Source organism: Lissotriton helveticus, chromosome 5_1 (assembly GCF_964261635.1).
Source record: "Lissotriton helveticus chromosome 5_1, aLisHel1.1, whole genome shotgun sequence".
NCBI lineage: Eukaryota > Metazoa > Chordata > Amphibia > Caudata > Salamandridae > Lissotriton > Lissotriton helveticus.
Genome location: NC_136065.1, coordinates 272907206 through 273195563, shown reverse-complemented (window position 1 = coordinate 273195563; position 288358 = coordinate 272907206). Strand labels below are relative to the sequence as shown.

The window sequence follows — 288358 nt, the reverse complement described above, 5'->3', positions numbered from 1 at the left end:
TCATGTCTGAGCATACCCTTCCACACTCATGGTTGCCAAAATAATTTCAAAAAGGGGGTGGTGATGGACAGAGTATCTGTGTTAATCAGAACACTCCTACGCAGTCAACAGATCAGGGCTTGATCCATCACCGTTTTTTAGCTCACTGCACCAACCCAGTTCAGAACCTGGCTATATGCAAATTAGTCTGTCCCTGGCCCAGTGCATCATGGGGACAGGGCAGACCAAACTACCAAGCCAATTCTTCACTGGAAAGGAAACAAGCTTCCGGGGACCGGTTTCTGGCATTACAGCCGTCTTCGGCCCGGCTTGCTTGAATCCTGATGGTGCAGTGAGCAAGGGACTCATGTCTGAGCATACCCTTCCACACTCATGGTGGCCGAAATAATTTCAAAAAGGGGGTGGTGATGGACAGAGTATCTGTGTTAATCAGAACACTCCTACCCAGTCAACAGATCAGGGCTTGATCCATCACCGTTTTTTAGCTCACTGCACCAACCCAGTTCAGAACCTGGCTATATGCAAATTAGTCTGTCCCTGGCCCAGTGCATCATGGGGACAGGGCAGACCAAACTACCAAGCCAATTCTTCACTGGAAAGGAAACAAGCTTCCGGGGACCGGTTTCTGGCATTACAGCCGTCTTCGGCCCGGCTTGCTTGAATCCTGATGGTGCAGTGAGCAAGGGACTCATGTCTGAGCATACCCTTCCACACTCATGGTGGCCAAAATAATTTCAAAAAGGGGGTGGTGATGGACAGAGTATCTGTGTTAATCAGAACACTCCTACCCAGTCAACAGATCAGGGCTTGATCCATCACCGTTTTTTAGCTCACTGCACCAACCCAGTTCAGAACCTGGCTATATGCAAATTAGTCTGTCCCTGGCCCAGTGCATCATGGGGACAGGGCAGACCAAACTCCCAAGCCAATTCTTCACTGGAAAGGAAACAAGCTTCCGGGGACCGGTTTCTGGCATTACAGCCGTCTTCGGCCCGGCTTGCTTGAATCCTGATGGTGCAGTGAGCAAGGGACTCATGTCTGAGCATACCCTTCCACACTCATGGTGGCCAAAATAATTTCAAAAAGGGGGTGGTGATGGACAGAGTATCTGTGTTAATCAGAACACTCCTACCCAGTCAACAGATCAGGGCTTGATCCATCACCGTTTTTTAGCTCACTGCACCAACCCAGTTCAGAACCTGGCTATATGCAAATTAGTCTGTCCCTGGCCCAGTGCATCATGGGGACAGGGCAGACCAAACTACCAAGCCAATTCTTCACTGGAAAGGAAACAGGCTTCCGGGGAACGGTTTCTGGCATTACAGCCGTCTTTGGCCCGGCTTGCTTGAATCCTGATGGTGCAGTGAGCAAGGGACTCATGTCTGAGCATACCCTTCCACACTCATGGTGGCCAAAATAATTTCAAAAAGGGGGTGGTGATGGACAGAGTATCTGTGTTAATCAGAACACTCCTACCCAGTCAACAGATCAGGGCTTGATCCATCACCGTTTTTTAGCTCACTGCACCAACCCAGTTCAGAACCTGGCTATATGCAAATTAGTCTGTCCCTGGCCCAGTGCATCATGGGGACAGGGCAGACCAAACTCCCAAGCCAATTCTTCACTGGAAAGGAAACAAGCTTCCGGGGACCGGTTTCTGGCATTACAGCCGTCTTCGGCCCGGCTTGCTTGAATCCTGATGGTGCAGTGAGCAAGGGACTCATGTCTGAGCATACCCTTCCACACTCATGGTGGCCAAAATAATTTCAAAAAGGGGGTGGTGATGGACAGAGTATCTGTGTTAATCAGAACACTCCTACCCAGTCAACAGATCAGGGCTTGATCCATCACCGTTTTTTAGCTCACTGCACCAACCCAGTTCAGAACCTGGCTATATGCAAATTAGTCTGTCCCTGGCCCAGTGCATCATGGGGACAGGGCAGACCAAACTACCAAGCCAATTCTTCACTGGAAAGGAAACAAGCTTCCGGGGACCGGTTTCTGGCATTACAGCCGTCTTCGGCCCGGCTTGCTTGAATCCTGATGGTGCAGTGAGCAAGGGACTCATGTCTGAGCATACCCTTCCACACTCATGGTGGCCAAAATAATTTCAAAAAGGGGGTGGTGATGGACAGAGTATCTGTGTTAATCAGAACACTCCTACCCAGTCAACAGATCAGGGCTTGATCCATCACCGTTTTTTAGCTCACTGCACCAACCCAGTTCAGAACCTGGCTATATGCAAATTAGTCTGTCCCTGGCCCAGTGCATCATGGGGACAGGGCAGACCAAACTACCAAGCCAATTCTTCACTGGAAAGGAAACAAGCTTCCGGGGACCGGTTTCTGGCATTACAGCCGTCTTCGGGCCGGCTTGCTTGAATCCTGATGGTGCAGTGAGCAAGGGACTCATGTCTGAGCATACCCTTCCACACTCATGGTGGCCAAAATAATTTCAAAAAGGGGGTGGTGATGGACAGAGTATCTGTGTTAATCAGAACACTCCTACCCAGTCAACAGATCAGGGCTTGATCCATCACCGTTTTTTAGCTCACTGCACCAACCCAGTTCAGAACCTGGCTATATGCAAATTAGTCTGTCCCTGGCCCAGTGCATCATGGGGATAGGGCAGACCAAACTACCAAGCCAATTCTTCACTGGAAAGGAAACAAGCTTCCGGGGACCGGTTTCTGGCATTACAGCCGTCTTCGGCCCGGCTTGCTTGAATCCTGATGGTGCAGTGAGCAAGGGACTCATGTCTGAGCATACCCTTCCACACTCATGGTGGCCAAAATAATTTCAAAAAGGGGGTGGTGATGGACAGAGTATCTGTGTTAATCAGAACACTACTACCCAGTCAACAGATCAGGGCTTGATCCATCACCGTTTTTTAGCTCACTGCACCAACCCAGTTCAGAACCTGGCTATATGCAAATTAGTCTGTCCCTGGCCCAGTGCATCATGGGGACAGGGCAGACCAAACTACCAAGCCAATTCTTCACTGGAAAGGAAACAAGCTTCCGGGGACCGGTTTCTGGCATTACAGCCGTCTTCGGCCCGGCTTGCTTGAATCCTGATGGTGCAGTGAGCAAGGGACTCATGTCTGAGCATACCCTTCCACACTCATGGTGGCCAAAATAATTTCAAAAAGGGGGTGGTGATGGACAGAGTATCTGTGTTAATCAGAACACTCCTACCCAGTCAACAGATCAGGGCTTGATCCATCACCGTTTTTTAGCTCACTGCACCAACCCAGTTCAGAACCTGGCTATATGCAAATTAGTCTGTCCCTGGCCCAGTGCATCATGGGGACAGGGCAGACCAAACTACCAAGCCAATTCTTCACTGGAAAGGAAACAAGCTTCCGGGGACCGGTTTCTGGCATTACAGCCGTCTTCGGCCCGGCTTGCTTGAATCCTGATGGTGCAGTGAGCAAGGGACTCATGTCTGAGCATACCCTTCCACACTCATGGTGGCCAAAATAATTTCAAAAAGGGGGTGGTGATGGACAGAGTATCTGTGTTAATCAGAACACTCCTACCCAGTCAACAGATCAGGGCTTGATCCATCACCGTTTTTTAGCTCACTGCACCAACCCAGTTCAGAACCTGGCTATATGCAAATTAGTCTGTCCCTGGCCCAGTGCATCATGGGGACAGGGCAGACCAAACTACCAAGCCAATTCTTCACTGGAAAGGAAACAAGCTTCCGGGGACCGGTTTCTGGCATTACAGCCGTCTTCGGCCCGGCTTGCTTGAATCCTGATGGTGCAGTAAGCAAGGGACTCATGTCTGAGCATACCCTTCCACACTCATGGTGGCCAAAATAATTTCAAAAAGGGGGTGGTGATGGACAGAGTATCTGTGTTAATCAGAACACTCCTACCCAGTCAACAGATCAGGGCTTGATCCATCACCATTTTTTAGCTCACTGCACCAACCCAGTTCAGAACCTGGCTATATGCAAATTAGTCTGTCCCTGGCCCAGTGCATCATGGGGACAGGGCAGACCAAACTACCAAGCCAATTCTTCACTGGAAAGGAAACAAGCTTCCGGGGACCGGTTTCTGGCATTACAGCCGTCTTCGGCCCGGCTTGCTTGAATCCTGATGGTGCAGTGAGCAAGGGACTCATGTCTGAGCATACCCTTCCACACTCATGGTGGCCAAAATAATTTCAAAAAGGGGGTGGTGATGGACAGAGTATCTGTGTTAATCAGAACACTCCTACCCAGTCAACAGATCAGGGCTTGATCCATCACCGTTTTTTAGCTCACTGCACCAACCCAGTTCAGAACCTGGCTATATGCAAATTAGTCTGTCCCTGGCCCAGTGCATCATGGGGACAGGCCAGACCAAACTACCAAGCCAATTCTTCACTGGAAAGGAAACAAGCTTCCGGGGACCGGTTTCTGGCATTACAGCCGTCTTCGGCCCGGCTTGCTTGAATCCTGATGGTGCAGTGAGCAAGGGACTCATGTCTGAGCATACCCTTCCACACTCATGGTGGCCAAAATAATTTCAAAAAGGGGGTGGTGATGGACAGAGTATCTGTGTTAATCAGAACACTCCTACCCAGTCAACAGATCAGGGCTTGATCCATCACCGTTTTTTAGCTCACTGCACCAACCCAGTTCAGAACCTGGCTATATGCAAATTAGTCTGTCCCTGGCCCAGTGCATAATGGGGACAGGGCAGACCAAACTACCAAGCCAATTCTTCACTGGAAAGGAAACAAGCTTCCGGGGACCGGTTTCTGGCATTACAGCCGTCTTCGGCCCGGCTTGCTTGAATCCTGATGGTGCAGTGAGCAAGGGACTCATGTCTGAGCATACCCTTCCACACTCATGGTGGCCAAAATAATTTCAAAAAGGGGGTGGTGATGGACAGAGTATCTGTGTTAATCAGAACACTCCTACCCAGTCAACAGATCAGGGCTTGATCCATCACCGTTTTTTAGCTCACTGCACCAACCCAGTTCAGAACCTGGCTATATGCAAATTAGTCTGTCCCTGGCCCAGTGCATCATGGGGACAGGGCAGACCAAACTACCAAGCCAATTCTTCACTGGAAAGGAAACAAGCTTCCGGGGACCGGTTTCTGGCATTACAGCCGTCTTCGGCCCGGCTTGCTTGAATCCTGATGGTGCAGTGAGCAAGGGACTCATGTCTGAGCATACCCTTCCACACTCATGGTGGCCAAAATAATTTCAAAAAGGGGGTGGTGATGGACAGAGTATCTGTGTTAATCAGAACACTCCTACCCAGTCAACAGATCAGGGCTTGATCCATCACCGTTTTTTAGCTCACTGCACCAACCCAGTTCAGAACCTGGCTATATGCAAATTAGTCTGTCCCTGGCCCAGTGCATCATGGGGACAGGGCAGACCAAACTACCAAGCCAATTCTTCACTGGAAAGGAAACAAGCTTCCGGGGACCGGTTTCTGGCATTACAGCCGTCTTCGGCCCGGCTTGCTTGAATCCTGATGGTGCAGTGAGCAAGGGACTCATGTCTGAGCATACCCTTCCACACTCATGGTGGCCAAAATAATTTCAAAAAGGGGGTGGTGATGGACAGAGTATCTGTGTTAATCAGAACACTCCTACCCAGTCAACAGATCAGGGCTTGATCCATCACCGTTTTTTAGCTCACTGCACCAACCCAGTTCAGAACCTGGCTATATGCAAATTAGTCTGTCCCTGGCCCAGTGCATCATGGGGACAGGGCAGACCAAACTACCAAGCCAATTCTTCACTGGAAAGGAAACAAGCTTCCGGGGACCGGTTTCTGGCATTACAGCCGTCTTCGGCCCGGCTTGCTTGAATCCTGATGGTGCAGTGAGCAAGGGACTCATGTCTGAGCATACCCTTCCACACTCATGGTGGCCAAAATAATTTCAAAAAGGGGGTGGTGATGGACAGAGTATCTGTGTTAATCAGAACACTCCTACCCAGTCAACAGATCAGGGCTTGATCCATCACCGTTTTTTAGCTCACTGCACCAACCCAGTTCAGAACCTGGCTATATGCAAATTAGTCTGTCCCTGGCCCAGTGCATCATGGGGACAGGGCAGACCAAACTACCAAGCCAATTCTTCACTGGAAAGGAAACAAGCTTCCGGGGACCGCTTTCTGGCATTACAGCCGTCTTCGGCCCGGCTTGCTTGAATCCTGATGGTGCAGTGAGCAAGGGACTCATGTCTGAGCATACCCTTCCACACTCATGGTGGCCAAAATAATTTCAAAAAGGGGGTGGTGATGGACAGAGTATCTGTGTTAATCAGAACACTCCTACCCAGTCAACAGATCAGGGCTTGATCCATCACCGTTTTTTAGCTCACTGCACCAACCCAGTTCAGAACCTGGCTATATGCAAATTAGTCTGTCCCTGGCCCAGTGCATCATGGGGACAGGGCAGACCAAACTACCAAGCCAATTCTTCACTGGAAAGGAAACAAGCTTCCGGGGACCGGTTTCTGGCATTACAGCCGTCTTCGGCCCGGCTTGCTTGAATCCTGATGGTGCAGTGAGCAAGGGACTCATGTCTGAGCATACCCTTCCACACTCATGGTGGCCAAAATAATTTCAAAAAGGGGGTGGTGATGGACAGAGTATCTGTGTTAATCAGAACACTCCTACCCAGTCAACAGATCAGGGCTTGATCCATCACCGTTTTTTAGCTCACTGCACCAACCCAGTTCAGAACCTGGCTATATGCAAATTAGTCTGTCCCTGGCCCAGTGCATCATGGGGACAGGGCAGACCAAACTACCAAGCCAATTCTTCACTGGAAAGGAAACAAGCTTCCGGGGACCGGTTTCTGGCATTACAGCCGTCTTCGGCCCGGCTTGCTTGAATCCTGATGGTGCAGTGAGCAAGGGACTCATGTCTGAGCATACCCTTCCACACTCATGGTGGCCAAAATAATTTCAAAAAGGGGGTGGTGATGGACAGAGTATCTGTGTTAATCAGAACACTCCTACCCAGTCAACAGATCAGGGCTTGATCCATCACCGTTTTTTAGCTCACTGCACCAACCCAGTTCAGAACCTGGCTATATGCAAATTAGTCTGTCCCTGGCCCAGTGCATCATGGGGACAGGGCAGACCAAACTACCAAGCCAATTCTTCACTGGAAAGGAAACAAGCTTCCGGGGACCGGTTTCTGGCATTACAGCCGTCTTCGGCCCGGCTTGCTTGAATCCTGATGGTGCAGTGAGCAAGGGACTCATGTCTGAGCATACCCTTCCACACTCATGGTGGCCAAAATAATTTCAAAAAGGGGGTGGTGATGGACAGAGTATCTGTGTTAATCAGAACACTCCTACCCAGTCAACAGATCAGGGCTTGATCCATCACCGCTTTTTAGCTCACTGCACCAACCCAGTTCAGAACCTGGCTATATGCAAATTAGTCTGTCCCTGGCCCAGTGCATCATGGGGACAGGGCAGACCAAACTACCAAGCCAATTCTTCACTGGAAAGGAAACAAGCTTCCGGGGACCGGTTTCTGGCATTACAGCCGTCTTCGGCCCGGCTTGCTTGAATCCTGATGGTGCAGTGAGCAAGGGACTCATGTCTGAGCATACCCTTCCACACTCATGGTGGCCAAAATAATTTCAAAAAGGGGGTGGTGATGGACAGAGTATCTGTGTTAATCAGAACACTCCTACCCAGTCAACAGATCAGGGCTTGATCCATCACCGTTTTTTAGCTCACTGCACCAACCCAGTTCAGAACCTGGCTATATGCAAATTAGTCTGTCCCTGGCCCAGTGCATCATGGGGACAGGGCAGACCAAACTACCAAGCCAATTCTTCACTGGAAAGGAAACAAGCTTCCGGGGACCGGTTTCTGGCATTACAGCCGTCTTCGGCCCGGCTTGCTTGAATCCTGATGGTGCAGTGAGCAAGGGACTCATGTCTGAGCATACCCTTCCACAATCATGGTGGCCAAAATAATTTCAAAAAGGGGGTGGTGATGGACAGAGTATCTGTGTTAATCAGAACACTCCTACCCAGTCAACAGATCAGGGCTTGATCCATCACCGTTTTTTAGCTCACTGCACCAACCCAGTTCAGAACCTGGCTATATGCAAATTAGTCTGTCCCTGACCCAGTGCATCATGGGGACAGGGCAGACCAAACTACCAAGCCAATTCTTCACTGGAAAGGAAACAAGCTTCCGGGGACCGGTTTCTGGCATTACAGCCGTCTTCGGCCCGGCTTGCTTGAATCCTGATGGTGCAGTGAGCAAGGGATTCATGTCTGAGCATACCCTTCCACACTCATGGTGGCCAAAATAATTTCAAAAAGGGGGTGGTGATGGACAGAGTATCTGTGTTAATCAGAACACTCCTACCCAGTCAACAGATCAGGGCTTGATCCATCACCGTTTTTTAGCTCACTGCACCAACCCAGTTCAGAACCTGGCTATATGCAAATTAGTCTGTCCCTGGCCCAGTGCATCATGGGGACAGGGCAGACCAAACTACCAAGCCAATTCTTCACTGGAAAGGAAACAAGCTTCCGGGGACCGGTTTCTGGCATTACAGCCGTCTTCGGCCCGGCTTGCTTGAATCCTGATGGTGCAGTGAGCAAGGGACTCATGTCTGAGCATACCCTTCCACACTCATGGTGGCCAAAATAATTTCAAAAAGGGGGTGGTGATGGACAGAGTATCTGTGTTAATCAGAACACTCCTACCCAGTCAACAGATCAGGGCTTGATCCATCACCGTTTTTTAGCTCACTGCACCAACCCAGTTCAGAACCTGGCTATATGCAAATTAGTCTGTCCCTGGCCCAGTGCATCATGGGGACAGGGCAGACCAAACTACCAAGCCAATTCTTCACTGGAAAGGAAACAAGCTTCCGGGGACCGGTTTCTGGCATTACAGCCGTCTTCGGCCCGGCTTGCTTGAATCCTGATGGTGCAGTGAGCAAGGGACTCATGTCTGGCATACCCTTCCACACTCATGGTGGCCAAAATAATTTCAAAAAGGGGGTGGTGATGGACAGAGTATCTGTGTTAATCAGAACACTCCTACCCAGTCAACAGATCAGGGCTTGATCCATCACCGTTTTTTAGCTTACTGCACCAACCCAGTTCAGAACCTGGCTATATGCAAATTAGTCTGTCCCTGGCCCAGTGCATCATGGGGACAGGGCAGACCAAACTACCAAGCCAATTCTTCACTGGAAAGGAAACAAGCTTCCGGGGACCGGTTTCTGGCATTACAGCCGTCTTCGGCCCGGCTTGCTTGAATCCTGATGGTGCAGTGAGCAAGGGACTCATGTCTGAGCATACCCTTCCACACTCATGGTGGCCAAAATAATTTCAAAAAGGGGGTGGTGATGGACAGAGTATCTGTGTTAATCAGAACACTCCTACCCAGTCAACAGATCAGGGCTTGATCCATCACCGTTTTTTAGCTCACTGCACCAACCCAGTTCAGAACCTGGCTATATGCAAATTAGTCTGTCCCTGGCCCAGTGCATCATGGGGACAGGGCAGACCAAACTACCAAGCCAATTCTTCACTGGAAAGGAAACAAGCTTCCGGGGACCGGTTTCTGGCATTACAGCCGTCTTCGGCCCGGCTTGCTTGAATCCTGATGGTGCAGTGAGCAAGGGACTCATGTCTGAGCATACCCTTCCACACTCATGGTGGCCAAAATAATTTCAAAAAGGGGGTGGTGATGGACAGAGTATCTGTGTTAATCAGAACACTCCTACCCAGTCAACAGATCAGGGCTTGACCCATCACCGTTTTTTAGCTCACTGCACCAACCCAGTTCAGAACCTGGCTATATGCAAATTAGTCTGTCCCTGGCCCAGTGCATCATGGGGACAGGGCAGACCAAACTACCAAGCCAATTCTTCACTGGAAAGGAAACAAGCTTCCGGGGACCGGTTTCTGGCATTACAGCCGTCTTCGGCCCGGCTTGCTTGAATCCTGATGGTGCAGTGAGCAAGGGACTCATGTCTGAGCATACCCTTCCACACTCATGGTGGCGAAAATAATTTCAAAAAGGGGGTGGTGATGGACAGAGTATCTGTGTTAATCAGAACACTCCTACCCAGTCAACAGATCAGGGCTTGATCCATCACCGTTTTTTAGCTCACTGCACCAACCCAGTTCAGAACCTGGCTATATGCAAATTAGTCTGTCCCTGGCCCAGTGCATCATGGGGACAGGGCAGACCAAACTACCAAGCCAATTCTTCACTGGAAAGGAAACAAGCTTCCGGGGACCGGTTTCTGGCATTACAGCCGTCTTCGGCCCGGCTTGCTTGAATCCTGATGGTGCAGTGAGCAAGGGACTCATGTCTGAGCATACCCTTCCACACTCATGGTGGCCAAAATAATTTCAAAAAGGGGGTGGTGATGGACAGAGTATCTGTGTTAATCAGAACACTCCTACCCAGTCAACAGATCAGGGCTTGATCCATCACCGTTTTTAGCTCACTGCACCAACCCAGTTCAGAACCTGGCTATATGCAAATTAATCTGTCCCTGGCCCAGTGCATCATGGGGACAGGGCAGACCAAACTACCAAGCCAATTCTTCACTGGAAAGGAAACAAGCTTCCGGGGACCGGTTTCTGGCATTACAGCCGTCTTCGGCCCGGCTTGCTTGAATCCTGATGGTGCAGTGAGCAAGGGACTCATGTCTGAGCATACCCTTCCACACTCATGGTGGCCAAAATAATTTCAAAAAGGGGGTGGTGATGGACAGAGTATCTGTGTTAATCAGAACACTCCTACCCAGTCAACAGATCAGGGCTTGATCCATCACCGTTTTTTAGCTCACTGCACCAACCCAGTTCAGAACCTGGCTATATGCAAATTAGTCTGTCCCTGGCCCAGTGCATCATGGGGACAGGGCAGACCAAACTACCAAGCCAATTCTTCACTGGAAAGGAAACAAGCTTCCGGGGACCGGTTTCTGGCATTACAGCCGTCTTCGGCCCGGCTTGCTTGAATCCTGATGGTGCAGTGAGCAAGGGACTCATGTCTGAGCATACCCTTCCACACTCATGGTGGCCAAAATAATTTCAAAAAGGGGGTGGTGATGGACAGAGTATCTGTGTTAATCAGAACACTCCTACCCAGTCAACAGATCAGGGCTTGATCCATCACCGTTTTTTAGCTCACTGCACCAACCCAGTTCAGAACCTGGCTATATACAAATTAGTCTGTCCCTGGCCCAGTGCATCATGGGGACAGGGCAGACCAAACTACCAAGCCAATTCTTCACTGGAAAGGAAACAAGCTTCCGGGGACCGGTTTCTGGCATTACAGCCGTCTTCGGCCCGGCTTGCTTGAATCCTGATGGTGCAGTGAGCAAGGGACTCATGTCTGAGCATACCCTTCCACACTCATGGTGGCCAAAATAATTTCAAAAAGGGGGTGGTGATGGACAGAGTATCTGTGTTAATCAGAACACTCCTACCCAGTCAACAGATCAGGGCTTGATCCATCACCGTTTTTTAGCTCACTGCACCAACCCAGTTCAGAACCTGGCTATATGCAAATTAGTCTGTCCCTGGCCCAGTGCATCATGGGGACAGGGCAGACCAAACTACCAAGCCAATTCTTCACTGGAAAGGAAACAAGCTTCCGGGGACCGGTTTCTGGCATTACAGCCGTCTTCGGCCCGGCTTGCTTGAATCCTGATGGTGCAGTGAGCAAGGGACTCATGTCTGAGCATACCCTTCCACACTCATGGTGGCCAAAATAATTTCAAAAAGGGGGTGGTGATGGACAGAGTATCTGTGTTAATCAGAACACTCCTACCCAGTCAACAGATCAGGGCTTGATCCATCACCGTTTTTTAGCTCACTGCACCAACCCAGTTCAGAACCTGGCTATATGCAAATTAGTCTGTCCCTGGCCCAGTGCATCATGGGGACAGGGCAGACCAAACTACCAAGCCAATTCTTCACTGGAAAGGAAACAAGCTTCCGGGGACCGGTTTCTGGCATTACAGCCGTCTTCGGCCCGGCTTGCTTGAATCCTGATGGTGCAGTGAGCAAGGGACTCATGTCTGAGCATACCCTTCCACACTCATGGTGGCCAAAATAATTTCAAAAAGGGGGTGGTGATGGACAGAGTATCTGTGTTAATCAGAACACTCCTACCCAGTCAACAGATCAGGGCTTGATCCATCACCGTTTTTTAGCTCACTGCACCAACCCAGTTCAGAACCTGGCTATATGCAAATTAGTCTGTCCCTGGCCCAGTGCATCATGGGGACAGGGCAGACCAAACTACCAAGCCAATTCTTCACTGGAAAGGAAACAAGCTTCCGGGGACCGGTTTCTGGCATTACAGCCGTCTTCGGCCCGGCTTGCTTGAATCCTGATGGTGCAGTGAGCAAGGGACTCATGTCTGAGCATACCCTTCCACACTCATGGTGGCCAAAATAATTTCAAAAAGGGGGTGGTGATGGACAGAGTATCTGTGTTAATCAGAACACTCCTACCCAGTCAACAGATCAGGGCTTGATCCATCACCGTTTTTTAGCTCACTGCACCAACCCAGTTCAGAACCTGGCTATATACAAATTAGTCTGTCCCTGGCCCAGTGCATCATGGGGACAGGGCAGACCAAACTACCAAGCCAATTCTTCACTGGAAAGGAAACAAGCTTCCGGGGACCGGTTTCTGGCATTACAGCCGTCTTCGGCCCGGCTTGCTTGAATCCTGATGGTGCAGTGAGCAAGGGACTCATGTCTGAGCATACCCTTCCACACTCATGGTGGCCAAAATAATTTCAAAAAGGGGGTGGTGATGGACAGAGTATCTGTGTTAATCAGAACACTCCTACCCAGTCAACAGATCAGGGCTTGATCCATCACCGTTTTTTATCTCACTGCACCAACCCAGTTCAGAACCTGGCTATATGCAAATTAGTCTGTCCCTGGCCCAGTGCATCATGGGGACAGGGCAGACCAAACTACCAAGCCAATTCTTCACTGGAAAGGAAACAAGCTTCCGGGGACCGGTTTCTGGCATTACAGCCGTCTTCGGCCCGGCTTGCTTGAATCCTGATGGTGCAGTGAGCAAGGGACTCATGTCTGAGCATACCCTTCCACACTCATGGTGGCCAAAATAATTTCAAAAAGGGGGTGGTGATGGACAGAGTATCTGTGTTAATCAGAACACTCCTACCCAGTCAACAGATCAGGGCTTGATCCATCACCGTTTTTTAGCTCACTGCACCAACCCAGTTCAGAACCTGGCTATATGCAAATTAGTCTGTCCCTGGCCCAGTGCATCATGGGGACAGGGCAGACCAAACTACCAAGCCAATTCTTCACTGGAAAGGAAACAAGCTTCCGGGAACCGGTTTCTGGCATTACAGCCGTCTTCGGCCCGGCTTGCTTGAATCCTGATGGTGCAGTGAGCAAGGGACTCATGTCTGAGCATACCCTTCCACACTCTTGGTGGCCAAAATAATTTCAAAAAGGGGGTGGTGATGGACAGAGTATCTGTGTTAATCAGAACACTCCTACCCAGTCAACAGATCAGGGCTTGATCCATCACCGTTTTTTAGCTCACTGCACCAACCCAGTTCAGAACCTGGCTATATGCAAATTAGTCTGTCCCTGGCCCTGTGCATCATGGGGACAGGGCAGACCAAACTACCAAGCCAATTCTTCACTGGAAAGGAAACAAGCTTCCGGGGACCGGTTTCTGGCATTACAGCCGTCTTCGGCCCGGCTTGCTTGAATCCTGATGGTGCAGTGAGCAAGGGACTCATGTCTGAGCATACCCTTCCACACTCATGGTGGCCAAAATAATTTCAAAAAGGGGGTGGTGATGGACAGAGTATCTGTGTTAATCAGAACACTCCTACCCAGTCAACAGATCAGGGCTTGATCCATCACCGTTTTTTAGCTCACTGCACCAACCCAGTTCAGAACCTGGCTATATGCAAATTAGTCTGTCCCTGGCCCAGTGCATCATGGGGACAGGGCAGACCAAACTACCAAGCCAATTCTTCACTGGAAAGGAAACAAGCTTCCGGGGACCGGTTTCTGGCATTACAGCCGTCTTCGGCCCGGCTTGCTTGAATCCTGATGGCGCAGTGAGCAAGGGACTCATGTCTGAGCATACCCTTCCACACTCATGGTGGCCAAAATAATTTCAAAAAGGGGGTGGTGATGGACAGAGTATCTGTGTTAATCAGAACACTCCTACCCAGTCAACAGATCAGGGCTTGATCCATCACCGTTTTTTAGCTCACTGCACCAACCCAGTTCAGAACCTGGCTATATGCAAATAAGTCTGTCCCTGGCCCCGTGCATCATGGGGACAGGGCAGACCAAACTACCAAGCCAATTCTTCACTGGAAAGGAAACAAGCTTCCGGGGACCGGTTTCTGGCATTACAGCCGTCTTCGGCCCGGCTTGCTTGAATCCTGATGGTGCAGTGAGCAAGGGACTCATGTCTGAGCATACCCTTCCACACTCATGGTGGCCAAAATAATTTCAAAAAGGGGGTGGTGATGGACAGAGTATCTGTGTTAATCAGAACACTCCTACCCAGTCAACAGATCAGGGCTTGATCCATCACTGTTTTTTAGCTCACTGCACCAACCCAGTTCAGAACCTGGCTATATGCAAATTAGTCTGTCCCTGGCCCAGTGCATCATGGGGACAGGGCAGACCAAACTACCAAGCCAATTCTTCACTGGAAAGGAAACAAGCTTCCGGGGACCGGTTTCTGGCATTACAGCCGTCTTCGGCCCGGCTTGCTTGAATCCTGATGGTGCAGTGAGCAAGGGACTCATGTCTGAGCATACCCTTCCACACTCATGGTGGCCAAAATAATTTCAAAAAGGGGGTGGTGATGGACAGAGTATCTGTGTTAATCAGAACACTCCTACCCAGTCAACAGATCAGGGCTTGATCCATCACCGTTTTTTAGCTCACTGCACCAACCCAGTTCAGAACCTGGCTATATGCAAATTAGTCTGTCCCTGGCCCAGTGCATCATGGGGACAGGGCAGACCAAACTACCAAGCCAATTCTTCACTGGAAAGGAAACAAGTTTCCGGGGACCGGTTTCTGGCATTACAGCCGTCTTCGGCCCGGCTTGCTTGAATCCTGATGGTGCAGTGAGCAAGGGACTCATGTCTGAGCATACCCTTCCACACTCATGGTGGCCAAAATAATTTCAAAAAGGGGGTGGTGATGGACAGAGTATCTGTGTTAATCAGAACACTCCTACCCAGTCAACAGATCAGGGCTTGATCCATCACCGTTTTTTAGCTCACTGCACCAACCCAGTTCAGAACCTGGCTATATGCAAATTAGTCTGTCCCTGGCCCAGTGCATCATGGGGACAGGGCAGACCAAACTACCAAGCCAATTCTTCACTGGAAAGGAAACAAGTTTCCGGGGACCGGTTTCTGGCATTACAGCCGTCTTCGGCCCGGCTTGCTTGAATCCTGATGGTGCAGTGAGCAAGGGACTCATGTCTGAGCATACCCTTCCACACTCATGGTGGCCAAAATAATTTCAAAAAGGGGGTGGTGATGGACAGAGTATCTGTGTTAATCAGAACACTCCTACCCAGTCAACAGATCAGGGCTTGATCCATCACCGTTTTTTAGCTCACTGCACCAACCCAGTTCAGAACCTGGCTATATGCAAATTAGTCTGTCCCTGGCCCAGTGCATCATGGGGACAGGGCAGACCAAACTACCAAGCCAATTCTTCACTGGAAAGGAAACAAGCTTCCGGGGACCGGTTTCTGGCATTACAGCCGTCTTCGGCCCGGCTTGCTTGAATCCTGATGGTGCAGTGAGCAAGGGACTCATGTCTGAGCATACCCTTCCACACTCATGGTGGCCAAAATAATTTCAAAAAGGGGGTGGTGATGGACAGAGTATCTGTGTTAATCAGAACACTCCTACCCAGTCAACAGATCAGGGCTTGATCCATCACCGTTTTTTAGCTCACTGCACCAACCCAGTTCAGAACCTGGCTATATGCAAATTAGTCTGTCCCTGGCCCAGTGCATCATGGGGACAGGGCAGACCAAACTACCAAGCCAATTCTTCACTGGAAAGGAAACAAGCTTCCGGGGACCGGTTTCTGGCATTACAGCCGTCTTCGGCCCGGCTTGCTTGAATCCTGATGGTGCAGTGAGCAAGGGACTCATGTCTGAGCATACCCTTCCACACTCATGGTGGCCAAAATAATTTCAAAAAGGGGGTGGTGATGGACAGAGTATCTGTGTTAATCAGAACACTCCTACCCAGTCAACAGATCAGGGCTTGATCCATCACCGTTTTTTAGCTCACTGCACCAACCCAGTTCAGAACCTGGCTATATGCAAATTAGTCTGTCCCTGGCCCAGTGCATCATGGGGACAGGGCAGACCAAACTACCAAGCCAATTCTTCACTGGAAAGGAAACAAGCTTCCGGGGACCGGTTTCTGGCATTACAGCCGTCTTCGGCCCGGCTTGCCACGGCCAGAAGGGAGCCAGGCCCGACAAGCACCAGAACACCAGACAACTGAAGACCAACCAGAAGGACCAGGCAACAAGAAACACATCCCACAACTGGACAGGAAAGAAATGGCAGGGGGACAGCCAGAGGCAAGAACCCAGTGAAGCACAATACCCCACCAGGGACAAGGCCAACAACACGGCCCCACCCAAGGAAAGCCAAGGGGTGGACACCACCAGATCCTGGACCGAACTATACCGGACCAGGATACAAGGGCAGCCACCACGCAAGCCAGAGTAGAGGCACAGCATGGTGAACAGACAAGGAAGACCTGGCACAACCCAGGCCGACACCACCGCCCCACTGGAAAGCAGACCTGGGCAGAGAAGGTTGTCCACTCAACCTTTAAAAAAGGTCAAGCAGAGACAGAATACTGGGAAAAGCCAGGCGAGCAATCAAAACCCCTTGCAAGGCAAAGACTTAAACCCTCAATCGTCAGAGAGAGAGACCAGGAAATAAACGAGAGGGCCGCACAAGACCGCCTAGCCCACGACCCAGACTAGGAGACCGAAGCACAACCAACAACGCCACGAAGTCTGCACCACAGCCCCAAAAAGCTGGAACAAAAAGAAAGCACAACCGCCATGCGGTACTTACCCCTGAGGCCGGAAGACCCCAAAATCCAGCTGCGCCCCACACATCCTTGTGGCAGGGACCCAGCCGCTATCTGCACTGCCAAAAAGCCAACTCCACTGATCCCAGGAATGGGGCCCAAACACTGGCAAGGCTGACCTCAGATCCAAGAACCATGGACAACAGCCATCTACAGGAAGCCGCCAGGACACCACAGCCACCATCAAAGACCAGACAGGCCAACACATGCTGCTGCAGCACATCTTCCAACCGGGCCGGCCATCAGGAAGACGCTCACCTGCAACCTAAAAACACTTCGTGGATCTGGGGCACCATCCGCACAGGGCTGGCCAGTGACCTCTGTGCCTCCCGGCAAGCCCAGCAGGCTGGAAGGCACCCGAAAACACCCCTCTGAGATTGCCGGCTGTTGGACAAGGAAGGGGAGAGGAGTTGGCCTAACGGCTAGGGCGCTCGACCTCGGACCTGGGGAACTTGGTTCGAGTCTCGGTAACGACGCCAAAACCTCCTGTGATTCTGGGCAAATCACTTAATCTCCCCGTGCCTACAAAAATGAACGTGTGTCCTCATGTAACGTAACTGGTGCTATGTAAAGCGCTCTGATACCTGATTCGGTTCGGGTCTAGTTCGCGCTATATAAAACTCTGCAAAAAAAAAAAAAGACCACCACTGCCGACCAGAAGGAGCAGCATCCAGCAACATCCTTGTCCCATTCTGTCAGTAGACAGAAAAAAGAACACGCAGCATGATTGGTAAGTACTGGTTAAGAACTACCAGTAGGAGGGGGTGGGGTATGGTCCCAGCATTCCTCTGTTCTATTTTTCTGTCTAGGAGATGGTTATCTTCATATGTAATGAATGGGACGAGGATTGGAGGGGCCTGGGGGTAACGATTTGTTTGTCCACAACGGACACATATGGACTAAAAAGAATGAGTCTGATTGACCAGGCTATTTGCACTTGTACTTTTGTTATATATAAACAAATATCCATTTTCACAAGTAGAAGCCCACGTTTTGAATGCCAAAAAGTTTGTATTTAAAGTCTTGAAAATGTGGGTTAAAATAAATCTACTTCCAAGTGCAATTAGTGGGTGGCGAGTGGATGCCCTTTGCGTTTATGCACACTTCTGTATTAAGCCCTTGCAAAGTTTTTATTATGCAGATAAAAGCTCAAGAAATTCGCATATTTTGTGAATTCGCAATTTCTTTCCATTTCGCGGTTGGGCCATTTTTTGAAGTTTTCGCCTACAGCGGACTTGTTAAATCAAATAATTGCCCCAACTGTCAGGACTGCATTTTTGACCCGAGTCCTGTTGAGAAGGCGGCCAGAGAGCAGCTTGTTATTACCCAAAGGTTTGTGGGTGTCCAAAAACACGCCTGGCATTCCAGCCCTGCATCGGTCTCTCATGGGGGCATATTTACAAGGGCTTTATCTCCGCTTTGTTTGGCTTACAAAGCCAAAAAAGCGGAGATAAAACCAGCACCCTATTTACAAGAGGGTGCTAACATGCATAATTGCATGTTAGCACCCTTTTTCCCAACGCCTCACTTCGCATCTCCAATGAGATGCAAAGTGGGCGTTACTGGGCATACCCAAGATGGACTACCTTGCAAATATTGCGGATGTTTACATCGCAATATTTACAAGGCAGCCCACATGATTTTAGCACACATTAGATTTTGACGAAAACCTGATTTAGCTATCCCTAACATAGGGGGTGGATTATGCTGATATGGGTCGTATCAGCAAGGTTATCGCCCTTTTGCAGGGAACATCGCTAGAAAACCAGCAATGTTCCCTGCAAAAGGGCGATAACCTCGCAATCTCTGGACTTTTTATCGCCCTGGAGTAATGCCTTGTTAATAACGCACTACCAGGGCAATAAATACCAGAGACAGCCTGCGATAATATAATTATCGCTAAGCACGGCTATCGCTGACCGTTGTTAATATGCCCCATGGATGGTCAGAATTTCTATAGTGCTCAACTCATCCCTTGTAGTTTAACCATGCCAGCAGCTTTTCTCCTTATGGAAAGGGACTCATGACGTTACTCGTTTATGGGGCCCATTACAAAATGAATCCCCAAAAAAACATATTTACTGATTCCCACTAGCCTCAGTTATTGTGTGCAAGAAAGACTGCAGTGAACTGGTAGGACTCTCGCTGCTGGTTTATCTTGAAGGAGCATGTTTACCTCTCACTGTCATAATGAATCTTTAAGCCCAAAGAATTAGTAAACTTTCCTTCCATCTGCTGATATCAGTTTTTCAGCTGGGCAGTTTAAATTAACGAAGATGAAATGCAAGGATTATAGAATACCTTTGCCTCAAAAGCAACGCTTTTGGAATGTTTGATTACTGTATTTTTAGGTTCAGTTTTGGTTACACGCATTTGTTGACAACATCCAAACCTTCATCTCATTCCTTCCTTGTCTCTCAGCACTCTTATCTTATCCTTTACCTTTCTCCTTTCCCCATTCTCTTTACCTTTTCTCTTACCCTTACCCTTTCCCTTTGTCCTGCGTTTTCCTTCTCTCCTACTTCTCCCTTCCCCTTCCCTCCCCGACCCTCATCTCCTCTCCTTTCCTCTCCTTTCCCCTTCACTTTCCCTCTGTTCCTTTCCTTTCCTTTCCTTTCCCCTCCCTACTCCTTCCTCTTATTTCTACCCCTATTCTCTGTACCTCAGAAAGTCAGTTCGCGCTAACTTTTACACAGCCTGGATCGTTCGGGTACATTTTGTGTGTGAAATGCATTTTTTAAACGTGCCCTCGATAGCAAGGCTACTGTAGGGACAGTATCAACTTCCACTTCCTGCCCCCCAGATTCCTCTCTGTGTTTTGTTCAGCCCTTGGTCAATCTCTGCTGTATCATCCACCCTTTGAAGTTGGAATCAGTAATTTTGGGGAAAAATAGCTAAATTGAGAACAGTTATTTGCAAAAAGTTAGGATTGGCAGGCACCACTATTTTTGCTCCCTTTTTAGGTCGAGCAGACCTACGCTCAATGCGTGAGCATTGAGGGTGTCTGCTTTATTAGGTCGAGCAGACCTACGCTCAATGCGTGAGCATTGAGGGTGTCTGCTTCAGACCTAATGCTACCCGTATTTGGGAATGTGGACAGCAAAGTGCCACGCGCTCAAGATTGTACCTCGTGAGCGCGCACGTCGCCGTGCCTCATATTCCCATGCACAAAGAAAGCCTCACTCACGCATGCGCACATACACATCCATACACACACTGCATACACACACGCACCCCCCCTTAAACAGACACACGCGCACACAGACAGACAGACGCACGCACAGACACACTCAAACAGACACACGCGCGTACACCCCACCCCCACTCACCCCTCCTCTCCCTCAACACACTCACCTGTTCTGGCGGTGCTCGGCGGCGGGTCTGCCTCTCGGGCGGCGGTAGCGCTTTGCGGGGCTCTCTCACCACATGAGAGCCCCGCCTTCCCCATGCACCCGGCCGCTCTTCACCCGGTCCCCCATCTCGGGACCGGGACTCAATCAGGAGCCTTCGTGGCTCCTCGGGCAGCTCGCTCTCTCCGCGATGGGGCGGGACTTCCCGTTGGGGCCACGATATGATTGGCCGGCTGGCCAACCGCTTCCGGGTCGTCGCAGGCAGCGCGGCGGCCCGGCGGGGACTTTAACAAACTCCTGGGCGCTGATTTGCGCACTTGACGGAAGTCCCGCCCCCACGCTTATTTCGTTTTCCTGAGTACGTGCGCACATCTTATCCTACCAGCGCATGCCACTCTGTCCCTAGGTATACAGCCCTGATTTCCGCATAGCAACGCGTGCCGTAGGCTGGCACCTCCAGAGCGGCTGCAGGGATTACACTTGGTATGTATCCGCTGGGTAGATAAGCAGCTTAAGTATTTTCATCACAAGTTAACTTTTGGCACAGCGGCACGTTCGTTATCACTAGCGGCACACTGCCGCCTTGTTTCTTAAGCACTCCATGAGAGTGTGTGCATGTTCCAGCTTTCTCCCTCCAAATGTCTGCTCCCCTGCACTCCACGCTGAAAGCTCTCTCTCCTTTGCCTCTCACTCACCCACCTCCCTTCGTTCCTCCTCACACTCCATGCATCTCTCTTGTGTGCTTCTCTCCCAGTCCCGGCTCCTGTGATGCTCTCTCGAGTCTTCTGCTTTCCCCCATCCACTGCTCACTCTCTGTTACTCCCTTCCTCTTCCACCTCATTTGCCCCCACTCCCACCCCTGCGTGAAATGAATACTATCTAAGGCGGCATACGTTTCCCTTCACTAGCGCTAGTTTAACGCAACCAACAACTGAAAGGTGATAAGTCAGTCTTTGCAAAGTGGATATCTATCAGATTCTTTTTTTATGAAATGTTTTACAGAAACTCCTACCAAACATATTTACTCAAAATACAATAGTAAATATTAAAATGTGATGTGCCTTCTTCAAGGACACTACCACCTGCAGACTGTGGCGACATATAGCATCGGCGCCCCAGAGGGCCGAGTTTCAAATTAGAATCATAAGAATAAACACGATTGGGCGCTTTTCAGGAAACGAGCACTATCTCGGCGTATTAAGGCACTATGTACCCCAGCCTCGAAGAGTCCACTGCACACGGCCTATAATACTTCTCTGAACCCGAGCTTCCACACTCCCTGGATCGTTCTCACCCCACAGCACATGACATGCTCTGTTTGTCTTCTCCTGTTGGCTGCCTCCTCTCTCGCAGCGAGAGGGCAAGCAGGAATTTGACTAGCAAAGTAGCTGGCATTCTGACAGTGGCCCTGTCTCCATGGGCCCTCACCCCCTCTCCCTGCTAACGCTGGTCGGATGCAGGAACATTGGCAGCTGATGCTGCAGGATGGATGGCCCCGGGGTTGTGCATTGCTACAGGATCCACGCATCTGCACCTAGAGGCGAGGCTTGTGCAGGCACTACCAGAGCTACGGGAGGCATCAGTGTGTCTGAAGGTACATGTGGTGGCCAGTTGCACGACTTGTTCTCAAGCCTTCTAGACACATTCTTCTCTGGCTGCTTCTCGAAGTAGTGCACTTTGCGGTCCGGAAGTTTGTTTGAACATGTTTACTTGCAGTGGTTTTGGGAACTAAAGTGGGGATTGCATTACATCGTTGACTAGTTCTTTAGGGGACTGCTTTGTCTGCATATCTGAAGACAAAGTGACAGAGATAGGGAAAAGGTGATAACAAGCATTTGCAATGCAATAGGTCTCGCATTTATGCGAGTTTAAGCTATTGGCATTGTAAATGACCATACCTTTTATTTATTAAAAAAAAAAAACTAAATAAAAGGCATTGCCATTTACAATGCCAATAACTCAAACTGTCGTAAATGCGAGACCTATTGCATTGCAAATGCTTGTTTATTTTTGTTTCATTGTGTTTGATTGTCTTAAGTTGGGGAGGGTGCAACTGCAGACAGGCCCATATGAGATTCAGGGACATTTATGGATGGTGGAGATCTAGGGTTACCTACATATCCACACTTTCCTTGTGTTGTTGTGAATATTGTCAAGATTTGTCTTCATACTGTGATATGTTTTACTTTACTTATTTATTGATTTATAGAGCTCATGGTTACACCGTCGGTGTGTCCCCGCGCTGAGACAGACTCTTGCGGACGTGACTGCATCTGCATGTCCTACCAGGTTACATATACTCTAGGGAGTTGCTATTATTCCATTTTAGCAAACATCAGTTCTTTAGTTGTTTCCAAAATCTGCTTTCTCATGGCTCTATTCTTAGGGCCATTGGTAGGGTGTTCCATGTTTTTGCTGCAAGGTACCTGAAGGAACGTGCCCCCATTCTTGCTCTAAATATCCTTGGTACCATCACCATTGCCTTCACCTTGGATCTTAAGCTCCATCCTGGGATGTATTGGGTTAGTAATGGTTGCAGGTACCTTGGGCCATTCTTTGATAGACTCTCTTTTCCAAAGGCAGCCAATACAGTCCTGTCAGGGCTTTCTTCATGTTAACTCTTCTAGGCAGGCTAAGTACCAGTCGAGCCGCCACGTTTTGCACCCTCTGTAGTTTGGACAATCCTTGCCTTGTAGAACCAAGATATAGAACATTCCCATAATCCAATTGGGAGGTTATTACCGCATGTACTATGGTTTTCCTGGCCTTAGATGGTAGGAGATCAAGGATTTTTTTCAGGATTTTCATAGCCCGTGGCATTTATCTGCTACCTTTTCAAATCTGGTTGTCAAATGTCAGCTCAGTATCAAACCAGATTCCGAGGTTTTTCACTTCTGCTTTTGGGGTGGGTAATTGGCCTAATGGTTATGGCCATCCATGGATGAACATATGGTTGGTGCCTTGCCCACAACCATTACCTCCGTTTTACTCCCGTTTAGCTTGAGGCAGTGGTACGACATCCAGTCTGCCACCTCTTCTAAACATTTGGAGAAATAAATTGCTGCTTGATCCTCATTTTGAGATAGCAGCACAATTAGCTGCGTGTCTTCCGCGTAGGAAACAATCAACACCTTATGTTTCTCCACTCCTTCAGTTAGTGGTCCCACGTAGCGATTGAATAGAGTGGGACTGAAAATTGAACCCTGTGGCACCCCCTGGGGCAAGGGAATACTCTTGGATAAGTATGTCTGTTGTGCCTCTTGAAAGCTCTGTCCGGAAATAAACAATGTCATCCAGCTCAGACCACTTCCCCTTATGCCACAAGCCTCAGGAGGAGCAGCTTGTGTGATACAGTATCAAACGCCGCACTGAGATTCAACAGTTTGTCCTTCGTCTGCATATTTTCTCTGCGTTCCTGTGGCCAGGAGTAGTGCCGACTCCGTCGAGTAGGCCATTCTGAAACCTGATTGAGAGGGGTGCAATAGGTCATTCATATTGATGTGGTCCACCAGTTGTTTATTGGTTATTTTCTCAGCAATCTTGGCTACAAATGGTAATAGTGAGATCGGGCGTAGATTTTCTAACACTGTGTTCTCGATTGATGTTTTCTTTTCAGTGTCCTAACAATAGCCTGTTTCCATTTTGTTGGGACCACACCAATCTGGAAGGAGCAGGTGATAAGCTCTGAGATATATGTCATAATTGAGTCCGCTCCCTCCATTACTATCTCTGGTCGTGCTGGGTCTAAGTGGGAGCCAGATTGTATTCCTTTTTGCTGTGGCTTTAAGTTCTTCTAATTCCTGGATCTTAAATTCATCCAGATTCGACCCTGCAAAACTTTATTACGCCTAGTCTGCTGTAGGCCTTTGACAAAGCCACTGGAATTATCTAATTGTGCAACTGTGGGGTTTTTCACATAATGGGGATTTGCTACATAATCCATCATTCTGCTTCAAAATTTGAAGATTTTAACCCGAATTTTTTTTCTTATTCAGAAGGATCAAAAGGTAATATAAATTTGGCAACATATATTGACAACGTTGTGTGAGGCCCGTCACAAAGGTTGACTAGTATATTTTATGTAGTTTATTGCTGTTATTACAGTGTTAAAGTGGTACTAATGAGGTGAAGCCTTTGTTAAGGCAGCGTTAACATGGGTAACAAGCATTGTTAAATGCATTAGGTTTCGCCTATGTGATTAATAGTACGCTTTTTTTGTTCTAAGTTGTTGCTTGGAGAGCAGTTGTGCAATATAATAAGTAACAGATTAGATGTTTTGCTTGTTAGCCTCAAGGTTGTTTCAAAGTACTTTACAATTACATTTTGTTAATTGATTTGGGATTTATGTAACCATTTCCAGTGATAAAATAAATTGGTAGGAACCATAATTAAACTCTCAAAGCAAAGATTAGTATCTTTGACTCATATGCTCTGCTCTTTCTCAACCTATCATATGCCAGGCCAGGCAGGATAAGGATTGAAATGTTATTTTTAGTGCAGCCCCAAAGGGAGTAGCACATGGGACTTTTAGTTAATTGCAAGGCGAAACTTAAAAACTGACAATTGAACACAGATGGTCACCTTTATCCAGGCATACTGGTCATATATTTGAAAATGGTTTCAACGGAAATATTAACTACTTAGAACTTTAGCTTTATTTAACGTGACAAATTCATTAAAAAAAAGGAATAATCTTCTAATGCCAAACATCTGTTAATAGACTGCTGCTGCCTAATTGTTTTTCTTCCTGTGCTTTCTAAATGTCATTGTTGAGTGTGTCTGTGGTGGACGGGGAAATCTGGGTTGCCAGCAGAAATGACGATTCTCCAATTATCATACAGAGAGAATCTTGATTTCATTAAAGACAACTGAGGCTGACATTATGCAATAACTTTTATTGCTGCTCAAGGTATGCAGCCCTTTAAAGCGTAACAATTACATCATAAATAAAAACATTCCAAACAACATAACAAAGTGTCATGGCAACCAATTATCTTCCTCTTAGAGCTGCGAAAAAAAGTAACTGTAGCTTCAACTTCTTTCATCATAATAAAAGGCTTATAAGGAGGCCGAATAGGCACCGAGGCGAGAATTATCAGGCCCGAGGAAATTGAGCCTAAGACCCGCCGAGGCGGGAATTGAACCCTGGTCCCGGGCTAGACCTCTGCATCAGGGTCTGCCGCTCTAACCATTGAAAGGGTAAGAGTGCCTTCAAGGGAATTCGTTTAAGTAAAGTTTCTCAATTCACAATGTGATTTCTAGAGAATCTAATGGTTAATAAACGTGCGAATAAATCAAACATTGTTTGCGTTTCCACTTTTGGGACGCATTCTAATGCAATAAAGAAGATTGTGAACAAACACTGGAGCTTGCTCCAATCTTTACCAGAATTACAAGCTAAGCCCCTCTTTGCATTCAAAAGAGGAACCAACTTACGTGACAGGCTAATACATGCATATGATAATACCACATTGAATGACACTGTAGATAATATGAGGCAAATTGTCCCATTGATTGGCCATCATAAGTGCAATAACTGTGTAGCCTGTGCTACTACCAAAACGGTTAAGAACTGCAAAATTAATGGTATAGATTTTCAGTCTAAAGCTTTCTCCAACTATAACACCGCTAACGTTGTGTACTGTATTCAATGTCCCTGCCTGCTACATTATTTGGGTAAAACAATCCAACCCATCAAAAAACGTATCTTACAGCACCAGTCGAGAATTAGGTGCAAGAAAGAGAATGCACCCCTTGTTGAGCACTACCTACAATTGGGTCATAAAGAAACAGAAATGACTTGGTGGGTTTTGGAGGTAATTAAGCCCAATAAAAGACAGAACAACATCGACAAAGTCCTTTCCCTGAGAGAAGGTAAACTTATCTGTTTGACAGATACTGTTAGGAGAGGACTAAATTCAGCCACAGAATGGCATGCTTTAGCATGTCTAGCGTGATGGTAGTTTCTAGAAAGTAATCGTGATCCATTTGTCATTATTTGCCTATAGATGGTTTTGCTGTATTCCTCCTTCTTTTAGTGCTGACAATACATGTGTACAAGATGCTTTAGTAACAGCTCACATGGTATCCATATAGCAATATCATGACCAGTTTGCTCGCCCTCAGAAAGTTATGAGCTACGATATAGAACGAGGTTGCTTTAAGTGTTTGTGAGCTAAAAAACTTTTGTGGTAATTCATGAAGAATTATAGTATTGTATGCTCTGAGTGGTTGCATATTAAAAATAAAGTTGAACATGCATCTGCGGTATGACATACCACAATTATACGGCGGAAAAGCCGCCGTGGAAAAGCATACTTTGTACTCCATCCTAATATGGATGGCGGTGTCTGATAGACACCGCCAGCCATGTTAAAGCTTTTCCGCCGCGGTCGGAAGGCGACCGCGGCGGAAAAGCGGAGGACAGATTGTAAGACCCACCAGCCATCCTAATTTGGCGGTGGGTCTTTCAAGCCTCCGCGGCGGATTTCCCGCATCCTCTGGGCCGGCGGTGGCTTCCGCCGGCCCGGTGGATGCGGGAAACCCGCCATCGCAGTAGGCCCCATAGTTTTGGAAAATCCCAAAAATAAGGATAGAAAATGTTCTCAGACATGGTCGTGGTCCTTTTCCATATTTCGAACAATACTCCATCTGGGGAATAAAACCTGTTACATATTTCTAACGCTCTTAACATCGGATACTCTCCTAAAAGATATAAGACAAAGTAAAGTAGCTAGTTTAATGGGTAACTGCTTCCTTGTAAGGAAATAATTGTCTGGCCAGGATGAAAAAAGATCGAAAACGAGGTTTACGGTCCATAAGGAACTATATTTGGGTTTAGGAGGACGTTTAAGTCTTATACCCTTCATTACTCTACGAATCAAAGGGTCGGTACCAATAGAAAAATCGTTTAACAAAGAATGTCCTGCAGAAATTGCTGATCTATAGCAATTCACTGTTCTTTAACATAGTCCTGAATTAAAAAGGTCCGCTAAGAAGTTTGCTACTTCTACTACAGGTGCCTCCACTGGATCCTTATCCCGTTCCATGCACCAACCACACCATCTTTTCCAAGCACCGGTATATCTTCTCCTTGTTCCCAGAGCCCATGACTCATCCAAAAGGCTTTTAGGCTCTCCTGAAAGGCCTGAGTATCTTGTTGAACCCCTGAAATCTTCCAGGCAAGAAGGTTCATGTTTCCTTCTAAAAGAAGAGGATGTATTTCTCCTTCTAGACCCTGAGGAAGATCTAAACTCCCTGGAATAAGACGTGGAACTTCCTTCACCACTTTCATTACACCTGGGAACCAAATTTGTGAATTTCAAATGGGAGTAATTAGAACAATGTGGCAGCGTTCCGATCAAACTTTCAGAAGAACTCTCTGGATTAGAGTGAAAGAAGGGAAGGCATAACAACTGAGTGTTCCAAGGTTGGAGAAGTGCGTCCACCGCAATTGCTAAGGGGTCTGGTCTCCAACTGAAAAATTGATCTATCTGGAAGGTCAGTCTGCTGGCAAATAGATCTATTTCGAATGGGCCCCATAAGTCTTGAATTCTTTGGAAAATCTGAGGATTCAGTTTCCAATCGCTTGAGTCTCTCAGGAATCTTGAATTCCAATCCACCCTTGTGTTTAGATGGCCTGGAATAAATTCTGCTCTCAGTATCATTTTCTAACTCCAGCAAAAGTACCAAATCTTTGTGGCTAGATTTGCCAGAATCATAGATCTTGCTTCCCCCAAGCGATTGATGTAAGAGACGGCTGTAAAATTGTCCAGTTTGATCCGGACAACATTGTTTTTCAGAATTGATTTGAAACTCATAAGAGCGTTCAAGCCCGCCATCATTTCTAAACAATTTATATGTAAAGTGAGTTCTTCCTGGGACCATTTCCCACCAGTTTCTAACATTCCTAATCTGGCACCCCAACCTAAAGTGCTTGTGTCGGATTCCAAAATGTGATCCGAATTATTTCCGAATATCACTTTCCCATTCCAACTGTCTAGGTTGTTCCGCCACCAAAGAAGGTCGGCTCGAGCCTCCTGAGACAGGGGAATGTGCTCTGAATACCAAAGACCTTTCTTCAGTCCCGCAGATTTTAATCTCTGTAGGGCTCTGTAGTGAAGCGGACCTGGTGAAATCACTTGAATGGATGACATCAAGACACCCACTACTCTTGCTAGTTCTCTTAAGCTCACCAAATCGTTAGACAAAACATAATTTTGGCTAATTATTTTAGGAGTGAAGGAGTCATGACAGATTTCTCTACATTGATGATGAATCCTAAACCCTCTAAAAGTTCCACAGTCCATTTCATGTGGACTAGTAGTTCCTTCTGGATTTGAGACATCAATAAGTTACTGTCCAGATAGATAATCAAACAGACTCCTCTTCTCCTTAGAAAAGCCACAACCGATCTCAGGATCTTGGTGAAACACCAGGGTGCCGGGGAGAGACCGAATGGAAGACAACGAAATTGGTAGGTCACACCTTTCCATACAAACCTTAGATATTTCTGAGATTCTGTGTCCATAGGGATTGTAAAATATGCGTCTTTGAGATCCAGTTTTATGAGCCAATACTTCTCTTGGAGGATGTCTCTCAGAAGATGGATACCCTCCATCTTGAAGTGTCTGTACACAAAAAATGAGTTCAGAAGCTTTAAATTTATTACGGGATGCCAACCCTTGTGTTTTTTCTTCACAAGAAATATTGTGCTCACAAAGCCGGGGCCAGTGTTTGAGACAATGAAAATTGCCCTTTTGTCTAACATTTGACGAACCTCTTCGTCGACCAGAACGGATTGATCTTGGTCCAGAATAAGTTCTCTGGGAAGGGAGGTCTGGTGAGGAATAGTAACAAAGTGTAGTGTAATTCTAATGGTATGCATGGCGTGGTCTGTCGCGCGATGTATTCTCGCGCTGTGGCGCGTGTTACAAACATGTTGTTAATTGAATGGTTACACTCGCGCATGAACGGCTGTTCTGCGGTTGGCATTGTCACCGTTGGCTTTACCACAGATCAGACGCTTAATGACCGTGTGGAGTTTTATCCTACAATAAACTGGATTTATTCGCATAAAAAAGGACTCGCTCTTTCTTCCTTTGAGCATACTACATTTGGCGACGATCGGGAATTCGCTCCACCCGCACCCACGCAAGAAATTATTTATTTTAATTACCTGCTTCGAGTTCACGAACACCGCCTGCATTTGGAAATCACCCTGGTAGGGCTGATCTATTATTTACACGACAAAGGTATGTTCTGTGTAAGACGTGAAGCGTGATTGGTAAGCCACAAGCTTTTCATTGGCTTTTGGATTTTGAAGGCGTGTCTAGAGATTTCTTCGTATCTAACTGGATGACTGACTGGTTTTTAATGCGATCTTCTTCACGATTGGCGTGACAATCAACAGTAACGAATCAATAAGTTACTGATACATCGAGTGAAGGTTATTATTATTATTATACTGGCGCATCGTTACAGCGATGTGCACGCTTAATTGAAGTGAAAGATCGAGCAATAAGTTAATTTAATTGGAAACTTTTACAGATTTAGTGCATTTGAACCTTCAGCTACAGCGATACGCACGCTTGCTTTACAAGTGGCTTTTCAAATTCGGAGCGAAAGGCGTATTTCTTCAGCGATACGCACGCTTGTCTTTAAATTAATTGGTTCATTGTATCTACGATCACACGTTTATTTCCATTTAAATTACTTCATATAAGAGGCGTATAATTTCAGCGATACGCACGCTCATCTACTAATTTATTTCTTGTGTTGTATTACAATGATTTACAATTTAGAGTGTATTATTTATACAATTCACACACTAGTTTACTTGTTCATGGTGCCATTATAATTTGCTAACAAAAATACTCTGTTCACTAACAAAAATACTCTGTGATTGCATTTGATCTTTATCTTAAATATTTAGATATAATTCTTAATGAGTAACAACTTTATGTGATCTTAACAATTAATAATTGCATTGGCTTACATAAGTAGTGATTATGGCAACCAACCAATGGCATGAAATTACTCAACCACCCCCTTTTCTAAGTAAACCAGGGACTCCAGATATTATTTGGACTGAATCGTTTGGTTTATTTGAGAATCATCTGATCACAATCGATGCTTCAGAATATTCTTCTCAACGCAAGTTTGCGATTCTTTTTGGATGCCTTGGTCAAGCTGCACAGAGAATATTTAAAAGCATTACTCCTGTCGCTCCTCCTCCAACTCAAGATGAAAGTGGTGATAATCCATGGAATGTTTACATTGAAGCTATTGCTAGGTTGAAGAAACAGTTTTGTGATGAACCAAATATCATGCTTGAACGTCATAATTTCTATGCAAGGAAACAAAAAGAGGAAGAGAAGGTGGAAGAGTATATTTCTGCTCTTAGAGTACTAGCTATTACATGTGATTTTGAACCATCACCAGATAAATTTATCAGAGACCAATTTGTGTTTAATTGCGCATCAAGAAAAATTAAACAAAGGATTTTAGGTTGTAAAAATCCATCTTTAAATGAGGTAATTGATCTCGCCTTAAGTATTGCGCGATCTACATTAACAAGTAAGGTAGTAATGGACTCTCCTAAGCAGGGAGTAAGTATGGTCGACTTTTCTGACTGCGAACAAGAGAGAACTGTTTGTGCAATCAACACGAAGAGCAAAACACAGTTTGTCTCTAAACCTGCTCAGAAGAAACAACTTATATTCTGTTATAGATGTGGCTCTAAGGACCACATAGGCAATTCTCCAAACTGCCTAGCTCTAAAAAAACGTTGTAGAATCTGTAAAAAAAAGTGGTCACTTTCAAGTAGTGTGTAGGTTTGCTAGAAAACCTCCAAATGTGAATTTTATTGAACATGATGTTGATGAATGCTCAAATTCTTTCAAGAATATTGTTGTGACTCTAGATTGCAATGGGGACGTTGACTCTATCAAGGGCCCCTATGTTCTGCAATAATTGATAATATTCCTTTGCAGGTAATGGCAGATTCTGGTTCTCCATTCACAATTTTAAGAGACTCAACGTTTTATGAAAAATGGAATAGGAAAGTTGGCCTAGTTATATCTGATGTTAATCCGAAGGCATTTGGCGAAAAAGATATCAATATGATTGGTTATTTTTCAGGTTTAGTTCAATGCCTAGGAAGGGAAACTATAACTAAGATTTACGTCGCTGAGAAAGGAAAGAATATTGTGGGGTGGAAAGATCTCGCTCGAATGGGTCTGTATCTAGTTCCTGAGGATGACAACCCTATTAAGGTTGGTGACTTACCCAAATACATTAAGAATGATTTACCTGTTTCCATAGTTGATTATTCTAATTCTACAGCTACAGCTGTCCAGGATATCCTTGCGGAGTTCAAACCTGTTTTTAATGATATAGTTGGAAGCGTAAAAGGGTTTGAGCACAAAATCAGACTGGTTCCCGGAGCTCAACCCGTTGCACATAAAGTATGGGCGGTTCCTTTAAGTGTAAGGACAGAGTTAAAGAAAACATTAAATGACTTATGTGATCAGGGTATCATAACAGCTATAAATTCATCACAATGGGTGGCCCCAATTGTGGTCGCCCGCAAAAAGACAGGAGAGATTAGGTTATGTGCAGACTTGCGCTCTCTAAATAAAAATATTATTGTGGACTGTCACCCACTCCCTAGGATACATGAGCTTCTTGCAAACATAGGGAAGGCCAGATGGTTTTCGCTGATTGACCTAAAATCAGCGTACCATCAAGTTTCATTGTCAAAAGAGTCTCAAGAACTGACATCTTTTATTACCCCTTTTGGAGCTTTTAAGTTTTTACGGCTTCCTTTTGGTTTAGCTTCAGCCGGAAGCGTTTTCCAGAAACTTATGGATCTTTTGTTTCAAGACATTACAGCGGTGCAAGCATATCTTGATGATATCTTAGTTTTTGCTAAATCTTTAGAAGAGCACAATAAGATTCTTAAACGTGTTCTTTCAATTTTAATGTTCAGGAACATGACTGTCCGCAGCTACAAATGTAAATTTGCTGTCAACAAAATTGACTATTTGGGTCATACAGTCTCAGATCAAGGTATTACTCCTAAATTCTCTGTCATTAGAGCAATCGAGGAAGCTAAACATCCAACAGATAAAGACGCTTTACGGTCTTTTGTCGGTTTAGCAGAATACTACGCTAGGTTTGTCCCATCCTATTCTCAGTTAGTTGAACCTTTACGGTCTCTTTTGCGGAAGGGTTCTAGTTTCGTGTGGTCTGATGAATTAGACAGAATTTTTTGCGAAGTTAAAAAAATGATTGTGTCAGCTAAGGCCATACATGCTTTTAGAGAGGATGCTGTTTCCATTATTACAGTAGATGCTAGCATATCTGGCCTTGGTGCTGTACTTACCCAGAAAGTTGAAGGCCGTGAGCAAACTGTCGCATTTGCTTCTAGAGCACTGAAAGAGTTTGAGCAAAGATACAGCACTATAGAAAGAGAAGCATTGACATGCGCATGGGCAGTTCACAAATTAAAAATGTATATTTGGGGAAGAAAATTTGAATTAGTCACTGACCACAAGCCTTTAGTATATATTTTTAATAAATCTAATTCGGCTTCTATGTCAGCTAGGCTTATGAGGTTAGTCTCAAAATTGCAAGAGTTTAATTTTGTAGTAAAACATATTCAAGGAGGCAAGAATTTCCGTGCGGATTGTTTGACCAGGTTAGCCATGTCCAAGGATGATGAGGAAGATTTTCTAGTGGAGGACGTGGAATGTGTTACTTTAGTGGATGCAGTAAATGAAATGAGTGATATTATTTCTGAGGGTGACTGGAAGGCGGCTGCCATGGTAGATAATGTGTTACAGAAAGTTATTGAGTATTCCACCCATTGCTGGCCAGAACCCAGAGGGTTGAGTGGAGATTTGCACAGATTTGCACAAGTGGCGGAGGAACTTTCTGTGGAGAATGGTATAGTTCGTAGAGGAGAAAAATGTGTTCCTCCTTTCAAACTTCGTGATTCGATCATCAATCAGGCGCATCAAGGTCATTTAGGGGTGACTAAAACTGTTATGCGTATTAAACAACATTATTGGTGGCCCGCGATAGATAGTCCGGTCAGGAATTTAATTGATTCATGTCCCGAATGTTTGATGTCTGACAAACACTGGCGTACAGTAAAAGTTCCTTTACATCCGACTGAATTTCCTGATTCAGCTTGGGAGAAAGTTGGTGTTGATTTTTCTGGCCCTTATTCCATTCTGAATCAGGAAAATAAGTATGTAATTCTATTAGTTGATTACTTTTCGAAGTGGATGTATTTCGAGTTTGTAAAATCTCCAGATTCGGATTCCACTATTTCTTTTCTCAAAAGGATTTTTGACTTGGAGGGGGCCCGAGAATAATTGTCACTGACAATGGGACACATTTTGTCTCTGAGAAGATGTGTAGATTTCTGAAAGAATTTGACATCAAACAATTGAAAGTGGCTTTATATTCGCCGGCATCTAATGGTCTAATAGAGAGGGGGAATAAAGTAATTAAAGAAGGTGTACAAACTGCAGTATCATGTAATTTCAATGTGGAGAATTTTATCAAAGAAAAAGTATGGCATTATAACACATCTCCTCATTGTGTTACAGGGGTGTCTCCATTTTCTTTATTGAGAGGGAGAAAAAATCGTTCACTTCTGTTTCCTTCCTAGTTAAATCAGAATTCTGCCAGAAATGAAGCAGATTTAAACTCTGTTAGAAAGACTGTTCAAGATAAACAAACACAAATGAAATCACATTTTGATAGTAGAGTGGATAGTAAATTAGTCGATATTCTTGCAGGTGATTGGGTTTTAATTAAGAATCCATGCATTTGTTGGCAAGAAGGGTTGGTGGAATAAGCGTCAGTTAGTTAAAGTTACAGATAAACAAGCTGAGATCATTGGGGAAAAACATAAAAAAGATTGTTCGGATGGTTTAGATTGGAGTTTTTGGTTGAATGAATCAAATGGTAAAAATGCCCTTCTTGTACTGAATCTTTACCTGTTCATTCAGGTGTTCAACAAAGCACTTGGAATGTTGTTAATTGTAAAAATGTTACAAATAATCAAATTCATTCTTCTTTTGGCAGACCTATCAGAGCACCTGAAAGATATAATGAATTTATTAGATTTTAAAATTGTTTTTCTTTTCTTTTTCTTTTATTTGGTTGTTGTTGTAAGGGGAAAGTATACATCGCGCGGTCTGTCGCACGATGTATACTCGCGCTGTGGCGCGTGTTACAAACATGTTGTTAATTGAATGGTTACACTCGCGCATGGACTGCTGTTCTGCGGTTGGCATTGTCATAGTTGGCTTTACCGCAGATCAGACGCTTCATGACCGGGTGGAGTTTTATCCTACAATAAACTGGATTTATTCGCATAAAAAAGGACTTGCTCTTTCTTCCTTTGAGCGTACTACACAAAGTCTATTATGAAACCTTTTACAATTCCCAGTACCCATGCATCGTTTGTTATCGATAACCAATTTTGGCTGATAATAGCCAGTCTTCCCCCTACCTTTGGGAGGAAAGAACCAGAAGGAGGAGTTGTTACCTTGATTTACTTGTCCTTGGAATCTTCCACGGTTGTTTCCACCTCCTCGAGTATGGTAGTTGCGGCCTCCCTGAGGGAAGAAAGAGTTGTTCCCTCGGAAGTATCTTCCATAGCCACGCTGGTTCTGTTGATAGAAGGACCTGTTGCACCCTCAGCTGGCAGGCGGTCCTGCCCTATCAGCCCTTCCAAAAAATCGACCCCCAAACATATGTCTCATGTTACTTCGGGCTTTATTGAATGCAGAGAAGGTGGACACATATTTGCCAAGTATCTTAATAAATGACTCGCCAAAGAGAAGTCCATTAGGGTCTCCCTCAATGTCTTTATTGGCTAGGTCCCCCAATTTTGGGTTAATTCGAATCAGAATGCCTCTTCGCCTTTCAGAAGTGAGACTAGCATTACCGAGGAGGCATAGAGCATGTTGACTCCATCCTCTTAAGAGTTCGGTGTCAACTGGAGTACCATTCAAAGAGGATTCCTCTGCAAGGTCCAGAATTCTGGCTAGGGAGGCCCTAAAGTGTCCAGTAATTTATCTTGACACTGCTTAAGGCAGTGTTTGAGTCCGTTACGGGGGTCCCTTTCAGTCTTAAAAAGGAAGATTAATAATTCAGGGTCTAGGTTAGGGGTCATGCTTGCCTTGTTGTCCGGGAAGGGTCTAGGGCATTCAGACCTCATTAGGTTTCATGAATCCCTCTCAAGGGGTTTTCTTATCAAAACCTTAATAAACTAGGCTACATGGTCAAGGGGCCACCAGTCAGTGCTTCTAGGATGAGTGATTTTTGAGGGGTTAAACATCTCCACTCCTGATGGGTCCTTAACGGACGCTGAGGTGGAGGGTTGATTTAAATCCTCATCGAGTAGGTCATCAAGTTTTTCTAATGGATCAAAAACGTATTCATCAGCCTTATCAGTGTCATCAATAGGGGACAAATAATCATCATCATCATAGGGGATGACATCTCTTTTGCCGTGAAGGACACCTTGTCTATTTGTTCTGCGAGGGGCACCTGTATTTCTTGCACCATGAAGGTCGCTCATTCTCTTTGTGCCGCCCAGGACACCTGGTTCATTTGTAGCGCGTGGGCTACCAATAGAAAGTACTTGCTCACTTGTAGTGCGAAGGCTACCCTGCTTCTCAAGATGTTTAGTCTTCTTTAAGACCTTACCGTCTTTTTTAGGGAGAGGATCCTCCTCATCCGAAGAAACTGTGTAGTCTTCAGGAATATCCCTTTCTCTTTTGATCAGAGCTGCTTCAACTGCCTCCTTTAAGGAGGATTTTAGTTGTTTTTCAAAGAGACTCATTAGAGAGTTATCTGTGAGGGGTGTGTCACAAGTACCCTTGGTATTTTTCTCAGACATAACAGGAAGGCGGTTGGTATATGGCCGTTCACCACAGCCTGTACCAGTAGCTCTGTATAGAGTAACCACCGTTAGAGATGACTCGCTGTCAAAGTCAAACTCCACGATTCTAAAAGCGGATGTCTCAGGGTAAACAAATTATTCCATAACAACTTTAACATAAGTAAAAAGGGGGGGCAATTAAAGGGAAGAAAGAACAGAACCATAAATTGGAAGGGTGGATAAAGGAAGGAAACTTACCTGAAAAAGGTAAATTGTCTAACAAGCGTAATCAAGAAGTATAGGGTTACTTACCAAATCAAAGAAACTGTGAAAAAATAGTAAGATAATTGGTTGCCATGGCACTTTGTTATGTTGTTTGGAATGTTTTAATTTATGATGTAATTGTTACACTTTAAAGGGCTGCATATCTCGAGCAGCAATAGAAATTATTGCATAATGCAGCCTCCGGTCTTGTAATGAAATCCCACTTGCCACTGAAAAACTTTGATTGATTAAATGGACGATTCTGAATGGGTGGCGTGTAAGTGCGTGTGTGTGTGTGTGTGTGTGTGTGTGTGTGTGTGTGCATGTGTGTGCGAGTGTGTGTGTGTGGAGGGTGGTGTCTACTTTTGAGTTCTGCAGCTGGAAATCATCTGGATTTTATATAAAAGCTATTGTGCTGTGGCTCATTGCAACTTCAAAAAACAAAGGTCCTGAGCAAATCCAAGAATTATAAATAATTGCAATATATAGAACACAATGGTAGCTATATAGTTCTCCTGTCCAGCCGGACCAGGGATTTATTGTTAATGAATAACACAATAAAGAGGAAATACAAAACAGTAATCATGGAAAGTAGGGCACAATCCTGTACCGTACTGGAAAATTAGGGACAGAGTGATAAGGGCAGGTAGAAAAGAGAAATTACACAGGCAAAGAAAAAGAGCAGCCTGGACACTTGTTATATCAGTGCAGTTAGTGTTCTCCAGAGTAGAACATACAAAGTATTTACACAATGGTTTACATGTATGTCTACTTGTAAAAGTCGATGACGTTTCGATCCATTTGCTCTAATCTATAAGGATCATCTTCAGGACTACAAATCAAATTAATTTGCCTCAGTTAAATACTAAGCCTCGCTTTGAAGGAGGCTAAATGCTGATTACGGCATCTGCCGGTTTTGGCGGTCAAAATAGTACTGCAGATTTGGAGACACGGATTGTTTGAAATCGCAATTCCGCGGGTGGGGTTTCAGTCTGCACTCAGTAAGTATGGGATTATCCGTCCATTCGAACGGTTTCTGGATGAGAAACTCCGCTGTGCTACAATTTAGCTGATAATTCGGAGTTCAATGCAAGGTCCGTGGCAATCCGACGGGGTGCACTTGCCGTATGATCCCATTCATTGCAAAGCTCTTAATCATGGTTCAACTTGCCACAGGTGGCTCAAATGGTTAAAATTGCCCCACTTAACTCATTGCTGTAGCGGTACCTTTGCATTTACAAATGGCTGGATACCGTGTTGTTTAATCAAGCTTTGGACCGTTCCCCCAGTAAGACTCAGATCTTTTTTCTTCCTTGTATTTGCACCTGGAGAGATGAACAATGACCTACTATTAAGCTGCATGGTGGACTGTGTGCTGTCAGCTGACACCTGTAGGGATCGCACTGCACTGAGAGCAGCAACAAGACTCCTGAAAACAGCACCACAGTGCAGCGCCATCAATTGCCGCCACTTTCTGCCTGTAAAAAGCTGTTAATTAGTAATTGAGCTTCTGTGCTGAGGTGATAAATCTCTAAGGAATAAAATATGTGTACACAGTAACATTTGCATTGTTTGGTTGTACTCGCCGGAGCACAGCGGAGAGAGATAGCTTCCAATGCAATGACATGGAATGAGGTATTGGAAGCCTCAATCATACCACAATTTCGAACCTTCCCCGTCTTTAGAAAAAAATACCTTGAATTCTCCACAGAATAAAGGGAATCTGTGTGCATGCGAGACAACCAGACAGTTGGGGAAAGACAGAGAGAAATGGAAATAAAGAGAGAGATGCCAAGGAACAGAGAAAGGCAGAGAGAGAGACAGAGACAGAAGGGGGAGAGACCGACGGGAAGAGAGAGAAGGGAAGCTACCTACTGTGTGCTGTCAGCTGACACCTGTAGGCAGGGCACAAGTCCTAAAAAAATAAGTGTGGGGACGCTGTCACCGGAAGTGACGTCACAACAGGAAGTGACGTCACGAAAGGTGGCTTGCACCATCTGGCTCATTGCCTCCCCTCGCTCACCCCTTAAATGCGATTGCAATACCCATTCATCTCCCTTTCCACTGCCCCTTTTAGCCCCTCTCATGCACCCCACTTGTTTTATTATGTTTATGTATGTGAGTGTTGGAAAAATCCGAATCTCACGCCCCCAACATTACTGGCTAAGTTACGGCCCCTGGGCGTTCTCCGACTTACTTTTAAGTACATACTTTTATGACAGCTGCATGGCTGTGCGTACTTCAGAGCGAGCCGTGACCTCCAGGGGCGTTTCTTCACACGTATCGTTTCTCAGAATGTGTGAGAAGGCACAAGGCAGGTAATAATGCTTGTCGTAAAGTAAGACAATCAAGCACTCCTGCTGACATCGACCAGTTAGTTGTTCTCTGAATTCTGTGCTTTAAATTCCGGATTGAGGGCATTCAGGGGCATAGCTTTTAGGCGGTGTGAGTGGCACCCCCCAGCAATTCCCGGTGGAAATCCGACAACCTCCCTACCACCCTCCACTGAAAGTGAAGTCCAGCTGTCTGGCAGGGGGGACGGCGTCAACCCAGTAAAATAAGTGGGGGGACGCCGTCCACCAGCGTGGTACCCCGACTCGAGCCCTGCCTGTAGGGATCGAACTGCACTGAGAGCAGCAGCAAGACTCCTGAAAGTAGCACCACAGTGCAGCGCCATAAATTACTGCCACTTTCTGCCCATAAAAAGGTGTTAAAAGTGCGTTCCAAAGGAGTGCCGGCCATGTTATAAGCAGATCCTCTCAATTTGAGAATGTGGCGTAAGGGCTAGAGCGCATGGGGACAGGCTTCGAGTCTCGGCTGAAGGCTGAACAGCCCAGTTTAAAGTGGTGCTCATCTAAACCGCTCCCATAATTCGGGCAAGTTATATTGATTAAATAAAAGAGCGAACAGCTGGAGAGGGGAAAAACGTTCCACAGAGTATGAACACAGTACTAGGGCCTCAGGAAACTGATAAGAGGAAGCACAGGTGGAAGAACATGAAACAGTTTGCTACAGCCAATAGAAATGAAGGAAAAGTAAGTAGCAAGCATAGACACCAATGAAAAGCAAGGGTGCTGGTGTAAGTCCCTTTTAAGATGTCTGATAACAATAGATTTCACTAGGACAGCGCAAGTGTTGGGCAGGCGAAACCTAAAAATGACAAAACAATGAAGTAATGCTGTTACAAAATGTGCACTATCAAGACCAACAAAAGTGTCCCTCGTGGATCAAATAGATGTAATAATTAATTTAGCATTTTATGTCATACAAATCATCACAAACAGAGGAGATAAATATTTTGATTATTCAATACTTGATTGTAGAAAAAAGTCTTAGTATACAAGCAACCTGTAAATGTCCCATTTAGGGTGGGGTAATTGAAACCCATCACCACTTCCTTCAAAAAAAAAAAAAAAAATACAACACATATAAACAAAGTAAAAATAATATATATAAAGGAAAAGGAAGCTATCCCAAGGGTTAAAGGGTGTCCTATTACTTACCGGTAATCTTCATTACTCCGGGTCCCGTTGTCCTCGTCCCCTTCATACTTACAAGTGAGATAACCTATATCCAAGACAGAAAAAAAAAAGCAGGAATGCTGGTACACCCCTCCCCCTCCCTACTGGGAGTACATAAGGGTACATTACCCAGCATTCCTCCTGAACCACCAAGCCCCAGATGAGGGCCGGAATGTCCGGGAGGGAGGGATGGTACGAAGGGGACGAGGACAACGGGACCCGGAGTAATGAAGATTACAGGTAAGTAATAGGACATTACCCCCAGGTCCCTCCTGTCCTCGTCCCCTTCATACTTACAAGTGAGAATACCCAAGCAGCAACCGGCCATCATCACACAACAAACCACCAGGACACAGAACCACAGCAAGCCCAGAAGGTTATTGAAAACAGCAGAGTACGAAAGAAAAAAAGGAGGGATCAGGAACACACAGCCCAAAGAACCCCCAAACCAAAGTTAGTGTCATCCCCCAGAACATTCTGAATCCGGTAATGTCTAACAAAGGTATTAGCAGAAGCCCAAGTAGCGGCCCTGCAAATCTCAGAAAGGGACACACCACGAACCTCCGCCCAGGAAGCAGCCACCCCCGTGTAGAACGCCCCTGAACCCCAGCCGGGGGAGGGGAACCAGAAAGGGAATAGGCCAAAACAATAACCTGCTTCAACCAACGACCAATGGAAGAAGTGTAAGCGCAGCAACCCCTGGGGCCCACCCCAAAGGAAACAAACAGGGAGTCAGTACGCCGAAAGGCACGAGTACGGTTCACATAGACCCTCAAAGCACGGCAAACATCCAGAAAGGACCAGGGAAGGTCGTCCTCACTCACCTGAACAGAACACAGGGCAGGCAAGACCAGCTCCTGAGAGCGATGGAACTGGGAGGAAACCTTAGGAACAAAAGAGGAATCCAAACGAAGAACAACCCCATCAGCAGAAAAAGAAAGAAAAAGCTCCCGAGCCATCAAAACCCCCAGCTCCCCCAGACGATGAGCAGAAGTAATAGCCACCAAAAAAACAACCTTAAAGGTGACAAACTTCAAATCAACCTCCTCCAAAGGCTCAAAGGGAGCAGCCACCAAGGCCCTCAAAACCAAAGGAAGGTCCCAAAGAGGAAAAGAAGGTTGAACCACAGGACGGCAATTCGCAAAGCTACGCAACAAACGGGAAACCAGGCCATCAACATCAGGCAGATCCCCCCAAGGGGCACGGAAAGCCCGAATAGCAGCCCACTGAGCCCGCAGAGTCGAGACAGACAAACGCTTCTCGAACCCATCCCAAAGGAACTGAAGAACATCAGGCAAAGGACAAACCAAGGGAGACAACGCCAGACCGAGACACCAGTGCTCGAAGTTCCCCCAATGCCGGCCATAGGACTGAAGAGTAGAAGGCTTCCAGGACTGCTGAATAGCCAAAGATAAATGCTTGGGGAGACCCCTATTCCTCCACCCCTGCCTCTCAACCTCCAAACCGACAGCCGAAGCCGCCGGAGGTACAGCATCGGAGAGGACCACAAGGGAGACGGAGGGAAGGGGAAGAACCAAGGACCCTGAACCGCCAACAACTTCAGAGTCGGAAACCACGACCGGCGGGGCCAGAAGGGAACTACCACCACCACCTCCCGATCTTCCATCAGCAACCAAGACAGAAAACGAGAGATCAGAGCAAGGGGAGGAAATGCATACAGCAGGTGAGGAGGCCAAGGAAGGGTCAGGGCAACCACCCCCCAAGACCCCTCCTGAGGAACCCGGGAGAAGAACCGGGGAAGCAGAGCTTTGAGCTGGGAAGCAAAGAGGTCCAGAAAGGGTAGACCAAACCTCATGCACACCAGACGAAACGCCACCGGGGTTAAGGCCAACTCCAGGGAGGCAGGAAAAAGCCAACTGAGGGCATCCGCCACCCCATTGTCCACCCCCCGGACATGTACAGCCACCAGAGACAAAAGATGGCCCTCTGCCCAGCAAAACAACAGGGACACCACCTCGTTCAGGGACCGAGAACGGATACCGCCCTGGTGATTCAAGTAGGCCACGGTCACCTAGTTGTCTGACCAAACCAACACATGCTGGTTCAACAGCAGGCTCCGAAACCCCAGAACAGCCCGACACACCGCAGACAACTCCCTCCAGTTCGAGGACTGCCGACCCTCCGGCAGGGACCAATGACCCTGAAGGAACTCTGACCCCAAAGTTGCCCCCTAGCCCAGAGCACTGGCATCCATTGTAAGGACCACCGGAGGCGGAGACTGCAGAGGCAACCCCCTGGCCAGATTGTCCAACAGAGTCCACCAGCACAGGGCAGGAAGGATCGACAGACACCAGGACCAAAAGGGATAAATCCCGAGACAAAGGATTCCATCGAGCCAACAGGTAGGACCAAAGAGGCCGAAGATGGAAATGCACCCAAGGCACAGTGAACACCATAGCCGCCATCAGACCGAGAAGGCGCAACCAAAGACGGACCGGGACGGACCGACTCACCAGAAACCGATGAGCCAGGGAACACAAGGTCAATGCCCGAACCACCGGCAGGAAGACCCGATTCAGATCCGCGTGGAAACGAGCCCCTATTAAAGTCAGGTCCTGAGAAGGCAGAAGTTGACACTTGGGGAGATTCACCAGGAACCCATGGGCCCGCAAGGCGGAACACACCAACCCCTGATCCCTCAACAACTGAACCTTTGATGGAGAATGGAGGAGCCAAAAGTCCAGATAAGGGTATACCATCATTCCCTGAAGGTGCAAGAAAGCCACCAAGGGAGCCACCACCTTGGTAAACACCCAGGGGGCCAACCTCAAGTCAAATGGGAGAACCTGGAACTGGTAATGGACCCCCAGAAGACAAAACCTCAGGAAAGGACGAGAAAGAGGGTGGACTGGCACATGATAATAGGCATCCTGAAGGTCCAGAGTGCACATGTAATTACCCCGGAGAACCAGGGGAATCACCCGCTGAAGAGTCTCCATCTTGAACGGGACCCGCAGCACAAATTTGTTCAGGGCCTTCGGATCCAGAACAAGACAAAACCCCCCTGTCACTTTGGGAACCAGAAAAATGATGGAATAAAATCCCCGACCCCTCTCCCTGGGAGGAACCACCTGCACCTCCCCCTTGTCCAGCAGAGACCTGACCCCCAGAGACAGCTCCTCCCTTTTAGACGGACAGGATGGCCAGGGAGTCGGACAGACCCCCCCGAGTCCGGAGGAGGGTCGGAAGACTCCAAGAGGTACCCCAAGCGGATAAAGTCCAGGACCTACAAGTCTGAACAGGAGGACATCCAGGCTGGAAGAAAGAACGGAAGCCGACCTCGGACCAAGGATCCGGCTTCGGACGCCAGATAGTCAGGATCGAGGCTTAGCAGGAGGGGACTTCGCTTTCTTGTCCCGACCCCATCCCCATGTAAACTGCCTGCGAGAGGGAGGATGGAAGAAGGGCCTAGGCTTGGAAGAAGTCGGCACAGCAGAAGACTGCTTGAAAGAGGAAGAGTGCTTCTTCTCCTTAAACAGCCGATGCAACCTGCCCTCCAACTCCTCAACAAACAACATAGAACCCTGAAAGGGCAACCGCAGAGCAGCAGACTTCTGGGCCGAATCCGTGTTCCAGTCCTTCAGCACCAAGTTATGACGAGCAGCCACATAAGTACCACCAGAGAGGGCAGAAACACACACCACATCGAAGGAAATGTCAGACAGAAATTCCACCTGACGCTCAATATGAGACAGAAGATCCGTACAGTCAGTGGCATCATCCATAGACCCATACAAAGACTTCAAGTCCGAAAGCAGAGACTGAGCCACATACGTCACGTAGATGCCAGCCCGGAGCGCTAGATGAGAACCAGAATAAACCTTCCGCAAGGAAGCATCCACCGTCTTGTCCACCGGCTCATGTACAACAGCATCCTCAGCCAAGGGAGTGCACCCCACAAGACTCGCCACAAAAGAATCCACAGGAACAGAGTCCGGCAAGTCCTTGGCCATATCCTGAAGAGGATAGAGCTTAGCCATAAAGCGAGGGAGCAGGATGCGATCCGGATCCTTCCACTCCCGGTCCAGAACCTCCTTGACACAAGGATGAACCGGCAGAACCACAGGAGCGGAAACTGGAACTGGCGAAGCAAGGAACTCCCAGAAGTACTAGGGACATCATCAGTGGGAAACCCCATATTAGCCTTAACATGACCCAACAAGTCAGGCAACATGTCCTTATCTACATACTTGCCCTTCTGAACATCACCTCTCAACCACTCATCCTCGGACTCAGCGGAAGAAGATGGAGGCGGAGCACGACCAGAGGACTTGGACCTGGGAGCACTCCCCATCTCCAACAAAGTCTCCTGAATAAGCCTTTTCATCCTGGCATCACCACCCCGGGAATGACGCCTGGAACACGCAGGAGAAGGAGATGAGGAAAACGAAGATGAGGAAGAAGAGGAGGACTCAACCACATGCCTGCTTTTCTTGGCATGTTTACCCATGATGCACGAGGAGCAGCAAGCCACCCCAGGAGTCGGACTGAAGGCCACCGAAGCCCAGGAAGCCCCACACAGGAGAATGACTTCAGCAGCGCAGAACAGAAACGAGGCAGCCCATGAGCAGCCCAGGACCACCGGAAAGGGCAGAGACACAGAGGCAGCCCGAACAAGGACTTCAGAAGCGAGAACCAAAACTGCAGCACCTCGCACCAATCAGCCCAAAACAGAATGCAGGCAAAGCAAAAACAAAGGCAATGGTTAAATAGAAAAAAAACGCGGTACTCACAGAGGGGCGGCAAGCACCTCAGTTCACCGCCACCAGCCGCATACTGAATACGCCTGACTTCCTGCACCAAACCAAAAGTCAGGCAAGCCCCGTAAGGAAGCGCCCCCGCCGCACGGAGGCCGACGCACGGAGGCCGCCGCACTCCCAGAGCTGAAGCAGGAAACAGCCGCGTCTTCGACATGCCCGGCAAAACGAACACGTGTCCAGGACACCACCAGCGCAGAAGACATGTCCCCAGAAGAGAAAAAGGAACCGCTGGGCAGCGTCACCAAGGCTTCCCCCCAAGCTCGGCAGGGGGAGAGACCAAGAAGACCAGCACAAACCCGGAGCCCAGCAACAGGTAAGCACCAGGAGCCTCCAGGATCCCGGTCCAATTCCATACTGTCGGAAGACAGAAAAAAGAACAGGAGGAATGCTGGGTAATGTACCCTTATGTACTACCAGTAGGGAGGAGGAGGGGGTGTACCAGTATACCTGCTTTTCTTTTTTCTGTCTTGGAGATAGATTATCTCACTTGTAAGTATGGAGGGCACGAGGACAGGAGGGACCTGGGGGTAATAGAATATGTTGGTGTTCTAGCACTGATGATTTTACAAACTAGAGCTTGAATCTCCGCCTCCATCCAGATTCGGTACTGTCTTCCAGAGCTCTTACTGTGTCGACGTTTCGGTCCTCTCATTAGCAATTCATGGAGACCATTCTCAGGCCTTAATGGAGGTTCATTAATTTCGAGATACTTCAATGGAATATAATTACACCCAATTAATCAAAAATCGGCAAATCCTCATCTCTCCAGAAATAGTGTATCATTAATACTTTTAAACAGAGAATCAAATGTTGTTCCACTTGTCGTAACCCGAATGACAACATCGATCTCATATATAGAAAAGTGAATCTCGGTCCCCTTACAGATTGTTTCAACTTCAGCTTATATTGAATATAACATTTGATCACAAGGGTTCATTCACAAATATTGAAGAACAAACAATCTAATTTCATAGAACCCATTATAAATCAGAATTTCCAAAACCACTTCATAATACACATAAACACAATTTACATAATGTTGCTGATCATGTAAGCCTTTTGTGAGGAAACTCGTGTCATTTGACTAAATCAATTATATTGACAAAATCTCCAAACGAGTTTGAAAAAGGTTAAGAGATCGTTCATCGTAACACATATACATTCTTGCGTTATTTCTATTCAAGCTTATTTGTAATACCCCACATTTGGCAAGCAGCAATTAGAATTTGTGCATATAAGTGCAAAGGAAAAAGGGAGGTGAAGATAACAAAAAAGATGGAAAGAACAGATATGGTAAGGCAATAAGGAACATCCTGCTTATCAGAAAATGCACATTAAAATTGACATTGCGACCCAGGATCATAAATCACTGTTTCCTTAAACCACAGAATAAAGCTACAGAATAAAAACACAAGAACAATCATCACTCATGTATCTCCGACTCACATGAAATACATTATGGACACGTGTAAAAACGTCACCCACATAAGAAGATTAGAGGCGAGCAAAACTGAATCCACGTAGCATTGCACTGCCATCTGCTGTTAATTTTCAGCACCAGCATGCTAATATAAACTACTCTTCTCCATTCGAATTCTAAATCGACAAAAGAGAACGTCAAGAGAAACTTCATTAACAGAGCATCCTACTAAAAACGTGCTGCTAGAAAATGATGTGACCCGAAAAGTATTCTAAAGTCACTCACACTCTCACCTTATTCACGAATTGCCAGCCACAGCATGTTGTATCGTAAAATCTTAGGGCCCGATGTAGGCAACCAAATACCGGTCGGTAATGGCCGAAAATACCGAATTTCGGCCGTTACCGACCGGTATTTGGTGTTCAAGATGTAGGGGGCCTTAAATTTACTGATTCGGTAATTTTACCGAATCGGTAAAATTCCGAATCGCATGGGCATGTATGAGTGTCACATGGCACACAAAGCCACAATCAGGGGTGCAACAGGGTATCAAAGTGACACCCTGTCCCCCTTGACAATACAGTAATTTTACCGAATCGGTATTTACCGATTCGGTCATTGACATTGATTCTTATGGGCCTCCAGGCCCATAGGAATCAATGGAAAATACCGATTCGGTAAATACCGAATCCTACCGATTCGGTATTTTTTAGCGAATTTTTATCTACATTGGATTTACTGATTCATAAATACCGAATCAGTAAAATTCGGTATTTATGAATCGGTAAATCCAAATTACCTACATCTAAGTCTTCACTTGCTGTCCCATTTTTCCAATATAGCAAAGCCCACATGGGAACTATATACAGTAAATCACATTCGAAGATTGACAGTTTGAGAAACCTTAAAGACTCCATCTCTTATCATTCAGAGAGAAGTTCTTTAAATTCCCTTTAGTCCCACATTTATAATGGCCCTGGATCTGTCCTAACCCCAAACTAGTTGAGATATCTCTCTAGCGCGGTTGTTCCAAAAATGCCTTCACCAGTTTATCATTTGGGCGTTGGGCCCTCTTGAAGGCAAAAAGAGGAGGTGGAATATTAAAATAGCCAGTTATCAGTAGATGCCATTTTTTATTACTTTTTTGATCGTATTGCTGCGGTTGCCAAAAGTGGAGACACATGCAATCCGTGATTGTTACTGACTTTTTTGCTCCATCAATAGACTACCGCGATCACTATACCAAGTTCGTTTTAAAACCTCTTTATCATGTTCCGAGGATAGCCACATGTTTTGAGTCTGCTTGCTAAATCCTCTGCTTCCCTGAAATAGTCTACTTGCCTTTCTACAGTTCCTCTGCACTCAGAGGAACTGTCCCACTGGTAGATTCTCAAATCAAGAGGATGAGCACTGGTGTAATGAAGTAATGTGTTCCTATCTGTGCTTCTTGTTCATTGTTATTTTTTATTAACATATTTCTCCTGACATACTTATTCGTGCTTGTGGCTGATGATTGTGGTGGTCTGTAGTACACAGTTGTTGATTTTGATTAATTTATTTGATTTCTGCTTCCCTCCCATGTGCCCTGGAGGAATGCCAGGTATTATTGTTTATTAATTTCTTTTATTTTTGCCTGCCCCCTACTTCATCCTATTGGGGCCCCATGGGGCCTAGATGGTTACCAGGTATTTTATGTATTTTGTTTAGATTTGTGCTTGCCTGCCACAAGGGCCATTTGAGGCCTGGCTGGACACCCAATTTTTTTATTTGCATTTAATTATGTATAGCATTGTTGTGGTGATGATGGTGATTATTTATGACATATATTGCATTGTACAAAAGAAGGGTATGGAGTTCCTATTGACAACAATAGTAAAATCTCTGAAGTACAGAAAGACCTCTCTGCTAAGTGCTTCTTGTCCATCAATATGAGAAGTACAGCAGATGGCCCCAAAGAAAGAGATTACTGCTTTAAAAGTGAGGAGAAGAAGTCTGTTGCCAGTTTCACCACTGGCATCAAGCTCTCATCCTTTTTCTGGCAATGCTGCACACCTACTCCAGCCCCCACTAGGCAGGGTGAAGCTGGGAGGATGATCACCCCCAGTCCCTCCTCCCTTGGATCAACAACCACTCTTCCACAACACCACCATCTCCAAAACCGAAGCATATATTTCTCAGCACTGCAGTGGCTGCATTCGTGGATGAGAGCAGTGAATTGAATATTGAAGTGTCCCAGCAGCAAACGAAATCTTCATAGGGTACTCAACAGCAACAACAGTCTGGTACACCTGATCTTCCAGCGGTAGGAGCAGAGCAGAAAGTTGAGTTTGCTGCTGAGCAAGATGTTGTTGTGAGTGTGACTGCTCTTCCATTGGACACATCTGTATCACAATCTCCTTCCGTGAAAATTAAGAGCTCTCCCCAACATCTCTAAGCGCCCTCTTTAATGAACTTACCATGGATTAGTCCTCAACCGAGACCAGTCACAAGAAACAAGAGAAAATGAAGGTTCCCACAAGCCTTGGAAGTACGGAAGATGATGAACCACTAATTGTGTGTGTGGAAAGTGGCACAGAGTAAGTGCAAATTACCACTACAATCCCTTGTTCTCCTGTCCTGATACCCTCAATGACATTCCACACTCGTCTCAGTCTGGACCAAGCATGCCCTGCTGATGTAGAGGTTGGCAGGTAGGGTACTCTATTGCAAACGTGACATAGTACCCTGTCCCCAATCCCTTGGTCCACCTGCCTCATTTAGAGAAATATGGACCTTAATACTTGTTTCAGTGGTCCTGTGGTGTAGGGTTCGTCAGAGGAAGAACATCACAATGTTGTCCTAAATAGGCTAATGTTGTAATGTCTTTATATCGTGTGTCACGATCTCCACAATAGCATGTGTACACAACGCTACACCCCATCATGTTCTCGCAGATTGAACGACAAGAGTATCAGCCTGGAGAAATTGTGCATATAAAAGAACACTATGTTCACCTATAAGAATAGATGTGTTGTAGACTTTTGGCATCACTACATGGAGAAGAGCGGTCCGCATGCCACATCTGGTATAAAAGCAGTGCTTTGTGCTCCACAGAACTAAAATCCAAAGAAAGGTCATAAACACAAGAAAGCCCAATCCTTTAGGAAGCAGCCATTTTGGAAACAACCCTATAAAGTCTATGCCCTATGGACTATGTTTTGTTAGGCAGCAGTCTCCGTTCTTTCTGCAGTTTCTAGCAAGCACTCCTATGCTTACCTGTGGGTATCCAGGTAATCCAGGTTCCTGTTCTTTTTCCGCGCCTTCCGCCCGCCTCAGTCCGGATCAGATTCTCTTCCTAGCAACTTTCGACAACCTGGAAGATAAAAGAAAAAAAAGCATAGTCAGATGAGTATAACTTGGTGTGATTAGTGCACAGTTATTTGATTGTTGTTAGCAATAACTTATAGGACGTTCTTTTGAGACCTTTAGTACCAAGTAAGCCACAAAGATATTCTTATTGAATTCACATTTTGAAGACACATAGAAAAAAGAACATTGTGGTTCGAAAGAAAGACAAGCCCAGTGCTTAGGAACTTAAAAAGAATGTGAACTGTGCAAAGTTGACTCTGAGTGTTAGACAGCTATTGGGCTGGTCTGAGCCTAAGGTTGTCCAAAAGAACTCCCAAAGACGATCCCACTTGCAAGGCAATAAGATTCCTACTTAAAGGTGAATCTTTGACATCTTTTTATGCTGTATTAATGGTACACATTAAGGGCCAGATGTAAGAAGCCTAGGGCCAGATGTAGGAGCCCAAATACCGGTCGGTAACAGCCGATTTCGGCCGTTACCGACCGGTATTTAGGAATTGGCATGTAGGGGGCATTATTTTACAGAATCGGTAAATTTACCGATTCTGTAAAATACCGAATCGGTAGTTTTACCGTTTCGGTAAATCCAAATGTAGGTGACACTCCTGAGAGTGTCACAGGCCCTTAAGAGTCGGTATTTTACCACACAATCCTATTGTGTGGTAAAATACAGAATCCAGGTGTGCATGCACATCCGTGCATGCACACTGTGCAATGTGACACACAGACATGCCCTACGGGCATGTATGTGTGCCACATGTCACACATGCCTTTACTTCGGGTGCTAGAGGGTGTCAAAGTGACACCCCCTGCACCCTTGCAACATCCGGTATTTACCGATTTGGTAAATACCGAATTGGTATTTCCCATTGATTCCAATGGGCTTCACAGTCCATAGGAATCAATAGGAAATACCGATTCGGTATTTACCGAATCGGTAAATACCGAATGTTACCGATTCGGTATTTCTATTTTAAAAAATACCTACATCTCCCACCTTCATATTTACCGATTCATAAATACCGAATCTGTAAAATTCGGTATTTATGAGTCGGTAAATGTCCCTCACCTACATCTGGCCCCTAATTCTAGTAGGTAACGGCCGAAATTACCGAATTTCTGCCGTTACCGACCGGAATTAGGCTTATCAGATGTAAGTAGCCAAATTGTAGGATTCGGTAATTTACCGAATCAGTAATTTAAGGAATCGGTAAATTACCGAATTCTTAACATACCGATTCGGTAAATTACCAAGGGCCAGATGTAGGTCGGTCGGTAACAGCCGAAAATCGGTATTTTCGGCCGTTACCGACCGGTATTGAGCGATCGGCATGTAGGTGACAGAAATTTGGCCGAATCGGTAAATTTACCGAATCGGTAAAATACTGAATCGGAATATTTACCGATTCGGAAAACATACCGAATCGGAACATTTACCGAATCGGTAAAATACCGATTCGGAATATTTACCGAATCGGAAAATATACCGATTCGGTAGAATACCGACTCGGTAAAATACCGAATCGGTAATTTAGATTAGGTAAAATTGAAGATTGAGATGTAGGGAGGCTCTGAAATACCGAATTTGCTTCAAATTCGGTATTTCAGAGTCGGTATTTACCATGGATTCAAATCAGGTGGTAACCAGGTGCAGCCTATAGAAATGGACCCAAAATGCAATGCTGTTTGCACAATGGCGGCATTTTATGTCATCGCAAGACGGCTACGGCTACAGGAGGAAGGAGAGAGGGAATGGCTGAGACAGGAGCAGGTCTACAGGCAGAGGGTGACCCTGTTCATGCTCACAGAGGAAGAGATACTGCAGAGGTACAGGTTGGCTACACCATCATGGAGCTCATCAGGGACCTACAACCACTGTTGCAGCACCCCACCCCAATACCACTCCATGTACAGGTGCTGTGCAGCCTCCACCTGCTGGCGTCAGGGAGCTACCAGAGCGTGGTTGCTGCGGTGGGAGGGGTGACCCAGAGCAGCCTCTCAAGGTTTTTTCACAAATTCCTTGACGCCATGTTGCATAGGATGGAGCATTACATTTCTTTTCCATCCACCCATGCTGAACTGGTTCAAACCAAATCTGAGTTCTACCAGATGGCAAGATTTCCCCATATCATCGGATGCACATCCCCATTTGTCCCCCTGCTGCCACAGAATACATTTACCGCAATAGGAAGTCAAGCCACACCATCAACGTCCAGGTGATTTGCAATGCAAAGTACGTCATCACAGACCTTGTCGCAAAATTCCCTGGAAGTACCCACGACTCCTATATTTTTCAGAACAGCGGCATCTATGCATGGCTGTCAGCAGGGGAATTTGGCGAAAGCTACCTCCTAGGTAAGACAGAGTGTGCGACCCCTTCAACACCTGATGCAGTGAGAATCACAAGTATGCATGTGAGTAATGTATTCCCATTTCCCTTTTAGGAGACAGTGCATATGCCCTACGTTCATTTATCCTCACTCCCTACCTCAGCTCCTCCACACCCAGCCACAGGAGGTATAACCGGGCCCACAAAAGTACACGCAATGTGGTAGAACGGACCTTTGGCATCTGGAAGAGCAGATTTAGATGCCTTCACAAGAGTGGAGGTGCAAGGCAGTATACCCCCATCACCTGCTGCAAGATAATTGCTGCCTGTGCCATGTTGCACAACTTGGCTGTGAGTAAGGGTACTGAGGTGGAGTTGTCTGACTACGAGGATCATGACGACGACAATGCTGTGCCTGACAGACAACCTGCTGGAGTGTCAACACCAAGTGATGGCAGATACAGACGTGAGGAGATAACAGACAACTATTTCTGAGTGAGTAAAGAGACACAGACAGCTTGTGAATGTGAAAAAACGTATTTTTAATGTTGCAACAACGTTAATGCACTGATGTTGAACAAAGAATAAGTATTTGAATGTGGGGAATACTAATGTCCCAGGTTGACTCACACACACTGTAAATGTCATTTACGGGCGCGCTTCGCAGACCCACTGGGGTGTGGTTCACTCCCTTCGCCATGGCCTGCAGGCTCAGATGAGCGCCTGGTGCTCCGGCGTGGCTCAACAACAGCGCTAGCCGGGCTGCTGCGGCTGCTGCTGTCGTATGCCTCAGCCACGTCCAGGGCAGGATTTGCAGCAGTATGTGAGATTATCATGGCCTCCAGGGCACTGGTAATCCTGCCCATGCCCCTGGTTACCTCCGCGGTATTCTGCGTGAGGCTTTCTTGCATGTTTGCGCTCCTACGGCATAGCTGGGATGTTGCCGTGGCCAGCCGGTGCATAGCCCTGTTCTGCACACGCGCATCCCTGCGCCTTGTTTGCTCCTGGGCATCCATTTTGTCAAATAGTTTGTTGATGGCGGCGGTCATGTCAGTGTTGGTCTTCGCAACCTCCCTGTTTGTTTCAACTAGAGCACTGATGCCCTTGCCCATCTCTCCCATTTGCTGATTCAGGATCTTAAACTGGCGGTGGCAGGCCTGAATGGACTTCCCCTGCATGCGCTGGATGCGCACCATGCTCCCCTCAAGGCCACGGAATACAGTGCCCTCTCCAGGTGGACCTGCACTGCTGGGAGTGCGTTGGCGCCTGCGTGTGCTGCTGGACTGGTGTGTGGACACCTGTTCAGTAGGAGTGACTTCCATGGTTGCTGGTGCCTCACCCTCACCAGCATGACTCTCAGTGGGACCACATATCTCCTCCGGACTGGTGAGGTAGCAGGTGTTGTCAGGGATCGTGATGGGGAGTTCTCAGGTGAGAACACCAATGGGGGGCTTTGTGAAAGGTGTGGGGATTGGTGATACACAAGGGAGCGAACAGTGTCATCCTCAATGGAGAGGGCAGTGGCGTCTTCTCCCTCCTGCGATGCTGCTGCGGTGCTTGGCCCTGCCTCACCACTCTCCTCCCTTGCTGGCGCAGTTCCTTCTGAGGCAGATGGCCCACTGGCTGATCTTGGCCCTAGGTATAAAGAAGCGTATGTACACTGAGTGCTATTGTCTTACAGTCACTACAATAAATGCATTGCACATTTCACTTTCATTACTGTGAATGCCTTTCAATGCATTGCTGTTTTCTGTGCACTTACATGTGGTCCTACTTTTGCAGACTACATTACCCATAATGCATTGCTCATGTATAGTGCTAGCAGTACTGGACTGGGGTTGGGCTGTACACATAGGCTAAAGGGAAGCAGTTTGCTTTGGGGTGTCATGCTGCGCAGGCCTCTTACCTTTCTTAGTAGCTCTGGCGGAGGTGTCCACGTCTCCTAATCCCACGACACTGTCAGGCTCGATGGTGGAGGCCACCAGTTCCTCAAGCTCAGTCAGGGGGGGCGCAGGGTTCCTGCCTCCACCGGTCACACCAGCCTGCTTGTGGATCTCTGCCATTTTTCTTTTGGTGAGGCTCCTGAGGTCGTAAAACCTTTTCTTAAGGTCATCTTGGCTCCTGCTTGTCACACCCACAGCATTCACCTTCTCCCCTATGGCAAGCCACAGGTTTCTTTTGGCTGACTCTGCTACAGTGAGGGACAGCCTGCCAAAAAGCTGTTTGTGAACCCCCACAACTTCCTCAACCAGTACCTGCAGCTCCATGCTGCTAAACTTTAATTTTCTTTTTCTGTCAGCCTTCTGGCTCTCTGTGCTGCTTGCCATTATCTCTGTATTTCACTCCAAACAAATCTCTCCCTGCTGCTCTGTCTCTCTGCTCAGCTCTGACTGCCTCTCCAGAACCTTCTAATGAGTTGCAGCTGCCTGGGTAGCCACTTCCTGGTAGGAAGGGGAGGGTGGTTGCACCTGATTGGCTGTTGTGTTAAGTTTCACTTTTGTTTGCTGCCCGTTTTTTAAAATACCGAATCGGTATTTACCGATTCGGTAATTTCAATGCATTCCTATGGGCCTTTTGGCCCATCGGAATGCATTGGAAATACCGATTCGGTCAATACCGATTCGGTAAATACCGATTCGGTATTTTCCGATAGTCCGATACCGACTTCTACCGAATCGGTAAAAAAATACCGATTTTTTACCTACATTTCATTTACCGATTTTTGAATACCGAATCGGTAAAATTCGGTATTTAAAAATCGGTAAAATCAAATTACCTACATCTGGCCCCAAATCCTTAATGTAGGGAGCACTCGAGTGAGTGCTTTTTACATTTAAGGATTCGTTATTTACCATCAACTATTAGTTGGTGGTAAATTCCAAATGCCTTGTAAAAAGCAATTTTGTGCTTTTTATTAACCCTGGGCAGAGTGCTTCGCTCCGCCCACGGAGTGCATGTAGTGTTGCCTACTACGCGATTCACAAAGTAGGCGTAGTAGGCAACACTACGCACACCCGTGGACGGAGCGAAGTTACCCGCCTCCCGCCTCCCTCCAGCCCTCTTCTACACCCCTAATTTGGATTTTAAATAGGTTAAAAAGTAAATAAAAGCACTTACCTTTTACGCGGCATCCCGGGGCTTCATCTTCTTTGCGCCGACTTCTTCCAACCACATGCGCATGCGCGGGCCCCCGCACATGCGCATTTCTTGCGAGAAATGCACATCCGCGGGCGCCTACGCATGCGCATTTAGTTTGGAAGAAGTCCGCGCAAAGAAGAAGACGAAGCCCCGGGACGCCGCATAAAAGGTAAGTGCTTTTCTTTACTTTTTAACCTATTTAAAATCCAATTTAGGGTTGTAGAAGAGGGCGGGAGGGAGGCGGGTGGCGCGTAGTGGGGCTATGCGAAGCGCGTGGGTGGTCGTAGATTCATGCCCACTTCACGAAGCTTCGCGTAGCCCCACTACGCCCACTACGCCCAGGGTTACTTTTTATTCAGTGCAATGTGGCAGACATACATGCCCTTAGGGCATGTATGTTTGCCGCATGTGCACCCATGCACTATTCAGGGGTGCAACAGGGTGTCAATGTGACACCCTGCCACCCTTGAAAGGGTTTCCCCTATTACCGATTCGGTATTTACCACGGTAAATACCGAATCGGTAATTCCTATTCATTCCTATGGGCCTCCAGCCCCATAGAAATGAATGGGAATTACTGAATCGGTATTTACCCATTTGGTAAATACCGAATCGGTAAATACCGATTCTTAATTACCGAATCTTACCGATTCGGTAATTGTTACCGAAAAATTATCTACATCCCATTTACCTATTCTTAAATACCGAATCTGTAAAATTCGGTATTTAAGAATAGGTAAATTGAGATTACCTACATCTTGCCCTAAGCATGATAGGGAGAACACGTCTAATTATTGTTTGTTTCTGTGCTTACTGATTAGAGCATTATACCCGAAAGATGAAGCCTAACACTTCGTGCTAGAATTTGGACTGTTTAGAAACATGTGAAGAAACATGCTAGGTTCCGTAACCCTCCTGTGGAACACACGCAGAACATGTGTCTTCTTTCTTTCTCATCCCTTCCCCTTGGTACCTCTTTGAGCGAGTGTATCTATATTCACCGGCGTTTGGAGATTATCGTCGTCCATCGTTTCCGCTGGGTCAGGAACTTCAGGTTACTGGAATGGTTTCCTGCATAATCTGACATCCTGTACTTCTATGCCAGAAGAAACCTGGCTATGCGGGCCAGGAAAAAAGCAATAATGACACCCACACCGTGGGAGAAAACTCCCAGGGTGTGAGGATCATTCATTTTTTGTTTTTCAGAAGCAAAGTCTTTGGGAGTTTTAAAAAAAAAACATAAACAGAAAGTTTGTTTTTTGGCCATCAATTGTGACAGCAGCCATACACCAGACTTTTAATACATTTAAAGGAACCGCAGTTCTCTAAATCAGCTCTTAAATCGAATGAAAACATTATTTATAATATATCTTGGTCTGTATATGCTACTTTTTGTAGAGAATTAAAACAAATCTGCATATAACTAACATTAAAAGTAGATTAAATGTGTTTTTGTCTATGCGTGACCCTTGAATTCATATCTAATTTTGTGAATATGCAAACGTGTGTAGGACCAGGAGGTTGTTTATTGATACATTTTTAGGAGAGGGGGCCTGCGGCCCGTCTCCCAAGCCTTCAGAAGGCCCTGAGGATCTCATTCCCCAGGAGTTGTTTTCAATTTGTTGGGTGGGTGGCATGTTGCCCCCTCCCTGAGCCTTCTGAAGGCCCAAGGTACCCCCATACCCCAGAACCGATTACCTTTTTATGGGTTAGGGGGCATGGGGCCCCCTCCGTGAGCTGAAGCATGGGCCGACACTTAGCCCCAGGGGCTCTATATCACCCATCTCCAGCTGGAGCAATAATGCTCCTGCCAGGTAGGCACAAACATTTAAAAAGGTTTTCTCTTGCTGTTAGAGCACAGTTCAAATCTGCTCATGCAGGGCAGGCGCATACTTGTTGACGACTCCCGCCAGGACCCGGGGTGAGTGCTGGCTGGGGAGCTGGCAGGGGCACCAGGGACCTTGAGGCTTCATCCACAGCTTCCAATGAATATTAGAGAGGTGCATAGCCCGGGTCTACACTGGGGCACCCACCCAAAAAAAAGTGTCTGGCTCTCACTGGCATCATCAATGGGTGCTGGCCTAAGAGCCGGCATGGGCCGCAGGGTGCTTGGGGCTCTTCCCATGGCCCCTTACATATTTTATATATATGGGTGCTGTGGGTGAGCACTCACCAAAAAGAGAGTGTCTGTCTCCTCTGTCTCCAGCCGGCACCCACACACACAATGGGTGGTAGTCGGGGAGCTCCCCTCATGCCCCTTTATAAAAAGGACACCTGTGGGCGACCCAGGTGGGTCTGGGACACACACAAAAATAATAATAATGAAAAAAGAAAAAAGAAGAATTAATAATAAATGTATTATTCACTATGGGAAGGAGCAACCCATAATGCCCCTCATGGGGTTAACTTAAATGTGTTTTGTAGCAGGGTCGAGCCCTAATCTGGGCAGGGGCACCGCCAGCATATTTAGAAGTGCTGTGCAAGGCTGCAGGGAGTGCAGCAGCCCCTCAGAAATACTTAAAAAATAACTATATGTTTTTGGGGTCTATATATCATGACCCAGGGAAACTTTGATAATTTCTTAGCCTTCCCAAAACTGGAGCTTTTGCTCTTCAGCCTGGGAATGCAGGGTCCCTTGTGGTTAGTCTTATAAACTAAATTATGTGGCTTGCGTAGTGTAAAAGAAAGAGTCTGCCTGGCACTTATTTAATGTTGTTTTGACTATATATGCATTATTTAAATGTTTATTGACAGACAGTGCAATGATCCTTTGACAAAACAAATAGGACTGCCTTTTACTGACAGTGACTTAAATTGTCGAAAACCTAGAATTTCACTGGAACAAGCAAAGGTTAAAGTGACAGTTATAATTTGGTATTCAACACCTCAGAAATTCACTCAAAAACCAAGGGTTAAAGGGATGTTAGTTAAGTGACAATGCTAGATGCAACATTAATAACATGACTGATGACATCTGAAATTACAACATTAATGACAATACTGTGCATAGTGAGGCAGCACATTTTAGATACTTCACACAATGTCTCCTACTCAATTATTTACAACAAGGAGCACTACTGATATTTTGATCAAAAAGATTGAGGAAATGGTTGTTAAAGCACTTAGTAGTAAGGGAGAGGGAAACACATTTCCCCGTCTTTCCTAGAATCTTTTCAAACGTATGTCTGTAAGCTGTCCGCTACTAAGTACTCATACAACTTTGAACTCCAGTGCTCATGTTTTAATAGGGCTCTTTTAATTCTGAAAACTTGGAGAGTTTGAAACATATCAAGTAGATGATAGCCCACTTTTTCAGTCAAAAGGACCATACAATAATCTACATTGTGGGAACTTAATGCAATTAGTTTTTTTTTATGTGATCAGTTTAGATGATTCTAATCACGAGGACCTCCTGGCAGAATGTTTTGTGGATGATAAACTGACAAAGGGCCCTTGTTTATGCCTATAATTATGGAACATAAGAAGTAGATTTGAAAACATAGGTATTTTCATGTGAATGGGTTCAGTATCCAAGTATCTCTACTTCTTCTACACAAGAGTGCATCTTTATAAATAAACTGCCAGTAGCATCAAAATGTACCCATGACAAAAATATTTCAAAAGGATAGGCAGCATTTACATTTACAACAAAAGTGACCGCCATCTCCTGTAATTAGGAAAAACCCTGGCTAAGAGATATTGGGTAATGGGTACCCTCATATTCACTCCTACCCGATTAGGTTGCTGTGCCACTATAAAACAGATTCAAGTAAGAGATTCAAACCATAAAATCAAAATGGGGAATAACCTTTATATCTCAAGTGCTTGACTAACCTACAGCAGAAAGGGAACAGCTACGTGAACTTGGGGAACACTAATATCAATGTTTCAATTAATGTCTCCACTATTAGTTATACATGGTAAACTCTTGAGTGTATCATCCAAGATAACTCAAACATCAGCCCCTCAGTTTGAAACACCAATGAAACTTTTTCTGGATTTTATATGCAGAACACAGTCTGGAAATTGATTTTCTGGATCCTCTGGCAGCAAGGACTTAGCCAATATGCCAACCTAAGAAAAAAATTGTTGGACTGCAACCAACTGAGCATTATTTGAGTAGGGTGCATTTTAGGTAGTGATCATGCCTTTAAGAAATAGGGATAGTTAGTGGAACCCCAAATCCACTTTCATCATGAATAGGTGTATTTACGAACACAAGGAACCAGGATTATACTTTCAAGACTTTGATTATGCTCAAATATTCTTATATCAATATTCCTAAATCCTTTATCCTTTCAGGCTAACTAAGCTAAACTTAGCACCAAGCAGAGGCCTACTCCGATTTCCATAAATGGTTCACACCCACATATCTTTTTCTGACCAATGGAACCTGTATTCACCAGAAAACAGCACCTGCATCTGCATGTTAGTCGATAAGCAAATATGATAATATGATCCGACATTGTCCTCTAGGGGTTCTGGTGACATTTACAAACCATTCGCCCTTTGGCCTCATGATTTATGATGTCAAGAGACCCCCTAGATAGCAATATTGGATCATATTACACAGTTATTTGTTATGCATTTTTATAGGAAATTTTTGGGGGTCATTTTGCTAGAAAAAGTTGTTTTCTGTAAGTGGAGTCAGTGACTGGAATTAGAATGTTTAGGCTTTGTTCACATTTCTTGAGTAAATTGTAAATAAAACAGTGGGCAATGATGAGAGTCAGTGGGTTTGAGTAATTCCATGGCTGCAGCATTTACCAAATAATTATGGATTTACTGCATTTGCCAAACAATTTGCAAAAGTTGCAGTTTCCTGAAAAATGTAGTTTGTATTGCAAGTGGATAAAATAATGCTGACTGAGAAAGTGCCATATAATTTGATTTTTTCTCTATAATGTAGATAACCATGCCACATAATTTGGTTCTCCATACCTCATACTCCTAGTATCCCTGACAATGTTAAAACTCTTGAGAGTGGTTTGGGGTGGGGGCTGTCATAATGATAATGAAATCCATGTTTCAAAGGCAAACATGAGGTATGTTCCATATTTCATGGTTCCTTATGAAATATGTTTCTACAACTGTATTTTGCACAAATAAAGCACTAAAACCTATAAACCTATAGATAAAAATATAGATGGATAGATAGATTCTATTTTCCTATGCCAATTTATTTAATTTCTTTACTTACTCCCTGTGCATTTTTCCTACTGTAAATTATTGTTAATACTCTATAATAAATCGTATAAATTCTATTTAATAATGCTTTACTAATTTTTAATGCATATTATTTTTAATATATAATTGTAATATTTACTGTACTTATCTTAGATGTAGTGCTACCTTTGAAGTAGTGACTTCCTATGTAATTGATCAGAATCTTACCTGCAATGTAGAGTGCCAATAATGCAGTGACTCCTTATGTTCAGCGCTCAGTGTACTGTAAGTCCTGCTTTCCTCAATCTGCCTGCAACTAGCCTCAAATTATGGTTCCTCATCGTTACCATAAATTTGCATATCATCCTGGAAGCATATACTTTGGCATACTTCCAGGGTGCTTTGCATAACCAGTGGAACCATGGCTACTGCAAAGGCTAAGTAAAAGTCCTCTTAAACCTGAAGGCCCAATGGTGTTATTAAGAAGTAATTTGAATTGGGATATGGACTCCCTCAGAACTCACTCTGTAATAAGCATGTCTATTGCATAAAAACATAAGCTCCACCAATATTCATTTGCCTTTCAGACATGTTAAGTAAAGGGTGGAGAGCCACACAAATTTGTGAATTCAAATTTCACAAATCCACACACATTCATATACCCCCCCCCCCATCTGATTTGAAAGCTAACACAATTAGGGACAGCCATTCCAAGTGTTCATTCTTTCTATGATCTAGTAATTGCTTCAATTCAGATTTAAATGGTTCCTTTAAAGTGTGAGGAATTAGTCATACATTGTGTGTTACAGGGTCACTCCCTCCTTCAACTTGAGGCAATGCTCAAAGCTCTTCAAAAAAACTACATTCTCTAAAAACACATGAGGGTACTCTGAAAAAACATTGTTTTGAGGCAATTACCTCTCTACAAAGAAGACATGGTTTAATCCATTAGAATCAAATTCTACCCCCAGGTCCTCCTACTGCCTCCAACTCAACAAATAAGAACCCTTCTCAGTCACATGCACCGTACTAATTATAGATCTACCCTTGAATGAAATGCCCATAACTAACATCTCAATGGAATCCTTATCAAACCAGCTGCGGGGATATCAGGTCTCATTAGGGCATTTATTTAATCCAGAAAAATATAATTGAAGATTTCTTTATTTATTGGTGTCTACTGAGAACATGAATCTCCTAGTACACTAATTGTAGTGCCATCAAGGTCCATCATATAACTGAGAGGATTCCCTTTCTTGTCATTCCTGTCTGGATCAAAAATAAATGTACTTACTTTTGCCTCTAGCTCCTCAACAACATGTACTTGCTTTTTAATCATATCTATAAAGCTATAGTAAAATGTTATCTTTTTCCGCTGTTTCTGCAAGCTGATATTGCACAGCACAAGCAGAACTGGAACTAGAGTCCCATATTGACACGATGAAAACATTTGAGCTTGGAAGGCATTGATGATGGCTTGGATCTATTGGAGGAAGGTTTGTCACAAACATGACCATTTTCCTCATTTTTTACCTCACTATGTATGGCACTAATTGATTGCTCTCTTGTTTATTTCATTACATTGGCGCAGTCTGCAGTATGTTTAATACCCTCAATGATGGCAATTGCCTCCATCAAATCTGGGTTTTTTCCAAGTAGCTTTTCTTGAGGGCAAGGATCATTAGTGGCTATTGCAAGTTGATTCCTGATTAGAGAGACAAAAAGCCTCTTAGTACTGTAATGTAAATTAAGACCTTCTTGTTCCTTGCTTGCATCCTTCCAAAAAACATATGTCTCTCTACATGGTTGTCTTTTTTTAAAATTGTTTGGATCATATGCATTGGTTTCTGGCCCCTGCATCTCGTATTGGTCCAGGAAGAATCTCATAAACTTATATACCTTCTTCATCAAGTTGTGCAATAAAACGTGCCTCTTTCTTAATTGAGATTCCCCCACACCAATGACAATGAAACAAGATTCACACAGTTTAACCCATTGCTTCCAAGTTCCCCTTATTCATTCAAAAATGGGAATGGTTGGCACATACCAGAAGCAGTCATTATGAAAATAGAGAAATGTAGTTAAATACAGGTGTGTACAACAGGATAATATAAGATGCTGAATACACATTGTGATTCATGCAAGAAAGTATACCAATTATAATGGTCAAATTTAACAGAAATGATCTAAGATATAATACGTCGATTCTTTGTCCCCTCCAAACAGCAGTTATGCTTGTCGCCAAAGTTTATATACATGAAATGAAATGATTTGTAAAGGGCAAACTGTCACTCCCACAGAAGCCTCCTGGCGCTACCAGATAACCTGCTTCAGCAGAAATGGTTTAGGATCTATATGAGTGCAAAGCATGATTCATCAGCTGTTCCATTGATCCATGTCTTTAGGGCCTTCCTGAACTGTTCTACAGATTCCATTGATCTTAATTTGCTTGGCATGAAATTCCAAGCCTTTGCCTCTAACACAGTCGCCGACTTCCCTCTCCTTGTTTTAAGTTGGAAATCAGGTACTTTAAGGAGGTTAGAGGAAGTAGATCTACGTTTCCTCCTTGTTGTGTATGGCATAAATCTTGTAGGGAGATATACTGGGCCTAATCGGCGCACTGCTCTAAAGACCGTAAGGAGAAGTTTGAACAAAATTCTTTTGTGTAGCAGGAGCCAGTGAAGGGTTTTCACGGCTGCTGCTGCTTCTGTCGGCCACCAATCCTTGGGTTGAAAGGGATTATTTTTCCCTATCAATAGGATTTCTGTATTACGGAGGTGGTTGCTTTTCTTCCATTTGATGACTGCGGTGTGACAGGATTTAAAATCTTCCTCCGCCTCCAAAGAATTTTTTTCAAGAGACAGGATCATCAGCATAAGATGTTGTTTCTATCCCATAAAATGAAATGAGGGAAATAAGTGGAGCCATATAAATATTAAAGAGAAGTGGTGCACCCTGAGGGACACTCGTCGTGATGGTATGTTCTGAGGAGAAAAGTGGCCAGTGAGACTGCTTGTCTCCGGTTCAACAAGAAGGATGTGATCCATGCCAGTGCCACATTGGAAATGCCGCAGGATTTTAGTCTGGCTAGTAAATTGTTCTGGGAGATGGTATCAAATGCGGCAGATAGATCCAAAAGGATCAACCCTGCCTTCTTGCCGCTGTCTGTGATAAATTTCAGGGTGTCAGATGTTTCCAGCAGCTCAGATTCAGTAGGATGCTTTGGGTGGAAGCCAGATTGACGAGGATGGAAGATCTGAGCTGCTTCAGAAAAACTGGAAAGTTCCTTATGAACCATTCGCTCAGTAATCTTCCATAGAACCAGCAAAAGGGATACAGGCCTATAATTGAAAAGATTAGAAAAGTCTATATTTAGTTTTTTTTTAATGGCTTTATAATGGCAAATTTCCATTCATCTGGCACTATCCCGGAGGATAGGGAGGAATTCACAATGTCATTGACCACAGGGTTCACTGCATCAATAATCTGATGTAATATTGTTGGGGGGCAGGCATCCAGTGGTGAACCTGACTTACATGCCAGGATGGCTTCATATGACTGGGCTAAGGTGACAGTTTGGAAAGCTTGAAGGACCGTTTCAAAGTCCTTTTGTATGTTCTTGATTTTTTCTTCAAAATATGTTGCAATATCATCGCAAAGAATTTGAGAGGGCGGAATTTCTGAATGTAGTGCTTTCGGGTCAATAAAAGATTTTACACTTTCAAAAATCTCTTTTTGGGTTTGCTTTGTCATGGCTATTCTTTTGCCAAAGTACTCTTTTTTTTGGCTGATTTAATAGCCAGATAATATTGTTTCCTATATGTTTTGAAAATATGTAGATTAGCTACTTCATATCCCCTTCTCCATTTTCGTTCTAGTTGTTTGCAGTGCAGATGTTTCTGCGCTTGATCTTTAGTGAACCATGGATCGTTATGTAATTTCCTATAACCCTTTCTGGTTGTATGCTTTAAGGGAATTAAATCCTCACTTATGGTTGTCATCCAGTTATGGAAACGGTGGGAATCTGCTGGCTCACCAGTTAGGGTAGGTATCTTATTTTGGGCAATTATGGGTAAGCTGGTATTAGTGGCTAACAGTAAGTATGGTCGAATTTTGCAGATTTGCGGTCCGCAAATGCGTGCAAATTTGCAAAAAAATCCGCTAGTTCGCGAAAAAATTTGTGAACTCGCGGATTTGACCAAATAGACTGTTTCCCACTGTCTACTGGCTAATCAGTATGATGAAAGCGTTACTGAACTTGAGCTTCAACTCGGGCACCTGCTTTATTTATATCTGTAAGTGCTTCCTGTTGAGGTTTAATTTTTGTGACAGGAGCATCGTGCCAGAACGAACCTTGCCTCCAAGAAGAAGCCACCATTTTGTGCGATACCTCTACTCAACTGGAGTACTTTCTACTGGCTAATCAGTAAATGCTACCTCGTTGGGTAAATGTATAGTTCTTTTCCACACTACAGCTGTGTAAAGTGCCAGAAGATTTGTCTCCAGTGACCATGTGTGTGTTACTATGCCATCACGCCGAAGGGCGCAGGGGTCCCTTGAGTGAGCTGTCCATCACAGTGGGTAAATGGCGGGAAGACGGTGCACACCGCTAGTGTGTGGGCGGGGCCAAACGGCCGGGCTTCTATGTGAGTTCACATGCCTCTTGTGTGTATAAAAGGTCAGAGACCGATCAGAGCAGCAGATGAGGAGAAAGAAGCTCCTGGACACAGGAACTGCAAGGGGATTGCGCTCGTGAAAGTGAAGGATGCAAAGGCCTCTATCCAGCATCACAGCTAATTTTCGACGGTAGATATGGGGAGAAAGCACACCTGCCCAGCCTCGACCAAGCTCTGGATTGTTTTTGGGCTGATGAATGTGTTTCTGAACTTGAGCTTCAACTCGGGCACTTGCTTTATTTATAGCTGTAAGTGCTTCCTGTTGAGGTTTAATTTTTGTGACAGGAGCATCGTGCCAGAATGAACCCTGCCCTTTATATTTATCCAAGAAGACGCCACCGGTTTGTGCGATACCACTACTCAACTGCCCAAAATCCGCACGCGAGAGGATTTGCGAATTTTTTGGCAATTTCGCAAGATTCGCGGATTGCGAAATTGCCCAAAATCCATGAGCGGAACGGATTTTGCGCCCACCCTTAGCTAACAGATGCCATTTACGTCTTGGCACCCCTGTGATCCTGTTTTTGGCCACATGTTCCGACTTAGGCGTTGGAATGGTCAGAGGAATAAAATAATGATCTGACCAGGCCTGCGGAATGGGGGCCTCTACCTGAATTGAGGTAAGATTAGAGCAGACTACATCTATGGTATGTCCTGCCCTGTGTGTCGGCCCTTGCACTAATTGATTCATGCCCAATAAAGTGATTGATTCCAGAAAGGTGATTGCACCGGGCTTGTTACTATATTCAAGGTGTCGGTTAATATCTCCCAGCAAGGTAAGATTTGCGTATCAAAGTAGGGCTTGACTAAGGGTGTCCCCTAGTGAGTCCAAAAGGGTGGTAAACCAGCATTCCTGAGAATGAAGATGATCCGTTTATGGTACAGCAGAAACCAAGGCTTTCCGATCCCTTGAGTTTGTGTAGGCTAAAAATCTTCCATTGGAGAGTATCTCTATGGATAATGCCACTCCCCCCCCTGCCAACCTCTCGGTCTTTCCTGCAGATGGTAAAGTTAGGGGGCAGGGCTACTACAATATCCGGGTTGCAGTCATCTGTTAGCCATGTTTCAGTAATGCATAAAACGTCTAACTCATTATATATGATTAGCTCGCTGATGTCCAGCGCGTGTTTAACTAAGGAGCGTGCATTAATCAAACCCCCTTTTATTACAGCTTGACGGATACCTCCTTTATCTTTTGTCCTGATATGATTGAATTCGACCGTTGGTACCTGTGTTTGACATTTCCAGCAAGCAACAGGGCCCCTGATTTTATCTGCCTCCAGATAATATCCACATGGTTTGTTTGTATTCAACTGTCTAAGAAAGTTTGACGTGAATACTTTATCTGCTTGAAAACCTGCAGCATGGCTGGTACTGGACGCGTTCCGGAAGCGGACAGGCAAAGACAGGCTTGCCTTTGGCGCGCCAGCTGTGTGCGACCGCTGCATGTCAGCACCATTTCCTGCTTTTCAAGTGTGGAGCCGGAGGTCTTGTGAATAGACTAGACCGTCTCCCTTCCAAGAAGGCGCCCGTCACTGTCCAGGCAGAAGATATGGAAAATGTAACATCAAATCTCCCTCCACACAAACAGCAGAAGCTGCGGTGGACCGGGGAGCAGACGCGAAGAGCAATAGTCTTTTTAAAGGTAAAGAAACAGTTCTAGAAATGCCCGAACCCTTCTAATCCCTCAATGCTGTGATAATTCAAACTTGGGTTACTTGGGTCTTATATATCACAAGTTCATTTATGGGACATGACCAGCATTTGCTTGTCCAGGCACAAGTGTTTCATCTCATCTGACAGAATAGAATCCTCACCAGACAGAGTTCCAACTCGGGATGATAGTGAGGTAGGACAGAGAAGGCAAGGAAGGTGAATGGAGACATTGGAAAAAAGGACAATCTCAACAAAATGGTTTGGTGAGGTGATGTATATCTATTGGGGTTTATATTGTGGGTTGCATTACATGTGCTTCTCAGCTATGCCGTACTTTATTCTATATGTTTTATACCTTCTGATGTGGACGGTGGCATTTTCTGATATGAATGTGAGGCCAGGGTGCCTGTTCTGGTGCATGTTATTCTCGTATCTGTGACTTTCTAGGCCTTTTCCAATATCCAGGTAATAAGAAACTTTTTCCATATCATTTATTTTGATCAGATGGCAAATGTCTTTGGCCTGATTTTCATTTACTTGAATTGAGATCACTTTGCAATAGTCTTCCATGACTTGCACCAATGTTTGTCGGTATTCAAAGGTGCAACCAAGATAGCGACAGACACCATGAAGCCTTACGTTCAGCCTGTAGTTAGTGTCATGTTTGTGTGAGGCTCCTTTATGCTGCAATTGTGTTTGGACGGATGTTAGATTTACCATCCAAGCCATTAAAACTCACTGGTCACAATGTGCACTGTGATGTCATAGAACACTAAGCAGATTTATGAAGGGTACAGTCTTTTATCACTGGTCTCTTAGCTGCAAGGAACATGCGTTGAGAGAGGCTCAGGAGTGACAAAGCAGAAGAAAAATATCTTCCAGAGGGGGTAAGTGGTCGTAGCGAGAGGAGGGGAGGGAATTAAAAAACTGAAAGTGACAAATGAATTGAAAAAAACAAGGAGGTGTGGCATAAGTGAGAGGCAGAAAGATGGGAAGGATAGAGGAAGAAGGAAGGAATAGAAAAATAATGATGAAAGAAATGAATGAGGGGAGGAATAAAAGAAGGCATGGAAAAAGACTGAGAGGAATGGTGACTAAAGGCACAGAGAGGAAGGGACAAAGGAAATATGAAAGATGGCAGGTGGAAAGAGAATAAGGAAAGGCAGGAAAAGAGGCAAAAAATGGAAGGAGGAAGGGGAGACAAAGAGGTAGAAAGGGAGAGAGTTTTGTAACCAAAGAGGGGAGGTGAAAGTGTAAAGAGAGAGGGTGGTAAGGAAGATGGGATAGAAGGAACAAATGAGGAAGCTAAGAAAGAGGCGAGTGTAAAATGAAGAGAAAGAGAGAATAAAGACTGAATGTAAAGAAGAAACTTGAGAAGCGTATGTGCTTTCACATGGGACAGAGCCTTGCTGGATGGTGAATGTACAATGAAGTAAGGGAGGATGTGATTTCTGACCTGCAACATGGTAAAGCACTGGGTGGCAATGCCTTACCATGCAAATGTTATGATCGATAAGATCCGGATTTCATTGGTCCCAAATGATGTCTATAAAGTGACAGAAGAGACGGGTCAACTTAGGCCCATATTCAATAATGAAATTATTATCTTCCAAGCGATACAAAAGGGGATGATGGGCGGAGCATTTGAGCAAATCAAACACTCACCCCCAGTCAACTGATCTGGGTTTAGTCCATCACCATTCTTTAGCTCACTCAGCCACCCCAGTTCAGACATGGCCATATGCAAATCAGTCTGACCCTGAGCCTCATGGGAACAGTCCAGCCCGAACTGCCAAGCCATGTCTTCCCTGGACCGGAAACAAGCATCCTGGGACCGGTTTCGGATTCATAATCCTCATCAGCCAGGCTATCTTGAATCCAGTGTCGGATTCATAATCCTCATCAGCCAGCCATATTATTATTTTCCAAAACATGGAAAAGACCCACTACTCTGTTCTAGTTACAGACCTATAATTTTGATCTACTCCTATATGAAAATATTTGCATAAATCCTGATGAACCACTTTAGGAACATAATTTGAAGCATGAACAAGTAGGCCTTTCAACCAGACCATCATTCAGGAATCACATGGGATTACTGCCTGCTCACCTCTGAGTGGTTAAGAATGATTCTGATGGCACAGTGTCTCTATCATTGGATGCTGGAAAAGCATTTGATCGTGCTCAGAAAGCCCAAAACGGCAAGCATTGACTCATACTTTCCGTCAAAATTGACATGGCTGTATGAAGGTTTGACACCCCAAATGCACTGTTGAGGTTTTCTATTGGACCTCTTTCAGGTTTGTAAAAGATTAAGACAGTGATGCTTGTTTGCACCATAACTGTTTTTCTTCGCACTAACACCTTTGATAGCCATAATCAGGTAATCAGACTCCATCAGTACTCCATTAGACGAATAGGCACCATTGCTGGGCATTGCATGGTTGTGGTTTATGCTGATGGCATACCCTCAGAAGGCCTTAAACAGCAATCCCCAACTTCATCTCATTGATTGAGTCATTTTCTTCACTCTTGAGGAACAAAATTAGGGGGACAAGAGCAATCTCCTTCCATTGTATCCAGGAACCATGAGGACCTACCGAAGCAAGGACGTGGGTAGGTCAATGTGCTTACACAATCAGTAAATCCTAGTTCAGGGTTTTGTTCTGATGTGACGTCCTCGTGCTCCATGAGGACTGGCCTTTTAAGTAGAGGGGTACTCTACACTACTCAGACCCCACCCTACTAGATGGTGGTCTATATTGTTTAATAGATGTAAGTCAGCATCGTATCATCCCTTCACTTGTGGAGAGAAATACACTTTTCAGCTCCACACCCTCTGCAGAAGATTAGATTGTATTAGGTCCTGATGAAATGCCAACAGATTGCTTATCGACTATATTATACTGCTGCTGCTCAGCCTGAGTGTCTGTGTGAGAGAATATTGGTGAATGGAATGTTTGTGTGTGTGAGTGTGAGTTGGAGATGGACTTAGCAGCAGTGAGGCTGCTCCTGGTGGGGCTCTCTTCCCTATAACATCTACTTGAATAAAGAAACATGAAGATACCACTTGGAATGGACAATACTTTATTACAACATATTTTGCCGATGATCTGGAAAATAACTTGAGTGTTCCACCTGATGAACTACTGAAACTTGAATCCTGAAGAAATTCCAAGGTAAAGAACTTCTTAAAACTACAAGCTACAGACTTAAAGCATACTGGCACCCTTAGTGAGCCCCACCAGTGACCCTTACATCGGTTGCCCCAACTTCTCTGTGGCAGTCCCTGCTCTACTTTCCTGCTCCCTCTCCTGCTCCTTAGGGACAGTTGACCCCACCCTGCCACTTTGGGACAGTATTTCTAGAAGTGCAGTTTCCCACAAGAGTGAACAGTTTTTACTGCCCGTTTGTCCTGATACCTGCCTGCCATGCTGCCTTGGAACTATTTTCTTTCTCGCAACGCGAACTTGCCACTTCCCCTTGAACTTTGATTTTACTCATTCTGCTGCCTTGCAAGTGTTTGTTTACTTTCAACCACTGTGTCCCAGTGACATTCTTTGATGCACTGTAGCCTTAAAGGATATGACCTCCTGTTTCTGTCTTCTGTCTACACCCAATCATGCCGGATCTAATTTACCTGCAGCACTTTGACGGATGTAGCCTGCTGGTTTTGCTTCTTACTGCACCCAGTGGTTCTCTATTAGCTTCCCACAAGAATTGGAAAATTCGCACCTCTAGTGAGCCAATGTATTCATTTGGCATTGCAGTGACTGTTACTGTTGGTCCGATATAGAGCGTGCTACTCATCTGGCTTTATGGGTCGCATGTTGCCTCAGTGTTCTCTCCATGACATCTTGCTTCTTCATTCTGGGTTGCTGTTGTGGGACGTCCAGCTGCTTCAACATGCCGTGAGCCATCCTGCACAGCGTCAACTACGTGCAGCCATCTTGGGATTGGCTACATCTTTCAGTCTCTGATGCAATGTTTTCTCCTGCATCCCACTTGCTCTGCCAACCACGTTGTCAGCTTCCATAAAGTTTAATTCAACATCGTCAGTTTGCTTCCCACTTGAGCTCTGATTTCTCTGTCAGTCCTGAGGGAAATAAAGTCTGTAAGTTCTGCCTTCACAGGAAGTACGATCTTCGAGGAAGGTACTGTGTTTTTTTGTTGCTCTCTACTTCTCCTATATGCATCATGTCAAAGTCATTCCTCTCAACTTGGCATTTTGCACATTATGAGCACTCAGGTTTCTCAGAGATACATATAGACGTAGGCTAAAGGACCGGCCCGTCGCCGCAGATTGAGACTTCCCGCCACAAACATTTGAAGAGATTTGATTCAGAACCTATTTGGAAGAGTTGAATCTGTTGAGATCAGATACAGAAACCATGAAAAAGATTTGAGTTACCTTGAGGGATGTTAACCATGGATTGGAACTTTGGATAGTTTTAGTGAAGACAGAATAAGACTCATTGAAGGAGGGAAGGGAAGTTGAGGTCCTATCTGGAACTGAATTAATGATATAGATTTCGAGTATTGTTGCTATTCGGTCTGATATACACTGGAAAAGAAAACTGTATCTGTAAATAGTTATTGGAAGCCCTGATGATGTCCGTCATTGGACGAAACGCGTCGGCTGTCTGATGTTTTGATTAGTCTGGATTTATTTGGAAATATTGAAGTGGAATGTGGAAGCTGTCGTCATTTTGTGACTGATACTTGAATAAAGTGTAAATTTGGGAATCAACAAATTTTGACCCTGTGATATTTATATCAATTGGAATCCGCTCCCTCAAATCATTGGAGTTGCATTGGACAGTTTGTGGATTTTTAGACGGTGGATCCATCTGGGGTTTTGAGCGGACAACAGATCAAGATAAGACATTTCAGTGTGGATTTCATTTGTAAATTTGGTTATTTTCTGTGCTACAGTGCTTTTACCCTCACCGTTGTTCTTTTGAGTATTAACCCTCTGTACTACCTTCACATACGTCAAAAACCTCAACTACACAAAACTCTGATCTCTGGCCAGGAAGAACATTAATCACAGGAGTTATCTTGACATTTTTGTGAGGCCCCGTAATTGCAGGAGGAAAGGAACGCGCAGCAGGTGCTTTTAAAATCATAATTAAGTTGTAAACACGGCGCCCCCAGGAAGCCAGCACCCGGTGCGATGGCACCGGTCACACCGCCCTAGAGCCGGCCCTGGCAGGGGGGCAAGCGCCCCTCCTTGCCCCCACCGCGGACGCCCATGTGTATACCGCCTTCTCTGCCTCCATACACCAGTCCATATCTCTTTTCTAGTCCTTCATGGAACCTGCTGTTCTTTTCGCATTCATCAGCGCTAGCGTCACCCCCATTTGGTCCCCCCTCCCCAGATCTGTCGCCTCCCACACTTTGAGAGACAATTGTGCAGAGCAGAGCATCTCACTCCCATACACTTCATTTAAACACTGAATTATTGAGTTCCAATACACATGAATTTTTGGGCACCCCCATATTCTGTGAAAAAGTGCCCTCCAATCCGCAGCCCCTACGACAGAAAGCTTCAGTGTGCTTTCCCATCTTTACCAGTGTGGTGCAGGAGATGAAGGCCCTGTCGAGGATTTTGAGTTGCACCAGGCGAAATCGCGCTCTGATCGCTACCTCCCGAGGGGATGCTATTGCCTCCAGCCACTCGTCATCCTGCATATCTGGGATGTCATTCTCCCATTTCCCCCTTAAGCAGGTCAGTTGATCCGGAACATTATTTATTAGTTTCTTATATGTAAGTGAGACCGCTTTTTTTGAAATGTGTTCCTCCAATAATATGTTCTCCAGAGGGGATGACCCCGGAAGGGGCTCTTCATTTGGCAGGACTGCCTGCAGGGCGTGTCTCAGACGCAAGTATCGGAACACCACAGTGGGGACTAAATCGTAATCTTTCTGCAATTCCCGGAAATGTTCTGATACCCCCACCTCTCCATACGTCTCTTACTACTGAGATTCTCAGCAGGTCCCACCTGTCAACCCCCTGTCTTTCTTTCAGGCCGTCGAGGAGTTGGGACTCCCACAGGGGTGTTTTTTATGTATTTATTTTTTTATTTTACAGAGTTTTATATAGCCCGAATGTTGTACCTTAAATACCTTAAGTGCATCCTCTCAGCTGCTCAGCCAAGATGAATGTGGTGTCTGCGTGGAATGCTGGAATGCTCTGGTCATCTGTACAATTTACCTTACAACAGCGAACTTGACCCGAATCGGTTATTAGAGCACTTTTACATAGCATCAGATGTATTACATGAGGGCACATTCATTACTTTTTTTTTGTTAGTCATGGGGAGATTGAGTGATTTGCCCGGAATCACAGGATGTTCAGCGTCATTGCGAGACTCGAACCAAGTTCCCCAGATTCAAGGTCGACTGTCCTAGCCGTTAGGCCAACTCCTCTTCCCAAGGGGCGTTGCCTGTGTAGTTTTATTTTTACAGCCCATCTCCCCCAGAGTCGCATGGCAAATCTGGATTGTGAGCGCTGTAGGCCCCTGCAGTTGCATTTTCCTCAGCAGGGAATATAGGGCATGTAGGAACCCCCTGGCCATCATTGTTAGCGCATCCATTTGGTATGCCAGTTCTGACAAAGATATATGGGCGCATTGATTAACTACCATTAATTGAGCTGCTCAATAATAGTTCCTAATATCAGGGAGAGGGATCCACCCATCGTACCATCCCCTAGTGAGCTTATTTAGACCTATTCCTGGAGCTCCACCATGCCACAGCAATTTTCTAATCTCTCCCTGTATGGATTTAAAATAGTCTTCCGGCACCGGAAAGGGAGTGTTTAGCAGGACATAGACAAAGTGTGGCTGGGCCATCATTTTGAATAGAATCGCTCAGGGAGAAAGGAAGCGCTCTCCAATGCTGCACATCTACCTTCAATCGGGAGAGTGGGGGGAGTAGATTTTTAACATTGAACAGCTCTCGATTAACTATGACAAAAATACCCAGGTACCAAAACCCCTCCGTCACAACCTGTGCCTCGCAATCCCTTGGCATTCTCTGATCTTGCCCGTGTATAATGAGGACCACTGATTCTGAATGATTAATCGTGTAGCCGGAATATCGACGGTAGGTAATGAAGATATTTAAGATTCTGGCAATAGAGGATCTGGGCGAAGCCACATGCAGTAGGATATCAAAATAATGACTAGCGCTGTGGGCTTCCAACTGGTGTGCATAGGACAGTATTATCTCCAGTTTAATTCAATGTAATTCGATCAATCAATCACACTCAACCTTCTGTGGCTCACCGCTGCAGAACCACCCCACGTATAAATATTCCTCAATGAAAGGAGCGTTGTGTTCAATAATAAGTATCTTCAATTGAAGATACTTATTATTGAAAACAACGCTCCTTTCATTGAGGAATGTTCATACAGTAGGATATCATCAGCATATAACGATATTCTATCTTCCCAATCAGGTGACCAGCGAAGACCCCGTATCAATGGGTCTCCCCGAATCCATACCGCTAGCGGCTCTAGAGCCAGCGCTCTTCGTGGCGTCTTGGGGGAAACAGAAAGTAGGAAGCACCAGGGCTCCCGCACTCCCCGCAGCCAATCACAATGCTGAAATGCAGCGTTGTGGCACTCAGCCAGGGGCTGGTAGGGTGGGCATGTTCCCCAAACAGGCTGTAATGCAGCGTGCATGGAGGGCTGGCCAATCACTCATGCTCACATAGGGAGTGCCAACCAGTCCTCCCCCTGCAATGAGAGCAGACCTACCCCACAAAGATGCCACAGCAGGAAAAAATGTAACTATTAAAAAATTAAACTATAATAACCTGAAATTATTATCATTTTATTTTTCCTTGTTGTTACACTGCATAAAGCATTGGGGTGATGCTCCTCTGCCTTAGTGGTAAGGCACATATGCAGATTCATGTTTGGACAGTGTTTTAGAAATTTTTATGGCACATATATGTGGATTTGCATTCTCACACCATAGCAGACTATCCCACTTGGATTCACAGTTGGAGGAAATCCACAGTGTTTCAACTTTGTCGAACAAAGAAAAATCTGTTTCTTTGCTGTCTTCAAACTTGTGGTTTCCCACGTCGTGGATGTTTCCTCCTTCACCTCTTTTTGCAAGGCTATGAACATACTTCTGGGTGCGTCCTACAATATTCCACTGATGTCTGGAGCACACAGACACTTACAGTGAGATACAGTGACAATCCAGTTGGATGTCACAATTTATTTGTTCATGACAAAGTTATAATTTTAAAGCTTGACATAGAACAAAATATTTGCTTATAACATGCTTATGATAAGATGTTATCCAATATGGAGAATATGTGAAGAGTACATATGTGGTAAGACAATGGACAATATGCGTTAGACACGACCCTAATGTAGTAAAATCTATCCACAAAATACAATTAGTCCAGATGAGACCAGCACATTCAATTGTTAGACGATTAATATTGCCAATCCTAACTTATATGAACTCAAAGAGTTGGATAGGAAACATATCACTGGTAATGGGGAATACATAATCACTCGAGAATCCGCGGCGGTAAGTATGTCTGATATGATTAATATAGAGACGATGATGGAATACCTCTTGATAAGGGGTGCTCTCCCCTAAGTCAGGCTCCACGTCCAGGGCTCGTATGAGCCTATCAGTGGAATATTGTAGGAGTCGTTGCTTTGGTAGTGTACATGTTCGCACCTCTTGGCAGCAGGGGTGCTGTATGTAGTAGCACATCATAATACTGTTTTCATTACTGACCACACTTGTAGGGAGGCATTTGTGGCGGTTGTATTTTTTCCACTGTTGCTGCATTTTTAAAAGTTGATGCTTCTGGGTGATACAAAACTAGGGATAGACTTATTGATATTTTAAGAAACTGTGTCGAAAACATTATATTTACTCTTTCCACTCTTTTTCTTGAAACCTCCCATAATTTAAAGACCAGAATTCGTAACAAATAATCTAGCCATAAATGGGTCCTCCTTCAGATGATAGAATAAATGAATGAAAAATATTTACTGTGTATGTTTTAAAAAAAATGCTAAAAACGCCACAAAACATGATAATATCGAATTTTAAAACTATGACACAGACAGAATTATATCCAAGGAAAAAAAGATAATAGGTTTAGTAAAAATGGTTTTGATGCAACTCTAGTAGAACATTGTAATACTATACACACATCAGGAAGACCAGCTTTCATGTACTCGAGAAAGTACATAGAAAGAAATAGAGGTGATCATTGTGAACTGATGCTAAGGCTTGAATTTAAGTAGAAAAATGACTATCCTTTATCGGGGTGATTTTAAACCCCTCTGATAAACAATAAGAAAGCACTAGACCTTGGCTGCTGTCCCTTTTTAGGTCTCACCTAGGCAGCACGCATGCGCTGCCCTAGGATGGCCTTTAGCCATCAGTCTTCACTTTTCAAGCACTGCACTAGTGCTTGTGGCAACATCCACCTTGCAGGTGCGAGCAGTGGCGCGCCACAAGCACGAGTGCAGTGCATGAAAAGTGCAGACCGCTCTCACAAGTGCGCGTACGCGCACCACTCGCGGGCTCACCTCCTGCTCACTACGTCATCTCCCTCTCTCTCCTCGCCCACAAATCCCGGCCACTCGCTCGCTCCGCCCTCTCCGTCTCCTTTTTGCTTGCGCACTCACAGAGCAGCAGCTTTGTTCTTTGGGTTGGTTGTTGGCCCTGCCCCCAAAGCGCCAGCCCTTTCTCTATTTTTGCTCACGCTCCGTCCCGATTAAATATTAAAAAGGCATACTGCACTGCAAAAAACAATTGTTTTCTGTATACTTTGCATGTACAAGATTACGCATTGAATGTGTGACGATCCAGAGTACTTTAAGATGTAAAATAGTTCCCAAGCACTCCTTTGGAGAAACAATTAGCCAAAAATATGAGATGACGGCACTATTCCTCTAGGTGCAGCTAAAGCTCACTTTGTCCATCCTAAAGAATTGGTAACACAAGACTTGGGTCAATATAATGACAGACATTACTAGCAACTTTTTTTTGTGTTAATGTCCTGCTGACAAGTCTTTAAAGCAATCACTTGTTTCCAATTTTCTGTAAAGTGGTGTCGAGCAAAAAGGCCCATCCCAGGCACCACAACACACCAGCGTATGTGCGAAAGGTCAATTTAATGAGGCAGGTGCTCATCACAATACTAACATAATATCCTGGCCTTACAGACTAACATTGTACCTCACATTTTTTTTTATATCCCGAATAATACATCCTCCCCTCACCCCTGTACCACCCACAAACATTTCACATTCCCAACAGTTATTACATTTCCTTCAAAACTCCATTTGTTGCATACCTCTACTAACAGCGGTTGCATTTCACCCCTTCCTCCTACCTACTCTGGTGACCGCTGTGTTGCATTAGCCAGAATGGTGACCAACCCCTCTCCCCAGTGACAGTTAACCCCTAGCCCCGCCCGCCCATTGCCCCTCTGCCAATAAGGTGCGTGAAGTTCGTGGAATGCACCATCATGCCCGAAACTGCAGGTGGGCGAGGCTCTTGTCACCTGCCCCCAAACTTCCATTGACGGTTTAAGCGCAAATTCAAACATATATTTAGTTAAAGAAGGCAGAATGAAATCAACTACAGCCCACTTTTCCTTCTCGGAAACCTTGGAGCAAAAGAACTATTTTCAACTAACTCGCCCACTGTTTATCCATTCAACAACCTTCGAAGCTCGTGCAGTGTGTGTGTTCTTCTAGGAGTTCCATGCAACGCACTGCCTCACCCGATCAATGCGGCGCGGCTGCAGAAGGCTACCGGTTACAAAAGAATGATCAGGGTGCAACTCGACCATCCTTAACCCATGGGGCTGCAGCTCAGCTTTTTGCAGGAATTCTACCCGTAATTTGTTTTTTTGAGTTCATACTCATGAAATTCAGAGCTAGTGCTCAATGTGAGTCTTCTGTGATAATGTACCCCTGCTCTGCTGAGGCACTACGCCTAATGAGGTAGCAATGTTGTCACTGTCAAGTGCCACCTAGCAAAATAAGCAGCAGTATGTATGCCAAATACGATACTTTTGTACAACTCCCTGCAACGAAAAGGGCTGCTTCCGGTGGCAGTACACCGGATATATATGATGACCCCCAAAGCTGAATACCATTTTAGAAAATAAAGAGAATGCCCTGGATAAATGAGTCACCAGACTAAACCACAGGAGGTTACCCGTAGACCCAGTTGAGACCTGGGTAATAAGTGTATATAACAAATAAGAGCGTCTTGGACAGTTTCATGGAAAAATGCACAGCAGTTGCAAGAAACAGAAATCTGTAGCAACTGAGGTCTCCAAGTGAGCTACCTGGTAGGTTTTTTTTTTCCTCCTCCCCTAGCATGCCATTCCCGGGTGCTAGTCTTGATACCCACTTTGGAAATGTTCTCCAGCCATTACGCAGCACCTACAAATCTGTAACCTGGTCCTGAAGATGAACTGAACTGACAACGGGTCGAAACGCTGTTGACTACCGAGTGCAATTTCTTGGCGCAACTGTAAAGATGACAACATCGCCAGATAAGATGAATAAGGTTTTATTCAGAAGTACACTGACACCCAAGGTACGTCTTCGTCTCATGAGCCTCTAGCAGCAACTGTCAACCCCAACTGTCATTACCCTTGCCAGCGTTCCAGATAAGAACACACTGACGTCATAACACATCCAGCACGAGACGCGTGCTGGTACATTGCATGTACAGTGAACAAGTAAACACAACACATCTCCTTATCAATAAAAACAAAACAGGACTGTGTGGAACCCACAAATGAGCTATCTTGCAACAGAGATGAGACCAACCGCTAATCGCGCACAAAATCATGTAACTTAGCTGGTGGTTTGACCACTCTCCCAAATCTGCTCACAGTAGGCTCGTCATTTAAACTGATGTCCAGAGCCGTAAGATCTCCATCAACAGAATCATCTAAATCAACATTGGTATCGCTAGTGGTCTGATATCCTTTGTACACTTCCAAAAACTCCTCGCTCAACCTACTACTACTGTCCTCCCGAATCAGTGAACTGTCAGAAGTATGCTCGCCCCCAGAAGATACATCATTTGTACCCAAAGATACACCATTTGTACCATGTGGGTGAGAGCCTCCACACACCTCACGATCCAGAATCCAATCGTAGTCTTGAGCATAGGAACCATCTCGGTCAACAGGCACGCACTGAGAATGAGACGTGGCCACCCCTCTTTACACATTGACAATGTGTGCGTGTCACCGTAGTAGGAGACACGCTCTTACACAGCCAATTACGCTCTATATATGCCAAAAGAGGTGTGCGTGTCACTGTTGGAGACACGCTCTCACTATGTGAATAATTTCCCCAGCCGATGTAATAGAAGAAATAGGTGTGTGTGTCACCGTAGCAGGAGACCCGCTCTTACACTGCCAATTTCGCTCTTAAAATGGCCGCCAGACGTCGAACGACGTATGCGTTCCAGTGACGCCCACAAGCGGAACTGACAGGAATGCGCAGCTTACCCAAAGTGCGCATTAAAATCCTGTGAGGACAATCACCTTGCAGAGCGGAGTTACAGGTAGAAAAGTCACTCAACGTCGAACCTCTAATCAGTCAAACGACAGGCATAACCAACTGCCCACAAAGCGAAGACATCACGCAACTCGGACTTCAACAGCACGCAAAGTCCACCAAGCTGACACAACACTCACCGACTAGACCAGGTGAATGGATCAGTTTCCCGGGGATCCTAACTGCTACGCCAATCACCGCCACCAGGAATTGCCAACCTATAAGTTCAGATCAGCCAAGACTGCCGCTATGTAGACCTTGCCCCTGGTGACAAACAGGCAACCCAAAGGTTCGGGAAAGGTCGATCAGCTTGTCACTCCCTGAAGATTCCACACGGACAACCGCAGGCGATATGGTGAAAACCGCTGCCGGTGACATGCAGAATGGAAACGAGAATCCGGCTCCTTGAAGACGTCCTCATAAAAAAATCGAAGAACAGCTGATAAAGTGGGTCCGTCGTGGTGTCAGTGATCCCGTATCGTCGCCAAATTGTAAAGATGACAACACCGCCAGGTAAGATGAATAAGGTTTTATTCAGAAGTACACTGACACCCAAGGTACGTCTTCGTCTCATGAGCCTCTAGCAGCAACTGTCAACCCCAACTGTCATTACCCTTGCCAGTGTTCCAGATAAGAACACACTGACGTCATAACACATCCAGCACGAGACGCGTGCTGGTACATTGCATGTACAGTGAACAAGTAAACACAACAGCAACCTCTGTAGTTCATCAAATAACCTACCTTTCTTAAGTCCTTGATAATGAATCTGAAACACTAAAGTGTTTCTCTGTATATATTGCCATTGTCTGCCCCAGGCATCAGTTTGTGCACTAAAACCTTTTCTTTAACTAATGGCATGTTTTATTTTACTTTAAGGATATATTTTGATAAAGTAAATGACTGATAACTAGATTACATGTAAATTTAGCTTATTAAGCTACCCAGAAAATTTGGTGTGAATCCAGCCCTTCTGTACCCTCTTTGCAAAGTTTGGCATAAGAAGCAGCAAAGGCAGCAGTGATATGAGAGGGACACAGCTAACCGCTCGAATGTGCTGCACAGACATCTTATATTGAGATGAGCTCATCAAGGCTTCATCAAATTTTGTTTTTATTTTTGTAAATAAAGTCCTGGATTTCGTTTTTTTAAATGTAAAATACCTTTGATATTTTCGCCTAAAAAAACACCAAAGTGATTACATTGGCTGTAATTAATTGGGATTGTGTTCTAAATTAAATGAATAATACTGCACAGTTGTTTATTTAATTTAACAGCTCTCAAGTTCACGGGCAAACTAAAGGGAAGAGAGGGCGTTACACTACATTAACTAAACAGGAAGAGGTAGAAAGCAAACACAACAAGCACTGGCATAGCCAATAGGTCTCGCATTTGGGACCTTATAAGTATTTAATTATGCAGCACAATATCCTTGGTGCAACATCAACTGTTGAATTGCTAAACACTTATAATGTCCCAGAGGCGAGCCCTATTGGCTATGCCAATGCTTGTTTTTAGTAGAGAGATTAGCAGGAGCTTCCACACAGTATTTCCCTTACTGATTTTGTGACTCAAATTCAGTGTAAAGTGTTAATAATAAAAGCCCCTCGTGAGGTGAGGGATGCAAGAGTTTTCGATATGAGACAACATCAATTGTCTTATTACCATTTATTGTGGACATGCACATATGCAGAGGCATACCAAAATATTAGTTCAGGTTGTGAAATAGGCAGTGACCCATATAATAATCAAGGAAGTCCATTAAGGTATTTCTTTCTCTTTATTCTTTCAGGGCTAGATGTAGGTAATAGCAAATTACCGAATGGTAAATACCGAATTTTACCGATTCGGTATTTACTAATCGGTAATTGCTATGTAGGAAAAAAAAATCTGTAAAAATACTGAATCGGTAAGATTCGGTAATTACCGAATCGGTAATTACCGAATCAGTATTTGCCATTGATTCCTATGGGCCTTGAAGCCCATAGGATTCAATAGCAAATACCGATTCGGTATCGGTAAAATTACCGATTTTACAAGGGGGACATGGTGTCACTTTGACACCCTGTTGCACCCCTGTTTCTGGCTTGTGTGCCATGTGACACACATACATGCCCTTAGGTCAAAGTGACACCATGTCCCCCTTGTAAAATCGGTAATTTTACCGATTCGGTAATTACCGAATCGGTATTTGCTATTGAATCCTATGGGCTTCATGGCACACGTGTACATGCAAAGATGTGCATGTACACAGAAATTCGTAATTTACCACCCAATAGTATTGGGTGGTAAATAACCAATTTCTAAGGGCCTGTGGCACTGTAAACTGTGCCACCTACATATTGTATTACAGAATCGGTATATTTACCGATTCGGTATATTTACCGATTCGGTAAATTTACGGAATCGGTAAATATACCGATTCTGTAATTTTATAGCCCCCTACATTACAATACCCAAATACCGACCGGTATTTGGGCTCCTACATCTGGCCCTTAGTCTTTTCTTCTCAGGGATTCATAAAAAAACATACACTCGCAGCCGACGCGTGTTTCGGCGGCCTCGGCATATATGCATGTCATTTATAAACTCCACGGAGGCATTCGCCTTTGGAGTTGTTTGTCTCTTTTGAGGGTGGAAGGAGACTTATTGTTTGGAGAGCACCACATTATACTATAGAGGTACATGTACAATTTTCCGGTTATTGTGTTACATAGATGTGCATTCGCAAATTGGCATTACCACCTTTGTGCTTTTGTGGAATGATTATTTATTGTTAAATGAAGGTCCAAATCTGTACTAAGCCACATGTGATTCCTCTTTAATTTTTTTTCTAGCATGCAAATGTTTATCAATCTATGTAGCTTTTGATGCAACAATTTAAGAAACGTAGGACCACATGTATGAAAGTAGGATTTTACGATGATCAAATTATGATATTTTCCGAATTGCTCTCTGGTAATTGCAGAATGCAATGTATTAAAGAATTCTTAAAATGCTTATGATTCCTTAATATTACCCAATAGCAGCGAATCGCTAGTAGGTAATATGACTCCATTCATTCATATGGACAGAAAGGCCAATAGGTGCGAATGGTTGTGCATTAGCTAATTTACAATTACCTAATTGGTAATAGCAAATTAGCAAATGCAAAGTCGTGGCCGGGGCCTAATGCCCCCCTAAAGCACCTCCTAACTTTAAAGTGTGCACAAGTAAAGCACCCACATTCCCTATGTGCATGTGTGCACAACATGGCACTTTGAAAAATGCATTTCTGTGCATTTTTCAAAATTGGCACATGGTTACCATCAACTTGAAGTTGATGGTAATAGCGTTTCCGAAATGTGCAGTTCGCATTTAGGAAAGGCTTCTCACATGTGCATTAAGGAATCGCAAATTGGGAAATCACTACAAATTGCGATTACCTAAATGGCGAATCCTGAAGCCTTTCATACATGAGGAAAGGCCATTTTGCCTTGCAAATGGGTGAATTTTGCAATTCACACTGTTCGCGAATGCAAAATACTTTCATACATCTGGCCCTTAGAGTCTTATTAACAGTTTGTTGAGCTGGAACACTGCCATAAATCAGCAATGCTCCTTCCCTGCCAAAACATGTGATTCCTGGGCTCTATTTAGAGTAAAGGTAAGTGACAGGTGTACAACAGCAGAACCTCTGCTGACTGTGTAATCCTCTGCCCAGGTGGCTGGTCCACCAAGGGCAGGCCAGGCCATAGTGAAGGTCCTATTGAGGGCTGGGCACCCGTCACTCATTTTGCCTGCTCAAGTGCCTTATATGAATCATGGCAGACACTGGCATGCCAAATGCAGAAAGGATCCATGAACAGGGTAAAAACACCCTTGCTCATCAGAATAATGTGTTTTTTTTGGTTAGAGGAACAACTCACAGTTTGGTATTTTGTTTTCTTTAAACAAGAAATCTTTCTAACCAAGCAGTTTGGTAACATGTAGGTGCTGTGATAGAGACGCTGTGGCAGTGAAACACTTCACAGCAGAGTTCCCTGTCAGGCAGGCAGGTATCTCCAAACAGAGTGGATAGATTTTCCACTGGGGCCATAGGTGATGGCCTTGCACCCTTTGCGGAGTTGACCGACTGTCCATGAGTGTCTAAATGACCCCTTTAATCTGGTCATTCTCAGGTATACGTAGAACTTGTGTGGGTGGCTTATCGCTTTCTGTCTTTCTGATCTTCTTTATAGGAACATGGCAGCAGCTTCCCAGCTACAGGAACTGAAAGATGAGGTCACGTGTCCAATCTGCTTTGAATATTTCAAGGAGCCTGTAATTGCAGAATGTGGACATAATTTCTGTAAGTCCTGCATCACCTACTGCTTGGAAGTCCTAAATGCTAAAATGCCTTGCCCACTATGCCAAAGACCTATGCGAGAAGGAAAACTTCAGCCCAACAGGCAGGTATCAAACATGATACCTGTTGTTCAACAGTTGATTTTAAATAGGAAGAAAAGGGAAGAAGAACATCTCTGCGAGAAACATGATGAGAAGCTGAGCATGTTCTGTCAAGAAGACCAGGAAACAATCTGCATGACGTGCAGTCAGTCAGAGGAACATAAGGATCACAATGTGGTTAGCATAGAGAAGGCGGCCCAGGAGTACAAGGTATGCGTGCTACCTGTCTTTTCATTAAATGTCCTGTAATTTCTGTTATATATATAAATGCATTTAAGATTACAACTAAAATTACATAAACAAGGTATATTTATGTAACTGTGGCAAGTGCCCCATTAAAGAAGATGCCCATTTCATAAAAATGTTTGCATATTTTAACTTGACCATCACTATCTCCTATCTCCTTTAGAGGATGGTTCCTATGAAAAGCTTGGTATGTATGTAACAGGGCAGAGGATCCCAGGACCTATGCCTTTTGCCTTTGATTTGAAAAGTATTTATGCAACAGAGTTGGGCAACAGAGTTCTCATACCTGTTTCACTGTGTGTTAAACAAACTTGCTGCCAGTCTTAGCATTGTTTATCACTGTGGTGTATGGTTGTGGCAGTGTGCGTATTAGCAGTGCCAGTGATGAACATTTGAGGTGCGGCCTTAAATAGACCTCCAGTCATTGATGTCAATTCAACAAAATGCAAGGACTAGTGGATATCACACACCCTTTGACAATTCCACCCCCCCACCAATTAACAATGCAGGAAGTGGGGAAACATCCTTTACAACGAATCTTTTTCCACGCAGTACCTTTACACCGCAGGAATTACAACGCAAGTCGTTACAACGAGTTGCGCTGGAGGGCGCTGTAGGATAGGGAATAGTTTAATTTACTATCCAAAACCTTCCCTACTATCCACGGGGACTGGAGTTGGAATAGTAAATTAAACTATTCACTATCCAGCTCCCCCAACGCAAGTCGTTGTAACGGCTTGCGTTGTAAAACCTGCGTTGTAAAGGCATGCGTGGAAAAAGCATGCGTTGTAACGACATACATCCCAGGAAGTGATGTCAAACCAAATGACTGGTGAGGATGATCATCTAGAAACAAGTAATGTCACATGACCAATGGCCCTGATATCATCTCAGGAAGTGACATCACTGTCACAAAAAACAACTACAGAATTATTACATTACAAAACCTTTACTAAAGCAAACAAACGCTTACTTTAGTTTCCAACTGTGTAATAACTAGGATGCTACCATCATACAGCGGGATCCCCACCATAATTTGCCTGGGGCACAAGCAACACCTAGACAAGTGCAGTCATTTTGTTCTAAGTAGTGTTGCACAAGTGTAGCCTAAAATGCCCAGGCAAAACAGGTATATGCCCAAACATGAAGGCTGTCCTACAGCTTGAAAACAGAGCCACTATGCATCAAAAGATTACATAGTCTGCTAATGTCACCCTACTTTGATGAAGCAAAGTTTCCAGGAATTCGCAAAACTACATGACAAGGAACTTGGAGTGGAAGGGAGTCGAGTAAAACCTCCACCTGCCCCTAGGCAGAGCTAGTCTTACATGGCCATCCAACACCGAAGCCTATAAGGTATAGGCACATTCCGCGAGTGCCAACCATAAGAAGGTAAAACTGGGAAGGGCCAGGCAACCCACTCATGGGAGCCCTAGGACATCATGTATACGGGGCCCTGAGGACTGCCCAGCTCAGCAGGTGTCTTAAGATAAGGGCTCAAATAGCAGACCACCTTTAGAGATAGGCTAAGCGCCAGGCTCCCTGCCTCTCACAGAGCGTCAGCATCAGCACTATAATAGAAAAGAAGCGGCATGGCAATTAAGATGAAGTAGACCAGTCCATCAATGGTGAAGGGGACTGCACCAAGACTGCACCAAAGAAAATGCAGCAAGAAATCTTGTTATGGCAATGCTGTATCTGCCCCCCTTACCTCACCTTATTGGCACTGGCATCAAGACTGATAGCAATGAAACGCAAAGTGACAGGCAATCGCTATAATGATACATCCCACAGGAATCCTCACCATATGTGCTGAGATCATAAGGTGAAACAATAAAACATATGATGAATAATGTGGAAAAAGGGAAGAATGGCATCAGTTGAACAAAAAATGGCAGAGGCCACAGATTGGGAACAGGGCCACTGGGATATGCTATAAAAATACCACAGCTAGGAGATAGAAATGGAAGAGACTATCTCTGTTTTTCGGGGTCCCACCGAACTCATAGAAGGATAACAAAATGGAATTCCTAGGCTGTTTTATCTCAGAAATCAAGAAATTGAAATGTGATCCACCCCTGGAACTTTAAAGAGTCCATGGAATCAGTCATACAATAATAAGAGGAAGGAAGGTCGTAGGCAAGTGGATGCTTGTGTCTTAAGGCACCAGCAGGCACATAAAACCAAGCCAGCAAAGAAACTTGGGGGCATATTAGCAAGAACCTCGTTAAAATTATGTCCTGCACATCAAACCTGGGCTTCTATTGGAATTCTATAACACATATTAGCAAACCCATTATTGCCCATTATCGCCGTTTTAGCAGCAGTTTCCTGCCACTAAAATGGCGATAATTTTAACAAGGTTTTTGCTAATAAGCCCCCACGCCCTTTGCACATTAGAGTTACAAAATCCACGTATCTCAGGACTTTTCCACTGAAACAAATCACAGGAGAATTAAATTCTTGGGCCTCTGGACAAAGAAAGAAAATTGGGGCATAAGATGCAGATTGCTTGGAGGCGTGGCTTGGACGCCGACCGTGATGGCGGCGTGAGCGATCGGCTCCGCTCCAAGTCCCGCAATTACTCCTGAAATCGTCAGGATTATTACCCCCTGAGTGGTAATTTTCGCTGCTCTGAGCGAGGCGAGACCGAGGGAGCCTGATCCCGACCCTGTGGGCGCCAGGACGCTGCATCCCTGGCAGGTCCCGAGCCCCGACGGAGCTGCGCTCCAGCAAAGAAAGATGGCGGCGCCGGGATTCTGAAGAGGCCCAGACCGGGTGAACGGAGGCTCCAGACGGAGGCGGGCTGGAGAACGGAGCGCGGAGCGGGAGATAGATCGGGGGTGCGCCGGCAGGCTGCTCCGGCACTGGTTAGGGCGGCTGAATAATTACTGCCGTCCCGGAGCCGAGCGGGCGCGGAGCCCATCCCCCCACCTCCCTGCTCCACTGAACGGGTGGCGTGCGGCATCCCTGGAGCCCGGAGGGCTTGCCGAAGGTGGTAGCGGCCGCAGCGGAGACCCGCACCCGGGGCCCCACAACAGCCCCTGTGATCGGGTGAGCGGAGGGGGCGGACCAACGGCCCAACAGAGAGCACGGTGCGATTTTGTGGGGGGGCCGGTCTCCCGCTCCCCTTGGGACGCTGCTGGTTATTGGCGAGGCGGAAGGACAGCAGGGGCCCGCTGTGAGACACTAATGCTGACCAGGGAGTACTGAACTCGGGAGCTATCCCTTGCTGCATTGCGGTGCTGCCCGCTGTGGGGCTACGCCGGGCGCACCTGCGGGTTGTGTGAGGAAGGAGGTCCAGCCTGGGGCGAATCATCACCTGTGAATTGGGCACCTCCACTACTGGCCCGCGTTTACCCTGCGCGTATCCTTGGTAGTTGGAGCACTTCTGTTGTGGCCTTGAACTGTGGGCAGCACCCTGCCGAGTGTTTTAGTGGTGCGTTGGCTTGGTGGACCCCCGAGGAACTTTGGCCTCAGGAGCTGGGCGACACTGGTGACTGGCTGGCCGCCCACTGGGGGTGAGCGATCGATTTGGTGGCGATCTCGGAGCAGTGCTGTGGGAACCAAGATGGCCGCCACTGGTGGAACGCCCGAAGTGCTTGCATGGTCCCAAGATGGCGGGGCGCCTGCTCCATCTGACGCAACAACTCAGGAACAGCGGCTGCATAAACGGCTGGACAGTATATTGGACGCGATCACTGCAACGAAAGAATCCCAACATCAGGACATTGCGCAGGTTGCCACGGGGCTGGGACTCCTTAAAGCAGACCATGCGAAGCTCGCTGACAAGGTAAAGGACAATGAACAACTACTGCAGGAATTGAAACCGGCGGTGGTCACTGCTGAACACAAACTGGTTGATGTCCTACGCCGCTTGGAGACCCTGGAAAGACGCGCGGAAGACGCCGAAAGTCGCAATAGGATAAACAATGTGAGGGTTGTAGGCCTTCCGGAGAAAATTGAGGGGGAGGATGCTGTGGCCTATATGGATAACTGGTTTACCACGGTGGTGGCGCCGGAGGGCCTCTCTCCCTTCTTCTCCCTTGAGCGTGCGCACAGGGTCCCGGCTCGACCGCCTCAGCTGGGTAGACCTCCCAGACCAATGGTGATAAAGTTGCTACACTATAAGGACCGGGACCTCCTGATACAGAGGGCACGCTCGCAGGGCCCATTTCAGGTGGAAAACAGCAAGGTCACGATCTTCCCGGACTACACTCAGGAAGTCCAGAGAAGTCGGGCGTCCTTCCTGCCGGTGAAGAAGGAATTGAGGGACGAAGGGATCCAGTATTCGTTGCTTTTCCCGGCCAAGCTGAGAGTGATCCTGGATGGCACGACTCACGGACGAGGCTTGGACGTGGCTTGAGCACTACCGTGCTGGGACTGACCGCGCTGGCAAAAGTGATAGGACCGCGCAGCAACCCCTCCGGATCAGGAAGTCTCAGCGCATACGAAAACGGAATAGACTTAAGATGGCGATGCAGAAAGCCCAAATGGAAGCGGACAGGAAGGGAGCGCTGGCGGCGACCGCGATCATCACGGGATCGCAACAGGAGAGAACATCGGAGGGTACTGGTTCCGACGACGATGGAGCAAAAACGGGAGGTGATGAGTCGGAAGTGGAGAGCACGGGGGGTCCGGAGGTCACTCCACAGACATCGGATGGACTATTTAACGAGTGAGGTACAGGGGCGTAGCCCGACTATGACTCTTGTGTGGACATGGCCTCTCTGGTCGCTAAGTGAACACTTAGGAGTGGGACTGAGGCCGCACTATGGGACCTGGGGTGTGGGATGGGGGCTCCGCTGTTTCTGGGTCGGGCGCTGAACCACCCTCTAGAGGCCCTTAAGGCCTTCTGTGGTAGAGTCCACAGAGTAGTGTGATGTGTGTCATGTTGCAAATTTTGGAACGGGGCTGAAGCTGGGTTATTAAGTCCTGTCCTGGGGAGAGGGGTTTGGGGGATTTTGTTGGGTGTTGGGGTTAGGGGATCCGACTGCTGCTGTGTGACGGGTGTTGGGCTGGTGCTGATTCTGTACAGACGTGACTACTATGGGGACGTTACCTGATTTAAAATGCATTTCATGGAATGTCCGTGGTCTCAGGACGATGGTTAGACGCCACAAGGTGCATGCCCACTTAGTGCGGCGTGGAATACAGATTGCGATGCTGCAGGAAACCCACTTGACTGAAACAGAATGCGCTGCACTACAGAGGAGGTGGCGGGGGCAAGTGGTTGGGACCACGTATTCAGCGTTTGCCAGAGGTGTGTTGATTTGGATTAGGGCTGGGGTACCGTTCCAGGTCATGTCTAAGCGGGTGGACCCAGAGGGCAGATATGTGGTAGTGGAGGGGAGGCTATATGGTAGAGAAGTGACACTGTGTAGTGTGTACGCCCCGAATACGGAACAGGCCTTATTTTTTGATAGATTGTCGAGCTCACTGGCGCACTACCTGGCGGGCCCCATCATTTTGGGTGGGGACTTTAATTCAATCACTGATGTGGACCTGGATAGATCCCATCCACCATTGACCGACTCGACGGTGCGCAGGTTAGCTACTCAGAGGAAGGAGTGGCAGGACAGTTGGGGGTTGCTAGATGTGTGGAGAGAACAACACCCTGCAATGAGAGACTATTCCTTTTTCTCTGCATTACATGCGTTACATGTGAGGATAGACTCGATACTCTGTAGTGATCGCCTGGCCACCATGGTTAGACACACAGAATACTTGACTAGAACAATTTCAGATCATAATCCCTTACTGATGTCAGTGCAGTGGCAACAGGTGAGATCGGCGATTCCAACGTGGAGGTTACAGCCCCACACACTGGAGGATCCGGTGTTCAGCGACGCTGTCCACCAGGGCATAGAACACTATTTCATGGAGAATGAGGGCACAGCGGCGACAAGGCTGGTGGAATGGGATGCGATGAAAGTGGTGGTGAGAGGTGTGTGCATGGGCAGGTTTGCTAATGTACGGAATTCGCTTTTGACTGACCTGGTGAAGGCTGAGAGTGTGCTACGGGGCTTAGAGCAGTGTAGACCGGAACGACCGGAATTGCAGGCGCAATTGCTTGAGGCCAAGGAATTGGTTGCGAAGGAAACTGAGCGGCTGCGGTGCTACGATTATAAGCTATATATTGTCAAGGTGCATGCGGAGAGGGACAAGGTGGGTACGCTCCTTGCCAGGCTCGCTGATCCAGAACCTCGGGGGTGCCCGGTAATGAGCATAAGAACGGAAACGGGGGATGTGGCTTATTCGCAGTCAGTGGTCCTATCGCGCTTCACGTCATATTACACTGATCTTTACGAGTGCCAACTAACGGTGGACACATCTGAGATACATGCGTATCTGGACTCTATTGCTTTGCCGGTGCTGGAGGCTGAGGATGCAGAGGGTATAGGGGGACCCATAACGCTGGCGGAGATTAAACTGGCTATTAAACAGATGGCCAGAAACAAAACGCCGGGCGTCGATGGGTTGCCCATAGAATTCTATGTGAAATTTGTTGACATATTGGCACCTAGGCTATTAGCAGTGTACTCGGAGGCGGGACAGCAGGGTCGTCTACCCGAAACGATGAGGGAGGCTCTGGTGGTTCCGTTACTGAAGCCTGGTAGGGAGGCGCTGGATGTCACGTCCTATCGACCCCTATCCATGCTGACGGTGGACTATAAGATCCTAAGTCGTATCTTGGCCGCCAGACTCCTGCCGCTCATGACCAGATTGGTGCATGTCGACCAGGCAGGGTTTATCCCTACCAGGAACACATCTATGAATGTGCGTCGCCTACTACAGATATTGGATGATGCTAGGGGCTCACCACATGATCCGGTGGTGTTGTCTGTTGACATTGAAAAGGCTTTCGATAGCCTTGAGTGGTGTACCTAGATGAGGTGCTGGAGAAATTTGGCCTAGGTGAGGGATTCCGGCGATGGACGAGGGTACTGTACTCATCAGCCACGGCAAGGGTGCGCCTGGGGTCCTCGATTTCTTCGGCTTACCCGGTGCGTAGGGGGACGAGGCAGGGATGCTCGCTCTCTTCTTTGCTGTTTGCACTGTCAATGGAACCTTTAGCAGCACTGGCACGAACGGGCGAACAGTTTCAGGGGGTGATGCAAAGGGCGAAGTCGCACTATATATCGCTGTACGCGGATGATCTACTACTGTACTTGGCCGACTCCGGACAAGCGCTAGAGGGAGCTGTAGCCATGCTGTCCAGGTTTGGTGAAGTGTCGGGCCTTAAAGTAAACTGGTCCAAGACCTGTGTATTCCCACTACGGGAGGGCACACGCAGCCCCCCCCTTGAGCTGGAGGTGATCTGGGAACCTTCCTGCTTCACGTATCTGGGTGTCCGTATTTATCACAAGGCCTCGCAACTATTAGAAGGAAACGTGGGGCGATGCGTGCGCACGTTGAGGGGTTGTGTAAACTTCTGGGCCTCTCTCCCCTTGTCTGTGCTGGGCCGTGTGGCGCTTTTGAAAATGGTAGCACTTCCGAGGCTACTTTACTACTTTCGGACATTACCGGTGTGGATACTGCGGCGCGTGTTTACGGACCTGCAGATGTTGGTGACCGGATTCCTGCGGGGACAGAAACGGCGTAGAGTGGCGTTGACGACCCTGACTAGGCCCAAGCTGGAGGGGGGGTTGGCGGTCCCTGATTTTGAGCTGTACTATCTGGCAGCTCAACTACAGGTACTGACGCAACATGTGGCCAGGGAATTTAGAGGTCCGGACATTAATAGGGGGCAGGGTATCCAACGGCATGTTTTGTCGTACATTATCATGCAACAGAAACTGGAGGTGAGGGACCTAACGCTGGAAGAAAGGACGCTCAGACTCTGCTGGAACAGGAGCCTGAAGAGAGCGGCCAACTCCCGAGCGTACGCCCCTGAGATCCCGCTAGGGATGCTGACCGCGCTGCCACATGGGGGCGATTGGTCCCCGCTATCGGACTGGGAGGAACTGGGACTGCAGGTGGTCGGTGACTTGTACGTTGAGGGGACGCTGGCCCCATTCCGAGAGGTGCAGGACCGATTTGGTCTGCCGGACGGGGATTTCCTGCTGCATGCGGCAGTGCTCGCAGCGATGCAAAAACACTGGAAAGGGGGGCTGGTGGAACCGGAGACGACTCTGGCGTGTCAGTACGTGGTCATGGCTGCGGGCACTACCAAGGCGGTTACCTGCCTCCATAATAGACTACAGCGCGAGGGACTGGCACAGCTGGGGGCACTGAAAGCAAGATGGCAGACTAGTATAGGTAGGCCCATCCCGGATGTAGTCTGGGGCCATGTCTTGGAGCGAACCTGGAAGGGAACGAGGAATGCCCGATTCCAACAGATACATTTTTTCATTATTCATAGGGCTTACCTGACCCCGGAGAGGATAGCGAGATATTTTCGGGTACGGGACGCCGCATGCCCGAGGTGTTTGGCGCATGAGGCGGACTTGGATCATTTGCTGTGGGGGTGCCCGCGACTAGGGTCATACTGGCATGATGTGGGAGACCTCCTGAATACAGTTACAGACAGGGAAGTGGATTTCGACATGGCTGCATGCTTGCTACTATGGTTCCCTCACACAAAGCGGACGAAAATCACTAGCAAATTTATCGATCTGGGCCTTATGCTGGCTCAGAGGGAGATTACCTGGCACTGGAAATCTAAGGAAGGGCCATCGGTGGGAAGGTGGAGGAATGAGCTGTTGAAATGGGCGGGTTGTGAGAGTGTCATCAGAATGCGGCAGGCTACCAGGAGTGCCAATGATAAATGCATGGATATGGCGAGAGCGTGGGAACTGATAGTACAGGCGCTGCGCGACTACATGATAGGAGATGAGGCTGATGATGGCGAGTGATAACTGGCATGGACTCCATGGAGCATTACCATACAGTAGATTTCACTGAGCGAGGTCGTGATCTGGTTTTACTGTAATTTATACACACTCGCACTAGCAGCAGTTGGGTGAGGGGGGGGGGGCAAGGGACACTCACCTCGGGGTAGTCAGGCTCACCATGCGGGCCATGGGGAATTCAGATACTGGGATCTAGTGGCAGATTGCAGCTTAAGGGACCTAGACGACTATCCCTAGAGGACAGGGAGGCGCACGTGCTGTATCTTATAGATGGTCACCATTAACACATATGATAGGTTACCGTCACATTAGGCCCAATGCCAGGACTAGCCCCAGGACTATCTCGTTGTGTATGGGTTGTAAGGGGAGTTGTTGTTAGGGGGGTTAAAAGCGGAAACTATGTATCGTAGATGACTGTCTATCACTGCTGGGCGGGCACATTGGAGGTTTTCCTGTATGTGAGACATTCCACGCCGCCTGACCTCGGGGTTGTGGGCTGAATGGCTGTGTATATTGTCCGAATCGGACTGAATATTCAATGATGCTCTGAGTGAACTGCCTGTCCAGATGTGAGATTTCTTCTCTGACTCCGCAATAAAAACTTATTTAAAAAAAATAAATAAATAAGATGCAGATTGCTTGACACAGCAGTGATGTTGGCAACATCTGATGGTAAAATCACAGAAAAGGACGACTCTGTGACTGGCGTTTGACAAATTGAGATGCAGTAGGACAGGTTGAAGATTACGTCTTGTGCATACTCTACTTGTCTGTGGGTGCCATGGTCTACGTCATGGCAGACTAAAGTTCTGATGTGTATATATTTTTCCTAAGATACCCACATACATGCCAACATTTTAGAACCGGATAGTGGGAGACTTTGAAAAACAAATCATGGGACTGTTTTTTCCCCATTAACGTCTATTGAAAACCAGGCAATTTCATTCAGGAGACAGCTAAAATAAAGCCATTTTTTACTTTAAAAAATCAGGAGTCTTCTGATTCATGTTTATTGGCATGTATGCACCCACTGCCCTGGCTTCAGCAGCTTTTTAGGACTTCTTCAAGCCCAATACATTTCAGCAAAGGTGATCATTTTTACAATATAGTTTCTTTATGTGGACAAAACTGCCTTGTCCCACTGTTAATGAAGTGTCACAGAATTTGAATCATACATACAAAACACATTAGTAACATGGACATGTCACACATGAGTAAACTGAAAATAATGTGGCATCTACAAGCACACTGTATCAAATCATGTTTACATGCTTTTTAACAATTGCTAAATAAAACTTCAAATTGAAAACCCAAAGCAGCTTAAAATGTAAAATATGACTTTTAAAGGCATAACCTTAAGGTTGTGAACATACAAAATGAGCAAAAGATCCAAAGTATTTACCCTTGGGAATTACCAACAAAAGCTTCACAGGAAGGGGCTTCTCCCAAAACTTGAGAAAACTGAGCCTCCAGCTTCCAGAGACCTTAGGGCCTCTGTCATTGTCTATATCCACACAAATCTGCTGAGTCAAACCATACTGCAGTGCAAGCAACCAATGCATGATTGGAACAGGGTGGGAGCACACCGCTTCACCTCCCAGCAAGGTTCGCTCCTGGCATTGTGGTAAATGCAGTTTCGGTTAAATGCTTGCTTCAAGAGTGTTCGAGTGTTTCACCACAGTTGGCGCAGATAGTGCTGATCTCTAGAGATCAGCACTATCTGCACCAACCTTGGCAAAACACTCGAAAATATCGGAGCGAGCTACAAGAGACTGCATTACCAGAATGCCAGGGGCGAACCTTGCCTAAGAGGTCAGCGGTGTGCTCCCACATCCTGTTTTCTATTTAAAGTACTCCTGTGACTCATTGAGCTGACGAGCTCGTGGATGAAGCACCTGGCGCCAGTGAGAGGTACCGGACCTGATATAATGTTTGGCAGCCAACTCAGCAAACCCAAAATACAAGACTGTATTCTCTACTGATGACGGTTAATAAACCAGAAACACGTGTCTGGAGATCAGCACTATCTGCGCCAACCTTTGGCGAAACACTCAAAAATATCGGAGCGAGCCACAAGAGACTGCATTTACCAGAATGCCAGGGGCGAACCTTGCCTGAGAGGTTAGCGGTGTGCTCCCACATCCTGTTTTCTATTTAAAGTAAACCAAATGCATGATGTCCAGGCTTCAATATCAAAGACACTCAAACCAAGGTGTTTGCTGTTCATTAAAACCAGTGTGATTGACAAATAAAAACAATCAGCATGCAGAAGGCATACATAAAAATATTCATTTATATTGTGCACACACACCATTATTTATTGTTTAGAAAAAACAGTATTTATTCAAAAATAATATTGTAGGGTCACAATCCAAGGTGGTATTCATGTGAACCATACAACGATGCATGTCTACTTTATGCAAGCAGACTAATATGATAAACATATAAAACAGAAGGGTAGATATGTGAACTAGCACACAATGCATGCAAATCACCATGCAATGCTTTAAAACCAATGGTTGAATCTTTTAACCAATATATTACTCACTGACATCAGAACATTACAAAAATTAACCAATATTTTATGTGTATTAGCCATAGAAATATGTGTGAACCAGTATATTATACATGCAAATCAGTATGGCATTCATGCAAACCAACCACTGATGCATGAGACCATTATGGCATGCATGAATACCAGCACATAATATAAACCAATAGATTGTACATTACAACCAATGTATTACACACACAAACCAATTTATTAGAAAAGGGAACCAATGTATTATGTACACAAACAATGCATTTATACAAGTCTACTAGTATATTATATTATGAATGCAAACCACTATGCAATGCTTTCAAACCTATCGGTTGAATGGTCGTTCAAATTTATTGCGAGCACAAACCACTACATTACAACAGTGAACTGATGTTTTATATACACGAATTCGTTCATTAAACATTGACAACCAAGTTATACTCAAAAATACATATGATAAGCATATCAATCAGTGTATTATAGATACTACCAATATTTGAAAAAATATATATATTATGTATCTCAGCTAATACTTTAGTTGTCTGGATCAGTGTATTAGTCATACATAGCACTCGAGTATGCATGCAAACCACAGTATTATGGCTATGAACCAATTCATAATCAAAGCAAATGAATATAGTATGCTTACAAATAAGTATATGTTCATAAAACCCATTGTATAATACATAGACCAGCATTTGCTGTGCATACATCAATGCATTAAACAGAGACAGTAATGTGGTATTGATATAAATTAGCATAATGGGAACATAAACTAATATGTTGTGTTTAAAGACCACACATCTTAAACTGTATGCTTTGTCACACAAACAAATGTGCTTGATTTCTGTATCAGTAGTTTACCTACACGTTAATCAACATACTGAGTACCTTAACCCATGTAACTGTACACCAACCAGTATAGTGCATGCAAACCAGTATACCTTATGTGAACCAATGCAGTCTGCACGAAGGCATATCCAATAGTTTTCATACATACACCCATCTATTGCTATATGACTCAATGCGAAGGATATAAACCAATATGTGTCACATATGAGGTAGTTGTATTTTGACCTGTTTGGCACGCCATACTCAGCGCATGATCTGCCATGTCTATTACTTGCTCCACTAAACAAACTACTTTCTCTAATAAATAAACAATCCCTATTTTGTTAGGCGCAGGTTTACATCTTCTGCATGCTACCTGCTGAGTCCCTTGTTAATCACTTGCTCCCATGACTACTTTTTCGGGTGCTCTAGCCTGAGTACCATTGGTGCTCCAATGCACACAGGCGTGGGCCCAGTCAACGCAATTCTCTTCACTGTGTGCATACACAAACATTCTGCCTCTTTTCTCCCTAGATTCCTCTTCTATGTCGTGAGATGAACTCTAAAATTCGCTGCCCTTAGGGATCCTGGAGTTATTAACCCTGCTGGAGTTCAGAAGGTGAATGAGTACTAAAGATGCCTTTAATGTTGTTGTCATCTTGTCACATTTGCTGTGCGTTTAACCCCTTAGCTGCTAGGCCTTTTGCCCTCCTGTGCTAAGCCATTTTTTGGCGATTTGGGTCAGTCCGCTCTTAGGCCCCTGTAACTTTTTGACCACATAAGTAATCCACGCCAAATTTGCGTCCTTTTCTTCCAACGTCATGGGGATTCTAAAGATACCCAGGGTTTGTGGATTCCCTTGGAGGGAACCCAGAAATTAACCAAAATACAGTAAAATGTTTTTTTTTTTCATAAAAATGGGGAAAACGGGTTGCAAATGAAAGCCTCTGGGTTTTCCCTGCAAATGTTATCAAAAAAGGGTTTCTGGGGCTGAAATCAGCATTTTCTCAGCTTTTAGGAAATGACAGTCTTTTGTCAGAGAACCAACATTTTTCACACAGTTTTGGCATTTTTCTGGGACATAGCCTATTTTTGCTATTTTTAGTGCTTTCAACCTTCTTCCAGTTAATGGTAGAAATGAGTTCAAAATCAATAATGGATCCTGGAAAGCTACACATTTTAGATAAGTAGACAAAATTATGAATTCAGAAAGGGTTAATTTGTCTAAATCCATGAAGGTTTCTTTATAGAAACTAACAGTTAAATATTGGAAAAATTGAAATTTAGTTGAAAAAACAGCCTTTTGTCTCAACGTTTTCACCTTTAACTTCTTGTAATTTTGTCAACTCTTTGAAAGCAATATACCGGTACATCCGTTAGACCTTCCTGGTTGTGGGGATATACAGGACTTGTAGTTTCGCAAAGGACCCCACGAACCCAGAGGCAAAAACTGAGCAGCAACTTGCAATGTTTTTTTATTATGTACCAGGTATAGAGCAATTATTCTGGGAAAATGTATACATGGAAAAAACGTTATGAAAGACACCTATGTATTTCTGAATTGGATACAAATTATAGAGTTTAGAAACAGCATATATTTCCACATTTTCAAAATTGGGAATACTCATACTAGCATGAGAATTATTGGTCATTTTTCAAAATGATATTTTTTTTTACTCAATGTCTTTCATTTTGAAGGGAGATATGCATGAAAACTCAATAGGTAATAACAGTTGATTTACAAATCTGAGTTGCCCTAAGTCTCCCGATAAAAACGGTACCTCACTTGTGTGGGTCGGCCTTGTGCCTGCAACAGGAAACGGGGCAAAATGCAACATGGTCATACCTCAATTTCGCAGTTAAAAACTGACCCTTTTTTGCCAAAGTGCCTACCTGTAGTTTTTGCACCCTAGCTCTGCCGGTACCTAGGGAAACCTAGCAAACCTATACATTTTTGAAAAGTAGACACCCTGGGGAATCCATGATGGGTTGACTTGACTGCTTCCCACCAGGTTCTGTTACCCAGAATTCCTTTCAAACCTAACAAAGTGTACAAAAAAACACATTTTCCCCACATTTCTGTGGTGGAAACTTCTGGAATTTGCGTGGATCCACAAATTTCCTTCCATCCCTTGTTTCCCAAAGTCTTCCGAGAAAAATGGTACCCCACTTGTGTGGGTCGGCCTAGTGCCTGCGACAGGAAACGGCACAAAACGCAACGTGGTCACACCTCAATTTCGCAGGGACAAATGACCATGTTTTGGCAAAGTGACTAGCTGTAGGTTTTGAACCCTAGCTCTGCCGGAACCTAGTGAAACCTAGCAAACCTATACATTTTTAAAAAGTAGATATCCAGGGGAATTCAGGATGGGGTGCCTCGACTGCCTCCCACCAGGTTCTGTTACCCAAAATCCCTTGCAAAGCTAAACAATTGACCAAAAAAACGCATTTTCCTCACATTTCTATGGTGGAAAGTTCTGGAATCTGCGTGGATCAACACATTTCCACACACCCTGCGTTCCCCAAAGTCTTATGAGAAAAATGGTACCTCACTTGCGTGGGTCTGCCTAGTGCCTGCATCAGGAAATGGCGCAAAACACAACGTGGTCACACCTCAATTTTGCAGTGAAAAATGGGCCTTTTTTGGCAAAGTGCTCACCTGTCGTTTTTGAACCCTAGCTCTGCCCGCACCTAGGGAAACCTATCAAACCTATACATTTTTGAAAACTATACACCCAGGGAAATTCAGGATGGGGTGACTCGACTGCCTCCCACCAGGTTCTGTTACCCAGAATCCCTTGCAAAGCTAAAAAATTGACAAAAAAATGTATTTTCCTCACATTTCTGTGGTGGAAAGTTCTGGAATCTGCGTGGATCAACAAATTTCCACCCACCCCGCGTTCCCCAAAGTCTTCTTGGAAAAATGGTACCTCACTTGTGTGGGTCTGCCTAGTGCTTGCGTCAGGAAACGGCGCAAAACACAACGTGGTCGCACCTCAATTTCGCAGTGAAAATGGGCCTTTTTTGGCAAAGTGCCTACCTGTCGTTTTTTAACCCTAGCTCTGCCGGCACCTAGGGAAACTTAGCAAACCTATACATTTTTGAAAACTAGACACCCAGGGGAATTCAGGATTGGGTGACTCAACTGCCTCCCACCAGATTCTGTTACCCAAAATCCCTTGCAAAGCTAAATAATTGACCAAAAAAAACACATTTTCCTTACATTTCTGTGGTGGAAAGTTCTGGAATCTGCGTGGATCAACACATTTCCACACACCCTGCGTTCCCCAAAGTCTTATGAGAAAAATGATACCTCACTTGTGTGGGTCTGCCTAGTGCCTGCATCAGGAAACGGCACAAAACACAACGTGGTCACACCTCAATTTTGCAGTGAAAAATGGGCCTTTTTTGGCAAAGTGCCCACCTGTCGTTTTTTAACCCTAGCTCTGCCGGCACCTAGGAAAACTTAGCAAACCTATACATTTTTGAAAACTAGACACCCAGAGAAATTCAGGATGGGGTGACTCGACTGCCTCCCACCAGGTTCTGTTACCCAGAATCCCTTGCAAAGCTAAAAAATTGACAAACAAACGCATTTTCCTCACATTTCTGTGGTGGAAAGTTCTGGAATCTGCATGGATCAACACATTTCCACCCACCCTGCATTCCCCAAAGTCTTATGAGAAAAATGGTACCTCACTTGCGTGGGTCTGCCTAGTGCCTGCATCAGGAAACGGCGCAAAACACAACGTGGTCACACCTCAATTTTGCAGTGAAAAATTGGCCTTTTTTGGCAAAGTGCTCACCTGTCGTTTTTGAACCCTAGCTCTGCCCGCACCTAGGGAAACCTATCAAACCTATAAATTTTTGAAAACTAGACACCCAGGGAAATTCAGGATGGGGTGACTCGACTGCCTCCCACCAGGTTCTGTTACCCAGAATCCCTTGCAAAGCTAAAAGTTTACAAAAAAATGCATTTTCCTCACATTTCTGTGGTGGAAAGTTCTGGAATCTGCGTGGATCAACAAATTTCCACCCACCCCGCGTTCCCCAAAGTCTTCTTGGAAAAATGGTACCTCACTTGTGTGGGTCTGCCTAGTGCTTGCGTCAGGAAACGGCGCAAAACACAACGTGGTCGCACCTCAATTTCGCAGTGAAAATGGGCCTTTTTTGGCAAAGTGTCTACCTGTCGTTTGTTAACCCTAGCTCTGCCGGCACCTAGGGAAACTTAGCAAACCTATACATTTTTGAAACCTACACACCCAGGGAAATTTAGGATTGGGTGACTCAACTGCCTCCCACCAGGTTCTGTTACCCAGAATCCCTTGCAAAGCTAAAACATTGGCAAAAAAATGCATTTTCCTCACATTTCTGTGGTGGAAAGTTCTGGAATCTGCGTGGATCAACAAATTTCCACACACCCCGCGTTCCCCAAAGTCTTCTGAGAAAAATGGTACCTCACTTGCGTTGGTCTGCCTAGTGCCTGCGTCAGGAAACGGCGCAAAATGCAACGTGGTCGCACCACAATTTCGCAGTGAAAAATTGGCCTTTTTTGGCAAAGTGCCTACCTGCAGTTTTTGAACCCTAGCTCTGCCGGCACCTAGGGAAACCTAGCAAACCTATACATTTTTGAAAAGTAGACACCCGTGGGAAATTCAGTATGGGGTGACTCGACTGCCTCCCACCAGGTTCTGTTACCCAGAATCCCTTGCAAAGCTAAAAAATTGGCAAAAAAAACGCATTTTCCTCACATTTCTGTGGTGGAAAGTTCTGGAATCTTCTTGGATCAACAAATTTCCACCCACCCCGCGTTCCCCAAGGTCTTATGAGAAAAATGGTTCCTCACTTGCCTGGGTCTACCTAGTGCCTGCGACAGGAAACGGCGCAAAACGCAACGTGGTCGCACCTCAATTTCGCAGTGAAAACTGGCCCTTTTTTGGCAAAGTGCCTACCTGTAGTTTTTGAACCCTAGCTCTGCCGGCACCTAGGGAAACCTAGCAAACCTATACATTTCTGACAACTAGACACCCAGGGGAATTCAGGATGGGGTGACTCCACTGCCTCCCACCAGGTTCTGTTACCCAGAATCCCTTGCAAACCTAAACAATTGGGGGAAAAAACGCATTTTCCTCACATTTCTGTGGTGGAAAGTTCTGGAATCTGGGCGGATCAACAAATTTCCACCCGCCCCGTGTTCCCCCAGGTCTCCCGATAAAAATGGTACCTCACTTGTGTGGGGAGGCATAGTGGCTGCAACAGGAAAAGGCCCAAATCGTACGGTGGAGACTTAAATATTACCTATAGCAAAACTACCTTATTTTGGGGGGGGCACCTGAGTTTTTTGCCCCGTGCTCGGAGGCCATCTTTGGAAACTACCAAACCCAAACAGTTCTGACAACTAGACACCCCGGGGAGTCCAGCGAGGTATGGCATGCGTGGGTCCCCAAACGTTTTCCTACCCAGAATTCCCTGCAAACCTTAAAATTAGGTTAAAAAAACTTTTGCATACACTTTTGCGTGGGATCTCCATGCCGGCACAAATGTCCTACCACCCAGCGTTCCCCTTGTTCCCCCGAGTAAAATGATACGTCACTTGTGTGGGTGGGCCAAAGCAGAACAGGCCAAAAATGTATTTTTTTTTAAATTGTAGCGTTCGGTATTTACAAGAAAGTACAGAGAATTCTACTGTTTTGGGGTCATCCTAGTCACAGGCCTTTGGCCCACCCACACATGTGAGGTATCATTTTACTCGGGAGAACAAGGGAAACGCTGTGTGGTAGGACAATTGTGCCGGCACAGAGATCCCACGCAAAAATGTATGGAAAAGTGTTTTTTAACCTAATTTTAAGGTTTGCAGGGAATTCTGGGTAGGAAAACGTTGGGCGTCCCACGCATGCCATACCTCGCTGGACTCCCCCAGGTCTCTAGTTTTCAGAACTGTTTGGGATTGGTAGTTTTCCAAGATGGCCTCCGAGCCCCAGGCCAAAAACTCAGGTGCCCCCCCCCCCCAAAATAAGGTAGTTTTGCTATAGGTAATTTTTAAGTCTCCACCGTACGATTTGGGCCTTTTCCTGTTGCAGCCACTATGCCTACCCACGCAAGTGAGGTAAAAAATTTTAGGGAGACCTGGGGGATCGCAGGGTGGGAGGAAATTTGAGGATCCACGCAGAATCCACAACTTTACCACACATAATTATGAGAAAAAAGCGATTTTTTTTTACAAAATTTGAGCTTTGCAGTGGATTCTGGGTAGGAGAATGATGAGGGACCCACACAAGCCATACCTCGCTGGAGTCCCCCGGGTGTCTAGTTTCCAGAAATGTGTGGGTTAGGTAGGTTTCCCTAGATGGCTGCCGAGCCCCGGGCCAAAAACTCATGGGAACCCCCTTGCAAAACCAGGTTGCTTTGTGATAGGTAATTTTGATGTCGCCTCATCAGGTTTTGGGCCCTTGCCTGTTGCGGGTCCTTGAGCCACCCACGCAAGTGAGGTACCATTTTTATCGGGAGACCTGGAGGAACGCTGGGTGGGAGGAAATTTGTGTGAGCCCAGTGATGCCACGCTTTCCCACACAAAAATGTGTTAAAAAACTGATTTTTTTCAGCTAAAATTAAGGTTTGCAAGGGATTCTGGGTAAAGGAACGTTGGAGGATCCACGCAAGCCATACCTCCTTGGAAGCCCCCGGGTGTCTACTTTGCAGAAATGTGTTGGTTTGGTAGATTTCCCTCGATGGCCGTCTAGCACGGGGCCAAAAACCCAGGTAACCCCCCTTGCAAAAGCTGTTGGTTTTGACAGGCAATTTTGAAGTTGCCTATGTCAAAACCACCAGCTTTTGAAAAAAAGAACGTGATCATGCCCTATGTGATATACTGAACAGAATATCACCTAAATCAGTAAAACCCATCGATCTTCCATGTGTGTAACAAACTGTCCCTCAACTCTAATAAGTACCACAAACCTTATGTGGTAAAAAATTGCTGCTAATCACTTACCCTGGCCTCAAAAGGTAATATTTAAGCCTCCACCATACGATTTGGGCCTTTTCCTGTTGCAGCCACTATGCCTACCCACGCAAGTGAGGTACCATTTTTATCGGGAGACCTGGGGGAACGCTGGGTGGGAGTAAATTTGAGGATCCACGCAGATTCCACAACTTTACCACACATAAATGTGAGAAAAAAGCGTTTTTTTTGTGCAAAATTTGAGATTTGCAGTGGATTCTGGGTAGGAGAATAATGAGGTACCCACGCAAGCCATACCTCGCAGGAGTCCCCCGGGTGTCTAGTTTCCAGAAATGTATGAGTTAGGTAGGTTTCCCTACATGGCCGCCGAGCCCCGGGCCAAAAACTCATGGGAACCCCCGTGCAAAACCAGGTTGCTTTGTGATAGGTAATTTTGATGTTGCCTCATTAGGTTTTGGGCCCTTGCCTGTTGCGGGTCCTTGAATCACCCATGCAAGTGAGGTACCATTTGTATCGGGAGACCTGGGGGAACGCTGGGTGGGTGGAAATTTGTGTGAGCCCAGTGATGCCACACTTTTACACACAAAAATGTGTGAAAAAACTATTTTTTTCAGCTACATTTAAGGTTTGCTAGGGATTCTGGGAAAAGAAACGTTGGAGGATCCATGCAAGCCATACCCCCTTAAAAGCCCCCGGGTGTCTACTCTCCGGAAATGTGTGGGTTTGCTAGGTTTCCCTAGATGGCGACCGAGGAAGGAGTGAAAAACCCATGTGACCCCCCTAGCTAAACCAATTAGTTTTGACAAAATTAGTTGTTTACTTGTGCAGCGTGAACATTTGGGCGCAATATGGCAAGGAAAATATGACGGACATTGTGAGTTTTGCAGGATATTGTGGATACAATTAATTGTTAGATTTCACCAGAGAGACATCACCATGTACTCCCATGGGTTTTCAACAATATCTACAATTGGTAGGTTATTCGTAGGTGGAATGTACACCTTGGCAGAGGGACTAAAAAAAACAAGATCCCTGCACAGCGATCTATTCCTCAAACACACACACATACTGGTTGGATTTGGCACGAGGGCGAGTGATGGTTCAGTATATATAATTTTATTAACAAGGGATTTCACAAAAATTAAATGCACTGTCAATTACATGGACAAAAAAAATGAACCAATGACTCGCAGCTCGTGAGCTGTAAAGCCACTTCAAGGCACCAACCACTTTACAGGCCATTCACACACCTTTCATACCTGACACACAGAAGACCATTCACACCACCAGGCACAAAAGCAACACATCACAACATTTACAAAAAAGTGACAAGGTGCGCCCTGCATAAAAAAAAAACAATTACTAAACAGACATCAAGTCCTCAAACACACACACATACTGGTTGGATTTGGCACGAGGGTTAGTGATGGTTCAGTATATACCATTGTATTAGCAAGTGATTTCACAAAAAATGAAATACACTGTTAATAATGGAAAGGACGAGAAACTGAACCATTGACTCACAGCTCGTGAGCTGTAAAGCCACGACAAGGCACCAACCTCTTTACAGGCCATTTATACACCTTTCATACATGTGACACATACAAAACATTCACACCGCCAGCCACGGACCCATCACATTACTACACTTCCACCAGCAGACAACGCCAATCAAGGGCCCATCACTTTCACACAGCCACATTCCTGACACAGCAACTACACAAACTCATGGATTGCATGGAGTGGCGCTCAGCTAGCACTGTGTGTAGTAACCAGCATTAAGTCACTTCCCACACACCGCCAGCCAAGCACCAGTCCACGCACACCACCAGCCAAGCACCAGACCACACACACCACCAGTCAAGCACCAGACCACGCACACCGCCAGCCAAGCACCACTTCACACACACCCCCAGCCAAGCACCAGTCCAGGCACACCACCAGCCAAGCACCAATCCAAACACACCACCAGGCAAGCGCAAGACCACGCACACCGCCAACCAAACACCAGACCACACACACCACCAGCCAAGCACCAGTCCACACACACCACCAGGCAAGCGCCACTCCACACACACCGCCAGCCAAGCCCAGCCCAGGCACACCACCAGCCAAGCACCAATCCCAACACACCACCAGGCAAGCGCAAGACCACGCACACTGCCAACCAAGCACCAGACCAAGCACACCGACAGCCAAGCACCAGTCCACACACACCGCCAGCCAAGCACCAGTCGACAGACACCGCCAGCCAAGCGCCAGACCACTCACACCGTCAGACAATCGACACTACATGCAAACCAACATCATACTTTAGTTTTTTTTTCAATATAAATAAAAAACAAAAACAAATTAATAATTGATACAAATCTACTAATACAACAACTAAAACTAAATGCAATACACAAATGCAAACTTTGAAACTGAACAAAAAGTTTTAAAGAATAGAGACCAGGCAGTTCACTTTACCACTCATGGATGCTCCCAAAAATTCTTTTGCGTGTGGTACATTCTAAAACAAGCAGGTACGCACAGCCCAGGGTTAGAAGAACAGTCGGGGCAGTACATACGAACCTCCTTCTGCAAACCTCTTCGCCAACAGACTCTACATCTCCGACTGGGAAGGTCTTTTGAGGATGTAGGAGGAATTTGATCAGGAAAGTGGCGATCTTTCAATCTGGCAACATCCTCCACCACTCCAGCTCTAGGAACACTTGCCTGTTCCACTAAAACAAGGCTGCCTATTACAGACTCCTGAAACTTTACAAAAGTCATTTTTGACTGAGGACAAGATTGCTGGAACACAACAAAAGCATTAAAGGTTGCCAAGTGGAAAAGATGGATAGCCAACTTCTTGTACCAAATGTAAGCCTTACGAAGAGCAGCATACGGTTCCAACCTCTGATCTACTCTGTCAACACCACCCATATGCCTATTATAGTCTAAAATGCACACAGGTTTGCGCACTTCTGCAACCTGACCCCAAACAGTCACGGGTTCAGTGCTTTTATCATGTATGGAAGTCAACATGTAGACATCTCTCCTGCCTGAAAACTTCACAGCTAGAAGCTACTCACAACGCAATGCACTGCACTGTTCCCGAGCAAGCTTTTGACAAACAAGTTCTTTTGGGAAACCTTTACGGTTAGAGCGGATTGTGCCACAAGCAACAGTGTCCACTCTGGCCAATTCCCTGAACAACCGCACACCAGTGTAGAAGTTATCTACATATAAATGATGGCCTTTGTTAAAAAATCCTCTACCAAGTTCCCACACAATTTTCTCAGTCACTCCAAAAGTGGACGGACAACCAGAGGGTTTAATCCTGGATTCCTTACCGGTGTACACCCTGAAATTAGAGACATATCCAGTCTGACTGTCACACAGCATATAAAGCTTAATTCCATAGTGTGCCCTCTTACTAGGAATGTATTGCCTAAATACCAAGCGGCCCTTGAACAACACCAAAGACTCATCCACTGCAATTTCTTTCCCAGGAGCAAAGATCTCAGGAAATCGATCAACAAAATGATCAATGACAGGCCGAATCTTGAAAAGACGGTCACAATCAGCGTGATCTCATGGCAAAGCTAAACCATTATCAACAAAATGCATCATCAGAAGCAAATACCTATCACGACTCATGACTGCCGGAAATATAGCTGTTGCCATCAAGGGACTAGTAGACCAATATGAAGCCATTGATGGTTTCCTAAGCAAGCCCATCAAAAAAGTTAAACCCCAAAACTTTTTCATCTCCTACAAATTTGTGGGAGTTCACCGGGTAGCTCTAGCGTGGGGCTTAAGGCTGGCACTGTTCTCCCTCAAAAACTGTTCTGCATACAAATTAGTCTGCTCAACAATCTCAGCCAAAAACACATCATCCATAATCAACTGAAAAAAATGAATCGGCAAACATTTTCAGTGTTCACCCTACACCCTGGAACACCAATAAAGTCTAGCAATGCCGGATACACCATGCTTGGGGCAACCCAGAGGTCAGAACTTTCAACTAGAAGACTTGCAACCCCCTGCTGCTGCCCAGCTGCCTCTTGCCTCACTGTACCAACAGGAAGTCTTGCTGCCCCAGGCTGCCGCCCAGCTGCCTCTTGTCTCACTATACCAACGTGAAGTCTAGCAGCCCCAGGCTGCACCCCAGATGCCTCTTGCCGCACTATCGGCACAGCAATGTCCTCCTCCAACACAGGCACTTCATCCACACCAAAAGTAGCTTCATCAGCACTCAGAGAATCTTCATCATCATACGATGCCATGTGGAGAGAAAACTCACTACCAGAATCTTCACCTCCCACCTCTGCCTCAGAATCAGAGTCAGTCTCAGCACCATGGTCAGAGGAAGAATCAAAAAGCATTCCAACAACTTGCTGAGCAATAATCCGGCGGCTAGCCATTATCCTCACTAAGAAAGGAGACTGCACAAACAACTCAACAACCAACACTGTGCAAAGTAGGTAAAAAAATGTAAGCCTTTATCACAAAGATCTACAAACTGAAAAACTATACAATTCACTTACAAAATACAGCCACACTCACTAGCACCTACTCTGCAAAGACACAGCAAATAGTCAACGATATCCCACTAGAAAGAAGAAAAAAAAATTACATCTACAAAAAGCAAAATACACATCAAGCACAAATGCAAAACATGTTTCACAATCACAAAAAACTAAAAACAAACATACTCGTATTACTACCCACTTTGCAAAAAAAACATTAACATTAAAATTGTACAAAAAATGTCTCTTACCAAACACATGCAACTACACAAACAGCAGAACCACCAGTAATGAAACCGCACACTGCAACAGTCTAAAGAGAAAAGAAAACATTACACTTTACAAAACAAAAACAATACACATTACAACAGGCTATGTCACAGGGTATGTCACAAATGGGGTGTCTGTCCCAAAGGGTGGCAGAATATAAATCTTTTTAAATTTGGGCCCCCTGGAAGCAACCCTTGCCCAAGGGGTCGCTTCCATTTAAAAAAAAAAGATTTCCCAGGTGTCTAGTAGGGTTTTTTGCTCCCTCCTGAGGGCAAAAAGGCCAAATTAAGGGGCAGAATATATTCAATAAAAACTATGGGCCCAAGGAAGAGACCCTTGGCCAAGGGGTCGTTTCCTTTGCAAAAAAAAACCAATCCCTGGTGTCTAGTGGGCTTTTCTACCCCCCCGGGTCTAGATTTGGCGCAAAAAAGGGCCAATCTGTCTAAAATAATTATTTTGCCCCCAGAAAGCGACCCTTGCCCAAGGGGTCGCTTCCTTTGCAAACAAAAAACAATCCCTGGTGTCTAGTGGGCTTTTCTACCCCCCCCCCCCCCCCCCATGGTCCAGATTCGACCAAACAAACGGGTGATCTGCCCCCCAGGGGGGCAGAAACGTCTAAAATAATAATTTTGCCCCCCCCCCCCCCGGAAGCGACCCTTGCCCAAGGGATCGCTTCCTTTTCGTAAAATAAACAATCCCTGGCGTCTAGTGGGCTTTTCTGCCCCCCCACCCGATCTGCCTAAAAGTCTAAATTAATATATGCCCAAGAGGAAGCGACCATTGCCCAAGGGGTCGCCTCCTTTTTATAAAAAAAGACATCCCTGGTGTCTATTGGGGGCATTCCTGGTGCAGGATCGCGACGCTATGCGCGATCCTGCACCAGGAATGCCCTGCATTGGGACATCAGGGAAGAGGAAACAGTGTTTCCTCCCCCCGATGCCTCAAGGCACCGAGAAACGGCTCCCCCGCCCCACCGGAGAGCACAAACCGGACTTGTTCGCTGGACGCGCTGGAAAGAAATGGCTTCCAGCGCGTCCAGCGGTTCCTGATGACGTTGGCGCGCGCTGACGTCACCAAGAAGCGTGGGGCGGCCCGGGGTTGGCAGCGGAAAGTCTTCCGCTGCCACCTCTTCTAAAAAACTCACGATCGATGCCCCAGGGGGGGAGCACCAGCGCTTCTTCCGAGGGCTGTGCCGGTTCAGTCATCAGCACAGCCCAACCGATGCTGATGACGGAACCGCTCGTCATCAGCATCGAAGGGGTTAAAGACAGAGGCCAAACGGAGGGCTGCATCTTCTAGCATCCTGCTGCTTATTATTTTAACATAGGGACTGGTGTTTACATTTTTTTCTCGGACTGAGAGCGTGAAAGGCAAGATTGTAGGATGTCAGTATTTTCTAACACACACCAACATTTAAATAACATTAAATGATTTGTGCATATATTTAAGAATATATCAGCAAGAAAGTACACAAGAAATACTTTTTTATAAATCTAAATCTGAAGTGTGATGGAAACAAAGATTTTAATAGGAACAAAACTCTCTCTCTCTCTCTCTCTCTCTCTCTCTCCCTCCCCCCCCCTCTCTCCATGTCACCCCCTGGGCCATTTTCTATCCTTATTTGAGTGCCTCTTGGATTTTGCTCTTTATGAGCGATGCAACATAGATGGCAACACCCTCACTGAAAATTCTTCCAGCACCACCGACACCCTCCCTGCTACCATGTTTTCACCATGACCACACAGATAATTAAGCCCTTCGGCTAGTCTTGAACTAAGAATATATTTCTCTGCTCTAAAAACCAGTGGGACATATTATCAAGAACCGGCGTTAATATTATTGCCGCTTTAGCGGCAGGAAACTGCAGCTAAACCGGCGATAATGGGCTTGATAATATGTCCTTGTGAATTCCAATAGAAACCCATGTTCTGGTGTGAACATGGGCTCATATGGGAATTCTCAATGGCATATTATCAAACTCCCTTCTTGATAATATGCCCCAGTATTCTTACAGATATTGTCATGGGTTAGGAATTAGAGTGAAAGGGGAAGTGCACGGCTGTCTCTTAGCCCTCCCTCTCTGACTCTTCCAGCAGATCATGACTATGCGGAATACAGGCCAAAGTACAACATGGTAGGCACAGATGGCCTTTCAAAATCAGCCACGGAATCACTCAGTCATGAAGAAATATTTTCATCCATATTTAATCGTGTAAAAATGTCAATGGTGCTTCCTGATTGGATAAAAAAATAACATTTGCATTTTTACTAAGTACTAAACTGAATAAGGTTTTTGGAAAAAAGTGACTATTTCAGAAGCAACAGTATTGCAAACTGCTTCCAATTAAGTCTTAGGTTTTCTAAACAGATAGGCACTTCTTCTAAAATAAGCATTGGCAAAGCCAGTCGGTTTGAGCTTAGTAAGTCTGCAATGGTTTGTTTATTTTTTGTAATTACAAATAAAAAGTAAAAATTACACCATCAAAGGGTTGCTCGTATATTGCCCCAAAAATATAAAAGACTGAAACATCCCATTGCAAATATAATCTAAAAAAACATTAAAAATAAAAGCAGAGATTGGCTCATCAGCCCTGAGACTGAAGTGGACCATTTTTTAGGCAGATATGCACAAACAAAATGCTGTCACTCACAGTGAAGCAAAACAATGGCTGGAGTGGGCTGACTATTTACCCCATGATGTATGCTATGGTGTACTAAAGCAAAATCTGAATGACACTTGAACAGACCAATGGAAGAAGAGGACTGACAATGAGCCATTGTTTATGCATTTGGATGATGTTTTTTATGGTAAACATGAAGCTGGTATGAGAGCTAAAGCTTTTTCTAGGTCAGAGCTACAAAAGACCCCTTAATGGCACTGGAATGACACTGACAACCATAAAACAAAGACATCTGTTTACTATGTGTACTTTTTCATGTGTTGTTGTTAAGTGTGCAAGGGGAAATTCAGCTGAACATTCTGCATTGGTACATTGGTGTCTCATTGGGAGGGAGAGGGTCAGCCAACACGAAACCCATTTTTGTGTGTGAAAAAGGCCGCTATATTGAAAACATATCACAATGTCCAACCTAGCCCATTGCCTTACAAACTAAAACTTCACTATACATAAATTACCTGATCCTCCATTTCCCCCACCCCCACACCTACGATCCCCACATAAAATCTTCCACCCTGCTGATAACAAAACATTACATAACATTCCATATCAATCAATCAAGCATTTATATAGCGCACTACTCACTCAAGGCGCTAGGGGGGGGGGGGGGGGGTTCCGCTACTGCTCGAACAGCCAGGTCTTGAGCTGCTTCCTGAAGGTGAGGTGGTCCTGGGTCAGGCGGAGGTGGGTCGGGAGGGAGTTCCAGGTCTTGGCGGCGAGGTAGGAGAAGGACCTTCCCCCTGTGGTGGCTCTTCGGATGCGGGGGACGGTGGCGAGGGCGTGGCCGGTCGATCGAAGCTGGCGTTTGGGAGCGTAGAAGTTGAGGCGGTTGTTGAGGTATCCTGGGCCTTCGTTGTGTAGGGCTTTGTGTGGGTGGGTGAGGAGGCGGAAGGTGATTCTCTTGTTGACCGGGAGCCAGTGCAGGTCTCTCAGGTGTCTGGAGATGTGGTTGCAACGGGGGGTGTCCAGGATGAGTCGTGCTGAGGCGTTCTGGATCCGCTGGAGTCTCTTCTGGAGTTTGGCGGTGGTTCCGGCGTAGAGGGCGTTGCCGTAGTCCAGACGGCTGGTGACGAGGGCCTGGGTGACCGTCTTCCTTGTCTCGGTGGGGATCCACCGGAAGATCTTACGTAGCATGCGCAGGATGTTGAAGCACGACGAGGAGACGGCGTTGACTTGTCTGGTCATGGAGAGGGAGGAGTCCAGGATGAAGCCCAGGTTGCGTGCGTGGTCTGTTGGTTTGGGTGCGCTGCCTAGGGCGGAGGGCCACCAGGAGTCGTCCCGGGCGGAGGGTGAAGATCCCAGGATGAGGACTTCCGTCTTGTCCGAGTTCAGTTTCAGGCGGCTGTTCTTCAACCATTCGGCTACCTCTTTCATCCCTTCGCGAAGGTTGACTCTGGCGGTGGTGGGGTCGTTGGTGAGGGAGAGGATCAGCTGGGTGTCGTCGGCGTAGGAGATGATGTTGAGGTTGTGCTGGTGGGCGATGGCTGCGAGGGAGCTCATGTAGACGTTGAAGAGGGTTGGGCTAAGCGAGGAGCCTTGAGGGACGCCGCAGATGACTTCGGTGGCTTCTGATCTGAACGGGGGGAGGCGGACTCTCTGTGTCCTTCTGGCGAGGAAGGAGATGATCCACTCCAATGCCTTCTCCTGGATTCCGACGATGCTGAGGCGCTGCACAAGGGTGTGGTGGCAGACAGTGTCGAAGGCCGCGGAGAGGTCTAGGAGGATGAGGGCCGCTGTTTCTCCGTTGTCGAGCAGGGCTCGGATGTCATCGGTCACTGCGATCAGGGCGGTCTCGGTGCTGTGGTTGGCCCGGAAGCCAGACTGCGAGGGGTCGAGGGATCCGTTTGTCTTGAGGAAGGCGGCCAGCTGTTTGTTGACGGTCTTCTCGATGACTTTTGCAGGAAACGGGAGCAGCGAGATGGGGCGGTAATTCTTGAGGTCGGTGGGGTCGGCTGATGGCTTCTTTAGTAGAGCGCTGAGTTTGGCGTGCTTCCAGCTCTCCGGGAAGGTGGCGGTGTCGAAGGAGGTGTTGATGATGTCCCGTAGGTGGGGTGCGATGACAGTGTCGGCCTTGTTGAAGGCAGGGGTCGGTCGGAGATCCGGGGTGGATGGAGTTCATCGTGCGGACGGTCTCTTCGGTGCTGACCGGGGTCCAGGCGTGGAGGGTGGTGGTGGGGGGCAGTGGTTTGATCGTGGCGTGCGTCGGTTGAGTGCCGAAGCTGTTGTGTATGTCTGCGATCTTGTTGTGGAAGTAGGAGGCGAGGGAGTTGCAGAGGTCTTGCGAAGGGGTGATGTCGTTGTTTCCGGCGTTGGAGTTGGAGAGCTCTTTAACGATGTTGAAGAGTTCCTTGCTGTTGTGGGCGTTGTTGTCCAGTCGTTCCTTGAATGCAGTTTACTTGGTGGCGTGGATCAGTTGGTGGTGTTTTCGGGTGGCGAGTTTGAGGGCAGTCATGTTGTCCGGTGTAGGGTCTCTGTGCCAGGTTTTCTCAAGTGCTCTGCAGTTCTTCTTGGAGCTCTTGAGTTCGTCGTTAAACCATGGGGCTTTCTTGCTGCCGGGTCTGCTCGGCGGGGTCTTCAGAGGGGCGAGGTCGTCTGCGCAGTCGCCGATCCACTTTGTGAGGTTGATGGCCGCTTGGCTGGGGTTCGTTGTGCTGGTGGGAGGGCTCTTGCTCAGGGAAGTAGCGAGCTGGTCGGCAGTGATCTTGTTCCAGCTTCTGCGTGCAGCCTGTTGCTGGTGATGGTGGATCGTGGTCCTTCTGAAGCTGAAGTGCACGCAGCTGTGGTCCGTCCAGTGGAGTCCGGTGGCGTGGCTGAAGGTGATGTCCTTGCTGAATGAGAAGACCGGGACGAGTGTGTGTCCGGCGTAGTGGGTGGGGGTGGTCACCAGTTGCTTGAGTCCGAGGTTGGCGAGGTTGTCCAGCAGGGTGGTGGTGTTGCGGTCGTTGTTGTTCTCCAGGTGGAAGTTGAGGTCCCCGAGGAGGATGTAGTCAGCGGAGGGAAGGGCGTGCGGGCTGACAAAGTCGGCGATGTCCTCGCTGAATTGTGTGCGTGGTCCCGGGGGTCTGTAGATGAGGGTGCCTCTGAGGGTGGTCTTGGGGTTGATGTGGATCTGGAAGTGCAGGTGCTCGGCGGGTTTGAGGGTGTCGTCGGTGTTGGTCGTGATGCGGATGGTGTTCCTGTGGATGATGGCGATGCCTCCTCCAGTCTGGTTGATGCGGTCCCTCCGGATGATCTTGTAGCCGTCTGGGATGGCGATGGCGATGTCGGGCGCTGAGGAGGTGTTCATCCAGGTTTCCGTGAGGATGGCGACGTCTAGGGCTGTGGTGTCGAGCAGGTTCCAGAGCTCGACGGCGTGTCTGTGGACGGAGCGGGTGTTGAGCAGGATGCACTTGAGGCGGTTGCTGCTGGAGTTCGGCTTGGTCGGTGCTGGTGTGGTGCAGGTCCGGATGCAGGTGAACTTGCAGGAGTGGCAGCTGAAGGGTCCGTGGGTGCGTCTCGGGGTGGCTCGGTAGCAGCCTGGGATTCTACCGGCGTTGAGTGCGTTGAGTTCGGTTGCGTCGTAGGTCCGGCGGGTAGGCTGGTGACTGCGGGAGCCAGGGGTCCTGGCACTGGGCGCGGTCCAGGCGCGGACGGGCGCAGACGGGCTTACCTTTGGCGCACCTTCGGCGCTCATTCGGTGCTCCCGCTGCGCGCTTCCGCTGCGCGGTCGCTCTGGGGGCGTCATAAGAAGGGAGCCGGGAGGGAGGGTTCGCTGGGAGGCGGGAGCGTGGGAGCCAATCGGCTCATGGGGGGGCGGGCCGCAGGCAGGGAGCGGCGGGAATCTGAGCGGAGCTTGGCGGGCGGCCCTGCGGCGGCTGGGGCACCGGGAACGGCGTCGGCGAGCAGGCACTGGCAGCAGGTGTGGCTCAGAAGCCGGGGAAGTGAGGAGCGTGGGGGCGACCAGGCCGAAGGCGCAGTGGTCGCTCCCGAGAAGGAAGCAAGGTCCCCTTAAGAAGGGAGCCGGGAGGGAGGGTTCGCTGGGAGGCGGGAGCGTGGGAGCCAATCGGCTCGCGGGGGCGGGGCCGCAGGCAGGCAGCGGCGGGAATCTGAGCGGAGCTTGGCGGGCGGCCCTGCGGCGGCTGGGGCGCCGGGAACGGCGTCGGCGAGCAGGCACTGGCAGCAGGTGAGGCTCAGAAGCAGGGGAAGTGAGGAACGTGGGGGCGACCAGGCCGAAGGCACAGTGGTCGCTCCATAACAATCCCATTCCACAGTATTGCAGTTCCAAACTCCTGCCATCTAATAAAAACCTACAGCCCTATCTGTCCTATTGCAACTGTAGCTACCTAACCACTATTCTAAACGTATCCTACATGCCTAACCTTTCCCTGGCCCTCCCCACAAAACTTCCAACATTTAACTGAAAACTTCAGCCAATCGGGCCAACTTTTGAACAATCTGCAGCACCTGTTTCAAGCGACAGCAAATACAACATTCATCATAACCATATGCACCTGTCCCCAACAAAAACTGCAGAACCCTAAAACATATCTCCCCAGGCCACGCTCCCAAAAAAAAACCTAAAAAAAGGGTGGGTGGGAGGGACAAAATTCTAAATACAGCTAAGCTCCCAGCCACCAGGTCACCAAACCTAACATGGTGGCTGGGAGAGGGAGGGCTAACCCCTTATAGCCATTGGGTTATTAAATTGAGTTGGGCTACATTTGGGCTATTCCCAAGGTAGCCCATTATCTTTACAAAAATGGCCGCTGCCGGCCGTCCCTCCCACTCCCAAAGCTGCCCGGGGGCAGACCCCCACCAATCCCCCTCCACACCTTTCCCTTCGCCTGCCTGATCCCCGCCTAGCCTCCAGACCCAGTGACCCCCGTGCGCCATGTAGGCATTGATCTGCTCCCTCCTGGACAAGCCCCGTACCTCCACATGCTGTGAGGTGAAGCTATCCAGGCCCTCCCAATCCCGACCCCCCTCTGACCCACGCTCCTCTGGGATACCCTCCTCCTCCAGGACCCAGCCTTCCTCCCCTTGCCCCCCCACCACACCCAGGAAACCCTGCCTCTCCCCCACCTGCCCCTCCACCAACACGTTCTGCTCCAACTCTGCAGGAGGTCGGCATAGTGCCCAGCTGCAAACCCCCCTCGACCCCTCCTACACGTGGCCCCAAAAGGCCCCCATGGTCCCCTCCGCTCAGCAGGCTCTCAATGAGAGGGACAGCCCTGTCGGTGGGTCCCCAAGTCTTCTTCCCCCCCTCCCTGCGCTCCAAAACCATACATGTGCCAGGAGCCCCTCTGTCCCCCTCCCCCTCTGCACAGTGCTGCTCCGGGACCCAGCCCGAGAGCCATGTGGCCCTACCCTCCAGCGGGCCCCACCCGTCTCCAGTCTCGCCAGAGCCTCCAAGGAGACGAGGAGCTCCAGTGCATCCGTCCTAAGCGGGCCGCTCTCCTGTTAAAGGAGCGGCCCGCACCTTCTCAGAACCAGCCGGGGAGACGCGAGACACACTCCGCCGGCGAGCCCTGCCCGCAAACTCTCCCGCCACAGCCTCGACACGTACCAGAGGCTGCGGCTCTGTGCTAGCACCTTGGGCCGCCTGCACGCACTCTTATGGCCCAGGTCACTCACCTGCCCATGCTTTACCCTCTCGGGGGACGAGCAGGCCGCGACGGCGCCCTCTACCCCTGCAGACGCATGCCTCGCCGGGGGGTTCCGACCTCTCAGGCCTAATGACATCGAGCCGGCCGGCTTCCCTAAGCAGCCGAACTGCCTCCAACACTTTCCAATTCTTGCCAGCCATAATAATTAGACAAATTCCCACTGAATCCCACCACCAAACCGAGCAAAACGCAAATCCAAATCCCTACAAAATTCTAAATACAGCTAAGCTCCCAGCCACCAGGTCACCAAACCTGAAATGGTGGCTGGGAGAGGGAGGGCTAACCCCTTATAGCCTTTGGGCTATTAAACTAAGTTGGAATACATTTGGGCTATTCCCAACGTAGCCCAATATCTTTGGTCCGCTGCTGGCCGCCCCTCCCCTTCCCAAAGCTGCCAGAGGGGCAGACCTCGCAGGCTCGGCTGCCCCCCAAACTCCCCTTGCTCAGACACCCTCTGATGACGTTGTTTTATATTATTATATCTCTTGTCTGTAAATGATCACAGAAAATGCTTTAATATTGTTAGCATTGTTTTAGCATGTATTGTCCCAACATTTACCTGATGCTTGTCAAGAATGAAATAACTTGTTATGGTAAGTGGTTCGCACGCATTCTCTCAATGAAGTGAAATCAACTGATGAGTGAACGCCCCAAATGACTTTCTCCTTTTTGTTTTCAGATAACTCTCCAGAGCTGTATAGAAAAGCTTAAATTGGAACTAGAGAATCAGAAGACAGTATGTGCCAAGAAAGAACAAGATGTGGTCAAAATGGAGGTGGGTGATTCCTTTGTTTCACAAGAGGTGAAAGCCACAGAGCTTGATTTTCATGACATGGATGTTGGCCATTCGGTTGGACAGTGTGAGACCGTGTCACCAGCTAGCTTGCCTTCAGAGCATGATGTCATGCCTAGATTGAGTACATGCTTCACTAACAGTTGATTTTAATATAGTTGAGCTAATGTTGGACAACATAAAAATTGCTTAATTTCCACCCCCCAAGCACTCATTTTGTGGGCGGAGGGGCTGGACTTATTTTATCTTGGAGGAATTTGACAGAGAAAAAGGATACAAGGGATTAAGAAGGAAGGAGAGAAAGAAAGGAAAAGAGAGGAAAAGAGAGGAGAGAGGAAAATAGTGGTAAATGGCGATGGTGGGATGAAAACAGACCTGCAAGAGTGAGATAAAGAGATTGTAAGTTAAGGGGGGAGGAAGAAACAGGCATTTGGTGGAATCAAAGCTAGGCAGCCTTGGGATTTGGCAACACTGCAGAAACTTCAATGGGCTCCTAAGAATATCTTAAAGTCCCTGCAATTATGTTTTTCAACAAATTATTCAATGAGTGTAGGTCTTAGCTTTGAAACATCATATAAAAGCACTTAGGATCAGCTGTGGCCTTACAGGTGAGAGCGGTGGTGCTGGGTTGAGGGGATTTCCACAGACGGCAATGAGGGAAAACTAAATAAATAATACATTTTCGTCTGTTAAGATACCCCAATCAATCCAGAACAATACACAAATCTACAGGTCGTTTATCGATGCACGGTCCTTCTTGGGAATAATCTCTGAGGGGAAGGGATATCTGCGTTTCAGCCTAGGAAAGCATATCCTTCCCACCCCTTTCAAATCTTCGATCGGCATTCCAACCTCGGCAATGTTTCTGTGGTGGTTCAATGTGGGTTGTGCCCTTGAGGTCATTATGGCCCCTGTTCAGGATGGAGGGGAGGGGGGACAGGGAAATCTACCTAACTGGAAAAAGAGAAAAAAGAAAATTGAAAAGAAGGGAATTATCTGTCTCTAGGCATGTGGTGGCCGTCAGTAAGGAGAACAAGCATTTGCAATAAAATTGGACTCGCCTTTGGGACCATCTATCAGTTTACGTATGCAAGACATTATTGTGGGTACAGCAACATTTACTGTTCTATTGTGCGCAAAGCAGGTAAGGGGTGCAGTACCACAGGCTCGCACTAGGTGTATCTTGGGACCTTTTTTGGCCACATAATGTACTATACCCCTTTTTACAGGCGTAATTAGCAAAATAAATCAATGCAGCGGTCTTGGAGGTGGGCACAGGCAAGCAGTGTTGTGGGGGGAGATGGCAAAGGGAGATTGCAATGAGGGCACTGCAGTGCAAATTAAGCGTAAATTAAACAAACAAAAAAAACAAGTAAAATGAGCAGTGGTCTCGGAAGGGTGGTGGGCAGTGACGGCTCCTCCATAAGGGTGTTTGGGGGCCGCCCCCTGCTTTCTTGCAGTGCAAGAAGGCAGAAACATAAATGGTAATAACTACCATTTTTTCTGCCTTCTCGCACTGCGAGAAAGCAGAAGTGCCTGGCTGGGGGTGGGCGGTCCTGCTCGAGGGCAGAGGGGAGTGGCTTGCCCACTGTTGTTCATACTGACTGTTTGGGCAGCCTGAGACCGCCCAAACAGTCTGTATGAACAACAGTGGTCAAGCCACTCCCCCCTGCCCTCGAGCAACACCTCCCACTCTCCCTGTTCTCTAGACATAGAGAAAATTACCCGGGTGGGGCGCAGCCTCACCAATCACAATGCTGCGGCGGAGGGGAGGGAGGCTGCCTGCAGCCTTCCTGATGACGAGCACAGCACTGCAGGAATTTAAAATGCAGGACGGCGGGAGCCGGGAGTCTCGGGACTTAACTAAAAGCAGGACTGTAAGTTTTACTTTTATTTTATTTTTTATTTTTTCCCTTAAACCCCTCCCGCCTCCCCCATCCCCTCCGCGGCGTAACGACCCAATTTCCACCACCCCACCCACCCGCCCGTAATGCCAGCTGCAACTGCTCATTTAGCTTATGCATTTATCGGGGGCAAAATAGCATGGTATGACACTGTAGACGAAAAAACTGGTGTCCATCGTGTGCATATATATGTGTTTGAATAATGCTTGTGTACATTTTTCAGTTGCTATGACCACCTTTGATTGCTTTAATGGTCGCAACATATTCTGAGTGACAAAAACCAACTTCAAGTCTTATGTCTGAGAGCATTGGTTTTCATACATTCTTTAACAGATCCTGGGGTGTAACTGCCAGAAAGTTACACTGGTGGTGGCTATTGTGAAATGATTACAGTTTCCTGTAATTTCAGATGGGCCGTGAGGGGGAAAGCGGGTCAGTTAGAACGTGGCAGTGGTGATGCTTGAGCACATTTTAGTGAACTGTCTGTTTAGACCGGAGTGAAAATAAATCTTGTTCAAAGGTTTCACTAGTCCTTAAAGACTTTGAATTGTTGGAGACTACGAGCACACATTAAAAAACTTTAATGTAGCATTTACAAAACAAGTACAAATACTGTCTGTTCATAATAGTCACATTTTGCGGAGTAGATGAGGAAACGAAGCACATAAATTCAATAAACCCACCCTGATGGATTAAAAAGCAAAGCAGTACTGCTCATGACATGTAAAGAAAATCACTAATTTTTTTAAACGGGTCGCAAAATGTCGGACATACCTCACTTTGGTTTTCCAACCTATTACCAGAGAGAGCAAGAGGAGTATTTTGGGAGGGGTGGGGTGCATACCCACACATGAAACGTTTATGGGTCTGCTACAAAAATTATCGGCGAGTTGTTGTTTTATATTTAGTCATGTTTCTAAATAGTCTTCCTGGAAATATCTGTTTTTTTTTGCAACAGGCTAATATGGTCACAGTGAAGGCGTGAAAAAGACCATCTGCTCTTAAGGCGGGAAACATGCCCGACCACTTGCACACTAATTCGTTTCGTTTCAACAAAGCTTTATTTCGATATAAAATATCTTAAAAAGCACATCACGTTTAAAAAATACATGTCCTTCGAACAGTAAAAGAGTTTAAGACTAACAATCAATTATTCAATACAATGGTTAAAAGGAATATTAAACCGCGAATCAGCTTTGGATAGTGTTTCTGTACAACAAACATCATTAAAATACAATGGCTAAAAATGTAAAAAAAAGTCTAAAACCACTGACAGCTTTACCTAGGAATAGCAATACAGAATCATCGTAAGGCTTTTAATCTTATCAGCCAGGCCCAGCTTAAGTATTTGGCCACCCCACAGGCTAGCGTAGTGTTTGCCTCCGCTTGAAGGATTCTAAGGGCAGTTGAATGGTTCCTTGCATCTAGCAATCGACAAACAGGTCTTAACCATTTTTCCCTCGGTTTGGAGTAGGCTTTACATACAGCCAGGCGATCTTGTGAGATCCCTGGAGATTCATTACTTCCTTTAGGCCATCGGCGTAGCTGGATAAGAATTGCAATTCTGGGCATTTTTTTGTCCAAAAATATATTTTTAATTGGTTAAAATGCTTTCCATGGATACGATTTTATTGGGCATATCTGAATTTGATCAAATTGGCTATACCAGTGGTTCCCAAACTTTTTTGACCAGTGGCTCCCTTGACCTAATTGGCAGTTGGCCGTGGCTCCCCACCATTTTTTTACCGGCGCACCGGGGTGCCGCGGCGCACACTTTGGGAACCACCGCAGTAGACCTTTGTACTCTCTACCATTCCTATGTGACTCTTAGAATTTATCCATTTGTATCTCTTCCTTGAGTGACTTTACAACCTGTACATTTGCAATTTTTTCTATTTGTCTCTTCCCTGTGTGACTTTACTACTTGTACATTTGCAATTTTTTTCTGCTTGTATCTTTTATGTAACGCATGTAATCCTAAATCCTTATGTATCGCAACTGGTTCTTATGTAAAGCGCTCTGACACCTTCGGGTAATGTTCGCGCTGTATAAAAAGAAAAGGTGATGTCAGAAGTCATTAATAGGCAAAAAGCTTTTCATCCAGTATATTTATGACTACAAATAGAGGAAATGATGACCTAAAAAGAATTCCTGATCCATCTTCATGCATGAATACTAAAGGTTATTCTTAAAATATGACAGTCCTTGACTGGATTAGGCATTCACTATAACAAATAGGTGCTCATATGTATGTTACTCTAGTAACACTTGTAGTTATTTGCTTGATGCAACAGAAATATTCTGGAAAAGATTGAAAAACCGTGTTTCACCTGTGACCAGTCCAGCTCTGTTTGGAATTTGAATTTGGATGTCCAAGTTAAATAAATATAAGTCTCCAATTTCTGATAGGCAAAAGACCCCCAAGGGCATAGATTGGTCAATAGAATAGAAGGGAGTGAGCTTCAGATTTTCCAACAATCAATCTGGCATACAATTAATACATTATACGACGAGCAGGGCGCACAAAAGGGGCAGAGGTAAGGGAGATGAATGTGGATTGATAGGTGTGATAAGTGAGAGAAAACACTATTTATTTGAGTTGTCAGAGGCCTGTTGACACATTTTCTCCAAAAACACAAACCCCAATTGTGGCGTACAATTAGCAGTGATAAGTTTTTGAAATGCCTTCCTAAATCTGGAGAATTCGGTTAGACCGGTAATAATCAATCCGTGCCCTCTATGTAGCGCTGCCTGTCACACTGTGTGCCTCCGTGAGCTTGGTATCCGGTCTCGCTTTGTGCCTGCTAGTGTCCGAGGTGGCGTGTGTGGCTACTTGCCGCACAGAAGCGTTAGTGCTGGTGGATTCGCGTTGAAATAATGTTCTTCGGCGCTAGCTTCGTGTGAAACTAGTGGCGTCTGAATATAATTGGAGTGAGTGCATCACGTCGGTTCTCTTTAATGAAATAGACTGCTGGGAGCCCTGCTGCTCTCCCCGGCTAAAGGCAGGCTCACACATGTGCTGCTCGGCTAGCTGTGGCTGGTCTCTTCCCAGCGCGGTGGCCATTTCATATCCAGAGTGTGAAACTCTGGCGGTGCTACCTTTGAGCGTGTAGCTGGGCGCCTGCTTGACGGCGCTTGCTGTGTTTATCTCCTGCCTGACACACAGCGCCATCTAGCGCTAGTCCATCTGCAAATCATGTCTGGGGTCGGCTCACTGCTGCTGAGGAGGGGAGCCTGCAGAATCTGCGCCGATAATCGCTGCACAGGGGGGGCCTAACGAGGCCAGATGCTATCTTTCCAAATAGTGCGGCGGCGCCCCTGGCTACTGATAACGGCGCACCAGGGCGCCGCGGCGCACAGTTTGGGAACCACAGGGCTATACAATCACTGACCGCAGAGCTTAAACCGCCGAGTCTCTTTCCCGGCAAAACCAGTTTATCATATTTTGGCATTCAAATTATTAGCCAAAAAGGATGGTGTTCATTTAACTCAATATTACCCATGACGTGCATCGAGTGCTCTAATTGTAATCGGTGCAAAACGTGACGTAGACAAAAGTTCTGGCTATTTCCACGTGCTCGATGGCTGTTTACTTTTAACAGAGAAGTGCATTATTTTCCTTGTGAAAGCGATGAAATGCATACATTTGTAGATGATGATGGCATTGTTTGCATTTCTCAACACGCGCTCTGGATCGGGTTTGTGCGCGTGCAGTGTAGCGACAGAGTCCCAGATGGCGGTGTCTGGAGGGGGCCTATCATACTTTTGCAGTGTACCCCCGCTCACAAATTTTAACGCTGCTGGAGATGCGTTGTGATACAGCTGAAGGCACACAAGTAATTAAAGTGTTTCTTGTGCGTTTGGCACCCCACATTTCTCGAGGGGTTGCTGTTTTTTTACTTGAGGGCGGCGCTGAGTGGACCGAGGAGTGGAGTAAGAATCTGAGGCCAGGCTGCAAGGTAAGGAACGGCCCGGCGGTGATCAAAAAGTAATAAACCTTAGTGTTCACCTAATTACGACATGAAAAGTTCAGAGGTATTTTTGATCATTGTGACCGGCTCTGCTGAACTCTCCATCAAACACTACTGCATCTCACTGCACACAGTTCCACTTCATGCTGCTGCACTACACACTTCTCCACTACACACTACTCTTCCCTTGGCCTGCCCCCTTCCTAACCTGAGGCACCCCACTATAGACTGCACCATAGACGGCACCTTCCATGTACACAGCTTGACTGCTCCATCCATTGCGCTGCAGTGCACACCTTTCCACTGCACAGTGAGTGACTCTGGCATGCTACCTACTCTTAATTAAGGTGCCTAGGGGGATGCAGGGCTACCATTTGCACACTGCCCCATTCCCCACTGTGGCATTTGGACGATGGAGCACTGGACCCTACATCCACAGCAGCTGATGGTCCAGGGCAAGGAGGGTGGTTGGAGGGGTGTGGGGTCATTTTGGTAGAGTCATCACCAGTGTTCTTGGGTCTAGTGATATCACCGTAGTGCTGTTGAGAGCTGACCACATCTGTGCCAGTGGTATCCACGGTGGTGATTTAGGGTTGTCATCTCAAATGATGTCAGTTCTGGTGTTTGTGGGTGACATTGGTGGTCCCTGCACTGATGGTGTCCACGGTGGTACAAGGGCTGGTGTTATCAGTGGGTGGCTGTCCCTGGTGATATGAGTGCTACTTGTGCCCCTTGGAAGTTTGGGGGATTCACAGGTTATGTCACGGCTAGTGCTGTGCACAGTTGTTCTATAGGTGGGTGTCTGATGGTGAAGGACTGGACTTTTAACAGTACCAGCGGTGCCAGGGAACAACACCTATAACCTTCATGGGATACCTGTTTCGACGCACAAACTACAGAGACACGGGACACTTCCTTCGGCGTCAAAGATCAGCTTTTATTACTGCAGGGAAACAAGAGTCATAAGAAGTACATGGCGTAGTTCTGCGAGTCTGCTTCAAATTGCGTTTGTAGGTCGCTCTCTTTTATACAGAATGTTGCCATTGCATAACATGTGGACAAAAGATTACAATTCGGTTCTCACAGTAAACTTCAAAGAGGTCGCTTTCATGTGTTCAGAATCCCGGAACATAATTACAATAGCAATGCCGGTTCCCAACTGTAAAAGTACATCTTCCCACCATTAGGCACACCCATTAGAGTTGTAAATGACAAAGAAGAAGAGACAAGAGCAGCTGCAAGGAAGTCAGACACGTGTAGAGAAAAGAGTGTGGGGGTAATATCGGAAGCATGATCTTAGGATCAAAGAGCTGGATCCCATCGCCTGCACGGCTGTCACAATAGACCGGCACGACCAGATTACCCTCAAGCTGAGCCATCTGCCTTCACTGTATCATTCCTCCGGCCATAAAGACGCATGAAAGGAATATGCGTCTTCCGCAAGGCTGGGAACTGGAGGGTCAAGAAGCGAACAGTTACCTGCTCGCTGACTACGTGAGGGCAAGAAACAAAATGGATGCCGTATCTAAAATGGAACCCAAGGGTTCAGATGAAGAACACGTAATATTAGACGAACCCTGGCAGGTAGTGTAGCGAAAATTCGCACACTTGCCGAACTCGTCATTTGCGGTTCGTAGATACCAAACTCGTCCATATTCGGTAATGCCCAGAACATCGTAATAATTTTTACGGAACCTCAGACGGTCCTTTTGCCCTCATGTAGGCAAGCACTAGTCGGAATCATAATCGATTTCGATACTCATCAGATCATCCAGATGTTGTTGATACATTATTCTATCCTTCAATGCCTCTTTGGTGACAACGGGCTGTCTTATACACGTCGTAGCACAAAGGCCACATAAGGCAGGACCACATTGCACACAAAGACAACATGAGAACAGAAATGTCACAACAACCCCTATGATCATCAGAATCTTCCAACCCCAAGTTGATATCAGACCCCAAAACCATCCCAGAAGCGTCCAATTTCCTTCGTCCACGTGTATGGACTCCGAAATTTTGTGCAACTTAGAGATGGCTTGATAAACCGTTGGAGCGTTATCAGGTATGAATACGCAGCAGCTCGAATGGATGACTTTACAAACCCCACCTCTATCTGCTAGAACGATATCTAGAACCATACGGTTCTGCAACGTCATTAGTCTATCCGCCTGGAGTTCGGCTGTCAAATTACCAAGGGCATTTGCAGTTATGTTGGCAGTTGATTCTACTACACGAGTTAACTGCCTCAAGTTCCTGCTATTAACCATCGGTCCCCAGAACGGTAGGAAACCCTTAAAGAAGTCTCCCGCTTCTTGTCCGGAAGTATCTTCTTTGCTAACCACACCTCTCACAATTCTATTTCTGTGATAATCAGAGGCCACAGTGAAAGTGGGAGGCAAAAGATTCGCAATATAGCAGGTACCCGAGAAGTCATGGGGTAACCACGTATAGGCTCGATCATAACATACAAAGTAGGTACCCTTGGCAGGCAGGAAGACAGGAGAAGAGAGCGTCGGTAAGACATACGTCTCGGTACAAGCACTCTCCCCAAACTGAGCTCTCGGATTTCGACCAAGACCTTTCAAGCAGAAATTACCAAGGTGAGGTACAATCCATATTGGTGGCGAGCTTTTAAGCTGCCTCTCACCCACTGATAAGCTGTACTCAGCCTCACCTAGTTCCTTATATGCTCGCACCTCTTCCTCTGGGATGAGCGATGCGTCAAAAATATCTCTATCTAAGTCTGCAATAGCTCTCGCCAGAGTCTTGTGGTACGGACCAGGACCAGAGTTTGCTGACCGTGGTTCTCGATGGGGGTAGGAATCTAGTGCGCTACGGAACATAGTTTGTAATGCTCGAGCTGACCCTTGTGCACTATAAGGCAGAACTAAGTACGGAATACCCTTATCCATGGTATGTGGCATTAACCCACACACCCAACAGTTGGTAGTGTTTACCACTAACTGATGCTGATGCAAGAGTTGAATAAAAGAGTTGTTTCTGAATTCCGCACGTCTGACTTGTTCGTGTTGAGGCAGAAGATAAAAGGAATGTGGAGAGACAGTAGAAACGAAATATAGATCACGAGATGGGAGAGTAGATGTAGCAGAAGACAATAAGAATTGGGACCCATAATATACTCCCCCTACCAGTAACATAGATATAGTCAGGAATAGTATGACCACCTGTAAGAAAAACCATTTTGTATGAAATATTTTATGCAATGTAGATCTTTGCGCCAACATTTCTTCTCTTTTCGACAGCTCAGACAATGATGATTCCATCCCCTAACGACCGTCCGCGACGTTCTTGACGCACTTCGTTCTGAGTAGCGGTTATCAATTTCCAGGAGTTCCCAGAAATCGATAATAGAAACCAACCTTGTGTCGATAGCTGCTAAACAGAAGGAAGTACCCGCACGGCCTTACGGTCAACCTGGATGGTAGGTTCTAGCTAAATAATGTTCTTGGCTGTACGAAAAAGAAAAAGATACACAATATATAATGTCCACTGTTTTCAGAGCAATGTAGAACCTAGAAACAAAAAAATCTTTTTATTTGTGGCTTGTTCGTGGACGAAGAAAATATCGGCTACTTCCAGGGTGAGTCTGATTTTCAAACAGTGGATTGGACGGCAAAGGAGTGTTCAATTGTTCAGGTGATTGTTCAACAGTCAAATTTTCCAAGGTTGACGTGGAGGAAATTGTTTGAGGGGAATCAACAACGGTGTCAGATACAAGCCGAGCTTCGCTGAATGGAACGAAATGTTGTGGAGTGTCGGTCTCAGATGAAGAAAGACCTCTTCTCATCCAAGTGTCCGACGGCAGAGGAAGCGGGACTCTTTTTGTGTGGGTAGCATGTACCCAGTTCCGACGTCCGTGTAGTCGAACCGCCGTCCTTGTAGCCAGCTGAACCTGAAACGGGCCCACAAATCTTGGTTCAAGGTTTCGTTTTCGTCCGTAGTTCCTGACGAGGATCCAGTCTCCTGGTTGAAGTCGATGACCAGGACCCTCTGTTTGTGACGGCAGAGCCTCAAAGACCTGTTGGTGAATCAAACTCAATTTAGCAGTCAGATCATAGAGATAATCGATCAACATGGGGTATTCAATTCTATCAAACTCTTTAGGTCTTGGGACTCCCCATACATTAGCAGGACGGCCGAACACAATCTCATATGGGCTGAGCCCTACTCGTGAGTGTACAGTTGCCCTGGTCGACAGGAGAGCCAGAGGCAAAGCGTCGGGCCATGATAAACCAGTTGTTGCCTGAATTTTAGCCAATTTCAGTTTTAGAGTGCCATTATATCCTTCCACCAAGCCTGCTGATTGTGGATGATTTGCACTATGAAATTTTTCTACTATCCCTAAACCGCGACACACACTCTTCATCACACTCCCAACAAACTCACTTCCGTTGTCCGACCATACGACCCGAGGCATTCCGTAGCGGGGAAAATACTCTTTGAGCAAAATTTTTGCCGTGGATAAAGCCGTATTATCCTTAAGGGGGTAGGCCTCAATCCACCTAGAGAATGCACATACCACAACCAACACATACTTCAAGTTATTACATCGGTCCATGTGGATAAAGTCCAACTGGATGACTTCGAAAGGGTATGTAGGAGGGGCAAAATGGCCAGGTGGAGTGGGGGTGCCCTTACCAGGATTGTGCATCAAACACACAATACAATTCTTAACCACTCTCTCGGCACATTTAGTAATCCCATCATTCTTCCATACATGAGACAACAACTTGCATATGCCTTTGGTGTTGATGTGTGCCATACCATGAGCCATTGTAACAACAGCGAGCACATACGCATCCGGTAACATCCATCTCTGCTTCTCTGATAAATCAACCCAACATCCATTCTCATCCAATCTTCCCGTGCTCTCTCTCCATTTAGTCCTCTCTGTCTCAGTGGCTTCATTCTGTATTCCTTTCACACTTTCAAATGTGTCTTCACACATACCAGTCTCTGTTGGCCATCTCACTGAGCTCGTAACATACATTCTGTTCGTCAAGTCTTTAGCCGTCTCTTTAGCCGTTTCATCCGCAAACGCATTTCCACGACCCACATCATCTGTTACTTTCTGATGTGCGCTACATTTGACTATGGCCACTTGTTTAGGCAATGTGAGTGCATCTAAAAGATCATTTACAAGCTGACCATGTTGAATCTTCGTGCCATGCGACGTAAGGAATCCTCTCTCTCTCCACAGTCGTCCAAAACTATGTGCCACACCAAACGCATACTGGCTATCTGTAAACACATTCACCCGTTTATCTTTAGACAACACACATGCTCTTGTCAATGCGATTAACTCGGCAGCCTGAGCCGAATTCTGACTTAATCTTGCGCTTTCCACAATCGTTCTCAATGTTACTACAGCATACGCAGTTGTCACATCACCGTTCGGCAACTTAAAACAGGAACCATCCACATACAAAGTACCATCGGGATCTGTCAATGGAGTATCTTTTAGGTCAATACGACCCTTAGTTTCCTCTTCAGTTCTGAGATAGCAGTCATGTACTGCTTCACCACTTGACTCTGTGTCGATGGGCAGCAATGTTGCTGGATTCAACACATTACATCGTTTTATCCGTATGTGACTGGCCAGCAACGTCAACTCATATCCAGACAATCTTGCGCTTGTCAGATGTTGAGTTTTCGTTCGATTCAATAGAGTGTCAACTGTATGTGGAACCATTACCGTAAGCATATTATCCATGACTAGACCTGCGGACTGTCGAATGGACGCCGCAGCTGCCGCTGTAGACCTTAAACAACTCGGCAAGGCCCTTGCTACTGGGTCTAAAGTCGAAGAAAAATAGGCACATGGGCGTTGTTTGCCGCCAAAAGGTTGTGTCAGAACACTCAACGCACAACCATCCCTCTCGTGAACGTATAGTGTAAACGGCTTACTGTAGTCAGGAGTACCCAACACAGGAGCTGAACACAACGCATTACGTAATTCAGAAAAACTTCTCTGACACTCTTCAGTCCAAGGCAATGGGGATGAAACATCCTTGCACGTAAGGGCTATCAATGGTTTCGCCAACAATGAAAAATTTGGAATCCATTGTCTGCAATAGGACGTAATACCTAAAAAGGCGCGAACATCTCTCTGGGTTTTTGGCACAGTCATTCGGGTAATCGCTGTAATTCTCTCTGGGGTCAACCTTCTCCCTTCTCTTGACAATAAGTGACCTAGATAGGTAACTTCTTGACAACAATACTGTAGCTTTGAAGGCGATACCTTGTGGTGTAAGTCATGTAGATAGTGTAACAAAGATACCGTAGCTGTTTTGCAAATAGGTTCTGTATCAGCTGCCACTAAAAGATCATCAACGTATTGAATCAAAGCTGCACCCGTTGGTAAAACAAAGGCATCAAGCTGACCTTTAAGTGCTTGGCTGTAGATTGACGGACTCTCACAGTAGCCCTGTGGAGCGCGTTTTAGCCTAAAACTGCGACCACCTAATGAGAATCCGAATAGGTCTCTGCTTTACTCGGCAATCGGAATACTAAAGAAGGCATTCTTTAGATCGATCACCGTGAACCAGGAGGCAGATGCCGGAATCATTGTTAGTAAGGCCGTAATGTCAGGAACCACAGGAAATTGTGGAACCACTATTTTATTTGCCTCTCTCAAATCTATAACGAAACGATACACAGGAGGTTTAGTTGGGTCAGTTCGTGTCAGAATTGGCAATACAGGGCTGTTACACACGTTTCCACGAGTTTCTTCAACAACACCTTTTCCAATGAGATCATGAACGATTGCTAACAGCGCTCGTTCGCCCTCAAGAGAAATACGATATTGAGGTAAACGTGGTAATCGCGCATTTGGTTTCAATTGAATCACATAGGGTGGAATGTCCAACAGGCCCACATCGTTGGGACCTGTGGCCCATAGGGACGCAGGGAGGGAACTCAATTCCGGTGGGAATTTATCGACCGACAAATACATGGGAGAGATCACTCTCCGTCCCAATGTAAGCTCCACTCCTTCGGGGGAACAATATAATGTTGCATATAGTCGTTTCAACAAATCCAGGCCCAAAAGATTCTCACCACAACCTGTAGATAGAATCAGTGGAGCCGTTAGCTCACAAGGTCCAATCATAAGAGGCAAAGGACTAGAGACTGGGTTACTAACAGGGGCGCCAGAGAATCCTACGGAAACGTTCGTTAAGCCAGACAAAGGTGCGCCAGGGAGTTTCGAATGCATGATGGAACTTTTCGTCGCACCAGTGTCTAACAGAAAAGGCTCAACTACACCCGATGTAGCCACTGCAACGTAAGGCCCACTCTGATCGACCGGAACTGACACTACTCCCTCTCTTTGTCGTTGGCTTTCCTAGTAATGGTCATTTACAACAGTCTCATGCTCTACGTAATAATCATCCACATTATACTGTGCAGATCGAACTGACCCCGCATTTCGCTGGTCGAAACAATTATTCGCGTCCGATTGATTTTGATGGCGATCAATCTGATTTTGGGATGAACCACGACCTCTACCTCGTGATGCCTGTTGAGGACCACCACCACGGTTTCCACGTGTCGACACACCATTCAGACGGTCCCGTAAGGCAAGACAATCATATTTTAGGTGTCCCTCTTTCCTACAATATGCGCACTGATTATACCCAAGTGAAGATCTATAATCAGAGTTGTCAGAGCGCGGCTGCATCCTATCGGGCTGTGCTTGTGGTCGATACTGCTGTTGTGAATCATTTTGGTTTGATCGTGGAGGGTATGCTTGCTGCAACAAAACCTTCGTTTTGAGCTCCTTCGTTTTCTTTTCTACACGATCACTTTCTTCCTTTTCCCTATTCTCATAATACTGGGCCGTTGCTAGTATTTGCGCAGGGGTTGAAACTGCCCACGCACTCTCCGAATTCTTCAATTTGTTGCTTAACTCAGGCAACAAATTTGATACAAATTTATCAACAAATAACCGCTGGCCTCCCTCAGCGCCCATGTCCTGGCCGCTGTGGTCGACAAACGCTTCCTCAAACCTTGTAAAGAAATCTGAGACACTCTCGTCTTTCTTTTGCTTACAAGCTGATAACTTATCCCAGTTCACCTTCATCGCTGGCATGAGAGTTTTCATGAGTGTAATGATTTTCTGAGGCAAATCTAAGATTAGCTGGTCAGGCTTAGCCCCACCAACTTGTAATGCATCAGCTGCTAGCAGTGCAGCCCAATCACCCCCTAATTCAACTGCGTGATTGGCTTGACGAATTTTGGCCCAAACTGGTTGCGGTACAACATTGCCAAACAACATGTCGATGTCGGCAAGGTTCATAATAGAAGCTTCTACCAGTTGTGATAACTCCTTATAATAACCAGCCGGATTTTTACGCGGATCGGGCAAGGATTGCTTCACTTGCAAAACTTCCGATCGTTTCCATGGAAGATGTATCCACACTCTTCGAAAATGCGGTAGAACCACAGGGTTAGCTTGCGGATCTCCAGGCACCCAAAGTGGCGGAACCTCTCTCATAGGATACTGACCAGGAGCCGCTTTCCAATTCTCAGTGGTATCATCTAATGACACCCGAGAATGTGCTGTGGATCTGAACGCTAATAAGCGTTCCACGGCACGTCGTACATCTTCACCTATAATCATACCGTTCGAAAAGTGATTCTGAAGGTCAATTATGTCGGACGGTATATTATCTACATCATCATTATACCATTCTTCCCTCAAAAAGTTACACATCTCCTCAAACACAAATCTCTGCGTAGGCTCATTAAACTGAGAAAACGTGTCGAAGACCACACGTGGAGTGTAATTAGCAGGATGTCTTATCCACCTATGTGCCATGGTTACTAACGTCTCTTTCTCCCTACCACTAGGGATCTGACTCCGTCTCTGAGGAGTTTCAGATAAATTAGACGAAAATAATGGACCAGAAAGAGGTGAATAAAGGGTAGCAACAGAGTTAGGAACACGCTTACGAACAGAAGGGGAAAGAAAAACAGGGGCAACAACACCAGAGGTGAAGGAAGACATAGTAGGAACGGACAAGGTAGTCGGAGTAGCAGAAACAACAGTCTGCGAAGAAACAGGTACAGGAGCAGTAGGAACAAGGACAGGTGGTGGAACATTCGTAGGGTTAACAACGGGCTGACCCGCAGCCGCTGGAGCAACAAGGGGTACAACAGGAGGAACAACAGGAGCAGCTACAGGAGCAGTAGCACCCTGTACATAAGGAGGTGGTGATTTCATCAAATATGACAACAAGGAATCCTCCTTCAAATCTTCTTCTTTCTTTTCTAGATTATTCGGTAAAACCGGGTAACATTTATCTATTTTCATGTGATGCAATCTAGTAGAGATTTCCATTTCCTTTTCTTCTTTGTCCTGTTTACATTCTCGTATAGTTTGCATTATCGGAACGAACCCTTGTTTTTGATCCTTTTTAAGTTGTTTGATTTCTTTCTGCTTGGCCTCTTTACGCCATATCCGAAAGGAATCAAACATAGCTGGCCTAGCTTTCTTTAAAAATAATTTAGCCTCAAGATTGTCTAAAATCGAAAGTTCAAAAGTTCCATGTGGTGGCCATCTAAGGTCACCGTCTTTCTTTGTATAGCGGACCCAGTAATCATTATATATTATAGGACCCACCCCATGTCGACTATAAAGATCATGTATTGGAGTTCCAACTGGAGGTATCGGACACGAGTCCTCCAACCGGGAATCCGTTGCGCAACATTGGAAAATACGAAACAAACCACTATGGCTAGGCATCGTGCACACTAACCTAGTATCAAACTTCAAGGATTACCGAAGCAATAAAACCTCGTGTAAGTCAAAACCCTCGGTTTTTGGCAATTGCAACTGTCAAATAATACTAAGAACCAATACTAAGAACCACAAATGCAATGGAACCATGCAATACAACAAAGCCTTAAGGCTACCACAAAGCTCGGAGAGCTAACCACAAAGCCTGAGGAGGCTATTACAAAGCTCGGTGACCTATTACAACAAAGCCTTAAAGGCTAACAACAAAGCTTTCAAAAAGCTAGAACAACCACTAAGGACTGGGAGCGACCCACAAATACTTAACTCAGAACTTCAATGGCGTCACCAGGAAGGCCCGTCTATCGTCTCGCTTGTACGTAAGGTCTGCGCCGGGCGTCGAAGACAGGTCGACAGTCAGGGCATCGGTCCGTCGCAGCCGTCAGGAGGCGGGAATCTTCGCAGGGAAAAACTTCGGGCCACTTGTTTCGACAACAGGATCGATGAAGCGGGGTGCACCTTCCCTCGGAGATTTCACACGAAGTTCCTCACGATCATCAGGCTTTGGACCGGTACCGCTGAAGTCGCCCCACGTTGGGCGCCAACTGAAGGACTGGACTTTTAACAGTACCAGCGGTGCCAGGGAACAACACCTATAACCTTCATGGGATACCTGTTTCGACGCACAAACTACAGAGACACGGGACACTTCCTTCGGCGTCAAAGATCAGCTTTTATTACTGCAGGGAAACAAGAGTCATAAGAAGTACATGGCGTAGTTCTGCGAGTCTGCTTCAAATTGCGTTTGTAGGTCGCTCTCTTTTATACAGAATGTTGCCATTGCATAACATGTGGACAAAAGATTACAATTCGGTTCTCACAGTAAACTTCAAAGAGGTCGCTTTCATGTGTTCAGAATCCCGGAACATAATTACAATAGCAATGCCGGTTCCCAACTGTAAAAGTACATCTTCCCACCATTAGGCACACCCATTAGAGTTGTAAATGACAAAGAAGAAGAGACAAGAGCAGCTGCAAGGAAGTCAGACACGTGTAGAGAAAAGAGTGTGGGGGTAATATCGGAAGCATGATCTTAGGATCAAAGAGCTGGATCCCATCGCCTGCACGGCTGTCACAATAGACCGGCACGACCAGATTACCCTCAAGCTGAGCCATCTGCCTTCACTGTATCATTCCTCCGGCCATAAAGACGCATGAAAGGAATATGCGTCTTCCGCAAGGCTGGGAACTGGAGGGTCAAGAAGCGAACAGTTACCTGCTCGCTGACTACGTGAGGGCAAGAAACAAAATGGATGCCGTATCTAAAATGGAACCCAAGGGTTCAAATGAAGAACACGTAATATTAGACGAACCCTGGCAGGTAGTGTAGCGAAAATTCGCACACTTGCCGAACTCGTCATTTGCGGTTCGTAGATACCAAACTCGTCCATATTCGGTAATGCCCAGAACATCGTAATAATTTTTACGGAACCTCAATGGTGGGCTCTGCTCTAATGTTGTCCACTGTGTACAAGGGCTGATGGTATCAGCAGACAGCGGCTGGTTGTACCGAGTGATCTAAGTGCTACTTGTGCCCAGTGCGGCCTTGAGAGGTGTGGAATTCCAAGGTAATGTCAGGGCTGGTGTAGTCCACAGCAGTTCTTTCGGTTGCAGTCCCCAGTGGTATGTGCATTGATTGTGTGTAAGGTGGTGCCTCTACAGGACATCCCCAGTGATCCTAATTCCAGTGCTACTGTTGCCCACAGTGGTGCAATGTGTCTGTGCACATAATGACATTGACTGGTGAGTGATGTCACACTTTAGTATATGAAAGCAATGACTAGCATTGATGCCTGTCATAACAACACTTTTACAACACCCTTATTAACATTCTTGCTTTCTCAAATTTGCTTGAAAATGCTCCATTTGCCCACTCTTTTTTCAAAATGTTCTCGGGGAAGAACCCCCCTGAACCTCCTTATGACAGTAGAGCTTGCCAACTAAGCTCGCTCACCACACGTCACTCATGACAACCCTTTACGTCGCACCACTTTAAAATCTCACCAGCCGCCACTGGTGGTGAGGCTTGCAAGCAGTGTTGTGGGAGGGATGAGGAGGTGGCACAGGGAGATTAAGGGACGGCAAGGGGCCTGCGAGCAGTGTTGTGGGATTGGGTGAGAGGGAGCACAGGGAGTTTAAGAAACAGCAAGTGGACAGAAGTTTCATGCACAAGTTAACAGAAGACTTAACGAGCAGAGGCAGGCCAACCAAACAAAAGAAGTGTTCTCAAAGTATAACTAACATGAAGAGTAAGAACACATGTAACAGGGGTAGACCTCATGGGAGGATAAAAAATTCCAAAAGGAGGGACTATTAAGCGTATTCACCAATGAATAGCCAGAATTTCCAAAGGACGGGAATAGGAACCAATGAAAAAGATGGGCTTTTTTTTAAGTACATATCCTACATACAGCATGTCTCGAAGACCTCAAAAGTGGCAGAGGTTGTGTTGTAGCGTTGAGGGTCTGTGTGCTGGTGAAGGGCTCAAGTTCAATCAGAGGTATAATCTAAAACTCTGGGGCTGGGTGGGGGGCTCTTAAGTATGTATGTGGTTCACGATACACGGAGGGTCGATAGTTGTGGCGTGATGGATGGTGGGCCTAGTTCTCTTCATTCGGCAACAGCGCCTTCATTGTCCCCTAGTTCCTAGTTTGGGTCAACAGCCACCTGTCAGTCTGCCCTTTCCAAGTCAGAATCCACCTCTACCTCAGGTTATTCCCAACTCTCAAATATTAAGGTCCACAATGAGGCTATAGGACATTGCCTCACCCCTCAGGCATCCTCCCTCTGCAACTCTCTCTCCTCTGCTCTGGACCAACAGGAGACGTCTCCCACCCATGTCTCTAGTATAGGTCCTGTTGTGGATTTCCATGCCATTGCTATGGGTAGGCCCAAGACCATATGATTATGCCCATGGCCTTTTGACTTTTAATATTGTGGCTTTGGGCAATCTGCCTGCACGTCTCCTGTTTTTTATATTCAGTTTAAGTTTATAGGTTGCAAATGATATTCGAGATGCATTGTTTGTCTTAATATTTATCATAAGCAGACTGTCAAACATTCTTATATTCGTGCTTCATCTTACATTTGGACAATTTGGGAATGCAATAGTAAATAAGAGTTTAGTGAGTTAGTGCCTCATTTATATACTGCATTCACAGTACTGTCACTTCTCCTCTAAATGCCTGCTCTGGCATTTGAGGTCTTGCCTACTGATACCTTTAGCTGTGTGGAGAGAGCTACTGTCATAGGAATATGGTACACACCCACATACACATTCACATACTACAGGTACAAATAGAAAAGAGGAATTGTTGGAATGCCCCTTTCAGCCATTGGCTAATGAGGTTCAGCTGGCTTTAGTCAGTTATTAACAAGGTTGTCCATCAGCATTGGCATAAGCCCATAGCCCTAAAATAATAGTTTCTCACACATAAGTTTTTTTTTTTCTCCCATGAACCCTCATCACACCACTATTTGTAGCTGGTCATTGCACATGTCCAATCACTCACACATTGCTCCTTGTGCTCCACACTACCCCTTATAATCTTCCGTTTTGTAAAGTTTTGTTTTCATGGGCCTGGCACCTGCAAAGTGCTATTGGGCCCCTTGCTTCTCTTGTAGCACTCCAGCACACTTTATTTTTAAATTTTTAAATTTTACTATTTCCAGGGGCGGTCAGTGACAATTCCTGTCACTATTTTCAGTGACATGCATTTGATTAAGTCACAATGCCTTTAGTCTCAAATGCCAAAGCTCTCAATCATGGCTCGTTCACAGATCTATGTTTATAACGAGTCATGACTGAGAGCTCTGGAGTTGAGGTTAAGGCAATGCACGTTTCTCACAGTGTCGTTAAGTCAAAAAGATGATTAATAAATTAAAAACGTACTTACCGAGCTTCCTCGCCCTCTGTGCATTCTTCTTGAATGCCGTCAGCGGAACATCACTTTATGGAGCCTCAGCCAACTCCCCTCTCTAAATCCCTATGCTGCTTTGATGCTGCAGATGAAGAGCATGAGAGCATCGCCAGGATTGGCTGGAGTGGGTTGCCTTGACACTCCAGCAGGGACTGGGGCCTGTGCCTGCTCTACAATTAGCTGTCTAAGACAGCTGGGTGGAGAAGTTTAAAGTGTGCATGTCAGGATGGCTGTCACAAGACAGCCAGCCAAAGTGGCATGCAAATTTTAAACTGGAGTCAGCACCACTTTCCTGCTGCCAGTCAGCAGCAGTGGCCCGCCTTCACACTGCTTGGGCTGGAAGCTCTGAAAAATAATATGGTAATTCATTTTATTAGCATTTTATGTTTTACCTGTGCTGCCACTGACTAACAAAAAAATTACAAGGTAGCCACCGTGGGCCTGATTTATAAAGGTAAACGTAGACCTGAAATCTAACTTTAGACCTGAATTCTAACTTTAGAACTGATGTCTAACTTTAAACCTGAACTATAAGTTTAGACCTGAAGCTTTAGGGCCTGGCTCACAAAGGTAAACTTGCACTTTTGTGTAAGTTTACGATTGTTAGCTTTTCACAGAGGGATTTACGAGTAGTATCTTGACGAGTGCGGAGTCTCTGCACATAAAAAGATTTCCCATTCATTTGTCATGCCTCCCTCCAGTCCTCAACAATTTCTATGTGTCACGCTCAACAATGTACAAGTTTATACCATGTAGCAGATAAGCTAAGGGCTTAAGATACAAGTTGACAAATAGGAGGGGGAAGTTATGTCTTCGAAAGACTGTGGTTTGAAGAATGACCATTTTGGAATGCTATGTGAGGGTTGGGTGTAAGACGGAAAGCAAGTTTAGTGTGAGGTGCTGTCGTTTTAACTGAAAAAAAGGTTGATGGCATTACAGTTGTCTGTGGTGTGGAGAAAGAAGGGTCAGGCAGGGAGTTGATACATTGCTTGTTTGTATTAAATAGTGTTCTGCTTCTGTTGTAGGCTTTATTTAAAGGTGTTGATATACTTTACTTAAGCGGATGGCATGAGTTGTCTGTGTGATATGCGAAGGCACTCCAGTTACATGGTGTTGTTGGAGTTCTGTTTTTCCTCCATTTCGATATTTGTTTGCAGATGGAGCACAATGGACTGCTTCTAAAGCTAGGACGACAGTGACTCTTACTTCACACCAAAAGTGGCAGAACATTTTTGTGAATTATTGCGTAGAGAGCAGAGACAAATTTGCGGATGGAACAGATTGGAGAATGCGAGTAGGCCCTCTTCCTAGGATGCCACCTCCCCTTTCTTTCTCCTACTCCAAATTCTAAATTCAAATTCTAAATAGCTGGCCAAACCCCTCTAACACACATGCTGACTGACTTCAGGTCCCCTTAATCACACTCTACTCTTAGCAGACTTCAGGTCCACAGGGACAGGCTCGTTAATGGATGGAGCCTCTCCTGGTGGACATGAATGAGGTAGTCCAGCTTGAGTCTCCACGCCTTCTAAACCAGCCTCATGAGCGTGTGCCCCAAGCAGCAAGGGGTGAGAAGGAGATCATCGATACATTAGGCAAATGCAGAAATCCAAAAATATCCATCCAATATTCTTCAACCTTATTTACTTATAAACAAGATGCTGCATTACTAAATATTACCATCACAGCAGAGGTCCCCACATATAAGTTAAGCATAAAGAGAACTCCTTCAAAAAAGTAGTTGTAATTCTCAGTTTCGCCCTCTCCCAAATTCGTTGTGATTCTCTTGAAAAAGTAGTCAGAACACTGGTCCTGACATCCCCAGTGCCTCTAAATGCCTTTTTCTATATCTCTCGCTACAGAATTGGCATCACTAGTTTCCTGTCAAAATAATCTTGAATATAATCAGCCGCGGTCTGTGCAGGTAACAGCGGTGAGGCGGTGGGGCCGGGTAAGGGTGGATTTCGAGAGACGATGCCGAAGGAAAATGAAATGTAATAATTAATTTTCCCTTTGCATCATCCCTCGAAATCCTCCCTTACACAGCCCCATCGCTGTTACCTGCATGGACCACTGCTGAATATAATCCAGAAAAACCACCCTACGTTCTCAGCATCCATCCAAGCAGGAAGTGAAGCCACTGGTTTCGCGCCAAAACCAACTTTAAGAGAAGAAGACAGATAAGCTGAACTCATTTGCACGCATTCATCTCTACAGGAAGTAACATCACTGGTTTCCTACCAAAAAATCTTTAATTGAAGAATTCAGAAAAGTGGCATTTAGTTCCCAGCATCCACCTCCACAGGTTGTGACATGACTTGTTCCCACCTGAAACTTCTTACCTCCTTCGTATGTCTACTTCAATCAACTCCTAAAATTCCATAGTCTTGTACCCCCAGCTAACGGCAAACACAGAGAAGGGCGTCGCTGGTTTGGGCCTGTTTGGCCAAGAGGGCATTAGCACAGAACCTCTGCTCCACATACATACATACAAACATACATACATACCATCTTCATTACAAATATGCTGCAATGTTTTAATATAGCACAACATCAGAAAACTGTGGGTACTGCTGAGTGGGTTGGTGGATTTCTCACAGTATGGCTTACAATTTGTCTTGTGTCTTTCCACACTGTGGTGCATATTTACAAAGAAATGGCACAGAGTGCGGAGCTGCTGCAGAAGTTGTAGCACTCCGCTTCACCATTTACAACCTTCCTGCACATAAACAATCATTAGTGGTGTTTTGCTCTTTCTATATGTGCTGCAGAATGCATCACAAATAGAAAAAGCAAAAACGCGAGAAATAAAGTATTTCTCCTCGTTGCACCATTCTAGCACCTGCTTTGCATGGCATTCGTTTTTGGCACTGCCTCAGCTTTACACACCCTTGTAAATTTGGGGCAGCGTCAAAAAGCAATGGGTGTAGCAGTTGAACACCCACAGCAACACCCATTGCACTCCACTTTCAGGCAGAAAAGGCGTGAAAGGGTACCATATTTACAAAGAGGAGTTTAACCCCAAAAAAGTGGCTTAACACCCCTGTGTAAATATGAAGCAGGGCATTGCATCACAGGAACCTCGGTAAACGTGACGTTCCTGTGGCGCAATCCCCTTGTAAACATGCACCTATGTTTTTGGCCATCTTGGCTCATATCTTTGTTACCTATAGAACTTTGATTTCTGCATAAGTGCTAAACCCAGTCAATTACTCACAACTGTAGCCATCAATCACTTGAAAAATACCTTAGTCGTTAATAATGAGTGACTGCCGTTTTACAGGAAGCAACACAGTTGTGGAAAGAGAAAATAAGGATCGAGATTGAGGAGCTGCAGCGCATCTTGGAAGAGGAGAAGTATCATATCCTTTCCAGTCTAGAAAGACAACAGAGAGAGATTCTCCATAATATCCGGCAGAATGTGACCGAGCTGGTGAAGCAGAGATCATCGCTCACCGCTTTACAGACAGAGATAGCAGGCAGGTGTCAGCTGACCGACTTGGAGTTACTAAAGGTGAGTGCTGTGGATCTGCAAACAGAGGAATCACTCTTCTGTTCAGAGCACAGGCTTAGTAAGGAAGCATCGAAGAAAGATGTACTGGTGAAACCTCTTTGAGGCAACATAAAATGTGTATATCATACCCCAAAAATAAAACATAGCTTTAGTACAGTTCTCACAAACATGTTGCAGAGTTACCAAAGAAAAGAGAATGATTAGAATTATACCAACTTTATACAAACAATGTAGTTTGCGCACTGCCAATATCTCCTACCACATGTATGCCGATGACACACAGCTCTACATCAATATCTCTTCTCCAGAGGATATCCGTTCCCTGAATGAGGCCTTGAAAGTAACTGTTCACTGGCTCACATCCAACCAGCTCAAACTCAACGCCAAAACAACAGGGTTTCTCTTAATCTTGTAGTTAATCAAAAGGAGACTAGCTTGAAATAGACAAAGTTAACAAAAATTAATTTAATTTTTAGTTCAAGGACTCAGGTATGTTTTGTCACGGGTTAGTGGCACCTGGTAGGTGTGCTCATGAAGCCCTCACCCACCAACCTAGTTGGTGGCATGCTTCATCATCGGGCCCACCCAGTGACACCTAGCGTGTCCCGGGTGTGCTTCGACGCCTGATTACAGCGGAGCAGGTATGTCGCTGAGTGTGCGGTGAAGAGTGTTATGGGAAGTGGGTTAAAACGGCTTGGCGGGGATCCCAGTGCCCGGAGGCAAATTAGACTTTAATAGCTGGGTCACCGTCAGCGGTTAAAATAAGGCTGTTGGATGTTAGAGGCGAGTTACGACCTCTCACATCCTGGAATGTGTCAACATGTTTCAGCCAGTGCCTTATGACTATGCTGGCTTTCTTCAGGACGGGTTAAAATACGTGTATGTGATTAAAACTAGTGGGTGTGTACTACAGACTATGTGTATACACGCCCTAAAGTGTTTTTCTATGTGTGAGAGGGGGATTCCCTCCTCAAAACACCTGTACATATAACATATAAAGACAAGGACAAAGACATACAAGGAAAAAGGAGAGTCACTTGACTGTATAGCAGTGTATACATCTGGTTGCCGACTTTATAGCGTTGTTGGTGCTGGCCATAAGCGGCTATAGTGTAATGGTATTGGTGATACCATTATTGTGGGGTTCGCACTGGATTTCGAGAGTGAAGTGGCTAAAACACGGTATGTACATAAATAGTGCATTAGTGGTAGAAAGAGAAGAAGAACACGCAAGAATTCTTTCTTACGCTAGTTTTGGAAATGTGCTACTTCATGGTTGAGAAGTGGCAAGGGTTGACCCTGTGGGGTAAAAACAAGGATTTTGCCACTTAGACTTAGAGGAGACCTGTGGGAGAGAAAAGCGCTTACCAGTGATGAAGATGGTCGATCATCATACTCACAGAATTGCTGGCCAGAGCCTGTTTTGGACCTGTAGTGCCTCCTTCGCAGAACCGGTGAGTAATGGCCATTGTGGTGGAGGTTTTATACTGTTGTTGATTGTATGATTGTTATCACCTGCATAGTAGGGGAAAGGGTAGAGAGACTCGATCTGCCGAGTCATTGCGCTCGCGAGGGCGCTCAGGTGCGCGAAGAGCACTGGTGAGTCTTCGCGCATGCGTGGTACAGAACTTTGGCATAGCGCATGCGCGGAAAGTAGTGTTATCTAAGCGCATTCGCGCATGCGTAGTACAGAGCGTTGGCATAGCGCATGCGAGGAAGGTAGTGTTATCTCCACGCATGCGCGCACTAGGAGCGTGCGCGCGCTGTGTATTCGCGCATGTGTTGGGAGGTGATTAATGCATTTGCAAGTGTCTAATAAGTGCCGCCTGGGAACATTTCAGTGATATGTTCGGATTTTGGTGGCACAGAGTCAGAGCCATAGACACGGGTGGGATTTATAACAACAGTATTTGATGGAGTGAGGCTCCATCCTCAAGGGGATACATACAAGGGGTTTCTAGTAGGGTCAGGATGGTGGGGACAGTCTAAAGGTCACGTGTATGCCAGGGAGTTCCAGGGGATGGCATCGTTAAGACCATCGGTAGCTGTTGAAAGGCGATATATCCATCGCTGCTCTTTGCCCAGGAGTTTCTTGTCATTCTCAATGGTACTTTCGGGGATTTGCTCAATCACCGTCCAGTTCAAGTCATTGGGTGTGTGACAGTGGGTGATGAAGTGATTAGTTAGTTTGCTCACATTTTTCTTGCATCTTATGGTACTTCGATGCTCAGTTATTCTGGTTTTGATTTTCCGTGTGGTCATCCCCACGTAACGGAGGCCACATGTGCAGGTCAGGAGGTATATTACATTACGCGAGTTGCAATTAGTGTGGTTGAGTTGGGTCCAGATTTTATTGGGCTCGAGGTTCAGAGTTTTGGTGTGTGTAGTCAGGTGACACACACTGCAGTCATTGCAGGGGTAGTGTCCGATGACTTTGGGCAGTCCCCATGCATTCAGAACAGTGTTCATAGGTTGTTTGAGCGGTGGTCTGGGTCGGGTGTTCACCAGTTGGTCCTTTAGGTTCTTGTTCCTCTTGTAGGCAAATCTTGGTGTGTCCCATTTCCTTTGGCCAGAGTTGATTATCCTCCAATGTTTTTTAATGATTTTTGCTACTTTGTTTGACGCCGTATTGTAGGTGGTAACACAGGTAATGGGTTGTTCCTGATCCTCCTTTACGTGGGTCTCAAGGAGGGCGTCACGGTTCTGATTTCTCGCCCTTTTCTGGGTTTTACGGACGATGTTTTTAGGATAGCCACGGTTTTCTAGTTTTGTGGCCAGGTCGGCTGATTGTGATTTATAGTCACTCACGTTGGTGCAGTTTCTCCGTATTCGTAGGAACTGGCCAAACGGTAGGTTTTCCTTGAGAGGGCGGGGGTGGAAGCTTGTGAAATGAAGCAACGCATTCCTTGCGGTTGGTTTGTAGTATGTTGTCGTAATCAGGGTCCCATCTTTTGCTCTGATGTCCAGATCTAGGAATGGAAGTAGCTCATTGCTAGCTGTGCTGGTGAAATTCAGATATTGATCCCTGGTGTTGAGCCAGATCATGAATCTGTCAAGGTCAGTCTGAGAACCCTGCCAAATAACCAGGATATCATCAATGTATCTGTGCCATTTTAGGATGTGATGGTTAAACGGGTTAGTGGCCGCAGCGATGTTGGTGCTTTCAAAGTGGTGTACGTACAATCCTGCCACGCTGGGGGCAAAAACGCTGCCCATGGATGTTCCATTCGTTTGTAAATAGAAGTTGCCTTCGTATTCAAAGTAATTTCGTTTAAGGGCCAGGGTAGCACACGCTAGTATGAAGTCCCTAGGGGTGTGGTAGGGCCAGGGGGATTCCATTAGGACGTCGTGAAGAACTTTCAAAGTTGCGTCCTGGGGGAGACTGGTGTATAGACTCTCCACATCTAACCCCACCAAGAGTTGGGTGTCAGGGTTGAAATCCATTTTGTCTATGACCTGTAACAAATGTTTAGTGTCTTTTATGTACGTCGGTGTTTTTTGCACCAAGGGGTTTAGGAAAAAGTCACAATATCGTGACAATGGTTCCAAAAGGGAGTTTATGCCTGACACGATGGGTCTGCCAGGAGGGGGAGTTTTGCCCTTATGTACCTTAGGTACTGTGTGAAAGTACGGGGTCCTCGTGTGTTCAGGACATAGATATTCGGCCTCCTGTTTGGAGATATGTTCTGCATCCGCTGCCCTCTTGACAAGTTCATGGATAGTTGTCCGTAGTTCTTTGGATGGGTCCTGTTCCAATCTGCGGTAGTTCCTGTTGTCGCTTAAAAGTCTGCGACACTCGGTGTCATAGTCTTTCTTGTCCTGCAGGACGATGCCTCCCCCCTTGTCAGCCGGTTTAATGACAAGTGTGGGGTTGTTTTGTAGGCGCTGTATGGTTTGTCTGTCTTCCCAGGACAGATTGTTGAAATGGTTGGTTGGGTTCAGGTTCTCAATGTCATGGTACACAGCTTGTTCGAACGTTGTGATCTCGGGAGGGATGGTGGAGGGAGGAGGGACAAATGTAGATTTGGTTCTAAGACCGGTGATGTTGGGGTTTTCGTGAGGTTGTTCAATTCCTGGGGTTGGTTTTTCAAAGAAAGACTTCAATTTGAGCTTTCTAAAAAACTGTGCCAGTTCAACATGTAATTGGAATTTGTCGAGTCTGGTGGTTGGCACAAACGACAGTCCCTTCTCCAGGACCGACTGTTCTCTGTGGGACAATGGGGTACTGGATAGATTGAATACCAGCGATGGTCGGTTGATAGGGTTTAGGGTTTGCTCGGCCCTGGGGTTGCTTCCTTCGCCTTCTGGCGTGTGTTCGAGCTCACTGGGTTCTCTTCCCCGGTCCACTGGACCTGTGTGTGCTGTTGGTTTGGTCTTCGTCGGCCCCGAGCTCTTCGGCCCTGTCCTAAAAAAGGAATATGCGGGCCCTGGTTGCCTGCACATAGAGGTATTGGTCCCGGGGGTACATGGGAGGGAAGCCATAGTAGGGATTCTGCATGTGACCCATGTTTGGTGGAAAACCGTAGAAGTTACCATGTTGTCCTCCTTGCCAGTTGTTTGGCCAGTGTTGTCCTCTTCTTCCTCTACCTCCTCCTCCTCGTTTTTGTGAGCCGCTGCTTGAATTGCTGGAAACGGAGCTGTCATCTCCAGAGGAGTTTGACATCTTAGTGTTACTGGTTTGTGGTGTGTAGTCCTCTTCTGAGTAAGGGTACACTTTGGCATAGCTGAATTTTTTCAAATCTTTGTCAAATTTTTTGATTTTCGCTTGAGTTAGGTACTCCTTGTACTCATTAATTTCTCTGTTTTGGTCATCCAATTTTTTCTTAAATGCAGTAATGGTAGATTTGAAGTGGCTTTCTGTGGTCTGGATTTCGATCATGATGGCATCTGATAATCGTTTTGAGGTTTTTATAATGAGTATTATCCAGTCCCTGGTGCAATGCCAGGCGATCTGGGCCCAATCTTTCCTGAAGGCTGGGTCATCGAGGAAGATTCTGGGTGCGTTGGTTACTAGAAGGCCCCTCGGAGCCGTGTTGGTTCTAAGGTACTGGGCCAGGATTGTCCCATGAAGGATGGTTCTTATTCTGTTGCGTTTTCTCTCTGTTAAGGTCTCCCAGTCAGTAGTTTGTGCGATGGTGTTAGCGATGTTGAAATCCGCTTGGAAGGACGGGTCAGATAGTATATCCGTCACTTTCAGAAAAGGTCAGGCCATGGTTGAGTATATACTCTCACAGCTGCGCGCTGCCAATATATTCGTGTATCAAGAGAGAGAGAGAGGACCAGAAAGCTAGTCCATATCCCCGGGTTTATATGTAGTTAATCAAAAGGAGACTAGCTTGAAATAGACAAAGTTAACAAAAATTCATTTAATTTTTAGTTCAAGGACTCAAGTATGTTTTGTCACGGGTTAGTGGCACCTGGTAGGTGTGCTCATGAAGCCCTCACCCACCAACCTAGTTGGTGGCATGCTTCATCATCGGGCCCACCCAGTGACACCTATCGTGTCCCGGGTGTGCTTCGACGCCTGATTACAGCGGAGCAGGTATGTCGCTGAGTGTGCGGTGAAGAGTGTTATGGGAAGTGGGTTAAAACGGCTTGGCGGGGATCCCAGTGCCCGGAGGCAAATTAGACTTTAATAGCTGGGTCACCGTCAGCGGTTAAAATAAGGCTGTTGGATGTTAGAGGCGAGTTACGACCTCTCACATCCTGGAATGTGTCAACATGTTTCAGCCAGTGCCTTATGACTATGCTGGCTTTCTTCAGGACGGGTTAAAATACGTGTATGTGATTAAAACTAGTGGGTGTGTACTACAGACTATGTGTATACACGCCCTAAAGTGTTTTTCTATGTGTGAGAGGGGGATTCCCTTCTCAAAACACCTGTACATATAACATATAAAGACAAGGACAAAGACATACAAGGAAAAAGGAGAGTCACTTGACTGTCTAGCAGTGTATACATCTGGTTGCCGACTTTATAGCGTTGTTGGTGCTGGCTATAAGCGGCTATAGTGTAATGGTATTGGTGATACCATTATTGTGGGGTTCGCACTGGATTTCGAGAGTGAAGTGGCTAAAACACGGTATGTACATAAATAGTGCATTAGTGGTAGAAAGAGAAGAAGAACACGCAAGAATTCTTTCTTACGCTAGTTTTGGAAATGTGCTACTTCATGGTTGAGAAGTGTTAAGGGTTGACCCTGTGGGGTAAAAACAAGGATTTTGCCACTTAGACTTAGAGGAGACCTGTGGGAGAGAAAAGCGCTTACCAGTGATGAAGATGGTCGATCATCATACTCACAGAATTGCTGGCCAGAGCCTGCTTTGGACCTGTAGTGCCTCCTTCGCAGAACCGGTGAGTAATGGCCATTGTGGTGGAGGTTTTATACTGTTGTTGATTGTATGATTGTTATCACCTGCATAGTAGGGGAAAGGGTAGAGAGACTCGATCTGCCGAGTCATTGCGCTCGCGAGGGCGCTCAGGTGCGCGAAGAGCACTGGTGAGTCTTCGCGCATGCGTGGTACAGAACATTGGCATAGCGCATGCGCGGAAAGTAGTGTTATCTAAGCGCATTCGCGCATGCGTAGTACAGAGCGTTGGCATAGCGCATGCGCGGAAGGTAGTGTTATCTCCGCGCATGCGCGCACTAGGAGCGTGCGTGCGCGCGCTGTGTATTCGCGCATGTGTTGGGAGGTGATTAATGCATTTGCAAGTGTCTAATAAGTGCCGCCTGGGAACATTTCAGTGATATGTTCGGATTTTGGTGGCACAGAGTCAGAGCCATAGACACGGGTGGGATTTATAACAACAGTATTTGATGGCGTGAGGCTCCATCCTCAAGGGGATACATACAAGGGGTTTCTAGTAGGGTCAGGATGGTGGGGACACAGTCTAAAGGTCACGTGTATGCCAGGGAGTTCCAGGGGATGGCATCGTTAAGACCATCGGTAGCTGTTGAAAGGCGATATATCCATCGCTGCTCTTTGCCCAGGAGTTTCTTGTCATTTTCAATGGTACTTTCGGGGATTTGCTCAATCACCGTCCAGTTCAAGTCATTGGGTGTGTGACAGTGGGTGATGAAGTGATTAGTTAGTTTGCTCACATTTTTCTTGCATCTTATGGTACTTCGATGCTCAGTTATTCTGGTTTTGATTTTCCGTGTGGTCATCCCCACGTAACGGAGGCCACATGTGCAGGTCAGGAGGTATATTACATTACGCGAGTTGCAATTAGTGTGGTTGAGTTGGGTCCAGATTTTATTGGGCTCGAGGTCTTAACGATTATATTCCATGAACCTATGGGGCATAAGGCTTCGGCTCCTCCTTCGCTCTCCACATTCTGTTTTGATGCCGGTTAATATGCAACAGGCATGACTGTGCTATTGTTATATTTGTATTGATTTATTGATTAATGCCTTACTGCTTCGCTCGACGAACTTCTATACTTTTTGCACTGCCTGCTCTCCGTACACGTGCAAGGCTGCGACAGGGAACGTTTCACAGTGTGCTGGGGACTGGCTTATCAGACACCGCAGGGCAGCATTGTGAGCCCGGTCGAGTGCGTGTACGCATGTGCATGCTGGCAAGGCTGCAGGCCGATTTGTTTTTCAGACTCCCAGTCTTGTTATGCACGGGGCTTGGTTGCTACGCAACCGGCATAAAAGGAAAGTTGCAGTTTTAACTCAACTTCAACTTCTTCTAACCATTGAGTCTGCTAGTTCAGGGAAGAGACCAGTAAAGCTTCCTAAAATTTTGGAATTGGAGAATGGAGATATGGTCGAAATATCAAGAGCAGATTTACTGCAGCTCAAAAACATTAAATAAGCAGTAGATAAAGCAGTAAATGACCTCAGGCAAAAAAAACAAGCACTGGCATAGCCAATAGGTCTCGCCTTTCAGACCTTATAAGTGTTTATTTATCCAGCACAAAATCCTTGATGCAACAACATCAAGTGTTGCATGGCTAAACACTTATAAGATCCCAAAGGCAAGACCTTTTGGCTATGCCAATGCTTGTTTTGAGTGAGTGGCTCGTGCAGGTATGCCACTGTGAGGTAGAGATGCTGCGAGTGCTTTTACAGGAGCACCTGTGACATTGCGCCTCTTCAAAATGTATCTTGGGTCTGGTGTAATACTTCGAGCCCCTAATCCCGTCTTCTCGCACCCAATGCATCCTTAAATGTCCCATGTACAGCCGGGGTTGACACTCCGATTCCCCTGCCCTCCGGTGACACTTTACTTGTCACGGGTGGTGGTGGTAGTGGACGTGGTGGTGGTGGTGGACATGGTGGTGGTGGTGGACATGGTGGTGGTGGTGGATGTGGTGGTGGCGGACGTGGTGGTGGACATGGTAGATGTGGTGGTGGACGTGGTGTTGGTGGACATGGTGGTGGATGTGGTGGTGGTGGATGTGGTGGACATGGTGGTGGTGGATGTGGTGGTGGTGGATGTGGTGGTGGATGTGGTGGTGGTGGTGGTGGTGGACATGGTGGTGGTGGACGTGGATATGGTGGTGGACATGGTGGTGGTGGTGTACATGGTAGTGGTGGTGGACGTGGTGGTGGTGGACGGGGTTGTGGTGGACGTGGTGGTGGTGGACATGGTGGTGGACGTGGTCGTGGTGGACATGGTGGTGGGCATGGTGGTGGACGTGGTGGATGTGGTGGTGGTGGATGTGGTTGACGTGGTGGTGGTGGATATGGTGGTGGTGGATGTGGTGGTGGTGGTGAATGTGGTGGTGGTGGACGTGGTGGACGTTGTGGTGGATGTGGTGGTGGTGGTGGACATGGTGGACATGGTGGTGGTGGTGGACATGGTGATGGTGGATGTGGTGGCGTTGGTCGTGGATGTTGGGGTGGATGTAGTGGTGGTGGATGTGGTGGTGGTGGATGTGGTGGTGGTGGTGGATGTGGTGAACGTGGTGGTGGGGGTGGATGTGGTGTAGGTGGACGTGGTGGTGGACAAGGTGGTGGACATGGTAATGGACATGGTGGTGGACAAGGTGGTGGTGGATGTGGGGTTGGACGTGGTGGTGGACATAGTGGTTGTTGGCATAGTGGTGGACGTGGTGGTGGTGGGCATGGTGGTGGTGGTCGATGTGGTGTTGGTGGACGTGGTGGTGGACATGGTGGTGGACATGGTGGTGGACGTGGTGGTGGACAAGGTGGTGGTGGATGTGGGTTGGACGTGGTGGTGGTGGTGGACATAGTGGTTGTTGGCATAGTGGTGGACATGGTGTTGGTGGACATGGTGGGGGATGTGGTGGTGGTGGATGTGGTGGACATGGTGGTGGTGGATGTGGTGGTGGTGGATGTGGTGGTGGACGTGGTGGTGATGGTGGAAATGGTGGTGAATGTGGACGTGGATTTGGTGGTGGTGGTGGACATGGAGGTGGTGGACGTGGTGGTGATGGTAGACGTGGTTGTGGTGGACATGGTGGTGGATGTGGTGGTGGTGAATGTGGTGGTGGACATGGTGGTGGATGTGGTCGTGATGGACATGGTGGTGGGCATGTTGGTGGACGTGGTGGATGTGGTGGTGGTGGATGTGGTGGACGTGGTGGCGGTGGATGTGTTGGTGGTGGACATGGTGGTGGTGGTGGATGTGGTAGTGGTGGACGTGGTGGACGTGGTGGTGGTGGTGGATGTGGTGGACATGGTGGTGGTGGTGGACATGATGGTGGTGGATGTGGTGGTAGTGGATGTGGTGGTGGTGGTCGTGGATGTTGTGGTGGATGTGGTGGTGGTGGATGTGGTGGGGGTGGTGGATGTGGTGAACATGGTGGTGGTGGTGGATGTGGTGGTGGACATGGTGGTGGTGGATGTGGTGGTGGATGTGTTGGTGAATGTGGTGGTGGTAGACGTGTTGGTGGTGGAAATGGTGGTGGACGTGTTGGTTGACATGGTGGTGGACGTAGCGGTGGACATGGTGGTGGATGTGTTGGTGGTAGTGGATGTGGTGGTGGTGGATGTGGTGGTGGTGGGTGTAGTGGTGGACGTGGTGGTGGTGGATGTGGTGGTGGACGTGGTGGTTGTGGAGGTGGTGGTAGTGGACGTGGTGGTGGTGAATGTGGTGGTGGTGGACGTGGTGGTGGTGGATGTGGTGGTGGTGGACATGATCGTGGTGGATGTGGTGGTGGTGGATGTGGTGGTGGTGGACATGGTAGTGGTGCTGATGGTGGTAGTGGACGTGGTGGTGGACATGGTGGTGGTGGTGGACTTGGTGGTGGTGGACGTGGTGGATGTGGTGGTGGTGGATGTGGTGGTGGTGGAGTTGGAGGTGGTGTACATGGTGGTGGTAGTGGTGGATGTGGTGGTCATGGACATGGTGGTGGACATGGTGGTGGTGGACATGGTGGTGGATGTGGTGGTGGTAGACTTAGTGGTGGACGTGGTGGTGGTGGTGGTGGTGGTGGACATGGTGCTGGTGGACATGGTCGTGGATGTGGTGGTGATGGACATGGTGGTGGACGTGGTGGTGAAGAACGTGGTGGTGGTGGTGGTGGTGGATGTGGTGGTGGTGTTGGTGGTGGATGTGGTGGTGGGGGTGGTGGATGATGTGGTGGTGGATGTGGTGGTGGATGTGGTGGTGGTGGTGGACATGGTGGTGGTGGTGGACATGGTGGTGGTGGATGTGGTGGGTGTGTTAGAAGTGGTGGTGGATGTGGCGGTGGTGAACATAATGGTGGACGTGGTGGTGGTGGTTGTGATGGTGGTGTATGTGGTGGTGGTGGACATGGTGGTGGTAAATGCGGTGGTGGTGCTGGTGGTGGACGTGGTGGTGGACGTAATGGTGGTGGTGGTGGACATGGTGGTGGAGGATGTGGTGGTGATCGACGTGGTGGTGTGGATATGGTGGTGGTGGACGTGGTGGTGGATGTGGTGGTGGTGGATGTGGTGGTGGACGTGTGGTGGTGGTGGACGTGGTGGATGTGGTGGTGGTGGACATGGTGGTGGTGGACGTTGTGGTGGTGGATATGGTGGTGGTGGACGTGGTGGTGGTGGTGGAAGTGGTGGTGGTGGATGTGGTGGTGGTGGATGTGGTGGTGGTGGTAGTGGACATGGTGGTGGTGGACATGGTGGTGGTGGTGGATGTGGTGGTGCTGGACATGGTGGTGGTGGTGGTGGAGGACATGGTGGTGTTGGTGGTGGACGTGGTGGCGGTGGATGTGGTGGATGTGGTGGACGTGGTGGTGGTGGACGTGGTGGTTGGGGATGTGGTGGTGGATGTCATGGTGGACATGGTGATGGTGGATGTGTTAGTGGTGGTGGAGGATGTGGTGGTTGTGGTGGTGGACGTGGTGGTGGTTTTGGTGGTGGACATGGTGTTGGTGGATGTGGTGGTGTTGGTGGTGGATGTGGTGGTGGACGTGGTGCTGGTGGTGGACATGGTGGTGGATGAGGTGGTGCTGGTGGTGGACGTGGTGGTGGTGGATGTGGTGGATGTAGTGGTGGACGTGGTGGACATTTTGGTGGTGGATGTAGTGGTGGTGGAGGACGTGGTGGTGGTGGATGTGGTAGATGTGGTGGTGGTGGACGTGGTGGTGGTGTTGGACATGGTGGAGGTGGATGTGGTGGTGAACATAGTGGTGGTGGACATGGTGGTGGTGGACGTGCTGGTGGTGATGGTGGTTGTGGTGGTGGTGGACATGTTGAACATGGTGGACATGGGTGTGGTGGGCATGGTGGTGGATGTGGTGGTGGTGGTGTACATGGTGGTGGATGTTGTGGTGGAGATGGTGGTGGTGGAGGATGTGGTGGTGGTGTTGGACATGGTGGTGGTGTTGGCGGTGGACGTGGTGATGGCGGACTTGGTGGTTGTGGTGGATATGGGGGTGGACGTGGTGGTGGATGTGGTGGTTGTGGTGGATGTGGTGGTGGTGGTGGATGTGGTGGTGGACGTGGTGGTGAACATTGTGGTGGTGGTGGTGGACGTGGTGGTGGTGGGCATGGTGGTGGTGGAGAACTTGGTGGTGGTGGACGTGGTGGTGGTGTTGGTGGTGGACGTGATGGTGGAGGACATGGTGGTGGTGGTGGACATGGTGGTGGACATGGTGGTGGGTGGTGGTGGACATGCTGGTGGTGGTGGACCTGGCGGTGGTGGACCTGGCGGTGGACTTGGTGGTGGTGGACGTGGTGGTGGACTTGGTGGACGTGGTGGTGGTGGTTGGGGTGAAAGAATAGGGTTATAGATTTGTGCACGCGACGCATTATGGATTGTTATGTTGCTGGTATCACTGAGCGAGATTTTATAGCTGCCCGCGAGTTCGTATGACCACTGTATGTGCTTTTGTTTCCTGGATGTATGTCACGCTGTATATACGAACTGTGTTTACTGGTGTTTTTGTGCCTCTTTCAGGCGAATTGCTCCAATTGGTCAAGAACCATGTGACGTTCGTAGTAAAGATACGGGTAATATGCCAAACTACACCAACAGCGCGGCATGACTATTTTTGTACCCCTTTGCCTACTAAATTGGAATGTGTCCTTGTGTAATGTAACTGGGTCTCATGTAAAGCGCTCCAATGTAAGATAACTGGTACTCATGTAAAGCACATTATTAAATGTCACCCACGAGTAAACGCACAGCCCACACGCAAACAAAGGTAATAAAAGTGACAACAGTCATTATAAAACCCACCGTGTTCTGCCGCCAGTAAAAGATCCAGTCCCGGGGGCGGGGCCAAAAGTTGACGGGGTGGCAACCAGGAGGGACTACAAAGCCTCCGGTACAATCATTACACTGTTCAGCATATTCGATGATGCCAAAAGACGCACACCAATGAAAAGTATGGGTGGAGCTTGGGCATGACTTATGGATTCGATCGATTCCAATAAGCCCTCGCATGGCAGAGCAGAGCATGCGCCCTGATTACGCCAGGCGAGACCTATAAAACAGAGATTGGAGCCTGATGAGGCTCAAGATGGTCCACAAGAAGGAAATATATTTTGGCATAGGCATACTCTGCCAAGTTCTTTCATATAAGGGAGGTCTTGAACAGAAAACACAAGATAATGAAGGATTTTATGTACAGGGATTCAATGGTGGATGATCTTCCATTAAATGACGTGATTAAAAACATTATATTAGGGGGATTGAAGGATATTGATAAGCAGAACAATCGTCAATTTCTGAATAAGAGCTATTTGGTGGAACAATTTGGGAAGAATGTTCTCCAAGTCTCTAAGGTCAGTTCCATTCTCTCATCCATGGCTTTCTCCTTGTCTTTACCTTCCAAAAAATCCACTTTGACTGACCCAGTTGACAGAAAAGTTGAGTCTGCACTGAAAGATCTTATTGTAGCCCAGTTACGTAATGAAACTTGAGGGCCCCACCCCCTGCAAAGTACACAGAGACTCCCCCCCCCACCACCCACTGGACTCAACCAGGAAATCTCAGGCCAGCATACTGTGCTGAGGATGCCCCCTGGAGAATAGGGCCCCCCACTGTGCAGGGACTGCGGGAGCCTATATTACACCACTGACGAAGCCTCCTGTTTCGGAATAAGGGCTAGCGCTTATGTATCATATGCCTCAGGGTTTACTAAAGGGCATCCAGAGATTGTATGACTGTATGCAGGTAAATGGCGATCTTACAACAATTTTGGCCCAGTTGGAGGTGATGTCACAATTCATTTCAGATGTTACTTTTCATATTCTGTGGGCTTCTGTGTCTTGGGCTTGGGCTGCGGTAGCCGGGAGGAAACAGTTTGGTTTAAACCTTGGAAGTTTGAATCCACCCAGAGATTCTTAGTTCAAAAGCTACCATTTACTGTTACAAACTTCTTCAGGGAAGAGCTTAATGAGATGGTTCAGAGTTCTGTGGATGAGAAGGAGATACAAAAACCATTTAAGATGGTTCAGGGGAAGAGGTCCTTTGTGCAGACACAGAACCAACAACTTAAGGAAGGAAAATGTCCCTTTTCGTTTTGAGGCTGGGCTCAATCGGGGAGCAGAGTTTACCAGTAAGTCCTGACAACAGTGCAAATCTGGTAAGGAATCCAGCCAAAAAAATGACTTACATGGAATGTTGGGCCAGAATGAAGTTCTTTCTGCCTCAATAGACTGCTCAGATCATTGGGTACTCTCTATCATACAAGACGGTGACAGGATCCCTTGTAAACACTCTCCTCTTGCTTTTTTCACATCCACACCAGTGTCAAAGGACAGAATGAAGAGAGGGGCTGTGTTAGGCGTGTACAAAAGAGCAATACATCATGTTCCTCCCCAGCAAGAAGGAGGTTTCTATTCATCCATATTCCTGTTGTTAAAAACTGACTGATATTTTTGTCCACTTTTGAATTTAAAATCACTAAAAAAGTGGGTACTCTTGGAACAGAAGGGCTCAAAGCGTCTCGATACACAAGTCAGCTTATTAAGGATGGATAAAGCTGCTTCAAAACGCATCACGCCCCGCTGCCAAGATGCGTTCTCCGGCACTGTGACATTTTTGCCCGCCTTCACGACTGCCCACTGTGTGCTGACCGAACCAGATACCAGTTTCTGATCAGGTGATAGATGAACCATTTCACTTTTGGGCTCGGTCCCACATGCTTAGGCTCGCCAGAATGTATGTATTGCACTCTCTAAGGGTTGATACCTCTGGTTACCCCGTGGGCTGAAGGCAACCTGCTTAACCATCTCTACACTTTCAATGTATACAACCACATCGAGTCAGTTGAATCATTTTGATGTCGACTTCCTATATAAGGTAATTAGTGATTTGACTGTGTACCTGGCTGTACTTTAATTTTTTTGACCCACCGGAGTTCTACTAGATACTACTTGTCTTTGGTGCGTCATACCCGGATTTCCTTCCTGAATTCTACTATATCCAGCAGTTTATGAGGTTCTTTATGAGGTTCTTCATCCTGTGAGTAATCCTAAATACTGGGGGCTATTTATCAAAAGGTCACGATGTGCAGCAAGCCAGATTGCTGCGCAGTGCTGCATGAGAGGAAAAGGGGAGAAATGCGCTGTATTTAACATAATATGGCGCATAATGTGCTGCCTACTGCCAATGCAGGCACCCTTGCACCATAGTGCAAGGTTGCATCTGTTTTACACACAATTGTTTTTGTGCTGGATGGGACACCTTCCTGCACAAAAACAATCCCATGGAGCATTTTCCTCTTTCTACGTGTGCTGCAGAATACATAGAAAGAGAAACAAAGTAGGCCAAAAAGAGAAATTTTTCGTCGTTACGCCTTCCGTGTGGATGCGTAGCATTTTGACGCATTCACAAGTCTACCAGTAATAGTAAATCTGGGAATGCTCCAAAATCCATGAGTGGACGCTTGGGAACACCCAGGCTCCACCCACGGAATGCTTCCCTTGGGCAGAGTAATGCAGTGCAGCGATTTGTGCAGCCTTGTGTTACTCCAAATTGATCAAGCCACAATGCTCCACATAAGGTGGCCTTGCCTGGCTTGATAAATCTCACTTAAGGGTTTGTGTTGCATTTGCACCTCATTGCGTGGTGCAAAAGCAATGCAACCCTATGATAAATATGCCACACTCTCTGTAGCTTGCACTATCCGTGTAATTTTTCTCCTTGCTAATCTATTTATCTACTGCTCTTTTTTTAGTTTGTTCTCTGTCTCATTGACTCCTTGAGTCCTAAAAATTATCCTCCATTACTCTAAGGGATCGAAACAGCTATCTAAATAAACAGAAGCCCCTGGACATCTAAAATCAATTATAAAACCTTTAAACTTAATAGCTATTCATTTGTCAGATTAAGAAAATGGTTTGCATGAATGCAACATTAACTGAGCAGTGGGTGTAGCTGAAAAACATGCTTGATGCTCTGTTATGTATGATACACACATGTAAAAATGGTGATCAAAGTGCGAATCTAAGAAGAAGACCACCATGACCCATTTTTAGTAGATAAAGAGTGTAGATAAGGTCTGCAAACGTAGCAGCATGACTAAAAATCACTGTCAAAGTTGGCAATGCCCATGCTGTACAGCATGAACAAGCAGCAATGGCATAACCTGGTTATATACTCCCAACCAAAGGTACACAAAAACATGAAACCCCGTCAGGGAGACCTGTAGTTTCAGGGTGTGGCCTCAGAGCATATTAATCTCTGAAATCTACCCCACCACATCTTCTACAGAGAATGACGGTAAATCGTCAAAGATGTATTGCTTTCATGATACTTCTTTGTGAGAGGTTGCCATTCTACCACAGGTTGTTCTAATGTATAGTGCACTGGTACCTCACATATTGAGTTGTGGTTTATAAAAATGGGAAAAATAATATGATTAAAAATAGCCTGAATATCCCACCACATAGTAGCCATTTTAAAGAGGCTAACTTAGCCCAAAGGGCCTGATAGCCCTGGCTCTCGCTATGGCTTACAGAAAGACTGATGCAGGGTCCAGAAGCAGTGTTATCTGGCAGCTCATCTTTCAACTCAAGACAGAAACCAGATCAAGGCAGCGGTGGTCCGTGCAGGTAAGCGTGGTGGGGCGGGGCCGGGGCGGGGCAGGAGGGGGGAAGTCAACAGACAACCAAATAGGGAAAATAAATAAATAAATAAATCCTATTCCGCCATCTGTCAAATCCCCCCCGCCCACCCCACCACACTGCCCCCTGCGCTTACCTGCACAGACCGCAGCAGCTCCGAGGTGCTCCATTTTAACTGGGTAACTCCCATTGGGTCCCATTTTTCCTGAACACAAGCATATGCCATCCAAGCAGAAGATGGCTTCATAATGCCCACTTCTTTTGGTTTGTTCACCTCCAAGAACTACCTCAGGCCACCGATGTATGGATTTAGCAGTACTGTGTACCACCATAGAGAGATAAACAGAAGAGGCAGTTGGGGATTAGGGGTGGGTGGAATGTTCTGATCCGCCTGCAGTATTGGCAGAATATTGGTCAATCTGTGTCACCCTTTAACATGAAGTTCTGTCCAAATTCCGCCAATTGCTGTGTGGCAGAATTTTTCTCCCACGAAGCTCCAGAAAATGCGAGCTCGCGAGCAAGATATGGCATCCCCATGCGTGATTTTCTAATGTGCGGTCGTGAGTGGTTGATGTTAGTGGGCTGCCATCCATTTAGTTTAGCTGCCGCTCAGGTAGTCTTTCTACATGTATCAAACAAAGGAGGGACTAGGGGCAAGTTTACCAAGGTCCAGCGTACATGCCCCAGCAAGGCTGCGTACAAAGTGAGTACGGAGTTCCTCTGTGGTGGACAATCGGTAGGGCTGGAACCGGTAGAGATGAGTGGATCACTGGGGACCACTACTCTGTATGTATAGGAGAGGGAGTTCTCCTTGTGGGAACTAGGGCTCTCACACACCTAGCAAGCTAGGTGTCATGCTTCATCATTTGAGCCTGCCCCTCGTCAGGTCGGCACTGCAATACCTGACGGGCACCCGGAACCGGGCCTCTTTGTCTGGGATCTTTTGTTCATGCCGGTGGGTGCCGTGGGGGTGAGGGGCCCTAGTGTGTGTAGATATAGGGAGGTAGTGAGTTTAAAATAGGTCAGTTAGTCCTAACCAACAATTTACTCTGAAGGTAAACTGCCTAAAGTAAAAGGTGGAGAGGGGCAAATACTAGTCGCAATGTGTCTAGTGGTGTATGCCCTGCTCTCAGGTGATCAACATGTTTCGTGTCTCTAATGTCATAAAGATCTGGACACTTCCTCAGGATCGAAGAAACACTATCAATACTAAAAAGGTAAGTGGATTTTACATACCCAGTTCTTTGGTTGTTAACCTATACTGTCTGCAAGGGTTGCTTGCAACAGTAGCCGGCGGTACTGAAGGACACCGATTGGGTCCTAACATCGTGTATCATGCTGCTTCCGATTTGTCCTACCCTGCCGCCGACACCGGTGGCGATAGGGTAGGTCAAATTGGGCAGTAATCATGATTTGAACACAAACTCCTGCTTATAAATTGCACCCCGCCTCCAGTGTTTCCCCCATGATTTTCACCAGGTAAAAGCTGGTGCCAATTGTGCAGGGAAATGGCACAAATTTCGAGTTTGTGCACCTCTAAATGATGTCAAAATGTGCTATTTGAGAGTTCTATGTCATCATTTTGAGGTACAAAATTTGGAATGGTTCAAAGATTGACACCTTGTAAAAAGCATACCTAATTCAATCACTGTTTACCAGATGTCTAATTTGCACCTGAGATTGTGTTCAACCAGAATGGAGGTCCTCACATAAGGAATTCCACATGTGTGTAAATATGTGGACAGAACTCTCAAGTTTTAAAATTGTTTGTGATGAGAACTAATTAGTCTAATGAATGATGCCGCAGGAAGCGATATCACATGATGTCTCCCCTTCAAGACAAGATGTGACATGAGTCAAATTCAAAACAGAAATCCAGAACCATGTAAAATGAATAAAATAACATCACCAGAGAAGAATAGTGGTGTACAAAGATAGTAGAGCAGCACATTCATGTATCTACAGCAGATCATCTCAACAACTGAAGTAGTTTGCAGGAGGGTGGCGGCTAAAGGGATGGCTTTCTGAAGCACGTATAACTCCCAGGAGCTGCTCTGCGTATGGGAGAGTGCTGAAGGGGGCTGAATGTAGGATTTGAATTACAGCCATTCTCACCAAGTGTGACATTTATTCTATGTGACAGCTCAACATGACCCTTGAATGTGTGACTCTCACTCACAATGAATGAGATATAACATATCTGTGTAGATTCAGGAGCAATGTGCAGTAGGTATGTTACCGTACATTTCTGTCTACACTATGTTATTCTCATTGAGGGCCTCTGTGTTCTAGGTGAGGCTAATGCAGACTTTTGCTTGGGTGCTGAATCCAGTGGACTGAATCTTTATATCCTTCTCTTTTCCAATGTTCTAGAGATGATAGAACGGCTAGCATTCTTTCTTTTTCAACCTTTATCAACCTTGCACAATGTTAGAGCATACAAACAGGAAAAACTGCACCAGAATTGGCACCAAGTTAATTCTGGAGAAAACTGGAAAGAAGGGTCACTACTCCAGGAGCTAAGTGGTAGCTGTTCTGTCAGAAAATAAATGCACCTGTCACAGTCTGTGCCGTAGAAAAGAAGCCCACACTTCTAATTCATATTTCATTACGACAGTTCAAGTGAAATCAAGAGAGATGTCCCACATTTCAAGGAGAGGCTGCTAACACAAAAATAAAAAAATACCAATGTTCATACGATCACTACAAACTGTCAATGTCACAATCTCTGTTACAGGCTGGTATGTACCTCTCTCTACGGTTAGTATAGATGTCTACATGCGCTCTAAATTGTTGTTTAACATTTTAAGCTTTGGTTGGCCTCATCTATAAGATATATCTTTGAAAACTGTGACATGATTTTTCTCTTCTCTCTTTCTCTAGGATATCAAGAGCACACTGAACAGGTACAGTTTTATTATTTTAAACTGTAAATTCTGTATGAAAACCATCTAAAAGCCATTGCAAAGGTCCTAATATGAAACAGGCATCTTAAACATCTTACCTATCAACTTCTGCCAATAACTGTACCCAAACACAGTTCTCTATGTTTACTAATATTAGTGCTGTAGTCCTGAATGTTTGGGTTACTTCTGGGGATAGCAATTGTCCTGGCCTCTGAGCAATAACAGGTGTGCAGAGTGGACTGGCTGCACTACAGTGACTATGGTGTAACCAGGGTAGATCTTGTCAAGTGTATGCCATCCAAGCATCGAAGTTAAGGTCAATCAAGGAGGAAAGTGCAACAAAGTATAAACCTAGAGAGCAGGATTTGAGGCTGGGTACATACAAGTAAACATTGGGACACCTTAAATAACTGACCCGACGACCAGCCAATATGTTCCGTGTTGCCAAACAGGGGAATAAATTGCCTCTAGGGAGGAACTATGTTAAACACTACTTTGGCAACCATTTGGGGCATGAAATAAGGGTGCTCTTGTAATGTTAATTCCTATAGGAACCTTTAACCACACCTACAGCTCAAATCGCTGAACGGACTAACACCGAATTTGGTAGGGAGGTAGATGTTGGTTCAAAATTTGGTGTAATTCTGTTTAGTAGTTTATGAGAAATTTAAGCCCAAAATGTTTTTTTTAATATGCAAATATAGGTTTACTTTATCACACATTACTAACCTCGTGAGAACTTGCTCTAAAATTGTGATTTGTGAACGAATACATTCATATACATATGGCTAAATGTTATTTGCTATACCTAAATTGTATAATTGTTTAGTTATATAAGAATAGCTCCTTGTATCCTAGGGGCACACAAAAAATTGTTTCAGCTGAATATACACTTCTCAGCAGAAAACTATAGCATACAAAGTCCTTTTAAAGAAATCCCTTGGTTATTAAATTGTTTTTGCCAGGCAATTCTATTACAATGTTGTGGAAGCCAGGACCTTGCTACATCGATCTCGGAATTAAACCCAAAATTTGAGTGATATCTCTGGTTGCAGACATTTCACGCCGGTTTTGCGATGAATCGCAAATGCACGTGCCAACGGGAATGCTCTGACTGGCTGGATGGAACCTGAACAGAACGTTGTGGCCGCCATTTTATTAATCGGGAATGGTACCCTGGGCTGAAAATTTCTGTAAAAGCAAACAAGGCTGCTATGGGAATTCACAAGGACATATTATCAAGCCCATTATCGCCGCTTCAGCGGCAGTTTCCTGCCGATAAAATCGGCGATAATGTATCGCCCTTTCTTGATAATATGGCCCTAGGTTGTTTCAGTGGTAATATGATACTGTGGGTCTATTTTCAGCTTTGTCTTGGCACCAGGATGCTCATTAAGGGGTAAGAATAAATCAAATTCCAATTTTAATGACATATAATTCTATTTTGAATGCAAATGAAGTTTTAGCCAAAACGGATTTTACAACCAAATCCCGATCAGGATCTTAGATGAAGTGGAGTGGAAGTGGAACAAGAGTCTGAAGAAAGCCTTCAACAAAAGAATTACAAACAGGCCAAAAGGCTCCAAGCAGAGAGAAGCACCCCTAAAGTTTGCAGTCTGAATTCCAAAAATTTCTTTTTACAAGAGTGCACACATTAAAACTGTGTTCGATTTAAGTCTTCCATCATCTAAAATATTCAAAGTAGCCCCATAATCCATTGCTGAAAAGAGACTCAGAACTAGACACCAGGGAACCACTGTCTTCCTCAGGATATCCAATATATGCTCAGCAGGTTTATACCTAGTCTTTTCATGCTACTAGTAATCACAGATGTCCCTCTGCTCAAAGGTGAATGTCTTTTCCTGATTGAAGGTGGATCAATCTGCACTTTCGAAGAAAAATGCACATGGTCTAATAATATTACTCCGATTTTGATGTTGTACTCTGGATGATGCTTCCAGCACAACACTCAAGAATTGATCTGCACGGCCTACAAGCCACTTTACTATAGACCAACTTAATACCATCGCGCCATATTATTTTATGTTATTTTATTATGAGAGCTGCAACAGAGCACTTCACAAGTAACCAGAGAAATACAGAATGGTGTTTGATGGGAAAGAAGAAACAGAATTATGCTCAAGGCACATTCGGAACAGATGCTTTTATTAAGTCTTACTGGAAAAATAAGTGGAGCAGAGGTTCCAGATTCTTGGTGCTTGGCAAGAGAAGGACTGTTTTCTTGTCCTTTTTTTACAAGTTTGACATTTTAAGAAGTTGGAGATATTTACCTGTAGTGGCTCTGTGTTTGTATGTGGAGTGCAGTTTGTCTTCAGGCAGCTGGAAAGCATCAGATGGAAGGATTTGTGAGCAATGCATGCCATTGGGAAGTGCATTTTAGCTTCAAGTTCTGTTCCTTGCTAGCAAAACCTTTCTCTAATTGGGTAGCCTTCAAGTGAAGGAGGCATAAATAATTAACCTGAACTCCTGGGCACTGAACTTCCTTCCCCACTATCTATGATTAGCTCTCAGTCTCACAGTACTTTGCCAATGGTTGAAAATATCCATTTCCTGTATCTTAATGTGCCAATAGCCTATTAGTGTGTATGCTTGCTCTGTATGCTTCCTCCCTAGCTACGTCTGGACAGTAGAAATGTATAAAAAATACGTTGAGGTGTCTGTTGCTCTTGTATTTTACAGAAGCTCCTTGTTTATCCCTCTCCTGCATAGGGAGAATTTAAATTTGCTAAAATAGCAATACTTACTATTCTTCACAGGTATGATAGCTTGGAGGTCCTGAGAAGCAAGCTCAACTCTCCGGAGTTGGAAATCAATCTGCAGAGTTTCAAACAACAATATAACTCTCTCCAAGAAGCGATCTATGTTCTGATCGGTAGGTAGCAACTGATTTAATTCCAACTCCATTTTCGACAGAGCAAACACGAATGGCCATCTTCATGGCAGCATGGGGATTCTTCCTTTCCCTACCAATACCCCTTCAGAAAGTTGTTGTGTTTCATTGGAAACCATTATCTAGAACTTAAGAATAATAATGCAGAAGAATAGTATAAGATATAGGAGTTATAGGGATGGAGGACTTTTTCATGGTGTAATGAAGCAGCAGAGCACTAAACTCTCTCTGAGTTACTATCAATCTAGTTTTACAGGATGTTGAACTTCAGACCAATCTGTGAAAGATAAAGTCAACACTTTCTTTAAAAAACAAAAATAATATTGTGGGTTTCTGGATTATTAACTGGGGGACGGACAGAGTATCCACTCCTACAAAGTTAGTAAATCAAGGTCTTGTTAAGTAACTACAGTTTCAATGAGAACAACTGGGAGCCTTGGCAGAAAGCAGCAAGCTTTTCCTAAGAGAAATGTGAGTAAGGTTTCTAGGCAGTACCAAAAAACATTATAGGCCAGCTACTGAACAATAAAATTCTCAAACCAATTTAGTAAAAAAGAACAAAAAAATTGATTAAAATAATTCCAACACTACAAACGTTGTATACAATCAGGAGATATGAATTTAAGAAACAATATCTAAAATGTAGATATAGAAACCAATGTTAATCTTGATACTTTACCAAGAGCTGGCACTAAAGGCCACACTTGCATCAAAATAAAGAAATAATAGTTACTAGCAACATTTGCCAGTTTCCGCACAAAAAGGTCAAGAGGACAGGAGCAGGGTCAGTAACCTTCCAAAGTGCCTTCAATGCACCCGGCACTCTTCTGGGAGGACTCGAAGCAAGAATTCAAGGGGGAGACAGACCTCTTCCCTGCTTCCTGCTTCCCACCGGTGTCTTAATTTCTTCATATACTGGATGACTTCCTTGTGGTCCCTTCTAAAGCTCCTACAAAGATTCAACAACTTTCTCCAGTCAGAGCTTCCAACACATCTTCTACTCCCAGCGTCCCAACTGGTCCACAGTTCCCACTTCTAAGATTTACTTCCCTTGCCTTTCATCTCCATGATGCTACAAAGATCAGCGTTACAGACACTGGAGAAATTCTTCCAAAGCATAGTTACAAGGCAAAGTGGGGTACAAAACACAACAACAGGTTCTTCAATTTCAGTTCTTCATCATGGTAGTAGGAATACGTTATTGCAATACACACTAACTAGTGATTGTTGATTGTTAATCCAGTCTTAAGAAAATTTCCAAAACTTAATCAGCATTCTTTTGCAACAATTCCAGTTTTTTCACTGCAAATATTCCCAGGAAATCTTCCTTTGGGGGCATTTTATCATGACAGAACCCCAGAGTCTTTATGTGGAGCTCTTGATTCCCACAAAGTGACTGTGTTTTTTCAATGAAGGATCTTCCGCTGAAAAAGAACCCTGTCTGGCTTTGCCGTCATGTTCCCTCCTGGTGAAAGAAGAGGTTGGTTGGAGTGAGATAGACTGCTATCAATGGCTTCACTACACTAGGACCATTTTACTACCAACAAGCCCAATGTCCACGCCCTCACCTGGTGTTTTTTTAATTCTATTTATATTAAAGCATCACTGAGACAAAAAAAATTATAACAAAATTCATAGCATTGTCATCTGGATAAAAGTCTCCAATGTGTTTAATATTTAGTACACTAGCCGGAGAACTACATAGAAATCAGGAACAACATCTAACCATCATTCCCTCAATGCTAATAAAAGAGTTTAAAATCCCTAAAAGGTAATTGGTATTATGAAAACCACCTACTCTGCTGCATTTTTGGGTGGGATGCAACGAGCATTTGCTTCTTGAAGCAAAGATGTCCATAACTTTGTGCGTCCAGGCATAAAGAACTGGAGTGATGGTATTCCACCATTGGTTGCGATTTGCAGGCAGGCCATCAAGACAGCTATAAAGACAAAATGACTGAGTCTTGTAGAAATGATCGCCATTACAATCAGCAAACTATCAGGTAGGATATTCATGTCAAGGGTCCGCAAAATCTTAATGCGCCAACATCTATGGGTGGATGCGTGGGAACACCCATGCTCCTCCCTGGGGCAGAGTAATGCAACATAGCAATTTGCACTGCTTTGTATTACTTTAGACTTGTCAAGCCACACAAGGTGGCCTTGTGTGGCTTTATAAATCAGACTTTAGTGTTGCGTTGCGCCTGCGCCCCATTGCGTGACACAAAGGCGACACAACACTGTGATATATTTGGCCCTTAATGTTACTTGTGGGCTGCAGCATAAATTTAGACCACCCACGTGAGATACTTAAAAAGCATTACTTTAGGCCTGCTATTGCAGCCCTAAGCTGCTACAAAGGAAATGATTTTGGCAGGTTTCAAAGCCTCACTTTGACATTAGCTAAGTCATTTGTGTGTTGTACCTTGAAGCCGCAAAGTCTCTGTGCATATCAGGCATGCCTAAAGCGAAGATTGGTAGGTCTCAGTAATGGCAGGATGTATAACCTCTCTTTGACTTTATCAGTCTGCAGTAGGTCTTTCGTACACTTGCAAACAAAAGCCCAGTGGCGGATCCTCCATGGGGGCATTTGGGCGCCGCCCCAATGCTTTCTCGCCGTGCGAGAAGGCAGAAACAAATAGTAGATAACTACCATTTGTTTCTGCCTTCTCGCACGGCGAGAAAGCATAAGTTCCTTCCTGGTTGGGAGAGTGGGCGGCGTTACTCGAGGGCAGGGGGCTGGCTTTTCCACTGTTGTTAATACTATCTGTTTGGGCAGCCTTAGAGGCTGTCCAAACAGACAGTATTAACTGTATTAAGAACGGTGGGCAAGCTGCTCCCCCCTGCCCTCGAGTAACCCTCCCACTCTCCCTGCTCTCTGTATGCTGCAGCATACAGAGAGAAATTACGTGGTTGTGGCAGCCTGCCGAACCAATCACAGCGCTGTGCTGTGTGTGGTGGTGGAGGAGAGGGAGGCTGCCTGCGTGAGCGTGACGACAAGCACAACGGGAAATTCAAGAACAGGACGGCGGCGGGAGTCGGGAGTCTGGAGTCGGAACTTGAAGGCGGGAAGGAAGGTAAGTTAAGTTTATTGACTTTACCCCTGCCTTTGAAAGGGCTATGCCTATGTAACACCCCTGATTCGAAGTCTGCAGCCGGTGTGAGCTTCGGTTCCTGTCAGGAATTGTAAACTTTGCTGAGGGTGAAAATCAGGAACACTGAACAACTTTGCGGGTTTACAAACATTTCATCCAGTCCTAGCCTTGAAAGAGCCAGATTCCCTATGGACACAGAGCCTTTTCTACACTAAATGCTCGCTCCCCACCGGGCCCTTAAACCGAGAGGCTCCCATTGGTCAGATTTCTCTAAACTCTTGTCTTTGAGTCGAGGTAGAGGAGAACCGCGCCTAGAAACCAATGCTTAGTGTTTAGGGTGTGGGATGTTCGTACAGCTGGCCTGATAGCACACATTAGAACAGGAAGTGTTGTCTGACGATGAATCGAATACAAAGTATATTCGTTTAGTTAGCGGCGGATATCTCTTTAGATGATGTCTGATAAACAATATATTGTTGTTCGGGTTGCTTCTAGAGACGTGACATTCTGACATTTAGGACTCCTTCAGCTTGCTCGCCACAGTGCGCCGTCCACAACTTTTACGCCCCGCCACTTTCAAATGTCACCAGCCGCGACTGCAAAAGCCATAAACGTTATAAGCAAGGTTAGGAAATAACTACGTACATCATAGTTGTAACATGTGTTAAAAATCAAAATCAGTGATAAATTTATCTTTCTGTTAAAAATGCTACAATGATGTTAAAACATACTTTTCTCTGACTGAAAGCGTAGGCAGTAATTAATATATATCTGCCCTTCCCTATTATATTTTGTCTTTCTAAATTAACTACAAATGCACTAGGGTCAGTTTCAAACCAGTTTCTATTTGGCTCTGAGTCTTTATTGTCTTGAGCAGAAACTCACACCCACAATAAAGGAAACCTAACAATCACTGTGCAATGTTGTGTGGAGTAGTCCAGTACAGATGCCTCACCCGGTGATCGGTTAGAGCTGAGAGCTGCATTTGTTGACATCATTACAGCAGCTGAGGGGGCCTTGGAAATAGATGGCTGGAGATTGAGTCATTTGAATAGTTGGGACCCTTTCATGGTTGGGCAGGACTTTTTAAGGGCGATTCAGCAGTGTCTAATGCTCTGACAGACCAGAGTGTGGGCCTATTGTTTGGCTGATTGTCAGCCTGTTTTATCGTCTGCTGGGTCGACTGATGATCTCCCAGATATTAAAACAAAGATTACCTGCAGCAAGCTCAAGTCCCCAGCCCCAATTGGCATACATTGGCCACTTTTTCAGCTATCTAATTCACTAATGGTTGCCACTTTTATTGTGGTGACCGGGCCTATTTTCTGTCACAGTCCTCCCCTGTAGAAGTCTGATACCGCTCTTGAATATCATGAATAAAGACATCATATCGGCATCAATTTGCCCTACTCCATGGGGAATTATGCGAGGGCCTTGCTCTGCTCTTCTAGTTTACTTCCCATTGCTACCTTTTCACCCCTAGCCCTCAGGAGGCCACCTAGGCTGGTGGGGTAGCAGCCTCCCTGTGTCAGCCTCAAGGGCTGGCCCAGATGCTTGCTGGACCTCACGTGCGGGGGCTGGATGAGCTGGATCAATCCCTCCTTGAGCAGTGGGAGATGCACCGAAGACACCCTTACATGACTTTAATATCACTAAGTTCATGAATATTTCAATTGAATATTATGAAGCTCGTGTGGCTGGTGCTGGCCCTTCCCTTTTGTTTTATACACTAGCTGGCTTATTGGGGTGAAATTGGGGTTCATCACTGAGAGTTCAGGCATTGGGATGGTTATGGTTGGTGGGTGGTTACAAGTTATGTTTTCGTTGTATACGTAGTCCATGCCTGCTAAAGCCCATTTTGATTAGCAAAATATGCCTCAGTGTCACAGTCTGCCATAGTTAATCATCGACACCTGTCACGGTCTGCAATAGTTCATTAGCGAGATCAGCTCTGTGTATCATTTCCACATGTGCATATTATGCAAGTCATTAAAATGGTAGCCTGGAACATTTAGGTTTTGCCAGCCCCAAGAAATGCAGTTGACCCTGCCTTACCTCGACAGACATAAAGTCAAGGATGCCTGCTGCTGGAATCCAACATTGACCATGCAAGGGCGCAAAATGTCGCAGATCACCAGGTGATGCGACTAGGTTTACTCCTATGCCTCATATGCATGTATGGTGGTGCTACTAATCCATAAAACACTGTGCTTCAGACAGGTCTGGTGAGGCCGGTCGGGTGGCTTGGTGGAATAATGCATCTACTGTATGACCCTGTATTCAACCTTATGGTTACAGGTTCAAGCCCTGCAGGGTCCACTCAGCCTTTTATCCATCTGAGGTGGATAATATGAATACCACTTAGTAGGGTAACAATAAACATCTGATATTCAGCGCCATGATAGCTCTATGGATGAAAGTGTGCTTTACAAATACACGTTATGTTATGTAATGTTCTTTAAATGTGATTATGTTGACGTACTTTATACTCATCAGAACATGACTCATACTCCCATATAGGTTTCGGGCTGCTGTCCAGTGAGACACCTCATGGGTTCGCACCTTTAAGTACTTGCCTTGCACTTTGTCAGACCATTCCTCATTGGTATTGACTGATTCCTCACAACACCAGTGAGTTTGTTCTTTTCCACTGGCGGCTCTGAATGACCCAGTTTTCTCACAGATATTGCTACTGCAGTTGAAGACATAAATACCAGCTCTGTCCCATTATTTTCTATTGTTGTGAATCTATCTAGGACCCTAATTAGATATCCCCGATTCATGCCCTTATTTGGTTATAACAAAACATACCCTTATAAAGGCATAAGAATCATGTCCATATTTAGCCATAGCCAATGCAGTCCAAATACGGCAAAGCTACTCCCATAGACTCCTAGAAAGCACAACGTGTTCTTTAAACAAACCAAGCTCCAGCAGCCCGGGAATTCCCCCTGCTTTTGTTTTGATTTGCACAAGAACTCCTGGACTCCAGAAAGAACTTAGTGACGTCCAACCTTACGTCAAACACGGCACCTTTCAGGTATAAATATACCAACGTTGCCTTAAGCAAACACACAGTGGTTTGGAGCAGAGTGGCTATCTACTTGCCCGACGCCCAGCTGATGCGAGTGCTGAAGGAAGCCGACCCTCCCATTTGACACACTGAGAGAGACGCTGTCTTTTCTCCTGCCGCAAAATCCAGCTCCGGTGTTTCCAGTCACCCTTGCGGGTTGCTGGGAGATCGAGTCCTGAGACACGAGATACAAGACCTCCTTCATTCTAAAACCAAGGTACGGAGCTGACTAAAACCTTAAGAGATTTCTTGATTCAGATTCTTGGCAAAAAACCAACTTAACTTGAACTGCAACTTACTTACTCCTTGCCACGTATTAGGCTTAGGTCAGGTACACCGGGGTAGGCGTATATTAGAAGCACCAGTTGAGTACGTTAGTCAATGTTTTTATGTATGTATATATTTTATCCACTTTAAAGTATCATATGGCTAAGAAACCATATCAATGCTTTTACAGTATTATTTCATAATACTCCTTTTACTGTACGCACTTTACTTCATGATAAGTATTGCAACTGTGGCAAATTATTTCTCTTGCATGAGAAAGAAGACTGCTCAATAAATAACAACTTTTATTGAAAACGCCCGTCTCTCTATTTCTCTGCACTCTGGTGAGACTATGCATGCACGATTGACTGAGTGAAATAGTTGTCTATTGTTTTCACACAACTCTAGAGATATACTCTTTATTCTGAGGGTGCAAAGTTGTCATGTTTATGCGGTTGTCAGAAGCTAATCCCTTCTTGTCTATTCAGGGAAGTTAACACCTCCTTGTTTACTCGAGAACGTTTCTAGTGACCTCTGAGCTAGCTGGCAAACCTAATTAAGTCTAACATAGTCAGTAGAGACCTAGATGACCTCAGTCCTACGTCTAAACTGCTGTTTATGTTATTCCAATGCGCAGAGCCTATTGGGAATATAGGAACTGCACTACATGGCGCCCAATGATTGGTAAGGCGATAATTTAACGCAAGACGCTAGAGTAACTCAGTGGTGCTTTTCACACAGACCCCTTTTTCCCGTAAAAACTCCAAAAGACGTCTGGAGTGGGTGAAAGGTTAATATCCGCCGGAACTTAGTAGGAAGAGATTCCTATATATTAGTTTTTGGTTTAGTCAACGTTGAAGGATACAGTGTTCCAAAATATTGTGCACCTAATCTTTATTTCTCTTGAAACTTGATCTGCTACAAAAACTTTCTGTCAGTAAAATGGGGGAAAGTGAAGATAAAAGAGAGAGAGCTAGAATAGCAGCTCAACTCCTAGCGGATGACACAAGTCTCCGAGAAGAAGACCCGAATGCTATAATCATTCCGGTAAATGTAAGAAGAACTATAACTCTTAAACTTATAGAAAATGGACTATCACCAAGAGGTGGTACAGTCATATTTGTGGTAGAGGCCCATGAATATCGGCAGACAGAGGTATTCTATTCATGGATACATTTTCCAGCAGCACACGCTGTAACACAAGATTTCCACTATTACAAAATAGAGAAACCTCCGGATGAATACGCTCCTTTCAAGGACGTTGAAATCCCACTAACATACCAAGAGCATCTGCTCTGGTTTAATGGCGCCCTAAAACATCAAAATCACATCACCAGGCTCGGTCCACTAGGTAGGCCAGCAGCCACGTGGCCGGTTCTAGCCAGCTACACACCACATCCCGACATTGAAAAGATGTCAGACCGAGAGCTCTTAGCTTAGCTAAAGCTGTTAATTAAAATACACAGACAATTGGTCCAATATGTTATGCGGACTTCAACAGTCCAACCAGCAATAAAAATTCCACAGACCACCCCTCACCAGGGGAACAGAAATAAAATCACACCACAGAATATACAATCAGCCATTGGCAAAATTCCCGCAAAACGGGAACAGATTCCATTCTGGTTAGCCCAGAAAATCACTCAAATACAGGCAGTATTTCCTGATACTACACCTCATGAGAAACACAGAATTCTGACTATCTGTCTTCAAATGGGGATTGCACCACATGTGGAGGACTGTGACACTTGGGGCACAGTCTTTGCTTCAATTTACACAAAAACACATGGTGTTCCGTCCATGGCGGTTATACCAGACGTACTAAGACAGATTCAAAATGAATACGGTCCAGAACCTGTTTTAACTCTAGGTATGAAATTACTAAAAGACTTTAAGCAAGTCTCGGTTATATTACTAGCCAACATAAAAGGAGAAGCAGCATCTGTGGCGATCCGGCAGAACTTGAAAGAAACAGATATAGCAGAACAACCTTTTGAACTTGCCAGAATCATAGAAAAATCCTATGAAGAACTAGGTAGAGATAGTTTGGGTGGGAAACCAGTAAAACCCCAACTACTTGAAAATCCTGGAAAAAGATTTATTAAAAATAATCTCAATACTTCAAAAAAGAGTTGGGAGGGTAATAATACGGGGGGGGGGGGAAGTTGGCCTAACGGCTAAGGCGCTCGACCTCGGACCTGGGGATCTGGGTTCGAGTCTCGGTAACAACGCCAAAACCTCCTGTGATTCAGGGCAAATCACTTAATCTCCCCGTGCCTAAAATGAATGTTTGTCCGTCCTCATGTAACGTAACTGGTGCTATGTAAAGCGCTCTGATACCTGATTCGGTTCGAGTCTAGTTTGCGCTATATAAAACTCTGCAAAAAAAATAAATAAATAAACAATCCACTCCCAGAGAAAAAGGATTCCAGTCCAGAGGAAGGTCTCCTCAACTGAGAAATAGATCTCCAGAACAAGGAGGCAAGTCTCCCCAGAGGGAGCCCTCTGAGAAAAGATACAACCTTAGAGATAGGGATAAATTAAGAAAACCTGATAGATATCAAGATATTGATACACGTCCCTCTCGATCTTTTCAGACTTCCTCACAGAAATCGGAAAGAAGAGGACGGTCAGAACACAAAGAAGAGCACGTCAAGTCCAAAAACAAGGAACCTGCTCATCAAAGTAAAAAATTACAATTTCCAAAGAAGAAGGTAGCTAGTATTAAAATAAAACATGCCGAGGATTCTGAGGACACAACTGAAAAACGGAGAGTGGGCCCAGACAATGCTAGACAGTGCAGCAGAAGTAACCATAGCTCGCAAGATCCTGATGAATCTTCTGGAGACAGTGGACACGAATGAACACATTCAAGTGGAAACTGCAGACACCAGAGTTAGAAAACCCCATAAATTATATGAAATAACATTACGTGTAGAGGGGGACAAGACTAGGAAAGTAAGGGGTCTCTTTTGGGATAACCTTTCGAAAGGCTATGACATCCTGTTAGCTGAGAAAGACTGGCCACCAGAGTTTGTCAGGGAGTGCCCTCATGGTGAAGAAATGATTATGCCTGCCTTCTCAAATCATATTCCAATTCATAAAAAATACACATTTTCTAAAAAATGGGCAGTGGCCCAAGCTCCGGCATTACATAAAAATCATGTAGGATGGGATGAGGATTCTCCTCACCACAAAATTCAGTTAAAAAATCAACCCACTGCACAAAGCCAGTATCCTGTTAAGCAAGAAGCTAAAAAACAAGACAGGGAGATCTTAGATCAAGGGTGATTGAAACATGCACCTCACAAATAAACAATCCTTTGTTTCCTGTCTCCAAGCCAGACAATTCATATCATCTAGTTTTGGACTACAGACACCTAAACTCCTGCTGCAAAACATTTGCAGTACAAAACTCACACATACTAATGAATAACATCGTGCGCACAAAATATAAAACAACAGTAGATATCTCAAATGGCTTCTTTTGTCAAAACATTGCACCTGAAAGCAGGTATTTGACCGCTTTCTCCTGCATGGGAGCGTAAAAACAATTCTGTTGACTCCCACAGGGATTCAAGAATAGCCCAGGATTATTCTCAGCAAGGGTAACAGAGTTACTACAAATGTATGATGATGAGGCATTATCATATGTCGATGACATCTACTTACAGACGACGACCTGGAGACACACTTGAAAATAGTGAACACCAAACTACTTGGGTTCGCAGCTGAAGGGTATAAATTCAACTTTAAAAAGTCACGAATTGCCCATCTAACTGTCCTGATTTTAGGATATGAATTATCAAGTGAAGGCAAAAGCCTAGCAGACAATTTCTTAGAGAAATGTGCAGTACTCCAAGCACCAAAAAAGCTGAAGTACCTACAATCAATACTAGGTTTTCTGAATTTCGGAAGAACATACATTATAAATTATGCGGAGAGGGTTAAACCTCTCTATGAATAAATAAAACCTGATTTCAAACCAATTAATTGGACTCAGGAACACACAGAAATTTTAACATCATTACAAACAGACATGTTAACTAAAACAAAACTGCAAACACGCGAAAATATACGCAACCTTGTAATCCGAGTCATCCCAGGAAGATGCGGATTCATGTACCTGACCACTAATGAGGGAGAAACGGTACCAATAGCTTATAAATCACACTTGTACACACAAGCTGAAATGAAATTCAGTTCTACTGAAAAAATTCTAACTGCGGTTCAAACTGCTGTAGCAAAAGAAAGAGCCCTAGTCCAAGGGAGAAACATATCTGTTTTGACAGCAGAATCATCCCTTGAGGCAGTAACAAGACCACGCATTCCAAATGCAGTGGCATTAGATCCAAAATGGATACAATGGGAAAATTCTCTTGCTGCAAAAGACGTGAAACACACATTTGATCCAAAAATGAAAAAACTAGAAAATCTAGAATACGAACAGGAATATCCTCTGCCAATACAATACAGCTACGTAATCTATACAGACAGATTTGCACAACACTACGTTGTGGATAAAAAATCCTACAATGCAGCGTGCGCAATTGTTAAAGGCTGGCGCTTAGGTAAATTCAGACCGTTAATCACCAAAACTGAATCACTCAGAAACTGTACAGCTCAGCGAGCTGAAATAAGATCTTTAAAGATGGCGATTGAAAATGCCGATCGCGAATTCCCCACACTAATACTGTGCGATTCGCATTACTGCGTCAAATCTTACAATAATGGCATGCAGACATGGATCAAAAACGGTTACAAAGATGACACAGGTGCCACAATAAAGCATAAAAATCTCTGGGAACAAGTAGTTCTTTTACAGAAAGAACTACAAAAGACTCACGTGATACATACACTGAGTCATCAACGTGATGGCGTTCACGTTGCAGGGAATTCATTGGCTAATAGAGTCACAGCGGCAGCGGTTCAACCGGCTTCCGTAGCCACGAAAAAGCGTTCTAAAAAACACATAGACTGTGAAACGCTACTAGCAGTAAAAGCCTCAATGGAAGGCAACTATGCGGCGTTACCTCTAAATTTTCCACTCGGAAATAAATATATAATTGATGCAAACTCCGTTCCTTTTGCTCAAATCCCTGGAGTGGGGGACAGAGTAATTCCAAACACGAACCGGAGGGCTTACTTGATTCAAGAAGCACACATGGGACATTGTCTGAGGCACCAAGAGATCTTGAAATCTGTAATAGAATTACAATCACAATACTGGTGGCCGGGGATGAACGTGCAAATTTACAACTTTGCAACTAGTTGTCAGAACTGCAATAGAGATTGCAGTGGGGAACCGGACGAGACACCAGCCCAGATACCTTTATTAGAAAGCATCAGGCTATCTATATGCAAAACTCCAGAAGGAAAAAGGCGGTCCCATAATAATTAAGACTAGATTCACTTAAAATGTAGGCCCCAGCGCTCGGCTGATGCCAGAACTGTTATAAAAGATTTGCGAGTCTTTATCGGCACATACGCAATTGGCATGCTACATTCTGACCAGGGTCCTGCGTTTAGCTCTCGAGCTTACAAAGAGGCCATGACCAGCATGGGCATTGCATTGCGGTACTCTTCTCCCTTCCATCCTGAGGGAAATGCGGTAGTGGAAAGAAAAAAACGTGACATAAAGCAATCTATAACGGCGAGGGTATTAGGTTCGGGTGATGGGTGGGTCAAACATTTAACAAGTGTCCAACGTAGTCTTAACAATCTGCCAAGAAATTCTCTAAAAGGTATCACTCCTTACGAACTATTGTTCGGCACTAGAATGAAAATTCAGGACTTAGATTGTCAGACTTCAGTGGTAAAAGAAAAAGCCTTTGATATCAAAGATCGTTTGGCTGTTTTACAGGACTTAAATGAAACAAGAAGAAGTCTTAGTAACACAAAGTTAAAGCCATCAGCCACTGAAGAGAAACCACCTGTCCCAGCAAGACCTGTCTGGATTCCAAAGATTGGAGATCTAGTCAGAGAAAAGATCGCGGTGAAGAAGGAATTTGGGCCTTTTTACTGAAAAGCATTACCTGTCTTTGCTGTCAGCGGAACAAGATCAGTAGTACTACCGCCCCTTGCTGGTAAAAAGGAGAACAGAGTTGTATCCATCGACCTGGTAAAATCACAATCATATGGCCAATAATAAGTAGTAGGCCCAGTGGACTCCCAAGAAATAGCAGAAGACCAAATCTTGCTACAATCCAAGAGGTTCAAACTGAGAGACTAATCACATTTGATAAACCTGTAGTGAATAAAAAAGGACTATGCAACAAAGCCATGGACCTTGTGCCTCTTGAAACCCAAATTGCAACAGTTCGTCAATAAATGCCTGTCTACAATGATGTAGCCTTAAACTATGCTAATGAAACAAAGAAAAATGCAAAGACAAATGAAAATCCGGAAGCAATTCCAACAATTGACAGAACTGCATCTGGCTACTTCATCAATTTCAATGACTTTTCTGATGATCCAAGTGAGCATGAAGAAACGCCAGCAACAAAAACTTTCAAAGAAAAAATGACTGAACTTTTTCATCAACTAAAAGAAACATATCTGACTTCACCATGGATTGAATTTTGGATTTTGTTAGGTGTACTTTTCCTCCTACTTTGGCTCATCATGGTTCAATGTTTGGGAAAATTAATTGAAGGAAAATATAGTACAATGGACACAGCAAGTCAGAATATCAACTTGGTCCTAAAGCCTCACACATCCTCACACATCGAAAAAAGAGAACTGTCATCAGTGAACATCACAGACAATCCAATACCCGGTGGGGTAGCATGGGACAAAACGGATTATGAAATCTATGGCCCGATTGAGTTCTTGAAATATCCACATCAATTTAAGGTTTCCTTAAGTGACTTTGTGACACCAAGTACTTTCTCTGATGATTGGGACTTTGAAAATATTAATAATATGATGTCAGATTTAGTTATGTCAGCAAAATGTACAGAACATGATTATTTAAAGGGTTCATCGAACTATGAAGAAATGTACTGTTTTAACCACTATGGTCATTACTATTTGCATAAATCTGCTCAACCTAGAAATGTTTTAACTTATAATCAATGGGAACATTGTCCAACACCGCCAAAAGGCAGCTCGAAAACATTTTATGAGAAATTCACATACTTCTCAGGGTTTAACAACAGTGATCCAGAAACGTTTTATTTTAAAATGTTAAATAAGACAGGAATGAAAACAATGTTGACAAATACTAAATTGATTTATTCTGAAAAGTTTTATGATAAAATGTCTACATTTGGTTTTGAATTTTGGAAAAACAACATTGAAACAAAAACCATCTGGGGTTCAAAAGACTGGCAGGTACAAGGTCTAGAAGCATTATTTAGAGCCTGCATGATCCCAGAACAGATAATATTCCTGAATGACACCATTCAACAGACAACCTGTCTTGGTTTAGCCAAGATAAAAGACTTACATAAACCGTCAATTCCGAAGCCCATACCTGATAGTAATAGCACTACAGATGTGGAGATAGACGTATCCCATATTTTACACCAACACAGAACAAATCCTGATTGGAAAAAATGGTTGATCTGGCCCACAGACACAAATAACTGTCAAGATAGATTCCTGAACAAAACACAGGGGTTCAAACAAAACAGGCCAAACCCAAGATATTCCCAGAGACAACATCCAGGGATAGTTACAACATATAGTGTAGGAAAACTCTACCTTGAATGGCTACAGAAATCCACACTGCCAGAAATTAAGCAACACTTAACTTTACTTAAAGAAGGTGCTGACTTGCGAGATTTCATACTGGGACCTCGCAAACAACGTCAAAAACGTTTCATATACGCTGCTTACAACGAAGCTTGGAAAGTAACGCAAATTGAAATAGCAGAAAAATACGAGAAATTGATCGTATAAATTTGGAAAAATCACTTTCTGTAGTGGACAATGGGTTAACGGCTCTGTCCTCCAGAATTTATTCACTGGACAGTATTGTAACATCTGCTATTGATATAATAGAGCAGGACTTGCTAATGTTACAACATGGTCAGTCCCAATTACGTTCTATTGTACAGCTAGGCTGGACGTTGCAAAACCTGCTATCAGGCTACGTGCCGTGGCGTCTAATCAACAAAACGTCATTATTTTCTATCTTTAACCTTACTGATAAACAAATCAGTTTGGCACAAAAAGGAGCAGACTATACGATTCTGAGCATTGAAAAACTTGAGAGATTACCATTGGCAATGTCAGAGAGACCTGTCATTGAATGGATAATACATGGAACAATTACAATTCCGATAACAACTTTCCAGTTTAAGTATTGCCAAAAATATATACCAGCAGGCCTGTATGAAAGATTGGGTAAAGGATACATCAAATCAACCTGGAAGTTACCTTATACACATAAATGTTATAGTGAAGGGAAAAAAGAGGTATTCCTTAGTGGTAACAATTGTAAAAAATCACTAAGCGGTACACTTCTGTGTCAAGGTATTAACTTCCATGGAGCCTGCGAAGGTTCATCAAACAACCTTTCATGTCACCTGCACGGCACTCCTGCAACACAGATAGAGCCTTTTTTCAGACAGCTTTCCAACGGCAGCTATGTTCTAATAAGTGACCACAGCTGTTGTGGCATGGTGCCAGGAAAAGCCTATCTCGTAACCGTTACATCCAGGGTCATTTGCCTTATGCAAGTATTTTATCCAAACGGCAATCCAGACATGGAGGCTGCAATATGGCCTTCTTTGAATATCTCTTCTATTCGAATTGATACTTTAAGCAGAATGAAGTCTATTCTTTTACAGACAACTGTGCCTTTAACCTCGTCCAAAGAGACGTATGATCTGCAAGTTGCAAGGACAGCGGCAGAGATACATTCCCTATTATCAACAAATTGCCCCGTACATTTCGTGGAAATGTTAGGCCAAATTTTAAACATGTCTGATACCAGTGGCATCGCACATGCATTTAAGACAATTTTTTCGGGACTGTTAGCACCCTTTGAAACAGTTCTGGGCATTTTCCCGAATTTTGTGCATTCTGTATTCGGCGGCCTGCCTCTTCTTTTGGGTCTCGTAGCAGGAATTTTATTTTTGCTCCTTCTGCTTCAATATGGCAAGCCAAGCCACAGACAGAACTCCAGCTACAATGGAAGAAACGATCCTAGCAATACGCTACCGAGACCGAATCACTAGAGTCCTCGGATTAGCCCGGCTAAGAGATCTGAATACAACTTGGTTTCTTTCATTCAGACCAATCTGGCAAGATTGCATCTTACCTGTGCTTCGATGTCTGCTATGCGGAGAAGAATGCGTGTTGGACGTCTGTCTTACACTACCATCAGCAGTACCTATGGATATCGATACTTTACTTGGTTCGGTAACGGCTCATGCAACGTGTTGTCCCCAGCGGCTACCTATTCTGATGACGGCATTCGTTGAGACTTCACCATTACGAATAGGTGGTGGTGAAGTACGAGATGAAAGCAGCACCACACAGGTACAACCTTCTGTGAGCATTGCTGATCCAGACATCGATGATAGCAATGATTCTCACATTTGCACAATTTCAGCTTTTTCGAACTTGGTTGAACTGTCACCTAGTGTTGTAGACCAATTTTTCGCAAGCCTGTCTGATATGATGTTCTCTCCTGACAACGAGAATAACTTTTAAAACAACGAGCACACAGCGTTCCCTGAACTCTGAATTTGGCCTTCAGTTTTTGATAAACAACACTACTGAAAACAATTTGAACTATTTTTCCCCTGAAAACTAAATAATTTTTTTTCCATTTCCAAAATATTTACCTTTTTTTTGGCACATGGTACTGTGCTTAAAGTAGAACTATTCTTAGAGAACAGAACTTCTATTTTTAGAGACTCGAGAGACAATATTTTACCTCAGCCTGTAGCACATGTACAGCATTGTATAAATATGTGATGAAATGGTCTCGACCTTCCTTTCTGTATTTAGAGCCATTTCATAAATGTAATTTTCGCAATTCATTCAGGCGATATTTATATATGCATTATCTGAATGATACAACTGCTTGAAAGATGTACAGTATAATACTCATTTTCGTGTATACACCATACACCATTTCAAATGCAATCTATGTATTTTGGGGTGGGTTGGAAAACACATGCATCGTTATATGTTTAGTATTGCTTAGTATTTAGTAATGAATGACATAATACGTGGAGTGGGTGTTGTGGATCTATCTAGGACCCTAATTAGTTATCCCCGATTCTTGCCCTTATTTGGTTATAACAAAACATACCCTTATAAAGGCATAAGAATCATGTCCATATTTAGCCATAGCCAATGCAGTCCAAATACGGCAAGGCTACTCCCATAGACTCCTAGAAAGCACAATGTGTTCTTTAAACAAACCAAGCCTGCAGCAGCCCAGGAATTCCCCCAGCTTTTGTTTTGATTTGCACAAGAACTCCTGGAGTCCAGAAAGAACTGTTAGTTCTTAGTGACGTCTTATGTCCAACCTTACATCAAACACGGCACCTTTCAAGTATAAATATACCAACGTTGCCTTAAGCAAACACACGGTGGTTTGGAGCAGAGCGCCTATCTACTTGCCCGACGCCCAGCTGATGCGAGTGCTGAAGGAAGCTGACCATCCCATTTGACGCCCTGAGAGAGACGCTGTCTTTTCTCCCGCCGAGAAATCCAGCTACGGTGTTTCCAGTCACCCTTGCGGGTTGCTGGGAGATCGAGTCCTGAGACACGAGATACAAGACCTCCTTCATTCTAAAACCAAGGTACGGAGCTGACTAAAACCTTAAGAGATTTCTTGATTCAGATTCTTGGCAAAAAAACAACTTAACTTAAACTGCAACTTACTTACTCCTTCCTACGTATTAGGCTTAGGTCAGGTACACCGGGGTAGGCGTATATTAGAAGCACCAGTTGAGTACGTTAGTCAATGTTTTTATGTATGTATACATTTTATCCATTTTAAAGTATCACATATGGCTAAGAAACCATATTAATGCTTTTACAGTATTATTTCATAATACTCCTTTTACTGTACGCACTTTACTACATGATAAGTATTGCAACTGTGGCAATTCATTTCTCTTGCATGAGAAAGAAGACTGCTCAATAAATAACAACTTTTATTGAAAACGCTCGTCTCTCTATTTCTCTGCACTCTGGTGAGACTAAGCATGCACGGTTGACTGAGTGAAATAGTTGTCTATTGTTTTCACACGACTCTAGAGATATAGGCCCAGATGTAGGTAATAGCAATTTACCGAATGGTAAATACCGAATTTTACCGATTCGGTATTTACAATTCGGTAATTGCTATGTAGGTAAAGATTTCGGTAAAAATACCGAATCTGTAAGATTCGGTAATTACCGAATCGGTATCTGCCATTGATTCCTATTACCGATTTTACAAGGGGGACAGGGTGTCACTTTGACACCCTGTTGCACCCCTGTTTCGGACTTGTGTGCCATGTGGCACACATACATGCCCTAAGAGCATGTATGTGTGTCACAGGGCACACATGCCTAAGGGCATGTATGTGTGTCACATGGCACAGGTGTACATGCACAGATGTGCATGTACACTGGAATTCGGTATTTACCATGGAATAGTATTCCATGGTAAATAACGATTCGGTAAGGTGTTTTTTGCAATGTTCACCCCGAGTGGGCTGGGTATGCTCAGACGTGAGTCCCAGACTCTCGACACCACTGTAGTCAAGCTATCCAGGCTGATGAAGGCTGATAGCCAGAAACCGGTCCTTGGATGCTTGATTCCGGTCTGGGAAAGACATGGCTTGGTAGTTCGGACTGGACTGTTCCCATGAGGCACAGGGTCAGAGCTGATTTGCATATAGCCAGTGTCTAACCCAGGGTGTTGTGGAGTGCAAAAAAAGATGTATTTAGGCCCAGATCCTTGTACTGGGGTGAATGTATGGCATTGTTCTACATTCTGTCCATCAACTGTGTTTTTTGCAATGTTCACCCCGAGTGGGCTGGGTATGCTCAGACGTGAGTCCCAGGCTCTCCACACCACTGGAGTCAAGCTATCCAGGCTGATGAAGGCTGATAGCCAGAAACCGGTCCTTGGGTGCTTGATTACGGTCTGGGAAAGACATGGCTTGGTAGTTCGGACTGGACTGTTCCCATGAGGCACAGGGTCAGAGCTGATTTGCATATAGCCAGTGTCTAACCCAGGGTGTTGTGGAGTGCAAAAAAAGATGTATTTAGGCCCAGATCCTTGTACTGGGGTGAATGTATGACATTGTTCTACATTCTGTCCATCAACTGTGTTTTTTGCAAGTCAATTTGCCTGCATGAGATAAATCATGCAATAGACAACTTTGCTAATGGTGAGGCCCTTGGCTCTGACAGTCTAACAACTGAATTCTTCATAGAATTCAAGAATGGTCTAGCTTCTCTGCTGTTGAAATTGTATCAGGAGTCCTTTGACACTTTCCTCTACTGCCAGAGAAGCCTTACTCAGTGTGACCCTGAAACCAGGCAAGGACCCCAGAGACAGTGGATCCTATAGACCTCTATCTCTGCTAATTTTGGATAGTAGAATTCTAGCCTGTGACCCGGCCACCAGGCTGAACCCTCCGCTGGTTATTCCTGACTTAGCAGGGTTTGTACTAGGAAGGGTCACATCTAACAACCTGCGCCAGCTATCTGCGCTTATAAAGCAAATCTATCCAAAGGCTGCCGGTGTTTCCCGATGCCGAGAAAGCTTTTGATTAGCTCGAATTGCCCTTTCTGTTAACAGTGCTCTTCAGGAAGAAACTTGGTAACTCATTTTTGCATATAGATCAATCGTCATGTGCTTACCTCACCACTAGTGCTCATTAATGGTTATACCTCTGCTTTATTTGGAGTAGGAGGGGCACTAGGCAGAGTTGCTCTCTTTTTCCATTGCCATAGTTCTCATTATAAACCAACGATATTTGAGTTGTTAATGGCCCAATTGAGAATCTGGGACATATAATCCAAGATGTAATATATTTTGTGGGCTTCTTGGGGTGAATCTGCGGTATTCCCTCTTATAGATGACACTAAGAACCCTACTTCAGAGTTTCCACAGACCTTGAGGGAGGATGCTGTCCATTATCCTTCCATCTGCTTCAGAAGAGACTACTGAAACTGACATCCCACCAATCTTATTGCTCAAGCTATGCCCCTGTGCAGAGTAGAGTATAGTGTCTTAGAGTGGGTTGACATAGAGTACAGTGGGGTAGAACGGAGCAATGCAGACTAGAGTGTAGTGGCGTACAGTGCATTGGCATAGAGTGGCGTAGAGTAAAGTAGTGTAAAGTAGAGTGCAGTGGTGCAGAGAGGAGTGGCGTAGAGTTCAGCAGTAGAGAGCGCAGTGGTGCAGGGTAGAGTGTAGTGGCATAGAATGTAGTGACTTAGAGCGTAGTGACATAGAGTGTAGTGGTATTGACTGGTGTACTGGTGTGGAATGGTGCACTGGTGTGGAGTGGTGCAAAGTAGAGTGGTGCAGAGGTGTAGAGTGCAGTGGCATATAGTACAGTGGCGTACAGTGCAGTGGTGTAGAGTAGAGTGGCATAGAGTGCAGTAGCAGAAAGTGCTTTGTTGCAGAGTAGACTGTAGTAGAGTGCAGTGGAGTATAGCAGAATGGTGTAGGGTGCATTGGCGTGGAGTGCAGTGGCATAGAGTGGTGCAAAGTAGAGGGATATAGAGAGCAGTGGCATAGAGTACAGTAAAATCGATTGGAATAGATTGCAGTCACGTAGAGTACAATCGTGTAGAGTGCAATGGCTTATAGTGCAGTGTCATCAAATGTTGCTGGGTAGAGTATTGTGGCATAGTGTAGTGGTGCAGAGTAGATTGGCGTAGAGTCATTTTGGTTTGGGTAAAGTGGTGTAGAGTGCATTGACATAGAGTACAGTGAGGCATAGTACATTGCAGTGGCAAAGAGTAGAATGGAGCGGCACAGGGTAGAGTGGAGTGGCGTAGAGTAGATTGTTTCAGAGTAGAGTGGAGTGGTGCATGGTAGAGTACAGGGGTGTATAGCAGAGTGGTATAGATTGCAGGGAGGATTAGAGTGGTGTAAAGTGGATTGGGATAGAGTCCACTAGCGTAGAGTAGAGTGGTACAGAGTAGAGTACATTGACGCAGAGTGCAGTGTTGCAGAGGAAAGTGCATAGAGTGGAGTGGTGCACAGTAGAGTGGTTTAGAGTTCAGTGGTGAGGAGTGTATTGGTGCATAGTAGAGTAGTGTAGGGTGGAGTGAATTGGCATTGAGTAGAGTGGTGTAAAGTAGAGAGGTGTAGAGTGAAGTGAGGTAGAGTGGAGAGGTGCAAAGTCGAATGCAGTGACGGTATTTGGTGTGGTGTAGTGTGAAGTGGTGCAGAGTAGACTGCAGTGGTGTGGAGTGGTGCAGAGTAGAGTAGAGTAAAGTGAAGTATGCATGGTGTGTGTATCGTTTTGCCATTACAGACAACAAATCTTCAATTGAAAAGGCCATTTCATTTGCACAGACACAGTTTTACTGATCATATTTGAATATTTGTTTCCCCTACACTTCAGAATTACCAAACATGGGTTTCATTTGTGCTTTTCTAATTCAGATATATTCTGAAATATCTGCAGAGTTTATTTACAGACATTTACATTTTGTGTTAGAAAAGAAATAACATCATACAGTCTTCCTCAAGCATAGCCCCAGTAGTCAGCATGACTGTTACATAAATCCTCTCACTTTAAAGTCAGAGAAAGAAAAGTAAACACCAAGCTTCCTGGAAGACAGGGCCTAACATTTGACCTCTATCTTTAAATGCACAGAAAATGTGACAAAGTAAGAACGAAATGTAAAGGCCTGTTTACAGAAATCGAGCACTGGTGGTAAAATAAGGTATATAGACTTTTGGCAATGTAAGGGACAAACTCAAGCTGGACAGCCTAAAACAAATAGAGCCAGCAAATAGAAAGTAAATGTGAATTTCAAACCACAAAGCCATTGTCTCCAAGATGTTGTTAGCAAATGGTAGACTTCTACCTGAAATGAGGATAGACCAAAGTGTGGCACAGTCCCAAAGCCACATAACAAAGAGCTCATCTAGAAATGTTAGAGGGCAGGCTTCAGGGGGACACAGCCACATTTATGTGTAATAGACCTATGCTAAAATAAACTGGTAGCAAGTCAAATGGTGCCATATTAGAATAGAAATGAGCACATCTCTCACAAGTAATAGGCATAACGTACTCCCGCTTGTAAATATCACAGGTACTGAAAATATGGAATTAAATGACGAACTCTAATGGAAACCCAGTTGTTTTGCAGCGTTATCATTTCAAGAGAAATAAAGAATGGGCAACAGCGGACATTTGCTTTTTCTAAACCTTTGTTTTTGCATTGTAGAAACATTTTCTAAAGAGCTGGGTAAGTGATTGCAACTACATATATTAATTGTTAATTGCATGGTTCTCCTTACTACATTCTCGTTCTTGACTGTTTTTTCCAATCTGAATTTCAGAGTGGAACCACAGTTTCAACTTTAAAGGTAAGCAAAGTGAACTTTAGCAGCCATCTTTATAAGTCTCATGTTCTACATCAGTTTTAAATCATGATTTAATGCATTTAAAATGGAGTGCTACTGAATATTGTTCTGTGTGAAGGCACTCTACGTGGTCTAACCAATACCATTAATTTGTCATCTTTTGGTATAATTATCACAATAAACTATTATGTCCCATTTCAATGCATTAATTTGGTCTGGTAGAAACAGTTTTAACTAACTGTCAGATCTTATAAAATGAATATATAATACTTCATAAAGAGACCAGCAATGTGTCTTCACCCCTTAGCAACCTTCGGCTACTCCTTGCTGTAAGTGATATACACAATATGGACATTTGGTGCTGTAACTGTCAGTCACGATGTATGGTAGTTTTCTTCTTTACTGAAGGAGTCTTCCAGGAAAGGTAGCCATCCCAACCAATGGGGTGGATGGTTATGTAGTGAATCAAGAGGGACTGAGCTGTCTACTCTTTCCTTGTTTTATTTGTGTGACCTGCATGGCCAGGAGAGTAAACAGAGGTGGAGCTCCTTAAAGCTGCAGCTCTTCCCTGTGCATGTGATTGCATCAGTCCCCTCCAGAATTTGGGGGAAGTGGCCTTCTAGAGCCAGTTTCTTTTATATCCTTTGAACTTTGAAAGGAGCATTGAGGTACAAGCTCAATGAAGAAGCATGGTATGCCCTAGGACTCTGTGTTTCTCTGTGTATTCTAGTTTGTGGTGGGACACGGGGGAAGAGTATGCCACACACTAATAATGTATCTGTCTTAGATATTAAGCCTATTAAACGAGAGAGGATGCTCACTACATTGCAGAATTACAATATGGATTTTTTTTTACATCAAACTAACTAAACCTGGAGTGATGACTTCTGGTGCAAAACATCTAAATGTGCATGCCACATGGAAAGGACTAGAATTGAACTAACTTCAGCCTATACATAATAAGGGTTATCTGTGAATATAAACATAATTGGCAGCATGATTTGCAATCAGAAAAACAATGACTTAAGGGAGAAGTTTATGGCCAAAGGATGATTAACCAACATTTAATGGTCAGCATTAACACCATTGCTTACAGCTCTGACTGACACAGTGATTCTGTAAGGGATGTATAGCTCAGTTGAACCTTGGGGTAGTATCAATCATCACCTAGATGTCATTGGATGTAACAACATGGCATTATTCTGAATATACAAATACCATGCCTTTACACTTAATTCTGTTAGAATTAGGCTTAACATTGATAACGACATTAGACGTTATATTCAAGAAATGCAGAAAAGCTGACTCTAATTGGCTTAAAAAACATTGACCCGGTTAGTGATTTTTGAACGACTAGTTTTTATTACAAAATCCCCCTTTAACGTGCATTGTAACTATTCTTGAGCAATATAATGCAGCAACCTGGGATCATTATAAAGCAACAAGATAGCTGAAAAACAACATGATTGTAAAGAAGTAACATGACTTGTTATCCTTAGGTTTGAAAGCTATTGCATACAAGACACTTCTGGTCACACTTCTAAGACATGTACTAAAGGTATTGTTGGTACAGATAAAGGTGGGGTCTCAAGTTGTTCTAACAATTGCTTTTTAAGTTATGGTGCCTTTTAAGTCTGCCCTAGCAAACCTTAGTGGGTTAGCTTGGGGTTGGGGATGCTTGACCATAATAAATATCCAGTGGCCTATTTCCCTGCTTAGGTAGGAAATTGAAATCCATTGACAGAACAAACAGTAGTAGTAGTAGTAACTTTATTCGGTAGCCAAGTTCCATCAAAGTATACACACATATAACATTACAATACAATAGATACATCGGAGTACTTTTTAAAATATCGTCCAGCACAGTTCAATTTCCCTGTTTTTTTGCAGTAAATAGAGGCTATTCAAAATTCTTTCTCTTCCATTATTAATAGCACATAAAAACAGAAGCTGTGGACAGGCGTGGCTATGTGCAAATAGTGCAAAACACTTTAAAACATATAAAATTACCTTTCTACGTTATATATAAAATACATACAGTTGACACAATTAAGATCAGACAATAATTAAAAAAGAATTAATCTAAGCACTAGAAATCAAATTCAGCAATCTACTGTGTTTGTACCAGAGTGCCTGTAAAAATGTGCTCGTAGCACAAACGATAACAGGAGTATATATTAGTAAATACAAGTAGACAGCAGAGTTGCTTGTTATTTTACTTATTTTTATTTTAAAGGTTTTATATAGCGCTGGCTAGACCCAGAGGTATTGGAGCGCTTTATATGAGTATTAGATCATAGTTACAGGTTACATCATTACAAAGGTTACACAGTTATTAGAACATGGCAACATATTTACTTTTAAGGTCGAGATAAACAATAAGCACAAATACGAAGGGGAAAAGCAGGCAAGGAGAGAGATTCAGGGGAGGGGGAGGAGCAGGGGAAGTAGACAGATAATGAAGGCGGGAAAGAGGAGGGAAGGGTGAGAGATACAGCATGGAAAGAGGAGGGGAAGGACGATGGGGACATTATTTTATGTTTGTTCCTTTTGCGCAGGAGAGCCACAGCCATTACTTGTTTGCCCCCTTGTGGTGCGCAGGCCTGTGGCTTTTTCAAAGCCTATGGTTGGTTCAAGAAATCTGGATGTGTGGTCAAGGGCAACATCTTCACTATCATCAAATTAATTTGAGTGTCCACTAAGTTTCAGTGTGCCATGGGGAAGAATTCTAAGCTTTTCTTAATGATCTTTGGCTGATGGTTTGGCAAATTGGTGTTCAACAAATTGACAAGTAGTTGGTTACTTGTGTCTGTTCTTAGTTAAGTATGACTTACAATTACTATTGTTACTATAGCGTGTAAAGCTACCTTCCAATTCAAAAAAATCATTTTCACGCTTTTAAAACGCTTTACTGAAACAGAGTAAATCTCCTTTGGAAGGAAAGGGCGACTGAGTGTTCATATGAGGGTATTCACAAGCTTCTTTCTGACCCTTTGGTGCCCTGGATATGGTTGGAGATTTATTCCCAAAACAGGCAATCATAGCCACTCCGGGGATGGTGCAAAATTGAAGAAACTCCAAATTGAGAGGGATTTTGGGTAAGATGTTTCTACAAGGGTAGTATGTATTTTATTTACTGCTCTCTTAATTGCTGCAAAATGCTTATAGAGCAGTATACCATTATACAAACCCTTTCTCATTTCTACAATGTTTATGCCAGATATCTTCAACAAAAAAGGAAGATATTTCTTGAGAATAGGCTAAAAATAATTACTGATAGAAAGAAGTATTTTTTTGTGACAATTCAAAAGAGGACAATGATCGTAGCAATGATTTCATTAATGCAGGGTGCTACCAACCATGTAGGTTATATGATAGTGTAATATATCTTAGACGTAACAAAGCTTTTTCAGAACTGTAAACAATAAAATGACTCAAATGTCATATCTTGCTGAGAAATTCTGAATGTGTAATGCATTAATGGAATGTTCATGTGACAACCTATTGAATAGTGGCATGTTACATATCATGTTGAATATGGTTTCATATATAGACGTTAAACTAAATAATATTGAAAGGAGACAGTACAGAATGGCATTTGCAGGCAGCCTCAAGATAGCTAAGACCATGGGAGCAGGGTAAAAAGGGAGACTGTTATAGAATGATGTGTTATTAATGAAAGAGAAGTTACATTTATAAATTATCACTGACAAATAGTCTGGTTCTAATGTGTGTTTTTCTTAATGCAGAAATAGTGGCTGCAGAGCTAGGTAAGTGTTATAGTCAATTAAATCTTGTATGAAATTACTCGTTTATGTTCCAGCTAATACTTTCCTAACTGTCCTTTTTTCTGCTTGCTTTTAGACTGGAGGCAAGTGCAAAGATTTTCAAGTAAGTGTAACTCAATTTTTATTAGCGTCTAAAAACATTAACACTGAGCCATCTATGTGCCCAACTCTCTAGACCATTATTTGTTGCCTTAAAGTAATGTACATGGAATATTCTGAAGGTGAGTGCATGTTTTCCTTTGATTGTGACATATGCGTTGGACTCAGCTCCGCGTTCTGAGGCTGTATAAAATAACAGATGGTAGAAACAATAGTACATGATCACGGTGTTAGTCAGGCATTCTAACTGACCAATTGTGACTTTTCACCTAGGAATGGGAACTAATGTAGTTTCCAACCATGAAAACCTCATGCAAGTTATTCCACTTTCCAAACTGTTTCTTCCCACAAATTTCTCCAGGCAATACCCATGATCAATAATGTCAGAAACTGGGTCCCAGTAACAAGAGACAATAAGATAAGAGGATTTTCTAAAGCATACACGGAGCTGCTGTGTAGTTCAGACCTCCAAGATTGTGCAAGAAAATTACTTCTTGATCAACTGTCTGAACTAGGTATCATTGGCAAAGTAAAATTCTCAAGTGATATAAATTAGAATCAAAATCAGACCACAAATGTACTTTCTGTTCAGTGGTAAAGCAGATGTTCGAGTCAGTAGCTTTAGGATAGTGTGAACAGGTGACCAACAATGTGGAGTAGAAAACAGGTACAGTAGCCACTTCATCAAGAGCAGTTTTAACCCGGCCAGATGTCACTTTGTTGGTGTGTACACAGCTCAGCACACATGAAAAGAGGTCGTTTACTCTCAGCAGACCTAAGGTTATAAAGATCGGACGTGCTACAATAACTCTGGTGAAAGACAGACGCTGTGCACCTGTGGTAATGTGACTCAAGTTTCTGATGTTGTAAAGGAAGTTTATTCCCATTGGGAGCTACTGTGGTGTGGAGGATGAACGCACAGGAGCTCCTACACGTACAACACAGTTTGCCTCTCCTCTACATTCACAACATTATTAGTGTACCTAACATCATAGTGTTCCATCTCAGAATGTTTACTGCAGCTTGTTCCTGCTTCACAGAACAAGTTAAGAGTGCACAAAAACACCAATAGAGGAAACAACATCACCACCACCTAGACCACAAAAAAGTACAGAGCACATGACACCTAAAAAATATGCGAGACCAAATAGGATATACAAAAATGGACAAACAAATAACCAAACATAAGTAAAAGAAGCAGCCTGATTCGCTTTAACAGTAAAATAAGATACATTGTGCACTATCAGGTGCAAAACCTACTTGGTTTAATAGTAGTTCTAGTACTTTTACGTTGTCTGACATCAACATTGGATGAGTTATAAGCATTTATACCACCATTCCTCTTCCAGGAACCTGAGCATTGATCAACAACTTTTTCCCCACCATCCACAGGTTGATGTATTGTCTTGTGCTACATCTCAGTAGAAATATGTCCATCACAGTCACCATTCCCTGGCATCTCCTTTGCATCCTTAATAACGTTTGCCAGATTCCACCTTTGATCATCACTAACTTTAATGGCATTCCCACAATTTTCCACTCTGAACGGTTTGCTAAATGTATTATTTTCTTTCTGGACAGAAACAGATGATTTTATATGAACCAAATCACCAATCTTAACCAGAAACACTTTGGCACCATTCCAACTGGTATACCATATTTTTTGTTTTTCTTGAACAACTTGTACATTTCTTTTTACTATTTCCATGAACCATTCCACATTAGGCTCATTTTTCATCCACGCAGGTCAGATACTAGTATTTGGCTTCCTCCTCCACATGAGTTCAAATGGAGAGGTTTGGGTAGTGGCATTGGGTGTGGTCGTATAAAACCATAGCATATTGTGTACTGCTTTTTTATCACATCAACATTAGAGCATTTAGCCCATCTGATGCATTCTCCGACACCCTGTTTTTCCTCCCTACAAGTCCATTTGTCTAAAGGTAATACAAATAACTCTTTAGATGCTTGATCCCACACTCCTGAAGAAAACTCTCCATTTCCTTGCACACAAATTGAGTGCCAGTATCAGATACAATGTATTCAGGAAATCCTTCCATTACAAAAATGTAACTAAGAAATGTAACAATAGTGCTAGCGTTGGGATCTCAGACCATTTTTAATTCTTGCCACTTTGAACAGTAGTCAACTAGACCACTTTAAATCTGGACCAACCTGATAAGAATCATATGGGGCCAGATGTAAGTATCCAAATACCGATCGGTAACGGCCAAAAATACCGATTTTCAGCCGCTACCGACCGGCATTTGGATACTGAGATGTAGGGCATCTCAAAATACAGATTCGGTAATTTTACCGAATCTGTAATTTTACCAAATCGGTAAATTTACCGATTCGGTAAAATTACCGAATCGGTAAAATTACCGAATCTGTATTTTGAGATGTAGGTGGCACTGTAAACAGTGCCACAGGGCTTTAAGGATTCGTTATTTACCACCAACTATTAGTTGGTGGTAGATTAACGAATACCTGTGTATATGCAAATCTGTAGATGTACAACTGTGCCCTTAGGGCATGTATGTGTGCCACATGGCACACAAGCACTAATCAGGGGTGCAACAGGGTGTCAAAGTGACACCCCGCCACCCTTGAATTATTCAGTAAATACCGATTCGGTAATTGACATTCATTCCTATGGACCTCCAGGCCCATAGGAATCAATGGCAAATACCGAATCGGTAAATACAGATTCGGTAATTACCGAATCTTACCGATTCGGTAAAAAATACCGAATTATTACCTACATCTAATTTACCGATTCTAAAATACTGAATCTGTAAAATTCGGTATTTTAGAATCGGTAAAAAAGATTTACCTACATCTAGCCCATGGTCTCTTAATATCCATGGTCCCTCGGGACACTTATTGGGCATAAGAGAAGAAGTGGACACTTTAAGGCTCTTGTCTACAGCTTTGTAAATTACACAATTTTAAACCACTTAAATGATTCTTGAATCTGTCTCTTGGTAAGAGATGCCCGAAAATGACCCACATGCGCATTAGCAATAATTTTTTTTTCCTGGCATATGGAGGTATTACCCTATCAGATCATAAAACTAAATCATCCTCAACAGATATTTCATCACTCAATTTACAAAAATCTCTGTTATAAAGGTGATAGATCCTTCTTCCTGGGCCAACCACTCTTGACTAGGTCTACGATTTGCTACAATACTTGGGGGCAGATTTACAAGGACTGATGCATCTCTGCATATCAGCAGAGATGAACCAGTTAATTTGTGTCATGCAAAAAAACCTTTGCGCCACCATGGATGCATTGCATTTACAATGCGGTGCCCCGTGGCCAAAGGATTGACAGATGTGTGACGCATCTGTTGGCGTAAAGGCAACGCATTGCTGGAGTCGTGTCGCACGCATGACGCAACTCCAGCAATGCTCAGGAATGCCTATTCCTTTTATGCTACATCCCTTCTTACGCCTGCTTCAAGCAGACATAAGGTTTTGACGCAGTGGCGTCACAGAAGTGACGCAGTGAAACTTGCGTCACTTTTATATGAGGCTTTCGTTACATCGGAACGCCCACCCTGCATACAGTATACCTGACGCAGGTATAATTTAGCGCAGGGCTTTACAACGTGATGCATCTCACTAGATGCGTTACGTTGTAAATGTGTCGCAACATGGCACATTGTTTACGATGCCGCTACGTCACAAAAGTGAAGCAACGACCGCGTAAAAGTGTTGCAAGCGGCTTTTAAATCTGCCCCTTGGTCTCCTGACATGGCTTCCTTACATTCTTCCTCCAAACAAACCTTTAATACAGGAATTTCAAGCAACTCCACCAGGCAATCCTCAAAATCTTCATCCAACAAATCAGACAGTTTCACATCCCCTTCACATTCCTCTTCTCTTTTGCAAACGGGAAAGAAAATCTGCTTTACTAATCCTTCCCCCAGAAATATGAGTGATCTCAAATTTGTATTGCATCAGTTTGGAGTATAGTCTTAATATACGTGGAGATCAAGTTTTGCTGTCTCCACCACTCAAAATATTTACCAAATGTTTATGATCTGTTTGTAGCTTGAAACGCCCTCCCCACATGTAGGTGTAGAATTTCCCAATTGCCCAGCAACATGCAAGCAACTCTCTCTCGATCACAGTTTATTGCAATTCAGCCCCCTAAGAACCCTGGAAGCAAAATCTATAGTGACTTCCTTGTTTTAATCAACCTGTGTTAGCGTGACACCAAGACCAACCTGGCTGGCATCAACAGTGATACAACAATACAACCTTGAGTCATAAGGTTTAAGAGCCGCACTTTGACTCAATAGCAACTTAATCTGTTGTAAAGCCATATCACACTTCTCACTCCACACACATTAAGTGCCTTTCTTATGAAAATCATTAATGGGACTTAATTTGATCGCAAAATTAGGAATGAAACTCAAATAAAACTTGCATACACCTAAAAATGATTTGACAACTGCTTTGTCAGAGGGAGGTAGAGCACCAACTCTGGATTCAACTAACCCCTGTCTAAGACTCAGGTCATCTGTAGAGAAAACATGTCCCAATTAATTCACCTTCATACAGAGAAATTAACATTTTTGGTTTTTTTAAACCACTCCTTTGTTTACAAAAATAAGCAAAACGTGTTCCAGAATGACATTGTGTTCACCACCATTTTTTGCTTAGACTACCACATCATCCTAGAAAACCAAGACCCCTTCTACATACTTCAAAAGATTGTACATGACTCTTTGAAACACAGAGGCCGCAGAGACCAGACAAAACGGTATCCTTCGATATTGGAAAGTGCCAATGTGGGAAATAAACACTGTCAAGTATAATTCTACTTCATGTTACGCACTAGCTAGATCAAGTTTTGAAAAAATAGTGGCACCTTCAGTACACACAAATAAATCAGAAATGTTGGGTAAAGGATGGGAATCCACCTAAATTTCTTTATTAAGTGATCTAAGATCCCCACAAACATGCAATTGTCCACACATCTTTCGTACAACCCCCATAGAAGAAAGCCAAAGAGATGATTCAGCTGGATTTATGATAAATGCAAAACATGTAATTATGGAGTCAACACTACAGAAGTGCCTCTACCATTTTCTGAAAAAAAGTGGAAGATCATGAAACCTCTGAATTGCAGGAGTGAATTTGCAATCCATGCTTTAAGATGCAGTTGTATGAAGCTCTCTATAGGTAGCACTATTCTACGTGTGCATCTACGCATCCTAAAGCATATCAGAGCCATTAAGAATAAAGATCAAACCTATCCAGTGGCAGGCATTTCGAAGGTACACATGCCAGCAAGATAGAGGATCTAGACTATTTTGTGCTGGACCAGATGCCAATTAGGTTGAGGTGTGGAAATAGAAAGAAATGTCAGAGACAGCTTGAATCCAGATACATCTTGAGGTTTAACTCCAAGATCCCCAATAGCCTCAACGCTGAAGAAGATTTACATGTCCACTTATGAGCTATATTAACAAATTAATTAATAGACGTTATTCAATCAGCCTGTTTTTAATTTAAAACTATGGAATTTTACTGTGTTATTTTAGTGGGGTTTCACATTAAGCAATTGCATGGCACTTTACAATACAATAACCACTGTCTGAGCAACATTAACTGGATACACCCAACAACAGTAGATTATTTAGATATATGTCAGTTCAAGAAAAAATGTTGGAATAGTTGGCCAATGGACAATGGGCACATTCCCAGAATTGAGTCTTAAATACAAAAGAAAAAGGTTTTTTTGCACATTACATTATGAGATAAAAATTCTTATAACCATTTCAAATGAAATTATTGGAAATAGGTTATAAGGGTAGAATTGTAATATTGGAATTCTATAATAATTATATAATTATCAATAGACAATGTAATTTTTTCAATTGGAGTATGCACTTTACAATCGAATATTGTAATTAAAGTGTGGAATGCTAAAGAGTATGGGTTTACCATTGTAAGTTGAGAACCATATGTTTAGAAAGCCAGACGATTGGTTAAAGATTTGCACATGTCACTTTAAAATTGAAAACAAAAAATTGTGAATGTCATTTTATTAATTTTATGTTGCACTGTCACTTTAAGAATTTTGAAACCTTGCTGCTAGTATAAAAAGAAACAAAATGGCAACTTGTATGGTTTTGAAAGAGAAAGCGGAGGCGGTCAATATGCCTTTCCTGTAGACACAATAAAGTCTTTCATTGTGAGCCCGAGCATGTTGGAGCCTGTTTTTATGTGACAGCAGGCACGTTGAAGATGTATATATATATATATATATATATATATATATATATATATATATATTGCGCGCTCAATATCTTCGTTATTTCTAAGAAGAAAACCGCACTCAGGGGAGAGCTTTACAACAGGCTTCTTTATTTTCAAGCGAACAAACGCGTTTCGGCTTCAAGCCTTCGTCGGTGTTCATGACACCACTGACGTGACAGACTAATAAAGTTTCTTAGTCTAGTGGCAATCAAAAAGGGAACATGGCACAAAGAGCATTAAGGCAAGACATTGACCAAGATAGGGAAGAAAGTCCCTTTAAACCATCTTCTGTCTTTTTCCCCCAGATGCCCTGTGATGCGATTGATATCTTCACTGAGGCCATGACTAATGACCTATTGAAATTTAGGAAGAACAGTTACCACCGTATGAAAAATTGAGAAAACATCACAACTGCTCAGAGGTTAGCACTACAAGATCTAATGAATGATGCTACAATAATTGTGAAACCTTTAGATAAAGGTGGTAACGTGGTCCTACTCACAAGAGACTATTATAAAGACGAGGCGATCCACCAATTATCGGATAGAAAGTACTATGAACAGACCACCAACGAAGTGTACAGGCAAAGTGTGAAATTGTATGACAATCTAGTACAAAAATGGTATGATATATCCATGCTTGGGAGTGATGAACATTTATTTTTGCGAAGTGGCAATCCAACAATTCCAACTTTCTACCATCTTCCTAAACTTCATAAGAACCATCAATATCCACCTGGCAGACCGATCGTCTCCTCAGTGAACAGTCTGACCAAACACATATCTAGGTTTGTTGACAATTTTTTGTTCCCCTTTGTTGTGCAAGTTGAATCTTATACTAAAGACACTAAGGACTTTTTGAAGAAGATTACTAACATCACTTGGATCACCCACTACTTGTTAATAGTGCTGGACATTACAAGCTTGTATACAAGTATAGAACATGAGCATGGCTTGATTGCAGTCCGACACTATTTAGACAACGTCAACTAAGGTATGCACAACACAATATGATGTTAATGGAATTTGTTGAATTTTGTCTCTCGAATAATATATTCCTGTTTGAGGACCAATTTTTCAGACAGATGTCGGGGACGGCAATGGGCACCTGCTTTGCCCCCAGCTATGCAAACTTGTTCGTTGGCTGGTAGGAGGAGCAGGTGCCCAGATGCTGCGAAGTGGGACAAGACAGTGGGAAGGTCATACAGTGGCAGCGGTATATCGACGATTTGTTCATTGTGTGGCGGGGATCAATGGAGACAGCTCTTAGATATATTGATGACCTTAATAACAACAACTACAACTTGCACTTCTCGGGTACCATTAGTCCAGTGGCAGTGGACTATTTGGATCTGAGGGTGTTTGTTGATAGTGGCCAACTCCACACTGCACTTTTCCGGAAACCAACCGCTGGTAACTCTATTCTTTTTGCCAGCTGTAATCATCCACCGAAATTAATCAACAGTATACCCTACGGTGAGCTGTTGAGGCTTAGTAGAAATAGTTCTAGAGAACGAGATTTTGAAGAAGCTGCCTCAGATTGTGTAGAGAGATTCAGTCTGCGAGGCTATGAGAGAGTTGCTTTGGATCAGACACTTAAAAGGGTCAGAAAGATCCCAAGGGAGACACTTTTGGTAGACAAACCTGAAAAGAAGGAGGATACTGACAATGAAGGAAAATTTCGGATGATTACTCCGTACTCTTCCGAGGCTAATTATTTGAAAAGAATGCTAAGAAAGAACTGGCATATTCTCCTAACTGACAATGTAATTAAGGAGGACATACCCTAATACCCACAAGTCACTTTTAGTAAAGCCAGGTCCCTAAAGGACATGTTGGTTAAAAGTCATCTTGAGAAACCCTTGGCTAGATTGAACACTTTAAAAGAATTGAAAGGATTTTTTCCATGCAGTAGGTGTAAAGCCTGTGCTGCCAGCAAAAGGGTCCTTACTTACACCATCCTCGATACAGGGAGAACAGTGGAAATCAAGAAATTCATGACCTGCAGTGATCCAGCGTTCTCACCAAAATTTTGCATAAATGACTCTATCTACTATCACTAAATTTACCATACAACACTAGGCCCATATCAACAAAAGAGCGACTGAATCATGAGGCAATAGGATCTATATATGTTGTTTTAAACTATCCACAATAATCGAGACCAGCTTGTCATTTAGAAAGTTTATTTAAACATATTTAGAAAAACTCAGGTTTTGGAATTTTATTAAACAAGCATTAGAAAATGTCATAAAGAGAGATTTATTCAGAATTAATAAAGAGAGCATAATACAAGAATTATTATTCATTAGCAGAAATAAGTAAAATTAAGCATTTCCAAACCCTAACTATCTCTCTGTCTCTACCCTCATCACCTAGAAATAAGGGGGCCGATTCCGATCCGGTAAAATGCGCTCCGAATCGTCGTACGGAGAGTTTTTTCCCCATACGAATCGTACCCGTAGACGTCCCGTACGTACGACGAAGTACGATCCGTACCAGGTGCCAAACTCCGTACGAGTCGTACAGGACTCCGTACGACTCAAATCTCTGTACGAGTCTCACTCGGAACCGGCTGTACGCGACATCACTACGGTTCGCGGCTGGTTTTTACGACCCAGCAAGTACGATTCGTGTCGGGTACGCGCCGTACGACCCCTTTCCTACGGGAGCCGAAAACAGTCGTAAACGCAGAGTTCGCGCCGAAAAAGGTACGGAACGCCCCCCCCGGGTACGGCACGTACCCCCCATGATCGCAGGGGTACGCGCCGTACCCCTGTGATCATGCGGGGTACGTGCCGTACACCCAGTGTACATGGGGTACGCACCGTACCCCATGTACGGTGGGTGTACGGCACGTACCCCATGTACGCTGGGTGTACGGCATGTATCCCGCATGATCACAGGGGTACGGCGCGTACCCCTGCGATCATGGGGGGTACGCGCCGTACGGTGTGTAGGTGATCGTGCGCTTTTCCGTACGAATCGACGTGTACCGTACGAATCGCGTCCGGGTCGGCCGATCGGGATCGGAATCGTCCGGTCGTATGGCGTCCGTACGAGTCGTACGGAAACGGCTCCGGATACGATTCGTACGGACGGGGATTTTACCGGAACGGAATCGGCCCCAAAGTATTTAATAAAAAGCTCCTTTCCTTACATATGTTGTCCATCAGCATAACACGTCCCTCAGGAATCTCGAGCGCAAGCCAAATGTCAGCTGTTTGAGCTGATTCTTATACCCTAAAATAAGCTGAGCTAACTATTTTTCACATTCCAGCAGATGAATACTAGCTCTCCATTGGCTGAGACACCTCATGCCACAGTAAAATATGACATCTTCTTCCTCATGACCGGGTTATTCACTAGTCCATTGTTCATACACGAAGTCTTGGCAGCACTTCCTCAGGCTGTTACATTTTGTAGCGAAAGAAGTTCAAGCAATGCAAAATCTATCACATCTCTTCCTTCCAACCTTGAGCCTGTTCGTTCTGAGCTCCCGTGGCACGTTTACAAACCTCTCCACAGAGTCCCTTTTAGCAGTTCTTTCCAAAAGCTTTCAAAATAAAAGCTCATAGGCTTTTCATCTCTTTCAGAATTATTTTCTCTTGTGGCATTTTCATCAACAGGCCTCTTTTCAGAAAGCGTCATTTTTCTGCGCCACCTTTTTCTTGCGTCACTTTTTTAAAAGTGCACTATTTTTCTGCAGCGATCTCTAAGCTTCATTTGTAAAACTATTATATAAACAAACATAAAACAGTAATTAATGCAAGAAATACAGTTCGTTCTGTTGCCACCCACCATTGCTAATGATTAACCCATTAGTCTAAATTACCTAGCTGAAGCAAACAAATAAAGCAGCATTTATATCTACCATTCTTCACTTAGTCCAGCAGGATTCTTTATGCACCTGTAAATTTAAAAAGACACCACATAGACAAAAGCATACATAAAATAGGCACATGCAATTAATTGAACTGCCGCAATTAATAAGACAATAGACAAACAAACAAGGTTAGTTAATTATTTTTAAAACGTACTTGCTGCAACATAGAGCACATAATGTTAAACCCTTATGTTGGTGTGTGCAACTTTTATTCTAGGTTGGTTTATTAACATACATGCAAACATTAGTTTTATTAAACATTATGGAAGTTTGACTTTGCGAGCTGAAATAAATATATTTCTAAATCTCGCTCCATCAACTCCCTCATCTGGTGATTTTAAAATCACCAAACCACACCAAAAAATTTTGCAAAAATTTTATCTAAGATGAACATGATTCGATTTCGCCTGTGTTAGTATTTCTAAAGACTTGTCTCATCAGTTTGCCTACAACTCTCATATTGAGTTTTAAGAAACTCCTCCAGTTCTATCCCTCTCTCTTATGCCTTTCTCATTTTGTAAATTCTCTTCTTTTCCTCAAGTGAAAATGACAACTAAAACTAACTAAAGTAGAATTATTAGGAGCATACATATCAGAGACATCTTACAACATCCCTTAAAGATTGAGCATCTTGAGCTGTTATTTACAAAAACATGAAAGTAATTTCATTAAGCTTGCAAGGAAAAATAAAACAAAAATTTTAAAAATTTTGTCAAAATTTTCAAAAAATTTCCAACACCCCCCTTTTTCAAATGAAATTTTTTTTTATATATACCCTTAACCCTTCTTTTTCTTCGACCTTGCGTCACAAGTTATTTTCCAGCTAACACAATTTCTTCGACCTTGTGTCACCTAACACATTTTCTTCGGCCTAATGCCAAAAACAGGAAACCCAAAATTTTAACAGGTATGTACTTCAATCATTGTCACTATTGTCTTCAATCTCTTTCTGACAGCTACTATTTACCTCCATTACAAGTATCACTTCTATTTTCTTTCCTGTTTCACTTTTCTTTTCAGAATCTTTTGACTTGATATTTCATCAAACTTTTCTTTTGATCTGTGTACCAATTTGAATTTTAGGCCTTCATTTTCTCCTGGCCAGTTATCACTTTTTCTTGGTAATTTCTTCTTTGACTCCGTCACATTATATTCTGCTCTCCAAGCTCTTTTTCTCAATTTTCTTATTTTAGAATCTTCATCACTCTCATCAGTTTCACTGTCAGAAATGTGAACTTTAGACTCAGGTACTTCTTTACTCGGCAGCTTCACTCCGTTAGGAACATCTTCTTTGTAGCTGGTACTTGGCAATTCATCTTCTTCTTCTTTTTCAATTACCTTCAGCTTCCCAGTTTCAGAATTCCTGTTCCTGCTTTCAGAGCTTCTTTTCTGCTTTTCAATACTCTCCTGGTCTTCAATCATAACTTGATCAGACTCGTCTTCTGCTTCTTTGTCTAACAGATCTTCATCATTTTCTGAATCTTCAGTCACAACTTTCAAGTCTTCTTCATTCAAGGCTTGTTTTCTATTCATATTCTCCAGATGTCGACCAACCTGTCGATCTTCAAGATCTGGATTTCTTTCAGGCTCTTCTTCAGAATCTGAATCAGCAATGATGACACTATCCTCATCAGGATTTTCAGGTGTAAGTACACGAAAAGTATGGCCAGTGTTAATCCATCTCTTCAGTCTTTTGCACTTCACTGCATTTGTTGTGACAAGACTAACTGGCCTCCCTTTCTGCCAACTTGGCACTAAACAATTTCTTTTTAGACTAACCTTTTTCCTGATCCTTTCACCTGGTAACAGATCATGTGCTTTCTCTTTTTCTCTTGTTTGCACTTCAGTTCCATTTTGATTAGACACAGAAGTCACTACATCTGATAAATTCCTGTAGTACTCCAAATTGATGCTATCATTAATAGTCATCATTCTTTTCACTGGTATGAATGCCTGACTCATGATCTTGCCCATCATAATATCACGTGGGCTTAAACGTGTCTTTTTATCAGTAGTACTTCTCAGAAACATCACAACAAGTGGAAGGACATCTGTCCACTTTATACCTGTAGCTAGGTACAATTTTACATCTCTGTTCCTTATAGTACCATTCTCTTGCTCCACAACATCTGAAATTTCTGGTCTATCTGTACAATGGAGCAGTCTGTTTTCAATATGTCTTCTGCCATCTGATAACTTTGCAACAGTAATTTCATCATTATGTCGCGTAAGAAATGCTTCCACCCATCTTGTAAACAAACAGATAATCACAAAAACGTAGCACAGTTTGTTATGCAGTGCCATCTCAATAAAATCCATATGTAATCTGGTGAATGAACCACTCTCCTGTCCTTCTGTTCCCATTCCCACAACTATTTTCTTAATTGTTTTCACTTGTTGGCAAGACAGACACTTCTGGTAAAGAAATTCTAAAATAATTCTAAATTTTGTATTGAACCAAATTTCTCTGAAAAGCTTGACCATTGAATGTCTTCCAATTTGTTCAAAACTATGGTACATTCTGACCATGTCAGCAATCATGTTATTTGGTAAAACTACTCTGTCATCTTTGTGTGTCCAAATTTCATCCTCATCTTGCTTTCTACAATCTGCTCTCAACCATGTGTTTTTCTCCTCATGAGTTGCTTCATCTTGTAAATCTTTGACTTCCTGCCATGTTTCTACTACAGATGTTAGTATTAGTGAATTCAAAGCATGTTCATCATTCTTTTTGTATGCTGCACATTTCACGACAGCAATCCTTTCTGCCAACTGAATGTCTTCAATCAATCCTTTAATTAAATTTGCATTTCTGATAGGTGAACCTGCAGAAGTTAAATAACCTCTTTGGGACCAGAGCTGTTCATAATCATGCACAACTCCATAACCATATTCACTGTCAGCAACATCAGCAACTGTGCAGACAGAATATGCTGCTCTCATAAAGTCTTCCTTCGTTCTTAGACAAAGGTCATCGGTGAAGTAGACATAATCTGACTCTGGCAGAGTAACATCTTTAATGTCCTGTCCGGGCTTTTTGTGAAATTCTAATACATCCTGACATTCATCATCATTTGTCAAATTTGTTTCAATCTGTTGATCAATTTCATCTATTGCTTGGATGTCTTCACTAAAAGAACCATCAAATTCATTCCAGGATACTGGGAGTACATTTATTCTTTGTGGACTGTTTTCCTGTTCTTTATTTAATCCTGTATCTGTTTTGTCTGCCTGCTTATTAACATAATTTTGCAATGGCGGTGAAGCCATCTCATTCTGCTGATTCATTACCTGTCGCTGTATTTGTAGCTGTTTATTTAGCTCATTTATCTCAATCTCCTTTTCCTTTGACCATAATTTTGACTCATCAGACTGTGTCAAATCAATCAGATCAATATCAGACTTTTCACTAGCTAGAACTGGAGTCATCACTCTTTCTTGCTCAGTTTGAATCATTACTGGTTCAATTTCAGGGCCATTAGAATAAAGTTTTTCAATAAAATTTTAAATTTCAGAATTTAATGGGACTGTTAAAACTGTACAATTAATTTCATCTTTTCCAAGCACAGGGACTGTCACTTCTTCCATATATTTCGTTGACTGTTTTAAATCATATGTAGAATTCACATAATCAGGAATATTAATTCCAGAACTACTAGGCATTTCATCATGCTTTTCTGTCGCGTCATTTTGAGAAGAAGTCTGAGCTGGGACTCTATTAATCTGAACTGGGACTTTTGGCGTTACATTAATCTGTTCTGGAGGTCTTTTTGAATTTCTGTCCTGATCTTTATTTACAACATCATTTTTACACTGATCAAATTTTTCTACTCTGATACTTTTATTATTTATTTTTGCTAATTTGGGAATCATTAATTTACTCTCACATTTAGCAACAACCTTTTTCATTTTCTGATACCAAGAAATCATTTTCTTTTTCTTTAGAAAATTGTTATCCATGTTAAAAATAGTTAAATATAATTATAATAGGTAAATGTATTCACTTAATTGGCCTTATAGCGTTTGCTGATCAATTAATTAATTAATTTAACAATATTAGGTGTAGAAAAACCTTATAACTTGGTCAATTTAATATATCTCCTAATTTACCTGCATCACTAATTTTAATAAACCTGGAACGAAAAACATTAATTTGCAAAAACAGCAATATAAAGTATTCAATTTGCAACAACAAAACACCTAAATGTGATTGGGTATGTTTAAAATGTATTTATTTGCACTTACACACCTTTCTGCATCAACAGCTGTGGAAAAAGAAAACTTGATCTGTTTGCCTTTAATTTAAATAAAATGTCTTGCTGCAAAAACCTTTAGACCCCAATAGTTTTAGCTCAAATCTACTTTCTTCTGACCCACATACCCTAAAAAAAATCTTTAAATTCTTTATTTCAATTACTGCCAATACTATTGCAGCCACTATAATGCTTCAGCCTATTATAGCGTGATGGCTATGATGCATGCAAATCTATGTAGCTTTTAGCTCTCCGTGCTCAGCCCCTCCCTAGCACAAGACACAGCGCGCAACATTCAGTGTGACAATATCACACCCCTACGACTCACTCCCCTTTAAAACAAAGCTCTGGGCACCAGCGCTAAGGAAACTAATGTTAAAACAGTTTCTTAAAGAAACTCTAGACACTAGCAGCGTTAAATAATTTAAAGCCCAAACACTCGGATCACAACAAACGTCCGGGCTAATCAGCGCAGCCGCCACAACGCTCAGCCAACCACAGCGCTCCAAGCAACACTCCAGCCAATCAAAGCACTGCTCCTGTGATGCTCAACTAACCACAGCGCGGCTTTTGTTATGACACACACCACCACCGCTATAGTCTTCCTCCCCTTCACCCAAACATCAGCCCTGACAAACTTCCCCTTCAAAACAATAGCGCGGCGAGCAAGTGTTTCCACTGACAGTCTCTCTCTTTCTCACGCGCTCGTCACACATCAGCTGTGACACGAAAACAATAGCGCGGCAACGAAGGAAATAAACAGAGACAAATTTAAATTCTTAATTTATCACAACGCGGCCTCGCTGTGATTCGCCGGTCCTCCCAGCCAATCAGAGCTCTATTTTGAATACCTCCTCCAATCACATCACTGCTTTGCCATGACCTACACTGCCCTGCAATCTTCCCTCGCGCTCTAAACAGTCTCTTTTTAAAAGATTATGTGATTGAAATACAATGCTCAACGTTCTTTATACGCATTAGTTGTAACGCGCCTTTACTTTATAAAACAATAGCGCGGTTAGGAAAGAAACCAAAGCGGGGACTTATTTCTATAATCAAGTGTGTCAGTTGATTATTTGTTCTTTAATATTTACTAAACTTTGGGGCACTTGCAAAATATTAATATTATAGGCAACCACTTTTAAACATTAAAACGCTGTCAGCGAATTTCAGCGCAGCTTTGTTCTGATGCTGCGACACTCTAACCAATCAGGGCGCGGCCCTGCTATGATGCTGCGGCACCTTGACCAATGAGAGCGTGGCGGCTGTGACGTAGACAGCTGCTGCAGCTGGCAGCTCTCCCCTTACGCTCCAAGCAGCCCCCTCCTTTACAAAATGCTTGCCACACGCATAAGCCTTTACACGCTTCTTCTTTTAAACAACAGCGCGATTATAGCGAGGGAAACTAAAGCGAGGGCTTAATTTTATGTTCAAGTGTATTCCTGCTATGTATTGGGGTCAGACCATACAGACAGTCAATCCACTATGATATACTCTTTAATATGTAATTAACTTGTAGTCACTTACTAAATTTTAATAAAATTTCGGCATTCAGTGACACGCATTATTCAATTGGAACGTAATCACTCTAAACACAGAAAACGCTGTCAGTGAATCACAGCGTAGCTTTTCTTATGACACTAAGGTCACCTTAGCCAATCGGAGCGCGGCTCTATTTATGACGCGCGGGACAAATTCTACCAATCAGAGCGCGGCGGCTCTGACACACACGGCCGCAGCTGTTTTTAGTTTCTCCGTGTTCAACTTTTCTTTTTCAAAATGAGTTGAGCTCATAATACATTATTCTATGCTCGCCAGCTATTTCTACATCAGCTTTAATACTCGCAGCTATTGCTAGCGAGAAAGCAAATCAAAGCGGAGACAATTTAATTTTCTGAACAATTTGGATGATTATGGTGGCGCGCATCAACCAATCACGCGCGACCCCTTCTTAACACTTGAAACGCTCTTCAGCGAATTCCAGCGCTGATTTACACGACGCCCCAGCCAATCAGAGCGCGGCTTTGCTCTGACGAACCAGACGCTCCAGCCAATCCGAGCACGGCGGTTCTGACGCAGACAGCCGCTGCGGCTTCAGGCTCTCCCCACACGCTCTCGCTCCTAAAATCGGCCCCTCCTTCACAATTTCGATCGTAATGCTTAAAAATTGATTTTTATTAGCGCGTAATACTTTTAAGTGTATTTAAACAGTATCTTATAAAGTCTTTAAATAGCACAGACTTTATCTTGAACGTTCCTAAGTACCTTAAAATTACTTTTGGTACAATTTAGTAATTACATAAAACAAACTCATCTGCCTGCTTCTCTAAAAAGGATAGTTTTTATACATTCGTTCAAGTATTCTCATCTTGGAATAGACGGCGCTATTCTCACAGAATAATCTCAATCGCCAATAGAGCAATTCTTACCCTATCCTTCTAACAGGTAATAATCAAAAGTGTTTCAGTTGAATGCAGGTACATTTAGCAATTCAAATTCAACTCAATTGACATTACAGAGCATTCACGCACTTTCAAACAGGAAAACCCTAAAACATACATACATGAAATCTTTGCAGGACTCTCACCTGCTTATAGATAACATGCACCGTTAGAAAAAGTTTGAATATATTCTATTACTCTTTTCACAGTGAGTTTTAGAACGGGCTCATTGTCCCTATACTCATGCTGCTCAAATTTCTTAGACAATCCTCACTATGCATACATTCACACCTATATCCCTAACATGTGTTGTCCGTCCACAACACGATGATATGCGGCGATATCACCTTTAGAAGCAGAACAAATGTACTTGTGTAACCTGCTAACATATCAGCGTCCTGATCACAGCGTTACACTAATCTAGCCATGACTAATCTGGGAATTTTCACACTGCTGGAAAAATCCCTTACATTAAACAAACTGACAAAATCACTAATTCAACATATGTTAGACATTTATCCTATGAATATACCAACATATATGTGTCATGCATGTAACATGTATGTCAAAACAACATATAACCGTCCGATTGCTACCAGGAAATTGATCCAGCGCTCTCACCAAAATTTTGCATAAATGACTCTATCTACTACCACTAAATTTACCATACATAACTAGGCCCATATCATGAGGCGATAAGATCTATATATGTTGTTTTAAACTATCCACAATAATCAAGACCAGCTTGTCATTTAGAAAGTTTATTTAAACATATTTAGAAGAGCTCAGGTTTTGGAATTTTATTAAACAAGCATTAGAAAATGTCATAAAGAGAGATTTATTCAGAATTAATAAAGACAGCATAATACAAGAATTATTATTCATTAGCAGAAATAAGTAAAATTAAGCATTTCCAAACCCTAACTATCTCTCTGTCTCTACCCTCATCACCTAGAAATAAAGTATTTAATAAAAAGCTCCTTTCCTTACATATGTTGTCCATCAGCATAACACGTCCCTCAGGAATCTCGAGCGCAAGCCAAATGTCAGCTGTTTGAGCTGATTCTTATACCCTAAAATAAGCTGAGCTAACTATTTTTCACATTCCAACAGATGAATACTAGCTCTCCATTGGCTGAGACACCTCATGCCACAGTAAAATATGACATCTTCTTCCTCATGACCGGGTTATTCACTAGTCCGTTGTTCATACACGAAGTCTTGGCAGCACTTCCTCAGGCTGTTCCATTTTGTAGCGAAAGAAGTTCAAGCAATGCAAAATCTATCACGTCTCTTCCTTCCAACCTTGAGCCTATTCGTTCTGAGCTCCCGTGGCACGTTTACAAACCTCTCCACAGAGTCACTTTTAGCAGTTCTTTCCAAAACCTTTCAAAATAAAAGCTCATAGGCTTTTCATCTCTTTCAGAATTATTTTCTCTTGTGGCATTTTCATCAACAGGCCTCTTTTCAGAAAGCGTCATTTTTCTGCGCCACCTTTTTCTTGCGTCACTTTTTTAAAAGTGCACTATTTTTCTGCAGCGATCTCTAAGCTTCATTTGTAAAACTATTATATAAACAAACATAAAACAGTAATTAATGCAAGAAATACAGTTCGTTCTGTTGCCACCCACCATTGCTAATGATTAACCCATTAGTCTAAATTACCTAGCTGAAGCAAACAAATAAAGCAGCATTTATATCTACCATTCTTCACTTAGTCCAGCAGGATTCTTTATGCACCTGTAAATTTAAAAAGACACCACATAGACAAAAGCATACATAAAATAGGCACATACAATTAATTGAACTGCCGCAATTAATAAGACAATAGACAAACAAACAAGGTTAGTTAATTATTTTTAAAACGTACTTGCTGCAACATAGAGCACATAATGTTAAACCCTTATGTTGGTGTGTGCAACTTTTATTCTAGGTTGGTTTAATAACATACATGCAAACATTAGTTTTATTAAACATTATTGAAGTTTGACTTTGCGAGCTGAAATAAATATATTTCTAAATCTCGCTCCATCAGCAGCACTTCGTTTGCTGTATACTGTTTGGTCTGCCCATGTGGCTTACGCTACATAGGGAGCACTATTCATCAGTTGAAAATTAGAATCCTGGAGCATCTGCGGGCTATCGACAAGGCAGATCCTGCCTACCCGGTTGCCCGGCATTTTGCAGAGTTCCATGATAAGGACAGGAAAAAGTTACAGTATTTTTGATTAGACTGTGTCCCTGGTAACATCAGAGGGGGGGACCGTATATGGAAATTACGACGATTAAAGTTGAGATATATCATCGACTTGTCGACCAAATTTCCCAAGGGTTTGAATAGTGGAGAAGAGCTGACAGTGCATTTGGGGAATTAGTATGATTTGTCAGGTATCCCAGTAAATGTAAAGTAGATATTGTCTCTGTTATGACACTGCACTGACTAGAGCAGGTCGATAAGATCTATGGGTAATTGCAGGTGCTATATGTAAATTTGTGTATGCCGGATGAACTGTTATGTTATGATTTGTTGATTTTGACTGTAGTTCAATTTGTATTCAATTTGTGAATTTGATGAAATTGTGGTTTTGCAGAAGTTGTATATTCAGTAGGATAGTGGCTCTCGTATACGGGACCTAAGCCGATTCACGGCTTGATCTAATGTAATGGTATACATGTATAAGCTGTTATACCATATGTAAATATGTGATTTTATGGGGCCAAGACTATGCCGATTTATGGCTAAATAATGTTGTGGCTTTTTTTTAATTGCTATATGCTTTAGGTGAGTGAGTGTTACGTGTAATGGACATTGCACACTCCAAGATGGTGTTCACTGCTTACAATAGGGTTGTGGTCCCTTTTTGATTGCCACTAGACTAAGAAACTTTATTAGTCTGTCACGTCAGTGGTGTCATGAACACCGACGAAGGCTTGAAGCTAAAACACGTTTGTTTGCATGAAAATAAAGAAGCCTGTTGTAAAGCTCTCCCCTGAGTGCGGTTTTCTTCTTGGAAATAACGAAGAAATTGAGCGCGAGATAAAGCGGCTGTCCACGGCCGGTAACCGCACCCGCCTGCGGGTGCACCGGATAGGAGGTGGAAAGTGAGCACATATATATAGATTTCGTGAAAATTCACTTGCAGCATGAAAAACACGACATGGACTATTCTGTGAAGGTAACAGCGAACTACTGATACCAGCACACCTTGAGGGAAAGCCAGCTCTGCGAGGCGACCACCAGAGGGCATATATCCTCATAAATAACAAGTGTGCTGAGGCAGCTGCTGTACCTGAACTTGCCGTGCTGTCCTTTGATAAAGGTCACAGTGGTGACCGAAATGCATTAGGAAATTTTACAACTGCAAGCTGCAAATAAATGCTTTTAAATATCACGGAAGGTGAGCGACTCAACTTTTTCTCCTGGAGAGGAACCTGGTGTATGTAATGAGGCTTGGTCCCGCCTCGAGTCACGCTCCCCCATCGAAGAGCGCTGAATACTGCCCGCCCTTGGACCAAACCCAGATGCGTGCGAAAGCTTCAAGGGCAGTCGAGCAGCCTCCAAGGACTAGACTTTGGAAAAGGTCCCCTACAGCCTGAAAGAGGCGTGCGGGGATTTGGTGAAAATTCACTTGCAGCATGAAAAACACGACATGGACTATTCTGTGAAGGTAACAGCGAACTACTGATACCAGCACACCTTGAGGGAGAGCCTGCCCTGTAAGGCGACCACCAGAGGGCAGATACCCTCATAAATAACAAGTGTGCTGAGGCAGCTGCTGTACCTGAACTTGCCGTGGTGTCCTTTGATAAAGGTAACAGTGGTGACCGAAATGCACTAGGAAATTTTACAACTGCAAGCTGCAAATTAATGCTTTTAAATATCAAGGAAGGTGAGCGACTCAACTTTTTCCTGGAGAGGAACCTGGTGTGTATATATATAAATATATATATATATATATCTATATCTATCTATATCTATATCTATATATCTATATCTATATATATATATATATATATATTCACTGAAAAAACCATAGGTTATAGACCATATATAGTTAGGAATTAGCATTTAGAAAACCTTATTTTACTCACACAAAACCATTGAAATTCCATATATAGTTAGTTGCACTAACTATATATCGTGCACCCGCAATCCACTGCTGATGATGTCACATATTACATCATTCATGACATGGTCAGTGACATCACTGATGACATCACTGATGACATCTCAAATGACATCACTGATGACAACATCCAGTGATTATGTGTTTCTGTAAAGTTTAAATATGTTTTACATATTGGAAGGCGCTAGGGGGCGCACAGCGGAATGGCTGCCTGAACTGCAGCTCCGCCGGGCGATCCCGAATGATGTGATCCATTGGCGCCAAACCCTGCCGACCCACGCTGCGCGACCATGTACTGGTGTGGGAAGGTGTGGAGCAGCGTCGGACCTGTGCAACAGAGGATTCTGCCCCCGCTGTGCTGACAAATACCGAGAACATCGCGGCGAGCGTCGGACTGCCTGACAATATGGCCGACGTTTACAGACAGAAACGCTATGGGCGAAAGCGTTAACAACAGCGGACTATCCAGGCATCCAAGAGAACGTTACCGGAGGTGAGCGCATGCTGCCAGGACTGACTGGACTGAATTGCGCTGTCTTTGTCCCCAGCATTTACCGGCGGTGCTCGACAGTGCTCCGGCTGGATGCCTGACAAGATGGCGGCGACCGTTGCTGGAAAGGCGGGCTCGGCAGTCTAACTTCGGCGGTCAGACACTCGGCTTGCTGTACTCACAGCCGGGGGACAATCAGGTCATAAGACATAACACAGACGTTCTGCTACCAATTGCACTGACCAGCGGGAGAGAGCGCGCCCACGTGACGGGCAGATAACGAGGTGTAGTCTTATCTGCAGGGCTGATTGAAAAAGAATGCCCCCCCCAAGCCAAGAGCGAGCCCATCCACCACACTTCGAGGCAAAGCTGGGGTGACCAGTCCACGCCCACATACCTACCCCCTACACGCTGGTGGGAGTCAACGGCGAGTGGCCCTATTTGAAGCGGACTTGACCCACGAGCAGCTGCAGGCCACCGCTAACGAGGAAAAACGGCGGCGACGGCCAGGGTAACGAGGGCGTCTGGACCCACGGTTCGGAAGGTGCATTCACCGTCGACCGCAATGGGTAAACCTGATAGACAGCAACCGAAACTTACCTTCGACAACCGGAAAGCGACTAAACCTACAGACGACATGGCGGAGGCCGGAGGATCTTCAGACTCACCGCCAACTACCAACATGGAGAAGATTTTACTGGCGATTCAATCGAATCTGCAGGACATAAATGGCAAGCTGGATAATCTGACGTGCAGGATGGATGGCATGGCTGCCCGCCAAGAAAAACATGGCGAACGGTTGGACGAGGCCGAAACGAGGATATCAGCAGTTGAAGATGAAGCGCGAACATCCACCACTAAATGCGCGGGCATGGAACGCATTCTGGAGGTCATAAAGGCGAAGGAGGAGGATTTGGAAGCGCGCTCGAGGCGCAACAACGTGCGTATCGCAGGCCTGCCGGAATCGACCAACACGGGGCGCATGGAGCAATACATAGAAGGTCTATGTAGGGATATTTTTGGAGCGGAGGCCCTGTCGCAGATCTTCATAGTGGAACGAGCCCATAGGTCGTTGGGGCCCAAGCCACCACCCGGCGCTAAGCCCAGGCCGATTGTGGCGCGGATCTTAAACTACCGTGACAGGGACGCGATCCTCCGGCTGGCAAGGGAGAAGGGCACAATCAATCATCAAGGAAACACGCTGGAGTTTTATCCTGATCACACAGTCGCCGTACAGCAAGCACGTAAGGAGTACACCGCAGTGAAGGCTAAACTACGAGAGTCAAACGTTGCATATTCTATGTTATATCCTGCGCGACTTCGAGTGGTGTGGAAGGAACAGACGATCGTTCTGGCGACACCAAAAGCAGCTCTTGAATTTGTCAAGAAGATACAGCGTGAGGCGAGGTCCGAATCCCGGAACGATCAGAACAGAGACTCGGACTGATGCAGCCGGTAATGTCCATCGTCGAACAATGGTAAGACTGACTGCACGAATGTATGCAAAGGCCGGGTGCGGAATCGTCCTCGGCTGGATTGAGCAGGCCTGGCTGTCATGAGTCTATTGAAGGTGAGATGGTGGTGTTGCATTTGACATTGTCCAGCGACAGGGTGGTGATCGGCAGAGGGGAAGTGAATATAACGCAATACTGTATTGCACTGTGTTGGAGGCAGTTGGCTGAACACTGATACTGCGCTTCCCCGCTGGATAACTGGTTACGAGGCCGATTGAAACTGACAATAATGCCGCCACTGTTAAGCCGGATCAGGGCCTGTAATATGTAGTATGCTCGCAGATGCTTTAGACTGCAGTGGGACAGCGAAGGTGGTGGTAAACCATTGAACACTGAGACGCGTTTCACGTTGCAGGGCATGGACAAATGTAGATGCATAGCCTCTGCGAGTTGATGATTACCGTACTATATGTGACCAGACCATGGCGATGTGGGGGGGGTGTTGTACTTTGGCGTTACTGGGTCTCATCCCTTCCACTGGCGTCTGTTCGTTGCACAGAATGGCTACATCTCGTTGATGTCAGCTCCACTACCTGCATCTGGGTGTGGGATGTGGGTGGGTCGGAGGGCCAATGGTTTAATGGACACATACATTGCGACTATTTCGATTCTTACTAGTATCGCCCGCACCTGTACACCGGGTGTAGAGGTGTGCCACTGGCGGTCCTCCACGAGGGTAATACCCGACACCAGTTTTGATATGAGCACCAAGTTGTTGTTTAAATGGTTGAGGGGAATGTGCTCTGAAGGGATATGGCTTCGGCAGGTTGGGGATGCTGGAGTGGGCGGGATGAGGGAGGGGGGGGTGTTTGACTGTTTAAGAAGACCGAGAGTATCACACATGTACACATTATTTGGATTTACACTGAGAAGTGTTGTGAATGCAACTTACGATCGCTTTGATGGATGGGGCCGGGATCCGGGTGTGTTATTGGGGAGAGCAGGTATGAGTGGTAGTGTATCATTTGAGGACCACAGGTTCTAGAAGTAAAGGCAGTAACGGTTTGAACGTTCTTACTTGGAATGTGCGCGGACTCTCGCGCCCTCAGAAAATCAGACAGGTATTTGCTAGCCTCACTAGATGGAATATTGATATAGCTTTCCTGCAAGAATCACATCTAGCGCCGAACACTCACGCTACATTGGGGGCGAGGTGGGCAAGTTCATCCTACAGAGCCTCATACTCATCTTACTCAAGGGGGGTGATAATATTGATCAAGAAAGGGATCGACTTTGAGGAGAAGCACGTACTACAGGACCCCACTGGCAGATATGTGCTGGAGACGGGTACACTGCGGGGCCAACACATAACACTCCTTAATGTGTACGGCCCGAATATTGACGCACCGGAATTCTACCGTGAAGTTTGGGGTCACTTACAGACACATGCTTGCACGCACATATTATGCGGGGGGGACTGGAATGTAACACTACAGGATGGTCTGGACCGCTCTTTACAATCAGTGGAACAGCACAAACAGTCGAGGCAAATGGTGGGCCACATGTTGGAGGACTTGGCGCTAGCGGATATCTGGAGACTGCACCACACGGACGACCCAGGCGCTACACACATCACCGCATCTCACAATAGTTGGTCCAGACTGGACTATTGGTTGGGCTCTAAGGACGTAGCTCTGTGGGCAAGTAAGGTGCAGGTGCTACCACGCACATTGTCAGACCACAACCCGGTGCTATTGCAGCTGGATATCCCACATTACACCCCCCCCCCCTTTCAATGGCGATTCAACTCCCAAGCCCTCACAGACCCAATATATGTTGACGCAGTGACTACGGCAATCAAAGACTACTTTGCTAATAATGCTCAAACTACTGATGACCCATGTCTCCTCTGGGAAGCCTTTAAGGCCACGTTGAGAGGCTTCTGCATCAGCACTACCATAGGAGTACTCAAAGACATCAGGGGCCAAATTCGCCGCTGCGAACGTCACATGAGAGACCTAGAACTGCAGTACGAAAAAACACAGGACGTATTGCTATTACCCAAGCTGCGCGACTTACACACCGAACATGCTGACTTCCTAGCGTCAGAACTCAAATACCTAGATCGCAAACATGTGGCCAGGGCTTTTGGCGAAGGGGGTAGACCAGGAAGTGTGCTAGCGCGTAAAATTTGTGAGGGGCGGGGACAAACGGCGATACTCCGCGTCAAATCGAGGGATGGCATGCTCCGAACACATTCAACAGACATAGTGAACTGTTTTGTGGACTCCTATAGTGCACTGTACCAATCTCAACCCACAGCTACAACAGAGGAAACGTACGACTATCTACATGATGTGGCAATTGGCTGGCTGTCGGACGCCCACAGGGAATATCTAGCTCGGCCAATCACAGTAGAGGAAGTCACTGAGGTGATCGCCTCGCTCCCCAATGGAAAGGCGCCAGGTCCCGACGGGTACACGTCCGAATTCTATAAAAAATTTGTGGATATAATTGCCCCATACTTGGTGGATATGTATGGTGCTTCCTTTGATAATGGGTTACTCCCTCCCACGTTACGAGAGGCAATGGTAATAGCACTCCTCAAACCATCTAAAGATCCTGAAAACTGCGATTCCTACAGGCCCCTATCCCTCATAAACGTGGACTCGAAAGTACTAGCGAAACTACTAGCTGTTAGGTTAACCCCTCTGATGACACGACTGGTGCTGCCGGACCAGGCGGGATTTGTTCCCACTAGATCCACCTCACACAATACCAGATCCCTGTTTGCTCTAGCACACTACCTGAAGCCCTCGGTTAGGGCGGTGGCTGTAATGCTCGACGCTGCAAAAGCGTTCGATTCCATTGAATGGCGCTATATGCTGCTGGTCCTCAACAGAATGGGCTTCCCAAAACGATTTGTCCAATGGATCTCCTTATTGTATACTAAACCGAGTGCGAGGGTCCGAATCAATGGCTATGTATCAGATCCTTTCGATATTGGACGAGGAACGAGGCAGGGCTGCCCCCTGTCACCTCTGCTCTTCGCTTTGGCGTTAGAACCACTAGCGTGCATAGTGCGTCAAAATTACAAGGAATCGGCATTGCAATTTGTGTCCAGGCCGCTGCATATATCGCTATACGCAGACGATATGCTGCTGTACGTACGAGACCCGGTAGTACATCTGAACCCGCTACTTCGGGAGTACATCCGATTTGGGGGCCACTCGGGGTTAGCGATTAATTGGTCCAAGTCCTCACTCATTCCTCTCACTGACGCCACCGATTCATTTGAAGTGGACTATCCACTAGAATGGCAGCAAGACCCGATCCGCTACCTGGGGGTCATGTTCCACAGGGACCCTGACGAAGTCATGCGCGCGAACTACGGTGTGGCACTTTCCAGACTGGAAGACAAGGTCCGTCGCTGGATCCACCTACCATTATCTATAGCTGATCGAATAGCGATCGTCAAAATGAACATTTTGCCCAAGCTATTATATCTCTTTAATAACATACCTATTACACCTCCACAAGAGATCTTCCGGCGCATAAAGTCCTTGGTTCTAACATTGATATGGGCGGGTAAACAAGCCCGTATTGATCTACAGACACTAACACTCCCGATTGCGCAGGGCGGATTCGGGGTGCCTGATTTTCTACTATATTACCTCTGTGCTCAGGCGCAGTACGCAGCTTATTGGTACCACGAGGTCCCCTATATCACTCACGTGGCCATTGAGGAGGGAGATGCCCATCCTGTCCCCCTAGCTGCGATATTGTCGCACAAAAGACCGCCGCTTCACATGAAAGATATCAATACTGTAGACACAACAATCAAAGCATGGCACAAACTAGGGCAATTGGCTCACAAAACCCCTTTATATGCACCGGACATGCCGCTACGGAACCACCAGGCTTTATCAGTCACTAACGAAAAAGTGGGGATGTCTCTGCTGCACAGAGTTGGGATCGACAAATTGGGTGATATGTTTCGAGAAGGCAAATTTGTGGACATTGACGACTTGACTTATATCCAAAACCAGACCCCCATGTTTAGATTCACATACTACAGACTGACGAGGGCATTACGAGAACACTACCCATCATTCCCAGCAGAGCCAGAAACCCTTGCCCCTTTGCAAATGCTGATCACTACAAAGGACCTCTCTCACTTGGTGTCCCGGCTGTACACTGCTGCACAATCCGAAATAGCGGGACACACACTCAAGGCTAAGGGAAGATGGGACGGGCTTTTAGATAATCCACTTACAGACACAGAATGGTACAGCTCATGCGCGCTAACGCAGATACTGACACCAAATGGAAATCTGCGGATTATTCATTTCAAATTCTTGCACCAGGCTTACTACACTCCAGTGAAAATGCGTAAATTTGGGCTGCAAGAGGGGGACAGATGTAAGCGTTGTAATAGGGAAGGAGCAGACTTTGCACACCTGGCATGGAAGTGTGCGGAAGTGGCTGATTACTGGACGGAGGTCACTGCCGCACTCACGATTATGTTAGAGGATGAGGTGAAGTGCACTCCGCAGATTTGTCTACTAGGTATTTTACCCCAATTCAGGGCGCTGAAACGGAAATTTTGTGCTGTCGCCTTGCTGTTAGCCAAAAGGCAGGTGGCGCAATGTTGGCACAGCCGCAGGGTACCAACCACGAAAGTATGGCTGCATGACATGTCCATATGTCGGGATAAACTCCTAACGTATGAGGAGGAATTACCAGCACAATCAAGACCCAAGGACATATGGGGTTTTTTGACAGACTATCTGAATTCCTTGCAGGACACTGAGGAAGACTAGCTGATACACGGGTTGTGCTGGAATGAATGTTGTCTGGTTTGAGAGTTGGAGACGTCTGTGGGCTACACTAGAGATACCAAGACACGATCGCACTCATTGTATAGGGTGTATATGAGGGTACAGTAAGGTCTTAAGTTGGGGAATGTTGTCCTTTACTGTTTATCACATGCAAAATGTAAGACTCATATTGAAAGTTTGCTATGAGACCTACGTAGAACATGCGTGGGTGATACACTGAAAATACAAACACAGTTTTTTTCAGGACTAACATATGATGTACTGAACACACAACGTGGAGTGGCGGGCCGGCCTCCGGGTTGTAGGCTCATGCTGTGTCAATTGCATTGTGTGAATAAAGGTCTTACAAAAAAAAAAAAATATATGTTTTACATATTGAAGAATGAGTGGATGTATAAGTGTCTGAATGAAGGTTTTAGTAGGTGCGTGATTGACTGTATGAGTGAGTGATTAAATGCGTCTTACTAAATGCACGGGTTAGTGACTAAACTGTCTGAAAGTGTGCATCAGTATGTCTGTTGTTGTGCAAGCTGCTGCATGTGTTGATCAGTAGCTATATAAGTAGCTATATGGGTTATTGATTGGTTGCACAAGTATTTGTATGGGAGACTGAGTGTGTGTATGGCTGGCTGGGAGGTGTGTGACTCTGTGCAGATCAATGTGTACTTGTATCAGTGATTCTATAAGAGAGTAAGTATGTGTTAGTATATGTTTGAAAATGTAAGGTACTCTATGTTTAACTGTGTAGATTAGAAAATGGAAGTGTGATTGATTCTTTACAGGACTGACTAGGTGTGTGAGTAACTCCATGGATGAGTGGCAGAGTGTGAGTGTCTGTATAGGTGTATGAGTGCATATGATAGTGTTGTAAAGATGAGTGATTGTATGTATGAATGATTGTATGGGTGAATGAGTGAATGTGTGTGTAGACGTAGGAATCAGTGAGTGCGTATGTAGTAACTAGTATTGGTGTGTCAATGGTTTCAAAAATTATACTCTGTATTTAACACTGGGTGTAACAGAGGTTATATTAAAGTGTGAGGAGATGCATTGTATTGTCACATTAATGATATCATCATTGATGTGACCATTGATGTCAAATGAGATATCATCAGTGATGTCATTTGAGATGTCATCAGTGATGTCATCAGTGATGTCACTGACCATGTCATGAATGATGTAATATGTGACATCATCAGCAGTGGATTGCGGGTGCGCGATATATAGTTAGTGCAACTAACTATATATGGAATTTCAATGGTTTTGTGTGAGTAAAATAAGGTTTTCTAAATGCTAATTCCTAACTATATATGGTCTATAACCTATGGTTTTTTCAGTGAATTTCATTGGTTTTTTAACAGCTAATATCTGTAGCTGTAAAATGTATTCTTCTTTAAATCCAAAAATATATTTTATATGTTTATTAAGAATTTTTTTTTTTTTTTTTTTTTTTCTTCGTTCCCGCTTCGCGAATCGGGAAACTTCCCGTTAGCTGACCTTGATGCCGCGAAATAGACCGCGAGCCGGTAAACGTTTCTTTACCGCAACTGCTGCGTTAGAAAACAACATCGTGACGCCTCCCGTCCACATGACGTTTCGCGTTGTCGCGTGATACGTCATATGACGTGCTACGTTAGCGAACTGGTACGCGAAGCGAGGCGCAAAGCGCAGGTTTCTGGAAGCAAACCGGGAGGCCCTGCAAAGCGCGTAACGTAAACACAGCAGGTCATGTGACTTGGTAATAACACTTTTCATTGGTTCATTTCACTTTTGGTTTCCTAATGATGTAAGACTAGGTCATATAATCTAAAATGAACACTTTTCATTGGTTGAGAACTATTGTTTTTCCCAAATGATGAAAATCCCTCCTTCTTTCCTCACTCTGACTTTCATCATTGTGAGAGAAAGACCCTTTGTTACCAGTGAGCAATGGCTTCTTTAGTAGCTTCTGCTGGTGCTTCCCCACCACCTCCACCACATCCAAGGAAGAGTGGACCACCTGCTGAAGTTATAATTCAGCAAGAAGAGGAAGAAGAGGAACAGGACGAAGAGCACGAAGAGAGGCACTTTTTGCCTGAGGAGCCCAGGACGTCTCACCGGAAAGACAACTTCATTTGGCAATTTTTTAAAATTCCCAAAGGTCAGAAAAAAGTAAATGCAAGATACGTAACTTGCCTTATATGTCAAGATAGACTGTCCAGAGGGACCGACAAAAAATACAGTTTCGGAAACTACACAATGCATCGCCATATGACTAGGTGGCATCCTAACAACTACATTGCTGCACAGTTTCGTAACGACCTAGATAATCTCCCTATTATGGCCAGAAGATCTGTTGTACCGGAAGTAAAGGGACCAGAGGGCAGGGAGATGGTGCCAAATATACAAACGAGATTTCGTGAAGTAAAACAAGTCTGCGTACATTGCAGTGGATTCATTTGCTACGGAGAAAGTAGCATCACTCTGATCAACAGAGCTATTGACAATCATGCTCATGTTTGTCCGAAACGCCCCAAACAATAAATTCTTTTTTTTTTTTTGTTGCTCCTGTTGAGCCCTTTACAATGAATCGTTTTCGTTGCCCCCTCCAAAAAAAAAACAAAAAAAATATAAAACTGTTCAGAAAAATTCAAAAAAAGTAAAAAAATGTTCAGAAAAATAATAAAAAAAATATAAAACAACAAAAACAATAAAAAAAAAGTTCTTTTCAGAACTACCTCCCCGGTATTAAAAAATTGGTACAATATTTGGAACTGTGCCAACCTCTATTTCTCTTAGTTCGCTTCCCAGTTCGCTCGCCGGTACGCGAACCGGAAGCGAACCAAAAAAACAGTAAGTATAAGGGAAGGAAACAGACAGTTATGTTAAAAGAAAGACAGCTATAGGGGAGTAAACTAGAGATACTATTACCCGTAATCCACTGCTGATGATGTCACATATTACATCATTCATGACATGCTCAGTATGTATGGAAAGGGGCAGATTTATATTAACTAGCACATCCCCAGAGATGCACCAGTTAACGTGCACCGCTGCTCTACCACCCACAGTCTGCCGCATTTACAATCAGATAGGACAAAGCTGCATCAAAACCCTGCGCCTGCTTGAAGCAGGCATAGATCTTGACGCAGGTAGGCTGAAAGCTAAAGCAACAACTAAGTGTCGTGTGCAGAAGTTGCAAAAAAGGAAAAATGGCGTTTAAACCAGTAATGAGCCCATGCTAACTTAACACAGTGTAAAGATATCCAGGATCTACATCAGTTTGGGGTTCACGAACCTGGCAGGTAAAAGGCACTGAGGCTTTGCACCGTGCATATCTCATCCCAAATCATATGTTGTTTGTGAATGAAACAATTTCCCAGACCAAATGCTTTGGATTGGCTACTTCTAAAAAATTAAACACCCCTACTATCCCGGAGTTAGAGGAATATGATGGTTGGAGTAATTTTACTCGGTTGTCCATTAAAGATTTACAGGCCCTACTCCATAATTCTTCCTTTAACATTTCCAGTATAAATCCAAAAGGTTGGCTGCTTTGGCAACGTGCCTTATCCACGGTTTAATAACGCTGCCTTTTGCTTTATATAAGTTTTCAAATTGTATGAAATATATACCAATAGGTCGTTATGCACCTTTAGGTAGTGGTTTTCTTCATGAGGTCTGGTCGCTTTCATACACATACAGATGTTTCAAAGATGATCAAGAAGTTTATCTGAATGGAGAGGAATGCACTGAGACGCCAGATCATTCACTAATGTGTAGGCACATACAGTTACACGGTTCATGCAACAAACACCGACCAAATATGGCTTGCGTGTTGCAAGGCACGCCAGTTCCTGCTATCATCCCCACGTTCAAGTTGTTGGAAAATGGTAGTTATTTGATGCTCAATAATGAAGATTGTTCTGGGTTAATTAAAAGTATTCCTTTTATCGTAACAGTAAGTGAACGGGTTATTTGCTGCAGAAATGTTCTATTTCCTCCCACACATGAACATAGGGAGTTTTCAATCTGGCCACAAATGCCAACCTTGGGTGCAGATTTCAACGGCATGGCAAGAATAAGAGCTCTTTTGTCTCAGAGAGAGGTGGCCTTGAGTTCGGCCCGTGAAACTTTCGTGCTTCACATAGCGAACACCCGTACAGAGGTGCAGACCCTTTTAAATACAGATTTGCCTTTCCATTTCAGCAAGATGGTTCGGACTATCTTTAACGCGTCCTCCACAAAGGGCCTGGCGCACTTTTTTAAAGTTGTTACCAGTGGTCTCGTGACTTCATTTGAGAAAATCTTTGGAGTCATCCCTGCTTTCTTTCATTCTATTTTTTCCACTGTGCTTGGTGGATTCCCATTTTTACTTGCATTACCAGCGGACGCTCTTGTGCTTTTTTACATTTTTAAATATGGATGTCCCTCCTGTGCAAGCTCCCACCCTGCAGCTGCTGACGCTGTTCCGCAATCGCATGCTTGAATATTATGGCACAATGCCGTTGGCGATATTAAGCACGGCATATGGATTATCTTTTTGATTCTCCTACTTCACCTGTGTCCAGCCTGTATTTCACTGCCTGACCTGTGATTTCGATTGGGCCATTGATTTGTGTCTCTGCGGACCAGTTTCTCCTGACGTCGACTTTAATCAGCTGATGACTCCTATCATTACTCACGAGTTGGTTTGTCCTGGCGAAAGGATTATGGCTGTGGCATTGATGCATGGACTAATTGGTCCCTGGAATTTACTGGCGGCAACACAGTCTTTCTTGGAACAGAGCTTTCTTGAAAACCCACCGAGCTGTCCTCTGATGGTGATAGAGGATCCGGTGCTGGGAGAGCACGTATGTTCTTTTCCGCTTTTAAATTGGATGGCTGAACTCTTTTCGGATGAAGACGGTGACTTCCTATTGGAGGCTGTTGCAGCTTATTTTGCATACACAGTTATGTCATAGACCTTTTTCATGTTTGATATGCTGAGTACTAGCATTTCATTGACAATTCATTTACTTATTTGTCAAGTTTTTATTATTTGGCTTGCCTATTGGCTTAAGCCTCGATAAAGTAGTTGGCTGTTTTATTTTTCTTTAGCATTAAATTTTCCTAGTTTTTAATGTTTTACCTTGCGGACCGTCCACATATAAAGTTGCAATCTGCTCTCATGAGATGCCACTTCTATTATCTTATTCAGTTCGTTTCCGGATCATGGGGAGGTGTCATCTAGATCCTGGATATCTTTACACCGTGTTAAGTTAGCATGGGCTCATTACCGGTTTAAACGCCATTTTTCCTTTTTTGCAACTTCTGCACACGACACTTAGTTGTTGCTTTAGCTTTCAACCTAGTAGTTCATCGTGGTTTACATGAGAATAATATGTTATTGCTCTACTATCTGCTTTGCTTGTTAAACTATATCTGTACAGCGACTGCTGAAGTTTCAAGAACAACACGATACAGAATTGTTATGAGGTCTGATCTCCACGACTTCATACTCATAACATAAGTGCAGCTTCTGCCAATTCTGGGCATGAGGCGGGTTTTATATTGCTTTGCCGAACACACATACACAACACTTGATGCGGTTCACATGAAGAGAGAGCTGGTGTATGCTGATGTGATTCCTTCAAATCTAAGACACTAAAGTATGGGCACGCCCTAAACCAACACAAAGAGACCTTCTTAGCAAATAATATAATATGTGTATTTTTTTTTTTTTTTTTTTAACTTTATTTCGGTTTGTTAATGAACCATAAAAGTACATTGCAGGTAGAGAAAAAAATACATTTACAACTCATCCAATGCATTGTTAGATCTCAATTTGCATATTTGCAATAATCAGTTGACGTGCGGTTTATAATATGGCAAAAAAAACATAACAATAAGATACAGAAGCTAAAAAATTTCCTTTTAGACAGAATAAAAAACTAGTTATTACTGAGACAGAGCCGTCTACCCACAATAAGCGGGTTACTATAAACGGATCAGTCTTCGCCTAGTTAACCACATCGAAAACAAGAATTTAGCAATAGCAGTAACTATCAATGCATTGGTATCAGTTTTTAAAATTCTAAAATAGTCTATGTAGTTCCTCAGTCCTAGATTGACACATAACTGTATAATCCATTTTTTCCTGCTGGCAGAATAAGCAGGACAAAACAAGATTACATGGATTAAAGATTCATTCGGATCATTACAACCTGGACAAGGACGAGCTAAACCCAATTTCCATTTATCAGAATAGGAATAAAGGGGTAATGTACCATATCTGAATTGTAGAAACAATTTTTTTGCTAAGACAGGTTCTATGGCATCTAATTCTTTCTCAAAACTATAAACGTTTTTAAAGTCCAAAAAACTGTCAGTGAGACTAGAAGGCCTGGCTGTTCGAAGGACCTCTTCAAGGTTATGATGTTTTATAGACTCAGCCAGGGTTCTCTTTGAGATAGATTTGCATGTGTCCTCCGGATTAGACCAGAGATTCTCCATGCCAATCTTAGACGCCTGCCCCCTTATAAAAGATAACCACTTTATCCTCCCTACACCCGGGCGAGCCATAACAATTTTTAGTTCTTCTCTATAACACTCGAGCTCCGGGACACTCCACAATCTACGCCAATAAAGAAGCGGGCGTGAGGCAATTACTTCTGCAATTGGCCTCAAATTTGTATCCAACCTTAGTGGGACTAGGGGGGTGTTAGTAGGTAGAGAGAGCAGCTGTCTAACAAATTTGTTCTCTGTTATACTAATCTCATTCGCTGGACAATGACCCCAGAGTTCTGCCCCATATAGGGTAGAAGATCTGGTTTGTACCTTGTATATTTCCAGCGGTACACTGACTAGCTTGTGAACACAGGATTTCTGTTCTTTATGGATACCCCCCATAGACTGAGAAAGGGTTAGATTAGCCTTAGTCATTTTGGTTTCCCAACTCATTCTATCATTTAAGGTCAGGCCTAGATAGGTAAAATTATTTACCCTTTCCAGGGCTCGTCCATCCATAGTTGGACAAGGGCAATTAGTTGTAGTGCCATTAAACACCATGTACTTAGTTTTGTCTATGTTTATTACCAGATTCCTGTCCCTACAGAATTTGGTAAATTGATCTAACACCCGCTGCATTCCCATAGGTGTTTTTGAGAGTAGCAGGGTGTCATCTGCAAACATAAGTGCGGGAAATTTACCACCAGCTAGGTTAGGAGCATCACTGTTTTGCACACTAGTTAAGTCATCAACGAGGCCATTTAGAAAGAGGGAAAATAGCGTAGGGGCCAGTACGCATCCCTGCCTAACTCCCTTCTCAATAGGGAAATCTCTTGTTAGCTGGCCATTTTTGCCATAGCGAACCTTTGCATAGGTGCCGTCATGGAGTCTTTTGACTTGGAGACATAGGTAGGGTGGTATCCCCATTGTTGTTAATATGCTCCAAAGTTGGTTTCTGTCCACCATGTCAAATGCGGATTTTAGGTCCACAAATTTCAGGTAGAGGCTCCCCCCTTCCATCACCACATGCTTCCAGTAAAGGACCTGGAGCCGTAGTAGTTGGTCAATGGTCGAGGTTTTGGCACGGAACCCTGCTTGCAAGTGGGAGAGGATGTTATTCTCGCTAATCCAATCTTGCAAGCGTTGCAAAAGCAGTTTGGCATAGATTTTTTGGGTAACGTCAATTAGACTAATTGGTCTATAATTTGACGGGGCCAGCGGAGAACCCTTTTTGTAAATCGGAATATTTCGGCCCCCAGCCATGTGCTTGGAGGCTCTTGGCCGTCAAGAATGGCATTAAATATGACGGTCAAGTAGGGGACCCAGATCTTCGGCTCATCTCTAAAAAGATCACCGGGGATCTTGTCCAGCCCAGGGGCCTTATTACTTTTTAACCCTTGAACTGCAAGGGTCACTTCCGACATAGTAAAGGGAGGGGAGGGGCATTCTAGACTCGGTCTCGAAAACGTTATAGGTAACAGATTGTAAGCGGAAACGGTGTTAGAGTAGAGATCACCAAAATATGCACACCAAGCTTCCTCGGCTATATTGGGATCAATCTTTACCTTCCCTTCTGCCTTCCCAGTGTGGACCAAGTTCCAAAAAGTTTGGGCGTCTTTCGCTATTAGTGCTTGTTTAATGGCCTTCCATTTCTCTGTTTCCCATTCAGATTTTGCATGAGAAAGGAGTTTCTTATAGAAATTCCTTGCAGCCAAAATATTAGCCCTATGACCTGATTTGATGGCCGAGATTAGGGTGGTCTTCGCCTTCCTGCAGGACTGATTGTACCAGGGATTTGTGGCACATGCCTGTCGGTTAGTACGTTTTACAGGTTTAGAGAAACTAGCTGCTAAGGTCAGCATTAGTTCTTTGTGTATAACTAAACATTTAACATCATTATCAGGATTGGAAGCATTTTCATACAGTATATTTAGACGCTCAAGCTGGGGAATTACGCTTTTATACAGTAATGCCAGGTTGTCTGGGGACGACTTAATAGAAGACCATCGAATTTTTTTACCACCCTGTGTGATCCTAATCGCACCAGAGACCAAATCAACCGCTTGATGCTCCCCGCCATGATTTGGCACATCCAGTTCTGCTACCAAGGGGTTGTGATCGCTTTCCACGCGATCCGAGACGTGGAAACATCGAATCAGATGCCATACAGACATACTAACCAACAGATAATCTATTGTTGACGAGTGGCCCATTCCATTATAAGTACTTTTGCCTGGGCTATCCCCCGGAAAGCGGCCATTGCAAGCTCTAAGTGAGAATGTATATGTCAATGTGGTGAGCTGCATGGCCATTGGAGTCCAGTTTTTGACTGGATAGATGTTTGGGGGTGGAATATGTGTATTAGGGAGGGTCAGATATAAGCAGCCGCGGGCCGTGGAGGGAGTTACGGTGAGGCAGGGAGGCGGGGAGGGGGAGGGGCAGGGTGGAGCCCTCTCCACCCTGCCCCTCCCCCTCCCCGCCTCCCTGCCCTACCGTAACTCCCTCCACGGCCCGCGGCTGCTTATAAGGGTTGCTAACTCTTATTCATTTACAGCATGTTAACATACTGTCACCATTCGCTTTTTATGTACTAGTAACTATGCTGGTAATTTTGCTACTGATAATATGTGTACTTGTATTATCTAAGATACTACGCCTGAGAAGACGGCATTAGTAAATAAACATTTCAAATACACATGTGTTCTTCTTAACTCCATGTTCTGGTTTCTAAGAAATATATAACGACCGACTGTTCATGAGTTCCACGTATCCTGAGGTACTATAAGTTCATATTCTGGATTGTCTAAACATTGAGAGTTTGTTATATCCAATGTGACACTGTACCTAGCTTGCTAAGGGTTTTTGATTACTAAGGTGAGTTTTGGGGCACCCTAATTCGCCGAGGTTCCAATCCTCTGTCCACAGTTCTGTGTGAGAACAGAAACCCTGCGACAGGGGCACCCCTGAGCCTTGCTGGAGCTTCATCACACTTGCGATACAACTCCAGCAATGCGCCACCTTTACGGCACAGATACGTCACGCATCTGTGCTGTTTTTGCCCCATGATGCGCCGCATTGTAAATGCAGCACACCATAGGTGACGGAACAGCGGCACAGAATGACTAACACATCCCTGGTGATGCGCCAGTCATCATAAATCTATCCCTATGCTTCTTATCTTGTTAGAGATGAACCGCCATATGTATCATCAAAGTTTTTTGCATTTCCTAAATAGCGAACTTTAAGGAATAAATAGCGATTCTTTACCATTCCTAGTTTGCGATGAGCTATTTGCTAATTACAAATTACCCATTCATTTCCATGCAGCAGGAGGCCCATAGGAATGAAGGTGCAATTTGCGATTAGCAATTACCTCATCGCAAATGACGAATTTTTCCGAGGGTGCAGGGGTGTCTCAAGAACACCCTGCTGCACCCCTGAAAAAGAAATTTGGGGGCATATGGCGCACATAAATTTTGAAAACATTCCTTTACCTCAAAAACGATTTTCAACTCATAATTTGAAAACACTGCACATGGGGAAATGACTTAAAATGTCCTTAAGACACATAAAAGCGTTTTTTGATTGCCTTTGCAGCATGTTTCAGTCACCTTTAACATGCCTATGTAACGCAAACATTCAAAATCTAAATTTGCCATGCACAGGTGGGAGCATATTTACAAGCAATTTGCTCCACAGACAAACTTCTTACATTGAAATGGGAAAAATAACATCAGAGACTCTCAATTACCTTATAAAGAAGCAGACACCATTATGTCATTGTCATCAATATTAAAACCATTGCTTTTTCTCAAAAACGATTTACAAGTCATAATTTGAAAACACTCCACAGCTCCTATGCACATAAAAACCCTGTCAGTACTAATACTTCACATTTTCTCCAATTACAATTTCTCAAAGAAACAAAATCTATTTGTAAAACACTTGAGACAAAGCAACATTTGAAAAACACAACTTTCTTCATAATTTTCTCCTTAAAGCACACTATTTTCTATCTAAATTAAAGAAATCTTTTCTCACCTTAGCAAATACTTTGAGTTTCAAAACAGTCTCAGAAACACACCAATTTGTCTTCAGCAGAGCAAAAGGTATGCACTCCAGAGTCTGCAGCTATCAAAAGCACAGAAATGCTGTAATTCTTCACACATATCTCTCATGTCACCCAATCAAAACTCTTCCCTCACTTTTTTTCAAATCAAAACCCTTCCCCCCTCTGCCCCCTCTCTGCTTTTTCTGCATAGCAACCACCTCTTGCAAGACCTCTGGTGTTTCCAAGTTCACACAACAATGTTGCAATTGAACTCTGAACTCTCAGTGCACCTGCATATCCAGTGCAATCTTTCATTTAATGATTTTTTCTTCGCCACTCAAAATACATCTTTCAACGAACTCATCCATGCACCCTAACTTTCTGTTTTCAGCAATCAAAATCCACCAATCACTCTTACTGCTTCATTAACACAGAAACTCCTCAGTTTTTTTCATTTTACACTCTCATTTTTTCAACTGCCATTTCATTGCCACACTTCATCTGACTGCAGGAGAACCTTCTCTCGCCATGTTTTCTGTCTGGATTGTTGGACATAGTTACATCTATTGGGCTCAGAGGTACGCTGAAAACAGGAATTTACCTAACCTCAATTTACAAGATGTGGAAATTAAGTGGTTTGGCCACAGAGGATTAAAATGTCACCAATTGATACCATTGGTGAAAACCTTTATGCATTTGCCAAAACCTGACCTGTTAATTGTGCACTGTGGAGGTAATGATTTGGGCACTTTGACTGGGGTAGGTCTGGAAATGCTTTTAAAGGACACCTTTGAGCAATTGATGGCACTTTTTCCTCAGACTGCCTTGGTATATTCAAATATATGCCAAAGACAAAAATGGAGGTGGTCGAACCAATTTTGTCCACAAATTGAGAAATCGAGGAAGCATGTAAACAAATCTGTTTCAGCTTACATGAGAGACCATGGAATGGGCTCCCTGTACAACAATAACTTGCGTTACTACATGCAAGATATCTACAGAGGAGATGGAGTTCACTTCTCAGATGAGGGCAACAGAATTTTCACTCTGAATTTAAGACTGTGCATTGGTACCTACTTATAAGTACCTAAATGTACCATAAACCCAAAAGCTCTTCTCAGAGCTACCCTACATCTGATCACTCACAATTATTATTTTACTCTAACTTTTTTCACTAATTTTCAAGAAAGTACGCTCCCCAGAACGCTTCCCGGTTTGCGAACCGGGCGCACTCCACGCAAAAAAACTAAAAAAACAATATTTTTTTTTTTTGCCCTGCGAGACCCTTTTAAAGCCTCCACATCAAACCTAGGGGGTCAGGGACGATCTACTATGCCCCCTTATGGTCATTTGCCCCTTCGCTTTGGCCTCCTCTTGTCTCTCGATCCTACCGAGAGACAAGATGGCGGCCGCTACGGACTGTTTGGAATGTTTACAGACGCCGAAGAACCAATCAGCTTCGCAAAGCTCCGAAGCGGAGCGCTGTTACAGATATATATCTTTTTTTGAACGTTAATTTCTCAAAATCCACTGGAGCACATATATTGAGACCTAGCAAAGGCACATCGGGCTACCAGTCCCTACAATTTTGCCAAGTTTCGTGCAAATCCATTCAGCCGTTCGATTATTATTATTATTTTTTTTTTTGCCCCGCGGGGCCCTTTTAAAACCTCCACATCAAACCTAGGGGGTCAGCGAGAATCTACTATGCCCCCTTATGGTCATTTGCCCCTTCGCTTTGGCCTCCTCTTGTCTCTCGATCCTACCGAGAGACAAGATGGCGGCCGCTACGGACTGTTTGGAATGTTCACAGACGCCGGAGGACCAATCAGCTTCGCTTCACAAAGCTCCGTTGCGCGAAAAGTACGCGCACTGGAGCGCTGCCCGGTCCGCTGTTACAGATATATATCTTTTTTTGAACGTTAATTTCTCAAAATCCACTGAAGCACATATATTGAGACCTACAAAAGGCACATCGGGCTACCAGTCCCTACAATTTTGCCAAGTTTCGTGCAAATCCATTCAGCCCTTCGGGCTAAAAGTGAGGCCAACCGCCCTATGGAAAACTCAATGTTAAAAACACGTTTTGGGACCCCCCTTTTTTCTCGGCCCCCCCTTGACGAACCCCCCCCAAATTTTTTCAAGGGCTGCTCAGAAACAAAATGTGCAATTTTCCTGAAAATTTCATCCAATTCCGTCCACAAACGCCAAAGTTATTAGACATAGAATTTTCAAAAATCCCATAGGGAAAAAATCCTAACTATATATACCTACTGGCGACCGCCAGTAGGTAATATATATATATATATATATATATATATATAGATATATATATATAGATATATATATATATATATATATATATTATCACAGGTCCTGAACTTCATTATTTTCTCCAATACAATCCAGGTACAGACCACAGTAGTGCGCTCTCAATTTGTATTAAAGTGCTTTTATTCTTCTCATTACCAGCATGACGCGTTTCGGCCGCGTGGCAGCAGCCATGATCACATGACACCCCGGACATGGTGCTCAACCTATATAGTGCTACTTCCTGGATAGGCTAAATCACGTTACTTATAGAGATAAAAGAATTACTACAGTGCAACCCACTACATGCAGGGTCTGATAATATCTAAGTCCTAAATACATGTTTAAAAAACCATATGAATATGTGTAAGAAAACCATTCGTATAAATAGGAAAATAGTTCACATTTACAAAACCAATCACATATAAACCTGTTTAAAATACAGAGTTAAATGCCAATGAAGGCCAAGAGGAACCTGGTGTATGTAATGAGGCTTGGTCCCGCCTCGAGTCACGCTCCCCCATCGAAGAGCGCCGAATGCTGCCCGACCTTGGACCAAACCCAGATGCGTGCGAAGGTACACAGTCAAAATATCGAGTTGTAAATATCGACCTACCAAAATATCGTGTTTGAAATTTCGAAGGTCATGAATATCGATGTCAAGAATATCGTTGGACAGAATATCGATCCTAAGGTAAGTAATATCGAATTTATTTATATCGATGTAAGTAATATCGAAGTTAGTAATATCGATAGCATATATATCGATGTAACTAATTTCAATGTCACTAATATCGATGTAACTAATTTCGATGTCACTAATATCGATATTAGTATTATTTTTATGTTTTTATTATGTATGTGTTATATGTATTTGTTAAGTATTTAAATTAATTTATATTATATGTGTATTCTTTTTATATATTAATAAATACATTTTTAAGTAAATTATATGTTTTAGTACCGGAGCGGGTTGTGGGTTTATAGGGGAATAGGGTGGGAAGTAATTTAATTGTAAATAATTAATGATTTATTTATGTGTAAATAATTTTTAATTTAATTATTAATTGGCAATTAATTATTTTAATTGATAAATTAATTATTTAATTGGTAATTAATGTTAATTTTTATTAAATGTAATTTTTTAGTATCAAAGCGGGCTGTGGGTTTATAGGGGAATAGGGTGGGAAGTGATTTTATTGTAATTAATTAATTTTATGTAAAAATAAATTAGTAATTATTCATTAATTGGCAATTATTATTGTAATTGATAAATTAATTTATTAATTGGTAATTAATGTTAATTTTTATTAAATGTTATGTTTTAGTACCAGAGTGGGTTGTGGGTTTATAGGGGAATAGGGTAGGAAGTAATTTAATTGTAAATAATTAATTTATTTGATGTATAATGTATTTTGTAATTATTTATTATTTGGAAATTAATTATTTTAATTGATAAATTAATTATTGAATTGGTAATTATTGTTAATTTTTATTAAATGTGATGTTTTTGTATTGGTGCGTGTTGTTTTATAGGGGTATTGGGTGGGAAGTAATTTAATTGTAAATATTTAATTATTTAAACAACTTTTTTACTGATAATTAATGTATTAATTAATTATTAAATGGCAAATAATTATTTTTAAACATAATAAATTTATTTAATTGGGAATTAATATTTTTAAATAGTAATTATTTTTTAATAACTAGAAAAAACCATTAATTAATTGGTAAACCTTTTTACAATTTTTTTATATATTGTATATTGTTTCTTAAATTTTATTTGTAAATTAAATTAAATGTATTTTTTATTTTTATGATAAATAGTTATTTTTAATATTTTCATTATTTGGTGAGTAATATTTAATTATTATTATTTAATGGTGTTTGTTGTTAATTTATTGTCAATTAATTTTTTTTAATTTCATTGGTTTTATTAATTAGTAATTGTATTTTATTGATGTTGATGTATTTAAAAAATTATTTATACATTATTTTAAATATAAGAATAATTTATAAGTATGTTAAAATAAAATTCTACGCTATTAAACGCTTTCCCTGGTGTTGCACCCTCTGGAGTGGAAATAGTAATTTTTACCCACCCGCTATCCAACGTTTTCCCTACTGTTGCACTCTCTGGAGTGTAAATAGTCATTTTTCCCCCTATGCTATCCAAATGTTTCCCTACTGTTGCACTCTTTGGAGTTGGAATAGTAATTTTACCCCTATGCTATCCAACGCTTTCCCTACTGTTGCACTCACTGGTGTGGAAATAGTAATTTTTACCCACCCGCTATCCAACGCTTTCCCTACTGTTGCACTCTCTGGAGTGGGAATAGTAATTTTTACCCACACGCTATCCAACGCTTTCCCTACTGTTGCACTCTATGGAGTGGGAATAGTAATTTTTCCCCCTACTCTCTCCAACTCTTTCCCTACTGTTGCATTCATTGGAGTTGGAATAGTAATTTTTACCTGTACGCTATCAAACGCTTTCCCTACTGTTGCACTCACTGGAGTGGGAATAGTAATTTTTACCCACCCGCTATCCAACGCTTTCCCTACAGTTGCACCCACTGGAGTGGGAATAGTAATTTTTACCCACTTGCTATCCAACGTTTTACCTACTTTTGCACTCTTTGGAGTTGGAATAGTAATTTTACCCCTACGCTATCCAACGCTTTCCCTACCTTTGCACCCACTGGAGTGCGAATAGTAATTTTTTACCCACCCGCTATCCAACGCTTTCCCTACTGTTGCACTCTTTGGAGTGGGAATAGTAATGTTTACCCATCCGCTATCCAACGCTTTCCATACTGTTGCACTCTCTGGAGTGGGAATAGTAATTTTTCCCCCTACGCTATCCAACTCTTTCCTTACTGTTGCACTCTTTGGAGTTGGAATAGTAATTTTACCCCTACGCTATCCAACGCTTTCCCTACTTTTGCACCCACTGGAGTGGGAATAGTAATTTTTGCTATCCAACGCTTTCCCTACTGTTGCACTCTTTGGAGTGGGAATAGTAATTTTTCCCCCTACGCTATCCAACTCTTTCCCTACTGTTCCACTCACTGGAGTGGGAATAGTAATTTTTACCCACCCGCTATCCAACGCTTTCCCTACTGTTGCACTCTCTGGAGTGGGAATAGTAATTTTTCACCCTACGCTAGCCAACTGTTTCCCTACTGTTGCACTCTTTGGAGTTGAAATAGTAATTTTACCCCTATGCTATCCAAAGATTTCCCTACTGTTGCACCCTCTGGAGTTGGAAAAGTAATTTTTACCCGTACGCTATCCAACGCTTTCCCTATTGTTGCACTCACTGGAGTGGAATAGTAATTTTTACCCACCCGCTATCCAACGCTTTCCCTACTGTTGCAATCTCTGGAGTGGGAATAGTAATTTTTCCCCCTAAGCTATCCAACGCTTTCCCTACTATTGCAGTTACTGGAGTGGGAGTAGTAATTTTTACCCACCTGCTATCCAACGCTTTCCCTACTGTTGCACCCTTTGGAGTTTGAATAGTAATTTGTACCCTTACGCTATCCAATATTATTTATATTTATTTATGTATTTAATATGTTACATAATGTTGTATTTCATTAATTTTTAAAATATTGAAAGTATATTTAATTGTTCTTATTTATTAAATATAATTATTTATTATTATTTATGTTATTATTTTATGACTGTTGATGTATTTTTAATTTATAGTATTTGTTAATATTTTTAAATAATTTAATAAATATATATATCTTAATTAAGTATATATTATATATTGTATGTTTAATTTTAATTAAATGTTTAATATTAAATATGTATTATTTATTCATTTTAAACATTATAATACATTTTTAAATAAGTTTAAATTATATATAAGTATTATTTATTTAATTAAATATTTTTTTTTTACTTGAAAAAAACGATCTTTTTAATTACGATATTTTTAACATCGATATATTATTTTCGATATTTTTGTACTTACCATGTTGTAGATAGAGTGTCGATATACTTGCCTTCGATATTCCAGCGCCGATATTTTGTCTGTCGATATTTGCATTCTCGATATTCTGTCATAGATTCGCGTGCGAAAGCTTCAAGGGCAGTCGAGCAGCCTCCAAGGACTAGACTTTGGAAAAGGTCCCCTGCAGCCTGAAAAGCGGCGTGCGGGGATTTCGTGAAAATTCACTTGCAGCATGAAAAACACGACATGGACTATTCTGTGAAGGTAACAGCGAACTACTGATATCAGCACACCTTGAGGGAGAGCCAGCCCTGCGAGGCGACCACCAGAGGGCAGATACCCTCATAAATAACAAGTGTGCTGAGACAGCTGCTGTACCTGAACTTGCCGTGGTGTCCTTTGATAAAGGTCACAGTGGTGACCGAAATGCATTAGGAAATTTTACAACTGCAAGCTGCAAATAAATGCTTTTAAATATCACGGAAGGTGAGCGACTCAACTTTTTCTCCTGGAGAGGAACCTGGTGTGTATATATATATATATATATATATATATATATATATATATATATATATATATATATATATATATATATTACCACAGGTCCTGAACTTCAGTATTTTCTCCAATACAATCCAGGTACAGACCACAGTAGTGCGCTCTCAATTTGTATTAAAGTGCTTTTATTCTTCTCATTACCAGCATGACGCGTTTCGGCCGCGTGGCAGCAGCCATGATCACATGACACCCTGGACATGGTGCTCAACCTATATAGTGCTACTTCCTGGATAGGCTAAATCACGTTACTTATAGAGATAAAAGAATTACTACAGTGCAACCCACTACATGCACGGTCTGATAATATCTAAGTCCTAAATACATGTTTAAAAAACCATATGAATATGTGTAAGAAAACCATTCGTATAAATAGGAAAATAGTTCACATTTACAAAACCAATCACATATAAACCTGTTTAAAATACAGAGTTAAATGCCAATGAAGGCCAAGTGGCCAATGGTTATGGAACTAACTATAATTTATATGCCCTAGTACATTGCATCTTTACCTCATCTCTACCAGTAACCGTAATTAACTCCTTAAAAGTGCTAGTGCTCATAACTTAATTTATATTGTGCAAAAAAGTTTCTCTATCCTAGCAATGCTTGATATTAAAATTCATATCAAAAACAATCTCCAGGATAAAAAATATATAAATACTAAAAAAGGATAATACATATAAGAAACATATTCATAAGTACTTTATTACAGAAATGACCCATTAATGTAAAGTGCAAGTGCAACTATAAAAATGTAACTTCGGATATCTCCAAAAAGCAAACAATATAACCAAAACAGTTATAACTCATCTCATTAAATACAAAGGGCCCGATGTAGGTAATCCCAGATTACCGATTCTTAAATACCGAATCATACTGATTCGGTATTTAAGAACAGGCAAATGGGATGTAGGTAATTTTACCGAAAAAATTACCGAATCGGTAAGTTTTCGTAAATACCGATTCGGTAATAGCCATTCATTCCTATGGGCCTGGAGGCCCATAGGAATGAATGGCAATTACCGAATCGGTATTTACCGATTCGGTAAAAGGGGGAAACATTGAAGGGTGGCAGGGTAAATTTAATGAGGTAATAAGAGCTGTGAATTATTTAGTCCTGTTTGGTAAAGAATCTGTACAGTACTTTGTAAGTCTGCCCACTGGGGCTAGATTGAAGGGTTTTGTCGATAGCACAATGCATTTAAAAATCGCCATGCTGCATAGTGAATATGCCCACTGGGGCGCGATGATGAGTCAATCAAGATAAAAAAGTTTTGATTGTAGTAAAAACTTTATTGTCATGAGCAGGGCGGAAATAATTTACAATCGATTTTACAAGTCGTACGTGAGGAAATTGATTGGTAATGACGAGTAAATTGTAATTATGCGATGAATTTAATTTACAGTTCTGGTTTAACAACTGTTATATATGCAATGAATTCTGAGTTTGTCATTATAATTTTATTTTTACAAATGAAGATATGCATGCAATGAAAAACTATGAGTCTGTCTACAGGCACTATTATTTTGTAGTTTAACACGTGAAACGTATTGAAAGAAGTTTAAAATGGCTGCTTCTTACTTTGTAAATATCGGTGAACAAGGCAGCAAGGACTGCTGAAACGCGTTCGATTGAGGCCGAAATAAACTAATTTTCTGGCAGCTACACAAGGCGTTGTTGTTATCTTTGGTAATAACAGAGACAGTGTGGTGTATATATATATATATATATATATATATATATATATTCCAAAACACTGTTGCTTCTGCTCCAACGCTGTGACCCGTTGAAAAGTGGCGTACACTCCGGCGAAGCAGCCGGAAACTCTAGTATCCCATAATCATGTCAACGTACAGTACGCTCTCAGGAACCACAAACCATCCAGAAGTAAGATTAAATCTTCAGTTTAATCACACAAGTGATTGTGTGATTAAACTGAAGATTTAATCTTACTTCTGGATGGTTTGTGGTTCCTGAGAGCGTACTGTACGTTGACATGATTATGGGATATATATATATATATATATATATATATATATATATATATATATATGAACTTGCTGAAAAGAGGTTTCTTCTAGGATCAAGCCCACAGCCCGGTGGTGCTTGATGCCAGTGGAACCACCGCCGGACGTCGTAATCCACAAATATCCTAAATGAACACGCACACTCAAAAGTCCTTTGCAGGAGCAGAAAGGTTTAATCCTCAAACTATACGCGTTTCGACAAACTAATGTCTTGATCATACCTTGTCTAGTGTTTAAAAAGTACTCCACAGCTCGTAACCCATCCCTGTCACGGATGGATGTATACAAGAAGGATACGTCTAAAGCTATAAGCAGATACTCCGACCTCCAACTTATATTCCTTATCTTTCTTAGATAATCACATGTATGCTGTACATATGACTTCAGCTTTTTAACAAACACCTGCTATATATATGTTATCTTGCCAGTACAGAATTATAGTTAGGAACTAGTTTGAATAGGAAGAGCCTTTTTTCATTTTTGACGAACAACATTTTCTAAACCAATACGATGCTCACACTGTCTTGAAAGTTTGGTACTGAGACATAATATCGAACTTTTAATATCGAAGTGACATAATATCGAAGTTTAAATATCGATGATGAAAAATATCGGATTCACAAATATCGATGTCAAAAATATTGTAATAAGTATGTGTGCTGAAATATCGATAACAAAAATATCTAAGTAAAAATATTGTTGTAAAGAAATATCGATAAATAGTAAAAATATCGAAATAAAATATATAGTAATAATTATGTAGTAATATGTGTTATTGTTGTGTAATAATTAGTAATATTTACAATTTTTTAATAGTAATGTGTACCTATAAAATATAATAAATAAAAAAATTAAACATATATAAATTTAGGAGCGGGATGTTGGGTTAATAGGGGATAAGGGTGGGGAGCGTATTAAAAATGTATATATTATAAATATTAAATAGCAGATATTTTATTTTAATTAGAAAATATATAAATTAAAAAAAATTATTTCTAAATTTTATATATAAAATTCAGCAATTGATATATAAATTTAGGAGCGGGATGTTGGGTTCATAGGGGATACGGGTGGGGAGTGCTTTAAAAAAAATAAACATATTTTTTTGATTTAATTGAAAAAATATATTAAATTTTAAAAAACATTAAACAAATTAAACATTTTACATTTTTTAAAATAATTCGAAATTTTAAAATTCAAAATTTTACAATTTTGTTTTCAAATATATATTTTTTGAAATTTGAAATTTGAAATTGATTTTATTATATAATAATTTTTAAAAATTAATATAATATAAAATATTTTTTAAAATAAATATATTTAAATAAGAGAAAAATATTAAAATGGCTCAATAATTCTACATTAAAAAAATCATTTAGTTTTAAAATTTATTTGGAAAAATTTAAAATAAAATTTATTTATTTTTTTATAATTTTTATATATTTTTTAATAACATTTTTGTTAAAATATGTCAAAACTTTTATAAAACCAATATGTACATTAAATACAAAATCAAAATTTCGAATTTCGCTAAATTTTTATTATAAATTGCGAAGTTTTTTAAATTACATTTTACTATATTGTTCTATTTTAAAATATGTTTAACTCATTATTTTATATTAATATTTGGAATATTTTTTACAGTTTTTTTTATATTTACACATTCGGAATAAGTATATTTGTTTGTTGAGTGTATGGAGTGAGTACAATTTTTAACAATTTATATTGCTGTACAGTTTTATATTTTATACTACATTTGAATTGTGAAAATAAACATTATTAATTCAAAAAGTTTTTTTTTAAACATCATTATTGTATATAGTGTTTAAGATATGTATTTTTATTAAAATAAACATATATATACATGCATTTTATGTACCTTGGAGTGGGAATTTAAAAGTATATGTAAATAGTGTGCTAAAGTATTCCTAATTAATGTAGAATGGAGTAGGAATAGTAAATTATATATAATTTGTCTCCACTATCTATCTCTAATTAATGTAGACTGGAGTGAGAAAATTCAATTCTATTTAATTCGTGTCCAGCACCTACCCCAAATTAATGGTGACTGGAGTGGGAATAGTAAATTATATTTAATTAGTGTCCAGCAGCTACACCAAATTAATGTAGACTGGAGTGGGAATAGTAAAGTTATGTAGATTGAAATGTCATTACATAAATATTTTAGTGAAGTAAAATATACAATACAGTAGTGTTTTTTAGAACAAATTAAATTTTTTATTAACATGAGAAATAACAACAATAAACAACATCTATTTTTTACATTTATATTTATTAATATTTTTGTGGAATTTGTGTAAATTTTATTAAACATTTCAAACAATATTGGTAATATTACTTAATTCAAAGAGTACATATTTAATAAACATAAGTATTGTTATAAGTAAATTAAATGGGAAACAACAATTACAACGTAAATTTTACAACTCACTACCATTACAAAGAAATTTTTACTACGCTAAAACTATTCCAACGCATGTATTTACAATGCATTTTTTTACTACACAGGTAACTTTACAACGCATACCATTATAATGTAAGTATTGGTAAGTATATAATTATATTTTCAATTGTATATGTTTGGTTTGTTTTTAAGGGATATTTTTAAGGGTCCAGGGTCAGTTTTCTGTTTGGGGGTAAAGGGGTATTTTTAGGGTTCAGGGTCAGTAGTCATTTGTTGGGTAAAGGGGTATTTTTAGGGTTCATGCTCAGTTTTCAGTTTTTGGGTAAAGGGGTATTTTTAGGGTTCATGCTCAGTTTTCAGTTTTTGGGTAAAGGGGTGTATTTAGGGTTCAGGGTCAGTTTTCAGTTTTTGGGTAAAAGGGTATATTTAGGGTTCAGGGTCAGTTTTCAGTTTTTGGGTAAAGGGGTATTTTTAGGGTTCTGGGTCAGTTTTCAGTTTTTGGGTAAAAGGGTATATTTAGGGTTCAGGGTCAGTTTTCAGTTTTTGGGTAAAGGGGTATTTTTAGGGTTCTGGGTCAGTTTTCAGTTTTTGGGTAAAGGGGTATTTTTAGGGTTCAGGGTCAGTTTTCAGTTTTTGGGTAAAAGGGTATTTTTAGGGTTCAGGGTCAGTTTTGGGTTTTTGGGTAAAGGGGTATTTTTAGTGTTCAGGGTCAGTTTTCAGTTTTTGGGTAAAGGGGTATTTTTAGGGTTCAGGGTCAGTTTTTAGTTTTTGGGTAAAGGGGTATTTTTAGGGTTTAGGGTCAGTTTTGGGTTTTTGGGTAAAGGGGTATTTTCAGGGTTCTGGGTCAGTTTTCAGTTTTTGGGTAAAGGGGTATTTTTAGGGTTCAGGGTCAGTTTTTGGTTTTTGGGTAAAAGGGTATATTTAGGGTTCAGGGTCAGTTTTCAGTTTTTGGGTAAAGGGGTATTTTTAGGGTTCTGGGTCAGTTTGCAGTTTTTGGGTAAAGGGGTATTTTTAAGGTTCAGTGTCAGTTTTCAGTTTTTGGGTAAAAGGGTATTTTTAGGGTTCAGGGTCAGTTTTGGGTTTTTGGGTAAAGGGGTATTTTTAGGGTTCAGGGTCAGTTTTCAGTTTTTGGGTAAAGGGGTATTTTTAGGGTTCAGGGTCAGTTTTCAGTTTTTGGGTAAAGGGGTATTTTTAGGGTTTAGGGTCAGTTTTGGGTTTTTGGGTAAAGGGGTATTTTTAGGGTTCAGGGTCAGTTTTCAGTTTTTGGGTAAAGGGGTATTTTTGGGTGCAGGGTCAGTTTTCAGTTTTTGGTTAAAGGGGTATTTTTTTGGTTCAGGTTCAGTTTTGGGTTTTTGGGTAAAGGGGTATTTTTAGGGTTCTGGGTCAGTTTTGGGTTTTTGGGTAAAGGGGTATTTTTAGGGTTCAGGGTCAGTTTTGGGTTTTTGGGTAAAAGGGTATTTTTTGGATTCAGGGTCAGTTTTGGGTTTTTGGGGTACAGGGGTACAGGGTTAAAATAAATTTATTTTTAAATTATTTAAATTAAATTACATTAAATTACATTAAATTAAATTAAATATTATAATTTTTAATTATTAAATATGTAATTATAATTTATTAAATGATATTAAATTACATTAAATTATATTACATTTAATTAAATTATATTATTTTCTATTAATTTTAATTAACTAAATTATTATATACTTACCAATACGTACGTTGTTATGGTATGCGTTGTAAAGGTATCTGTGTTGTAAAAACATGCGTTGTAAATACATGCGTTGTAATAGTTATTGCGTTGTAAAATTTTCTTTGTAATGGTATGCGTTCTAAACGTATGAGTTGTAACGTCATACATACAAATAAAATATACTGTTTGAAAAATACATATACAATGTATATATTCATAAACATGTTGTTAGTAAACAATAGTTTAGTATTTATATTAATATAAATATATTAATATTACATTTTGTAACAAACATTTTTATTGAAAAAAATATTGTAGAATATATTTATTTTTATACATTTTGGTACACATTTTGTTATTTTTTTTACACAATTTCAACATTTTTACAATTATAATAATAAATATTATGTATTTTATAATATTTATTTTTATAATTTTACAAATTGTGTACATTTTTCTAAGTAATTTAATACAAATAAAAAATTACTATTTTTTCATAGTATTCCTTGGTTTATTACATTAACAAATACTTTGCTTGCATTAAATAATAAGTGTGTAATGTCTATCTTTTTCTTTAGTTTTGGGTCCTTTATTTTGTAACCGCTTTAGGTCGTTTTGTGTCATTTTGAGGAAGTTCAGCTAGCGGTTGGGAAACACTTGACGTCTCTGAAGGTAAGGTTTATTTAATATGTTTTAACTGTGTTTTGAATTAATTTTGAGAGTAGTTTGGTCGTATTTAGTGTTGTTAGAAGTAAATGTGTTGTATTGGCGATTATGATGTGTTGTGTTTGCGGAGGTACATTTAACATACTTTTTAGTGTTGTATTGCCTTGTGTGTAGAGTTAGTGTTTCGATGTTTAATTTTATTATTCGAAATATTATGTTGCTATTACTTTTTGTAGGAGTGTATGTGTTATTTTATGTGGGTGGGAATATTTATTTTATGTCTTTCACTTGCAGGAGTTCCTGATGTCGGAAGGAAGCGGTTTTTTTTTGGGGAGAAGTGTTGGTTAGTTTTATTAACTAATAGTTTGTAGACACTTCTTCAAATTTTTCGGCTTTCCTGGAGCGTTTTTTCTACATTTTTACATTTTTCGGGTTTTTTATGGTATTTCGAAAGAGCTTCGTGGAATGGATTTATCTATTTTGGGACAGTTGTATTTTTTCATTTTTTTTTGGGTAACTGGTATTCGAAACTGGATTATTTTGGTGGGAATGGATTCTACATCATTTGGAATATCTTTGGTAAGTTTTTTTACATTATATTAATTGTGGGTGGGTAATGTTTTAATGAATATTGTTTAGTTTTATTTATTTCAAACATAATTAATGTGTGTATATATATTTAATTTCTGGAACAGGACTTCACCGCCGTCGCTCCGTTCTTCTGGGTGCACTCTCTGGCGTTGGTGAGACGTTCAGTATAGCGATACTTAGCAGGCAATTGGAAGTTTGCTAGAAGATTTAAGAGGCACACGCGGAGTCTGATTTCAAAGCAAAAATGCTTTATTCGTTGCTTGAGTGCCCTCTCCCCTCCATTTCGACAGACGCGTTTCGCCTTCGCGGCTTTTTCAATGTCGATTGCCCCACAGTGTGTCATGGTTTATAAACCCACCCTTCAATTTCATGGTCATGAAAACAAATGACGTACATATATTCTACCTACTTTACATTCGCAAAGCGGTGGCCATGTTACTGTGGGTGAAAAAATACTGTTATTTTGTGATAAAATTACACAAATAATGTAAAAGTGCAAGTGCATAAACAATAATGATGTAATATCAAGTTAAAAAGGAGTCAGCATCCACTCCTACCATTAATTCATGATGTACAGGTCTGTTAATGAACATTATACAATTAATATATTTCACTTAATTAGATGACCTGTATTCCACACAAGATCTTAAGTAGATGCCATAACTGTGAAGAGGGGGAAAAAAAGGTTCCAGAATTCATGGGAACATAAATAACCCTCACACAATCATGTGATACTATCTACTCAGATAACAGAATTGAGCCCTGTATGGGCATGAGGCTCCCCACAAAATGCTTATGGTTATGTCCAATTGTTCGTTCAGTTATTCTGGGGTGGCCCTTATATCCCAGATCAATTAGGGAAATTGACTTTGAGGAAAAAGACAATTGAAATGCTAGATATACATATCAGTTCATGCTGGACCAAATTCCTATGTATAACATACTGATTATGTAGAACAACATTTCAAAATCCACAATTTCATGCTAGATTAATATTAATACAAGTCAAATCAACGAAATGCATTTTACGAAAGTCCACTAGTCTAGGTGTGCCCAAAGCTCTTCATCATTATTGAGTCCAGCCGGGCTCATGCTTTGGAGTTCTATTATGTAGCGGGACTCTTTGGCTCTAAGTTTTTTCAGTCTGTCTCCCCCTCTCTCATGTTTTTCCACTCCGTCAATGCAATAAAACTGCAGTAGGTCCCTATTGCTCTGATGATATAATTCAAAGTGTCTTGCAACGGGGTAGGTGGGGTCTTTATTAGAGATAGCCCGCATGTGTTCTAATATGCGTTTCTTGGTAGGATTTTTGGTGCTACCAATGTATCTCTTTTTACAGGGACAGATGAGACAATAAACCGTATATTCGGAATTACAATTGTAAAACTTGTTGATCGTTTTCATGGGCCTATTGGTTCCTGGAGCACCTTCAAACTGTGTCACTTTCTTGCTAAATTTACAAGCCTTGCATTTCTTGCAAGGAAAAAAGCCATGTATTCCCAGTTTGTTTTTGGTGGCTGAGGGTTTGGTGAAATGACTATGTATGAGATGGTCGCCAATTGATAAGCATCTTTTATAGGTGATAGGAGGGCGGTCTGGTATATGCTTCTTCAGGACAGAGTCAGTCTGAAGAATGTGCCAATTCTTTCTGAAGATTTGGACAATTTGTGCAGATTTCTCATTGTATGTAGTGATCATACGTACAATATTGTCCTCCTGTTTTGTTTTATTTTTTACTTGTTGAGGACAGTAAAGTTCTTCTTTCAATTTGTTGTACTTTGAGTTCTGCACTTTGCAAATGTCCTCTCTTGTAACCCCTGTTTGTGAAACGTTGTATAGCCTGTTTTTTTGCCGTATCATAACTTTCATTAGTGGAGCAATTGCGCTTAAGGCGCAAAAGCTCACCATACGGTATGCTCTTAATGAGGCTACTTGGGTGGTGGCTATCGGCGTGTAGTACTGCATTCCCCGCCGTGGGTTTCCTGAAGAGGCGAGTGGCTAGGACGTTATCTTCAATATATACCTGGAGATCTAAATAATTGACTGTGGTATCACTGATGTTTCCTGTAAACCTTAAATTGAGGTCATTATTATTCAGAGTGGCAACATACTCCTCAGCCGAGGAGCGGTCGCCTCTCCAAATAATAAAAAGATCATCAATGTACCTTGTCCAAAGTACTATGTTCTCTAGCCAATGGTCATTATGATCTCCCCAGGCCACGTGCTTCTCCCACCAGCCTACGAAAAGATTCGCGTAGCTGGGGGCGAAGCACGTTCCCATCGCTGTACCCCGTTTTTGTAGGTACAGTTGTCCATCAAAGATAAAGATGTTATTATTTAGACAATAGGTTACCATCTGTATGAGCATGTTATTGTGTTGTGCAAACTTGGGATGCTTCTGGCCCAAAAACCATCTGGTTGCCTTCAGACCATCCGCATGACAGATGCAGGTGTATAAACTAGTGATATCTAGTGTTATCAGCAACAGATTATCTTCCCAACAGATTCCCTCTACATGTTTTAGGAAATCCTGTGTATCCTGTATATAGGATGGTAAGTTCTTCACAAAAGGAGATAAAAAAGAGTCTACATAAATTGCAGTATTCTCTAAAAGACTGTTGTTAGAAGCAACTATTGGTCTTCCAGGAGGGTTACTGTAGTGTTTATGGACTTTGGGCAAGTGGTAGAATGTAGGCAGCGTTGGTTCTTCACAAAGTAGGAAGAGATGTTCATCGTGATTCAGCATGCCTTCTTCTTTCCATTGACCTAGTAGTCGGTGGTATTGCATAATACTTTCCACATAAACACCACGTTGGATTTTAGTGTAACATTCCATGTCTTCTAGTTGTCTCATCGCTTCTCTTTGATACTGCTCTTTGCTAAAGATCACCATGTTGCCACCTTTATCCGAAGGTTTTATTTCTATGGTTTTGTCATTTTTCAAGGTTTGTAGAGCTTCCCAATATTTCCTCGGAATGTTAAAGTGATCGATCTTTTTCTGGTTTTTATCGGCCAAACTTTTGAGGTCATCAATGACTGCTTGATTTGACTTGTATTAATATTAATCTAGCATGAAATTGTGGATTTTGAAATGTTGTTCTACATAATCAGTATGTTATACATAGGAATTTGGTCCAGCATGAACTGATATGTATATCTAGCATTTCAATTGTCTTTTTCCTCAAAGTCAATTTCCCTAATTGATCTGGGATATAAGGGCCACCCCAGAATAACTGAATGAACAATTGGACATAACCATAAGCATTTTGTGGGGAGCCTCATGCCCATACAGGGCTCAATTCTGTTATCTGAGTAGATAGTATCACATGATTGTGTGAGGGTTATTTATGTTCCCATGAATTCTGGAACCTTTTTTTCCCCCTCTTCACAGTTATGGCATCTACTTAAGATCTTGTGTGGAATACAGGTCATCTAATTAAGTGAAATATATTAATTGTATAATGTTCATTAACAGACCTGTACATCATGAATTAATGGTAGGAGTGGATGCTGACTCCTTTTTAACTTGATATTACATCATTATTGTTTATGCACTTGCACTTTTACATTATTTGTGTAATTTTATCACAAAATAACAGTATTTTTTCACCCACAGTAACATGGCCACCGCTTTGCGAATGTAAAGTAGGTAGAATATATGTACGTCATTTGTTTTCATGACCATGAAATTGAAGGGTGGGTTTATAAACCATGACACACTGTGGGGCAATCGACATTGAAAAAGCCGCGAAGGCGAAACGCGTTTGTCGAAATGGAGGGGAGAGGGCACTCAAGCACCGAATAAAGCATTTTTGCTTTGAAATCAGACTCCGCGTGTGCCTCTTAAATCTTCTAGCAAACTTCCAATTGCCTGCTAAGTATCGCTATATATATTTAATTATATAATATATATTACATACATTAATTATTTTCGAGATAAATTATATGAATGTAATATTATTGTATTAGAACATTTTTCTATTGAGATTGTTTGTGGCTTAGAGTAGTTTACAGTAGTGTTTTGGCTATTATATTGAGGTATTCCATGCCTGTTGTGCTAGGGTACAGCTTTACTTGTTGCTCTAGGTATTTGTGCATTTGTTTTGTTTGTTTGGATGTTTTTGGAGTTAGTTCAGTAATGGATTGCTCCATTCTGAATTCCTGATAACTTTGCTCTTTTTGGAGGCATGTAATGAATTTTTGTAATGTTGGTTTAGTTCGGCCTGTTGATTGGAGGAAGGCATTGTGCCAACCTTCAACTGCGTTGTTTGTTTTAGATTCTCCATTTAAGGTGCTTCTGTAAACATTCCACCAGGGTATTAAGAATTTAGGATTTCTCCTGTGGCCAGATCTATGGAGTCTACCTATCCAAGTGTCCTCAAAGTAGTCTAAGAGAGGAGTTAACTTTGCTTCATTTTGTTTGTAAAATTGGCTGTCTATTAAAAGGTTGTAGTGTTCGGCCACATCTGTTTCAGGGACGTAAGCGAGTGCTATCAGTTTTTTTATTTGATATGCAAAAGATGAGCTTGTAGCATATTCTATGCTTAGAGTAGTTTTTTGTAAATGCCTCCAAAGACACTGATTAAAATGATAATAGCAGCCTTGGATACAGGTATGGGGGTGTATTTTTAAAATAGCTGAGAGCATTGCTTGTTCAAAATCCAGTATAATTTTTTCAGGGGAATAGTCATTTGTTTTTTGTTTGATAATGTTTAATACATCCATATATGTTGAATTAGTTTTATTTGGAAGCAGTGCATATAGTAGAGGTATGTTACAGTTTTGATATAAGCCATGTATTGTGTAAAGTTGGTAGAAAGGTCTGGGACAGATGTTAAAAGTACCGTCCATCATCCAAAATTGGCATTGTTGGAGTTTTATTAAATTTATAGCAGTACCAAAGATTATTATTCTTTTCTCATTGTTTTTATTGTCGTAAATTATAAAAGGTATTTTGTTTAAAGTTATAGTTTGGTCATGAGTTAAATTGATATCACTATATGTTTTAGGAGGTGGAGTGGTAGTAGTAGTTGCTTTTTTGGTACGTGATATTGTTCTTTTGAGAGAAATTATATTAGGCATTTGGGTAGTGGCAGTTTTTGGGATTTTTGGAATTTGTTCTTTTAAAATTAGGCTTGTAGGTTTTTGGGAACATGTACTAGCTTCTTTAATGTTTTCTAATGCTGTTCTGACTTCTATTTCTGTTATATTTGGAGGGTGGTTGTGTTCCCTGGTGTAAAGGACAGTTGCTTCTCTAGTTGTTGCTCTTCCATAACATTTGTTAGAGTAATATTTGCAACATTTCCAATTTACTTTCATCCCAAATTGTTTCTCTTGGGTATAAGTATAACCCATGTAGCAGAGTAATAGTTTCCCTTTTTGACTGGTAACAAATTCAGCTCCTTCTGTCATTTTCTCCTTTGTAAATCTATTAGAAATATATGGTATAGTTATTATAGTTATAGTTATATGTATTTTAAGTGGGAATTAAAAATATTTATATTGTGCATGCTTACCTTTGGTTGAAGTTTAGTCTGTGATTTTGATGTTCTTTACTCTTTTCCTTGTGGTCTGTCTTTTCTGGTGTTTCTTTCCTTGAAAATAAAATTTATTTGTGTTAATTGTTCAGTTATATTATTTTGGGTAGCTTTTACATGTTTTGCTATAAGTTAAAGCTTTTTCTTATTTTATCTTTTTGAAAAGTGTTTGGATATACTTACTTTGGTAGTTGTATCTTTGTTTGTTGAATTCTGTTCTTTGATATTTGTTGTTAGTGGATGTTGTAATGGTGCTAGAAAAAAAGAAGGATATATGCATAAATTATTACTATATGTTAGCAATTTTTTATTCTTTAGGAGTTACTGTTTGTCACATCATTTAATTGACTTACTTTGTATTAGTTGCTTGTTATGCAGAGTTTTAATGCTGTTGTAGGTGTAAGGCAATCTGTTCAATTTTCAGTTGTGGCCTGTATTTTCTTTGATGTCTTTATCTGTAAAAAAAATAATAATCATTTAAATCCATTTTTTTTAAAAAAAATTTGGAAGCAGGTCTGTTTGCTGTTTTAAGGTTAAAGCTTAAATTATTTAATGTTGTTCGAGAAAAAAAAAAAATTACTTTGTTAGTAGTTTCGTAGTTTTCTTCTTAGTTTTTTCTGTTCTTTAGTAGTGAAGTTTTCTGTAGTGGTAGGAGATAATATACAATACATATGTATGAGTAATTTGTCCTTTTTACTACATGTGTAATTTTAGCAGTTACTTTAATTTAGTTACATTTTGTTACTTACTTTCAATCCTCTTAATGGTAGGTTGAATCTTAGTTTTCTTGTAGGCGTCGTCAAATGTATCCACAGTATTCTTTTCTGTCTTCTACTTTTCTCAGGTAATTTGTTTGTTGGATGTAATTGTTTATATAGTGTTTTGGACTTAGTAATTAGTTAGCTGTTGGTGAGTTTGTTTGTACTGTTTTGATTCGTTGGTTTGTATTTTTGAAAAACTGTTGGTGTAATTAATTACCATATATGGTAAACGCTAATTAATGTTGAGCATACATACCTTTATATAATATGTAAAATAAATAATTGATACATGTGTAAATCATTAATTTTTAAATGTGAAAATTTATGTATTTTTAATTGGTTGTAAAATGTGAATTGTAGTGCTAATAGTATTTTTTTAATGTTTACAAGTGTTATAGAATAATAATAAAATTGTTCGATATTGCTTAAATAACGATATTATTGTAGTCGATATTTTTACTCTCGATATTTTTAACGTACTGGTTATAAATTTTATTTATCGATATTTAAATATTGCGATATATATGGGGTCGATATAATTGATATCGATGTTTATGTATTGCGATATTTTAATTTCGATATTTGTGTATGTGATTAAATAAGTATAGGATGACGATATATTTGATGTCGATATTTTTGTGTCGATAATTTTGTACTACGATAATGTGTGTTTCGATATTATGTCATAGATTCTGAAAGTTTCATAGTGATCCGTCATGAGGGGGCCTAAAAAAAGGGGAGTCCCAAAACACGTTTTCACTTGTTAATTCCCATTGAAACCTCTAGACACAGCTACAGCCCAAACTGCTGAATGGAATTACACCAAATTTGGCAGATAGGTAGATGTTGGTCAAGGAAAGTACCTTTTTGTTATTTGGTGTAAATCTGTTTAGTAGTTTTAGAGATATTCACCAAAATCCAAATTTGTATACAAAAGGAAGCAAAGCATCCACGACCGCTCTCGATCTTGTGCTGCAATCTGATTGGCTGGCAACACTTCAAACCAGGAAGTGTTGATAGTCATCTTGGGTCTCGGCTCGAGCCGAGTCTCAGAAAAAACATAAAAAAGAAAGAAAAGGGGGATATACCCTGACGCCCTAGACCTCTTGGGCAGGGACCTTGCACAGCCCGAAAGCATTCTTTAACATTTTTGGCAGGATCTGCAGATCCTGCTGAATTTGTAAAAAAAATCAAAGTGCAGACGTATGCGCCTCATTAGTTATCGGACACCTGCTGGGCCATGACCTGGTGGCATTCTGATAATATGGGAGAGGGGGCGCACAGGCCCCTCCTCCTGGGGCTTATTATTGCCCCGGGACCACCATCTCCTAGGGGCCATAAATACATTGTAGTCGGGGGGCCTCAGCAACCCCCCGTGCCCTGGGGACCACTACTTCCCTGGGGCCCCCCTCTTGGAGCCAATAATGGCCCAGGGGACCATCACCCCCCAGGGCTGGCTCCTGCTATGTCCGGGGATGATCACCCCGGGACATAGCTGTTTGCTATGGTTTGACAGGAGCTTTACCGCTCACACCAAGCCATTGCAAATACTCTGCTTCCAGCAAGCTAGACTGTTAAAAATGCTCCTGCTTGCTGGAAGCAGAGCACAATTGTTTCACAGAGGGGAAGCTGCATGTTCAGCGGCTCCTTCTCTGTAAAAGCAATGCCAGCCCCTGCAGGAGGCGGAGAGCCGGCAGTGACCACGTTGGCCCTGAGGCACCCCGCGGTCCCCATCAGTGGTGAGTGTAATAAGAGTGAGTGAGAATAAAAAATAAAAAGGCAGGCCCCCGGGGTACGGGGTCCACAGGGCTGAAATTGGCCCAGGAAAGGGGGGCCATGCAGCTCCCTTGTCCTAATAACAATTAAAAATAAACCTGGCATGTCACGAAGTCCCCACCTACTTTCACCTCCACTCTGCAAATGCCCCTCCTGATGCACTACTTGTAGGGGGGTGAAGTCCCTTGGGCTTCAGAGAGCTCTTGAGGACCAACAAGCCCTCCTGTTACTTCTAGTAAGCCCCACACAGCGGAATTGTTGAGACATCTTCAGAGGCCCTGCCCCCTTTCTCCACCTCTCTGCAAACGCATCTCCTGGCGCACTGCTGGTTAGGGGATAAAGTCCCCTTGGATGCTGAGGGTCCTTGGGGCCTAGAACCCGTCCTGTTATCTCCAATATGTCCCACACACAGTGATTGCTGAGAACTGGTCTGAGGCCCCTCCCCCTTTCTCCACTACTCTGCAGATGCGCCTCCTGGCGCAATTCTGATAGGTGGGAAATGTCTTCTTGGTTGCTGAGGGTCATTGGGGGTCAAAAACCTGTTTTGTTACCTCCAGTAAATCCCACACAACGGGAGTCCTGAGAGCTGCTCGAAGCCCCGCCCCCTTTCTCCACCACTCTGCAAGTTTGACTACCAGTTAAAAAACCATAGAAATTCACTTAAAAAAACAAAGGTTAGAGGGACATTATAGTTTGGAAATAGAATTTGAAAAACTCAATAAATTCTCTGGAAAAAACCAAAGGTTACAGGAATGTTATAGTTAGGAAATAGAATTGAAAAAACCTTAGAAATTCACTGAAAAGAACAAAGCTTGCAGGGACCTTAAAGATCGGCTCAGATTTCACTTGTACACAACCATAGAAATTCAGCAGTTATAGTTACCTGAGCTACCTGAGCTAACTATAACTTACATCCCCGCAATGCACTGCTTATGACTTCACATATTACAGCACTCATGATATGGTCAATGACATCTCAAATTACATCACTGATGATGTTACTGATAACATCATCAAGAGAGTGTAAGTGTTTTTAAAAGTTTATGGGTGTTAAGTATATGTACTAACATACTACAAATGTTAGATCAGTATACTAGTTGTACTACTAATGAGAGATAGGCAATGTTACTTGTGTGGATTTAACCCCCAGTGCTCGGGGTCTGCTGGGTCGTGCTCGTTCAGTGGAACAAATGAGCAACTGTACTATATGTGTCTATCTGAGTGGCATACTAATTTGTTTTTTATATGTCTCTTCGTGTGTGTACAAGTATTTACACGTGTTCTATGTGTGCTTATGTGCTTTCTATCTATGTTCTTTGTGGTTGTATGGATGTACTGCTTCATTTTATAAAAACCTATGTGTGTGTGTGCGGGTGTGTATGTGGGTGTGTGTGTATACACAATAATGCACAAGATGTGCACCATCTCTCCTCCACAAGGATACTCACTGTAGTGCAGTGGAGTGCACCATGAGATTGGTTCACCATGTAGCACACATAGGTTCTGGTGCATAGTCTGCATACATTGTGTTTGCGGTGACCCTTTTGTGTTTGCTGCCACCCTTTTCTTAATCTTGCTAGTAACTTTTGTATTTGTATATTGTGTAATGCCTCAAGTGATGTGTCGTGGGTAAAAGTGCTAATGCTACAAAAACAAAATCAGTATGCTTTCATTTATCGGTGTGTAGGTTTGCACGTGTGTACATTCACATGTGTATCTGTGCGGTGTGTGTATCTCTGGAAATGTAAATTTTTGTTCCTCTATGTAAGTATGAATCCATTTGTGCATTTATATAAGTGAACACTGTGAAATTGTGCATTTGTGTATATGTGAACTTGGTCTCAGTGTATGCATGTATCTGGATGTAAGGCTCCATGCAAGGGTTTCCTGTGCGCCTTTATGTAATGTGAAAAGTAGGGCCCATATGTGTAGTGTGTGCAAGTTCCCATTAGGAAATTGTAATTTAGAGAATCCCTAATTTGCAATTTCTTATTAGCAATTGCGATTCCGTCAGAATCGTTATTAGGTAATCGCTAATTATTATTTACGCTTTGCGATTCCCAAATAGCGATTTCTATGGATTCGCTATTTGGGAAGCGCAAAATGGAAATTTCGTACATATAGGTCCAAGCATTGTGTCATCTGTAATATTCACAAGTGCATTTTTAGGCACAGCTGGCAGTTTTATGGCTCTGCCCATGATTATTTCATGGGGAGACAATCCTGTTCTCCTACTTGGAGTACTGCGTAGACTCATCAACACAAGAGGCAAAGCATCAGGCCATTTCAGAGATGTCGAGGCACACACTTTAGCCTAGTTGGATTTCAAAGTCCCATTGACCTGTTCCACAATTCCAAAAGCCTCTGGTCGGTAACTGCAATGTAGCCTCTGTTCGACTTGCAATGCTGGGCACAACATCTTTCTTAACAAAAATCAATATCTTTGACACTTTCAGAATTTTCACCCAGTGTGTCTGGGACATTGTACTCTTTTTTCCTGCCTGGCACTGTCATGCAGGAAATCGCCGGACCAGGTGAGGAATAAAAGCAGCAGAAGGCCCATCCTACCTGGAGTGGTTTTCTTTTGTTATCATACCAGCAGTTGTTTGGTGGCCTGCCAGTGGGAAAGGGACTCAGGAAGCCAAGTTGGCCAAGTTGGCCAAGGCTCAACCATTAGAACAAAGCATTTACCCCTATAAACAAGGCAAGGCAACCAGCAGGTGGGCTGTTCAGGTATTAGTTCATTTTTGGCGGATGTTCCCATTACCTCCCAGCTCAGTATGAGTCTGTTAGTCTAGGAAGTAGACAGCTGGCAAGGCTGTAATGGAGATTTATGGGGTTGGTCTAAATGAGATAGATGTGGACAAGAGTCAAGCTCTGGGATCAAAATCTTGAAGAATGGGTTGAAATCAGAACCGGGGGAGGACAGAAATCAAGCAAAGACTGAGCAGAGACCTGCTACCTGGACAGTTAAGATGATGATAAAAGCTATGGTGAAAAAGAGCAAATAACTGGAAGCCAGATGTAAATGAAGTAGTTGTGAAATCAGTTTTGCGCACAGGGAAAGAGAGTCAGGGGTGGTGATGCCTATGAAACTTTCAATTGATGTGGTAGATTAGGTATTCTTTGTTATGTAATAAAACACTTGCATTTAAATCTAATTTAATGTGTTCCTTTGTTGCAGGGGTTGTTTTTCTGGATTCTAGCACTGCTTCCCGCTGGATTAATGTATCGGAGGATTTAAAAGGTGCAATTGCCCAAATTGAAACAGATGTTGAAGACACGCCTGATAGATACGATGAGTGGCCCTGTGTCCTGGGGCGTGAGAGGCTCACCTCTGGCAAACACTATTGGGAAGTCCAGGTGGGGGATGCAAAGGAATGGAAACTTGGAGTTTGTGATGAGACTGCAAACAGGAGAGGGGACATCACAGTGGCACCTTATAGAGGATACTGGGCAGTGGGCCGAAAGAGTGAAGACATATACATCTCATACACTTCCCCATCACAGACCCCTCTCAGTCCATCCATGCCTCTCAGGACAGTGGGAATTTTCCTGGACATTGAAGCGGGAAGAGTTGCATTTTATAATCTAGAGCAGAGAACTCTGTTATTTTGCTTTCCTCGCTACCCTCTTCCACGTACCCTGCGGCCATATTTCTGCACTTGGGATCTAACCAGTCCTCTGCTAATCATTTAGGTGACTGGAGAAAAATAAAAGAGCCCAAATCAAGGTCTTGTTACCATAACAATCTCAACATCACTGTTTGTATTGCAGTATTATGAAAGTTGTGTTACACCTCCAATTTTGTATTTGTGAAGCTACCATTTGCGCCTTGGATATGCCTATGATTGCCAATCATGCTCTCATGTCCACTGCTCAGTGTCTATGTCCTTTCTGTTGAGCTCCCATTTGTTACAGATTGTTCTCCTCTGTTCAACTACCCTTTCAAGGAGTGACTGCTATGTTTAGAATCCATTTGCATCTCTGTGATTTAGTGTCCTTAAATGCTGTTCAGATCTGTTCTCAGTGATACTATCTAATCTGTTTTAAGCCAACTCCCTGTGTCTGTTCTTTACATAAATTACTTGTGTCTGTGTCACTGTTTGGCCTGACAGTCTATGATTGGCACAGTGTGTCACTTCCTGCTTATTAATATCTTCAGCCAGTCTCTAGACAATTGCCTCATTGTTAAACAGTGTTAATGTCAGTGATTTCGTAGAAAGTCACTTAAAGTCGTCACTAGGAATTTTATTGATGGTCTAATTCATGAGTGGTAGGTGATGTCATGTTTGTGATAATGAGCAGTTCCCTGGGGGAGGTAATGTGACTTACAGAAGCTACACTAACAGAGTCATGAAGACATGGCTGAAGTTGTTTATTGTAACCTTATTTCCCTTGAACTCCATTTCCTGCTGGAATTTGTAAGTGGTTGACTATAATGCTTTGAAGAAAGCATTAGAGCTTTCATTCTTTGTGTGGAACTAGCACTGCAATTAGAACGAGTTTATTGGATGACATTTATTCAGATGTGACAGAATAATCTAGCATCTACTTTATATACATCTATCCTCCAGGATAAGTGGCAGATGTTTGAGAGATGTAAAGCCCACTTGCAGGAGGAAATAGTATTGGAAATCTGATCTCCTCTGGTTAGAATCTTGTGAGACATCCCCAGAATAAATTTAAACATGTCCTCTTATGAAACAAATGATCTGTGTTTTATGAATTACTGGATTCTTTTATAAATGTGTAATTTGAAGATGATAAATATTAGAAACGTAAAACTGCTAAAGGATCATTGTATGTTCTTCTCATGGTATGCCCGGTTGTGAATGAGCTTTGGATTGAGAAAGTGCAAACAATCCAGCTGTTTCTGAAATCTCTCTACATACAAATAAACTATATTTTACTGAATGAAAGAGGTGGAAAGACCACACAAGGTACATAGTTGTGGTGCAAGATGGCCCTGACAGATAGAAAGAAGTTAATTCTGTAAAACTACAATCCGGCAAGAACAGCAAAAGGTAAAGTCTGGCTTTCTGAAAATGTATAACGTGGACTCTATGTTAGGAGATTCATTAATTGTGATGTCTGAAAAAGTTGTATGCAGAAGCTGAAATGTAATTGCTATTTAAAATATATTGTACCATCCCTATGCAGTGAGTTGATTATGGTTTCATCGATACTGTTTAGGACATTGGACTATTACAATTGTATAAAACTCATAAATTAACACTAAACAAAACATAGTTAAAGATTAGTTACGGTTCAGTTAACGCAAAATCAAAAAAGTGCTGAAATTTGCCAGTTATGGTGTGCAGGACACAATGCCCATCTTAACTCACACCCCTGTCATGTTTTATTCTGTGCAGCCTTTTATGTTTTTACGTGCCTAAGGCAAGCCCATCTGTGCCCAACCGCACTTGGCCCGTGCTCAGCACCAGGACCCAGTGGCGTAACGAAACATGAGGGGGCCCCCCTGCAAACTACATGGAGGGGGCCCCCCTCCCATTCTTCGTGCCAGTCTAGAGCTCTCAGGCCAGCGACCCACCGTACTGCAGGGGATGCGGGGCGATTGTTATGCCACTGGTACCAATCCAGCCATTATAAGTAACACTGGATGGTGGAGTCAAAGGTTGGGCTTAGTCTGCCAGCAGGCTATCATAGGTGGTAGTCCATTCATTACAGGGTCCCTGCCATCAGTAGGCCGGGGAAGTTTGTCCAATTTTAGGTGGGTTTCCTGGTGCAGACTCCTGTCATGATATACAACATCGGGCCCACTCATCGTTCAGTTTTGACAACAGTGCATCCACTGCTCCTTCTCATTTCCATTTTAAAACATTGGACAATGCTTCAATGCAGTATTTCAAAAGCAGATGTAACCACAAAGAGCACATTTTGATAATACATTTTTATTAGACAATAGCAAGAGGCATTGCATAGCTTCATACTTTGACCCCAATTCCATCACAGTCTCTCTCTCTCTCTGTCAGTCAGTATCTCTCTTTCAGTCAGTCAGTCTATCTCTCTCGGTCATTCAGTCTCTCTTAGTCAGTCAGTCAGTCAGTCAGTCTCTCTCTCTCTCTCTCTCTCTCTCTCTCAGTCTGTCAGTCAGTCTCTCTCTTAGTCAGTTAGTCTCTCTCTTAGTCAGTCAGTCCCTCTCCCTGTCAGTCCCTCTCACTGTCAGTCTCTGTCAGGCTCTCTCTCTCAGTCTCTCTCTCTCTCTCTGTCAGTCAGTCTTCCAGACAGTCTTTCTCTCCCTCTGTCAGTCTCTCTCAGTCAGTCATTCTCTCTCAGTCAGTCTCTCTTCTCTCTGTCAGTCAGTGACCCTCTCAGTCAGTCAATCTCTCTCTCTGTTAGTCTCTCTCTGTCAGTCTCTCTCTGTGGGTCTCTCTCTGTCAGTCAGTCTCTCTCTCTCTCTCTCTCTCTGTTGGTCAGTCTCTCTTTCTCTGTCAGTCTGTCAGTCTCTTTCTCTCTCTCAGCCTCTGGCAGTCAGTCTCTCTCTCTGTCAGTCAGTCTCTCTCTCAGTCAGTATCTCTCTCTGTCAGTCAGACTCTCTCTCTCCCAGTCATTCTCTCTCTCTCCCAGTCAGTCAGTCAGTCTCTCTCAGTCAGTCATTCTCTCTCTACCTCAGTCAGTCACTCTCTGTCAGTCAGTCTCTGTCAGTCAGACTCTCTCACTCAGTCAGTCTCTCTCTCTCCGTCAGTCTTTCTTTCAGTCAGTCTCTCTTTCAGTCAGTCTCTCTCTGTCAGTCTCTCTCACAGTCAATCAGTCTCTGCCTCTCTCTCTCTCAGTCTCTCTCTCAGTCAGTCTCTCTCTACCTCAGTCAGTCTCAGTCAGTCAGTCTCTCTCTCTCTGTCAACCAGTCTCACTCTCAATCAGTCTCTCTCTCTCTGTCAGTCAGTCAGTCACTCTCTCAGTCAGCCAGTCTCTCTCTCTCTCAGTCAGTTTCTCAGTCAGTCAGTCTCTCGGTCAGTCAGTATTTAGTCTCTGAGTCAGTGAGTCAGTCTCTACTCTCTCTACACTCTCTCCATTTGCTCTCTCCATTCTCTCTCTCAACTCTGCCCACTCTATCTCTACTGTCTCTCTATCCACTGTCTCTCCTCTGTCTCTCTCTCCACTTTCTCTAGCTCCTTTCTCTCTCCACTCTCTCACTATCTCTCCCTCTCCACCCTCTCTCCCTTCTCTCTCTCTACTCTCTCTCCACTCCCTCTCTACTCTCTCTCTCTCCACTCTCTCTCCACTCTCCACTCTCTCTACTCTCTCTTCACCCTCTCTTTACTCTCTCTCCACTCTCTCTCTCTCTTCACTCACTCTCTCTCCACTGTCTCCCTCCACCCTCTCTCTATTCTCTCTCTCTCGCCACTCTCTCTCTCCAATCTCTCCACTCTCTCTCTCTCCACGCTCTCTCAACGGTCTCTCTCTCCGCTCTCTCTCCACTGTCTCTCTCTTCACACTCTCTCTCTCTCTCTCTCTCTCTCCAGTGTCTCGCCATGCTCTCTCCACTCTCTCTCCACTGTCTCTCTCCACTCTCTCTCCACTGTCTACTCTCTCTCCACTGTCTCTCTCCATTCTCTCTCTCTCCACTGTCTCTCTCTCCACTGTCTATCTCCATCTTCTCTCCACTGTCTACTCTCTCTCCACTGCCTCTCTCCACTCACTCTCTCTCTCCACTGTTTCTCTCCACTGTTTCTCTCCACTCTCTCTCTCCACTCTCTCTCTGCTCTCTCTCTCTACTCTCTCTCTCTCCACTCTCTCCCACTCTACCTCACATGGGCATCCGCAGAAATGTTTCCAGGGGGGGCACATTTTTAACTTCATCCCCATCCCCCTTGCACCCTTCTCCCCTCTGCCTTGCACCCTTCTTGCCCTCCCTCTTGCACCTTTCTCCCCCTCCCCCTTGCACCCTTCTCTCCTTCCCCTTGTACCCTAGTCCACCTCCGCCTTGCACCCTTTTCTACCTTGCACCATTCTCCCCTCTGCCTTGCACCCTTCTCCCCTCTGCCTTGCACCCTTCTCCCCTCTACCTTGCACCCTTCTCCCCTCCACCTTGCACCCTTCTCCCCACCACCTTGCACCATTCTCCCCTCCGCCTTGCACCCATCTCCCCTCTGCCTTGCACCCTTCTGTCTTCCTTGCACCCTTCTACTCTCTACCTTGCACCCTTCTCCCCTCTGCCTGGCACCCTTCTCCCCTCTGCCTTGTACCCTTCTCCCCTCTGCCTTGCACCCTTCTCCCCTCCACCTTGCACCCTTCTCCCCACCACCTTGCACCCTTCTCCTCTCTGCCTTGCACCCTTCTCCTCTCTGCCTTGCACCCTTCTCCTCTCTGCCTTGCACCCTTCTCCCCTCTACCTTGCACCCTTCTCCCCTCTGCCTTGCACCCTTCTCCCCTCTGCCTTGCCACGTCTCCCCTCCACCTTGTACCCTTCTCCCCTCTGCCTTGCACCCTTCTCCCCTCTGCCTTGCACCCTTTTCCCCTCTGCCTTGCACCCTTCTCCCCCTCTGCCTTGCACCCATCTCCTCTCTACCTTGCACCCTTCTCCCCTCTGCCTTGCACCCTTCTCCCCTCTGCCTTGCCCCCTTCTCCCCTTTGCCTTGCCACTTCTCCCCTCCACCTTGCACCCTTCTCCCCTCCACCTTGCACCCTTCTCCCCTCTGCCTTGCACCCTTTTCCCCCTCTGCCTTGCACCCTTCTCCCCCTCTGCCTTGCACCCATCTCCTCTCTACCTTGCACCCTTCTCCCCACTGCCTTGCACCCTTCTCCTCTCTACCTTGCACCCTTATTCCCCCCTGCCTTGCACCCTCCTCGGCCCCCCTTCCCCTCTCCCTGCAGACGCCCACATGGTGCTTCAAAGAAGAGTGCTTACCTGAGGGCACCATTTTGCTGCCTCGTCCCTTCTCATGTGAGCTTTGCCCTGGAGATTGCTCTCTCTGTGGGCCCCCATTCCCACCCTTGTCCGGGTCCCGAGCACTGATATGTGCTGCCTTCTGCTCTCTGGGGCCCCACCCCAACCTTGTCCCTGTCTCTTCTCTTCTCTTGTGGGGTGGGGCCCCCACCCCATCCTTGGCCCTGTCTCTCCTCTTCTCTTGTGGGGTGGGGCCCCCACCCCATCCTTGGCCCTGTCTCTCCTCTTCTCTAGTGGGGTGGGGCCCCCACCCCATCTTTGGCCCTGTTTCTTCTCTTCTCTTGTGGGGTGGGGCCCCCAGGGCCCCCACCCCATCCTTGGCCCTGCCTCTCCTCTTCTCCTGTGGGGTGGGGCCCCCACCCCATCCTTGGCCCTGTCCCTCCTCTTCTCCTGTGGGGTGGGGCCCCCACCCCATCTTTGGCCCTGTTTCTTCTCTTCTCTTGTGGGGTGGGGTGGGACCCCCACCCCATCCTTGGCCCTGTCTCTCCTCTTCTCCTGTGGGGTGGGGCCCCCACCCATCCTTGGCCCTGTCCCTCCTCTTCTCTTGTGGGGTGGGCTTTGCTTATGAGAGGAGAGAGTGCCAGAGTGGGGGCCGGGCTCTGTGCTGCCTCACAGGAGCCGTGGAGACTGCTGTCTCTGGGCCCCCACCCCACCCTCTTTCCGGGCCTGCCTGGCTCTGACTTAAGAGAAACAATGTATATTGATACTTTGTTTCTCTTGTCAGTCAGTCAGAGGGAGGGGGCGAGGGGCTCAGCCTGCACCTGCTTCAGACTCAGAGGGAGAGAGGCTTGCTTCAGCGCAAGCCTCTCTCACAGCTCCCAGAAGAGCTGAAGGGACCGGGGCCCCCTGGGGCCCCCTTCAGTAACTGTAGAGAGTGAGGCCCCCCCGCACTGCGGGGGCTGCGGGGGCGTTTGTTACGCCCCTGCCAGGACCCCTTGGTAGTTACAGGCCAAGTAAGGCACCCATTCATAACTATGATAGATCTACCCTGTAAAAGCCAAAGGGGGCAGCCAGGGCCAGGGACTGCACCTGCCTCTCGGTGGATGCATTACCGGCACCTCTCCCAGGAGTCTGTCCTAATTGTAAAATCCCCTGACCCAGGGTTTTAGATCTGCCCATACGCACAAGAGAAGATAAGAGGACAGGGTTAGTCGGCAGTGAGACTCAAGTATTCAAATGCATATTGCTGAACGCGAGGTCCTTGGTTAAACACAGCCAAGAGTGCGCAAGGCTTATTAAGGAGAAGGATAGAAAAATGGCTTTCATTACAGAGGCTTGGACAGATGATTCATCTGGCCCAGATAAAGTGACGAACACTCCTCCAGGGTTCTTATGCCATACTTTAGATAGGCCTATTAGGGAAGGAGGAGGCTTGGCAGTGATCTACCATGGATCGATTAAGGCAGCTTTTCAGCCTATCCCAATAGAAACATGTGAAGCCTTGTCTTTTAATCTCAGTCTATCCCATCATCACACCTTCAAAGGAAGCTTATTGTACAGGCCACCAGGAACTAGAACCTCCTTGATAGCCTCCCTTGGAAATGTACTGGGTGAGGGCTTTTGTTCAGAGGCCTATACAATCATGGGAGATTTTAATTTTCATTTGTAAGCACTTGCCGAACCTGACACAGTGATTTGAATGATCTGATGCATAGCGCCAGCCTGAAGCAGCGGGTAGTTGGTCCTACCCATGTGACAGGACATACCTTGGATGGTATGTTACCCAATCAACCGAGCCTGTATCTTCTACCCCTGGTGTGGTCCGATCATGCCGCCGTCCAATTTGAGTTAATACTGACAGAGCATCGCGGAAGGGGTCAAGGCCCAAAAGAACATATAAGAACAAGAGCTTGGAACGAAATTGAGGGGACAGCTTTGCAGGAGCTTCACACCTCCACAGCAGTTCAATTGCCGTTGGGAGTGGAGGAGGCGAGCCCCGTATATACGGAATGGCTGGAGCGAGCCTGTGACATAATAGCTCTAGTCAAAACCCTCCGTCCCAAAAGATAACAACCCTCCGCTCCATGGTTTACAGAGGGGTTAAGAAATCAAAAACTCATTTGCAAACAACTTGAGCGAGTCGGAGGAGAAGCTATAAGGAATCAGAGAAAAAGCCTTACAAACTTAGCCTGCAGAAATATAAACAACTCATCTTTTCTGCCAATCAAAAATGTTATGCAGTTTGTATTGAAGCAACAAACAATTCAGTAAAAGAATTGTTTAGAACAGTCGCTACCCTGGCTTCACCTAAGCCTGCCACAGTTCAACCAAGTCAAAACTAAGCAAAGAAATTGCCAACTTCTTTCTGTCCAAAGTGGAATCTATCTTTTTGGCCTTTAGTGGGGCAAGTACAGATGGGACGAATGTGGCTAGGGAGGAATACAAGTTTGTGGGGACTCCAACCTCCACCTCTGAGAATTTCTCGCTGTTGTTCCCTGATGATATTCAAAGAGCCTTAGGGATGTAAATTCAGGGTCACCTTATGACCCATGTCCGCTTGCGGTGGTTAAACTGGCCCAGGGCCCGATTGCGGCATCATTATCATCTATATTTAACACTATGTTTGTAACAGGGCATTTTCCCACTCGCTGGAAATTGGCCTCTATTCTGCCCCTTCTGAAAAAAAGCCTACCTTGGACCCTAAGGATCCAAATAATTTTTGCCCTATCTCTAGACTCCCACTCCCAGCAAAACTGTTTGAAAAAATCATGAACAGACAACTAAGCACTTTTTTAGCTGCGACACAAGCTCTGGATCCCTCTCAATATGGTTTTAGAGAGCCACTGAGGAGAACAGGGAAGCCATTTATCGGGGTGGCAGGGCAGCCCTGATCTTAGATCTGTCCGCCGCCTTCGATACGGTCCATCATGATATAATAATGGCCCGTCTAAAGGCATATGGGATCCGTGGGAAAGCATGGGATCTTTTAAGATCTTTTCTTGCTGATAGAGGACAAATTGTTGCGTTGGGAGACTACTAGTCTAAACCTTTTGCGATGCCCTGTGAGGTTCCAGAGGGGTCCTCTCTCGGTCCGACGCTTTTTAATGTGTATGTTTCCTCTCTGACCCCCATTATTAGTGCATTTGGATTTGGTCTCACCTCTTATGTGGATGATACCCAAATTGTGGTGTCTCTGACACCAGGCAAAGAGGTGGGAATTGAAGGACGTTTCCAGGACTGCATGTTGTCAGTGGGAAGTTGGATGGCAGAAAATTGCCTAAAATTTAACACGGGTAAAACTGAGGTTATATTGTTTGGCAACAATACCAACTTTTGGACACCAAACTGATGGCCGGACTCGATGGGTACTCTCCCTGTCCCCACAAAAAAGGTTAAAAACATGGGCGTAATAGTGGACGAGAGTCTCACCTTTGGTCACCAAGTAAATTCAGTGGCATCGAAAACAATGTATGTGATGAGAATGCTCAGGAAAATATTGCTGTTCTTGCCTCCGGGGAGCAGACAAACAGAGGTCACGGCTCTTGTAAAGGCGAGACTGGACTACTGTAACAGTCTTTACCTAAATGTTCAACAAAGATTCTTGAACAAATTACAATTGTTGCAGACTTCTCACTGGTACATCGAGATTCTCCTTGATTTCTAAGGAAATCCCAAAATTGCATTGGCTCCCGGTAAGGAGTCGAGTACGTTTCAAGGCAGTGTGCGTGGTTTTTAAAACACTCCAAGGTACAGGGACAGACTATTTGAAATGGCAATTCCAATGGTATATACAGGAAAGAACATTGGGATCAATGGGAGCCAAGCTGGTCCTAGTGTCACACACAAAAAAAGCCTGATGGGATGGCAGAAGCTTTGTTCATTGCGCGGCAAAAGCCTGGAACGATTTGCCATTCCACCAGAGAAATTCCACAGAACTTTTGTCCTTCAGGAAGGGCTTAAAAACTTGTCTCTTTTCCCAATAACACGCTCCCAATAAAATCCGTTCTTCCGTTTTCGGCCATTAGCTGATCTAGCTAACGCCAGGACACCTCCAGGAAATCGATGCGCTTTAAAAATGTCATTAACATAGCATAACATAACATGGACTAGAGAGTGTACTGAGCAGGGCCGGCAGATGCATGAGTTTTGGTGAGCATTGCAAAATTCACAGAAAAAACACTGTTTAAAAGTGAATTCTGTTTGAAGTTCAAACTTGTAAAAGCACTGAAAGCTAAACTGTGTGTTTTGTTCAGTGAAAAGATAAATAAATGTGAGTGTATATATATATATATATATATATATATATATATATATATATAAACACAACCAGTCTCACATTACTGGAGCCCAGCACCCTTCAGGGCGGCTTCAGTGAAATGGGCACGGAGCAGCCCATTAAACACACTTGCCAATCAGAGAAAAATACTGAGGCTCAATCCAGCAGCGTCTACTTCCTTTGCCCTAACGTTTCGGCTTAATTGCCTTGCTCACAGGTGGAAGAAGACACCTACGTGCGCTCTGACGATTTTTAAAAGGGTGTATAATCACGTGACTGAATTAAAACACTACATATCCCGCAGTGCATTGTAGCTTTGTTCAAATGTACTCACTGGAAGTCCTCACAAATTGCATCTTAAGTAGATAGTTCTGTTGGATTCATGCACTGATGTAAAAAGTGGAATCCATGAAATAACAGTCAGGTGAAAGAAATATGCCGTAGTGTTGTCACTTCTACGTGTGACCAGCAGAAGCCTTGCGCTGCAGCACGATCATAGCAGGAGTCATCCTGCTTGAATCCCTTCCAAATGCAACCCGTTTTCGCTGTGTAGCATTCCTCTGTAGGTCGGGTGCATTCGTGGATCAGGCTCCTCAATTTTAAGAAACACAACCAGTCTCACGTTACTGGAGCCCAGGACCCTTCAGGGCGGCTTCAGTGAAATGGGCACAGAGCAGCCCATTAAACACACTTGCCATGCAGAGAAAAATACTGAAGCACAATACTGCAGTTCATATATATATATATATATATATATATATATATATATATATATATATATATATATATATATATATATATATATATATATATATGTGTGTGTGGTGAGCATTGCAAAATTCACAGAAAAAACGCTGTTTAGAAGTGAATTCTGTTTGAGGTTCAAACTCGCAAAACCACTGATATATGTAAACACACATTTATTTATTCACATTCATGTTTTTAATTAATATGAAAATAAATGTTTAATGAAGTGTGTAAGAGATTAGGGTCACAAACATTAATTCCACTATGACCCCCTACACCGCCTGAAAACTACTGTACTATTTTTAACCCTGAAATATTATTCTCAGCAAATACGTCTATAATTTTGACATATCAATGCTCTGATATCAAGTCAGAAACAGCACTCACTACATGATTTCCTACTTTGTTCAGAGACTGTTGCTATGCCTTATTTTTACTTATAAACTGAACCAGAACTACATTATTTAGTGGTTATAATTTCTATGTTATATGATAGTAGAGGTCTATATTATTTTTTTCTTTATTTATAACAGATTATAATAGTGAACAGAAAGAAAATTCAACATGCCGAACAAAAATGAAAAAACAAAAAACAAAAACAAACATACTATTCTAAGAGAAAACAATTAGAATAATTACGTAATCAACAAAAGACGGACAAAAAAAAGAGTGCTCCTGTTAAGACAACCAAGGATTTTCTAATGTCAAAGTAGAAAAAAAAAGATAATGTGAGAAAGGAAAATCATTTAGCCGTATCTAAAAGGACAAATCAGAGAAAAAAGAAAACTGTTTCCCAACTCTGCGGTGAACAAATTAATAGACGTACTAATCAGTTTGCAGAAATCAGGAAACGTATGTTTTATAATAGAGTAGTTTCGAATTTGTTAAAAAATGAAAAAATTCCTAAAAGGAAATCTGCTTTTTATAAGAAAAAAAGTATATGGAGAATGTTGTAGAATGCGCATTTCAGACAAAAAAAAAGTTATTTGTTTTTGTAATTAATAGAATAAATACACTGAATAAGGGAATCAAAGTTTTAAAAGCTAAGTGTAAATGGAAAAGAGTAATTAATCGGACTAATTTCTGTGATGTTTTTTCTGGAAAATGGATGCATAGTTCAAGTTGTGAGCCATTTTTTAATGAAGAGAGTTACTTTCAAACTAATGATTTGTTGCATGCAGTTGACACCAGTGGTAGAGCATATGAGGTACAGGATGGTTGTCCTATTGAAAAAGAGAAAATTGTGCCTAGAAATACAGAAGAGGTGATAGCTGATGAAGTTTTAGGAAGACGTCCTAAGGCTCCTGTGTACAGTTGGAATTGTAGTAGTATTTGCAGTGTACGACAGGATTCAATTGATTTCTTTCGCAGTTTCTTATGTAAGTATGCTAAGAAAAGTCTTAAACAAAAAGTTAAAATGTTTCAAGAATTAGACCCTTGCAGAGTGAGAGAAAAAACAGGTCTGCAAGGGCATTCTCTGGCTTGTCTTTCTAAAAAAAGTATGCCAGAGTGTTTTTCACCATTTCAGGATGTTAGCAGTGCATCATACCGAAGTAAGGAAATTAGTGAGAAGGTTGTATTATGCAAAAAGTCCAGCACTTAAACTCAAACAGTTAAATAGTGCTCTTTTGCATGGATCTGAATTAGATGTAAAGATATGTGAAGAAATTGAGGTTAGTTACTTTGGTCCAGAAGAAGACAGTGCAGAAACTGATACAGTAATAGATGGAAATGTGGTAGAAAATGTCCGGAATTTTAATACTGAAAATTTTGAACAGGAAGTAACAAAATTTAAGGTTATTGCAGGTGAAAAACCAAATTTTCCTTGTGTGTGTTGTTGACGCACTCATTACAAAAATCAAACCAGGTTAGTTGATTTATATTTAAAAAGTGAAGAGGAAAATAATAGTGAGTGGAAAAATGTTGCAACCTATTTGTTGGTAGAAAATTGTTTTGATTTGGGTTCTGATCAACGTATTTGTAAATATTGTTATAATAAATTAAGTGATAATAGAATGCCTGCTAGAGCTGTACATAATAATCTTGAGTTGGTGAGTATTCCATCTGAACTGAATGATTTAAATACCTATGAGACTATTCTGATTCAATGTGTGCATCCATTTCAGGCTATTGTTCGTATGGAGCCTAAGACAGAGAAATTAAATCCTTCAGATTTACAAAGAGGATTAAAGGGAAGAGTTGTATATTTGCCTCTTGATTTAAAGAAAAACATTGAGACAATTGGTGTTGAAAATGTTTAAGAGGAACCTTTAGTTATTCTAGTTAATGGTGTGCCTACAAAGAGTAAGAAAATCTGGCAAGATTTAGTGGATGTTAGAAAAGTCAAAAAGGCAACGTTGTATTTGGTCAAAAACAATAAATACTATACAAATGTAAACGTAGGAGAAGAAGAAATAAATGAAGAAGAGGAAAATGATTTGCCTGCTGGACAAATTGAAAAAGTAGATGTGTCCAGTAGTGAAGAAATTTATGAACATTACAGTGTTCATCCACTGCATTCCAAAGAAGCAATGGGGAATGCTATTGAATTATGCCAGATGAAAAAAGCAGAAGGAACTCCCATTAGTGTATGGGAAGAGAGCTCGGAAGCTCGTTGTTTTCCTCAGTTATTTCCAACAGGTCAAGGTACACGATACCATGACCGACCTATGCAAATTCCTGCATCTGAATACCGGACAACAAGATTATATGCAGAAGATGCGAGATTTTGTCAATGTATTCCATATTTGTTTCATCTTCTGTTTGAAAGTGACTTATCTGGACTTTCTTATGCAGTAAACCATATACTAAAAAGTGGAGTACATCTGCAAAATGTTTCAGCAAGGGAGTTTATGGATAAAGTCCAACAGAAAGACACTGTTTTGGATTCTCACCTAATTAATCTAATGGCATGTCAACGGGGTACTAATGAGTATTGGTACCATCGTCATGGAGATTTGAAATGTATGCTAAGAAACTTAGGAGCACCTGCATGGTTTCTAACTCTAAGCTGTGCTGAGTATGCTTGGGAAGATTTACTTGAATTTCTTCGAGAGGCAAATGGAAACATCGAAAATATAGAGTACAAGACACCTGGAGAACTGTGCTCTTTGGATCCAGTTAATGTTTGCAAATATTTTAATCATAGATTTGAAGCTATGATGTCTTTTATTACAAAAAAAAAAATCCTCCTCTTGGCGAAGTTCTGGATTTCTTTTGGAGAAAAGAGTATCAAGCGAGAGGTGCTCCTCATATTCATATGCTATTGTGGATCAAAGATGCTCCCAAATTTGGAAAAGACTCAGATGACACTGTACTGTCTTTCATTGAAGAATATGCAACATGTGATATACCCAAAGGTACAATTGATAAGGACTTAAGAGGGAAAGTGTTACGATTTCAAAGCCATCGTTGTGGCAAATATTGTCGATGAAAATTCAAATCAAAGGATAAATTCTATACCAAATGTCGTTTTGGATTTCCACGACCAGTAATTCCAAAAGGAAGAGTGAACAATTTTATGTCGTCTTTGCGACATACTGTTACAAGAAAATCACCAAAAAATACGTACAATTTAAGAAGAAACGAAGAGTCAAAATACATAAATGACTATAACCCAGTCATTTTGTCCATGTGGAATGCTAACATGGATATTCAATATGTTTCAGACAACTCTATTGCTGTGGCTCGATATGTAACGTCTTACATCACCAAATCTGAAAAGACGTTTCTCATGAAAAGAGCCTAAGTAAGAAATTGTATACCTACAGTTCGAAGATGTTATCTCATCGAGAAATTGGAGCATATGAATGTTGTGATCGATTATCATCAGCAAGTCTTTACGCAAAATCTCGAACAATCATTTGGGTGAGTTTAGGACTGCAAGATCACGAAACCGAGTTTTGAAAACTGTTCAAGAAATTGAATATTTAGCAGAGAAAGAACCAAACAGTACAGACATTCTGAAGACAAACATGTTGGATACATACTATCCAAATAGAAGTAATCTGCTTGAAAACATTTGTCTGTATGAAATACTACAAAACTACACTTTTAAAAGGAATATTACAGAGGATATTGATAAAGGTATATATGCTGTGATTGGATATGAAGGATGTCTGGTGAAACAAAGAAAAGGATATTTGATTAATCACCGAAAGCTGAGTGGTGAAACTCCTGACAAAAGAGAATTTTACTATTTAGCTCTTTTGCAACTCTTTAAACCATGGCGTAAAGAAGACGAACTACTTGGTGACTTTGACAGTTATGGAGATTCATTCAACGCATCTCAAAATAGTATAGAATGTCCTGTTTTTAGAAACTATCTGCAAATGTTGAAGGACGAAATAGAGCAAGAAGCAACAATAGCAGCAGAGATTGCTAGAGAAAGTTCTCAAGATAGTCAAAGTTCTGCATCGTTGAGTCAAGATCCACTTGGACAACCAATTATCCAAAATGAAGCAGCCACTGCCATGGATGAGGTGGAAAGAGCAATGGAACAAGTTCAAGAGTGTTGGAACCTGGGATGTCAGGTTACCTAGGGTAGCCTGGCCTAGGGTCAGAGGCACAAGTGTGAAGGTTGCAAACCACCCAGCAGTAAATCTACGCAATGACACTTAAAAAGGACACTACACCAATTTGTTATGAAAATATGTACTGGTTTATAAAAATAATATACTCTGCTCTTTGGTTTCAAAATTTACAACTTAGGCATTTCAGTTTGTCTTGGAAGCATTAACTATACTTTTAAATTCTAAAACATATTATCAATCAGCATTTGCAGTACATTACATTTGGTCAGACCTCCTAACCAAAACTGGCAGGTAACACTTATATTCCAATAAATCAGTTATGCATTTACTGTACTCTGCTTTACTCCTCGGCAACTTCTCTTCACAGCATTACTCTAGGAGAGAAGATCAGCACTTCTAGATTGGCTAAATTAAATCATTAATCAACAACAATAGTGCGTTTTATCAGACTCCAGCCTTAGTTAGAAAAGGTTACTACTAAGTGCACTATACTTGTCTCCCACAGCACCTACAACCCCCTCTCCGTGATGCACAGTCACTGAGGATTTCCTCAAGATACTCCCCACTTTATGTAACACAGCTGTGGAAACTAACAGTGTCTGGGTTATACTCTGATAACCTCTAGCGACACTCTCCCCCTTCAGTACACCTCCTTACTTGGGCCAGAATAGGCGGTGGTAGTCTTGTTGTGCCAAGGGACGTGGAAAATCACTGGGCAGGACAAAAGGGAGCCACACGCTATCAAGATTCCTCAGCCTCTGGGGCCCCTCAGCTTTCCTCTGCGTGGCGCCAAAATCCAGAGTCACAGTTACCGCCGAGTCTCCTCAGCCGCTTTTGGCCTGCACAGATCTCCCGCTCACACCAGCCTCACTATGGGCCGCTCGAGCAGGGGAGAGAAGTTCCCTTTTTCTTCCGCCGCCGGGGGACTCCTGGCGCTCCTCCTCAGATCCTCCTCGCTCTGGCAAGGGACGCGCTATACTTCTGGGCATGCGCGAGGCGCTCACACTGCACCGCCTCTCACCTCGCTTCCATACCCGCCTCCGCTCCCGCCTTCCACCGCGCTGGCTCCGCTGGCAAGACGCTGCTTCTTCCGGGCCTGCTCGGTCCTAGGCCCCTCCTGCACAAAGGAGTGGGATCGCTTGGGGCATGCGCGGTCAAATCTGGGGCATATTCTCCACGACGCGGCCGGTGCCCCCGGGGTCCCACAGACGGCGAGATCAGCGCCGCCTCATGAAAACCGGCACCCTTCACCTACAAAGCGCCTCTTCAGCCACCACTCGGCGCCGCTCCCCACGCTGAAACCAGGGCAGGATGGTATTGAGGACTAAATAAAAGGTTGGGGGCCACAAGAATTAGCCCTCCTCCGTTTGAGGGAATCACAGCAGAAGTCCTTTCACTGGGCAGAGGACTGCACCCCACAATGCTGTAGTCTCCTTCTCCTGTCCACCTCCCTAGTCTTTCAGTCCAGGGATTAGACAGGCGCCCAGGGTCTCCCTTAAACTTCCACAGCGGGGACAAGACAAGGATCCCAAAGGAGGAGTAGAGAAGTGGATTAATTAGGCTGCTTCCTAGTTCAGGAACTCAACCCTTTCACTAGCATCCCCCCACCTTCCAAGATAGCCTGTCCTCCAGCTGACTCTCTCAGGTAGACAAAATGGTTGCCCCGCATTCCGCCTTATATAGGCTGTCCCTCAGTGGTCCAGAATGGACCAGAAGGTTCTGGAACGCCCTATACTGGTCTATGGGCAAGTTCTGGGTTTGGCAGTTAAGGCAGTTGGTAGCCACCATTTTGTGTGGTTCCAACTTTTCCTGTCAGAACAGGCCTCTGGGCCTGGGGTGAAAACTATGAGGGGGAAAAAGAACACCTATCCCCTTGACCAACACCTATAAAAAGTTAGTGGACAAAAATTATCAAGGGTATAAGGGGCAAAAAGGGGACAAAAGAAATAATAAATTGGAGGGACTACGCAAAAAAAAACAGACAGGTCTAACACGCGTCCCCCCAGCTGAAAGTGGGGAGAACTACCCAACCCCTTGGGAGTCCTCATCACTAAGGCGGAAATACCTGGAGAGACCGTCTGCATTGGCGTGGTCGACTCCAGGCCGATGTTCCACCCGGAAGTCCATTCCCTGTAGGGAGATGGACCACCTCAACAGCTTGGGATTTTCCCCCTTCATTTGCATCAGCCAACGAAGGGGTCGGTGGTCAGTCTGAACCAGGAAGTGCGAGCCAAAGAGGTATGGCCGCAGCTTCTTCAGAGCCCACACCACCGCAAAAGCTTCCCTCTCAATTGCACTCCACTTCTGTTCCCGGGGAAGCAGTCTCCTAGATAAGAAGACTACAGGCTGATCCAGGCCCTCTTCATTTAGTTGCGATAACACTGCCCCAATGCCATGTTCCGATGCATCTGTTTGGACAATGAACTCCTTGGAGAAGTCTGGGGCCCTCAGGACCGGTGCTGCACACATTGCCTGCTTCAACTTTTCAAAGGCTTGCTGACAAGCCTTCGTCCAAACTACCCGTCGAGGTTGTTTCTTTGAGGTGAGCTCCGTGAGGGGTGCTACTATAGTGCCATACCCCTTCACAAAGCGACGGTAGTAGCCTGTGAGGCCCAGGAAAGCTCGGACCTCAGTCTGTGTCTTGGGGGGTTCCCAGGCCATGATTGCCTCAATCTTTGCCTGCAGGGGCTGCACTGACCCCCTACCCACCAAGTGTCCAAGGTACACAACCGACCCTTGCCCAATCTGACATTTGCTGGCTTTGAGGGTCAATCCAGCTTGTTTCAGGGCCTGGAGAACTGCTTGCAAATGTTGCAAATGGTCCTCCCAACTGCTACTGAAGACAGCAATGTCATCCAGGTAGGCAGCAGAGAAACTCTCCATTCCAGAGAGGACCTGATTCACCAGCCGCTGAAATGTGGCAGGGGCATTTTTGAGCCCAAAGGGCATCACACAAAATTGGAAGTGTCCCTCAGGCGTGGAGAAGGCTGACCTTTCCTTTGCTCCATCTGTCAAGGAGATCTGCCAGTACCCTGAAGTGAGGTCAAAGGTACTTAGGTATTGGGCAGCTCCTAGCCGGTCAATTAACTCATCCGCCCTAGGGATCGGATGAGCATCAGTCTTTGTAACTGAGTTCAGTCCTCGGTAATCCACACAGAACCTCAGTTCTGGTGTGGTGCCTGGTGGGGCGGCTTTTGGCACTAGCACCACCGGACTGGACCAAGGGCTGTTGGAAGGTTCTATCACTCCTAGCTCTAGCATCTTGGCAACCTCTCTATGGATGCTAGCCTTCACCTTGTCTGACAGCCTGTAGGTCTTTGACTTCACTGGGGGGCTGTCTCCTGTGTCCACATCATGGGTACACAGGTGGGTTTTTCCCGGGACAAGGGAGAACAACGAAGAGTACTGCTCCAATACCTGGCGGCAATCCTCTCGTTGCTCAGGAGTTAGGGATGGGGAGAGAATCACTCCCTCCACCGACCCATCCTTCTCTTGAGACGAGAAGAGATCAGCTGTTGTTGGTGGATCCAATGGCCCTACAATGTCGATGCCCACCCTTTCAAAGGGGGTGCTAACGACTGGAAGTGGTTCCAGGGGAGCTTTCAGCTTCACCCCTGTTTTCCCACTGGCCTGGCAGGATACACATGTCCGACAGTAAGTGTTGGACGCCACTTTCATTTGAGGCCAATAAAAGTGGAGGACAAGCCGAGCAAAGGTCTTGTCCTGACCTAAGTGTCCTGCCAAGGGTATAGCATGAGCCAATTCCAGCAGAAAGGCTCGGTATTGTTGCGGGACTACCAAGGCCCTTGATGAGCCAGGTAGGGGTACTTTGGGTTCACTGTAGAGGAGTCTATCCTCCCAGTAAATATGGTAGTATCCCATAACATCACCTGCTGCCTGGGCTTCAGCCTGACGCCTCAGTCCCTCAAGGGTAGGGCACTCCCTCTGCCCCTTACAGAATTCCTCTCTGGTAGGTCCTCCCTCCACATGCCACTCAGCAGGGATGGGTAAATCCTCCAGAGAGTCTACTTCCCCCTCCACAGACTCCTGGTCCACCACTTCAGGTGGCCGATCCGTCACATGGGGTGCGGAAGCCGAAGCAGGCTCTTCCTGTCTTCGGATCTGTCCCTTTTTGGCAGCGGGTTGGGCCATTGTTCCAGGCTCCAACCCAGGCGAACTCCCTCTCCGGGCAGTCGCAGACCTTGTGCTCACACAGGCCCAGTCAGGTGTACCCAGCATCGCGGAGTGCGTCCGGTGTTCCACCTCTCTCCAAGTGTTGTGCTCCATGTCATTCCCCAGCAGACAATCAACTGGCACGGCAGGGCTTACGGCAACTCGAAGTGAACCTGCAACCCCTTCCCACTCAAAGGGAACCTCAGCCACTGGATAGTGGCCCATTCTGCCATCAGCCATCGCGGCGGGGTGGAGTACATTAGGAACCACCTGCTCTGGAGACACCAGTTGACTTCTCACCATAGTCATACTGGCTCCTGTATCTCTCAGAGCCTCCCCTCTCTGGCCATTGATGGTGACCCATTGCCCATACTTTGTAGTGTTTGGGGGCACCTGGATCTTTGGAACCATCTCCCGCTCTCCCAGGGACACTAAGGTGACACCCGCCCACTCACCCCCCTTATCTAAGGGCAACTCCTCCCCGAGCGCTACACTAGCTACTCCCGGTGACTTTCCTCCGGTGGGAGGGGGTGGTCTCTTTGGGCATCTGACATATCCCTTATAATGTCCAACACCACCACACTCAAAACAGTGGAGAACCCTTGGCTGCTGACTTTGGCCAGGATTAGGGTTTCTGGGCGGGATTGCCTTAGGGGTGAAACCTGTTCCCTTCCCTTGGAAACTGTTTTGGGGACCTTTAGAGAACTCCCTCTTTTTGTCTCCCCCCTCCTTCTTCTGAGGGGAGCCCTGTCCGGCCTTTTGGGAATCCCCTCCAGTCCCCTTTGAGGACACCCGGGTACTTGCCCAGATGTCCGCCTCCTCTGCAAGCTTCCGGGCATTGGTCAGCTTGCTGTCCACCAGATGTTGGCGCAGCTCGGGAAAACATTTCTCGAGGAGGTGTTCTTTCAAAAATAGATCATACAACCCCTCATAGTCCTTCACCTCGCTGCCCTTGACCCAGCCCTCTAATGCCTTACGTGCGTAGTCAAGGAAGTCCACCCAGTTCTGGGTGCTTAACTTGTGGCTCCCCCTGAACTTCTGGCGATACCTTTCTGGGGTAAGCCCAAACTTCCTTACTAATGCTAGCTTCATGGTGGGGTAGTTGGTTTGCTCCCCTGGTTCCAGGGCCAGCAAGGTGTCCCGACCAGTAGGAGGCATGTACTTATACAAACCACCCCCCAGTGCTTCTCCTGCACCCCATGGGCTCTTAAGGAGACCTCATAGGCAGCCAACCATTTGGCTATGTCATCTCCCTGACTAAAGCTAGCAATAAGGTCTTTTGGCAAATAGGGTCTGGACTCCCTGGCTGTCTCTTTGGATTCGCTGCCACCATTTATTACAGGAGAGGGCCCCCGTTGCAGGGCCTGGAGTTCCAACTCTTTCAACCTGAACTCGTGAGCCATCCTCCGCTCCTCTTTCTCCTGCTCCAGCTTAGCCAACTCCCATCTCAATTGCCTTTTTTCCCTCCTGTCAGTAAGCTCGGCTTCAGTTAAGCTTCCCCCAGAGGCGCTACTGCCCTTGCTGGAGTAGGACACTGGTCCTGGGAGTAGGTTTTCCCCCTCAGAGTGGAATAATCCCTCTATCTCCACAACCGTGTCCCAGTCTGCCCCTTCATCCTCCTCCTTCCCTTCTTTGTGTGCCTCCACCCAAGCCCTGAGACTGGTCTGGAGTTCCCCCTTCTTGGCACCATGCTTAAAAAATACCCCCATTTTCTGGCAGAAATCTTTCAGCTGAGCCACAGAATAGGTATCTAGGTTTTCTAATGCAAACTCCATTTTGAAATAGGCAAAACCAGATTATACACACCAGGAAATTAGAGTTGCAAGGGCAACCTAAAGCTACCTCCACCCACCACCAGGAACAAATTTGGAAAAAAAAAAATTCAAATTAGGAGGGCCGCTAGGAGAAAACTCCTGGTGTAGGCTTAGTGTATTACGTTCAATTACTACTGAGTAGCTGCAACCACAGTCAGGATCCCACCGCTAGACACCAATCTGTTGGAACCTGGGATGTCAGGTTACCTAGGGTAGCCTGGCCTAGGGTAAGACATGCATTTCAGAGGCACAAGTGTGAAGGTTGCAAACCACCCAGCAGTAAATCTACGCAATGACACTTAAAAAGGACACTACACCAATTTGTTATGAAAATATGTACTGGTTTATAAAAATAATATACTCTGCTCTTTGGTTTCAAAATTTACAACTTAGGCATTTCAGTTTGTCTTGGAAGCATTAACTATACTTTTAAATTCTAAAACATATTATCAATCAGCATTTGCAGTACATTACATTTGGTCAGACCTCCTAACCAAAACTGGCAGGTAACACTTATACTCCAATAAATCAGTTATGCATTTACTGTACTCTGCTTTACTCCTCGGCAACTTCTCTTCACAGCATTACTCTAGGAGAGAAGATCAGCACTTCTAGATTGGATAAATTAAATCATTAATCAACAACAATAGTGCGTTTTATCACACTCCAGCCTTAGTTAGAAAAGGTTACTACTAAGTGCACTATACTTGTCTCCCACAGCACCTACAACCCCCTCTCCGTGATGCACAGTCACTGAGGATTTCCTCAAGATACCCCCCACTTTATGTAACACAGCTGTGGAAACTAACAGTGTCTGGGTTATACTCTGATAACCTCTAGCGACACTCTCCCCCTTCAGTACACCTCCTTACTTGGGCCAGAATAGGCGGTGGTAGTCTTGTTGTGCCAAGGGACGTGGAAAATCACTGGGCAGGACAAAAGGGAGCCACACGCTATCAAGATTCCTCAGCCTCTGGGGCCCCTCAGCTTTCCTCTGCGTGGCGCCAAAATCCAGAGTCACAGTTACCGCCGAGTCTCCTCAGCCGCTTTTGGCCTGCACAGATCTCCCCTCCCGCTCACACCAGCCTCACTATGGGCCGCTCGAGCAGGGGAGAGAAGTTCCCTTTTTCTTCCGCCGCCGGGGGACTCCTGGCGCTCCTCCTCAGATCCTCCTCGCTCTGGCAAGGGACGCGCTATACTTCTGGGCATGCGCGAGGCGCTCACACTGCACCGCCTCTCACCTCGCTTCCAGACCCGCCTCCGCTCCCGCCTTCCACCGCGCTGGCTCCGCTGGCAAGACGCTGCTTCTTCCGGGCCTGCTCGGTCCTAGGCCCCTCCTGCACAAAGGAGTGGGATCGCTTGGGGCATGCGCGGTAGCGCTCCGTGAACTTCAAATCTGGGGCATATTCTCCACGACGCGGCCGGTGCCCCCGGGGTCCCACAGACGGCGAGATCAGCGCCGTCTCATGAAAACCGGCACCCTTCACCTACAAAGCGCCTCTTCAGCCACCACTCGGCACCGCTCCCCACGCTGAAACCAGGGCAGGATGGTATTGAGGACTAAATAAAAGGGTGGGGGCCACAAGAATTAGCCCTCCTCCGTTTGAGGGAATCACAGCAGAAGTCCTTTCTCTGGGCAGAGGACTGCACCCCACAATGCTGTAGTCTCCTTCTCCTGTCCACCTCCCTATTCTTTCAGTCCAGGGATTAGACAGGCGCCCAGGGTCTCCCTTAAACTTCCACAGCGGGGACAAGACAAGGATCCCAAAGGAGGAGTAGAGAAGTGGATTAATTAGGCTGCTTCCTAGTTCAGGAAATCAACCCTTTCACTAGCCTCCCCCCACCTTCCAAGATAGCCTGTCCACCAGCTGACTCTCTCAGGTAGACAAAATGGTTGCCCCGCATTCCGCCTTATATAGGCTGTCCCTCAGTGGTCCAGAATGGACCAGAAGGTTCTGGAACGCCCTATACTGGTCTATGGGCAAGTTCTGGGTTTGGCAGTTAAGGCAGTTGGTAGCCACCATTTTGTGTGGTTCCAACTTTTCCTGTCAGAACAGGCCTCTGGGCCTGGGGTGAAAACTATGAGGGGGAAAAAGAACACCTATCCCCTTGACCAACACCTATAAAAAGTTAGTGGACAAAAATTATCAAGGGTATAAGGGGCAAAAAGGGGACAAAAGAAATAATAAATTGGAGGGACTACGCAAAAAAAAACAGACAGGTCTAACAAAGAGGATGTAATAAATTTAGAAGAATTGGAAAAGCAACTTAATCTTGAGCAAAAACAGATATATGATGAAGTGACAGAGCAGATTGAGCATGGTTTTTGTCATGAGAAAAAAGAATGCTCATGTATGTCATTTCAACCTGTCCGACTATATGTGAGTGGAGAAGCTGGAACTGGAAAAAGTTTTCTAATTAAAGTAATTGCTACATATCTACAGCAAAGAACGGACTCATCACTCTCTTATGTTGTTACTGCTCCAACTGGGTTGGCAGCACACAATATTAAAGGGATTACTTTACATCGTTTATTGATGCTGCCAGTTGAACATGAAAATAAATTGCAATACCACAAGCTATCTGGAGAAGCTTGTTGTGAAGTTTCTAGAGTCCTTAAAAAAATTAAACTTCTCATTATTGATGAGGTAAGCATGGTATCAAATCTAATGCTTGCATTTGTGCATTTAAGAATGCAACAGATTCTTAAAACAGAGTATGATGTCTTATTTGGAGGCAAACACGTCATAGTTTTTGGAGATCTACTGCAGCTAACTCCTGTAAAAGGACAACCTGTATTTAAAACTGTGATGCATGAAGACACCAGAAAGTGCCTGGGAAGTATTGGAAATGTTAATATATGGTCACATTTCAAATATACTGAACTTATTCAAAATATGCGACAGGCAAAGGATACTAAATATGGAAATATTCTCCAAGATATAAGAATTGGAAAACTAAGTGAACATGCCAAAGAAACTTTACAAACACGATTACTTTCCAATTCGTTTCCAAATGAAAATAATGTGGCAGAGAAAATATATAGTAAAGAGGCAGAAGATAAATCAGTTATATGCCTGATGCCAACTCTACACGAATGTTCTATGTTCAATGAAAAAATGTTGAAGTTAGAAAATCAAGAAATTAAGAAACTGGAAGCTAAAGATAGAATAGAGCATGAAGGAAGTACTATTATTTTGTCTGAAAGGTTGAAATTAAAATTGGATTCTTTAGAGAAATCAATATCTAAAACTGCTGGTTTAGAAAAGAATCTGTATGTATGTTTAAAATGTCGTATTATTTTACGAAGAAATTTACATGTGGAAAAAGGTTTGGTGAATGGAGCAATGGGTAATGTTGTTGGTTTTATGAATTACCCAAATAGAGATGAGATTTATTTTTTTTAAATCAAATTTGATGGAATTGAAGAGGTACAACAAGTCAGTCGTTGTTCAAATCGATTTTTGCTTGTAAAAGATTTATATGTCCGACGAAAACAGTTTCCTGTTTGTTTGGCATATGCGGTGACTATTCATAAATCTCAAGGTTTAAGTGTAGATAGTGCTTTGATAAATATTGGAAGTACTGTGTTCAAAGAGGGTATGGCTTATGTTGCTTTATCTCGTGTTAGAACTTTATCTGGATTGTATCTGATTGATTTTGATGAGACAAAGATTAGTGCAGATCTAAATTGTGTGAAAGAGTATAACAGGTTAAGAAGAGAATATGCTCCTAGTTTACCTCAATATCCTTTAATTGAAAAGTGTGTGGTAGGTCGAAAAAGGAGATATGAGGAAAAATTTACTGAAGTAGTAGAGAAACGAAGAAAAATAAATGAACCTGTGATTGGTAGCAAAAAGCAAAAAGTTACTACTGAAGAGATTGTTGGATTTAAATTTGAAAATAGTTCTGGTGTCAACTGCTATGCAAATGTAGTGGTTAATGTTGTTTTTTTTCTTAAAAGTTTACAGCAACAGATTGTTGAAAATCGGGACCAAACATTTTGTTGTTTACTAAATTCTGTGTTTCAGAAATGTAACAGTGATAATAGTCAAATAGGAAATGTTTCTGAACTTCGAAATGTTTTAGACATATGTACTGGACTAAATCAATTTTCTCAGAATATTCAGATGAAGGTATAGATATTGATAGTCTTTTTGGCCTTTCTTATAAATGGCAACATAATTGCGACAATTGTTAATTTTCAAGTTTTACTGATATACACACTGAAAGATTTATATATTTAACATTACCAGACTGTAAAGCAGTGTCTTTCAATAATCTAGTTAGAGATGCGCATCAAAACATGGTCTGTTCTCAATGTAACTCAGAAATGTTATCAACATTATTTATCAGAAGATATGGACAGTATGTAATTTTAATGTTCCAACGGTGCAGACCTGATGGAACAAAATTGACAACTTCAATAAAAAATGTTGTGGCTTTTTAACTATCAATTTCTGGAAGAACTTTTGTAACTGTAGCAATTATCTTCCATGATGGTCCTTCAACAACATCAGGACATTACACAGCTTATTTGAAATCTCCAACAGTCTGGACTCACTGTAATGATAGTCAATTGACTTTTAAAAAAAACGTTTGCCTTTTGACTTACCAAATTCTTATCTGGTGTTTTTGCAACCCAAATTTCAGTAAAATTACTTGGCGTAGGAAGATTACTACTGTTAAGAAAAGATACTAATGCGAGTGAGGGTGATGGAATTTAAAAACTGAAACTTGTATTTGGCATATTGAGAGTATCAGGTACAGGTTTAAGTAATGTTTAATGGAACAGAACACGTTGGAACATTTTATTCTAAAGGTCGGGAAAAGAATGGTTAAGAGTATAATTAAGTAATTTGCAAAATAAGGACTTTACTCATACTATTTGGCCGTGAGGAATAGTATCTGAGAACAAAATGACTACTTCAGATAAATGTTTGTAAAACATGCTTATACAGAAGTTTATTGAGAGGTATTTAAAAATAAGTCATATTATTTTATTACTTTGTGATTGTTAGATATAGCAAACTTCCACAAGAAATTGCGATTTAGAGAAAAACATTTAAGACATGTTTTCTTCTCATATTTACACTATCTAATCAAATGTTGTCTGGGTTTTTTAAACACAATCATTTTGATTGTGTTTTTTTTTCCCGCTGTTATATGATGAGTAGTATTGAGCTCACTGTTTATAGTGAAAATCAATATATTCTGAGAACAGCAAAAATAAATCATATAACATATTGTACAATTTATTTTGTATTCACAAATATTTATTATAACTGTTTTGTTTATTCTCTTCCACAGATATTACATTTATAAGGTAAGTACGACTAATAAAAAATACTTTTTCATTAGTTGTTTATTTCTGTTTCTTCTTATACTTCCCTCACTCCTTCTCTGTTACCCTAACTCCCTTCATCTCCTCACTTTGTCAGTCCCCTTCTCTCACGGTCACTCCCTTTAACTCACCTACATTTTGTCATTTACCTTTCTTTGCTCCTTCCCTGATTCCCTTCTGTCACTGTTTCATTCACTTCCTCTGTCTCTTTCCATTCTCACTCCCCTTGTCTCATACTCACTTGCCTTTATCCACCCTCTATCACCCCTGTTTCCTCGATCTCAATCCCCTTCTCTTATCCAACCTCACCCCTGTTCCCTTACTCTGCTTCCTTCACTCCTCCTCATTCTCTATACTTCAATCCATACTTCAGTTCCCTTAGCCTACTCTATTTCCGTTTGTCCATCCCTTACATTCCTTCCCTATCTCTACCCCATTCACTTTCTCTTACTCACTTTTCTTAACTCTATTTTTCTTAGTGCCTTAACACTCTTCTTAACTCATTCCTCTACCCTTAGTCCTTCTGTTTTACAAATTGTTTCTCTCATCTTCCATTTTCTCCTCACACTCTCCTTTCCTCCCTCACCATACTTTCCTTTCCACAGTCATTCTCTCAGTCCCTTCCTCTCTTTCACTCAGTCATCTAAGTCATTCATTTATACACTACTCATTCTGTCCCTTTCTCTGTCTCCCTTTCTCTTCTTTTGTTTTATTTTCTGTTTCCTGCAGTCCTACTTTTTTTATTTTATGAAATGTATATTATAACTTAATTTTTTTCTTTTCTTCCACAAATAGTATCTTTTTAAATGAAATGTACTATATGTTTGTTACTATTTCTAAGGTAAGTATGAAAAACAGAAATACTTTTTAATCAATCTCTTACTTCTCTTTGTGTCTTGGTCATTGTTAAATCTATCTCTTATTCACCTTACTTAACTGTTTTTACTTTCCTTTAGTTTCCTTTACTTATTCCCATTATTTCCCTTCTTTCTTCTTTACAGTCTTTCTTTCATTATTAATACTGTTTTTCGAGCCTCACACACCTTGTCTAACTACCTTTTTCTCTCTCTGACTTTTACTTGTCTTTCCTATCTTCTACTATCACTACGTTTGTCTTGTTTTTTTTCCATTACTCTTTTCCCCTCACTCTTATATCCCTTCCTGCACTATCACTGCCCTTTACTGAATCTCACTCGTCTAATCCCACTACATGTTCTCTTCTCTGTGCATCACTACCATTCCTTTTCTTCTTCTCCAATTTCTTCAGTACCCCTCTTTTTCTTTTCCTCACTTCATTTGTCAATCTTGCTCCCTAATTTATTTTTCTCATTCCCTTGTGCTACCTCCTTTTCATTAACTCTCTCACTCATATTTTGAATATTTTTTTCTCCTTCTTTTATTGTGTGTAACTCAGTCTAACTTCTCTTCCTGTCTGTATCTCACCCCTTTTTTCTTTTCCTCTCTCTTTCCATTACTCTCCCTCACACTCTTTCACTCATTTAATTCCTCAGGGGAAAATTTAAAAAACCCATTGCGCCTCTTTTATACTGCCTGTGCATAAGTTTTCTTACACAGTGGCAGTGCAAAAGAAGTGCCATAGTGCAGAGAGATGCATCACATTGTAAAACCCTGCACCACATGAAACCAGTCTCAGGTTTCATGTGGGCATTTCCACGCAGGGGTAGGCGTTCGGTCACAAGAACTCTTTTGAAAAATGATTCAGTAAAATCTACAAGATTTCACTGAGTCACTTCATCAACACTAATGTGTCAAAAAATTGCATCTGTTGAAGCAGGTGTAAAGGTTGACATAGCACGTTACAGATAGAGGAAGTTGGAAAAGTGCTGGAGTTGCATCATGCAACAGAATTTCAATACTGTGCAAACTTTCAGCCCTAGATGTGATGTACATCATGAGTGGTGCAAGGATTAATTTGTGTATCGCATCTTTCCTGGTGCATCTTTACTATTTTGCAGAGATGTATTGGGTAACATAAATCTGTCCCTCTGTTCCATTCCCTTTCTATGCTTTCCTAAGTCCCTTCATTCTCTTATTCAATTTTTTAATCGCTAATTTACCAATTCTCACTTTAACTTACCTCCCTTTTATCATCCTGAAATCCCCTTCCTTCATCATCTTTCCATTTCCTTTACCTTCACTCCCCTAACCCTACTCTATGTATCTCTCTTTGTCCCTTACTGTCTGTCCATATAGTGATCCTCACTTCCCTTCTGTGAGTCCTGCACCTTTACTTTCTTTTCCATACTGTTCTTCCCATAATTTTTAATTTCCTTTAACTCACTAACCTACCTTTAAACATCTTGGGGCACATTTACAAGCCCTTTACGCATCTTTTGTGCCGCTGTTGCGTCACTTTTGTGACACAGCGGCGGTGCAAAAGATGCACCATGGTGCATGTTATTTACAACGTGACGCATCTGGGAGATGCGTCACGTTGTAAAGCCCTGTGCCTTAAGGAGGCGTTATGGTGCAGGGGGGGGGCGTTCCTGCACAGGAACGCCTGCTAAAAGTGGCTAAGTGCTCAATTACTTTTAGGCCAATGCTATGTCAAAACCCTGTGTCTGATTGAAGCAGGCGTAAGGCTTGACGCAGCATTAGTTGAATGGGCCCCCCAGGAGCATTGCTGGAGCTGCATCGCGCATGCGACGCAACTCTAGCAATGCGACATCTTTACGGTACAGATGCGTCACACATCTGTGCCGTTTTTGTCCCATGGTGTGCCACATTATAAATGTGGAACATCAGTGGTGGCGCTTGGGTGGTTTTGCTTGTCGTAGGCTACTTGGCGCATCGCTGCTGATTTGCAGAGATGCACCATGTAACGTACATCTGCCTCATTGTTTCAGTCACTCTTTTACTTCACTTTCTTCAGTCACTATACTTTCTTTACCTCACTCATTTGCTCAGTCCCTTACTCCATTTTTGTCATTCATTTCAGCTAGCCATTTATACACTACACATTCATTCAAAAGAAAGATGACACAGTGCATAAGAAATAGAGCTCTTTTTTGAAAAATGAGTTATTTCTGAAAATAATTTTTTTTTTTGGTTTTGTTATTTGTATTTTTTTTTTAACAAAGTTTTATACTTTTTGGTTTTTTTTTAAATGCAAACTGAAATCCTGAACTTCAAAAGTGTTCAACAGGAACAACAAAAAACTGAAATTTAAAAAAAATGATCGCCTTCTTGTGCACACATGCTCCGTGATGCGCTTTTCAACAAGCACAAGGCTTTGTTCAGAGTATACAAGAATTTCGTTGCACTTGTTGCACCTCATGTGCACCTTCTTTAAAAAAGGCCTCAGGTCCAGTTCAGCAGTTGAAGGAGATGGAGGTGGTGCCGATGAAGTGCTGGCCACAGCTGGTGGCATTTGTGTGGCCAGGGCTCTAGTGGATGCCTTCGCAAACTGCGCAGGGTGCACTTGCCTCACATGTCTCATCATTGTGTGAATTGAAAATGAATATTTTTTGAAGGGTTTCCCCTAGAAAGGACAGTGTCACAAATGGTGCAAGTGACTTTAGGTGCATTCACCTTCTTTAGTCCTTCAGAATATTTAAAAAATTGCCAAATAAAAGATTCTTTTACTCGCCGTTGAGGAGGTCGATACTGTCCATCAGAATTAGATGACGATGATTCCTGTCTGGCTGCCATTTCAATTATTTCTCTGAGAAGCTGGAGAGGGTCCTTCTTCCCCCATTTCCCTCACTATTTGCTTTATTCTCTTGGAAGAATCACCCTTTTTGAAGCTGGAGACAGAAAAAAGAACAGGATGGCAGAAAGACAAGAAACAGCATCTTCTTCTTCTGACTCCCACATGGAATATCGTCAGCCAGCTAAGAAAGGGAAATCTTCTTTTATTTGGAAGTTTTTTACTTTACCTGAGCATCAAAAAAAGGTAAATGCTCCTAAAGTAACGTGTACCCTTTGTGGTACTGTTCTTTCAAGGGGAAACCCTCTTAAAAAATGCTCTTTTTCTATACATACGATGTTAAGACATGTGAAAAATGTGCACCCTGTGCAATATGCCCAAGCAGCCACAAGAGCTGTGGCCCAGCAGATTCCACCAGCTGTGGCCAGCACATCTAAAGCTCCACCTCCATCGCCAGCAACAGCAGAAATGGACGTTAGGCCATATTTGGGACATGTGCAAATGCGGTGCATCAAATGTTTTGATATTATTGTTCATGGAGAACAGAGCCTGAATATAATTGAACGCATGATTCAGAGTCATAAATGCTCTGAAAGGAGATAATTTTTTTTCTATTTTTCATTTATTTTGTTCCGGTTGAACAGTTTCCTTGTTGCAGTTCCTGAATTTTCTTAAAAAAAAAAAATAGTCTTAAAATTAAAAAAAAAAGAAAAAAATATATAAAACAACAAAAGAAAAAAAACAGTTCTTTTCAGAACTCATTCAATTTTCTAAAAAGAGTTATATTCTTAAACACTGTGTCGTTCATTTTTTTGAATGAAAGTGTAGTGCATAAATGAGTGATTGAAATGACTGAGGAAAGGAAGGAACTGAGTGAAAGAGTGAGAAAAGGGGAGTATGGTGAGTGAAAAAAGAGGAGTTGAAGAGTAACTGAAAGAAGGGGACTAAGGGTAGGGGCGGGAGTTAAAGGATCTGAAGAACTAAGGGAAGGGCAATAAAGAAAGGAGAAAAAACTACTTTCAGTGTTTTGATGTTGTATTTAAATTCATAATGAAAAACAAAGAATTTTACACATATTTTATTTAGGGGTTAGCATTTAAAAAACCTTGCAAATTCACTAAACAAAACATAGGTTTTACACACGTTATAGTTAGGAATTAACATTTAAAAAACCTTGCAAATTCACTGAAAAAACCATAGGTTTTACACACGTTATAGTTAGGAATTAGCATTTTAAAAAACCTTGCAAATTCACTGAAAAAACCATAGGTTTTACATACGTTATAGTTAGGAATTAGCATTTAAAAAACCTAGCAAATTCATTGAAAAAACCATAGGTTTTATATCAGTTATAGTTAGCTGGACAATTTACTCATACAAAACCCTTGAAATTCCCACGTTATAGTTAGTTGTACTCACTATACCTGGCGCGCCCGCAAAGCACTGCTAATGACATCACATATTACATCACTCATGACATAGTCAGTGACATCACTCATGACATCACTGATAACATCATCCTTGTGAAAAACTGGCAGACTCTCTCAGTGTAATATAAGTTTTGATACACACATTGAAAAATAGAATCAAATAATTACAAAACAATGAAGAAACTAATTCCACTTACAACAATCTATTCAGAAATTGCAAAATCTACATACACATTCGCTCATTCACCAACATATCTATATAGTTACTCATACACATACTCAATCATCATAAATACTCATTCATCTATACATTTTGTTACACAACGACACTCATCGTTAGAGTTACTCACACACATACTCACACAAGCAAATAAATTATAAAACAACTATACACTTGCTTATACAGCTATACATACACCACTACTCTTACTTCTACAGAAACGTACACATACTTTTTTACTACAACTATCTCTTATAGGAACAAAAAAGTATTTATACAGAAACTCTTACAATTTCTCACTCTCACACATACTTACCTATATGCATCAATTCTTACTTATAGTAATTTAAAACATATGTAGTTACTCATAAAGAAATGATTCTGACAGTCGTTCTCTCACTAACACACCCATACACACACTCATCCATCCATACAGTCGTGCACATATGCTGTCTTCAAAACATATGCAAACAGTAAGGCACTCATTCATTCATATATGCACAAAGTAATACCTCCCACCAAACTTAACAGACACTCATACTAATACTCAAAAAACGAAATATTAACCCATATAGACAATCATGTAGCTACTTACCAACCTAAGCATCCGTCTATAGATAAAGGGAGACAGTGATACAGATATTTACAACTTTAAACAATAATTGGTAATACATATATTTAGTAACATACACATAATAAGTTAGTTTTACAATCAATTAAAAAAAACATCCATTTAAACTCTAATTTAATCGTTTGTTCTTCCATCGATGTTTAGGTACACATATATAAAATATTTTTTTTTTATCAGAAAGATACACATTCACTGGATGATGTCATCAGTGATGTCATTTTAGATGTCATCAGAGATGTCATGAGTGATGTCACTGACTATGTCATGAGTGATGTAATATGTGACGTCATTAGCAGTGCTTTGCGGGCGCGCCAGTTATAGTGAGTACAACTAACTATAACGTGGGAATTTCAATGGTTTTGTATGAGTAAATTGTCCAGTTAACTATAACTGATATAAAACCTATGGTTTTTTCAATGATATATATATAGAAAGCCTTCTATATTAAAGACGCTGTGCAAATCTAAAAGTGGCCCGGACTTCTTTCTTGCATGGAGGAGAGTGTTTGGCTTAAAATATATATATATATATATATATATTCACTGAAAAAAACATAGGTTATAGACCATATATAGTTAGGAATTAGCATTTATAAAACCTTATTTTACTCACACAAAACCATTGAAATTCGCATATATAGTTAGTTGCACTAACTATACATTTCGCGCACCCGCAATCCACTGCTGATGATGTCACATATTACATCATTCATGACATGGTCAGTGACATCACTGATGACATCACTCATGACATCTCAAATGACATCACTGATGACATCACTGAAAACAACATCCAGTGTTTTTATGTTTCTGTAAAGTTTAAATATGTCTTACATATTGAAGAATGAGTGGATGTAGAAGTGTCTGGATGAAGGATTTAGTAGGTGCATGACTGACTGTATGAGTGAGTGATTAAATATGTCTCACTGAGTGCATGGGTTACTGACTAAACTGTCTTAATTTGTGCATCATTATGTCTGTTGTTCTGTAAACTGCTGCATGTGTTGATCAGTAGCTATATGAGTAACTATATGGGTTATTGATTAGTTGCCCAAGTATTTGTATGGGAGACTGAGTGTGTGTGTGGGTGGTTGAGAGGTGTATGACTCTGTGCACAGATGTGTGAGCAGTTGATTCACTAGATGTATGGGTTCAAAAGTGCATGTGGAAACAGCTGTATGGGCGGTTGACTGTGTGCATGAGTGTATTGGTGAGTGAATGGATATCTCAGTGCTACATGTCAAAGTAAAGACATATGTAAAACAGAGTATATGTGAGAGTTGACATATATAAATAACTGTGCATAAGAGCCAGTGAATGTGTGAGTGGCTGTATGGATCATTATGAAATTGTATCAGGGATTGTATAAGAGTGTAAATATGTGTTAGTATCTGTTTGAATAAGTAAGGTGTGTATAACTGTATAGTTGAGGAAATGGAGGTGTGATTGATTCTTTGCATGACTGACTAGGTGTGTGAGTAACTCCATGGATGAGTGACAGTCTGTGAGTGTCCGTTTACACTGAGTGTATATAAGGTTATATTAGAGTCAGAAGAAGTTCATCGTATTATCACATGAATGATGTCATCAGTGATGTGATCAGTCATGTCAAATGAGATGTCATCAGTGATGTCATCAGTGATGTCATTTGAGATGTCATCAGTGATGTCATCAGTGATGTCACTGACCATGTCATGAATGATGTAATATGTGACGTCATCAGCAGTGGATTGCGGGTGCGCGAAATATATAGTTAGTGCAACTAACTATATATGCGAATTTCAATGGTTTTGTGTGAGTAAAATAAGGTTTTAAAAATGCTAATTCCTAACTATATATGGTCTATAACCTATGTTTTTTTCAGTGAATTTTCAAGGTTTTGTAAATGCTAATTCCTAACTATATATGATCTATAACCTATGGTTTTTTCAGTGAATTTCAATGGTTTTTTAATAGCAAATATTAAAAGCTGTTAAATGTATTCTTCTTTTAAAGGAAAAATATATTTTATATGTATTTAATATAATTTTTTTATGTATATAATTTTTTTTTTTTTTTTAGTTTCGCTACTGGTCCGCGCACTGGGTAGCTTCCCGTTAGCTTAATTTTATGCCGCGATCCGGTCCGCACACCGGGAAACGTACCGTTTGCACAACTGCCGCGTTCGACAACAACATCGCGACGCATCGCGTAAGCGCGACGTATCGCGTTGCCGCGTAATGCGTCTTATGACGTGCCGCGTTCGCGCACTCGGAAGTGCTCCGGTGCGCGAACGAGGCACGAAGCGCAGCAGACCGGAAGCGCTCCAGGTGCGGAGCGGGACGCGTATCGTAAGCGTAACAGGTCATGTGACCTGTAAATAACACTTTTCATTGGTTTAGAACTTTTTTTTTCCCAAATGATGAAAACCCCTCCTTCTTTCCTCTCTCTGACTTTCATCTTTGTGAGAGGAAGACCTGTTTCTCCTTGTTGAAATAATGGCATCTGTAGTAGCTGCAGCTGGTGGACCCCCACCCCCACCACAACCACCTAGGAAGGAAGGACCACCTGCGCAGTTCCTTCCAAACCCAGAGGAAGAGGAAGAAGAAGAGGAAGAGGAAGTAGAGCGGAGGCAGTTCTTACGTGAAGAGCCCCGGAAATCCCACCACAAAGACAGTTTTATTTGGCAATTTTATTCATACCCTCAAGGCCAAAAAAAGGTCAATGCCCGACATGTGACATGCCTCATTTGTAAAGATGTTTTGTCTAGAGGTACAGATAAAAAGTATAGTTATGGTAACTATACTATGCACCGCCATATGCAGAGGTGGCATCCACTCAATTACAGCGTTGCAGAGATGCGTCACCTCCGAAATAACCCACCAACTCCTGTGGCCAGTACATCGGCACAGGTATCTCTATCGGGACCAGAGGCGAGGGAGACGGTCCCAAATATCCAACAGAATTTTGTGCACATGAAGATAGTGTGCCTTTATTGTGGTGACCTACTTTCATGTCCAAATATGAGTATCAATTTGATAAACAGAGCATTTGAAAACCACAAGTGCTCAAAACGCCCCAAGAAATAAAAAAAAATGTGCTCCTGTTGAGCCCTTTCTAATGCCTGTTTTTCGTTGTTCCCCCCCAAAAAAACAAAAAATAAATAAAATTGTTCAAAAAATACAACAAAAAAATGTTCAGAAAAATAAAAAAAAATATAAAACAACAAAAACATTAAAAAAAGTTCTTTTCAGAACTACCTCCCATTTAAAAAAAATTACTAACATTTTTAGCACTCTTCACTTCATTTTTCTCATGGGTGCGCTTCCCGGTACGCGCACCGGAGAGCGCCCCGTTAGCGCAATTAAAAAAAAAAGAAAAAAAAACAAGAGAAGGAGAACATAGGAGAAAAAGAAAGAGAGAGTAATGTTAAGAGACATACAGCAAGAGAGAGCAACACAGATGTACTGTGTAATACATAGTAAAACAGTGTAAAAGATATAACAAAGTGTAAGAGAGAAAATGTAAAAAATATAAGGCTGTGAAACAAAGAAAGAGAGAAGAAGAATACTAAAGCAGAGGCACATGAGGAATGTGAGTGGCTGTAAAGAGTAAAAGGAAAGAGAAAAAATGATGTACAAATAAAAGGTAATAACGGAACCAGATTTAAATAACACTGGTAAGGGAGAGAGAGAAAAAAGTAGTGTGCATAACTAAAGAGGGATAAAATAAGATGGATAACATCGAATAAAGTTAAAACATGTGGATTGACAGAGAAAAAAACT

General features: G+C 43.8%; 1 protein-coding gene across 1 annotated transcript; it reads left to right on the top strand.

Annotated features, from left to right (window-relative positions):
* The first annotated feature begins 116936 nt into the window (after positions 1-116936).
* Positions 116937-253514, top strand: LOC144753103 (zinc finger protein RFP-like). The gene is made up of 9 exons (XM_078640892.1): positions 116937-117028; positions 139948-140178; positions 159537-159559; positions 162337-162452; positions 184287-184307; positions 184402-184428; positions 188175-188195; positions 188290-188316; positions 252092-253514. Exons 1-9 carry the CDS (start codon positions 117023-117025, stop codon positions 252604-252606), a joined length of 987 nt encoding a protein of 328 aa, XP_078497018.1. The 5' UTR covers positions 116937-117022; the 3' UTR covers positions 252607-253514.
* Positions 253515-288358: the final 34844 nt, after the last annotated feature.

Coding starts and splice junctions, on each gene's coding strand:
- LOC144753103 (XM_078640892.1), top strand. Junction 162,453..184,286: donor AGCGATCTATGTTCTGATCG/GTAGGTAGCAAC, acceptor TTTGCATTGTAG/AAACATTTTCTAAAGAGCTG. Junction 188,317..252,091: donor GCAAGTGCAAAGATTTTCAA/GTAAGTGTAACT, acceptor CCTTTGTTGCAG/GGGTTGTTTTTCTGGATTCT.